The sequence below is a fragment of the Rousettus aegyptiacus genome, unplaced genomic scaffold (genome assembly GCF_014176215.1).
Source record: "Rousettus aegyptiacus isolate mRouAeg1 unplaced genomic scaffold, mRouAeg1.p scaffold_m13_p_10, whole genome shotgun sequence".
Lineage (NCBI taxonomy): Eukaryota > Metazoa > Chordata > Mammalia > Chiroptera > Pteropodidae > Rousettus > Rousettus aegyptiacus.
In genome coordinates this window covers 42,709,586-42,957,371 of record NW_023416285.1, presented here as the reverse complement: position 1 = coordinate 42,957,371, position 247,786 = coordinate 42,709,586, and the positions used below count along the sequence as shown (strand labels likewise).

General features: G+C 34.9%; 1 protein-coding gene and 4 pseudogenes across 10 annotated transcripts; 3 read left to right on the top strand and 2 right to left on the bottom strand.

Annotated features, from left to right (window-relative positions):
- Positions 1 to 15,151: 15,151 nt before the first annotated feature.
- Positions 15,152 to 238,641, bottom strand: WDFY3 (WD repeat and FYVE domain containing 3). 10 transcript variants are annotated; one of them, XM_036227766.1, is made up of 69 exons: positions 238,591 to 238,641; positions 215,856 to 215,949; positions 201,212 to 201,292; positions 168,006 to 168,216; positions 158,636 to 158,759; positions 151,835 to 151,888; positions 147,493 to 147,602; positions 143,831 to 143,992; positions 139,820 to 140,012; positions 138,602 to 138,788; positions 136,573 to 136,739; positions 129,528 to 129,995; positions 128,584 to 128,685; positions 125,888 to 126,081; positions 122,034 to 122,491; positions 120,480 to 120,563; positions 115,873 to 116,044; positions 114,815 to 115,029; positions 112,557 to 112,669; positions 111,269 to 111,500; positions 109,977 to 110,077; positions 109,609 to 109,827; positions 107,960 to 108,141; positions 106,690 to 106,921; positions 105,188 to 105,348; positions 101,785 to 101,896; positions 99,871 to 100,061; positions 98,534 to 98,686; positions 94,676 to 94,749; positions 94,431 to 94,592; positions 93,022 to 93,116; positions 90,050 to 90,170; positions 89,670 to 89,887; positions 88,247 to 88,482; positions 86,920 to 87,054; positions 84,565 to 84,744; positions 82,831 to 83,064; positions 78,893 to 78,992; positions 76,794 to 76,954; positions 75,649 to 75,878; positions 74,448 to 74,557; positions 72,907 to 73,089; positions 71,889 to 72,046; positions 70,737 to 70,814; positions 69,164 to 69,391; positions 62,861 to 62,914; positions 60,490 to 60,658; positions 58,141 to 58,304; positions 55,427 to 55,575; positions 54,272 to 54,392; positions 50,521 to 50,606; positions 48,901 to 48,981; positions 46,341 to 46,395; positions 45,951 to 46,070; positions 44,154 to 44,271; positions 43,520 to 43,626; positions 41,876 to 42,029; positions 37,389 to 37,480; positions 36,955 to 37,167; positions 34,429 to 34,576; positions 33,188 to 33,342; positions 32,100 to 32,258; positions 29,981 to 30,160; positions 26,709 to 26,891; positions 25,476 to 25,572; positions 22,841 to 23,167; positions 22,124 to 22,235; positions 21,505 to 21,702; positions 15,152 to 18,471 (listed from the first exon to the last, which is right to left on the bottom strand). In XM_036227766.1, the coding sequence occupies exons 4-69, from the start codon at positions 168,183 to 168,185 to the stop codon at positions 18,348 to 18,350; spliced, it is 10,635 nt and encodes a 3,544-aa protein (XP_036083659.1). In that variant the 5' UTR covers positions 168,186 to 168,216; positions 201,212 to 201,292; positions 215,856 to 215,949; positions 238,591 to 238,641; the 3' UTR covers positions 15,152 to 18,347. The 10 variants fall into 10 exon arrangements, with proteins under 10 accessions (XP_036083659.1, XP_036083658.1, XP_036083666.1 ...); XM_036227765.1 differs by lacking the exon at positions 201,212 to 201,292 and having other exon boundaries at positions 238,591 to 238,635; XM_036227773.1 differs by lacking the exon at positions 201,212 to 201,292 and having other exon boundaries at positions 76,911 to 76,954; positions 238,591 to 238,635.
- Positions 29,589 to 29,706, top strand: LOC118609035 (annotated as a pseudogene).
- Positions 135,792 to 135,910, top strand: LOC118609075 (annotated as a pseudogene).
- On the top strand, positions 221,913 to 222,031 carry LOC118609020 (annotated as a pseudogene).
- LOC118608739 lies at positions 223,417 to 223,535 on the bottom strand (annotated as a pseudogene).
- Positions 238,642 to 247,786: the final 9,145 nt, after the last annotated feature.

The following is a 247,786-nucleotide window of genomic DNA, read 5'->3' as shown; positions in this document are numbered from 1 at the left end:
TTCTCTGCTCGTCTTTGTTTCCCAGGGAACTGGTTTCTATAAGTCCTATAGCCATAAGCACAAAGGTCAAAATGTAGGGTAGTGAGTGGGAGTGGTGGCTGAAGCAGACAGGGAGGTCTGCCAAAGAGAGTGACCCGTCTCTGGATAAGGCTGTGCATTCCTGCGTCCTGGGTGCCTTCCTCTCGGTTCCCTGTGCAGCCCAGTGGACACTCACCTGGGAAGAAGGAAGATCTGCCTGGAGACCCAACCCCAGACTGACTCCATGGTAGTGGCCAATCGCTGTTCCATTCATCTTCACATCATGTCATAATACCTGAGGACATCGGCTGATGAAAATTTTCTTCCAAGAATGAAAATCAAGCAGAAGTGATTCCCACCAAGAACAAAAAGCACACAAATGCCAAAGCTTTCCTCTGGTGGACTGGACACTGTAACCAGATGAGGATAAATTTATCAGTGAACTTAAATAAGCTACTGTAGCTGTGTGCTCTCTGCAACCGTGTTTATTGTGTTGAAGAGTCAGCAATAAACCTTTGAAAATTGCCTGTTGCTCCTTGGCTAAATGTTCAGAGAGGAGAAATACATATATTTTAAAGAATGTTTTTCTAATGAAAAGAGTAAATATTTTTGTTTAAATCAGAAACAAATTTCAATTATTTTATATTTCTGTTCTACTAATATACCTACAATAAAAGATTGTAGATATGCCTGGGTCCACGATAGATATTCCTGGGATGTAATCTGTAACTAGCGGCTTCATCATGTACAGTACATGATTATGGTAGATACAGTGAAACTCAGTACCAAGAGTCTATTATCTTGGTTTGATATGTAGTCAGTCAATTCATTACCACTGGATGTGTTCAGTGAGCGTTGTTTCAAACTATTTCATAAAAACCTAGAATTGGCATTGGAAATGTTACTACAAAAGGTAAAATCAGGCTACCTACAAGTTAATTTTCAGCATCTCTCTGTATTTGCCTCATGAAAGCTCCAAATGTTGATCATAAAGGAATCTAACATCAAAATTTTTTTAAAAATGAAAATTGTATAATAGGAATTTACATTGAAAACCTGGTGGTTTGTACAATCAGAACTCCTTGGAGATACACAATTCTATCTGCATTTTTCTTTAAACTGATTGGTGAGGCACTGCAATACAAAATTATAAGAGAGCATTACTGAATACATGTTATAAAATCAATATTATAAACAAAATATTAAGCTAGAAATATTTGGGGCCACAATAATAGCTTTCCTCAAATATACTTTGAGCTGAATGTACATTATTCTATATATAAGAATAAATTTTTAACAGAGCTCTAAAGTACCTTTTAGTGTACTTTTATAGCATGTATATTAAAATAGAATATATTTTACAAAACATAGCCATAAAACCCTGACTTTGATCATTTTTTATATTTGCACTGTGAATAGGGCTTAAATTTTAGTATAGCAAATGTAGCAGAAATATGAAAGACTAGGAACTTTTTTTCACAGAAATGGCTAATTGTTCCAAATTTGCTATTTTTGGAGGTACTCTAATGGTACTCTTAATTGCTTGTCTTTTTAATCTGTAGGATGTAAATGCTTCCTTAGTACTTTTCCCCTGTGGTGGTGCATATACATTTACTGTCTGAGAATTAAAAGGCCACACCCACTTTTCTTTTTCATTTATAGTATCTCTTTGTACTTTGGTTTGAACAAAGTATCACCATATTCAGTGAAAAAGTAGCAACTATATATATACTACTGTATACAAGCAGGAGATAGCTAATGATATGTGTCAATCAGTTCTCAGAATGTTTTACTGAAGCAGATAGGAAAATAAAACAAATAAATCACATTTTGACTCATCGTGCCATTTTCTCATTGGAGAAGAAACATTAATTCAACTGTGTTTCCAAAATGATGATAGATATACACAAGTATTGTACATTGTGTATTTTCCATAACTCACACTTACAGTGACATCTTCAGGGATAGGGATAATTAAGTTCTGGTGATGACTGAATATTTGTGTTTGTCAAGAGGTACTATTTTTATAATAGAAAAAGTACTGAATTTCTATGGCACTTTCTACAGTTTATATATATTGTCTTACTGTGCAAAAGGGGAGAACCTTCTTGAATCATCAAGTAACTTCAAGAGTCACTGGATAAGGGCTGATGAATGGAATGTTATCTGACGGTGACAGAGTTAGTTTCCGAAGGAGGAGAGAGAGTACAGTCTGGTTAATGTGTACAAAAGACATGATGGGCGAGAAAAGCAAAAGCTTTGTCGCCCAGAGAGAAAATTATTGGGAGATAGGCTTCCCGAGGTGTCCTCTTAGGGAAAGAAATCTCAAACTGCTCTTTGTCAAACTTACAGCATAATGGGGTATGTATGGGACTTGGAATTTAAGCGCTCAGATCCTCCTTTCCATTGTGCAATCAGCTTGAGTTTAATGGATCCGGGTGTCTTTTTTTTCATTTGTTTTTCATTCAAGAATGTGCAGTGTCAAACTTCAGACAAGACCTAGAAGAGTGATAAGTTTGGAGAATATTCTTGAGCAATCTAGTAAGTTTATTTTTGGTCAGTTTTAATTAATCTCAAAAACTTGTTAAGAAAAGGAACCAGGGGTGGGTTAAAATGGTGGCATAGGTGGATACTGAGCTCTCCCTCTACCCAAAACACACCAGATGTACACCTATATTTAGAGCAGTTCCTCCTAAGAGACAACTTTGAGCCAACGGAACAGCTGCTGTACAAAAGGAACCACATAGAAATGGTTGAAGAACCGCGAGAACTCTCCGGAGCTGAGGGAATAATTCGGGACCAGAGGACCTGCTGAACGCCACTGTCTATGTTTGCCTGACACGCGGATAGCAGGCAGGAGCTCCATCCAGGTTCCACGGCCCACTGGCAGGGCTCTGTAGCGCATCCCCAGATCCAGCTAGATCCAGCAGAAACACAAAGGCACCATAGTGTGCACACAAGGGGCCCCTCTACTAGAGATGGATGCAACGGGTACAGCAGGGTGTTGCTTTGCACACCCACTAGGCTGAGGGCATGTGGGGCTCCCTGCCTGGAAAGAGTGTAGAAATAGCACAAAGCTATATAGTACCTGCCTGCGGGGTTACCATGTCCAGAGAAAAGTACGGAGGTAGTGGGGTTCTCCTAAGTGCTGACATAGGGCTGACCTTCCTGGGGAGGGTGTGGAATTAGCAAAACTGCAGTACCCACACGCAGGGCTGCCCTGTGCGGAGTAAGTGGGGTGCTGCTGTGCACCGTAGGGCTGCCCTGCCCAGAGAGTGTGGAAAACTAGCACAGCAAAGCTCTGCCTGCACACAAAGCCACCCTACCCAGAGAAAGGGTAGAGTTAGTGGGTCACTGAGATAAAGGCACACAAGGTGGCCCCACCCAGACCCTGCTCAGACTGGGGATATTTAAAGCAACAGGACGCTCGTGAAGGGCAGCTGAGTAAACGAAGAGCTGCTCAGCCTGAGAAGGAGCAGAGCTGGTGGCATTTTTAGTAGCAAAGCAGCCCTGTGCAGACCTTGCTCTCATCACAGACAGTTTAAGCAACAAGGCACTCCATGGGCCAACCGAGCAGCCCCTTCTGTATCAGGCAGTCCCACCCAGGTTAGAAGGGCTAGGAAGCACACAGGTACCAGGCTGCCACACCTGAAGCCACCAACTCCTTAAAGCCAGGTGATACACCAGGGTCCACGTGCAGCTTCCCTGACTACAACCAGCCTGCCAAAACTAGCCAAAACACAGTATACACAGAGACTACTCTTTCAAGACGGAGAGAGATTCTATTTCACTCATAGAAACAAACAGAAAGTCCAAAAAAAAAAAAAAAAAATGGGGAGGCAGAAGAATAAGCCCCAAATGAATGAACAAGAAAAAACTCCAGAGAAAAACACTAATGAAATGGAGATAAAATGAAGAGACAGAAATCCAACTGAAACACCAAAAAACCTAACATAAAAAAATACATCAAGAAGAAAGGAATAGTGAAGAGCAACACAAAAACAAAACAAAACGGAAAAAAAAATGAATAAAATGGCAAAAAGTATACCTACCAATTACACTAAATGTAAATGAATTAAATGCTCTAATTGAGATACAGGGTGGAAGAATGGGAAAAAAAAAAAAACAAGACCCATTTATATGTTGCTTATAAGAGAATTGCTTTAGATCGAAAGACACATAAGACAAAGTGAAGGGATAGAGAAAGATATTCCATACAAAGAGAAACGAAAAGAAAGCTGGATTAGCAAAATAGACTTCAAAACAAAGATTGTAAGAAAAGACAAAGAAGGACATCACATAATTTTAAAGGGGTCAATCTATAAAGAGTATATGAAAATTGTAAATACACACACAACATAGGACCACCTAAGTATATTAAGCAAATGTTAATGGGCATAAATGCAGAAATTAACAATCATACTCTAATAGTTGGAGGACTTTAATATTCCACTTCCTTCAATAGAGCTATCATCCAGACAGAAAATTTTGCCTTAAATGCCACATTAGATCAATTTAATTTGATAGATACTTACAGAGCATTTCATTCAAAAACTGCACATTACACATTTTTCTCAAGTGCACATGGAATATTTTCCAGAATAGATCACATATGAGGCCACAAAACAGGCCCCAATAAATTCAAAAGGATTGAAATTATATTAAGTATATTTTCCGACTACATGGCATGAAACTAGAAATCAATTACAGGAAGAAAACTGGAAAAAACACAAATAAGTGGATAGTAAACAATATGCTTGTAAATAACCAATGGGTCAAACAGGAAATCAGAAACTACTTTGAGACAAATGAAAATGAAAACATAACTTTACAAAATTTATGGGATGTAGCAAAAGCAGTTATGAAAGGAAAGTTTATAGCTATACAGTCCTCCCTCAAGAGGCAGAAAAATTTCCAAATAAACTAAATTTCCAATCTTAATTTACAACTAAAGAAACTAGAAAAAGATGAGCAAACAAAACCCAAAGTAGAAAAAGAAAATAATAAAGATTAGAGTGGAAGTAAACAAAATAGAAAAAAAGGAAATTAATAGAAAAGATTAATGAAACTAAAAGCTGGTTCTTTGAAAGGATAAGTAAAATTAACAACCTCTAACAAGACTCATTAAACAAAAATTAGAGAAAACAAATATTAAAAATCAGAAATGAAAGACAAGAGATTACAATTGATACCACAGAAATACAAAGGATCATTAAAGAATGGTATGAACAATTATATGACAAGAAATTGGACAATCTAGAATAAATGTACAAAATTTGAGAAACAACCTTTAAAGACTAAAATGAAAGAAACATAATCTGAACAGACCAATTACTAGCAACGAAATTGCAGAGGGGAAAAAAAAGCCAAGGACCAAATGACTTCATAGGTGAATTTTTAACAAACATTTAAAGAAGAATTCGTATCTATCCTTTTCAAAATATTTTAAAAAATGAAAAGGAAGGAACGCTTCTAAACCCATTATACCAGGCCAGCATTTCCCTGATACCCAAATCAGACACTAAAAACAAAAACAAAAAAACTACAGGCCAATATGCCTTGATGAATTCTCAAGAATTCTAAAATTCTCAAAATACTAGCACACTGAATTCAACAGTACCTCACAAGGATTATACATCATGATCAAGTGGTATTTATACCAGGGGATAAAAGAGTGGTTTCAACATTGGCAAACAATGTGATTCATCATATCAACAAAACTGAGGATAAACCAAAGCAATCTTAAGTAAGAACAACAAAGTTGGAGATATCATGCTCGCTGATTTTGAACTATACTGCAAAATTATAATAATCAAAACAGTATGGCACCTAACAAAAGACCAAACCCAGACACATAGATCAATGGAACAGAACAAAGAGCCCAGAAATAAACAATCACTTATATGGTCAACTAATCTATGACATAGGAGGTAGGTAAGACTAAACAATGGAGTGACGACAGTCTCTTCAACAATGGTGTTGGGAAAACTGGACAGATTTATGCAAAAAAAATGAAACTAGACCACTGTCTTATACCACATTTGAAAATAAACTCAAAATGGATTAAAACCTTAAATGTAAGACCTGAAACCACGAAACTCCTAAAAGAAAAACATAGGTAAGTAGTACACTATTTGACATCTGAGTAACATGTTTGTTTTTTTTTGGTGGGGGGGAGGATATATCCCCTTGAGCAAAGGAAACAAAAAACAAAAAACAAAAAACAAAAACAAAAACAAAATAAATTGGAATTCTTCAAACTAAAAAGCTTCTGCACAGTGGAGGAACTCGTCAACAAAAAGAAAACCTAGTCAATGTGAGAATATATTCACAAATGATATATCCAATAAGGGGTTGGTATCCAAGATATATAAGAAACTCATACAATTCAATAACAATGAAAATAATCTGATCTAGGGACATGAAAAGGACATTTCTCTAATGACATACAGATGGCCAACAGACATGAAAAGATGCTCAAATCACTAATCAGGGAAATGCAAATGAAAACTATAATGAGATACTACTTCACACGAGTCAAAACTGCTATTATCAACCAGCCAACAAATAACATGTGTTGGCAATGATGTAGAGAAAAGGGAACCCTTGTGCACTGTTGGTGGGACTGCAAATTGTTGCAGCCACTATGGAAAACTATATGGAGATTCCTCAGAAAACAAAAAAGAGATCTACCATATGATCCAGCAAGTCCACTTTTGAGTATTTATCCAAAGAAAATGAAAATTAATTTGAAAAGATTCATGTACCCCTATGTTCATTGCAGCATTATTTACAATAGCCAAGACATGGGAGAAACATAAGTATCTAATGATGGATGGATAAAGATGTTACACATGCACATGCGCGCGCACAGACACACACAGGAATATTACACAGCAATAAAAAAAGAATGAAATCTTGCCATTTGCAACAACATGGATGCACTTAGAAGGTATTAGGTTAAGTGCAATATGTCAGACAGAGAAAGACAAATACTTAATGATTACACTTACATGGAACCAACCAACCAACCAAACAAACCCCCAAGCCAAATAAACCAAATAACAAAATGAAGAAATAAAACAAAACAAAGACTCATAGAAACAGAGACCAAAAGAATGGTTAAGAGAAGGAAGTGGTTGTGGGGGTGGGTGAAAAAGCCGAAGGAGCATATAGTCAATAACATTGTGACAAATTAGCATGGCGACAGATGATTATTAGAATTAGCAAGGTGATCACATTCTAAGGTATAAAAATGACAAATCACTATTGAAACTAATATAACTAATATAATATTATATACCAACTATACTTAAATAAAAAAATTAAACTGGAAAAAAACCCAGACATTCGAACTATCAACAGTTCTATTTGTTTTCTTGTTTTTCAAAAGCTACATTGAGAAAGAATTTACAAATGATTACATTGTGCAACCATCACCACAGCCAGTTTGAGAACATTCCCATGCTCCAAAAAATTCCCTGGTGACCATCTGCAGTTAATTCCATTAAAGCCCCCAGCCTTAAGCAACTACTGATCTGCTTTCTCTCTTTATAACTTTGTATTTTCTGAACATCTCATATAAACTAAATCATACAATATATAGTGTTTTGCATCTGACATAATATTTTTACACATACTGGCACTTCATTCCTTTTTATTAATACTATAGTTTTCTAGTTGATTGACATTTGGGTTATTTCTAAATTTTGGTTCTTAAGAAGAATGTTGCCATGAATATTTGTAGACACGTCTTTGTGTGGGCATGTCTTCATTTCTCTCAGATAAAGTTCTAGGGGTACAACTGCTGGGTTATATGATAAGTTTAACTTTTAAAGAAATGACTAGACTGTCCAAAGTGGCTTTCTTGCATTCTTGCCTATAATGTACAAAGGTTCTAGTTTCTCTATATTCTCACTGAAACCCAGCATTGTCCATCTTTTTAATAATGGCCATTCTAGCTCATGTCTGGAGGTATCTCAAGGTGGTTTTAGTTTGCATTTCTCGAATGGCTGATGATGTTGAGCATCTTTTCATGTGCTTATTTGCCGTTTGTATATTATCCTTCATGTTATTCATCATTGTTCATTTTTGCATGGGATGTTTTTTCTTCTTAATGAGTTGTAAGACATCATTATATATCATGGATACAAATCCATATCATATACAGTAAGCCCTCATTTAACATTGTTGATAGGTTCTTGGAACTGTGGTGAAATGATGTATAACAAAATCAGTTTTATCATATGCTAATTGATCTAAATGAGAGTTAAGATCCTCTGGCATCTCATCAACATTATAACGAAATGATGTTAAAAGAAAGAATTTTATTTGAGGACCTGCTGTATAGGACTTGCAAATATCTTCTCCCTGGCTGTGGCTCCCTCCCTTACCATTCATTGTTAAGACTTAGTTTTTATTTTTAGAGCAGTTTAAGGTTCACAGAAAAATTGAGGGGGACCATACAGAGATTTCCCATATACCCTCTGCTCTGCCACTCCCCTGCCCTGCCTGCCACATGCATAGCCTTCCCCATTATCAACGTTTCCCAAGCACAGGGGTACATTTGTTACAACTGATGAACTTACATGGACATATTATAATCATCCAAAGAACATAGTTTACATTATAGTTCATTTTTGGTGGTGTACATTCTTTGGGTTTGGATAAATTTATAATAACAAATACCCATCATTATGGTATCACACAGAGTATTTTCACTGCCCTAAAAATCCTCTGTTCTTCTCCTATTCATTCCTACCCCCACCTCAACCCTGGATCTTTTTACTGTCTCCATAGTTTTGTCTTTTCCAGAATGTAGTTGGAAGTATATGGTATGTAGTTTCTTCAAGGTGCCTTCTTTCACTTGGTAACGCATTTGTGGTTCCTCCATGTCTGTTCATGGCTGATAGCTTATTTCTTCTTAGAGCTGAATGATATTCTATTGTCTATTGTCTGGATATACCATAGTTTGTTTATCCATTCACCTACTAAAGGACATCTTGCATGCTTCCAAGTTTTGGCAATTATGAATAAAGTTGTTGTAAAACATCAGTGCACATCATTTTTCAACTCTTTTGGGTAAAGCCAAGAACTGTGGTTGTTGGATCATATGGTAAGTTCATGTTCAGTTTTGTAAGAAACTCATCAAACTTTCCAAGTGGCTGTACCATTTTGCATTCTCACCAGCAATGAATGAGAGTTCCTATTGTTCTATATCCTTGCTGGCATTCAGTTTTGTCAGTGTTCTGGATTTTGATCATTCTAATAGGTATGTAGTGTTTTAACTTGTCTTTTCCTGATGATACATGATGTAGAGTGTCTTTTCACATGCTTATTTGCCATCTGTACTTCTCCGGTGAAGTGTCAGGACTAGGAGGAGAGCAGGCTTTCTTCCTTGACCTGCAGTTTCTACTATGGGCTGGGAGGCAGGTGGTTCTCCCTGTAAAAAGAGGGAGCTTTTCTCAAGAGTGCCCCCAAGGGTAAAGGAACTTTGGATGTTTAAGATCAAACCCCATTGAAAGTTTGAAATATGGGTATTCAGGTATGTGGCATGTGAAAGCTCAAATTCAACACAGGAAAGATGACTTAAGATTTCCACGAAAGAATATTGGATTAACATTTAAAGTCCATAACATTATGTTGTGTTATTCTACTTATATGAGGTATCTCGATTAGTTTAAACTCCTAGAAGCAGAGAGTAGAACAATGGTCGCCAGGATCCAGAGGCAGGGGGAAATGGGAGATGCTATTCGAGGGGCATAAAGTTTTAGCTGTGCAAGATGAACAAGTCTAGAGGTCTGCTGTGTAACACTGTACCTGCAGTTATCTATAAATTAATCTGTACATAAAATTCGTTGAGGGTAAATCTCATGTTAAATGTTTCTACAATAACAACAAAAAAGTTGAAGGACAGTAAGTCAAGGGCTACCTCTAAATCCTTCACTCAACAAATTCATCAAGCAGCTACTCTGCCAAGCTGTGATCAAAACAGACACAAATATCAGCCTCCATATAGCTTACAGTTTACTGGGGAGACACCAAAAACAAATAATACGCATCAGATTGTGGTATATGCTACAGGGAAGAACAAAGGAGAGAACAGCAATTATGGGGAATTTAGAGACAGGCAGACTAAAATTGTAAATACTGCAGGGTGGTCAAGGAAGGCCTCTTTAAAAGGTGACCTGAAGCTGGTGGAGGAGGAAGAGAGCCCACTTGGGTGGGGATCTTCACAGGCAGAGGTTACCGTAGGGGCAAAGGCCCTGCCCGGGGGTGGGCCTGGCATGTATGCAGAGCAGTGAATGAGGGCAAATGAGGTGAGGAGCCCTGCAGGGTCTTAAAGCAGAAACACATGATGTGGCGCTTAGCAAGCTCACTGTTGCTGCTGAGCTGAGAACTGACTACAGCAGGCAAAGGCAGAAGTGCAAAAATCCCAACAGCCAGTCCTCACACGAAGGGTGCATGGTGGTAAGGAGAATTAACTCACACTAGGTCTCAGCAAATATAAAGTCTGGGGAGGAGTATCCACCTTTAAAAGGGAGGAAGATAAAAATCAGTGGTGACACCTATATAAAATAAAGGAGGGCAGACAAGAAGGCACATATCCGCAAAAGACCAAGAACCCGCGGTGGCGGAAAAACAACACTCACATTGACAAGAATTTTCTGAGAAAGATTTTTATTATGTAATTTAGTAAGAATACGAGTTCAATAAAGCATCAAAAATGAGATGATGATAATAGAATATGAAGGTTACAAGCGACGAAAACAAATTGTGAAGAGAACATCATTTTCACTGAATTAGAAATGGTAAAGAATGAAATACTTGCTGAAAATTCAATTACAGATACTCACATGAATGAAAGCCTCTAGTTTATAGGCTAGAAAGTACCCGAAGAGGGTAGTTATGACATTTCTACACCACCCTCAAGGTCCAGTGGACTGTGTGTCAGCATGGACACATTAATTGCTACCTCAAAAGGATGAAAATGCCTACATATGGGTGGATCCAAACCTGAACCACAGCCTACTAAATAACATTGCTTTAGCAGATCTTCCTTTCTTCCTCTCTGCAGAATCAGTCTGCAGAGCTGGACTGTGATGATTCTTAAGTTTACAATCAAGACTCCTTAGGCTGACCTATGCTCCATGGTTTATTTCTCTCTAATCAGACTGCAAAGGAGTGGCCTCCTTTTCTGAACAGAAAGAGTGATTTTTAGGGTACATCTGTTTGAAATTTTAGTAGTGCTTGAGAGTAAGATCCTAAAAGTTATTTTTCTTTAAATATCACTGTCCTCTGCTCTGAAATGCAGCTTGCAATTTTCCTTTGTTGAGCAAGAGTGTGATAGATAGCTGAAGGCTGAGGTTGAAGTTCTAACCTTTATTTTCTTGATGAAGGAGGGCATAATTATGCATGGATGTTACAGAAATAACATTCCAAGTACACTTTTACTGCAGTCACACACACAAAATATAAACCAGGAGCTGGTTGTAAAGACATTGGCCTACGAGCCAGGAAGTTCTGGGGTAGAGCTAGGAATTAAACTTAATAAGCGACATGGCTTCGGGGATGCCCAACCTCTCTCTGAACTCATCTCCTCTGCTGAAGGGGATGGCTTCTCAGTGCTTTTCCCACACCAACATTTGCCTGCTCTGTTTCTGACTGAAGATGAATTCCCTGTCAGTGGCTTTATTTAAACTTTATAAAACATTGTAGTGTATCATTCCTTTTATGCACATATTTCCAAATTAACACTATAATATACTGAACATACTTGTAAGCACTACATGTTTATTTATATATACATACCTGATTTAATTCTATAACAATTTTCTCAGGGCAGATGTTCTAATAAAATTTACATATAGTATGTTAATTGTATCTCAATAAATTTACATAAAATTCTCAGATGTGGAGAAGTTGCCCAATACCATAAAATAAGTGGTAGAAGAGGAACTTAGACCCTCGACTGACTCTCGGCTGCCAAGCTCCTGACCAGTGTATTATATAGAAGGTAGAACTGTACCTAATATAAAAACATTACCATTAATAGGTTTTTACATTAGCAAAAATTTAGAGTCTTGATGAGAAGAATATGACTAGGGAGACTTTAATAGAAACTCTCGCACTTCAGAGACGTGCTCTTGGTCTTTGTGTGGCTTTGAGCTGTGGGGAGGGTGTTCCACCAGCGGGTGTGGCGCCAACACTGAGCCCAGTGTGGCAGGGCCTGCTCTTGCCCGTGGCAGGTTGCTGTGGGAGCCCAGCTGAGAGCCCCAGGCCTGTGATTTAGAACACTATTCCCACATGAGATTCTTGCATAAACGCCATTTTGTAATTTAGGTACACATCTTCTTGGATCAGCACATCTCAGAGTCTGGTTCACAGACTCCTGGGAGTCCTGAAATCTTTTCATGGTCTATGACCACGAAGACCATTTTCACACACTACTAAAACGTTGTCTTTTTTCATGGTGCTGATGTTTGTACTGAACTGCAAAAGCAATGACGAGTCAAACTGCAGGAATGTAAGCACGAATCAAGCCAGTTGCACCAAACTGCTAGTAGCAATCACGTTATTCTCCACTGCCAAGTGCTTGCAGTAGGAAGAAAACTACCTGTTTCACTTAAGAATGTCCCTGCAGAAGCAGTCAAAATTACTACTTTTATTAAATTTTGAACCTTAAGCTGTGTGACACAAAATGAGAAGTACCCGTAAGGCACCCACGTCCCGTAGTACTCAGCGTTCGTCTCAGAGAGCACTTGTGCAACTGAGTTGTGGGCGGAACTGGCTGCTTTTCTCGTGGCACGCCGTTATTACTGCAAAGAACTGACAAACGAGAGTGCTTTGGCAGAGATGCTCTTGGAATTAGCAAAGTGAGCTTCAAAGAAAACAGTAAACAGTATTTCTTGTCAATGATAAAACTTTAGGTTTTAAGAAAAAATTTGGAGAACTTGTATCTACCTTCGTGAATCTGACTTAAACTTTTTTGAGACTGCTGGTGATATATTAATATTATATATAATGTGATATTTTGATACATAATGGAATAAGTCAACACTTGGAAGATCTACAAAATTATAGTATGTAGCAGCAGTGCTGTAGTTCACTGATACATTAGTGAACTAATGTTTTCGAAATGACCAATGCATGCTATAAATTAAGCGTGGGTAAAAGATACATTCAGAGTGCAAGATGAACCAATGGATTTTAAGGTAAGAGTATGAAAAGTTCATTGATGTAGTTTCAGATGCCATATAGCAGGTAATCTTTAAGAAACTTAAAACTATTATCTTCAAGAAACAATGATCTCAATAGGCTATTAAAATATTCCCCCCTTTTTCAACGACATACCTGTGCGAGGCTGGGTTTTGTTCATATGCTTCAACCAAAGTGAAGTATCGCAAGATTGAATGTAGAAGTAGATATGAGAATCCACCTGTGTTCAATTAAGCCAGACATTAAAGAGATTTGCAAAATTATAAAACAACTCTGCTTTCTTCACTAGATTTTTTGGTTTGTAAAAGTTTTCTTGTTCATAGAACTATGTAGCTAATTTAACCTATAATGATTTTATCATTATTTTTAAATGAATTAATACATTTATTTTTAAAATCTCAGTTTTCATTTTTAATACAATGACTGTTGATAGATGCAAACCACATAAACAAAAGAGGTTGGAGTCCTTGATATAGTTTTTAAGGATCCAAAGGTCCTAAGATCGAAAAGTTGAATCAGCACTATCTTAGCCCCCAACCTCCTCACAGGCAGCTGTCCACACAGGAAAACCTGAGACACTAAGCGTGATTACAAGGAGCTTCAGAAATTCACTGCCAGCGACGGTTGCAGCCTCAGTCTCTTAATTTTGATTCCAGGGCTCTCCAAAACACTAATGCTATCTCTGAGTGTGGTAGCTTGGCTTGGTGCCATTTCTCACAAAAGTCAAATGAAATAAAGTTTTGCAGTGGGTGCGGAAAATGATAATACTGATAAACCAAAAATCACTAATCCGGTGCTAGACCAATTCCACTAGACTGCGTCCTCTCTGATGCTCCAAATGTGCCAAAATGAGGAAAAGGAAAAATTTTTTGAAGAAGCAAATGGCAGAAAAGGGTCTTTAATTAAAGATCATGTTTGTCCTTTAAACACTGAATTTCTATAATACATACCCTTGACTGCAAATCTTCTCGAGGTCATTAGAACTATTAGTATTGCATTAAAAAATGGGAACTGCCCTAGGTTTTCTCTTTCACCACTGACTTTTATTTTTGAAAACAGTTATTGTCTTACAAGTTCTTGGCATTCCTGTTTCTTCTGCCTCTAAAATGGAGTTGCATTGTGGTAGAATTTGTAATAAGCACAATATCCTCAAATTTTGAACTGCTATTCAAGCTTAAAATGAACTGGGACTTCTATTAGTTTCTTTAAAAAGAGTAATAGTCAAGTCACTAAAGCAGCCTAAATAAACTTAAGTTTCCTACACTCTACTGGAAAGGCAGTTTACAACCCCGTAAGATAGTAAGAGTAAAAATGGACTTGCGAGTTCCAACACTCTCAGATCGGAGACTGAAATGGAACGACTAGCTGATGACAGCAAGTGTTGTGCTTGCATAAAAGGGCAGGACACCAGAGCATTCCTGCTGTGAACACAGCAGGCGTAGGAGGCAGATAATTTGCTGTTGCTTACTTTTCACAATATGATGAAGAACGAGGCTCAGGACAAAAGAGCCAAAACCATGCGATACAGTCTTTATGCACAGTTCCATTCAAAGTTGAGGGCTGTGTCTCCCAGAAGTCACTTGCCTCTCCCTGCGGCTGTCCACACACACTCATCAGTCCCCGAAATCCAGCAAGACTGGGAAGTTCAGAATGCAGAAAGGCTGGTTTTTAGAGATGGGTCAAACTAGAACTTGCACCAGCCCTTAACAGCCAGTATCTCTGCAAGCAGAGATCTTAAGCAGGTGCTTCTGAAAGACATAGTCACAACTATTAAAGAACTATACAAAGGTCGGGGAATTATCAGACCTCAGTTTTGTTTTTCCTTCCCTGAAGAACTGGCTTAAAAACAACTATTTTAGGGGGTGGTAAATAGTAGGTATTTATTTGAAATGAAAAAAAAAAAGTACCTGGACTATTGCATTTAATCATGTATTGTAATTGTGTTACTCTACCTTTTTTTTTTTTTGCATCAGAGACAGATATACAATGAACATTCAGTTATCACAGATTGCACACTAGATAGTAATTCTTCAGGCCTTTTACATAACCACCAAAGAACAGATATTGGATTCTGCAATATAGTACAAAAGTCCACAATCAATCCAGTCTTAGCCAGTATCTTCAATTTACTTCTGTTGCTGTACAAATAATTGGCCATTCTAGGGCTTACAAGTTAATAACAGGACAAAAAAATATACATTGCACTGACACAAAAAGTCAGCCGTGTTAATAGTCATGCAACAAGTAACCAAACTTGCTGAAATTAAAAATACTTTCTAAAAACAGTTTTAACGGCATAAATATTTTATACACAGTTCATTTACCAAAACAAATGTATTTAAATGATACAAAGCAAAAATAAGTTTCTACCAACTTTATACATAAGAAAGTGCAAAATAACTTATCTAGAGTGTTTTGCTATTATCCAGACGGATGGCTGCTATGGGCAGCTATTCTCCTCTTCAAAAGCATAACATTACAGTTGCACACTACACACAAATGTTAGAATGCGTGGATGAATAAATGGATGGATGAATGAACGAACGAATGAACTACAAAGATCAGGCAGGAGCCCTGTGAGGTACTCTCAGAGAAAGAATACAGACCACACAACGGTGGATGTACATGCTGAGAATGTGTTGGTAAACAAACTTACATGGAACATAGAAAGACATCCAGAGAAACAATTAGTTTATGTATGTGAGTGTACTTGTGTGATTTGTGATTTCTGCATTAGAAGCAAAAAGAAAAGGAATCCCACTGAACAAAACAGTTGCCCACAGCACCAGCTGCCAGAGGAAATACTATCATGAGGGTTTTGGTTTCCATCTTCTGGTTACGGAAGTTGTGTTGGAAAGTTTAAAAGTGTTCATCCCATATAACTTCATATTACATAGAGGAATAACCTTTAAGAAACTACACACACACATTCATATATTCAAGTCTTTAAAGAACACCTCTGCTATTGGGTTTGGGGTAAACGTGGTTCATGGACACAAGGAGGACGCTTCTTTTAAAAAGTGTAGAATAACACTGCTACAACTCATCTATAGGGCTGGACAGGGGCAAAGCCCACAATTATGTGAGAGCACAATTCCTGCAACTGTTGAACATCCAGCATTATTTATTAGAACTGAAGAAAGATGGGGCAAGGTGAGGGGGAGCGTGGGGAGGAATAAGACACAGAAAGGAAAACAGAACACGACTTTTCTTCAAGTTAAAGTATTAATGCCAATAATCCTTTTATTAACAAGTATATCTGAACTTTTAGAAATGGAAGTGTTTTAATCAATTTTGATATGTAATCATAAATAGACTGTAGGCTCAAACCTAGGTAAATAAAGGTTTAAATTTAGTAAGCATAAGGCACTAAAGCAGCCTTTATATTTTCTCTTGGAGACCTAGTTATCAGGAAGAACAAATTTGTTCTTAAGCTGGTTTCAGCCCATTAGGTACAAGATTACTGTTGTACCAATGCCTATTTTTGAACGCATGTGCATATATGTGCATTTTAGTGCATAAGTGTGCCTGTCACCAGGGCCTAAAGATGAAAAGTTGGGAAAGCCAAAGCCACTGTCCTTTGCATGATACCTCCATGAGAGTGTGAAGGCCTGTCCTTCCTTTCTTGGGCCATAAATGATTCTACAATTTTCAAATCACAGGGCTTTTAGAATTGTTCATAATATTATCACTAAATATCTGAAAATGTTAAAATCTAGATTAATTGTTTCATTTGTTTTATATATATATACATATATATGTACATTACACACATTTTAAAAAATCCCACCACCAAAGCCATTTTTCTGTAAACTAAACTTATCTCTTAGCCCCTACCAGCTTTAGTCTCCCTGGATTTGTGTGTTCTGTTACCAACTAGTAGAACAAATTAAATAACTAAATATTAAAATACTGTAATTATATTCATAGCAAAAACAAAAAAATAGACATTGATACAGTATAAATCTCACTGTTTTCAGGTAGATGGCATTAAATGGTAAAGGTTAATTATAAGCAGTTCTGACATGATCCAGTTTTACAACAAGGTTTATATGTTAATTCTGTACACTTTTTTTTTTTTTACCCTTTTTTGAAAATAAGCTATAGTAGAACTTTTAGTGTCACCAAAGACACATATTTACTATGTTCTATGCAAGAGAAGCTAATTTGGGTTACATGCAATTATATTTCCATTAGTTGAGGCAGGGCTGTTTCCTGCATTGCATTGATCTCCTAACCACCGCTATGCAATGCTAAGAAGGTATGCTATGACCAGATGGTAGTCCAAATAGAAGTTTACAAGGGGTCTTATGACATAAGAACAACACTGAGGTGGTGTGTAGCCAGGTGCAAGATGCCCAAATATTTCCAGGGTATCTTACAACCAAACTCTTATTCTCCCACATCGTTTCCTAAAGAAAGTCCATGTTATTTTGGTAACTAGCCTCGTTTAAGTGGAGATACTGTGGGCAACTTGAAATAAAGAACACTGGGTGCACAGGCTGGGTTTGAATGGGGGGGGAGACCACCGATAATGTCTTTAAGGGTTAAAAAAAAACATATTTATAATTAATTGGTGAGAGATGTCCGACAAACCATAAGTAGTTCATTGAGTTAGTGGTTTAGTTTGAAGTCTCATGTTACAGGCAGGTTAAGTCCTTATTTAGAAAAAAGGCCTTTATAACTTATTTACAATATACACAGTTACTTGCAAAGTCAGATTTACAACCATTTTCTAAAAGCCTTTTTTGTTGTTGGTTTTTCCAAATAAGGATAAGTAGCTCTACAAAAATGAGACACAAAAAAAGACAGTTAATAGTGAGGGTTTTCTCTTGGAGACAGCTAGTGAACAGGGAGAGTTGGATGTCGGAAATGTTGCTCCTGGGAACCACCTCGTATTCTTCCTGTGCTGTTCGACTGAATAGTGTCTGCCCCATTTCTGTACTCTACACCCGTTTATTCGATGATCCCTTTGAATTTGATACTCCAAATACGTGGTATGAAGAGATGTGTAAACGGAGACTGTTGCGATGCCTTCCGAGCTGCGAGCTGAAACAGGGAATTAGGAAGGGGGGCTGCAGACTGTGCTCGCCAATCAGCTTGGTGAACCTTCAACAATTTCGAGGCCCATCTTCTGAACCCTTCTCATGCTGTAAGTTGTAATAACAGTTCTGACAGACACGCACTGGGGATGAGATTTTCAAGCGTTTGATTTCTGATTGAAACCGACTGCACCTAAAGGAAAGGCAAAATCAAACAGTTACAGGTCCTCTCTATGTTTGATCACTGGGCCAAGAAACACTCGTTTAAAAAATCAAAGGGAAAGCTTGCTGTATGGCGCCAAAGACTATACTGGTTTGTGTCATGTGGTTGACCAAGGACCAAAAGGAAGGCTGTATTATTTGTTTTAGTCTGTGAGGAAAAGTAATATTAAACCAAGCAAGCTATTTATTTGACTGAAGAGAATTAAAAAAAAAAAATTAAGATCTTCCAATAGGATAAAGGGTTCTGGACAACTGTGTGGACACTTTCTGTGCAGGATCATGTCTACTACCCTGTGGACTCAGAAAGTACACCAGTATCTTTACTTGGAGCTTTACTTTTTTCTCTTGGCAGAAGACTTACTACCCATTAAAAACACACTTTGGGCACTATCGAGTTCCTCTGGGTTTTCAGATACTTTGTGTGATCTGTGCCTTAGCCACTTCTTAGACTGGTAGTTTGGCTTTCTGTCTGGTCCAAATGTTCTCATTTTCTGTTTATCTTGATAGAATTCCTTGAAGTAGACTATACTTAAATGGTGTTCAAACTCTTTAAAAAGTACTCCCAGAATAAAGTAGGGTGTGACCTTAGATGTGGCACTTAAACACTGTAAGCTTGGCTTTTCACGAGACTGAAGCAGAGAATCATATTTCTTCCAGTAGATTAATTACATCAATTTACCAATAAAAGTGTCCAGAGAGTAAATGTGCCAGTAGCCTAAGGGGTTTAAAGGACTGAGACTGGACTTCAGTGAGACCCTCAGGAGTGCTGACAAGCTCTCTCAGAAACTGAAGGGCATGAAGATCTAGGATAGGGCTATGCCCCCCGCCAGACAGCTCTGCCTTCTGTGCCTTCTCTGTCATAATCGATCACTGTTTGGTCAGTTTTTTCAAATAAAGCTTCCATCAAACATCTGATAGCAATAAACGATTAAAGAATTATATATATATAAACAACATTCTGAAAATTAAACACTACAAAGAACAGATGTACCAGTGTACATACAGGGCTGTTGACTGTCAGAAATTACTAGATTACTAGGTTTTATAGAGTGGGCTTCTCAAAGCACAGAACTACAGGACAAAATACTCTGCCACTCTCACATAAAATCCCATAAGGAGTGGCTGGCAGTGACACTCTGGCTACCTCACTGTGAATCAGACTTCTTAGGAGAAAAAATTTAAGACATTATTCTGAAAAAAACAAAACAAAAAACTTTAACACCTTTTTTTTGAACATTTATATGGCCAGACCCTGCAGCTGAAAATTCACAAAACTCATATACATGATTCATTTAATTCTCTCAACACCTCTATGAGAGGTGCTAACTACCCACATTCCATGGATGAAGAAACTGAAGCTCAGTGAGGGTCAGTAACTCTCCTGAGATGACACAATGGACAGTAGCCCAGAGAGCATTTGGTCAGTATAACTCAAAGACCACACTTTCCAATAAGCCAACATCCACGAAAGCCTCAGTAACTGGCTCAAAAACAATTATACAATTTGTTTACTGTGACGGCATCTCTGTATCAAGGCACTATAAGCATCAGAGAGTACTGCCCATGGGATCTTCTCTGTTGTCTGTCACGGAAAGGGCTATACTTAACATATGGGACCTGAGAACATGACAGAGGTGGCATCTAAAGCAATGGTGATGGAACAAATGACTTTACATACAGGGGAGATAAAGAAGATCCCTGTCCCATGTCATATCCTCAAATAAATGCCAAATAGATATGGACCAAAGACCTAAATTTGAGAAATAAAACTTCGAAATGTTTAAAAGACAGTAAATAAGGCTATCTTTATGGTCTCAGGACAAGGGAAAATTTGTTAGGACACAGAAAAGCAAAAATCATAAAAAGTAATAAATGTGACTATATCAAAATTAAAAACGTGTATGACAGAAAAAAACATATATACAGTTAAAACTGAAGCCACAGACTGGCCGAAGATATTTGTAAGATGTGTAAAACACAAAGGATCAGAGCCCAGAATATACAAAGAACTCTTCAAGTAGGAGGAAAAAAAAAGAGACAAGTAAATCTAAAAGGAAAATGGGCCAAGTTATCCAAGGGAAAACTGAAACAGCCATTAAGCATAAGAAAAGACGTTCAACCTCACTAGCAATGCAAATTAAAACAACAAAGTATTTTGGCTGTCGGACTGGCAAAAGTGAAAAAGTTTGGCAATACAGAGTATGAATAAGAACTGGAAGAATTGCATGTCTTGCTGGAGGTGATTAAGAAACTAGCACTCCTGTTTTGGAGAGCAATTTGGCAATACCTAGTTAAACTCAAGAGTATGTCTATGATGTAATCTATTCCATTCTGAGGTATTTTCTCTAGAGTAACTCCAGCTTGGGTATTAAGAGGGCATTTTTAAGGACTGTTTATATCATTGGTAAAATTGAGACCATCAAAAGAAAAGTAGATCAATTCTGACATGTTCGTGCAAAAAATAAAAAATGTGACAGCAGTTAAAATGAAAATGTTGGACTAACAGTTATGTATGTGACTAAATTTCATTAAAAAAATCAAGTTACAGAAGGTACATACAGTATACTATATTTATGTAAAACTGAAAATATATAAAACAATACAATATTATTGTTTTGGAGACAAAACGTGCAAAGCACTCAAAGTATAAAACATGGAGGAAAGGGTGTGACTGGTGAGGATGAAAAAGGACTTAAAATGAATCCATAATGTTTTATAGGCAACTGTGATGAAATATTAGCACCTGCCCATTCTGAGTCATGGGTGACCAAGTGTTTCTGATGATTATTTCTGGATTTTTCAAAGACAGAAATATTTCACAATTGCTACAAAAAAAAAAAAATAAATAAATAAATAAAAAAAGGAGAAAGTGAAGGACTGGTAGAGACTGACACAGCACCCTGCAGTGGGGACCCCCGGGAACAGAGGAACCTAGGTGTTGGGCATAATTAACATCCCTAGAACTTAACCCGCGGAAACTCAAAAAGCTTGTATCTCATCTTACTTTTGGCAGAAGAGCTGACCGCAGTTCCTGCAATGATGCCGTCTTTCTGTGAGAGAAAACCGCACCGAGCAGCCCGAACAGCTGTCACCTCCTTCATCTTTCACCCAGTGGTCAGCGGCGGAGCGGCCTGGCTGGTCACTCACAGACCAGCTGAAAACTCGGCCTCGACTGTCACCAACGAGGATCCTACTGTGATCCCTGCAGGAGACACGACACAGAGTCAGGTCAGGGAAGGCCTCAGCACAGCCGTGGCTGGAGAGCTCGCTGCCTTGCTCTTTTGAGGCTCGCCAGTTCTCAGTGTGTGTCTGTGGCGGTGGGGTCATGTGTACGAAGAGACAAAAAGAGAATGAGCCTGAGTTTCCACGTCCATCTCAACTCACTTTGGACCAAACCTTGCCATATCTTTGAAGTACAGGGAAAGCAAAGTAGTTGTTGTTGTTTTTTAATTTGGAATTAAAATGCACACATTGACAGGTTTCTTCTTCTGATTTGTCTGGTCGAGCCACATATGAAAATGTAAACGCAATCTGTTTTCCCCAAAGACTGCCTTGGAGTGTGTGCTCTTGGTCTAAGCAGATGACTAGGTCGGGAAGAGTGGCTGGAAACGGCATACACTCACTTGGAGACGCCCAGGGCGGTGACCTCTGCCGGGTGCGCGTTGTCCTTCCGATCGAAGGCCGTGTGCATGGTGAGCTTGCTCCTAAACACCAGCTGCCGTTCCCACCGGTACCCTGGAGTAGGGAAGGGCAAGGCATGGCATACTTAAGTGAGAGAAGCCAACATGTGGTAGGTGTACCCTAACATGGTGCTCTCAAAAGTTAGGGTACTGCACCATATAGTTATAGCAGCTTTCCTGGGGTTTCAGTAGCTGCTGCCTTGGTTGAAGGTGAAGCAATCTAGCTTAACCCTGACCATGGTCCAGGTCTCTTTTTCAAAGACAAATATAGAAAGGGGAAATCTTCCACACAAGAAGACATAATTTCTCCAACTGAGGACACTGCCTCTACCTCTATCGAAGGCAAAGTTACTTGTGAATACAGTTTTATTTACTTATTTGTAAGCAATAACTTTCCTATTTTTGAAAGCTTTCATGATTTGTGAATGGAGTTCTTGGTTTGAGGCATTTTTCTTTAAAAACTGCCCAACATATGCCAAATGCCATTGTGGGATAGAACCTCTAAGTCTACTTTATAGAAGAAGGAATTCCAGAGGCCTTCTCTGTGGGTGGCCCACGTCACCGGGATGGGGCACAGGAAGAGCTGGAGCCCACTGCCTCACTCACCAGCCCTCATGCCACCCACAAAGTGCTAGAAATAGATACCAGACTTCAAGTTACCAGGCTTCAATCTGCTGTAATTCCGCACTTCGATGGGGTTGGGGTGAGGGTGGTTAAGGGGGCCCTGCAGATGGGCTCTGGTCTGACCCTCTGAATAGTTCACAAATATGAAGCCATCTTTCTCATCTAGACTGAGCTGGTCGGACCAGCGCCTGGAGTCATCGGAGCCACTGTCGGTGGCACACCAGGTGGCTGTTGCTCGGCAGGAGGCCGCCCGGGGCCGGTGACTGGTGCTGCTGGGCTGGCTGGGCGTGTCCTTGGGATCCTGGCTGAGGCTCTGCTCATCCACTTCAGAATCGCTGCTGTCCTCGTCCTGGGCTTCCTGTCCTGGGTTATGCATTGGGAGAGTTAGAAAACACATAGACATTATAGTTTTGGGCCCAGCTTTGTCCCACTGGTATTTTTCCTTTACCAGTTATGACGCAATAGACATAGTATTTTAAGATAAGTATAACAATAAAATTTTAAAAATGGCAGAATTTTCACCTAGAAAATAGTAAAAAAAAAAAAAAAAAAAGAAAAAAAAAGGGTAGAATTTTTGAGTTCATAGACTGCCCTGGCAAAACCCTTAGCCTAGCATTCATTCTTTCACAATATAGCCCAAACCTGCCTTTGCCAATTTCTCACCACCCGCCTCACACTCCCTACCAGAGTTCAGTGAGGCTGTGCCAACTCTTCACAGAGCCAGGCTCCTCCTTATGGCTAATGTTGTACACGCTGTTGGCCCTGCCTAGAGCCATTTTTCCAGTGTCTGTGTGTTCTGATTTTTATCTTTCTTCCTCTCAAATCTTACCCAGTTCCTGCAGTAGAAAGCAATGCTCTCCCTTGTGGACTCCTTTAACAGTGTGGCCCTCTTATGTATTTGTAATTCTCGCCCACACTTTTACTTTTGGATGATCTTTCCACATGACAGTGGTCAGCTTGAAAGAAAGGTCCCCACTCATAGTGCCTTCCACAGAGTGTTCAATAGAAATGACAATAAAGATGAATGATTTACTGATGAAAGCTATAATTTCCCCCCTCTTTTCACAGTCACCGCATTTCCTCACCTCGACTCCTTACTCCCTTAAAATAGTCTACTGGAGGGAAAATTTATGAGAAATAAGCAAATATAATTTAAAAAAATAGAGCAAGAGAACACGTGCAAGCACCAGCCCCCTACACATACATATTTCTTAGCAAGACGAATCACCTGAGTGCCTCCCTTCTTCTACTCGCTAACACTAATAGTCTAGTTGGCTAATTTGAGTGGATTTTATTTTCACCCCAATGGCTTATGATCATGAGTTTTAAGGTCTTGAAACAAGCAGTCTTCGAAACAGCTTTGATTTCCAGGGAACCACGAGCTTGTCTCCTCTTTCACCCAGCAACTGCCCTCAAGTCCCATCTTCTCTACACTAATCAAGGTCAATTCTTCCTGTGGGCTGCTCTCCCTACTCTGCTACTTCTGTCAAACCCTATCCACAATAGGAATACATAAACAGTTAGAAGATCTACAAATGTCTCTCTACCCTGAATATGACCCCTTCTTAACACTTACTTACTCATCTCATCTTCTTCTACTGTTACTCACTTAAAAGCTTGTTAAAGGAAGGGAAAATGACCCACTTCTTATTGGACTTAATCCAACATCTAAACTAAATTTTTATGTTCCCAAACACCCAGATGACCTTATTAGTGGAGCTGCAGTTGACTATGTAGAAATTTACATGCATTAAAGTAATACAAGCATTAAAATGTCCTGTTCATCAGACCGTTTCTGTTTTCTGGCAAAGAAAGTAAAAACTACTTTCAGCTTACAAAGAGAAGTGATTTGTGCCTTCTGATAATAAGCCTTTCTCCTTAGTTAACTCCCTTATAAGTTGAACTCACACTGAATTCCCAGTGTACAAAGATTAACCACAGAGAAACAATCTAAAGGTCAAATTAAAAATCATTTCCGGAAAAACACTTGCAAAAATTGTTCTAAATCAAAGGGGGGGGGGGAGGGCGGGGAATTACTTCTCTGGAGATTATCAACCCAAAGCGGATCTCAGCCTGGTTTTATGGACAATCATTTCCAGTTAATCATTCTGTGCAGAAATCATCCATCCCTATAGCTCACTGGGAAATTTTAAAGTGCTTCACAAAAAAACAGATGACAGAGTACAGATCACCAGGCTTCAGTGTAAATGAATGCCTTTCTCAAAGCAGGCCCAGGGTGGGACTCTGGTCTACCTCTGTGGATAGTTTACAAACACAAGGCCACCCTGTCATCCATACTGAGCCTAACTGATGGCCGGAACAGACGTGAGACTTAGGTGTGGGCCATCTGACTTGTTCAACACTGGTGCCCTCCAGATCCTGTTTTGTATTTTTAGAACTGAAAGCTCAAGCTTTTGGTATTCCAAGAAGCTAGTAACTATATATGCTATGAGATGCGGAAGCCGACGACAAGATGCTAACCACGCTGACTTGCTGTGCGGTGAAGTAGAGAAGGCTTTGCATGTCTGCCCAGCTACTTCACACAACACCATGCTTCTGACAGCAATGCCTAACCTCAGGCTCCTGTTTACGTTGTTTGACGTAAGTTTATTCATAATGACTTAAAAAAATATAAAATCTCTTAAATAACATTTTAGAAAGTATTAAATACCTATTTGTGTTTCTGGACAGTCTTCTTGCAGTTCTAGGGCTTCGACAGGCTCAGGGGCTGGTGTTTCAGGAACTTGTAAAAATTCCATTCTCCAAAACTGAATTTAAATAATTTACAGGTTAGTGGATAAAGATAGGCTCTTGAAACACACAACTTAATTTCTATTATTGTGTATGATTCGATTTCCTCCTATGTTGAAAATTGTGGCAGGGGACTGGCTACACATGAACAGTGCTTCACAAACTGTGTTCAATGAGATGTTAATGGGTGTTTCATGGTAGAGGGAAAAAGACTGTGGTCAACAAAGTTTGGAAAACATAGTTCAAAATAAGTACACTTTTTAGTTTCTCACAAAAACATCTGAGAGCATATACATGCGTACACCAATATATACTCTAGACCTCCAAGAACGCATTCAGTAAAAAGGATTCCCAAATGCATTTGGCTATAAAGCTTTTCATAATGCCTCACTGATGAAGTAATCTGAAATGCTGCTCTGGAGACAGCCAGTTCTGGGGGTGTGCCTGTTCTCTGAAGCCAGGGTGTGGAATGGGAGTGGCTGATTACAGTCTCATTGTTGCTCAGCATGTGACTGTGACTAAGAGGACAGCAATCAGCGGCTCTCTGCTTTCAACAGGTGCAATTAAAGAAAAAAGGCACAAAGAAAATTCTTCTGAGAGAAAATAACCCAAATATTAGAACAGAATGTTAACAGCAAACACTCTGTGGATTCCATCTTCTATAGAGGCCCAACACAGAAAACCAAGAGAAGGGTAAACTCTCTAGGATTCGGGATTATCTGGAATTCTAGACCTGAGGTGAACCAACTACCTCAGGCCCCTGGAAACATTTTTCTAGCACTGTGATCCTCTTAGAGAAGTGATAGTTCTTGTTTCCCCTAAGAAACCATTTGACAGGCCAAAAAGCCAATACTTACACAATTTACATTTTTAGCAATCTCAAGGTGACATGGAAATCATATCTAAGTGACCTTCTTGTGTCAAACTGTCAAGTGGTGAGTAGTGCTAACAGATCCGCTTAATGGGATGAAAATAAGCCGACTCACTGATGTGCCCCAAGTCTGGTAACACGGTGACAAAGGTTTGTTTGAGTCAGAGTTTGCTGAGCAATGCTACGACCTGCCCGGTGTCCTTCAACGGTGGGAAGCTTCACAGACTCCAGGCAAACTAGGGTAGCAGATATCCTAAAGTGTTTTTCTCACATCTGACTTACCCGAACGACACCGTCGGAGTGTCCTGTTACTATGACGTTCTGTGTGTCCCACTCGTTCATCTCCGACACGCAGCAGCAGACAATCTGCTGGCTCCTACCTGTGAATGTGTTCACACTCACGATAGGGTTTCCATTGATGCTCCACACATGGATATAGGTCCCGGCGCAGGACACAATGTCCCCCTGAGAAGGTTAAAAAAAAAAAAAAAAAAAAAATCTCTTCACATACTACATACTTCATATTACATTCCAGTTTCAGAAGAAAATTGAATCCCTGGCCTGGCTCTCAAAAAAAACCTTTCAGTCCTTTGACTAGTAGTAACTAGGTAATTTCTGAGGTAGACTGGAATTCAGTGCATGCCAACTTAAAAAAAATATCTAGAACAGGAGACTCAAGAATTCAAGGCTGAGTGGATGCTGTGGCCAAAGTGACCTCAAATGGAGACAAAGGCAGGGGCCCTTCCATGCCGTTTATGGCCCCAGCACAGCGCTGAGTAATGGTTTACGCTGCGTCTAAGCTATTTGAAATCTGAGGAGGTGGTGAATTACTCTTCTTCCTCCCACTGTTTACAAAATCTATTTATACCTTTTATTTGGAGGCAGGAATCCACCTCCGCTTAATTTTACAAAATGAGTCCAATCATGAAAATCATAGGGTAGAAGAGAAACCCTTTAGTCCAGATACTCTTCAATAAAAGATGAAATCTTGGTAATGCTGTAATAGCCTATTTTAAAATTTTTATTCACAGTAAGGGTTGGGGGATGAGAAAAAAAAGAAGAAAGCTGATATATAAATCATCTCTTGGTGAACTGAATAAACCCTAAGACTCCCTGAGGTTATAACTCAGGTTTCCATGAGTTCTAAAGGCAGAAAAGAACAACCTTTTCCCTCAAATTCTACCAGGTTGGGCTCTCTACCCAACCTGTTGAAAATATAACTCACTACTGTTAAGGGAATTAAGGTGCTTCCTGGAGCATCTACTGTCCCAGTTACTGTGATGGACACTTCAGACACTACATTTCAACCTTGTGAGGTTAGCTATTACTAGCCCTGCTTTAAAGAGGATGTAAGTAAAGGGCAAAAAGCTTCAATCACTTGCCTAATATCACAGAGCAGAAATTTGAACCCAGCCCTTTCTGGTCACAAAGCTTATATACCATGCCATGCTGCCTCTCTCATCCCTAGGACAGCCTGACTGTCACGATGATAGGTACAGCCAATAGGCGCATGAGAACCTATAGAAATTGGAAAATGATCATCAAAAGCAGAGGGAACCTAGATGCTGAGCAGGTCCAATGCAAGAAAAAAGGTGAGGGGGAGTCAGGGGTGGCCTGATAATGAGGCCTGGGGCTTTTCTCAACCACTGTCTGTGCTGGCCCTGCTACTGTTCTCTCCTTCCCCACCTTCCTCCTGTTCTTCTTCTACCAAAATGGCAAGAACCAAACCAAAACCCAAACAAAAATAACACTTAGCAAAGCATTGTTCTTTACGTCTGCATCGGTCTCTGATTCACCTCTGACAATGAGTGTCAGCAGTTGAGCTTTAATTAATGATCTCAGTCTCTGCAAGAGACCGAGAGGCAGCCTCTCCATTCTGCACTGCGCGAGAGACTTTCATCAATTACTCCAGGGCGCCCCCGCTGGAGTGCATTAGAGCATATCTATGGTTATGAGGGCTGAGCAGTAAGAGGAGAATTAAAAGGCAGGTAAGAGGTAGTTTAGGCCCAAAATGCAGACTGGAGTCAAGCAGACTTGATATTGGCTGCAAAAATATAACACGAATAAAAATCTCTTCATAAGTTAAGAGATTATAAAAGCATCTTAAAAAAACCAAACACTTCCGTAGTGTTTGCAGCAACGATTGCAATCCAATGGGTGTATGCTGGCTCAAATAATAACTGACTATAAATAAAATCCTCCATATTCAAGAACAACCCCAAAACAAAGTGCTCAAAATAGTACAATCAAGCATTTGACTCATAGCAACACTGCCAGATCAGGGTGGTTCTATGGCATTTTCGTAAAGCTCTTAGGCACAGATGTTTGCAAGACCAGCCCAAGATGTTGTTCTAAAAAGATCTTAAACTTTTCAAGTATAATAAAAAACTGGATTTGATTCTTTTATAGCCTACTTACTGCCAACTTTGATTACTCTTATTATTATCAGACACTCTAAGCCCATTCACTGGAACTGAATGTTTCTTTTTGCTTTTTCTTTGAGTGACTACAAGGTATTTGACTAAAAGCATCATACTTAGTAGCATACATTCTGGTAGAAACTAAAGAGGTAGCACCCCTCAAAAGGAAAGCTGTCTGTGTGGGTGATGGTATCATGTGGCTAGAATCACTCTGTCACAGAGGGCAATTCTAGGCCAGGGCTAAAGGGTAAGGATAGGAATGGGCAGGTATAGCTAAGAAGTGATGAGGTTGGCGGCGGGGGAGGTTCTGGTTGGTTTGCAAGGCTGATGTGCATAGGCAGGCTTCATCTACATACGATATGGTAACTTGTCCCTTGGATGTAAAGACCTCAATCTTTGTGAACCTATGCTTAGCGTCCCGTGCTTACCAACACATCTTAGCAGTGACTATTTTCCCCTTGCCTCACCTCCGGTGGGCCTGGTCCACACGGGAGACTCAAAGGCCAGTGTGTTTATTTTATCTTGACTCATTTTATTTATCTGTATGTAAAATATTAATATCCTTTGATAACTTTGTTTTTAAAATCATTCTATAACAATTCTTCTCTTGTTTGAGTACCCAAATGTTATTTTCCACTTCGCATAAAAAATAGTTTGAATATATTTCATAAAAATTTCAACATAATTTTGACAACCTTAACAAATCCTACAGATTTCCTGGTTTTTAAAAACGCTTATTCTTTTCTATGGCCATGCCACCCTGACGAGCCCCATCTCATCTGATCTCAGAAGCTAAGCAGGGTCGGGCCTGGTTAGTACTTGGATGGGAGACCACCTAGAAAGACCAGGTGCCATAGGCGTAAAAAACAAAAAAATAAAAAGCCTATTCTAAAATGTTTGTTTAGAACCAAATCTGGCTCTTTAAAGTATGCAACAGTGAATGAATTTTAAGACAAATTGCTCTCTGGGTTACAAACTTCAACCTCCATTTGGTTTTGCAAACAACACATAAATCAAAGAAAATGTAGTAGCTTTTATAAAATGAATCCTTATTAACATAATCATATTTTATTTACGCTGGCTAAAACTACTTGTTTTCTTAAACATAAACCAAGAGGGCAATTTACTACTTACTGTTAATTCATTGATACAAAGAGCAGAAACTGGAGCGCGATGGCCTCGAAGCTGGGTTAGAAATGACAGTTTGTTCAGATCCCAAATGATGCAAGTTCGGTCACGGGACCCGCTGACGATTATGTGATAGGCTAAGGATGCCGTGGCACAGGTGACAGTATCAGTATGGCCAAGTAAGGCCTGCAAAGGAGAACAGAAAACACCAGGCTTATCACAGTGACGGTGCTCCTTAAGAGATTCCCGAAGATCCTGGATGCACTAGGAGACGCCAGACGTGCGAGCTGCGAGTGAGCGCCCTGAGCTACAGTGTCTGGAAAGTCTTCATTCTCCTCTTGCTGAAGGTCCTCGCTTCATCCCACCAGGGGGTAGAGAGCAGTCTGGAAGATTCTGGAGCTCTACTCTCCATTTTTATGCTATTTCTTTCCTGGACTTGGGCCAGTATCTTAGAAAGAAGGGAGAATGGCACCTGCAAACCAGCTTGGGCTTCTTCCTACCATTTCTATGTGGAGATGTATCAATTATGGCACCCAAAATAACAGAATTTGAACTCTGAATCTATTCTTTTATGTCATCAACTCCTGTTAAGTCCATTCTAAGGAACTACAATTAGGTAGATTTAAAAAAAATGTACAAACTGTGAGAACTGCATGGTAGTGGTACATGGTCTTAGAAAGATAAAAAAAAAATGTGGTCTTGATATGTCTTCTGAGTTCCTATTATTGAACTGGAGACATCTGAACATCTACTATGCCAAAAAGGATTCCTTCTTCAAACGAGAATAAGAATTTTTCTTTTTTGCTGGCGTATGAAGAGAAACAGGACCCGGGGAAATGGCAATGTGGGAAAATGAGCATTCTGAAGAAAAAGATTCACATTACTGTTTAGAGTTCCTCATAGTAATCTGAATTTTGTATCTAATGAGATGGCTTAAAATGTCATATAGACATACCGTATGCTTGGTAAACCCCAGAGGCTGTTTTAAATAAGAAGTAATTCCTACTGAGGAGTTACTGGCACACTAGCTAGCTTCACGGTCCATTTTCTAAACTGAAAATACTGTAAGCAAGTTTGGATCAGCAAACTACACTGTCAACCTTCACTGTCAACCTTGTATCTGTCCATGTCAAGTCTGTATTTTTTCATGAAAAGACTGTCCCTTTAAGTGGCTTAATTTATATCCAGCAATCAATAAAGTATCTGGCTTGTACAGGTGGCTGTTGGTATAAGTAGAAGGGGTTCACTTCTTTCCACCACTAAGTATGGCTTTGGCTTCACACAGACCCGAATTTATATCCTGGCTTTCCCACTAAGTGTGACTTGGGCATGTATCTTAACTTCTCTAAGCTGAGGTTTCTTTCAGGTATAAATAGGGCTAATAACTACCTTGTAGAATTGTGAAGGCTGGAGTTAAAAATTTTTAGAACACCGAACACAGTGCCCTGAACACAGAATGTGCTCAATAAATGGTAGATATTATTGTCATACTACTTTACAAATTTGTATCATAAAAAACACTTAGATTTATATTCCATTAAAAAAACTGCATAATAAATTCACTCACAAATCAAATATTAAAAGATGATGGCTTAATTACAAAAGGATTCTTGCTTTAAGTAAAAATTTATAAGAGTCAGTAAGAAGTAATCAAAAATACTTGTTGATAAGATCAATAATTCTACTGAATACATTTATGAGTTTGTCATATTCTTCAGGATATGATAAATGAGGAAAGAAAAAAACAAAAGAAATATTTAAATAGTCTGGCTGAATGAAAACCACCCAGAAACAAAATTAACACGACTCAATAGCAAATGTAATTTGGTTTGCAAAAATTCAAATTACATATGACTTGAGATATAATTATATTATTTAAATATATTTAAAAACATTTTACCTAAAGACAGCTTGCTTCAGATTTTGAAAGGAACCAGCTTATTTTAGAAATAGTATCTTCTGATTTCATTTATTTTTTAGACCCATTTCTAGCAAAAGAACATATATTATGTTTTGGTTTTGTCCATTATGTCTGAAGCACCTTGGAATTCAGGAAATGTTTTTAGTTTCCTTAGAGTGTCGGCAGCTGAGATGGAGTATGTCCATCTTCCGCCTACTGCGTTACCTGTTTGAGAGTGAGGGTCTTTGCTTTTTCTTTTGAGGTGCCCATCTCCCACACACACACAACCGTGCTCGTTCCGCCTGTGATGACCAGCTTGGGGTTGGGGCAGATTGCACAGAGAATCTGGCCCCACTCAGACAAACATTCATAAACAGTCACTGCCTGTAAAATAAAACAGGTGAGACACAGATGTCATCAAGTTACTACAAATGTCTGAAATACGATGAGCATACTGAGTGAAGGAGAAGAACCTCTATACAGGCATCTCATCGGCAAATACCGCTGTGCACTTTCTGGGCTGGTTTCAATTTAGCCGCTTTTTCACTGAAGCTCTACTCTGAACCACCCACTGCAGCCTCCTAACTACAGTTGCTGCTAAAAACCATCTCATGGGGGTCTCTAGTTTCTCCGGTCCAGGAAAATGATGTTCGGATTTTTCTGAACTTTGTATGACGCTCTATAAGGTGCAATAGGATAATTTGGTAATTGGATCTATTTGCTGTAGCCAGTTAAAATATAAAAGGAAAGCATGAGGGCTGCTGTTTAATGAGAATGTTCACTAAACAGAATGGTGTTACAGAGCAACATACAGACTTACACACACTCTTTCCCTCTTGCATTCAGGAGGGTGTCAGAAGGCAAACACAGGGCCCTAAAGGATCACTACATATGGCCTCTCTCAAGAGATACTTATGGGACTCAAAACAGTAGTTGCTGCTTCTTGGGGTTTTTCTGTTAGCCACTTAAGAGAACTGAAGTGGTAAGTAGGCCAGATGGTGACTCGCCAAAAAGAGGATCCTCTGGCTGGAAGAAATGTTGGCTACCTGGCTGTCTAGGAAGTTCGAGAAATTCTTTGGGAGGGAAACTGTTAGCTCCTAGTATACCACTTTCCAAAAGAGGGTTGTTCAGCAGAAAACATGGCTTGTTCACTAGCTCCTTTATCCTGACCCAATGCAGTGAAGCTTTCTCTTCTCTGGCCTTGGAAGAACAGCTGACAAGCCCTGGGCCTGGGCTTTCCCAAGCTCCAGAAAGCAGGGTATCCAGGTCACGAAAGAGCGACATGAAGTGAGTGAGCAAAAAACGATGCAAACCTTGTCTGATTCATAGGTTCCCAGCCGGCAGCTGAGGTCTGCGTAGCTCCAAGCGAAAGTTTTGTTCCAGGTTGGTGGGATAAGCACCTTATTCTGTTCTACTGCAAGAATACCTTTATCTGTACACACTATTTGTCCCACCGGCTCTTTGAGTTCTACAAACAACAAATCGACATGTTAGAACAGGAACAGGGAAAACTAATTTCTTTATTCCGTAAGGGACGATAAAGTAATCTCAAGTATTTGTACAAATGAAGAATACTGATACCCACATTAAGACAAAATGACCTTAGAGGTACAGCTTGGCTTCTCAGCCGCCCATAGCCCTCCTGGGGAGTCATCCACCCTGACTGGTGTTTGCAGGGCTTCTCTCCAGCCTTTCTGTCTCTGGACTCTCTGGTTTGGCTCCTAGCAATCGGTCCTGTCTTCCTGATTTCTAGGGCTGCACTGAGTGATCTGGGATGCTTCCTGAAGTGCCACACACAGACCTGCAACCAATCTCAGCTTTCAGCACCTCCCAAGTTGCATCCAGCCCTCAGGCTTCCTGTAGGAAGTCCAAGAAATTCCCTGGGAGGCCTGGACACCCTGCCGTGCCCCAGAGCCTCCTGGAAACACTAGTGCTACAGACCCATCGCTGGAAAGTGACCAGAGCTGGCATAAGGCGGAGTCTGTGTAATGAGGCAAAATGGCCGAGAGCTGGTGGTCAATCCAATTAACCAGACTTTGACATTCCAATAGTCATATTTCCTTAATTAAGTAACAACTTCAAGGCTTTACAAAACACTTTTTCTAAGGGAAAAAAAATCCACTTGAAAAAATATTTTTAAATAACTCATAACAACATTAATTAAAAGATGGATGCTTTTAGTTGACCTATGAAGAATGTAGTCTTGTTACCACCATTTCTAAATTGGCAAACATGTATCAATGATGATGACAGAAGTTTTCCTACATATAGATAGTTGAGCTATAAGATTTGGTATTTTAGAGTTTTCACTATCTTTGCAGGAAGGAGAAACTGGTTTGGTTCTTTTTGATGCAAAACCCAACAAGCCAAAAAAAGAAAAGAGAAAAGGAAAAGAAGAAAATCTAACGAGTACTTTTTGGCGATTTAACACAAAAATTATAGCACTTCTTATAAATTACAGTATTGTTGAAAAGCAAATTTGTTATTGTTCAACTAGGATTATTAAATAAATCCAGAGAATCATGAATCAAAAGGTGACTTCCCATCATCTTACCTTTCACAGGTGTTAGAGAAGGCCTCAGGTTGTCTAAATGATGGAAAAAGATCTTGTCGCTTGTAGATCCTGGTGGGACAGAGACTCCTGCACTGTCTCCGTTGAGTCGACTCCTTACTCGTTTTGGTGGATGAGGTTTTTTAAATAACTGGTATAAGAGAAGATGATACCTTTTAGAATGAAAGCTAATATAAGCCCTTTTATATGATGGGTATGTTTTTATTTCACTTAAGCCTCATAACAATAACTAGGCCCTGTATTAATGCATTTTACATTTGAAGAAAGAAATTCAAAGAGGCTCAGAAAGTTAAAAGAGATCTTACACCTTAGGAAGTAGGGACTAGAGCTATGAAACTCAATGAGTTATTGTTATACTATGCTGATTTTGTAATAACTTTTCAAAACTCAATCTACGCACACTACAGTCAACTGACAATTCTTTTCTCATAATGTTTAAAAATTAACTAATCTTTATAGCTCACCACCAATCTGTGCCACTGAGGGCAGTTAGATATTCTAACTTGGCTCTTTCTGGCTTCAACATGACCTTTCTCTATGAGACATCATTTTGGTCTCTTTTAGGCTCTACCAATCTGCTGAAAGTGTGAACATTGCTGCCTTTTTACTTTGTAATGTAAAGAAAAAAGTAAAATGCCTGGCATCTCTGTTCAGTATTTCTATACGATTAAAAAGTATTAATGTACATTTAAGATAACTATTTTTCAAGTATTATTCATCTTCAAAATGTGCATTTAGTTATTTCTGTCAGAAAACTTATATTTGAGGAAGATATTTTATGAAATAAGTTTTAAGATGAACACAATACTACCACACATTGTGAACTTGACATTTCCTGGACTCTCATTGTGAACTTGACATTTCCTGGATTTCCAGGAAAAAATACAGAAAAAAATACTTTGTATAGAAGAACATATACATTTTAGGTTCCCAAACATTTACATTATTTATACAGGGGGATATTATCAGAGTTCTGTTACTTTCTATAAAAGTTAATAATGACACAAGACTTTTAAGTTGTATCAAGACCCACACACTTTAAAGTATGCTCATGAATGAACATTTACTAAAGAACCTTTATATGAGGACCCACGGACAGAACACAGTGCCAGGCTAGGATGTATAAACAGGTATGGACACGTTAACCACAAAACTTAGATTTGCCTAGGACTGCTATTTCCTAGTGCTTGGCAGCACTCCTTATTAGTCACTGGAATGTCCTAGAAATACATTATTATCCAGACTCTACCTCCCAGACTGCTTGCCTCTAACACTCAAAAGAGGAACAAAAATCCTAAAACTGTACATGTTGTCTTGATTTTTTTGTTGAGAATATTTTTCCCAGAGGGTATGAAAGATGGTTTCTGCATTTCGAACCCTCAGAAAAAGGAAAGGTTTAACTAAGAGTCTTCAACGGTGATTAGTCTTTATCAACAACATTTCATTTTGAAAGTAAACATGGTTCCTTCAGGTTGCACCATGAACAGCACAGTTACAGGCTGTCCTACTGTCTAGTACAGCTTTTCCATATACAAAGACCTGCCATTGTTCTGGGTGTGCAACTATCGACCCTAGAAACCTTGAAGTTGGTTAACCTACAAGAAGGGAGTCCCCGAGAGACGTCTGAAACAGGGACAGAAAAGGATAGCCAGGGCCGAGGGCAGAGGCCAGGCACTTGGGAAAAAGTGGGCAAACAACCCAGCAAAGCCTTCTCCATAGTGCTGGTGACCCCTAGTGCACTCCACTCTCCAGGCATGTCCTGGATGATGATGATTAAAGGGATGGACTCTCAATGGGGTTTGCTTACTACTGAAGGTAGTTAGAGCAGTTGATGCAGGGCTGGTTTCGACCAGGTGGCCCCATGACAGGTAGTCTCACATCATAGCACTTCTACCTCCCTAATCCAAACTGCCATTATCCGTTCCCTGAACTACTTAGGACAAGAGCTTCCTCAGTGGTCTTTGGCTCCTAATTCGTCTCTGCTAGTGAGTGGGTGAGTGGAGTGAGTGAACAAGTGAGAGAGAGAGAGAGAGAGAGAGAGTGTGTGTGTGTGTGTGAGAGAGAGCGAGCGAGAGCGAGAGAGAGAGCGAGAGAGAGAGAGAGAATGTGAAGCCAGAATAATCTTTAAAGTCTAAATATGATAACTTCCCTGCTTAAAGTCAGCACTGGCTTCCTATGGGCTCTGGGACAAAATCCCATCTCCGTACACACTGTGGCCCCCCAGGTCCTGTCTGCTCCTGACTGTTCTCCCTGTCGAGCGCCAGGGCTCGTGCAGGTGCAGGAAACCATGCCCTGTGCCAGTCTCTTTGAACAATAAAATTTGTGTTTATCTGGACATGAAAGGGACGAGAAAGCAGTAATCTAGGGACCTAATGGGTGATATTTATGGTTCTTTACTGAAAACTCAGTCTAAACTTAATTTATTACATGGTTATTGATCATCTAAAGAAATATTACAGAGCTTAAAGAATGAAACAGAGAATGCTGATAAAGAAAGACCACCCATACCTGTTTAGGGATCTGACCGAAGTTATTAATGAACCCTATGGTGGCTGTCTCCTTCAGTGGGTCATTTATATTGTAGATATCCACTTGACCCTCATAAAATAGATGATGGAAGACATTGACAGCTTCTACTGCAGCAGGGCCTTGCTGCTTATAGCCAAAGATTAAGTCAATCCACTCATGCAAATGGGCACTCACGTAATCACATTCCAAAGCCTGTAATTTCAAGACACAGGTTCAGTTTCAGTCACTGGCTGACATGTATTACTTGCTCAGAAAGTCAAAGAATTAGTCAGTGGTCAACCGGAACTAAAATAACTAAAAATCACGAAGACAATATTAGTAACTGGGTGATACATTGTTCAAGGTCTTCTCTTTGTATGGTGGTCCATGACCCAATGAGATCCAAGTTCAACTGCAAAGTGTACTCCCATTACCTCGCGGTGGACTCTGATGAATTCTCGTGGGTCCCCTTTTGCCCAGGGTGGAAGGATAACATCTCCAAGCTTGGTGCCATTTTGTTTACAGCCTGTCCAGTTGGGTACATTAAGAAAATAGAGAAATGTGATAAATAATAACTTCATATTACAGTAACAGAGAAATAGTGGGTTTAGATTCATTACTGGAACTATGAAACTTTACCACCAGAAAGGACCCTTAGAGATCATCTGCTCTGGTATTCCCCTAAGATTGCTCCTTAGTGCACTTCCTCAGAAAGATTTATTAAGTGTTAGGAAAAGTGAGGGGCCCTTATGGTCAAAAGACTTGTGCAAATGCTGAGTTAGGCAAAGTTAAACATGTTTCTTTCCTGCAAAACCCCTGAGAAGCACTGCTCTTCTCTAGGGGGGATATTAGAAGAACCATTTCTGAAATTTAATTGACCACAGGCCTCCTTAATGAAACATTTCATGAGGCTACTGTTTTGAGATGGGAAACCCCCCTCAAATTTAATTCTCTTAGGATGGTTCATGCGAAAGACCATTAACAATTTCTTTAAACTTATTTTTTTATGCCTTTCCAGAATGCTGAAAGCTTGGTGAGTCATCGGCATTTAACCAATATTGTATTTCTTGTCTTAATGTTTTGACAAAATTTTGACATTCACATGGAGGAAGTTATTGAAAGACCTAGCACCTAATACCTAAGTCATTTTCAGTTTGAATGCTCTCTACGCTTAAGATATTTTGGAATACATGTGGTTTCTCACATTTCTGATTCTTAAATTCTTCAGAGAGCTCTGTAGAACTGATATGTATTTTGCTGTAACGAGTCTCATTAAAAAAAAAAATCTAAAACAACTTTTTGCTGTTAGTTTATCATTTAGCAAACAACATTTGGAAAAGACCACAGGGCTACCTGGCAGAAACAAAAACATTTAGTTGTGATAATGCATACCAAGTGACGGTTACTCCATGTGTTTTTGTTATTTTAATGCACTGTTAAATAATGTATTCTGTTATTTTATGTCATAGCCAGCTAATCTCTAAAATAATAAAGAAACTATTTGTTATGAAATCTGTCCACAACAACACACATTAAACAGAACTGGCATCTAAGCAAACAGGTTTTTTTTCTTTTTCTTTTTTTTTCAGGTTCTTTTGCTTTTTGAAATAACACCAAAAACTCTGTAACTATAGCTCACAGTTTTCCTAAGTATAAATCAGATGATCACTGTAAAAAATGACTTTATAAACAATAATGTCTACTCGCTTAACAGCAGTTGGTTAGCTAAACAGTGGTATTATAAACTTTCATAGAGAAGTGTAATTGTCCAAATTTTAAAACACAAAGGCAATTCCAAGTAAGGGCCAATAAAAATACCCTTAGAAACAATCTTGTTTTCATCATTCTTACTTGATGGCTTATTTATAATGTGATAGTAAGTGAGAGATACAAAAAAATCAGTTTATTGTATATAAAGGAATATCTTGACTTGGTTGGAAAAATTACCATATGATTTAAGAAAAAATAAAACAATCAAGTTATTATAAGCCCGCTCCACGCCCCCTCTTTCATACTCTCAGTCCTTCAGGTCTAACTTTTTGATAATAAGAAACAAGTAATAATTCTCAGGCTATCTGAGATATAATTTACTTTTTAAATTTTTGCACATAAGCCCTAAACAATGATATAATTGTATTTAGTGAGCACTACCTGTAAATTTAAAATGTCTATAGGAAATGCTTATTTTAACTCTGCCACTATGTAGCTCCCCTCCATGTGTGTCCATGAAAACAGGAAAGGCAGGGATGAATGTTACTCATTCCAGAAGTAGGGGAAAAAATCCAAGTGTTTTTTTTTTTTTCTTTTGAATTAATTAATTAATTTTGTTCTGGTGACATTGGTTAACAAAATCCGGTAAGTTTTACTGTACATTTTAACCAAGTGTTTTTTCTTTTAAACCATTTACGAACTCTTTTTAGGCAGAGAGGTAAACGGTGTTCTTTGGTTTTCTATTTAGTGAGGTAAAATTCATGTACCATAAAAAAGTGAACAATTCAGTGGCATTTAGGACATTCAAAATGTTGTGCAACCATTACCTCTCTAGGCCCAAAACATTTTCATCACCCTTAAAAGAATCTTGTATCCACTGAGCAGTTGCTCCCCACGCCTCTCACCCTCCAGTCCCTGGTGACCACCTATTCTGGATATTCCATATAAATAAAATCATACATTAGACGACCTTCTATGTCTGCCTTCTTCCACTTAGCATAATGTTTTTAAGGTTCATCCATATTGCAGCATTTATTAGGACTTCATACTTCATGGCTAAATAATATTCTATTATATATATATATATATATTCATTCTACGATTTACTATTGTAGTGGGCTGCTTCTACCATTTGGTTATTGTAGACAGTGCTGCTATGAACACGCGAGTACATGTACTTGTTTGATTTCTTGTTTTCCATTCTTTTAGACATATACCTAGGAGTGGAATTATTGGGTCATGTGGTAATTCTATGTTTAACTTTTTGAGTAACCACTAAACTGCTTCCCACAGCAGTTGAACTATTTTCATTCCAATCACCAATATACAAAAGTTCTATTTTCTCCACATCCTTGACAATCTTTGTTATTTTCTGTTTGTCTTTTTTTCATTATAATCCATATTTAGATGTAAAGTGGCACCTCACTATGGTTTTGATTTGCATTTCCCCAAAAACTAATGATGTTGAGCATCTTTCATGTACTTATTGGCCATTTGTATAATTGCTTTGGAGAGATATCTATTCGGATCCTTTGACCATTTTTAAATTGGGTCATTTATCTTTTTGTTGAGTGGTAAGACTTCTTTATATTCTGGACATTAGAAACGTATTAGATCTATCATTTGAAAATATTTTCTCTCATTCTGAAGATTTTCTTTTCACTTTTTGCATAATGCCCTTGGATACAAAGTTTTAAATCTTGATCAATTCCAATTTGTATTTGTTTTGTTTTTGTTGCTTATGCTTTTTGCTAGCCTATCTAAGAATTCACGGCCAAATACAAGATCATGAAGATTTAGCCTTGTTTTCTTCTAAAACTCTTATGGCTTTAGCTCTTATATGAAAATAATGTTTTTTGAACTGTGCGATTTCATGGAGGCAAAATCACTTTGTTACACAGGTGAGCATGAAAGAGATACATGACTTTTCATTTACTTATTTAAAAGTGGAACTTTTGGTTGGGTTCGTAAAATAGTCTGGCTGGAACACTTCTGCAACACAGATTATTATAACAGATCCAGTGTTTGTGGATAATTGAGGGTATCCCTTTCTTTTTCCAAAGGTGAACTGTAAATGAATTTAATAAAACACTAACGTACATCCATATTCAAATGCTCTGTAGACAGCTGTTGTTTTTCCTAGTTCAACATCTATTCTATTCCTTTCAGGAACCATCACTCCCTCCAAATCTAACTCCTAGACTTGGTATCTTTAGCTGCTCAAGGGTGAGCTCTAGGCCCAATCAATAATGATGAGACTTAAATTAAGGACTTTTGCTGGGGCTATTGAGAGAGTCTTATTATCTTTCCCATTGGACCTGGAGCTATAATTTCATAAGGTTAGGATAATAGGTAATTAAGTAAAACTTATTTAAAAAAAATTTTTAAAAGAAAAATCACTAAAATGTATTAGATATGAAGAGTCCCCTGATTTTTCAGTTAATTAAATATTTTGAGATAGTAAAGTAATAATTTATATGTTGAATTTTTACAGTATAAAATATGAGGCATGAAAAAAATACAAAACAGAACAATATCTGGCAGGAATATCCTGCAGTGGAAACAATGGGATTTTGATATGTTTTAAAAGAAATATCCAGAAACATAGATCAGCAAACTGTGTTCCAAGAAACTGTAACCAAAGTCAAATCAACTTCCTGTAACTGCTAAACAACATAAAGCAGACAGAATACTTAAGAAATTTCTCTTTTTATAAATGTGGATTTGGTCCTGTTTTTCTAGTAAATAGTATGCTAACAGGATAAAACAAAAAAAAGGAATTTAAAGTTATTCTGAAATTCTAATTTTAAAACATTAGCATATAAGCTGAGAAAGTCTCAAGCAATACATAATATTAAAATAATACATAAAAAATTTGGATATGCTCTTGGCTATTAATGGATTTTTCAATTGCAGTAATTTTCAAATAAATTTTTATCTCACCTTACCTCAGTTTTCACTGAAGTAACAGTATTCTGACCATTGGATGTAATCTGTGTCAATTTATAAATGTTTCCCAGATACTAGGTTTGAAACAGTTAATTTTCTTTTTATATTTAACCATACACACCCAACTATAGCAAACAGCAGCAGCGGAAACCACAAGGACACCTTGTCAGTATGTACTGCACACAATTCTTAGAAAAGCGACTTATTTCTATTAGTCTTTTCCTGGCCAATGTTTCTAAGATAGTGTCATAGCTCTACATACCTAGATCAAAGTTGTTAGAATTGAATAGGAATTCTGGTAAGTAAAAAAATTCTGGGATCAGTTCTTTTACATCTGCCATGTTGTGCTTTGATGCTGAATACCAGGCCTCGCGCACACTGTGAAACATCCGGTCAGCCAGGTCAAAGTGGCCTCCCTGTGGGCAGAATGAGAAGGCACCCCTCTATTAGAGAACCACTCCCACCTCACAGCTTCTGTCAGCTCAAGGGCTTGAAAACCCCAAATAAATATGTTTGGTGATATTTGCATTTCCCATCATCCTATGTGATGTACACAACATTTTAAATGATCGCAAAAAGACACAGCTCTCTTTGGGGTACTCCTTTCAAAGAGAGTTCAATGTATTTGTCTTATAATCAAAGTGAAATATAAATATGAAGATTTTAAAAAGTTATTTTAAAGTATTAGTTTTCAGAGAGGGAAGACTATAGGAATATGAATTCTTTCACAGTTTGATGATATTCCTCTTAAAAAGATTCTATCATGGTCATCCACAGTTGGAGATGTTCAAGTCATATATGCTTGGATTTCATTAATTAATGTAAAATCCAAGTTCTCACACCAATGAGAATTATGTGGAGAACTAGGAAGGTGGTCCGAAAAATATACATCGATAAAAAAAATTCAAATAGCAATGAGATTTTTTTTGCTTACACAGCCTCATAGATATACCACCCCCATCCTCAGTCAAATTCCCTGTGCTGTGTTTTAAGTGAACACAGCATTATTTGACTTTGTGATGAAGTTCACTATGGGAAAATGCCAAAGTCCATGCAATGGCTATCAAGGCATGCTACCATTTGGTCCATTACCTCTCTGACCTCATCCTCTATGACTTTCCCCAATACTTACTCTGCTCCAGACACGATGTCCTCCTTGCTGTTCCGCAGACATCTCAGGCACACACACCTCGCATGGGCTGTTCCCTCTGCCCGGAGCACACTTTCTTCAGATAGTGGCACGAGTGACTAACTCCCTTACCTCCTTCAAGTTTTTGTTCAGATGTCATCTTTACAAGGACACTTACTCTGACCACATTTTAAAGCTGCACTGTGACCTCCCTCACCGCCCACTCCTGCAGTTCCCATCCCCCTTTCTCTGATCTATATTTTTCGGATAGCATTTATCACATTTTACAACACCTGACAATATATTGATTTATTTGCTTGTCTGTCTCCCTCGACCAAAATATATAAGTACCACAAGGCAGGGGTTTTGTCTTTATTCACTTATGTTCTCCAAGCACCTACAACAGTGTCTGAATAAATGAAAGAGAACATGGAGAAAAGCAATTTTAACGAAGAAGAGAGCAAATGAGCTAGACTATTTTACTATTTTTTTAATGTTGTTGAATTCAATCAGTTAAAGTTCAAGTCCATATACACAGCTGGAAAGCATATGCTACTTGTTTATTTGACTAAAGGACACTGACACTTTTTATTGGAAAAAAATTTTAGTTTATTCATTAATTTTGGTCTAGCAAAATTTCACTTAAATTGACTACTTTTGTGAGTGAAACTTCACAGGTCTTATTGTAAGGCAAGATACCATTTTTTTAAAAAGCAACAGTTTTAAATAGAATGAAGGCATGTATAAAATGAAAAAATTCTAAATTTAGAGTTTTACCTGTAACCTTAAGAATATCTGTGTGAAAGGCTCCATCCTCACTAGGTATGAAGCCACAATCATAGCAGATGAATAGTGAGTCCCATAATGGTAGGCTGGAGTTTCTCCTGTTCAAGAAAATTGAAAAGAATCCACATAGTGACTACTGCTAGGCTTAGTTTTTTTTCTTTTTTATCTTTGCTTGTTTTGCTTATTTGCAGGGGACACATGATAAACATTAAACATGATAAATAATAAGTCATCTGGATAGGGTTTCAGAAGGTAGTCAATAAACTTCTTTTTTAATGCAAAAGGGTTCCAAAAAGTACCTAAGTAAAATTATGAGAGTCAGTAAATGAAAATGTAATTCCCGGCCTAAACATAATTCAAAATAAAGGCATATCATGACGGGAAATTTCTGCACTATACAAAGCAGACATACTTGATTTTCTGCCAGTACCTGACAGGCTAACTAAAAAACCCCTCCTAAGCATGGTCATCAGTTGCCATGCAAACCTGATTTTCTGTTCTTATAGTTGCATAGATGTAATGGTATATAAGCAATTTGGGGAAAGATGCAAGGATGTCAGACCACTATATAATGACTTATTTTTGAAATTAGGTACAAAGTGGAATGAGAAGAAAAGTTACTTACCATTAGGATCTTCCCAATCTTTAAACCGCTTCTTATATTGAGCTAATCGTTCATCCGTCTGTGCCCCCATTGGCTTAGCCAGGTTTCTAAATGTCTTGGGATTAGTAAGATCTACCTCCTAAAATACAAAACAAAACAAAACCCAATTTCACATTACTGTACAGCCTCTATTCTCATCAACGTTGATATGGTGGCTATAGCAGACAATGGTGATTTGTAAATGTGCTAGTATCTGTGGAATCACAATGGCAGAACTGGAATCCAAAACAATGCTGTGCACCTACTGGTTATTCACACTTTATAGACAGGCACATGGTAGTTTGTTAATTGATTCAGTTTGAAGACAGCTGTTTTGGAAATTAAGTGTTCACAGATGAAGGCACTCAGGATTCCTGACTGGAGATGAGGAGTAAGAGGGAAAATCCTTCCGTGTTGGCAAGGACACAACAGGAGACTGGGGACACAAAGGCTTCAATTCATCTTTATCTTCCCTCACTCATATAACGAGGATCAAACCTCCTTTCTGTTCTCATGCCCTCCTCCTGTTTCACTCCGACTTCACTTCTGAGCATTTTATTCTTAGAGATGATTAAGAAGTGAAATAAAGTAGAGCACTCAGGAATTTGTTCATCTCTAAAAGACAACATCAAACTGCATCAAGTGACTTCCAACTGACATGGAATCTTTCAGTCTACCAGAGATTATTTAAAAGCTCGCCTCTAGTCAACCTAATTTATATAGTTAAAAGGAAGCCAAAATTTACCTCCTGAGGGTTTTAAAAGTATAATTTGAAATATGTACCTTGTAGAATATTTAATTTGTGTCCTTTGTAAGGAGCATCATGCCAATCAACTTTGCCAAACTTGTATTTTAAAAGTCTTGGGCAGGAGAAACTGATTCACATTTATGAATTTAAGTCAAGTTAATACATCTGTACCCTCAAGATCTATATGCAAAAACCTTCATTAATACTTCTTTGGTTAGTTCAACAGACATTAAAGCGTATACTAAGTGCCAGGCATCGTTCTAGTGGTTGGGAATTAAGAGATACATAAAACAGTGTGTGCTCAAGGACCTCACAGTGGAGTACAGTCAGACACAAATCGTGATTATAACATGCTATATAAGAAAATACCATGATACAGCTTCAAGGCGGTGTGTGAACAGAAGAAGAAAGAGGAGGAAGAGAATAGAAGGCTTCCGAGAGGTGTTAACGTGAATGTGTCTTATAGGGTGAAATGGAGTTTCCTAGGTGAATCTGTAAGTGTGAGAGAAGATGTGCAGAACCACGGGAGAATTCCAGAGTGTAGAGTGTAGTGCGTGCAATTACTGAGACGTCCAACAAGGAGATGGACAGGGTAGCCCAGAATAGCAGTCCTGTGAGTACGTGAGGGACAGATACAGAGGAGATACATTCTAAAGGGCATGGGTACTGACGTTTTTAAATTCTCTCCAATTTATGATGATGATTCACTGAATCATTTATAAATAGGAATGACTCAATTAGATTTGTGTTTCTGATACTGGCTTCAGAGTAAGGAACAGAGTAACATCCACCAGTGAATACAAATTAAGTAGCACTTAAGGATACTAGACAGATATTATGAATTGATAACCATGAAACTGGTCAATTATTCACACTTTGTACCAGTCCAAGCTAACACTCTTCTTTGTCTTCGAAAAAATGCCTGTTGAGGACTTTAAACTATAAAGCAAATAAAACATTTGAGTAACTGCAATATCTTTTAATCACTTTTGAAAATGTGTTCCTGTCATACAAAATGGTTTGAGATTTACCTCCGAGTCGTAATCTGCAAGGATCCAAGGAAACACAGGATACTGCATGAGATCATTATATGATCTGCCAGCCAAAGTGTTCAAGTGCATCAAATACTGGAAGTTACTGATTTCACCTCTCTAGGAAAATATAAGTAAAGATTCATTTCAGAGCAATCAATTACCTCTACTATGTTCACCCTTAAAAATTTTATATGCAAAATAATGTAAAGGACAGTTTCTTTCTTATAGATTTCAGAACACCAAACTTTTTTTTTCTAAAAAGAACAAAAACAAAACTTTTTTTCCTATGGTAAATATTCTATAGATTGTTAAAGTGCCTTCAACTATATGATTTATACCACCTAACTATAAATTTATATAGGAAGCTTATATTTTCATTAAGCTTACCTCCCATCTCTGAGTCACAGACTTTTCTCCAACCAAAGTGCTAAGCAATCCAGATCTGAAAACAATAATAATTAAATTGTAGGCAATATAATTTTAAATCTTACTAATTATAAAATTGAAAATTTTAAGTCACTTGGTCTAGGAATTTTTCAAACTATGGAAGGCCTATTAGGTCATGAAATCAGTTTAGTGGGTTTTGATAAGCATTTTGAAACATGAAATAACGTGGAATCAAACTGAAGAAAACAGAGAACTTTGGAAGCATCACATATAGTAAGGGAAAGTATTTCCAGCAAATTTTGTTTTACTATTTTTAAGTCAGTTTGTGTGTCTTGGGATGCAATGTCGTATATATTTTTGACTGTGAGTTATGGCAAAAGAGTTTGCTAAACACTGATCTAATCCAATCTTTTACAATAATCCCTACATAAAGATTTAAAGACCTTAAATTGGAATAAGTGAAATAGTATACAACACTTTGTGCGCAGTAGGTGCATACCATGTTTCTTAAAAGAGATGTTGAAATGTGAATAAAAAATCAATATTTTATAACAGGAAAGTTATTTCCGTTCAGGTCATTTACAATCATGAAAGTCTTTGGATAGATTTTCCTAGAATGCTACCAAACCTTCTTAAAGTTTAACAGCTTTATGACTTTAATAATTAACATTTCAAAGATTGTAAATTGGTCACTGAACCAATAGGAAAGCACTTAACATTTTATTGTCTAAAAGGAAATGAACAGATCTGTACTCCTTAATTCACAAAAAACATCCAGCTCAATAGTACAGATACCACTTTCTACTTCTTTCCATCAGACAAATTGAATGTATAGGATACTCTCCCTGGAAAAGGACCTATCATCATTCCCCAACTTTATAAGAAAGGGAACAGTTGAAAAGAAGATTAAGGTTGAAAATGAATTTCTGCTTCTTGCCTTTGAGCTTTTAAAAGTTCTTTAAAAAAGGCCAATTTAGCACAGAAAGTAGCAAGAACATTAAAACAGCAAGTTGAAGATTATCTAGGTAGGTAAAAGCCAGAAATTTGACTACAAGAAAAAAGGCTCCATGTACTCTAAGGGAGCCTTTCACTTCTTGTATTTATCTTAACAACAACAAAATGATTAGGAACAAAACTTGTTTCTGAGGTTAACAAAAGTCATTATTTAGCATTTGCATTTGCTAACTCAGCTACAGAAAAATAAAAGCAACAACTTAAGAGAAATACAGGAACTTAATATATTTAGATGTACACAGACCATAACTGAACTTTATTTATAGAATCCTCAGTATGTTTTGAGTCATTTTCTTGCATGCTGTAATAATTAATTTGTAACCCAAAAGCACTGCTTCTTTTCCAGTGGATTACAAAGGGTTACTAGTTCCTGAGTGATGGTAAATGGATGTGGGTATATGAATTCTTAAAATGGCTATATCAACCAGAAGGACTTTCTAAGATTAAAATGAGCTGAAAAGAGCACAAAAGAACCATTGAAAGGTTTGAATACATAAAAACAGAACTTTAAATTTAAAAGTCAAAAAACAAAATTAAGAGGAAAACTGGGCAATTTGCAACAAATATGACCAACATAGGGGTAATACATTAGAAAAAAATTCCATACCATTTGATAATAAGAACTCAGAGAATGAGGTGATTATTTAACTACTGTAGGGTCATATCATAGTATTGTATAATAATAATGTATAAATATCAAATCACTATATTGTACATGTGGAACTAATGTCAATTATATTTAAATTCAAAGAAAATAATCAAACCACCAACAAAAATAACAAAAAGGAACTCAGTAAAAAATAGGCAATAGTTACGGATAATTCACAAATAATGATTTTAAATAGATAACAAACATAAACAGAGCTTGAGATCATTATTAATAAAAGGAATAAACATTTAAAATTAGAGGAAGCATTTTATAAAATCAGTAAAAATTAAAAAAATATAAAATGTTGACAAGCAACTTATGGAGACAAGCAAACTTATTCATAAATGGCAGAAAATAAATATGTATAATTTTTATGGAAATCAAGTTGGTTTTTTGTGTATTGAGACCCTTTAAATTCATATCCTCTATTTTACTAAGGGGACTTTACCCTCAAAAAAAAAAAATCAGGAATCATACTTACATTATTATAACAAGGAAATATGATAAAGATGAAATATCCAAAAATATAAGAATGTTTAACACATATGATGAATATAGCAAACCAAATATTTCTGAAGAATTTTTTTTTTAGCAGGAGGAAATATTTACATATAACATTGAATGGAAGAAGCAGAATAGAAATCTGTATTTACAGTAAGAACTCAATTATGTACATAAGAATATAAGCATAAAGAACTCCAAGAAGAATTGATCAAAATGTGAGTGCTGGTTTTACACACGTGGTCATGCATACATTTCCTTCTAGTTTTCGGTATTTAAAAAATTTCGTGCAAACATCAGAAGAGAATACTCATGAAAAATATTAAATAATACTGCCTAGGTGCAGACCACCCTAATTTCACTATTAAATTATAATGTAAGAAGCAAGCAACCTACCCCTGCTCCACACTTGTGTTCGGTCGTTGCCCAGACACAGACTCTGAACTGTCAGTTAGAGAAGGCACTACAGCCAAAAACCTGAAAATTTAAAAATAGTGTAAAATTGGAGATGAAGTCTTAGTCAGGATTTAATGGGAACTTAAGAAAGGATGGATGATTCATGTAGATCTTCATTGTTGTGTTTACCCCTCCATCACCCAGTAAATGGCAGGAGAAGGGAATACACAATAGTTAGAACATTCTGTTACAAAAAGTGATAAGATGGTGGCTTCGAAAGCCAAATATAAAGGTCCACAGCAAAATCTAACATTTTGGATTTTTACATATATGCTGTCATACTACCAGAAGAAAAGGCCTTGCAACACTGATTTACAGGAATTGAGTCAACTTAATGAAATCCTAAAAAGTGATTAACAGCTAAATATATACATGACAGCAAGTAATGATGACAGCTAAGTCAATGACAGAATTAGAGACATCACTGAACAAAGAAGATATACACAAGAAAAGAACCTTTACGTCACACTGTTAAAATTTTTTTCAGAGTTGTTCACGTCAACCTAAACTTTTCAAAGGCAAAAGAGAGAATTACACAGAAATTCTTTGAATGTGGACACTGAATTTGGCATGTACACAGAAAAACTCATCTCCCTGTTATGAAGAGCAGGTAATTCCTTAGCATTGAAAACAATATTACCTTTAGAGATTAAAAAGATAATTAAAATTTAAATCACTTAGTTCTTCCCACATGTGAAGGGAGTTCTGGATTACTATCAACATGCACAGGCACTTTACTTGGAAGAACCACCCTCATTCCGTTGTGCGCACAGGTAATATTACTGTACTGTGATGATAAGTAATGTTGCTTGATATTAGTTGTTCCTCTCCACAATAATCTGAAATATAAAACTTCCCTTACAAAAGGGCTTGCAAAGCCTATACCACCACTCTTCGACGAAAAAGGTCTCAGAGCTATGATCAGTTCATAAAAGCCTTATTATTCTTACATCCAACAAAAATATCTTCAGGCACTATGGATGTGGGCTATTTTTCTTTTACAAAGTAAATTTTAAATATATATTACCAAAAAAAACAAAAATGGTTAGAGTAGATTAACTGCTTTATTTGGTAGTGTTATTTTTTCATGGATGAAGGTATCCAACTTCCCTTCTAAGGCCAGATGGGGAAAGTCTTGTATATAAATAACTTCTAAGGGAACTCAGTCTCTGCATTCAATAGAAAAACATGGCACTGTCTTCTTTTTGGTAAATGTGAAGAAAGCCTATTTTGAACTTGAAAAATTACTTTTAAAGCTACAGTTTCATCATCCTTTTACATTTAGAGACACAGGACTTGGTGATAAAAGTAGCTTTTGATGACATCTACTATAAGTTACCAGAAGGAAAAATGTCATTCCACAATAAAATAGCATCATTTTAAAAGCTAGTTAGAAGAATCATGTTTCAAGAGGTTGCCAAAAATGAAACAAACATTTTCTTCAAAGAAGTTAATTCACTGATCTAAATTCTAGATTTTTAAAAACTAGATAAACTGGTACTTGTTTCCCTTCCATCACTCCCCATGATAGCATTATAAAGTATTCCTAATAAATAATACCTTTGATAGACTTTGTTTCTAATTCCCTTCTGAAAAGCAAGGAGGTAATTCCGTCCATCTCCAGAGAAAACTTCCACAGCAATAGGCTGAAATTATCGGAGAAAAACATTAAGAAAAACACAAATAAAGCTACATATATTTTTTTTAATTTTTAATTTTTAGAGGTGACATTCAGGATTATTTTCTACTAGTTTCAGGTGTACAGCATATAATTTATGAAGTGTTTCCTCCGATGAGTATCCACTTCAAACTATAGTTATTACATTATTGACTATATTCCCTATGCTGCACTTTTATATCCCCATGACTATTTTGTAATTACCAAATTGTACTTAATCCTTTTTACCTTTTTAACCAGCCCACCAAGACCCCCTCCCATCTAGCAATTACCAGTTTGTTCTCTGTATCGATGAGGCTGTTTTTGTTTTGTTTGTTCATTTTGTTCCTTAGATTCCACATAAAAGTGAAATCATATGGTATTTGTTTTTGTCTGACTTTTTTCACTTAGCATAATAACCTCTAGGTCCATCCATGTTGTTGCAAATGGCAAGACTTCATTTTTTTATCGCTAATATTCCAAAGTATATATGTACTACAACTTTTTTTTAAATTTTATTTTTAGTTTCAAGTATATAGTACATTGGTTAGACATTTATATAGTTTATAAAACAATCCCCCTGATTGCTTTTTTTCTCCTCTGGCTCTACATGTAGCTATTACATTAATGCTAACTGCATTCCCTATGCCATGTCCTTCATCCCCATGACCATCTATCGACTACTAACTTGCATTTCTTTAAGCCTTCACTCCTTTCTCCTAGACCCTCAACTCCTCTCCCCTCTGGCTGTCACCAGATTGTCCTCTATATTGTGAGTCTGTTTTCGATTAGTTTGTTCCTTTTGTTCCTTATGGTATTTATCTTTCTGTTTGAACTCTTTCAATCAGCATAATAACCTCTAGGTCCATCTATGTTGTTGCAAATGGTAAGATTTCATTATTTTTTAATGGCTGAGTAATATTCCATTGTACATATGAACCATAACTTCTTTATCTAATCGTCTGTTGAAGGACATGTAGGTTGCTTCCATATCTTGGCTATTGTAAAAAGTGCTAACAGTGAACACAGGGATGCATGATTTTTAGAATTAGTGTTTTGGTCTCCTTTGGATGACTACCCAGAAGTAGAATTGCTGAACCATAAGGCAGTTCTATTTTTAATTTTTTGAGGAACTTCCAGACTGTTTTCTATAGAGGCTGCACCAATCTGCAAGCCCACCAATAGTGCACGAGGGTTCTCATTTCTCCACATCCTCGCCAATACATTTTGTTTTTTGATTTATTGATGATAACCACTCTGACAGGTATGAGGTGGTACCTCATTGTGGTTTTAATTTGCATATTTCTCTGATGATTACTGACACTGAGCATCTTTTCATATGACTACTGGCCGTTTGTATATCCTCTTTGGAAAAATGCCTGTTCAGATCCTTTGCCCATTTTTTAATTGGATTGTTTGTTTTTTTGGTGTTAAATTGTATGAGTTCTTTATAAATTTTGGATACTAACCCTTTATCAAATGTATCATGGGCAAATATCTTCTACCATTCAGTAAGCTGTCTTTTCATTTTGTTGATTGTTTCCTTTGCTGTGCAAAGATGTTTTAGTTTAATGTAGTCCCATTTCTTTACTTTTTCTTTTGTTTCCCTTGACCAAGAAGATATTACAGAAAAAAATACTACTAAAAGCAATGACAGAGTTTGCTGTCTGTTTTGTTCTAGGAGTTTTACGGTTTCGGGTCTTACATTTAAATCTTTAATCCACTTGAGTTTATTCTTGTATATGGTGTAAGAAGGTGGTTCAGCTCTTTTTGGCATGTATCTGTCCAGTTTTCCAACACCATTTACTAAACAGACTGTCATTACCCCATTGTGTATTTTTGCTTCCTCTATCATAGATTTAATGACCATTTAGGCGTGGATTTATTTCTGGGCTCTCTATTCTGTTCCAATGACCTATGTGTGTTTTTCTGACAATACCATGCTGTTTTCATTACTATAGCCTTGAAGTATAGTTTGATATCAGGTACTGTGATACCTCCAACTTCATTTTTTCTCAAGATTGTTGTAGGTATTCAGGGTCTTTTATAGTTCCATATAAATTTTAGGATTATTTGTTCTAGTTGTATGACAAATGCCATTGGTATTTTGATAGCGATTGCACTGAGTCTATGGATTGCTTTGGGAAGTATGCACATTTAATGATGTTAATTATTCTTATCCATTTATTTGTACCTTCTGTAATCACTTATAATTTTCCGAGTACAGGTCTTTTGCCTCCTTGGTTAAATTTATTCCTAGGTATTTTATTATTATTTTTTTGATGCATTGCAAATGGGATTTTCTAAGTTTCTATTTCTGATAGTTCATTATATTGGTATATAGATATACAGCCAATTTCTGAATATTAATTTTGTTAGTGCTTTAATGAATTCATTGACCTGTTCTAACAGGTTATTTTTTTGTGGAATCTTTAGGGTTCTCTCTATAAAGTATTATGTCATCTCCAAATAATGACAATTTTACTTCTTCCTAATTTGAATGCCTTTTATTTCTCTTTCTTGTCTGACTGCTATTGCTAGGATTTCCAATACTATGTTGAACAAAAATGGTGAAAGTGGACATCCTTGTCTTGTACCTGATCTTAAAGAAAACATTTTTAGCTTTTCCTCATTGAGTATGCTGTTAGCTGTGGGTTTGTCATGCACGGCCTTTATCATATTGACATACGTTCCCTCTATTTCCACTTGGCTGAGAGTTTTTATCATAAGTGGATTTTGTCAAACATTTTTTCTGAATATTTTGGTATGATCATGATTTTTTATCCTTCAATTTGTTAATTGGTGTATCACATTAATTGATTTGTGGATACTGAACCAACCTTGCATGCCAGGAATAAATCTTACTTGAATTGGTATATGATCTTTTTAATGTATTGCTGAATTCAGTTTGCTAATATTTTGTTGAGGATTTTTGCATCTTTATTCATTAGGGATATTGGCCTATAATCTTTTTTTTTGTAATGTCTTCATCTGGTTTTGGAATCAGGCCGCGTAGAATGAGCTTGGGAGCGTTTCCTCCTCTTTAATTTTTTGGAACAGTATGAGGAGAATAGGTGTTACTTCTTCTTGTGAATGTTTGGTAAAAATACCTGTGAAGTCATCCAGTTCAGGACTTTTATTTTTTGGGAGTTATTTGATCAAATTAACTTTTCCACTGTGAATTTCTACAATGTTGATGAATTTAACTTATTGAGGATACTAAATTATGAAATAAAGAGAGCCAATTTGTTCTGAATTTATTCTGTTCAGTTCCTAAAATCTTTAATAGAGTAATGGTAAAATAATTATATAATTATAATTTTGTAAAATTATAGTGAAGATGTAATTTCTATATTAAAGACAATTATAACGATTTGGATAACTATAGGGAAAGATGGATGACAAAGATATCACTTGTTTTAGTTTATGTGCTTAAAAAAAGAGGTGTATGATACAGAGTTATGCACCCATGTGACATAAGTTTGTCTATCATATACCAAATCTAAAAAACAATCTAAGGTATAATCTAAGGAATAGTATAAGGGATAATGCAGATCCTATAGAGCATTTTCGTGGCACGTATCAGTTTTAAAACAATACATCCTCTGAATAAAAGAACATGACAAAACATTTATTGCTATAAAATCAACCCACCTGCAGGAGATACCTCCTTTTATGTACCTCCTTGATATCTTCATATGCAAAACTGCTGCATGTTCTCTTCAGTTGACTAGGGCCTTGTCTGGCTCCTCTAGGGATAATTGGCTCATGCATACTACAGGCAGCCAAGAGAAAGGAGATATACAAAAACACAGCGAGACATGAATTCACTGTTCAACAAAGGCTGTTATTTTGAACGGAATAGGAAAAGGGGACAATATATCAGAATATTCAGTTCAAAAAAATATGTTTAAGAGAATAATTTGTCAGCTACTCAACATGCAAGGAACACTCTTTGATGAAATTAATTTGAAAAATCCTGTTACTGCTATCAGGGCCAACTTCTCTATCAGGTATAGTGACTCGGCCTAAATACTTTTAGGGGCCTGAGAAAATGTTTTCTTTTAAAATAAAAAAAAAAGTTAAACTTTTAGGCAGAAGAAAATGTTTTAATATATATGAATATATTCCTCTTTAAACCAACACAGCAGTCAAATACAATTTTTAATATTTTTATGTGGAAGAAGGGGTCCTGACTGTTGCTTAAAGTAATTATTTAAAATGTCTGCTAAGAATAAACTGCAGAAACCATGTCTACATCTAACAGTGTAGGTGTTCAAAATGCTGAAGAGAAGAGCACATTGATTTTCTAAGCCTCAAGCTCTTTATCTTCCTTCTAGCTTTATCTGCCTCCTGGGTTTTCCATTGCCACTGTTGAGTCCATCACTGGCAGAAGAAAAGGAGGATGGACAGAAGTCGGCTGATCCCTGCCTGTGCTTCAAACGCACTGCTTTCAGGGTGCTCAGAGGACATGGTGCTCTTTCATCTTTGCAGCTACCTGCATTTTCTCTGCATTGTGTTTGTATTGAAATTAAAAAAAAGAACAATTTGCAAATTCAGAAGCGTTTATAGATCATTATGTGAGGAATTTGATTCTAAAGTTATTACTTTTATTTTTCATTTTGATAAGGCAAATTTTTTCTTTATTAACTTTAAGTAATAATCACCCTTGTGAATATTTAATGAAGAATACACATAAACTGAGTGATAACATCATTTAAAACACAATTTTTGGGTTAAATAAAGCTATATAAATATATTGTTTTCTAAAGATAGCTGTACTTTGTATCTCTTCATTCATTTACTTACTTTGGAGGTAAGGTTTCAATATCTCTTATTTCCCTGGTTGCTGTCATTGTAAATCCATCAATCACATAAAAATGCTCTTTACCAAAAAGCAGCAGCCCCTCACTGGTATCTAGGCCCTGGACTCGAGCACAGCGGTACATGTGTTGGATCTATAAAGAAAACCATATACATTCAATAACACAGGTTTTTTTTTTTTTTTTAATTGAGGTAATTTCTTTGTTGATATAACTGAAGAAAAATGTTTTAAAAGATGGAATTAATGGGCAAACAGGATTTTACCAAGATGTCATCCTGTTATGGCATTTCCTGATCTAAGCATATTAAATCTGAGTTTAAACATATTTAAAAAGGCTCTGCTAAAACTGTAGTCTGATTTGCAGTTTACTTCAGTGAAAAGGGAACAACTATTTACTCACAACCATGCACATCCATCCATCCATCATCCATCTTCTATCATCCATCCATCCATCTATTCCTCCCTCTCAATATTCATTGAGTTCTCATTATATGCCAGGCACACATGTACTAGGTTTTACAAGTGACGAACAAATTAAATAATGAGAGAGACAGACACAACAGACTTGGCAGGAAAAGGAACTGAGGCATATATGTAAAAGAATTAGGACTATGCCCTTTGTGAAGCGAGATGATAAAGACTGAAAAAGGTCTGAAGAACCCGAGAATTCTGAGTGAATTTCCAGTTCTGTCACTCGGTCATAGACTGAGCCAAGTTTCCTAATTTCTCTGGGCCTCAGTGTCTTCATTTGTAAATTTTAAATATACACCGGCTGTTGTAAGAGTAAGATAACATACATAATCGTGTTAGAAATTGCTGGCTGTCTTCTCTTCCACACAGCTCGCTTTCTTTTTCCTTAACAACTCTTGGAATTGGAACTGGGGAATTTGTCCCTGTTTGCTCCCACCTGGATCCTGCCTGCCTGACAGACTGTTTGCTGTGCCATTGTAAAAAGCCAAACTTGGCAGAAGTTGTATTTTCCTCATAGGAGGAAGGAGTCGCTGAATCGCTCAATGTAAGTATTGTTTCCTTTCCAGTGAGCAGATCTGTTCTTAGTAAAAATTCTTTCTTTAAACCCAGTTCAACATGAGTCAAGGGAAAAAAAACTAACTAAACTGGAGGCAAACAAATGTCAAATAAATGTCAGTTTGATATACTTCCTGTACAACTGAAAGTTAAAGCAATTAGTGCAAAAACTGTAGTCATGAGATTAAAAGTTTAAAAAAAATGACAGCATTAGAAAGTTTTCTAAAATATGCAAATGTAAGTCAATTTTCATCACTACATTTGAAATACTTCAATACACTGTTACAGAAAACTACTTTTAAGCAAAATATTTTATTTATAATACTTTATTATAGTATTACATACAGAAACACGTTTATTTCATAAATGCAGAGCTTGAATTTTCAAATGCTAAATATGATGCAACCAGCAACCAGATCAAGAAACAGAACATGCCCTAGACCCCAGAAGCCACTCTTGTGCTTTCTTTAGACGTAATGTACTTCATAGTTACATGATTTTAAAAAATATTTTCATTCAAAATTAATTAAGCTACACATTCGAAAAGAATTTTTAAAATTATATCCTAATTTCTGGTTACTACTTCTTAGTGGGTAGGCTTTTAAGAGTTATATAAAGATTTAATATAACGGGCAAAAAGACCATCCTTTAAAAAGGTGATTATCACTACACATTCATTCATTCATTCATTTATCCTTTTATTTACTCAATCAATAACTCCTTCGTTCAAAAGTTTATTGGGTGTCTGTTAAATGATTGGAGCTGTGTAAAGCAATAGGATAGAAATGGGAAACAGTGCCTGCTTATCAGGAACTCCCTATCTAGAGGAAGAGACAGACACAGAAACAAAAATAATCATGACATGATAGAGTGATAGATACAAGGCAATACAAAAGCATAGAGGAGGGGTATCTAACCAAGCCCGAGCTGGCAAGATACTCAAGGAAAGCTTCCTACATTCGAGTATTAAAGATATCCAGATAAATGAGGCTGTATCAAATAGGAATTGTAACAATAGAGGTTATGCAAATGATGGAGAGAGGGGCATTTTTGAAGAGAAGACAATGAATTAAGCACAGAATAAAGAAATAACATCAGACATGTAGCGAACCACAAGGCGTACAACGCTAAAGGGCGTTCAGGCTACAAGGCAGAGTTAGTAAAATGAGCCTGGAGATGTAAGCAAGGTACAGGAGATTGAGAGAGAAACAGGAAGGCAAGGTAGTCTTCTGTGACTGAAGGAGAGCAGGGATTAAATACAAGGCTGGGGTGACGGTACAGACTGGATGAAGCTTCTTATAGGTGGTTACTGGAATTATGGAAGTATAGAAAAAGTACAAGGCCAGAATGTGCTGTGTAGAGGGGTTTGCAATAGGGAATTATGGCAAGAAATGCAGTCTAATAAAGGGTATAGAGGAAGACAGTGACCCAGGTGTCAACTGTTAATATTGTATCTGTTGGAACTTTATGCTGTTTAGTGTGTTCAGATGGGTCAAAAGATCCTGAAGATGAGGGAAGTAGAGTACGGAATCCAAAGGTTGCTTAATACTGTGTTTTGTTACGGAGGCTAAAATATTTATCTTCTGCCACCACATAAATACCATATCAACTCAACTCGTAAAATGGAAACAAGTTACTTAAATACAATCCTTACTTTTTAGAAGCACAGTACCTTTTCTCCTTCCTCCAACAGGCGCAGCAGGGTGGCATTGTCTGTTTTCTCCTCCTCTTCTATAGAGCTGCCCTCGGCGATCTGGTCTTGTAGCTGCTCCTGGTTCTCCTCATCTCCTCCATCAGGTGCAGATCGAGACCGTTTTAAAGGAGGCTTAACCAGACCTACAGGATAATAACCAAGAGGGCCATGTGACCTTGCTGAAGCCATGTAGGGAACAGTTTAGTCTCACGCAGTCCCTCTTACATACTTCCAATTTGAGAAAACTCTGGAACGTACACAGAGGCAGCACAGTTCAGTAGTTAACAAACAGGCTCTGGAGTTAAACAGTTGTGTACCTTGGATAATTATTTGCCCTCTCCGAACCCAAGTTATCTGTAAAACTGGGATAAAAATATTATTTTAGAAGATTTTTGGAGGACGAAGTGAGGTAATTCATGTAAAAAAGCACAGCATTATGGTTAATAGAAAATTTTAATTAAGTATCAGATGATAATGATAAACAGTTTAGCATAATAAATGGTAAGGATGCTGTTGCTTATGGACAAGTACCACTGAGGGGACTTTGAATAAGTGATCAATTACTATTGGAAACAAGAATAAAGACAGCAAGTTATAAACATAATTATAAGAGATCCCGCCTAGTTGGAGGGCCTATAAAGACTATTTCAAGACTCACGTCACAAGTAGCAGTATGGTCATACATGAATAAATTTGATCAAATCATCACATCATAAAGAGCATAATTCTTTATAATAAAGGGATATGTCATTTAATTTGCATATTAAGAAAACATTTTACTGCCTACGTCTAATAATTTTATTAATGTTAGAAAAGGTGAGGTTAGCCTGTTGAAATCTTATCCTTTGAACATGAATTATCAGAGGTTCTGCTTTGCCTTGGGAAGTACCTTATCTTCATGTATGAAAGAGTATAACAAGTAAGCAAGAGGGATCGAGTCCTGCTGAGAACATCCACAAGGGAGGAAAAGCTTTCAGCTCCAATATGTTTAGTTTGATGACTCAAAACCTTCAACTCCATGTCTAGCGCAACACTCTGCATATTATAGTAGTGACACCAATATTTGTGGTTTTAGCTCAATTAGGGATTAAGAAAATGAGGCCAAGAGAAGTTAAGTGCCAATGACTTAAACACAAGTCATCTGACTAACTCTGTGAATTATATCTTGGCTTATACCGAGTAAATACAGTTTTAGAACTATATCAATAAATTTTCTGGTACAATGTCAAGATAATCAGAAGGTTGTGAACTCTGTTCAACTACTAAAGTTTAAAAGAGCCTATGCAAATGTTAGATCAAGTATGAATGTTTAGTAAGTCAGAGTCATCATGAGAGAATAAGAATATTATAATAATAGGAGAAACAGATCATGGTGTTTTCTGTTGACATGGTCATACACTATTTGTTTTTTAATCAATAGATGTATAGCTTATTTTTCATTTATGGTTCTTAATTTACATTCTGGAGCTTTATTTATAAAATATGGTAAGACTTTTGAATTTACGGTGAGTCAGAGGCTTAAAAAAGTTAAAATAATGGATCGATTTACTTATTCAATATTGACTGAATCCCTATTCTCTGCTAGGCAAGTGCTAAAGGCTATAAAGGGAGAAGAAAAATAGTCTCCTCCTCTGAGAAATTTATAGTTTAGGAAAATATAAAGCAGTGAAAAATCACTGATATTGCCATGAGAAACTGGAGAGCAAGAGTGCTCTCGGTGTGCAGGGGAGTTGGAAAAGGCTTCAGAAAAGGATGATTTGATATCTGACCAATGTCTTTGAGGCTGGGGAGGGTTTAAGGTCCAGATCATGAAGAAGCTGTAGGAAGGAGGAAGGGAGCACACATGTGTAAAAGCACAGAATGGAAGAGTGCATGGTTGTTTTAGTCCAATTCATCATAGTACGTATGTTTTACTAAATTCATAAAGTATAGATTTGGAATAATCTGTCTTAGCTCACAGGAAGAATGCCCATTTTTGCTTTTTGTTCGCTAACAAGTAGCAATGGCACATTCAGTAATGGCTTTAATTTTACAAGTATTTATTTAGTTATCAGGGCCTTAAAACATTAGGTGCCCCTGAGAATTCTGCCAAACTCAAAAATAAATATATAAATAAAAGCCAATAGGCATAATTTGTTTGCAGAAAATAAAGAAGAGCCGGTCTCTTTAGTTTTGATATAGATATCAATCCTTAAGAAGGCTGAGACGGCAAATATATTTACGTATACCTTTAAGGCTGGCCTTACTGTTCACAGCTGCTCATATTTTCATACAAATTCAAATATCAGGAAGGTTCCAAAATGACTAAAATCAAAGAGAAAGGCTGACCTTTGACCTTGGCAATAGTGTCTTCACCATGCTCTGGTTCTTGCTGAGTAGCTTCACCTTCTGAACTCTCGACAATGGCATCTTGGACAATGGCTGGATTGCCAGAGGCTAGTCGCATGTAGTATTCTTTACTGTCATAACTTATGGCTCTTCTGTATCGAGCAGGTTTCTAAGAAATAATAAAAGGATTCAGATGATATCTTTAAGAATTAAAATATAAGCTTCCTTACGGAAGGTATGATGTCAAGGCTTCTTTATACGTTACCTTTTATACACATTTTTAATAGACTGTATTTATACACAGTAAACCCACAGATTTTTGGGTTAAGTTTCTCTATTTTTAGTCTCCATTGATGTTTAAAAAACATATATAAAGCAACAATATTAGCAGTTTTGTTCTTCCTGAAATAGAAATAAACCATCCCTAGTCAAATAACGTGTCACGTTAGTACAGTATGGCCTCATTAATGTATCAGAAAACCTCCCCATACAGTAGAGTGAAGAGAAAGCCTAGTGTTGCAGACCACTAAGTTCCAAAAGGGGTGTCTAGTCTGTGAGGAGGACAAGGGAAATTAAGTAGGTCAGGCCTGAAGAACCAGCCATTCAGTTGGAATCATCTGTGTGTTTACTTCAGATAATTGGCAGCAGAGATCCAGAACTGTCCTGTTCTTTTCCATATTCCGAGGTCTCACTGGAACTCTGTAAATGGCCCAACCCTTCAGAGTCCTGACCTAACGTGGAATCAACTTCGGGCCAGAAAGGACTCTCTGGTTGGCCTGCCACTCCAAGTTGGTATCTCTAATGAAAACATCTTCATTGTTTCTTGTGTAGAAGAATATGACCCATAAACTTACTAAATGATTATATTGAGAACACATATAACTCCATTTTAAAGAAGAAATTAAAGAAGCATTAGAAAAGATTTAATTTTTTGGCATGATACAAGAGTATTGCTTTTTTGGATTAATAATTATCCTATAAACAGGTTCTCCAATTGACCTAAACCTTTTTTCCCTTCAAATCGTAATACAGTGAAAAAAAAATTAAGATCTAAGAATTCCTACAGAAATGTAAAGCCAGAGGGGAAAGTTTATATGTGTAAAGGCTCCTCAGTAAGAATTAGACCCAGACTTTATATTAAGAATTAAAAAAAAAAAAGATGGAATTTGAAATATACTTTAAAATGTTCTCTTTCTAAATATTATTTTACTTTTCCTTTCCTATAGGAGCATCTAATTAAAAATATTCTATTGGCCTACACATCGAACTCAAGTAGTCAATATATACTGTCTATAATAATGCTTATTTCAAGCAAGAACTTTTTTAAAAAACATGATTTCCAACTGAAGTGGAAGTTTCCAATTGGTTGGAATATTTAGACTAAAACATTGAACCAATTAGTTTCAAATTGAAACTAATTGCCCTACTTTTAACTTCAGGAGAGTTAGAAAATAAAGAGTTGCAAGCTAACTGAGGACTGATATGCAGCAAATGGAAACTGAAATATATTACATAACATAGGAGGGTATTAAAGTGGTGTAAAATAATATTACAGTTATGGAAAGAGCAATCAGATGAGCAAACTAAGAAGATACTGCAATATTTTTGAAATGAAACAAAGGTAGTAAACTTTATAATATAACAATTCATCTACATGAAGTATAACAATTATCTTCAACTCAGTCGTTCATTTGTAAAAAGATGAAAGCAGAGTTAGTGATGGGCAAGACAGTGAACTTATGGGGCAACATCTACAGATTTAAACTTGGAAACATAAAGCATCTTCTCTAAATATTTTGAGATATATTTCTGTGTTCTAAAGAACTATATTTTTTACTGAATTATGTACAGAATCTTTATGAAAAAAATAAAACGATTATACATTTTTAAAAAACTTAAAATAAATTTGAATTATATTTTAAAAAGTGATCATACACTCTTAGTTTCAGTTAGTTCCTTCTGATTGAAAAAATAATTTTAGAAGAGGATATCTTACATTCTCAAAATACACAGTTTAGTACTTAGAAAAATGAAATGAGTAATTGAAAAAAAAATTTGAAGGTGTCAGGCTGCCCATTACTAACGTGTGTCAGAACTTGTTAGTTTACGTATGAAGCCATAGACATTTGATGGTGAGAGCAGTGAATACTCTGCCTGTTAGTGAGCAGCATACAGACCCTAGAAAGCTAATTAGAGCAAAGCTGAGAAAGACTTGAACAGCTCTCATTATCAATGAAAACAAATTTTTAACTCTAAGAAACTGTTACAGAAAGAGCAAATTGAAAGTCAATCTTTTAAGTTAGTTTAGTCTACCATGCACTTAAAAAAACTGCAAGTATTTTGCATTCTTTTATAGTAACTTGTGTTTTACCTTTTGAGGAATGATATCATCGGGTGTCTCAGGCTGTTTACTTGGGATCTCAGACTGAAAACAGGGTATTAAGTATAAACACATCAGGAAAAAAAACATAAAGAACAACACAAAAATAAAATTTTCTTGAGGATTGTAAGGAGTACAGAAGATGTATTCAAAGAAGATTAACATGCTATTCTAAGCTGCTTGAAATAATCAGTATCTTGTGATTATTTTCTCAATTATTCAAAGTTGTTCTAAAGTAAAATTTAAATACACTAAAATTCTCAAGGCTGCTGAACAGAACAAACTTAAAAATCACAGACACAACTTCAGCACAGGCTGCCATGTCATGGATGATTTACAAGCAACTCTTTTTATGGCTTCAAAAGAAAAATACTGGATAATAGAACCTAATATGTTAGCTATAATCTTCCACCTGCCTTTCTCTGTGCTTATCCCCCAGATCTGTTTTGTAATAGGAGCAACTGGTTTAAATGATTACCTACGATACCCTATACCATAGAAATCACTGTGTTTGCTAGCAATAAACAAACAAACAGATAAATAAATAAAAATAAAAGAATTCTCCCATTAAAGTCCAAGGCCCTACATTTCCTTCACTACCTACGGAGCTGTATCTCCAGAAAAGCTGAAAGTATAGGCGAACTGAATCACCAGCCTCCAAATCAAACGTTTTCACAAAGAGTACTTCTTAAAGAATTAGGTGGTTGCTTTATATTTTATTCTCAGAACAAAATCCTGATTAACAAGGAGAAATTTCTGTTGCACTGTAGTGTATGGCTTATGCAGGTAAACACGCAGATAGCTATAGACATTCAATAATGCACCCAATAACTACTTCTAATTTTTCTTTCTTTTCAAGGTTTATATCTGGAGATGACTTCTAGTATCTTTCCTTAGAGTAAACATGAGCAGGCAAAATACTTCCACTTGCAAAACAAACAACGAACTACAGGAAATACTTTCAAATACTTCACATGGTTCCAGTAAATTTTTTTTTACACAGCAAACTTTTAAAAGTATACTTTGTATTGAACAATCTTTAAAATATACATGCATGTTGTCTATCTTGATAAGAGTCTGGGTTACACGAATGTATACTACACATTTGTTAAAACTCACTGAATAGTACACTTAAATTGTGTGTTTCAGTGTAAGGAAAATTTATGTCAAAAAAGAATTATAAATGAATAATTGAAATCTATTGATATTCATTTGTAAGTGTTTAGGGATGAAGGTACTGATTCTTTGAAATTCATTAAAAAACAAGACAGAATGCTGGATGGATATGAGATAAACCAACATCTCAAAACAGACCAATTACTGTTGTCAAACTCAAGTCTTACGTCTACTATACACCCCTAGCTCAATTGTTTACAGAAGTATACATTTGTATTTTCTTTGGCATATGGTATGGTGCTGCTGGTTTACTACGTATTTCCTTGTTAATCCACTGAGTAACTCAAGTTCTTATTTTATCAAAGACACAGAATCCAATAGTTAAAATATGTGTTATACTAATAATTTCAGTATTACCATAGCTCTCTTTTATTTAAATTTTTAATTATTGTTATACTTATGTTTATATAAAAAAATCCTAATTTTTCAAAGTCAAAATTTCTAAAAAATAATTTAGTTTCTTTACTTCCATTTTTTTCTAAAATGCTGGCTATGGAATTTCCTGAATGAGCTGCTTAGTTTCTATGAGTCCTGTAACATCTACATATTATGTAAAAATATATGTGGAGGCAGCCCCAAGAGACTCCCTTAATTAGAAAAGGAACCTTTCAGTAAAGTTGTTTACCTTTCTGCTCAAGCAGCCCAATGTTAACAGGTACACACTTGAGGTTTTTACCCCAATGATATTTGCAAAGAACAGTAAATTTTGTTTGAGACTATTATTCTGTGAAAATAAGGGGATTACAGAATTAAAATCTGGTGTTACTATTTTAATATGTTTTATTTTAAATGGTAAAATATGTAATCTTCTTTTACTTCCATAGGATTCAGGGTGATGAGACAACTGCTTTAAAAACAACCAGATTTTGTATTTTCATCATATCCCAGGCTTATCTTTTAACAATATCTCTAACTGATATTACAACTTAAAATACAGAATAACAGTGCAATTTAGTTTAGTTGTTTCAATTATGAGAATTATCCTCCAAGGGAAGTCCGTATGCAGAGAGGATAAATTATTTTCCTGTGAAATGCAGAAATGTTCTGCATGTACCAAATTTTCTCAGGACATAATTTTATTACTGTTGCTTTTATTAAAATAATTTTATTTGAGAAACTTTCAAAGCTTTTAAGTCTATGGCAACTGCAAGTAAAATATATTCTATATTCTATAAACAAACACCCAATTTAAAAATCAAGAAATAAAATTCAAAATTTAGAATAGGCAAGTTATTTTTTATACATATGCATTATTATCAAAGTTTAAGAAATAAAACTTTAATGACTAAGAAAAATTACCTGATTCACACAGAAGATTTTAAAACAAGAAGATAACTTTTAATCACCACTGCATACTTTCAGCTTAAGCAACAGAACTATTTAAGTAACTGTTACTTAAAAACAATAATTATTCTTAATAAATAAGGCAAACAATCAGATCACTTGCCTTTGATCCAGGTACAGCCTACTTACCTATCAAGAGGCTTCAAAAGCAATTTTTAGGTTGGCACATACCTGACAGATGCAAAAAGTACTGACCAAATTTTATAAAGATGTATGCAAGGAGGGAGACACATTTATGGAAGCTGAAAGGGAAGAAGTGATTGAGCTCCACCTCTGGGAGCTGATATTTAATATAGTTCAGGATGGAGGTGGATTTACCAGGAAGTTAATAAAGTTTAAACTTCAAGAGCACTCACTTCCCATGGGCTCCTTTCAAAGTCCTGGAAGACTATATTCATAATTTTTTATTATTTTCCTTATAGAGTCCTCCCTTCACGTTTTCTAAACTTCAGGCCACATAAAATCTGGCTCTAGGCCTTTTTAGTGAAAAAAATTCAGAATTAGGAAAATTCTATAGAATGTTAAACAGGAAGCAATGGATAAAATCTACAACTTAGGAAGAGAGAATGCTGGTAGTGCATTCACTCAACTTTTATTGAATTCTAAGTACTCCGTTAGCATTAGAAAGACAAAAACCTAACATATGGTTTCCGGAAGAAAGTTGCTGCCTACAAATTTCGTAAAACATCAACTATCGGTATCTTTTCTTTTTCAAAAATGATTTAATTTCTGAACACTGTCAGCTCACACTCATTACGTATTACTCTACTACTTAGCTGTGACTTAGGAGTTTCATAACTTTTCTAGGTTTCTATTTCTCACCTGTAAAATTGGGATAATTCTATTGACTATACTTCAGAGGGATATTATGAGATGTGAATGAAACTGCACATACACTTAGCAGAGCACTGAGCTCACTGTACTTTGTCAGTATCCACTCTTCTGATTTCGTGATAGAAGTCAGTGGGATAGCAGTTGCTTCTAGTTTTGGGAATTTCTCTGCTGTCAACATAGCCAGATTGTATAGTCCATAAAAGTGGATATTTAATGGCATTTTAAATTTACAAAAGATTTTGAACCAGCAAAACCAAAGTAATTATCCATTTCATCATAGAAGATTAACCTTGACTTGTGCATGAACTAAGCAGCATGAATTCCACATTCAGTAATCATTTCCCCTATCCAGCCGCTTTTCGTTATTTTGTAAATGTATCTCCAGCATTTCTTGACTGCCCTGTATTTCCCAATATGTAATCCATTTGGTTAAAAACTAAGTTCCATATGGTATATACTTATTTTTGAGAGTGTCTAGATTCCACAGGCTGGTGAATCCCTTTGCTAAGGTAAAATGCTAATGATATTAAAGTTGTAACTGTGAATTCTCAATAGGTTATTTTGTTTTTATCTGACATAGAAATTTAAATATACTTCTGTAAAACACATGACATAAAGAAAGAAATAATTAAGGTAAATATTATGGTTATGTAACTCAAAAAGCATAAATTCAGTTAAATAAAAGTTGTCAGTTGGTCACATATTTGAGAACATACTTACATTTTAGTATTCCTGATGGATTCAATTAAAATGAGTGTTGACTCAATAAGAAATATTTTATCAAATCGCTTTCTACAGGATTAAATTGATTATTTAATTTGGGGAAGATGATTACAAGTTAGAGACTGTATTGCCTGCTGGTTTGCTCTAACAGAAGTAGGTGCTAGTAAAAGGCTACATAAGTATGGGTGGATTAATTTTCTTATATAATGTGCTAGTAGTAGAAATTATAGTATTTTAAGTTACAGCTGTACCAAGTATGGTATTCTTGACAGAACTGAATAGCTTTGAGAATAGCAAACTTTAGAGCGCTATCTGGAAAAATAACTATATACTAGCAAGTCTACAACCTACATTCTAAGTATCACAAGGACAGAGGTGGAATCAACGAGTACAAGGTAAATGGAGCCACGGTTTTGGCAGAGAAAAAAAAAATGAGCCGCGGGAACAATGCAAGTTGCTTCACATTATATGATCTGAACCACTTACCAGATGGCCCATACTTCACGTCTCCCTTATAAATCTTAGTTTCTTCAATTGTTGGGAGAATCAAATATAAAATCAAGAATGTGAAAGTACTTAAACCATGAAGAGTTTTGAAATGAAGTTTTTAATAAAATATAATAAAACTTCTATATTGAGTAAGTGGCTGGACTTAATGAACTCTCAGAGTCTAAAATCCCACTAACCAAATACCCAAAAAGAACAAATCCAAGATGTTCTTCAGTGGATGATTCTTTGTAGTGATATGACTTTCTAAATGGGTATAGGAGTTCCACGAGATTTATTTTAGAGGCAGCTAAAAAGTAGGGCGAAACAAAATACAGAATACATTCCTTTGAGAGAAATAGTAACTGTTCTGTCCAGGGGTTAATTAAGCATAGAGCAGTCAGATCCTCGGAGAGGGAGAGAGTCTTACAGTATACTTTTTCAGACTATCTTTTTAAAAAGTCTATCTTTTTTTTTTTTTTTTCTATAAGTGACATTAAAGGAAGGCACGAGAATTTTATGTTTATCAAAAAGGGGTATAGATTTTTCTTTAAAATATCACAAAACACTGGTCTAAAATCAGGAGTTCTCTAGAGTTGCCCCATCTGTTATAGTAGCAACCATCCAAATGGCTATTGAGCCCATGAAATGTGGCTAATCTGAACTGAGATGTGCTGTAAGTCTAAAAAACATGCTGCATTTTGAAGACAAGGCACAAAAATAGTAAAATAATTCACAAATAATGTTTTCACAATTCATTACACACTGAAATGATTTGGAGATTGGATAAGATTATCTGTGAGATATACCCTTTCAAGTCCCGGAATTGTGATTCCATGACAAAACTGAATTTCTAAGAAGGAAAACACTCATTTTGGAGGCAAAGGATTATTTCTGAACACTAAAGAGTTGGATTGCCATTTAGAAATGCTATGAGGATTTTCAAAATTAAATCCAGTGAATTTTATGCTCCTTTGTTTTCTCTTCTTAAATCTGTAGTGACTCTGTTGGGAAAGACTCTTATTCTCTAAGACTTAAACACACGATTCCTAGACCATTATCAGCTTAGACAAAATGTTTTTGGTCTTCTGCAAAATCATGAATGAAGGTTTTGGCAAGGGTAATTTGTCTGAAAAAAAAAAAGGAATTTAGAGGCAAATGTTTGTTTTAAACGCCTGGAGTCGGTGATGAAGCTCCTAAACATAAATGGACAGATCTGCATGTTCAGGCTATTCTTCAGCTGTTCTTTATATTTCTTCAAAGAATACTGTTTAGTACCAATATTAAATTTATTTACTTAACACTCTACTCATATAGTGCTAATTTTGTTCCACGCACACAAAGTACTCCACTAATTTTAATCAACTCAATCTTCCTAACAGCTTTTTAGATGGAACCATTATTTTCTTCATTTTAGAAATAAAGAAACAGAAACCTAAAGAGGTTTAATGACCTGTACTAGGTCACCCAGCCAGCAAACTGGCGGAAGCAGGTTTTTATATTTAGGGGTCTGGCTCCAGAGTCTGCTGTCTAACCCGCTTCGCTAATTTGTCTCCCTGTTATACTGCTGCATTTTTTCATTCTACCACCTTCGCCCTTACATTATTAACATAGTATACAGAATTTTCAAAATTAGATATTTTAGGTAATTGACTTAATAAGAAAAAATGTTTACAAATAATTTAAAATAAACGAAAAACTTCAAAGAGCCATTTAATTCTGCATACTCACCGCCACATTTGTCTCTTGTTCTGTTTCTGGCACATAAGGGTAATGGTTATAAAACATGTCATTTCGCACCATTTTCTTCCTCATTCTGCAAGGCCCTTCTGTCATCTCCAACATCCACTTGTCTAGATGGGAACCGATGGGAGGACCCCACAACCCTCGCTCCCGCAACAGTTCATATTCGATTTGGCACCACTCTTCTGTCACGTACTTCAAGGCATTTTGCTGACGCTAGAGTTAAGGAGTCCAAGTTGAGTTTTCAAGCAAAAGCAGGAGTAGCAATTAAAAGTCTAAAAATAACTTAAAACCAAGTTAATATCTGAAAACAAATCCTTATCATTTCGGTCAATATTATAAAAGTAAAATCACACTTATTTATGGTTAAAGTAAGTTACCAATTTTGTGAGGAGGTGGAGATTTTGTGGTGGCGCAAGGTGATTATTTTACCGTAACATAAATGACAGACATATATAGGATAGACTATGCACACAGCTGGACAGAAAGGTGAATGAATTATGTTATTAGTGCACAGGAAAGATGGTAATATCTCTAATGAAAACATATCGATATGTTTTCCTGTGTGAAGTGTTAAATAAACATGATAATTTAAGGATGAATCCCTCTCCCACCCACAAATTGTGAAACAGCTACCAGAACATAAACAGGAGAAAGTCTAGAAAATCAGATCAAGAAATAGTGTCAACACACTAGATTACTGATAAGCTTTGTAACATTTGCAAAGATTTTAGGAAAGAATATAAACAGGCACCTCTGATAGAGAACTTGACATTCATATAAAAAGTGTTAACAGTGGATGAGTGTAACTAACTTCTCTAATGACTTATGGAACAAAAGTATTAAATCTAAATAAAGATCTCTTTCTGCAACTAACAGTAACACTATTGAATGAATAATCATGAAGTTACATGATATAGTAATACTTATGTGTTCCTGGGGTGGAGGGCAGTGGGATTCCCTACGATAACTAATCTAATGTTATGCCTATAAAATATCAGTTTACCATTCAGAAATCTTCAACAGGCTTTTTAAATAGTTGGAAATAAAATATTTAGGATAAGTTGTTGAGTAACAATGAATTCATCAAGAAGTTTTTCACTTTTCATTTTACTGACACAATCACCAAGTATCGGTAATAAAAAAAAATCTTATTTTTAATTTTTTACTTATTTAGAATTTTAAGAGACTTCTCAGAGACTTTGATGTTTATTTTCACAATTTCCTTGATAAGTCTGAAAGACAGTGATCTGTATTATATTTTAATTTTTATTAGGAACAAAGATTGTAGCATGTCGGTATTGAATATCAATGAAATTTAGCTGTGATTTCCAACTTGTTGCTTTTTTAAAATCCAGTTGGCCCATAGGAAAGTCAAATTTTTCTATCATAAAACCAATGGCTAAAGTGGCTGTTGGCAGGGATAATTAAAATCATCACCTGATGATGAATGCAGTTCAGCAACTTACCCTTAAAATGGGTAGGAAGGTATCAGGAGAAACAGAGTCCTTTCCCACTCATGGAATGCAAAATAGCCATTACTGTGATTATGAATTCTTACCTCCTGATGTTCCTTATATTGTGTGTCTACCAAGTCACGAACAACAGCAATATGTGTAAACATCCACTGAGAAATCTCCTAGCAATGGATGGAAAAAGAAGCTTAATATTTCATGGATTTCCTGGAAAAAATGAGTTAACTAGCCTTGAAATTAATGCTGAACAATTAGTTAAAATTCTGTTAAAAGCACCACTACAAATAAACACAAAACACTCTGAAAGATTAATTAACTCATAAAACTAACGGAGGCTTGTGTGCTGACCACAGAAACTCCCCGCAATCCCACCTCAATGCCCCTTCAAGGAAGGGCTTGCTGCCCAGCTTCTGGGAATATTGTCAGTACCTTCAGGGGCCACCACAGGCGCAGAGAGCTATTGGAGCACCCCACATACAATGACTGGCTGATTTGGGGGTAAGCAGGCTCTGACATTTCAGCTCGGTACTGGTTGCTTCTCATAGGTCATTTTGGCCCCAAAGATCCACTTAGGTCAGCTAAGTCTGTTGCTGGAACTGCACTATAGCCTGACATTCCCTGTGACCAACTCTGCTTCCTTCTTCTACAAGTACTGACTACAAGGTCAGCCCTATGAAACATCTTGCACAGTAAACTCCATCTCAGGGTATGCTTCCTGGAGAACCCAGCCTGACACACAGAATGGCTGAGACTCTGTTTCTCTCAAGACACTTTTCCTAGCTGCCTCTAAGAGTCTGGGATGGCAAAGGAAGTATGATGAGAAAGAAATTAATACTGGAGATAGATAAATTTTAAAAAAATCAACCACAGGTATATACGATAAGATCTTTTTTTTTTTTTAAGCCATTTTGTTCTGTTATTGCTTTTAAATTTATATAATTATCAATAACCAAATTATTGAAAGTTTGGAAAAATTATCGAGTCAGATATCAATATCTGAATCTCATCTTATGTCCATCTATGAAATGGATATAAATACAAAACATTCATAAAGCAATTTTAGCATAATAAAATGGAAGCAGTTCCCATAATCTGGGCTATTTCTATCTTTCTAAATGAAGAAAAGTTCCATTTCAAATCATATTCTTGTACATGGTAAGTATACTACATGTAATACTACAACTACACTTTGAAATATAAATTTCTAAGAATATCATCAGAGAAACTAGACAATGTACCTGGGTGGAGAGACTGTGTTTATTAAGACCACTTTCCTTTCGATTTCTTCTCGATCCTGTTAACTTGGAAAGACCAAAGCCACTGCTGACACGGGACAACTTGGACTGAGTGGCAGGTACTAAAGCTTCTCCTCGACTTATACATTTCTTTTCATGGGCTGTGAGATTAAAATTAGATTATTTAACAATTTCTCCGTGTATTTATTAGTCTTACTTTGAATACTTTTGCATCATGGTGACAAAATATAATTCTGTAGTTACTAAAAGCAGCTTACACAGACACAGACATTCTCTTAGATATTTTACATTTACTTATTGGTGATCCTGTAGAAAGATAGCTGCTTGACAATTATTATACTGGCTGAACTTACATTTGGCTGAAGTTTCACAGCTCTACAAGATTATGCAAATTCACTTTAATGAAATCAATTTTTTGTATTAATAACAATTCCTAATCCCCTATCTAAAATCTTTAGTGTTAGATATATTTTGGAATTTAGAATGTTTTGAATTTTAAAAGGTGATATGGTACATATACTATAAAATACTACCACAGGGTCTACGGTGATACACCATAATTTGACACATTAATATTTCTGTAGCAAAATGTATGAATATTCATACCAAGAAGGATAAATTTAGGTTAGGTTTTGCTATCAAGTGAAGTTGGGATGAAATTAATGAAAAAACCCTTAGGTTTTCAGGGCTTTTTGAACTTCAGAATTATTAATAGGGAATCACAGATTCGTAGCCAAGACGGTACCATACTGAAGATGCGAGCAGTGTGTTATTTTCCAAACTTGAAGATGCCTGATACACAGTACATCTTTTTCTTAAAAACATCTGAGATCAAATCTCAGCATGACCATTCCAGAATGAGTTATACTGTATTGATTTTTATTTCTACTGCTGTCAAAGTAGCCCTTTGGGAAAGTTTTAATTAAATTTCTAAAGTGCACCCATAAACAACAGCCATGTGTAAATCTCTTGGTCACATAAAGACTGTAGACTTTCTTACCTAAATGATTCTGCCAGCACTTCAAACCAGCTTCTTCAATGAGCGGCCTTGCTATAGTTATGTCTACGTGGCCCCTTTCATTCACAGGTAGAGTGACTTTGAAAAGCTCCTCCAAGGCTTGTTTCTTACTATGTATCAATTCCGTCCAAACTCTGTTGACAGCTTTTATAAGAAGCTGACGTCCTAGGAAAGGAAAAAAAGCAACTAATCAAAAACACAGTATAAAACTACAATTTTTCTTAATGTTTTACATCTAAGAATTTCAACCATAGTATTTGTCAAAAAAAAAAAAATGTTTCATATCATAACCAGATCAGTAAGGATTATTAAGATAACCAAAAATGTGGTTGGCTACTTGAAAAACTTAATAACAAAACTTTATATTCATGCAAAAAAGACCAAATTTTTATTTATAAAATTGAAAATCACATACATATTTCAATGTCTAGCTTCTTCTATATAAGAACATACCCCTCTCATTTAAAGATTTTTAAAAATTTAAAAATTGTTTTTTAAATGAGGGGTATGTTCTTATATAGAACATTTAAAGTAAGTTTAAAATTAAGTTGTTCTTGAATATTTTGAAAAAGGAAAAAAATGAATGAATATATTAAAAGGGGTTTTACTATTAAATTCCCTATTGCTTTGGATTCCTTGCTAATCTGACTCCTGCTCTAAACCAATCTTAAGTATCAGAATCACCTGGAGGTTTGCTGATTGCTTGTCTCCACACCCAGAGTTTCTGACTCAGAAGGTGTGAGTGGGGCCAGAGAATCTGCATTTCTAACAGGTTCCCAAATGATGCTGATGTTGCTAGTCTGAGAAACTTGCTTTGAGAACCAATGTTCTAAACTGTCAGTTCCTTGTAGGGGCCGGGGGTGGGGGATGGAGTTAAAGGGAGGGGGTGAAAGTAATCACTAGGCATATGAGGTTCAAGAACTTTTAGTGAAAGGAAAGAATAAGTTAATGCTTAAATGATTGAAAGACTGAGGGTTGGACTTCCAAAGGATAAAATCATATGCAAAACTACCACACTGTATTGCTGGGGAGACAAATACTACCGTAATCTTCTAACATTTTTTTAGTAAACAGTGTGGAAATAAGAAATCAATCCACCCAAAGACTTTCATGCATAGTACTTACAAAATCAGTGGGAAAACTAAATTACAAAGAGAAAATAAAAAAAAAAATGGTAGTAATGACAACCTGTCTCAAGCAATATTTATTTGTCTCTAATGGGATATGCCTAACACTATCAACAGATAGCTCGCTTTATGGTAGGTGCCAGGTGGCATCAGCGCTACTAATTGTGTAAATGTAAGTATCATTAAGCCTCCCAACGTTCCTATGAAATGTTGAGGTCTAGAAATATTAGTGATTAGCAGTTTTCCTATCTTGACATAAGGACATGTGTAAGCTAGCATGTCAGTGTATGTTGGGGGGCATATCAGTGTATGTACGGGTGTGCCCTACTAGGAGACTGGCTGTTAATATTAGAAATAAATGAGCAGGAAGAAAAGGGAAAAAATTGAAGTAATTACCTTCACTAATATCTTGGCTGTAACCACCATCTGGTTCAATGTCAGAGGGGATCATGATGTGCCATGTTGTCATGCGGGCTTCTGCTTCCAGTCCAAATCCATCCACGTTGCTGAAAAATTAGTTTAAACTGTATGAAAGAAATGCTTGTAGCTAAAAACTAAAATAACTAAGTATTACTTTGCAGACACAGGTAAATTCTGGCTATATTACAAAGTTACAATGTACTGGCAGACATACATTCAGCAGATGCACAAAACAGAACATCTAGTTTATCATGAAAATGCCATTTTTAAGGGGTGATCTCACAAATCCACTTGACTAAATGTAATTAAACTAAACTATAGTGTGAAGATGAGCATCTTAATATTTAAGATGGTTTGTGATCACTATTAACATTTTACCTAAAAATTATAAAAAGTCCATTTAGAGGCATTTCCTCATATGCCTGGGTCCCCTACCCTCTCTCCAGTTTCTCATCTCACCACTCTATGCTCCAGTAACAGTGAAGTACTTGCAGTTTCCCAAGTGTGTCATAGGTTTCTTCCCTCTGGGCAACTAAATAGATCTACGTCTTTCTTCCTATATCACTCTTCCCTGTTCTCTTTGGAGGGTTAACCACCTCCTCAACCAGGTTCAAGATGTACACCTCAGCAGGTGTCTCTTCTAGGTAAGGAGTACCTGTTACATGCTCCCAAAGCACCTTACCTCTGGAAGAGCACTCAGTACACCTGAATGGTCTTGCTTAGTTATCTGACCTCCCTCCTAGACTGCATGTACCAAGACCCTGCCATAGGGTCTTTCTTGCTCACATCCCAGTCCCTAATTCAATGCCTTGCCCCCAGAAGACACTAAAAAAATAACTGTCGAAACAATCAATGGAAAAATACTAACTTCACCCATTTAACGTATACTATTATATTTATTTATTGTATTATTTCTTTTTACTCCTCTTAACCTCCAACAGTGTGGATTGTACTTACTTAAAACTATATATGTGACATTGAAAAATTTAGAGATACGAAATTTGAAGAAGACAACTCATTTCATTGCAAAAATGCAATACTTGCCTTTTGCATTAAGTTTTAAATAACACTGAGATTAAGGGGAAAAAATGTTACTATCAGAAAAGTAGAACAAAGAGTCCTAATGGAATAACATCAGAGACAAATTCGGGGTAGCAAATGAACCTATACGACTTACCTTCCAACATGTAGATTAATAAGGCAGTGAGCCAGACAGCTGATGAATTCTTGGTCATGGTTCCCAGGGCCCAGGATCAAGTTCCTGTTTACAGTCAGCACCCTGAGCGAATCAAGGAGAGCTACTTGCTGTGGAACTGTTTTGTGTGCTCGTGAGAACTGGTACAAGATGGTCCTGTTGAGGCAGTGATAAACCGCATCCAGTGACAATCCCTGTGATCTTCTTTTTGACTAAAGACATGGAAGATTCTTTATTTAGTAAAATGGACAAAAATAAAAGATCTGCTTAGCATTCACACATGAACATTAACTACTAAGGTTATTATGTACCAGATGGCATGCTAAGTACTAGGGTGCTACATCTCCTACCACACAAGTTTTGTTAGGGTGAATGATCTCTACCAAAAAATGTCTGAGAAAAAAAAAAATCCACCTAAAATGTTAGTAAAAAACTTCTTTTGACATTTTAGTTTTATCCTCTCACTTGAGAATTTTTATTTTTGGCTTAAATCCAAATGTCTCTTAAAAAAATTCTTAGGTGACATTAAAGAATCCATGCACCATATAACAAAACATGCTAATAGTATTTCCTACTTTCTACATTGTATTGAATAATATTAATCACTTGTGCCAAACTGGGCCAATATTCCTTAGTTAAAGGTACCATGAACACAAACTGAAATGACATCTTCAAAGGAACAAGGACTATAATGGACTTTGTAAAGACTCAACTACAAGAAGAGAATATTCCTTTCATATCAACTCTTCATACTGCTAGCCTTTATACACTTATGTACAGTACCGTAAAAACCTACCAAATCATATTAGCAAATTATTAATATCAAAAGGAGGCTATATAACTACCTGGATAGTAAAAAGTAATACCAGTGGGGAGGTCAGTCAAGAGACCACAGCTTGAGAGAACTAGGCAACTTCACAAGGCACATACTGGCGCCAGGCCAAGGGTAAGGGGGACAGGGTTACAAGTCTATATTTTTTATTCACTTTAAATAAGCTGAGCTTTATATTAAATGTTAACATTCATTATCTTATTAGTTACACTTATTTCCAACAATTTTGACCCCTTAGTCAAAGTTTTTCAATTGGAAAACATGTACTCTACAACTAATAGTGACAATGGATTACCTGTGCAATTAGTTGAATTATAAAATCTATAAGAAGTTTAGATTCTTTGTTGAACATGCCTTGCCAAAGCTTGTCCACCACACGTTGTGTGAAATAAAATACATTGTTCACCAATACCTGGTAGCTTCCTCCACTGGTAATAGGTAGAGATGCGTCTTCCCCTAAATTCCAGCAGGAAAAAGATGTCTAAGAAAATTGATATCTACCAGCACAAGACCAGATCCTCAAACAAAGCAGGCTAAGGCAAAGTGAGTACAGCTATCACCTTTAGAAATAAGACCACTAGCTCTTATGTACTATAAAAAAATGGTGTTCATGGCAAGAAATCATGATAAATGTTGGAGGAAATAACTTCTACAGGATAAATGTGTTATAGAGATGGTGGAGTCTCTTATTGACTTGAGACAGTCAGCGATAAGCAAACAGTTCTTCAACTTAAACTGTCAGTGACAGATGATCTCCATTTGAGAGAAAAGTCAAGTCAGTTTATTAGCTGTAAAGTGCGTCTGTATAACTAATAAAGGGTAACACAAACCATCAAACAAAACTCTTGATTCTGGAGTAAACCTTTAATTGCAATGAAGCAATGTAGGCATAAGAGAGGTTCGAAAGAATTGTGAAAAATAAAGTATAATCAGTGAGATGGTACCAAGGGGTGCCTTTCGCCCCCTCCATGATTGCCATCAACACTGTCTCTCTGTAAAAGCTACTCACTGTCTTCAGGGTACTTGCTGTGTGTACACACTATTACAAGATTAATCCTCCTAGCTCCTCCTCCTTACCAGAATGCCCCCTCTAAGACCCTCCTTTCTAGAAATTCTGTAGTCTCCACTAATTGTGATTATTCTAACATAACTCTAAATTACTCCATTATGCAAGACTCTCCATTTTGTGTTTTTATGTAGTAAGGTGATACTACATAAGTAGTATCTCAAGTGGTAAAAACAAATACAAAAGTTTGACTTGAAGCCATGCTTTGAGAGTTACCTGTTAGGACAATACTAAAGATTTTTTGGCAAATTTACTTGGGGGGAGGGGAGGGATAATTTAACAGCATGGACACCCTATGATTAATATTATTACCTGCAACTCAAGTAGCAAATATACTATAATATCATTACTTTTCCTTCTCTTTTAAATTGTACCTATAAGTGTTAGTTCCACTGTAAATATATCAATTTCATATTTTTATTGCAACTAGATAGAGATATAAAGAAAATATATTTTAATGTGTTTTGAGTTTATGTCCTGGAAGTCATCCTAAAGAATAACATACATATACCTATAATCCAACAATCTCACTCAAAAGATTATGTATTAACATTATACATGCATGTGATCCGTATGGACAGGAATGTTTATAGCAGTTTTATTTTTGTCTCAAACTGGAAACTAAATGTCCATCAACAGCAAAATGGATAAATTTAGATAATCATATGATGGAAACTATATAGAGATGAAAATAAATGGACTCTTGCTATATGCAACATGGATAAATTACCCAAATACAATGTTAAGTGTAAGAAGCCTGACTAAAAAAGATACATACTGTATGATTCCATTTATAAAAAGTTCATAAGCAGGCAAAATAAATTTGTCATTTTATATGTTGGGACAGTGATTTAGCGTGTCATACCTGGGTCATGGTAGGAGGGGTGTTTATGGGGGTGCTGGCGATACATTTCTAAGTGGTTTTATATAAGCATGTTATATGGTGACAATTTATGGAGATCTACATTTATAATTTATAAGTATGTTACAGTAAAAAAGTTAATTTAAAAAAGTATTAGATATTCATAAAAATATCAGTTCATGTAATATGACTTTAAAACATCTGTTTCTCTTTCCCTGACCTTTTCCTGCCATCCTAAAGTGCACAGATGTGGACAAACAGCTAAGTACTTCCTGTTGTTGATCTTTATCCCAGATTCAGAGGAAAGAGCTGGATGGGCCTTTTCCTCATTATAGAAAAATACCAATAAAGGGACAATGCACAGAAAAGTAGTAATGAGATGAACTTCAAGAGATACACTTGGGTTTAAGAGAGAGAAGGAGAGTGAATATACTTTTAAAGTAAAAATAAAACGTAGTATTATTACCCAGTAACACATCAGCTGCAAGCAAATGGTCCATCACACTATCCAAAATGTAAGTCTGAAATTCTTTTTGCTGGGTTCTTGTAGATCTTTCAGGGGAAGCCTAATCAATAAAATTTAGAATAAGAAACAGCACCAACTAAACAAAGAAAAGGGCTCAACCATAAAATTACATATCAAAAGTATTAAAAAAATTTCCTGGAAAATAATAAAATGTAACACTAGAAATGACATATATTCTTAAACTTTCTTTTATATTTCTGACCATAGAATTAAAAAAAAAATAAAATAAAGCAAAGGTAAAACATCTTTTGAATCTATTTCTCCAAAAACAGTATTCTAAACATTGTAAGTATTTAATAAACATTTGATAATTTATTATTATACCTCATTTTCAAAAGAGATCTGGCAGTTTATAAGGTACAGATAAAATAAATCATAAAAGCTCATTCAGAATCATAATGAACTCAAGGTGCTTAATGGGGTAAGTAATAATGAGGTAGTTTTCATCGAATCTTAGCTAGACAAAGTTTTGGAATCTGCAAAACAGAGAGACCACTGAACACGGAGAAGTGGCTTGATCAGTCAACAATATTTATTTTTACTTGATTACAAAACATTCTTTTATATTCTGTAAGGATTTAAGGCTGCCTCATTCACCAGTACGTATTTAATCTTCTGATACCTCTCAATGAAGCTGTTACATAAGTGATCATGACACAGAATTTACACTTGTTATTGGTTCTAGTTGCCGGGTTCAAGTGTTCTTGCTAAGGTTTATACTAGCCTAACTTTTAAAGGACGTGACATTATGAATGCATGCATAGTTGTCTCGAAGGCACTTTTTTAAAACATTCGTTGGACTACTATTATATATCAAACACGGTGCTTAGTTTTATGCACTTTATCTCAATCTGCAAAATATTGCTTTTAAGTAGATACCATCGTCCTCATTTTAGAGATAAGGTAATTGAGGCTTTGAGAAGTTAAAAGTCACTTGGTCAAGTTGCAACTAGGATTCAAACCTCATTTTTATTAATGACAAAGTTCATGGCCTCACCTGCTGGTATACCTTACTCTCTCAGCTCTACTAAAAATCTCCATTTTAAAGTTAACAAATGCACGACAAGAACGACTCTGCTATAACCTCCTCATCATTCTTTCAGGTAAACCTGCTTGGCCCACCACATAGCAAGGATGAGATCGGGACAGAATGAAGACAGGGGTAGCACTATGGTCTGCTCTGGCCTTTGGCTGTCTGATGTCTTCCCTGTGAAAACAACATCAGTCTCCAGAGTCAAAACCTCCTTTTTGAGGCCTGGGGATACCATGCAGAACCTTCGTGTGCATAGGCCAGGCAGCCTATGTGTGTCTTCTGTCCATGCTGAGAGCACTGTGGCTCTGGGAAAAAGGGCCTTCGGTTTTCTGTTATTTCTGTAACTTGCTGAAGCCCTTAAAAAGAGGGTTTTGAGCTTCTTCGTTCTGACTGCAGTATTCTTCCTGGCTCTTCTTCTCTGTTATTTTACAATGCTCTCTTTGCCCATGTTTGCCGCTGTCTTTTGGTTTGTTTGCTGCCCTGCAGTCACCCAGGGTGGGTTTCACTCTAACGTGAATGGAGTGGTCTTTTAGAAGACTGGCTGGAATACAGTAAACTCCTCAAACTATTGTTTATGGTATCAGACAGGCACATGCTTCAACTCAGTCCCCTGACTTTATCTTTCCTTCAGGTAATATGCAAATACTTTGTGATCTGTTCTCATGCACTTTCCTTCTGCTGCCATTGTGGGTTTCATGTGCAGCATATTCAAATGGCCCTCCATAAGATGACTGGTGGTGACAGCAGAGGACACTGATGAGTGGGAGGCGGGAGAAGACGCACTAAATACCCTTGTATAAACTAACACAGGCCACTTAATTGTTTGAGTCTTACGTGCCAGGTACTATGTTATGAATCCTCAAAGGCAGATTCTATTTTTATACCATTTTAAAGATAGGCAAACTGTACGGGGTGAAGAAAACAGCTTGGCCAAGTCGCATAGCTATAACCAGCACACATTTAATTTCTCAAAATACTTTTTGCTGGGTGATTTACATATATTTAATTCTCACAACAATCATGCAGGGGAAGACAGGATATAATATCATTTCCCAGAGAATAAATTTAGCTCAGTGAGATTCAAATGCTTATATAATAAACAGGGCCAGAATTCAAACCAGATATTTCTCACTCCAAAATCTGTGTTCTTCCTGTTATACCACGCTGCCTCCCTTGCATATGGCCTCAGTATTACACTCAAGCCAGTCTATATGAATGGGAATCTTTTACTGTTATACACTGTTAATACGGTAAAATTTCACCCTTTCTCATGTAATATAATCAGGTAAGTAGATCCTCTTATAATGAAATTCCAACAGTCATAAAACTAAAGATGGCCTGGCTTAAGTGCATCAGACTGGAAATCAACTGGCTCAAATCCCTTCCTTCAAGTAGGTAAATGGTAAATATATAGGATAATTCTCTTCTTCAGAAATAAAGATTTCATAATCATAACATTCAAAACCATATGCTTGTAATTTACTTTTTCACACCATAGGAAGGCATGGAGTGCAATAGTATTTTCACTCATTATTTTTTGTATGTGTATTCTATATATGTGTATTAGATTTAAAGTTCCTCAAAGTATTAACTGTAAAAACAAATTTGTATTTCTCTTATTAGATAGTATCATATCTTCTGTTTAGAAACTACCAGGGATATACCTATATTTAAATGGTTTGAAAATAGTTAAAGAGGTTATGATCTATATGGGAGTCTCCATCTTGACAGTGCTTCTCTCTGAAATATAACCCTACCACTCTCGACTCTGTAGTACAATTGGCCACAATTCCATTGTGGGGCAAATTAATGTCTACAACAATTAGAAGGTTACCTCAAGGTTAACACATTTAAATCATTTCTTCAATTAAATTAATTAATTAGTTTAGAAAGATGTTAACACATGTTATACCAAACTTTCCCTACTTAACAGTACAGAAAACCAAAATAAAAGACAAATATATCATTTGCCCATGGTTAATTAATTGGCTATTTGAGTTCCTATAAGACTCAAAATGTTATCACTTCATATCTTCCATAAACATGTATTTTATTCTTTGGCTCAGTTATGCGTTTTTGCTCAAATCTCTTCTGAACTTTATTCTTTTATTTTCTTATTACCATTTCATTTTGCATAGAATGTTTCAAATTCTTACCCAATGCACTAAGATACAGGCCTTAAAACATCTGCTGTGGTTTTAAGGTTTCAAATAAAAAGTTAACTGTATTAGCCACTAGGGGGAGCAGAGAAAGTGCAGATTCAGTTGTCGAAACTGCTGAGAGCATGAATATAGGAAGTTCCTCAGAGAGAGAAGCAGTCAGTGTTCTGCACTGATTGAATCTTTCATAAAACATGTTATTTTCAGAACCCTGGCACACTTAGGCCTGTGGGCCAAATCCAGCCTATGCTGTTCTTGTACACACAGTTTAATTGGAACACAGCCATGCCTATTCGTTTATATACTGCCTATGGCTTTCCAGCTACAATGGCATAGTTGAGTAGCTGTGACAGAGATTGTATAATCTGCAAAGCTTAAAATATTTACTATTTGGCCCTTTACAGAAAAAATACGCCAATTTCTGTTCTAGGGAAAGGGTGATAAAGGAATGAATTGGGGACATGCTTGGAGGAATGAAAACAAAAACAAATTAATAGGGTAAAAAAAAAATTCCCATAGCCCATGGTATGTTCCGCCTATACAACTCAGAAGAATAAAAATCTGAAAGGTATTTGGCACAAAACTTGCTTGATTACTAACATTCTAATTATTAAAAAAATACAAAACAAGTATATATATATATATATATATATATATATATATATTTTTTTTTTTTTTGTCTTTACCTCCAACAAAAGGTCAATCAGTGGAGTCTGCTTGCTGGCAGGGGTAAGACAGAGGTTGTCTATTATCAAGACCCGCATGAAGTCAAAAACGAACTTTTTAGCTGGGTGATTGGTCAAATATGTCTTGACGCCCACATTGCAGTACTCAGATTGGCTTCTGTTCATCCCTGTGTCTGCTGCAAAAGCTTTAAATTCTTCCGCTGGAGATCCAACTTCATCATCAAGGTCTGTCACCTAGAAAAATCAAATAGAAATATATGATAGTCACATACAATTTTGTTATTTTTACTTCCATATTTCCTAAAAACCAAATTGTAGCAGCAACAGTATTTCCCTTCAACATTTACCTCCTATTCAGCCACTCAACGCATTATTCGCTTTGGTTTATTTGGTCCCTCTTTTCAAGGTAGTAGTAATCAAGCATTGCGTGTCACAGTCACTCAACACACGCTTTTTCTAATATTAAATTACTAACTGGCTTCTAACCACGAATCTGTTCTATGCTGAATTTTATCTCTACTAAAGAAAACTGCACTTAAATAAAATAATAAAATGAGAATAACTATATTTGCATATTTTCAATACACCTACTGAGTCAACTGTCACAGAGTTTCAGATAAAGACCCGGCATAATGGTGGCATCCAAAGGCTGATCCATGTTTGCAAGTTAAAAAAAAAAAAGAGCAAAACCACAAAACCAGGGCCAATTTTGAGCAAATATAAAAATAAAATGCTGACAAGGAAAAGATATTGCGGTATTAATGAAGGTCTATTTTTACCAAAAATGAGGATTTTAAAATTATAAATAAGCCAGGGTGTTTTGATCATGTGTTATAACATTCTTTAACCTAAAACTCTCCAGAATTTTGAATGAGTATTTCACTTTTATACATGAAGAAAAATTGGTATGAAGAAGGTTGTTGATTCCTTAGTGTAAATGGTAAAAATAAGAGAAAATATAAAATATGAAGTACTATAAAGGAATAACTGTCTTTTGGCCTAGTTTTAAAGGACAAAAGAAGTATTTATACTATATGTGATTATATGTAGTCCAATAATTTTCAATTAGTACAAAATATGAAAAATAGAAGAATAAAATAAGAAAAGTTCAACAAAAGGGACATACATATATTTCATTTTTTAGAAAGACAACCAATCTTATTACCAATTTGTAAAGACTAAATTCAGGAAATGCCTTGAGGTAGATAAAGTAGAGATAAATTTGGTTTGACTAGAGTTCTGTAATCTATAAAGAACATTTCACAACTAAATAGTTATCATCACATAAAATAAGAAATGGATCCAGTTACTTAAGAGCGAGAAGTTACTGTCTATGGCCATGCCACCCTGAACACGCCCAATCCCGTCTGATCTCGGAAGCTAAGCAAGGTTGGGCCTGGTTAGTACTTGAAGGGGAGACCCTAGCAAGACCAGGTCCTGTTGTAGGTATTAAAATAAAAAAGTGGGAAGTTACTAACAAGGAACTTATAAGATTACGGTATATGAGAACAGGAAGTAGAGTTCACTGTTATTTTATGGGAAAGCAGAAGGGGAGTGTGGGGAGTGAGACACCAGATAATGATGTAAGAGGTGAAGTAAAGTTATGAAACTGGAACGTGATCAGAAGCTTAAGAGATTGGCAAAAAAAGAAAAAGAAAGAAAGAAAGAAAGAAAAATCTGCTAACTATTGGAGCAGACTAATTCCAGGTTGACATTTTCCTCCCCCTTTCCTACCATCTCTGAGTAAGGACGAATGTTGAAGGGGAAGACCGTTGCTGCTAATGCACACAGGAAATCAGGGCTCATCCACATGGAGGCCAGGTCTGGAACGTTGTGATATAAGTATCTAAAGAACTGCATCAGGGTCACTGGATATTCTCGCAGCCAAGATCCCTCTTCTTCTGATTGCCAAGGCTGTCAGAGGGACAAGAAAAGAAATAATACATTAGGAAAACTGACGCTGCTAAAAATTGCTTCAAAAATGCATTACTCACTATTCTTCTAAAACTAGATACAGTGATGGTCCAGAATTCTTTTATAAACTGAACACATGAGAACATATCTAGAAATAAACTAAAACAAAAACAATACCCCTAGGACGTGACAGGATGTTTGTCTTCTCATTGGAGTACTCGCAGCTCAGTAACTGGAGTTAGCGGTTTTGATTATTTATCATTATCAACATGAGTATAACTGGTGCCAAGAGTGGCTGAATTACCATCAAAGTTGCCCCATCCTCCATCACGACAGAGATGGGGTAAGATAAAACATGAGGAAGTTACCTCACCTTCCTGAGCCACACACTGTCCTGTGTAAAATGACAAGAACAATGCTCTTAACCATTGTGATTTATCATAAGAAATATACATTTGGTCTTCATCCAATTTTGGCACGGAGCTCCTAAAGCCCTTGGACTGTTCTAAGAGCCATAAAGGTGTCTTTTGTTAATAACAAGCCCTTTTCAGCCACGCCTGAGTTTATGTTAGTGACTTCTGGAAAAGGCCCTAAGGACAGAGGCTTGCCAGGGGAACCGATCACATGACTAAAGGGTTGAAATTTTCAGCCCTTAAAGCTCCCAAACTCCAGGAAGAGGAGAGGGCTGGAAGTTGAGCTCAATCATCGATAACCAATAATTTAATTAATCATGTTATGTAATTAAGCCCAGATACAAACCCAAAAGGATGGGGTTCAGGGAGCTTCTGAGTGGGTGACACACAGAGGTGCTGGGAGAGCGGCAGAGGGTATGGAAGCACTAACATTCCTTCCCATTTAACTTGCCCTATACATTTCTTCTATCTGGCTATTTCTGAATCGTATCCTTTTATAATAAACTGGTTATTTAGTTAAGTAAAATGTTTTCCTGAGTCATGGGAACCTCTGATTTATAGCTAGTAGGTCAGAAGCACAAATAACAACTTGGATTTATGACTGGTATCTGAAGAGGAGAAGCCATGTTGTGGGACTGAGCCTTTAACCTATGGGGTCTGATGCCATCTCCAGGCAGACAGAGTTAGAAAGGAATTAAATTGTGGGGGACCCAGATAGTGTGGCAGAATCCCCGCATATCTGGTGACCAGAGTGCCAGAAGTGAAGTAGTGTTGTTCTAGGAGAATATTGAGTACAAGAGACAGAATATGTTTTTCCTTAACAGCAATACAATAACAACAATAATGATAAAAAATGGTAAAAATAGAATATATCTGAACAATGACTATTTTTTGACACTTTCCCAGAGAGTAGCTTATTTTTTTCAAACTTAGATGTTTATATCTGTTTATGAATAGGAACCCCACCCCCCAATCCCAAAGCATTCTAAATTAATGCATGTAATAGTAATGTTCTTTTCTAAGATGACATAAGAATAATTTTGAGTAAAATTAGATTTGTAACACTTGTAATCCAAAGAGTCTAGTTAATAATTTCTTACAATGTAATCCTAAATTGTGTAAACAAATTAAATCATTATTCAGAGTATTCCTGTAGATAGACAGAAACATAAATTTTGTCATTTATTCTCTCAATACTTCATATCTAAGTTAGAAATAACTGGAATAGGAAAAACAAATATAAAATAAAACTCGCACTGATAACATCTTTAACCTCTAATTAAAAGTGATTTTAAAAATTCAAATAACATTATAAAGACATATACTATAATATGTATTCATTACATACATGTTTACATTGTAATATATATTTTATAACACTAATAATATCAGTTAACACTTATGAAGCACTTACTATATACCAGGCACTCTTTTAAGTGCTTCGTACATATACTACTAACTCATTACATCCATACAACAACCCTAAGAGATAAATTCTATTATTACCAGCATTTTATACATGAGGAAACTGAGGCACACAGAGGTTAGTATGTCTTAAGTACCAGAGATGGGATTTGAACCCAGGCAGGGCTCCAGACTCCATAGTCTTAATAGGTGCAAGGTTCATCCTTACATTAGAGATAACAAAACAGAGAGGCTGAGGTTCCAGAGACCATGAAGTAAACACAAGATTCTTCGATTTAAAGAAAAAATCACAAGCAGGAGGAACCATCAACAGGTGTCAGTATCTCAGTAAACTTACTGAATTTAGCATGCTGCGGAGCATGCCCAATAATAAAAAAGCAGCTTCTGTGCACACGTTATGGATAGAAGAGACCACAGTGCCACTGGAGGCAGGAACTCCAAAGATAAATGTCCAGATGGAATCTAAATCAAACTGCAGAGGAGAAAGTGAACAAAGATTAGCCACCGCCAACGTTTTTCAGTAGCAACCCTCATAAGTTCTAATATTCTAAACTTTCTTTGAAACTAGTTATTTTTCAAAGTGAGCAATGATAAAGAGATAGAAACCTAGCACTTCTTCCTATATTTTAAAACTCATTTTTACATTTATAAAGAAAAAATGAATACTATGTATTATCCCGTCTTAGGTACCTATGTTGAAAACATTGTTTTCTATTTTTTCTCTAAAGAAAACAAGCAAAAATAAAATATATGCTAATTAGTCAGGAGATGAAAATTTAGAACTGATTTTAAGCAGGTCTTTTAAAAAAGCACACTGAATTCACTTTCCCCCCAACTCTCAGCAATGTTCTAATTACGTTTGGATTACATATAGATAAGATATGACAAAATAAAAATCAGTTTGCAGAGATTTATTCATAGCTGCTTTATATAACACTTTATGACTATGATGTCATGCTTATTTTGAAAAATTACATAACCAACCAAACTCTGCTAAACATGAATCTGAATCCTGATTTAATGTATGGGTATAGACTCAGTGGTTTAATTTAAAAGGCTCTGTCAATTACTAGAATTGATCTGAATAGTGTTTGGCATTATGATGGATGTACATTTAGTTAAAAACTAAATTCCTAAGTCTTTGTAGAGTCACAAACATAAGTTATACATACAGATATCTACAATAGTCTTCGATTAGAAATTGCGCAAAGCCTTACTGTTTTCCTAGAGTGGATGTTATTTACCATTAAGAAATCAAAAACATTTTTCTAATCAGAACTTGCACAAGGCATCCTGTCATGACCACCCAATTAACTGTATGATATACATACCACTCCCTTCATTTTTAATACTACAGAAATAAAATTATATTTCTAGATAAAATCACATAACTCAAAAGAATTCTTTAGATCACCTTCAAATACCATTCAAAGACCTTATGCATATGTAATCACAAAGAGTAACCAAAAAGAAAAAAAAGACTAAATAGGGTAAAAAGGACTTCTTTTTGGAAAATATTCAATGGCATTTTCAGATTTTTCTGTCCTAAATCAAATCCTAAATGTGAGAAAGGAATGTAATCAGCGGTTTTACTATTGTTAACCGATTACCCTATGGTGATTTTTGGACATATACAATTACGCTTATACCTTACTAGGTCCTACCTGGCAACCCTGCTTACATCGGCTGCTGACGACAGGCACACTGACCTGCAGGTTCTCAGGCAGCTCACTAACTGGCTGCTGCAGAAACAATGCCATGAGCAGAAAATAGAGGGCAGGGACATTAGTGTGTTTAGGAAGGAATGACTGAAGAATTGGAAAACCAGGAAAATGACAAGCATCCCGGTTAATCTCCCTGACCGTCGATCTCCCACCAGCACTCCTGCCCACATTGAATCCTAAGAGATGAGAAAATACAACAATAAGTAGAAAATTAATAATTGATTACCATGCTGCATTAACAAAGAAAGAAGTAATTCATTATATGTGACACTGCCATCCAGAACATTCACGCTAATATAGACGATTAATAATTCAATTGTTGGATTAATCATTCAGTCAGAAGCTTTACTTTGACTTTAGCAAGCCTGCCCATATGGATACATAGCTGAGATAATCAGGTAAAAGAGGTAATATAAATTCTGCTCATTAAAGAATAAACTCAAAGGAGCTCCAACGTTTCTCTAAGAAGAAAGTAAAATTTAAAATATGGCCAAAATTTAGGATGCTACAAAAATAGGCAGCACCTATTATGTTTTTTTAATATAAATTACATATTAAATTCTGATCCCTAATTTCCCCATATGACAAGTGTAAATAGGTATTCTTGATGCTTATTGAAGAATAAAATTACAAATGATTTTTAAAATGTAATGTTATAAAGAATTAAATGATTATAATTTTCAATAAAACATTACCTTAAAACTAAATTTTCCGAAGTAAGATCACTAATATTAACAGAAATATACCAGTTCAAATAAATCTAACATAGGAAACTGTAATTTTTAAATATTACTTAAATGCCCAGTTCCATTTTGAAATAGCATACAACTGGTAAGCAAAGAATAAGAAACTTTGGCTGAAACTTTGAGTTTAAATCACTGAGTGGCAATATAACGTAATTGTTAAAAACATAGGCTTTGGATCTGAGTGACCAGGATTCAAATTTTGACACTTTCTGGCTGACAAGAGACTTTACCCCATGCCTCAGCTTTCTCATCTGTAAATTGGGTATGATAATATTCACACCTCTTATGTATTATGAGAATGAAAGTGTTTAGTAGCTGACACAGAATAAGCATTTAAAATATTGTTATTAATTCAGTTCTGATAATTTGCTAGTTTTTTACTTAAGATCAGAAAGAGAACTATGCAAAGATATAAGGTTTTTCCTTGACTTTTACGTCTTAATATCCTGTCTCTGATTTAAATTTCATTTACGATTAAAAAAGCCAAATTTGAAACTAAGATTTTATTCTATCAATTAAAATTCATGACTTGATAAACTGAAGAGTATAAGCTTACGTAAGATTTACAAACAAAACAAAATAGCTTATTTTAAGCGGCTGACTGTAAAGTCCCATACCTAACACAGTTCCAATTTTATTAGTTAAGACAGAATCTGTCTGTTCCAGCCATCCTCCACCACTGAGTCCTTCTTTAAACTTGATGAGAATAGACTGATTGCTCAGTAGGACAACAAGGATCCTCATGGCTGCTGTAACTGTGGTGGAATGCAAGTGTTCTTCCATAAACATCATAATCCAGTCAAAACCCAGTGTCTTGACAAGTTCTTCACAAGCTCTATTCAAAGACAGATGGATTAAAACAAAAGGAAACATTAATTTCAAGGATTAGGGTTTCAAATTAAAAAGAAAAATAAGATGAAGTTTTGTTTTTGAGATATTATAAATTTTAGGGCTTAATAGCAACTGGTACCATTAATTCTAAAAAGATTTTACTTACTGCAAATTAATGCTTGTTTTTTCTTTAGACGTATAAACTAGTTTTAGTAAAATATCTAGAAGTCTGTTTCTCAAAAGTATAAGATTAGCAGATACAAGACCTCCAAACTCTTCTTCAGTTCCTAAAATGAAAATAAACCAGGATAAAATATCCAATACTATTTTGGAAATCTCAGTGAAAAATATCTTTTACAAAACACTTTCTCTAAGAGTACTTCCCACTAAAGTGGACAAGGAAAAGGGTCCATTAAGCCATTTCTCTTTAATATCCTGAAAATTGCTGATTTACATTTGACTTTATCTAAACAAGTGATAATAGAGGCTCTGAACCCTTTTTTACATTAATATTTGCCTCCTCTACCAACAAGGGGAAAGTAATCAGATGAAGATGACAGGAATAAAAATAACAATCCAAACCCTTAACTTCCAGTTTCTTCTTGAAGGACATAGTAAAAATTTACCTAGTTTAAAAACTGAAAAGAGGAAGCATAAACTATTTACTAAACATAATACATAGAGAAAAGTTAGAATTAAACGGCATAGAAGAGAGGCAAAGGCACACAAATGCATAAGAGAAAGTGGAAAAGAAAGGGAGGAAATCAGAAAGCTTGTGGTTCTCAGTGGAAAGTACTGGAAGTACAAAGGACTGGCTGGGCATCAGTGGCCCAGTGTTCTAGGTTCAGCTCTGCCACTAACGGGCTGTGGGTTAATAAGTCACAATCCACATGATTCCTTTTATTCCAGAACTGAAGCTCAGGTTAAATAAACTTTAACTACCACAGTCATAAGCTTTGAATTGTTTGGGCAAGGGGCTATTTTTACCCTTAAACACTGAAGGGTAGTCAAACTTAAAGAGGAACACGATCCCCTCCCCTTTGAAGAGGCACAGATAGGACTGATAATTTACAAACTGTCTTATTGAAAGAATACCATATAAGGTAAATTGACATAAGAGTTATTTCCTTTCAATTATTTCTTTTCAATAAAATGACGATCCACACAGAATTTTAAAATTTGCAATTTTTTTCTCCTCAATTTTTATGTCTAGTTTTGTCAGTTATGCTTTCCCTAATTTTCAAATATAGTTTTGAAATAATGAACTCTGAAAGGAATTTCCAGACTAACTCTTCCCACTCAAACTGATGCTTTATTCCACAATGCACTGCCCTTTTATGCTGTTTATTTTGCATTGACCGTTATATCACTATTCAGCATTATTCAAGCCATTTTATTTTTTTGTAGATAAATCCTGAATAGTGTGTAAACTACTTGAAAGAAAAAACTATAGTTAAATATTTTTGGAAAATCATATTATACTTAATACAGTCTTTAGTTCATAGCACATAAACAATAAATGTCACAGACTAACAAGACCAGCAATGTGTTTCCGACTTTATTATTTCAAATGGCAATGAAGTGATGAGGTTTGCAGATCAACAGAAAAATCTGCTAATCTACACGTCCCTACTACTGTGCTAGTATCAAATAAAATTTTGCAACACCAGGTGTGGTTATTGAATTCAATGATCAGTAAGACATATGAAGACTAGAGAAATAATTTTCCCACATCTCTTTTATACCTGCAATAAATGTTATATACTTCCAAAAGTATTTATGCTTTCTAAATCCCATTTATTTGGGTTATATTAATTCAAAACTTAGAAATAATCCTTGTATATGCGAGAAAAATATAGAGGTTAGAAAGTTCAGAATGTTGGTTTGGACAACCTAGGTTCAAACATAGTAGTGTGATCTCCAGTAAATTTCTTTTACTTATTCTTTCTCAATCTCAGTTTCCTCCTTTGTAAAATTGGAGTAACAACAGTACCTATTTTATAGGGTTGTTATAAGATTTATAAAGTACTTAAACAGTGACTGGCAAATATAAAATACTCATAAGTGTTAACCATTGATTTTATCTTCATTCTTCCCATCCAATGCTAATTTGCTTTATAAAAGAAATCCCAACAATGTTCCAAATGAGTAGGCAGTAGGTAAGTAAGTGGTGGTGGTGGCAGTGGTGGGGAGGTCGGCCTTATGTTCTGCTCTGTGATTTGCTGGAAGCTACTTAGCCTCTCAAATCTCTTAGCTTCTCCTTTGAAAAACATGGTTACGCCACTTTCTCTCCTTATTCATGAAGCACTGGAGAGGCTGTGCTCCAGATGGTACAGCCAACATGAAGAACTTCTTTGTGAGGCACCGAAACTACCATACTGAGACTATTTATTTTCCATCCTTCAGGCAGATGTTAGAAATTACTTATGATATAATGATGGAATAACGTAATAGTATAATAATGTAAAGAATGGTGAACAAATATAAGAGATTATGAATCTAACTACAGCTCAATCTAAAAGGTCCTTTCAATGCTGTCCAAGAAAATCTCCCGTCTTAGGATATACATTGGAAAAAATATATTGGCACAGAAAGGAAAAAATATACATCAAACAAATAAAGTTAAAAAAAAATAGCTGTCACAGGTCTAGAATCTTACAACTAATGAAATTATTTTTATTTTCTATTAAATAAAATGATTTTGATGAAATAGTCTTTCCCTAAGTAAATACTAAATATTTAACAGGGAAATGAAAATAATAGTAATATAGATATTATTCACATTAACAGGTATCTGTGTTTCTAAGGAGATGTACATAAATAAAAAAAAAATTAAATAATGTTAAGAAATCACCTTGGAAGAGTTTGCTATTTAAAGAAACATTGTTATAAATCCTCTAAAAATGAGAAAGATTTTATTTTTAAAGTAAAATTCACACCCCATTAAATTCTGTGGGTGATTCTGAACTTCAGCATATTGTATTGGCTTGATTTAAGACAAATACACCTGCGAAAGACCAAAAGGAGCAAAAAGAAGGGGAAAAGTAATATAATATTATCACATATAATTCAGGTCTAACTTGTGCCAGAAGAAAATACAGCATAGTGATTAGTCTTCAAGCTCCAGAATCAACTCACCAGTGTCAAGCTTCTCTTCATTGTTTATTTCCATAACTACAAATTTCTCACAAACTGCAAAGGTTGGTAAAGTAGAAGAAATAAACTGACCAAACCTATAAATCAAAGGAAAAAAAGTCATGAATTTTATTTTTTCTTTTCTCAAAATAAACAACAAAATACAAAGAAACAAAAAACAAAGATATGAACAACAAAACAGTACTTCTTATTTTAAGTAATCTTTTACAGACCTTTAGGTGATTGTAACTTGTTTACTTGCTCTAGGACTACCACAACTAACATTATATAAGTTACAATGTTTTAAAATATAGGGAAAAATATACCTCCTCTGAAATGAGTCCTTTAATGCACTAACCCAAATGATTTCGAGAACCAAATAGCACGATCCAAATTAAAATGACTTAACATTATCTATATGGATCCACTCCATTGTAGCTTAGCAGTTAACAACTTGGGTTTGAGAAACACAGGTAAGGTCAAAATCCTGGCTCTATCAGTTTTTAATCTCGTTACTTGGGGCAAGTAGCTTAACCTTTTCGGGCTTTAGTTTCTTAATTTGTAAAGTGAAGATAGGTTTCAGTGATCATTTTAGCAAAGTGATCATTATAGTACCAGGATAAAATTTAAATAGATATTGTTAATAATAACACTGATCTCCAAAATAATTTTTCAACTCGTTTTAAATCAGTCATCAAGTTAAAAAGATGTTTTCGCAGTAAACGAATATAAAAGTAAGTGAGTGATTAATAAGTAGGTGTGATTTCACCTGTGCCTAGGAAATTACAAAAATAAGCGGTGGTCAATCTCAGCTTAAGCAATTCTCTACTTGGAAAACACTTTGGTTAGGTAGTTTTTTTCCTTCCATTAGTTAAGATGGAAATTATGTGAATGTTAGAACATTTCTGTAGACCATAAATAGGACTTAAGCCATATTTCACATTAGCAGCAAAATAATACATCATATAAAGGGTTTGAATATGCAAAAATAAAATATCATCTTCTGATTGGGTGACAGAGAATAAATATTAAGGAGATGGCATGCCTATTATGGGTGTGTGTGTGCATGTGTGTGTGCGTACACGCACACACACACAGAATTAGCAAGGCTCAGGGAAAAGGGACCGAAAATTCCTATACTGAGCACTTTTCTGTTCATGACAATCAATCTCACTGGGTTCATTCCTATATCTTTCTCAACAATATTTGATTATTAACTAATGGCAACAACTGGCTTTGCTTTACAAAGGCAAGATACTGAGACACACATGTTTTCTGTGCCTTACAAAGATCCTGAATAGTATTAACATTACAGGTGTTATACAGGCATAAGAAACAATTAGTCATCTCATTCGTCTTAACCTTATTGATACTTTCAGTTAGTAAACAGACAAATACAAAAGTTTTGCTACCTGAGCAGATCATTGCTGTTGGGAAAACCTTGTAGTAAGAAGCTCAGCACATTACTAATAGCAGCAATGGTAGGTTGGGATAAAGACATATCTCGAAGAGTCAGTAGCAGCTTTGGGATTAGCTGGAATTCCCTCATTAATTTGGCATTCTTTGATGCTTCGCTGTAAGAGAAAGAAGAGTTTATACATTATACTATCATCTCTTCTATAACTAAACAACAAACTATACAAGTATTAACTAATACCTGGACTCTGTGAGCAGTTCAATGAAGTGTTCAAATAAAGAAAGATGAAGTTCATATGGTGCATGAAGCCAGACCTACAATAAAAATAAAAGAAAGTGGTATATTAAGGTTAAAAAATACTCCAAATGCCAATCCAACAAACACAAATGCACCCATGGAACTTATTTCACTTCTTAATTAAATATAATTATTTTATTATAATTTTTATTTTGTGAAGCCCTATAAAACTGCTTATACATATGACTTCTGATTCTGTTTTAAAAGGAATAGTTGCTATGAAATTACTCTATTAAACAACTGGAAAGGTAAGATATATGTAAAGTTTTTCTGGAATAAATGAATACTATTATTCAATGATGTACACAATATACTGAATATAATAAATGGTATATACTGAATACAAAGACCGAATCACTAGAATTTCGTATGGGATCCAAAACTGGAATTAATCACCACAAAATAGTACACCAAAGAATTACTGGATCTCACAAAGAGCTGAAAGTAGTTTGCACTCCCACTAATAGAGTATAGAGACCTTGTAATCCATGGTAGATGTCTCAGAAGTGTAATGCCTTTAGTAGTGGGAGTAAATGAGCACTCCACTAAAAGTTCTTCTAGGTTCTCCCTAATAAAGCTTAGAAGCATGTCTCCAAAGGATCAAGACAACTGCAATGCCAGAGCAAAGTTCAATACTCTTTAAAAGGAATACAACAAAAAACCTAGCACTTCATGATGTAAAATTCAGCATCCAATAAAAAATTACCAAGTAAACAAAGAAAAAGAAAACTATTACCCATAAGTAGGAGAAAAATCCATTATTAGTAGTAGGCCAGAAATGACAGAGATGATGGAGTTATTAGAACCCCCCAAAAGCTATTAAAAATGTGCTCCATCTGTTAAAGAATATAACAAAAAAAATATGAACATGATGAGGAGGGAAGAAGAAGATAACCAAAGGCCTAAAATAAAGTTCTACAGATGAAAAATTAAAATATCTAAAATAAAAAATATATTGGATGGGACTAACAGCAGATTAGACACTAAAAAAATCAGTAAACTTGAAGATATAACAACAGAAACTAATGAAAATGAAGCATGAGAAAAAAATGTTAAAAAAGGAATAATTATTAGATAGAGCATTAGTGACTTATGGGACAATATCCAGCAATCTAAGTGTAGTCCAGAAAAGGTGAAGGAGGGCACCAGGAAAAGCAGTTGAAGACATAATGGCTAAAAAAATTTCCAATTTGATGAAAATGACAAACTCAAAGGTCTAAAAATGCCAACAAATCCCAAGGAGAAGAAACATTAAAATGACAATGGATTGAACGCATCTTTAAGATATGAAAATGAAAAAGACAGCAAGAATTCTATTCTATGCAAAAATATCTTTCAAGAAAAGAAGAAATAAAGACTTTTTCAGATGGGAGCATTTATTCCCAGCAGCCAGGCGTTGTAGGAAATTTTAAAGGAAGTTCTTTAGGCAGAAGGGTTATGCAAGAGGGGAATCTAGATCTACACAAAGGAATAAAGATTGCCATGAATACTATGTATGTGGGAAATATATAAAAGAATTTTAAAAACATCTTTAAAAGATAATTGCCTATTTAAAGCTAAAGTAGTACAAAGTATTGTGGGGATTATAAACATAAATAGAAGTAAAATGTCTGATAACAGCACAAAGGAGAGGGAGAAATGGAAGTATGGCGTTGCAAGGTTTTTACGCTACAGGTGAAGTGGTATAATATTCTTTAAAGATAGACTTGACTGTTACACGTGTATGTCTAATATAAATTCTAAAGCTACCACTAAAAGAGAAAATGCCTGTATGATATTAAAGTCATTTTATTTGTTCTTGCCAAACAGCTGTTCTAAAAAATAGTGTGAATTAAGTATTTATTTATTATGGTTTAGGGTCATTAGGAAAACTATATAAAGCCACGAAGTGAGCAAGGTAATATAAAATGAAGCCAACGTATGTCAAGCATCTAAAATTCTGATTATTATATTTAAATATTATTAAATATCTGATTATTAGATCTAATTCTGTATATTAGATTTTAATTAGAAATTTGAAATTAAAAATAATCCATGATTTAAATGTGTCAGTTGCTAGATTAAACAAAGCTAGGCCTGGTTAAGTAGGTCTCCTTAGTACTCCCATTATTCTTTCTGCTTTCACAAATTTTCAAATGTTTCTGGATTTGTTTTTCTCTTCTAATGGACTAAATGCCTTGAGTCATGGCCTCTGTCTTTATTTTCACATGCTCAGCACCTAATAGTATACCTGGTTCAAAGTGCTCACCAGACATTTTCCAAGAGGATGAGAGATTTGTGTATTACAAATTTGAGTATTGGGTGAGAAATATGTACTTTATTGTGTAGGACGGGGAAATCACTGAAAGTTTTAGAATAGTGATATGATTATGGCTTATAAAAAATTAGCTAAAAACATGGTAGATTGAGGAAAGGGGGTAAGGAGTATGTGAGAGGTTAAGAGGGCTGACTAAAGCTTGGAATAGGATATAACAGTAGAAACAAAAAAGGTGAACTATATAAAATACAGAAGTAGAATCTATATGACTTAATATCAAAGTGTTTATAAACATCAAGGAAGGAGGAGGCTGATTTTCCAATTTCAAGCCTTAGTGAATGGGGAAATGGTGATGTTATTAACCAGAAGTTAGAAGGAAGAACTTCTAAACAGAAGTTAGAAGGAAGAACTAATTTGAGGAAGGACGTTAAGTTCAGTTTAGGTGTTGCTGGGGCATAAAAATGGAAATGATGAGCAAAAAAGTCTGGAGTTCAGATGTCAAGCTAGAGATTTGAGAGTCAACTCTATAGATCTGAGTCTGCAGAACTAGGTGAGAATCTGAGAAAAGAAAACAAAGGAAAAGATAAAAAACTTATGGAAAAGATAAAGTGAAGTTGGACACTTTTCATAAAGTAATAAAAATTTCATATCCATAAAATTATAGGGAGAGTAGTGAGAAAAAGATAAGAACCAGGACTGTTATGCCTGCAGCTAGCACAAGAACTAGGAGATGCGAGAAGGAAAGAGACTGCATTATGTGTACTAAGAGCTACAGCTGCTGAGAACTGAGTATATCACACATTGGCCAGACTGCTAATAAGCTTCCAAAATAAAGTTTCAGTAAAGCAATTAGGGCACATAGCCTATTTGTCGAGAATTTAAAATAACTGACAAGACAGAGCTTACAGCAGTTATGAGGAAGAAGAGTTAGGGTCTAGACATTACGATGATCCAACATTAAGTGCCAGGCGCCATGCAGGGTAGCAGGGAACCAAAGATAAAGATAGCTGTGACCTCTGCACTCATAAAGCCTATAGTTTCACAGGGGAAGATAAATATATTTATGAAATATATAGTGATGAGTATGTAAAGGACTGAGACCAAGAAGTTAAACGGAGAAAGAATATGCAAGATTAAGTGGTGCCTTGAGAAGACAGAATGGAAGTGGTTTATGGTAATAAGTAGAAATAAAAATCTTGTTATTTTGGCAAAATGAATGATATTACTATGCAGCTACTAAAAACCCAAATTCCAGGCTCAGCTCCTATTTACTAAGGAAGAGTTTCTATCAGAAATATTTGATGAAAATATGTTTGTCTCTTGCAATGCAAGAGGCAGCAGCAAATTAGATAATAAAGTGCACTGTACCATTTCACTTCTACACTATTTATAAAATGAAATATCCTAATGACATTAACATGAGTATCACGAAATTATAGAACACATCTTAGAGACAAACTTGTACAGTAATGAACTCTATCAATACAAAGAAAAAGAAATGAATTCATTGACCATATACCACCAGTCAATGTTTATGAACATACTTCAAAATCACAAAGCAGATCCTGGAAAGCAGTTGAATTTGGAATAATGGAGGTCTCATGTCCACTATCAACAGTTCCCACCAAGGAAAAAGTCAGATGGAGAATGTGGCTGTTCAGAAGGGAACGTTTCTTCTTAAGCAGCATTGCCAGCAACTAAAAGAGAACAATCCAAATGCCTGTTGTCAATCATCCTATATATGTAAATATATAAATATATATGTAAATATATATACGTTTACTCACACTGGAAAACCCTATGCAGAACAATTCCTGAGACTTCTAAGATAACTTCTAAATCCCATTACTCTATTATTAAAATATTCACTTTTACATAAAGCCTTTCAATTCAAATACATACTTAAATTGTTGTTGCCATCATATACAATTTTCTACTTTTTCTCTATATAACATTCTATCAAAAGGATTTTTTCTTTAACATAGTCTCATAATTATAGTTTTCAAAGGCTGAATGATATTCTATAGAATGGTTATAGCATTATTAGTCATTCTCATACTGTTGGAACATTTAGATTGTTCCTATTTTTTCATGATAAACAATGCTGCAATATTTATAAAAGTTCTGTAAAACAAAACACTTCTCAAAAGATTGTGATTAAATCTACAGAAAGCAGAGTAGTAAACAATTTATCCATTCCCAATAAAGTTAGAGAAGACATTTTTTACTACTTTATTTACACTATAGGGATTTAATTTTGCTCCAAATACTTGTTTCTCTTCTTATAGGTTAACTTTCTGACCTAAACCTAGTAGACACTGTGGACATATGAACACTACATATTTTCAGTCCCACACAAGTTTTCAGGACTAGCAGTGGCACATGTATTAGATAGTGGCTCTCACCTCCCTTAGGAAGTAAGGGGGGGGGGGGTTGGTAAAAGATAACTGGGTGTGGAGAGGAGACAAGGAAAACGGGGAGAGCTCTGGATCTATCACCGATCTGGCAGTTTCAAGAGCAGGTGGTTGTATGACCCTGCTTCATTTCATTACTATTTCTATAAAGAAGAATAACTCCAAATTAGCAAACCATTGTTCAGAAAATATATTCAAATATATCAAAGCAACACTGAAAATAACTTAGCCTGATTCAAGGTTTTAGTAAGTGAGATTTGATGAAGCAAGAGAAAAAAGATGAACCCCCTCCCCCCAAAAAAACTCATATTCTCACTTGAAATATATTAGTTTTAATAAAAATTGACTTTTAAAGGTTCCTTAGACAATATAATTCTTCCAGAGTTTGGAAAACCATGAAAAATAATAAAAATCAGAAGATTTTTTTATGCAAAGGAAAGTGAGGGCAAAGCTTTATGGTTACAAACCTGGTAGCCCTTGATTCTTTCCATTTCTTTGCTGGCTAGTGGGTTACTCTTGACCACACAAACCAGGGCCTTGACTGCTGCATACAGCCCTTCCACATCAGAAGCCATGGCCACCAGGCCCAGAATGGCTGCAGCTCCACCAATGTACTGCAGAGTAGTGGCAACAGGCTTAGGTACAAATGTTCTTACTCCTGATTAAAAGACAGTAAAAACAATTAAAATAAATTTCCTGTGTAAACAAGAACTGAATAAATCATCTTAAGAAGTAATTAATTAATTATATATTATACTTAAAAAAAAAATCTTAATCCTTAAATAAAAATTCTAAAAAAATTCCTGGTAGAATTTGGGAGAAGGCAATAAATGCTAATGTATATACTGCCTCAGAAGAGCTGGGAGGTAAAAAAGTACGTAGAGAAGAGCTCGGTTTGAGAGCAAGCACCAATGTTTCTATGTAGCTTTGGGTAACATATAGACTCAAAACTACAAAGGCCTTGGAAATGCACTTCTAAGGTAAGTGGTGGGGAATAACCTGGGAAGAGCAAAGGCACTTTAACTCTCTGAATTGGGGAAAGAGATAGAGAAGCCATCCTGGCAAAGATGACATATTCCCTATAGATAACCCACACAAAGCACATTACTGACCATTACTCAAAGCTTCTCCCAGTTACGTAATTTGAATAACAGTGCATCAGTGACCCCAGAAGTGCATAATTACTTGGAAATACAGTACTGGAACTAACTTTGTGTTAATAACAACGAAAAATTCACGCTTACATTCCTAACCCTGTTTTTTTTTTTTTTTTTTTTAAATAAAGGACATTGTTGCAATGTTGTTTGTCTGCTAAGATTGAGTTTTTTAAAAACAAAACTGATATGTACTTCATATTTCTACGTGCTTTGCAATATTCACAAGATTTTCATATCTCATAGCACTGGATTTTTAAAACTACCTTTTAAGGTAAGTAGGGTCAGCATTACTAGTTCATATATGACAACTGAAGTTTGTAGAGCTCAAATGTCTGGCATAATGCCACACAGAGACAGAATAGAGACTGGAATATCAATCTTTGAACTTTTTTAGTCATTTCTACCTTACCACAGTGCTGCTATATTTTTGCAAAGGACATAGTGCAGTGCTCAGTATTTGTTGAACTGAATAAAGAAAAACTTCCATGTGCTTTAGTATAAAGGAAACTGTTTTATCAATGCAATATAGTCAACAAAGAAAAACAAAGTTATGTACACATCACTGGGACAATGAAAACCGCCAAGGATTGATAAACATGTAGCATTCTGACTGGCACAACACTAACTTGTTAATTATTTTTGTTACTCTAAAAAGGAACCAACATTATTTAGTGATTTGCACAATAAAATATATAATTTTGGATTACATTTCAAGATTATCTAACCCCCGTCCCCCCCCAAATCAACTCTTTCAAAGCAGATATCAGGTAGAAGGCTCTGCAGAATGTCCACCAGCTCTAACTCTTATTAGAGTTGGGTTCAGTGTTTATACTCTGAAGTTCTTATTTCTAGCTCATTTCCAAAAAACAGGAGCAATCATGAGTGCCACCAGTGCTGCACCAAACCATGCAGCAATCATTGCTATTTGTTAAGTCTTTACATCTGTCCCTAAATGTACTGTGAAATTTACCTTAAAATGACACAGACATATGTGGTCAGTTCTCATTAGTGCTCACAAAACAGGGAAAAAGTTAATGGGATTTTTAGAAAGGTTATAATTTTTAAAGTGGACTGGAGATTGTTACATTAATCTCTACATATTGCAAGGACATTATAGGTCGGCACTATAAACTATGAATTTCAATACCACCCCTTCTCTGAGGAAAGTGATAGCAGATTTGAAAGTAAATTAAGAAGCTGGAAACAGTAGACAATTTGACTAACCCAAGTATCCAATCAGAGTAGCCCCAATTGTCCGAGCAGGTCCATTAAGATGTCCCGCTGAATTGTGTATCAACTTCACAGGAGTGGCATTCTCATGGGAGGAAATGCCTAACTGAAGAATAAGAAAGGAAAAAGAAAATGTAACTACAGAGGAACAGTCTGAATTTTAATTTTAAATTAATGCATATTTGGCATATAATATTATATTAGTTTCAGGTGTGCAACACAGCGATTTGACTTTATATGTCTACTATGTGCTCACTACACTAAGTCTAGTTATCTGTCACCATGCAAAGTTATCATATTACTGGCTATATTCTCCTTTACCTTTGTCACCCATCCCTCTTCCACCCTCCCTTCTGGCAAGCATTAATTTGTTCTTTGTTTCTATGAGTCTGTTTTTGTTTTTGTTATGATTTTTTAAAAATTCCACATATTAAGTGAAATCATGCAGTATTTGTCTTTGTCAGACTTATTTCACTTAGCATAATTTCCTCTCAGTCCATCCACATTGTTGCAAATGGCAAAATTTCAGTCTGAATATTTTGATTAGAAAAGAAAAAAAAACACACACATGACTGGTAACATATATTTTCTCTCTCCCCTTATCAGAATATTAAAAAGGAGTGTTTAGGAGGGGGAGGGAGGGAGGGGGGCAGGGAGGGGAGGGAGGGAGGGAGGGGGGAGGGAGGGAGGGAGGAGGAAGGAGGAAGGAAGGAAGGAATGGAAGGAAGAAGGAGCGGAAGGAAGGAAGGAAGGAAGGAAGGAAGGAAGGCAGGAAGGAGGAGGAGGGAGCGGGAGGGAGGGGGGAGGGAGGGAGGGAAGGAGGAAGGGAAGGAGAAGGACAGGACGGAAGGAAGGTGACGGAAGAAGGAAGGAAGGAGGGAGAGGGAGAGAGAGAGAGGAATGAAGGAAGGAAGGAGGAATGGAAGGCAAGAACGGAAGAAAGAAAGTAAGAATAACGCCCTACTCACCCCTCGCCCTCCTAACCTTCCTTCCTTCCTTCCTTCCTTCCTTCCTTCCTTCCTTCCTTCCTTCCTTCTCTCTCTCTCTCTCTCTCTCTTTCTTTCTTTTTTTTTTAATGTGCAAACACTTCCAAAGGTGTGAAAACGTACAGAAAGTAAGTTAAATACAATTTACTGAGATGAAGATAGATGATCTTATGAAACAGCTTTGGGGGTCTTTCTGAATGAAACTATTATGTTTTTAGCTTCTCCTCACTCACTGACTCAAGTACTTCTGATCAGTAAACATATTAGTTTTACTCCATATCCAAGTAAACATCACATAAATAATCCAAGAGTTTATAAACATGATTACATAAAAGAAATGTCGGATTTTGTGCACATGTACTCGTGTGTGCACACAGTGTTTTCAACCAAATATAACCATAAAACTTTACTTTTACTATTATCTGTGAACTAAATTTATGTACAGTTTATGTTCCTTAGAAGATGGTACATATGTTAACAGATGAACCTCTGCACAAGAGTTGTCAATACTTTCTGTTTCCAAGTCTTTTACTTCCAGTCTCTTGTATTTCCTTTCCCTGGGGCTCTGCCTCCTATCATCAGGCAAAATAGCTTGTCAAGCTCACTGAGGACTCCCACATTGCTAAATGCAATGGTAAGTACTTAGTCCTAATCTTTCTTGCTGAGCTGACACATTTGCCAGAGTATATTACTGATTTCTATAATATAAGACTCTTCCAGTTTTTTCTCCTTTTTTGCTGGCTGCTACTCAGTCTTCCTGACTGGTTCTTCTTCATCTCCCCAACTAAATAACACTGAAATGTCCCGGGTATCAGTTAAAAACCTTTTCTCTTTTCTAGCTACATCTATACTTCAGTAAATGCACCTAGTTTCATGGCTTTAAACACCATCTATGAATATCCATGACATTCAAACCTCTCCCTTGAACTCCAGATTCCTATTTCCAATGGCTCTGATAGCTCCACTAAGGTGTCCAATATGCTTCTCAAACATTTCCTAAACATAATTCTGAATATTCCCCAACTGCTTTTCCTGTAGTTTTCCCCAAATCAGAAAAAGTGACTTCACATTTTCCTAACTGAAGCAAATAAAACTTGGAGTTTTCCTTGACTCCTTTCTCTTTTTTGCACTTTATACTCGATCTATCACCAAAAACTCTTAGTTCGATCTTTAAAATATACCTCAAATCTGATCACTTCTCAACACAGACATTGCTATCACCCCAGTTCTGACCACCATATAAACTATTATTGCACTGGCCTTAAAACTGGTCTCCTTGCTTCTACTTTTGTCTCCCTTCAATCTATTCTCAATAGAAGTCATAGTGATCCTGGTTAAAAGTAAGTCATAATGTTTCATTCCCATGTCTGGAACCCTATAACGCTTCCTATTTCCCTCAGTTAAAGCCAGCATCTTCACACTTACCTCTGAATTCTAAATACTATAGTCCAGGGGTCCCCAACCCCCGGACTGCAGACTGGTACTAGCCTGTTAAGAACCAGACCACACAGTAGGAGTTGAGTGGTGAGCAAGTGGGCAAAGTTTTATCTGTATATGCAGCTGCTCCCTGGCACTAGCATCACCGCCTCAGCTCCACCCCAGATCATCAGGCATTAGATTCTTATAGGAGCATCAGTCCCTGGTGCCAAACAGGCTGGGGACCGCTGCTATCATCCTTGCTACCTCTCTGCATTCCTTTCCTGCTATCTAGGCCTCCCATTTTGCTCTAGCCACACCTGCCTCTGTGGCAGACATGCACTTTCCTTAGGGCCATATCCCCCACCCTATAAGTCTATCCCATCCATTCTCCACATTCTCAGTGCTTGCTGCCTCATGCATCCGAGTCTGCTCAAATATCACCTGCTTAGTGAGGCCTCCCCTGACCATCCTATGTAAAACTATAAGCTTATTTCTTTCCCCTTCCCTGCTTTATTTTTCTGCATAGAATTCTTCACCTTCTAACATACTCTTATCATTAGGTTATTTCTTTAGTTATTATTGCTTGTCTCATCCACTAGAATTTAAGAACCATCAACACAGGAATCTTCTCATTATCTATTGATGTGTCTTAAAAGAAATGGTGCACACAGTAGGTGATCCAGAAAAAACTTAAGTCATGGCCTTAAAAATAGCAGTTGTTTTCTTTAATATTCTAAAATTCGGTTTCTTAAACTGCTAATAAAAATAACAGAATTAAACCATGAACTTAGAGAACAATTCTCATTTTCCAAATTAAGCTAATATCTAAATACATTTTGGCTTGAATTCAAAGAAAAAGAAACCAAATATGGATACAATGAAAGGCACTGTTTTCTGCAACCCCTCATATTTGGGTGGTACCCATAATGAAGCTCTGAAACATCTTCCCAGTGAGAATCAGCCACAGCTTACTGGGAAATCATTCTGCTTACCTGCTTAGCAATGGCTTTGCTGTCCAACTTGTTGTACACCTTCCGGATTCTTGCCACTGTTAGGGAAGACACCGAGAGTGCATAGAGGCCAAATGACACCTTTTCCTCTGGTACCAGTGACACGGGAGATGGGACTACACCTTCAGATTTTGCATCTTTACCTTCAAAAGAAGAAAAATTCTTTTCAAAATCATTATCCTCCACCAATTTTCTATTCTTACTATCATTTTTAAGTTGGCAGACTTGAAAATCTTTTAAAGTGGAATAAGGAAGCTGAATTTAAAAGCTGTTTTACTTAATTTTCAGCTCATTTATTTAATTATAAAATAAGGAAAACATAGATCTTTACATTCTAAGTTTTACTCTAAAAATATGCTTCACATATAGCATAACCATAAAGGAAAAGAGTTTTAACTGTTACTAAACAAATCACAAAACATTTCCCTTAGATTCAAAGGAAAAAATAAATGAAAATGAGCAGAATGCCTGTGAGCTTTGTAGCGCTAGGTCTCTCCCCAGTGACAGCCCTCAATACTCGTCTCTCTCATCTCCTAGACAGCACAGAGCACAGTTAAGGACCCAAGTTTTGGAGCTAGATGGCTTATGGCTTAAGTATGAATCTGTGCTATATCACTTCAAAGCTTTGTGACCTATATACATCTCCGTACATCCGTTTCCTCATCTGTAAAATAGGGATGATAAAAACAGTACCTAACTTCCAATATTTTGAGGGAATGAATAAACATTTGTGAAATGTTTAGGATAGCTATGTCTTTCACTTGTATTAACTTATTTAGCACATATTTAGTGCTCAAATAAGTGTTAGCTATTATTAGATACTATTTAAATCAAGAACATGAGCGAAAGACAAATTACTTAGCCATAGCATTATTACCATGTTTAATATAGTTCTCCTAAAACTCTTTTGAGAACTTTGGTGGAATGAGAACAAGGGAATGGAAAACATTATTGGGAAAGAATACTACAAAGAAACTGTAGCTTAACATCAGTACCTTAGACTGAAAATTCCTTTTGGGAGAAAGGTTAACAAGGAGTGGATTGCAGGAGGAAAGGGATGAGGAAAATTGATGTTAACTGCTCTAACCTAAAGAATATATGTGTGTGTTTCTGGACCCATCCTTCTTTTAACAAGAGTAGACACACTTGAAACTGCTTCATATAATAGGAGAAATTATAGAAAGGATGAAGGTTGAAGTTAGACTCTTAGAGAAGTATATCTATATCTTGGAGTCAATAAAAGGAACTAGAAAATTAGTAATCAGGCATGAAGACAAAAATCAGGAAAGCACAGTATGATCAGTGGATGAGAACATTTTGAATATTAGTGAGTGGTCAATAGTATCATGTTGAAAAAAAGTAGAAAACGTCCCCTTTTTTAGATAAACAATGTTTAAGCTTATATACACACATGCATTTATTCATGCCTCTACACTGCAGGAGTTAAGTTTTATACAACTTTAAGAAAATAGAATGTTACTCACATGGCATACATACAGCCTGAAAGCTTCCAACGTAATTTGGTCCTAGCTCATAAATGGTAGTAACACTTGGAGGCGGCAAAACTTCTTCCAAAAAATGCGTGGGTCCCAGGCGCCAAACCAATGAAGCAATTTGGCGTTGGGCAGGTGGAGTACCAATATATGCATAGACTGTGCTAACCACAGGTGGATTTGCAGAACCTGAACCCCCAGGAGTACTGTGAACATAATGAAGCTATAAAGAAAACAAAAGCAAATATGTAAGATAGGACCAAAACAAAACAAAACAAACAAACAAAAACCGACCTTTCTCCAGGAAAATAAGCACTTTTTGTGTATATTTTTATTATCCCAACGTTATACAACCTTACAAAATACAAAAGCAGTCAGGTTGAGAAACATGAGGACAGGCCAAGATTCCGGAACATGATATGGAAGCTGAAAATCTGTCACCCAACTCTCTAATACAGACAAACTACCTAATGCTAGAAAGGGCATTTTAGGGTTTATCATATTGAAACAGAATGTCAATAAAATATCATTCAGGAAGGAAATATATTCAAGGAAGCTGCAGATTTCACTGTTTTTTAAATTTTAATTCACACAAAAGGATGAACGTTGCTTCTTTCAAGTGATATCATAAAAAATGGATACTATCTTTTAGAAGATGAAGAATTTTAAGGGCAGCATTTATCCTTATTCAAAAAAGAAAATTCTGATTCTTTACTGGTTACCTCAACTCTCGTGCCTGTCTTCTGACTACTGAGATCTAGCTATCTAGAGTAGTATTTATACACTCATTAATTCAACAAACAATAATGTAACGCCTACTCTTATTATCAGGGACTAATCTGGGTGATCGGAAAACAAAGATGAATAAGTACAATTTCAGCTCTAAAGAAAAATAGAATCTACTGAACTGTATACAATAATAACAAAAAAGTGGCAATGTGCTATATTCATAGTTTATTTAGGCATCCTTCAACTGACTGCTCTATTGTGAAAAAGCACTTCGCATTCTAGCTCAAGTACTGACTATTCACTATTACTCTGTAATCCCTCCTTTCTATTCTGCTCTAATATAGTGATATAAGTAGCCAGGCACATGACTCTAGCATATTGCTCAAGTGGATACTGAAGGTCAATTTAAAATTAAGATAGCAATTTAAAAAATAATCCTGGGCACACAAGCACAGACATGCACGCACTCACTCCTGAGCCCCCAAACTATCTTTTAAAGTAGGTTGAGCTTTCCAAACACAGGTATGCTTACCTTCACAGTGTTAACAAGCTGTCCATCAATATAGAGGGCTGCAGTACTGTTTTTTAGCATGCCTTTGCTCATTACCAGAACCAGATGATGCCACTGCCCTTCAACTATAAGTTCTCCACATCGAAAGCGAGCACAGCATGGGAGAATCTCATAAAAAGAGGATTCTTCACTGAAATCATCAACTAAAATAAAGAGGGAAAGAAATAAAATCCTTAACATCATCCTCATTTTAACAATTACTCATATCTAGATCTTGGCTTTATGTTAAAATAATATGAAGACTTAAGTGAAAAAACCCAAACTATAGTGAGAAGTAAAATCTGAGATATATTTTTGCTTTTTTCTGTTCAAGATACATGTAGTTAAAACTGAATAAAATTACAGTATTTAATGAAATAAAAAATCCAGGAAATTAAATAGAAAATAAAATAGTCACTTGAGACAACAAAAAGGGACTAGCTGATTATTACCTGTCATGGTCTGTTATAAATGGTCTTTTGAAATTCTAGTTTGACATGCCTTTGATTATAGCATTGGTTAGAAAAAGAACCAGGGAAATTAAAAATTTTATTCTTGTTATATGCTCTGCTCTGTGATGTAAGAGGAAACTGTCTATTTTTAGTTTGTGGTTGTATTGCTGTGGCCCTTGCCTGACAGTAGCTGGTAGTAAGGAGCTGACTTACAGCATACAAAAGTACAGTTGACCCAAGTTTTCTGCTTCACCAGACAACTCTGGTGATTTGCTAACATGCTGAAATCACTTTCTGATTCCAATCTGGCTTCTCTTTGCTACTCGGTATGTTGTAAGATTATACTAAGAAAGAATAGGTTAATATTGATTTAATCTTAATGTTAAGCTTATTAAATTAATTTACCTTTTCTAACCATTAAGAAGCAGCAGGAGAACAGTGGAAATCGAGATGCTAAAAACTCATTTGTCCCATTCCAAAAATTTTTTTAAGAGTTACTCTAACTATGTAACTTAAAGCAGACCTACTACCATTTTGGAGTATAAGCACATACAAGTAAATATTCTGAAAGTTGAAGTTTAAATTATATGCAGAAAGAAGTACAAATAAAATATTAATTACTATTTTTGGAATCTTAAAATATCTATACATACTGATGCCAAGATTATATTTTAAAATGACAACACAGAATATATACCTATGGATGAGCTAAGACTATTACAAAGGAGATTAAGGAATCAAGATTATTAAGTGGTATGTATTAAGTCTTGAAGATAAGTGATGGATAAAGTAATTTAAATGTTATTGTGTCTAGCACAGTGGCACATATGGTAGGCATGTGCTCAATGAATATTCATTAGTGAAACGTAATTCACAGCCAATGAAGATCCTTACTAAAATATATTAAACAAGCACTCTGCTTTCTTAGCAAAAGCTGTGGTTTCTTGGCAAGTAGAGATGAACCCTTATTTTTAGGGACTCTACTGTTTTCTAAGTCTCTTTTAAAAGTACCTTAAAAGTCATTGGTAAACAATATTCAAGATTTCATGTAACCTGTTCTAGTCTGTAATAATTTAACTTGGAAAAGAATGACCAGACAAACCTTAAAAAATGAATATTAAAGTCAACATAAAACTTTCAATGATCACAAGAAGCAAAAAGAAAAAGACGGCGACTGACCATAGTTTTGCAATAGTTCCTCTTTGGTGGAAACAATCAGAGATCGGTCTTTCGCTGACAGAACCATGGCAAGGCACACGTAATGCTGCTCAGAAGAATTTGCTCGGCGCACAACAGTCAGAAGTCTGACAGGGTGGTTATTCGGAGGAGCACTAAAATGTTCAATACAAAACCAGCTAGAGTAGCTTAAGCCAGATGGAGGAGGAAAGACTCTTTCACCTACAGTAAAAACAGGAAAATAACAATGACAGAGTTTGTGCTGACTCTTATTTACATTTTTAAAAAGCCAAAAAAAAAAGTAATAAACTGTAGATGCAATATAATCTACTGAAAAAAGAAATCTCATAAACAAAGAAGGTAATATTTACCGGAACCAATGCCGCTGACCACAGCCCCATCAGTAAGACCTGTAGTGACGGCATTGTTTGTAGGGGCGTTATGAGGGGCCAAACTGGGCAGGAATAGGCAGCTATTGTAGAAAAGACAATGCACATATTAGAAACCAACTGTTTTCTTCTGTTATCATTATATACTTACCATGCAGAAATAAATGGCCATTATTTAAGGGTAACTAGAGATAAGAGATGATGGAATAAATCTAGATACCTAACAAAGTCCTTCCCTTTTAATTATGTGAGAGTACTGAAAAATATACTTTAAAAATCTCCAACGGCATCATTTTTAATTTAAATTAAAAAAAAATCAAAGCATAATTTGCATATGGTAAATGTTACCAATGTATAACCCTGTTCAAGACATGGGCACAATTACATCACTACCAAAAAACTCCCCTGTGCCTCTGCCTGGTGAGTCATGCTTCTCTGTGACCATTGTTCTTATTAGTTTTGCCTATTCCCAAATACGGTTTAATCTACTATTCAATAATAACCCATGGCAATCTTCTTAAAATACAATTTATAGTTTTAGAGCAATGCCTAAGAATCCTACAAACAACTATAAGTACATACATAGATCTATTCTATTAGTATGTGTCCATTACGAAGCTGGACTTTATAAATTCTTCTAGAGTCTCTCTATATTCTTTATTGTTGTTTCTGCTATGATAGCCTTTTCTGCCACTTGGAAGTATATACTCATTTGATGTGATAGTCACTGAACATTTATAATGTATAAGATACTAAGCCAGTTAATTAAAGGAAAGAATGATAATAAAACCCAAAGAGCTTTTAATCCAATTTTAATTTGCATTATCTATAAATTTATTGTACTATATAAGGGGTTGGTAAACATTTTCTGGGATGGGCCAGACCATAAATATCTTACGCTTTGCAGGCCAGATAGTCTTCCAAGATTATTCAACTCTGTCATTCTAACATGAAAGCAGTCAAAGACACATAGATAAATGAGTATGGCTTTGTTAAAATAAAACTGTTTATGAAAAAGTATAACTTACAAAAAAAGATTTGGACCATAGACCCTAGACTGATGACTCTAATATCATATCAATTTACTTAGCAAAATAAAAATAATTCAATCTAAAAATCTTAAAATAACCTGCTCAAAGAACTCAATACTTTGAAAATACATAGTATACAGTTTTTTTTAATCAAGTAGGTTTAAAACCAAAGATCTACTTGTCAAAGGCAAGTATGAGGCATAAAATGATACAATAAGGCTTGACTATCTTGCAATTCCTTACCCAAACCCTTCAAGGGATGTGTCAAATTCAACAAAAGCTGGAGTAACTGATGACCCGTGAAGTCTGATGTCATGTGGGGTTGTCATGGAGACCAGACACTTCACCCTGGTCAGGGGTACAGTACTTCCTTCTGCAGATTTTACCAGGCTCTTGCTTATCCGGTAATGATTATCTTCATGCAAGCTGAAAACATTATCAGAACCCAGACCTTCCATAGATGTGATCATACTACCTGTAAGTCAAAAAAAATTTCTTGGGAAAAATATCATGTAGGTTTCTAAGATAATGACTTTGTAAGGCTGATTTTTAAATACCGCTCTTCAATTTCTATACAGAATAATGTTATTGGTAAACACTAAAGAAAGCTATTAGTTTTAATGTACCTTACATTCGTTTTAAAACTTAAACAGCATGTTTCCTTTTTTACTTATTAAAGTAATAAATGCACTGTAGAAATGATAGAAACTGCGGAGTACAGATAATAATTACATTTGTAATTCATTCCTGAAAAATAGAAGAGTTTATTTAATGTTTGTCTTTTCATTCTTGAAATTGTTATCATTTACATACATATAGGAATTTTCTAGTTCAAGTACTTTTGTGATTGCATATTTAATTTTAGTTGTAAGGGAAGAATTAAATGGGGGAAAACGGAACTGGTAAGTTTCTGTTATTTATCTGATTTCTTTTTCATAAGAAGGATCACCTGTTTCTGTTAGAATGCTTCTAGAATATTTTGCCCTTTTTTCTCAAAGAGAAATAAGAAATAATTTTGTGAGATATAAACATAATCTGATTTTCATAAATTATGAGCTACAATTTATAATTAAATTATATTGTAACAGTGGCTCCACTTCTTTCCCTATACAGCCTATACTCATGGATGTATCTCTTCAACTACTTTTACCGGTATTTTTAATTTCCTGTCCGGATCCTCCTGCAGCAGCTATCCTGTAAACCCCATGGATTGCTAATAATCCAATCAACCACTCTACTCCAGGCCACAAAGGCTACTTGAGAAAGGCAAAGTAATTATGGAGCCTCTGAGAAAGAAGTATTACCTTTCCACATAATTCTCATCTCCTCTGGATCTGGCTTATTCTTTCAATGATTCCTTCCCTACCCGCATCAGTCAATCAATTGAATCTTGTGTTTCTGTATTTAAGTTACAACGAACACTTCTCTTTCCTTTCTTTCACAGTCAAGCTTCTTGAATAACATTCACCCCCCACATGATTTTAATTTATAAAATCAACCCCCCAAAAAAGAACTTCAAAGTTCAACTTACTTCTCATCTCTGGCTCATAACTCAGTGAACTTGGTTTGTGGACCCTATATTGTTTTAGCAATTTTTTGTCCCAGGCACCACAATTTAAAGGACTTGCTAAACGCAAAAACTCCCTAAAGAACAAACAAAGCAGAATTATTCCTTTATAAAGAATATTACATAAATCATAAACCGAACACACATAAAAAAGGGATTTAATGAATTATAACACTTTAATGAAAATATGTATGAAACAATCCAAACAATTATTTTAAAATACTATTCAATATTAATTTTACATTTTAATCACCAAGCACTGAAAAGTGTACAGAATTTGTGAAGGACTAGAAAATGAAATATAAGCATGTTTTCCTGGAATGTGCTGTACTCTTTTCTAGTTTTTCATGTAGAGTGTGATACATAATTAGTTAATAACCTATAGCTTTTCAGAACCTGGGTACCTGTGCCATCATATGACCTGGTCTTCTGAGAATTCACTGTGAAAAATTGAGCATGTCCAAATGGTTGATTGCCATTGCTTACTCTTGTTTATCTAACTGGGTAGTTAGTATACATTATTTAGTAAAATACTAGTATTGGGTAGGATATAGTCCTTCTCTCCCTCTCTCTCTACTTCCCCCTCCCCCATTCTTTAATTCCCACCCTCCCCGCCTTTTATCCCTGACCTATGGATGTTGCCCTGACCTATGGATGTTGCCGTTTTCCCCTTAAGAACTAGATCTCTGAAGGCAGGGCATCTCCTCCCACACGCTCTTGCTACATGCACTGGGGGCATGGTACATCCAGGGTATGGTTTGTGGCTCCACCTGGGGCACGAACCCAGGATCTTCTGCATGTAAAGCAGATGTGCTAACCACTACACTATGGAGTCTATCTTTGTCTTTGTCTCTCTCTCTCTCTGTCTCTCTCTGACTCTCTCTGTCTCTGTCTCTGTCTGTCTCTCTCCTTTAAAGTAGCAGATTATCAAAAAGTATCATGGGGAAATCCCCATGCTATTTTCAGTATTTTAGGATTCTGATCATATCCATAAGAAGATGGATGAAGTGAGTAGGAACTGTCTCATTCATCTGGGTATTATCAAGGCCTAGCATAGTCCCTGGTACAAAATTGTTTAACAAACATTTACCACATGGGTTTTTCTTAATCCATCATTAGTTTAGAGTCAGTTAAAAAATATAAATTATAATCAAGTCCAACTATTTTTAAGAAAGTTCCTAAAAGTTACATGAGAAAACAGCACCTTAATAGCAGAAAACAATTATCTTATAAAGAGTGCCACTTATATTCTATAAGTGACAAAATATCTGAGTGTATTTTTGTTAGAAAGGATACATGACTTATACATTAAATCTGGTTAGGCAGTTTCAGGAAAAATATTTTTAAAAATGTTCTCTTATCTTTAAAACACAAAGCACTGTTTTTCTTCCATTAAAATGTTATTTAAAAAATATATATTTCTTGAATATTAAACTGTAGAAGGTATATCTATACTATGGGATACTACTGGCAATAAACTATTGATATGTAACAATTTAGATGCATCTTAAAGGCATTATAATCACATATTATATGACTTTATATAACATTTTCAAAGGGACAAAATTATGAAGATGGAGAACAGATTACTAGTTTGTGGGGGTTAGGGGAGTGGCTGTGACAATAACAGGGTAGCACTACGGAGATCTTTGTGACGTCTTTACTGTGAGGTGGTTACATAAATCTACATGTGATAAATAATAGAGATCAATAGCAAACATGGACACATTGTACCAATGCCAGTTTCTTGGTTTCAATGCTGCACTATAGTTACATAGGATGTAACCAATAGAGGAAATTAGATGAAGAGGATATAGAATTTCTCTGACCCATTTTTACAACTTTCTGTGAATCCATAATTATTTTAAAATAAAAAAGTTTAAAAGGTATTTCTTAAAAGTTCTCACATACAAAGTTCTTAAATATAAAGTAGACGCAAGTCATAAGTATAAATAACATAACTTTATTTTTAAAGGAAAGTAAGAGTCTGATGGATTCAAATGGAAGAAATAACCATGACAGAAACAATCCGTTTACTAGCAACTAGATTTATGTTTCTAAGTGCTATATTTTGAGCATTTTACCCATTTTTGTTGTGCTTTAGCTTTGTCCACAGATACCTGAATCTATGTCTATGAACGGAAGAACTCTTGCATATAAAGACACTAGGAACTACCATTAGCAATTAGGCTAATTCAAATGTGAAAAACAGAACGACTGACCTCAGCACCATGGGCTCCAGAGCCTGGGAGGCTAATCGTTCAAACATCCGCTGGAGGGGCGGGTGCAGTGAGTGGTCCTCATCAGCCAGTGCAGCACTGCACCGCTGCAGCAGTCGTGCATGAAGACCAGCTTCACACATGACCTGCTGGTTTCTTTCTGTATGCACCAGGGATTGTAAAACATTTGCCACGGCAAGTTGAAGGTCCAAAGCATACTAAAGTTAACAAAGAAATCCATGCCACTGGGGTGTTCTTAGTAAGAGAGGTGATATTTCTTTCCACATGAAGCACACCTTCTAATATGAGGTCTCTACATGCTTCAAATTACATTGAGATGAATTAAGTAGCTGCTTTAGAGTGATATATAGCAACTCCAGAACAGGGCTAGACAGACATTTGCTATCCTCATTTTGCTAATATAGCCAGCTGGACTCCATTCTCTTCCAAGTCTTTTGTATTACATGAATAAATAACTAATTGTATTTTTAATTTTGTAGAAATTGTGGCTGTAAAGTCTTTTTCATGGTGGGTAAATACCCAGTTTAAAAGAAGGCCTATTCTTTACATTTGTGTCAGTTTTAGGCCTTAGAGGCCATATGTTTTAACATAATTAACCACCCAAACTCTAGTTTACCCAAAATCTTGAATGCTACAAGTCAAAACAGAAAAATGGCCTCAAACTGGTATCTTTAGTCATTTTTCCTTCTGTACTACTTATTAACCTTTTCCACTGTTGAACAAGATTTATGAGGAGAAACAGTTATTTTTGCACCAGAAGTAACCATCTTGGCTGCATTTGTAACAAATGAATTATATTCTAAAACATTTGTGTCTGCCATTCATTAAGAAAATTAATAAAAATTAACTTATAAACTAAAGAAAATTAATAGAAACACCCTATATATCTATATTTTTTTCCTTTACCTACTTTAGTATGTGATATGAAATGGTTTCATATCACTTACCATCTTTCCTGGCCCCACTCCCTTGCTCATGCAGTCACACTCGCATCCTTTCACTCATTATAGACGGGAGGGAACCAACACGTGCAAGCTTACTTCTGGCTGTGTCACTGACCCAACAGAGGCCAGGAGGTCCAACATAGCAAGCATGGCTCCAGGATGGATGATGACGGCATCGGAACTCTGGAGAGATGAAGTTGCCACAAGCAGTTTCAGGTCATTTTTAGGAGGGTAAACGGGGGGAGTTGAAACAGAATGATATGCATGCCTGTAAAAAAAAAAAAAAAAAGAAGGAAGAGAAAGGGTGAGTTAGTATTTAATCTCAATCACGTTCGCTGTTTATTTTCTTCATCTTCTGTTACCTTTATCCATTGATAAGCAAAATGCCTTGTAAAGCAGGGTTGGGTCACAAAACACTTGAAATTTGGGATAAAAAGGCTATATTATCAATTCTTAGTGAGTTCCATATAGGCAATTTAACTATCAATTCTTCTAGGCTCTTATGTGTCTTTACCATTTACTGTTTGGATTGTTTGGCACATGATGACTATGGTAAACACTGTTATACGGTATATTTGAAAGTTGCTAAGAGAGTGATCCTAAAAGTTCTCATTACAAGGAAAACTGTTTATTCTTATGAAAGATGAATTTTAACTAAATTTATTGTAGTAAATTACATGATATATGTAAGTTAAGTCTTTACGCTGTATACCCTAAAATTATGCAGTGCTGTATGTCAATGATATCTTAATAAAATTCAAAGAAAAGAAAAAAGAATGGTACCTATACCAGAATATATAAAGAATAGGTGAAAGCATAGCTCTAGGAAAGATGATTGTTCTGATAATATGTGGTGAGAGTGAAAGTTAAACTAAATCCCTCAATGAGATAGTTTTCTTGTTTGAAATTATCTATGTGTTTTTAACCTTGCGTTAAACCATGGGTAACATAATCAAGAATTAGCAAGATCAAAATGGCCTACTCCGTAACTGGGTCAACTGAGTCAGAACTGGCTCTGAATCTTAGTTACCCGGCAATAAATATATTAAGCATGCAGGGAGTTTTCCTTTAGCTTAATTGGAACCAAATTTACCTTCTTTTACATTACCCCCTCACCACTAAAAATATTCATAATTTTTAAAAACTAGAGAAGGCATATTTTATGTAACAAGACTATATGAGTTAGAAAGCCTTGCCATGTCCGGAACAGACATTTCTTCTTATCAATGATCTGTATTTCACACTATTCTTCTACAATTCATGAGTTTTGCACATTTTGTATCTTGGCACTAGGAAACAGATGCTTGTGGCTTCAGCCTATGAGAGCTCTTTGTTCCAATGAATCAGTTTCAGCATAATCTGTCTAACGCTGAGCTCTATTACCGAGAGCACTGCAGTTCCAGCTCTCTGGCACAAGAGCAGCTTGGGAAACAGATGCTGGAAGTCAGTGATTTAGAAGCTAAGAATTGGCGCTGCCATTTTTTTTTTCTTTTTTAAGTACCATTCTCTTTTTTAACAGAGATTCTAGGAAAGTATTCAGCTTCACTTATAAAAAAGCACATGGGTTCTCTTAGCTTATTTAAAGTCAGCATATTCTTCACCCACTCATTTTTTCATTCCCTGTTTTTATACTGATTTTGTTCAGAAAGATTTAATTCTTAAACTTACTAAGATTTCTAAATGTTTATTACCATTAGCTATTTTCCTCCTACGTTGCTCCCTTTAGTCTTTAAGATATTTTGACTCTTCTAGGAAAAAAAGATCCATAATTCCTCTACAGTGTAATAGGAATTCTCAAGCCCTAAGAAATTTCATAAAAACTATTTTCATTACACACAAATGACCTAAATTTTAGGAACCCCCCCCCTACAGATTTTAATTGTGTATTTCAGTTACAAAATTATTTGAGTTGCCAGATTTAATACAGATTTGAACTTAAATTATGGACGTACCCAGGTAAAGCCTTCATGTCTTTGGAATCCGAACTCTTTCATAATATATATTTATTATAGGAATAGGCTTTTAAAAAAATCTTATCTAAGGAATTAATGTTGATACAGGAATTACACTGATTCTTCTCAAATGACAAAAATATTGGAAACATTGTAGAAATCTAAAACATGATATTTATTAACTAAAACTAGGTCTATTTTAATAGGCGATATGTAACATTAATTCTTACTAAGTCACTTAGTTATCACCACAGGTATTACCATCATTTCTAAATTTGGAAATCATGGTATGCTTATTAAATGGATAATTCCCAAGCAAGACTTAACCATTTGCAAAGACAGAATAAAATGACATTTCAAAATTTAGTTAATTTTTATGTTGCAATTTCTTTTAAAATTTATAGAAATTGCTACTTCATATTTCAATCTAAATTCACACATATAGTTAAAACTTATTTACCTCTTTTGGAAATATAGACTTAATTATTTAAATTCTGAATTTGCTTTGTCTTATCATCAAGTGTGTATAGGCACAAGTAATGGATATCATGTTCGAATGATAACTAGTACTTGCCACCTTCTCCATTGCTTATATATTCTGAAAAGTATTGGTTGTTATTTTGTATTTTGTTTTCACTTTCTCTAATTCTGATTAAACATTGTTCAGCTATAATCCCATTTCATGATTCCTTCTGAATAATGAATAATAATGAAAAAGTTATGAGTTTCAGTTTTCAAAATATGAAGTTTCCTAGTTCTTTTTCCAATTCTAAAAATAATTAGAGAAGACTCTCCAGGATTTTACATTCCAGACAAGCATCACAAGTTCAACACTTTCTTAGCACCTGAATATTCCACAAGCCATAAAAAGTAAACTGCCGATTTCTCCTTTTGCCGACAGAAACAAAACGTTTTGCCACAAGAAATAGATGTCCACGAGCTGATGTAATTTGTTATGTTCTCGAGATGTTCTAATTTTGAAAGTTACTATATTTGTATTTGTGAAAAACACTGTCTTCCTTATTAGTTTATAATTTTTAACTACTGAGCAAAATGTATGCATCCTGGTAGAGTGGCAACCTGACAATGTCAACATGGGTCTTATTACTAGCATGGTACTGGAAGCTTCCTTAAAGTAACATCAATCTGTAAACTTGGTCAGAATTCCCACAGATAAGTTTCATTCAACTAAGATGCTGACTCAGCGACAGTTTCCCCTTATTCAAAAACATGGCATCCTTATAGGTAGCTCTGTTGCAAATGATGCAAAAATGTTTTTGATCTAAGGCCTTAAGTAACTATGATATGAAATAAAATGTGTTTTCCCTTTGTCAAATTCCCATTTAAATAAATGCAAAGTTCTAATGGTTTCTTTTTTTAATGTGTTCCTTTAATGTGTGAATTTCTAGTAGAAGTATTTTGTAGTTCCTGGTTAATAGTTAAAAAAGGGTTAAATATTTTTAAATACAGTACTTTTTAAGACTATCATTTATAATAGAATCATAAATGTAATTTTTTACTAAATAAAACAATCTGGCAATTGAACCTATTTTCCTAATGTCCAATTTTGTGGAACAGTGAGCACATGTGAATCTTCAAACACAAAGAATACATTTTACCTCATTCGTTTTAGCAAAAGAAAAAAAAAGGTCAACTCAAATTGTTTTTATGGTCTCTTGAATTAAGAATTACCCTTAAAAAAAAAAAACAAAAATAGTTTTTAAATACAAAAATGTTGAACAATAAATTTATTTAAAACTATTCTCAACTATACTATGATTTCCTGGAAAAAAATGAGCTATAAACCTCAATGTAAATTTAAGAGAAAAAGGAAAATGTAAGTCCATATACCTAATGAATATTACCATTGAAATATATTAAAACACAGAATCTGTAATAAATATTTTTTGTATAAAAGCTCCAACTCTATTCAAGTTTTAAAATCTGAACAACAGAAATAAAATTAAACAACATGGCAAAACCTTAGGATTCATTTTTAAAAAGCCACAATGGAAGAATATTAATATAAGACTTAAGGACTTATACCTGTTGTCATGGAGGAAATGGGGAAGGAAGAATATATGGTGCCAACTGCACAGACTATGATCATTTTTAAGTACAGGTTGCAAATGGAATCTTAAATGGATCTTAATTATACTACTGTCAATCAACTGCTGGTTCTTTATACCGTATGCTTTATATATGAGGTAGACCAGGTCAGCTTAGGAAGAACCAATATGAAAGCAAGAGCTGGGATAGGTTTTTTATTTACTCTTGCAAAATGTAGCTGTGACAAATCTCCATAACACATCACTTTTCGACTGGTTGAACCTACTGAGAAAATACACATTTCCTTGCAAGTGCTGTGATGCTCCTTTTAGAGTAACAACAAAAAAATAAAGAATGATTTCGAGGCACGTTTAAAGTAAAAAAAAAAAAAAATTAAACAAGCATTCTACTTAAAGAGGCACTAAGTCCTCATTTCTAAATTAATTTTAATAAAAGATACTAGCTCTAAAAGCAAAATGAATATTTTAGTCTAAATAATAGAGATGGATGACAAAATTCTACATCTTCATAGCATTGACACATTTTACTCTCAAAAATATACTCAGGAGTTGACAATTAATACCTAAAAAAAAATTTTGAAATTTACAAAGCACAATCACCACATTAACGTATAATTAAGCACAGAAGGAAAAAAAAAAACCCCACACAAATAAAGATTGACTTCTGTTATAAGATCAGTACCTTTTCCTGGACAAAGCTGGTGTACCCCAAGGAGAGGGGAGAGAAGACTCACTTGTCAGGCAAGGAGGGATCTGTTCTGCACGACTACAGACAACAAAACAGACAGGGTGGTTTAAAGAGGTTAGAAGAGAACACCAGGTTGGCACTTGGTTAGTTTCACAAGAATACCAGTAAGTTAAATAAGGAACATCCTCCATACTCAGGAAGAACAAGGAACAAGACTATAACACATGCACTGAGGTAAACAGAAGAGCATGCTTAAGGCTGATGCTTATCCATTAATGTTAACATTTAACATGTTTGTTAAACAGAGTGCTGTAAGCCCTGTTTTTGACAAAACAAAATAAAAATGAGGTATACTAACTAGGATAAGTAGAAAACAAGGGAAAAGAGGTTGAATCTAAAATAATTTTAATTTAAAATAGCTTACTCCATGAATATTATTACACTATCCCATGTTTCCTATAAGTTAATATCAATGCATTTTTATTTTCAAAATGGAAAAAAAATTAGAATACAATTTCTCTTATATCATTTATGTTTTCTTATCTAAATATTAAGGTCTAAAAATATTAACAAGCAAGAAACATCTCATTAGGTATTTCAAAGTAAATATTTCAGTATAAAAGATATAAAACCTAATAGAAGCTCTATCCAACAGTTACTTGCTTTATTTATGGCAGCAATATAGAAATGATTAATTTACTTTATGAAATGAAACCATGGTAACTGTTAAGTGATAATGCAAAAAAAATTTTTTAAGTGACAATGCTTGGGACAGATCAGCACCAGTGATCACTCTTATATTACTTTCAAAGTGCGAACTTAACTGAAAACACAGTGAAAAATTGAAAGTAAGTGATTTAAGTGGCACTTCTCTGATCGATCTTCCTTAGAATTCTGGATTTCCCTCACCATAGATTTTATCACAATATATTGTAATTGTTTATTTATATATCTATATATCTAAGCTAAAGGATGGCCATGACCAAAGTAGTACTGTGCTGAGCTAAGCCTTCAATGCCTAACACCATGCCTTGCCACACAGTAGGTGCTCAGTAAGTACTTGTTTAATAAAGAATGAGTAACTGAGTTTATATTATCTCGATATGGACTCTTGAACTATCAGTGACTCTTTGAGAGCTATTATCATCTTTCAAGGATTATGGTGAAAATAAATATAAATATAATCATAACTATGTTCTCCTGGTAACTATTATCATTAAGTCTAGATGTACCTAATGCTGTTGGGAATAGAGAAAAAAGAGAATGACAGTAAACATCACCATTAAAGTAAACTTCATAGAAACTGTTTCATTAAGTGCTTCAAAAGTTAACTGACCCTGGATGTACAAATCATACCCAGATGTTCATGTTGAAAAACCTAACATCAAAGCAATAGTAATTTCACAAACAAATTGATAGACAAGCAAATAAAAGAGAAGATTCAATTGTTTTCATTTTTCTTCAGGTTAACTTATAATTTAAGCCTTAATGTTGAAGTCATACATAATATATATACCCTTTAATTTGGAGCACAGAGCAGAGCCATACCTGTCAAAAGAATCTGTGGCTACTTTGTAGAGATAAATAAAGAGTTTACTGCAGTGCCGTAAAGTGGGTGACACTGAGTCCATCGAGATTACATCTTCCTCTAGAAGTCTTTGAAATGGCTGTGTATTTGAGGGAAAGACATTCATGGGGCTTATTTTTCTTAGGTCTGAGAAGCATCCAAGAAATCGAACGGCATCTGCCAACTTCTCATACTGAATCTCTGTTTTGAAGAAATGAGAGTTGGCTGGCTCGTAGCGCATTGCTGCAGTCAATGTGCAGAACATAGTGCGGAGAAGTTCAAACACTTGATTCTGGTTCACTTTCTCCCAGCCATTCTTGGGTGGTGAGCTCAAAGATCTTTCCATAGCAACAAGCAAGGACGTTATGTATACAAATCCTCCAACTTTCCTAAAAACTGTTCTTGAACGATGGCTTTCTCGAAGGACTGATAGGAGGGCCTATGGTGGACAAAAAAAAAAAAAAAAAAAAAAAAAAATCAAAAGCATAATTCAAACTAAAAAGAACCCCAAAAAACACCATATATGAAATGTCTAAGGGGCGTAATACCATTCTGTGAATGTCGATATAAATGTTTCTGTCATACGCCCAATAAACAGTCCTATGAAGCATACCAAATATTTTGCTAATTAAAACATGCCATAATAAAGACAAAAGGTAATTTTAGGAAACACTATCACGTATTCCTTTTGATAAATAAGGCTATATCCAAATTCTAGCTGAAAAGCTTTCCCTATGTCTGATGGATAATCACATCAATGAATTAAGTAATTTTTACAAAGTAATTTTATTAAATAAGTAAAATATATAATCTAGTATAATTTTACACAACCATGAAAACTTTTGATGATGTGTGTACACAAACTGATTTATTCTAGAAAATATCAGACAGATGGTCACGGCAGCCAAGACCTTAAGTATTTCAATTCATATAAAGTCACCATATACTGATGCTTTAGAAAGAAGAGTCAATTCATAGTTCTTATCAGCTAATACTCTTTCTTGCAAAGTGAAGTTGAGCTCAAGGGTCCAAAGCAAGGCTCTCCCAGAACAGCTCTAAGTGGTAACAAATAAAATCTGAAGGCCAAATAAGTCAAACAACCTTTATCAGTTATGTTCTGAACTGTCATACTCTAACTTAGTTTATTATTAAAAATAACACTTTATAAAATTACCTAACATTTCTATGGAGCACCATTTACTGGGTACTAGGCACTTACGTTAAGTGTTTTTATGAATTAGTTTTTTTCATTCTCTAAATAATCCTGTGTTGGGCACTATTATTATTCCTACTTTGTGCATGAGGAATTGAGGCCCAACATGATAAAATAACTTGCCAAAGGCTGTACAGCTTACATAATGGCAAAGGCAAAATTCAAACCGAGGCAGTCTGACTGTGCTACGCATGAATTTAACTATGACCTTACTACCCCAAACAGCAATTTGAAATCTGTTTGCAGATAAATGGGCTTTTTTCTCTGTTTGAGCAACTGGAACACCATGGGTATCTATTATTACTCCAGGCAATTTATAGTCATTACAAATGAGAAGACCATTTTATTAATATATCTCATACATTTCTAATAGTATTTGAAAAGAAAGGCTATATATAATTACTTTTTTGAAATATACTGCTTCAGAAATTATAAAGATTTCACTGTACTTAGCTATATTTTATTATTGTAAAAGATAGGAAATATGCAATCTGTATGAATAAGTAAAATTTAAAAATACAATGTACTCTTTCCATTATTCTGTAACCAATAAACTTCCATTTTTAACAGGATTTGGTAATAATATAGTTTCCATATCTTGCCAAATTTAATAAATTATACTTATATTTGCAATATCAACTCATATCAACACAAGACTTCATAGCTTTTTAAAAATATATATATTATAACTTAATCTGAAAATTAAATGTAAGGGCAAGAGTTGGTTATGCTTGGGTTGAAATTCTGACTCCCACATTAAAAAGCATTTTACCAAGGTCAGTTAACCTTTCTGTGCCAGAGTTTCCCTTATGTAAAAACGAGACAATAATAATAACTTACTTCACAGGAAATATATGAAAAATCCTTAGCAAAGCGCCTGGCGTATAAGCCCATCACCACCATCATCATCAAAAAACACATTGGGGGGAACTAATATTATTTTATATATGAGGAAAGGTGAGTTCAGAGATAAATAAGTATAAAATCATATCACTGGATAGAATTATGATAGAGGTTAGAAAAACACTGCTTATTAATCTTTGGTCTAATACTCTATATTATGTACTTTTAGATAAGTCTACCCCCTACCACCTCAGAATGGGCAATCTTACATTATCAGAGCATAACCTAAGTATTTGAAAAATTTCAAATAGCATGAATAATTTAACACCCTGCTAATTAAATAAACAACTAATGTAACTAATGATAAGAAGCAAACACTAAAGTTACAATCAGATGTAGGTGCTAGTTAGACAAAATCATCAGCTGTACTTGAAACCTATAAAATTTTATGAACCAATGTCACCCCAATAAATTTAATTTAAAAAAGACCAAAAACCCCTCATCAGCTACATAAATATAATGCATAAATATACTTACAGCTGCAAAAATATCATGCATACTATTCAAATTTGTGCATCAGAATTATAAAATACTACATGTCATGGAATGCTGGGTTTGTGCACAAATAATTACAAATTAAATTACAAAGGTCTGTGGTTGTGTCAATTGAATGGAAGCAATGAGAAGCAGTTCTAAATGTAGCAAAAACAAAATATGAAATTGAGATCCTCCAAATCCTCCTTGCTATCACCCAACATTATTTCATGCCCTCACGGCAGTGGAATGCAGGAGCCAGCTCATACTGGCTCTGGGGAGCCAACTGTTATGTTTTTGGAATTCTGCATGCCAGTTGTTAAAACACAACCACTAAAAATTAAGTTCAACAAATTTACAACTAAATAAATTATTTTAACACAAAAGTAGTAAATATTCAAAGCTTACCACTTTCTAGCTGTTTTCTACATTTTACTATTAGCTATGCTACTGCACATCTCTTCTCAATCTATATTCAGTAACACATTAGTTTCCTGAAACAGGTCACAGTGGGCATATTTCTACCATGGAAATCAGTAAGTGCAACACATCAGGACCCCTGTGCCCTCTTCCATCTGAGAGTCATTTATTACCATTTACCAGAACAATACTGCCTTAAAATTACAGGTCAGCTAATTACCTCTTGTTGGCTTCATCTAACAATAGTCTATAAATCCAATTAAAATGGTACCAAGAAAAGAGGAAGACATGTTAAAAAAAAGTTGGCAAGCTTAACATCTTTTGAAGGCACTTGTTTTTTTCTCCTTTCAAATATACAAAGATTTCCTAATATTGACATGCATGAGGTGCTCTTTCTTGTTTAAGAGATATACTGTGGACAGATTAATGTTGCTTTTAAAATAAAATGCACATTCAAAATTGTCATTATCAATCAAAACAGGATGAAATATACAATAGCATAAAAAATGCAAATTTCTCATTACTGATGAGAAAGTAATTGAATAAGGCAAAAGTCAAAAGAAATACATGATTCTGGGAAACAGCTATACTTTCCGTGATGTCTGTGGCAGGAATGGGGTGAAGATACTAGGAAAGGAAGTCAGAGAGGAAGGATATGGAGTCCTGAGGGCCTTGATGGCCAGGTTAAAGACACTGCTATTATTATTTTAACATAATTTCAGACTTGGAGAAAAATTGCAAGAATAACTCATAAGTTTTAAGTCACGTAAAAATAACCACAGATTTTAATAGTAAAAGAGTAGTAATAACACACATTAAACTTACCCTTAAAATGTCAGTCTTCAACTGCAATTCTGTCGGTGGGGCTGAATGCATTAAGCCCAGGAGAGTGCCCATGTCATCATCCCCATTGGGAGACAGCACCAACTGCTGGATAATCATCAGAGCATGCTGCCGACACTGAGGATACTTCACTATATTATGAGCACATCTTGCACCTCCAAATTCTCGGAAAATTCCTTGGTGAGAAAAAGATTAAACTTTGATGTTTCTGTATCAAGAGTAACTGAAAAGAATGCAAATAAAACTTACACAACTTTTTCACTTTTTAAATTACAATACAAAACTGCACTGTGGGAAGTCAGCAAAAGCATATGCAAATTTTCTCTAGATTTCCTTAATGCAAGACCAATACCCTAATATATTCACCATGTCCAAATTCTCCAAAACATCCATTCAGAAATTTCATTAGTAGACACCAAAAAGAGCCAATATTTATTTTTATGTAAAGGCTTTAAGTTGAACAACACTTGAAATCAATTTATGTAAAAAGGCTTTCAGATGAATAAGACCCCCAAATAAAGGAGATTTAAACAAGGCTTCCAAATAGTAACAAGTAAAGAATAGAATAAAATTACTTTACGATGAAAAGTAAAATTACAAGGAGTCTAACATTTTGGTTAGGGGTTAGGTAGAGCACACAAACTAAGTCATCATACTACTCTAAATGCCTTATATAGTTGATTTATTTAATCCTCATCCCGTACTGTACAGATGAGATGAGACATACAGAAGTTGAGTAATGCAGCCACGGTCACACAGCTGGCAAGCCACAGAGTAGGATTTATGCCTAGATAGCTCAGTTCTAAAGCCTGTGCTCCTGTCCACAAGTGACAATGTTCTCATATTAAATACCACCTTCCAGGATAAAAAACAAACAAACAAACAAACAAAACAATGAACAAGTGATCAAAATCACTAATTAGTATTTCCTCCAAAGTAATCATTCCATCCCTTATGTTTTTAGAGTATCTTGTATATGCCACTATTATAATAGATCATGATCAGTCTTTGTATTATTTGTTTATATGTTTGGTCCCCCATTAAACTTGGATTACCTTCTGGATTGTATTTCAAATGTTTCCTGAGAAAATAAATGTTTGCGCATTTTGCTGTCCTCTTTATTTAGTGACTTTCTATTTGCTAATTTTTAAAGAATCATATGACCTTGAAGTGAGTGTAAGTCATGTCCTTGAGATTTAGCACATGGAAGGTCATGTTTTCTTACTTCCTGGATGTCAGTCAGTGCCTATGAAATAATCATAATGGCTAATACTTACTATGAGCAAAGCACTATTTTAAGTGCCCGAGGTCACATAGCTAGTAACAGAAAAAAACTTTGTAAAAATGTCTGGCACTCTAGGACATGTATTAAGTGACTTTTAGTCATATAGAGTAAGCTATTTACTCAGCTACATTAGCAGAATTGTTCAGTCCCTCCCTGTGTAACTCTAAGTCATGCCATCAAAATCTCATTTGCCAATAAATTCTTGTTAGTATATCCTTATTATGTTTCTGACTATCTCAGCCAACTAAACCTAGTTTAGTGGAAATAGGAGATTATGTATTATACCATGGACAACTTGTTAATATTGTACCCATTAATCTTCATCATACTTATTAATCTTCATCATACTTACTACTAAAGTCATTCAACTCTGTCTTGGTATTTGCCCAAACGCATTTAAATAATTACTTATACAGTTATGTGTTTACATCTTTCTCCATCTTTCAAGTAAAGCTGTAATTCCTTTGGAGCAAGAATTATCTTTGCATCTTTAACAACGTGCATTGTGCCTGGGACACACATTTTATTATATTATCATTGTTTTTTAAAAATATTTTTTAAATATGTTGAATATTGAGCTATTCCACATTCAGGCAAATAGGTATGCATTTGTGCGTTTGCTAGTTTGATCATTCATTCATTCATTCATGGCTTACCATAACATTTAAAATACAATTCAAGTTCTTGGGCAAGACCTAAAAAAGTTCCATGTGATCTGGGCACAGCCTACTCATCTGATCTCACCTCCCTATCACTTATTCCTCCCAATTGTACTGACATTGTTGCCTGAGAGGTTTCCGATGTTGGCTAAAATTTCAAGTAATAGCTTTAAAAGCAAAAGTGACATTTTATAAATACAATTGGACTGTCCATTAATTCCAAGTAGAAAAGAACTGAAGAGGAGTTGAGATCAAAGATAAAGCAAAAGATTTAATGAATCCAATTTACCTGGGAGAGGCAAGTTTTATTAGAGAATCATTTTTCAATATATCCCTAAAATCATAACATTATAATACTATAATTTGAACTACTAAAAATATTAAGAAAACCACCATATGAAGCAGATATTTTGAAAAATATTTAAATAAGCCAAGTTATTTGACTAAGAGTCTGTATTATGTAAGTAAAAAAAAAAAAAGAAATAAACACAAGGCACACTATAAGGAATAAAACTTAAGAACATATTTTGAAATAATATGTTGCAATATTTTGTCATTAATATACTTAATAAAAGTCAAAAAGTACTGCATTTCTAGAGACAGGATAGTATCGTCATTGAAGCAATAGTTTTTTCTCTCAGTGAAAAGAGCATTTCAGAAGCAAGAATCATTAGAGAAGATTTAACCAGAGGTAATATCCTTCCAAAGCATTTACTAGTAGCTTTTCTAAGTACCTGCATTTGTGTTCGATCCTTGAAGAAGCACAGTCAAGGTCTCCATAACCAACAAAGCCAGGTGTTTTTGGTCTTCAACTGAACTATTATTTCTTGAGTCCCCTAGAAAAAAGGATCAAAGGTCCAAATCACAAAAGTTATAAACTTATTTTTTTCTTCAATTTTGTTTTAATAATTTAAAAAATATTTCTTCAATACTCACTTTTACCACTAATACAAATAATAGAATACAACCTTTAAAAATGATATACATGTCTACCAGCTCCCAAAAGTAAAATCAAGAATCCATGTTTACATATTTTGCTGAGGCTAGAAAGTTATAGTTATCTAATAAATATTAGAAAGGAAAATGCCAATCAAAGTTAAATGTATTCTTCTCACAGGGGTTTTCCTAATGGAGGCGATCAGCAGGAGAACGTTAGATTTTAATGTACCAAAAAAAAAAAAAGTTTATGAACAGTGCTATCTATTTAACTTGTTTTAATTCATTCAACATACTTAATACTTAACTAACTGCCAGATACTACCATGCTTTTAGCAGATTTATCACAAAGGATGAAAAATATAAAATGTAAGGTACATAATGATAATATATGTGTATATATACAACATCGCTAAGGAGAAATATTTATTTGCTCCCTATAATTAAAACATTCTGAGGCATCTAAACATCCCAATTGTTTCTCAAAGCTTTTAAATTCCTCCTAGAAACAGAAGGTAGAAGACGCTAGTCATGTGGATCAAAAATGTTTTCCTTAGTTTTTACCTTAAATTCTCTTCCACCACAGTGACATATTTCTAATACAGTTTAAATGGACAAGTTAACTGAGAAATATTCATAAGGATGTCACAATTATGTACATTAGTAAGTCATTCAAATCAATAAACAAATGAAAGGCAAAACCCTCTTGTCAAATAAAGATAAAATTGTGGAAAATGCTTACCTTGTTCATTTAGTGCCTGAGTTGGATCCTTCAAGAGGGCAGCATATTTGTGCAAAAGGTTTACCATGACCTCCAGAAGGCCCACCTCCCTGAACACATCTTTAAATATGCAGTCATGTCGTGTAAACTTAAGAAGTGTTTTCATTGCAATAATGCTACAGTGGTAAGAGGAGCTAGATTTTAAGAGGATGCTAACACTAATAAGTTCTTTACAAGGGATATAATTTAAGCTAAAAACGACAAACTCCAACATCTCAAAGTATTTGTTTTGTACTTCTGGGAGTTTAGAAATCTTTTCTGCAAACTGTGATAGTGTGTGCTGTGACTCTAGGATGAAATAATTGGCATTGTCAGCCATGTAAATATTTGTGATGGCATCAAGGATGATTTGGGCAAGAAAGTTGGTTTTTGCTTTTAAAAATGCATTCTGAAGGACTGCAAAGGCCGGGACATTTCTCACACTGTGACCTAAAATGGAAAACAAGAACACAAAAGTAGGTGCTACGTGATATTTTAATCACGGCAAACTAGTCTATTTAAACAGATCATAAACTGTAACATTTATCAAGTATTTACTAAGAACACATTCTGTTTTCTTAAAAAGGTCTTATTTTTCTTCATCGAGTTCGATCTTTTAATTAAAAATAAATGACAACACTGATTACACTTTTAATGGATCATTGAGAATATTCCGACTCAAGAACAGTAGAGATGAATCCTAATAATTTAAACATCTGCCTGTTCTAGAGAGAATAAGGCATATTACATAGGTTCAGGCTCGGAGTTTGAAAATGTCAAGGACTGTCATGTTTTATTACCTGCAAGACTAACCTGACTGTAAGAATAGTTACCTCTCAATCTGAAAAGAGTTTCAGGGTGAAGAAGTAACAGGCTTGAGAGTAGCAAGAAAGGCAGCAGGAAAATAGAACGGGGAAATTGTCTAATTTCCATTTTCCCCTTTATAATTACAATACTAGAACTTTCATAAATTTTAATTTGAAAATTTAATTTGTTTTCAAGCTTCAAGTGCAACTTCTTTACATATACATTTGTTAAAGCAATTTATGGCCAGCTACTAGCTATATTTTTAAACATCTGATTTTCAAACAAAGAATTAATAAGAGTTGAGATTAGGGTAATATAGGAAAATGTGGATTTTTACAAGTTACTTCTTCAGTATTTGGTTTTAAGTGATGTCACTGATGAAAAATAAAAACCAACCCCAAGAACTGTCCACCACAAAGAGCTGAATTGAACATAACATGTACATATACACACACACAATTATAAGTCAAATGTAAAATGTGGCACTCTCTGCATGCAAAGATAATACTAGAAAAGCAGTGGTAAGCAGAACATTTGGCTCTTAGTACTTTCTTTTTAGATAGAGTAATGAATCAGCTCTGATCCATCCTTAATTCTAGCTGGGGCTAAATCATCTAGGGGCCATTAGCACATAGTTAAGTGACCAAGGAACACAGGAACTTTAACTGGTCTCCATGTCCAACTTCAAGAGCAGAGCATTTTTACCAACTCAATAACCAATCAGTCTTATACTACATGTACAGCTTTTCCTGTTACTAATCTAGAAAAAGAGATTTTCTATTTGTAATATCATTTCCAACTTTAGTAGATCTTATGTACAATGGAACTAAACAGAATTTGATAATTTGTCTATCAGGAAAAGAGTTATCTAAAGAAATGGCTGAATAATACCAAAATAAGCGGCATACAAATTTGAAGTATATTTTGAATGCTAATGTTGTCAGTAGTTATATTCAGGACTGTCATAGCCATTAAACTCCTATAATATTCAACTGGGAAAGGAGAATAATAATTAAATCTAAAAGATAATTAAAAGACTGTTCTATCTATATGCAACAGAAATATCCCTTAAATAGTGACACATAAACACCATATATTTTAACTAAACAAGTGTATCCTGTATAAATTTCAAATTTTGCAATCTGGTATGCAAATAACTAAAAGAAATAAAGGTGAAGTGAGGAAATCATTTTAAAGGATGACGATTATCTCATTACTCTCAAGTCTACTTAAGCAGAAACAAAAGAAATTAATCTAAGGTGTAGAAGGATATCCATATATACAACAAAAAATAGAGCTTTCCTATTTGCAGAATCTAACAAAAATGTAAAAGTGTATGTTGAGAAAAGACCCTGAATGATATAGGCATAATTAAAATAAAATAAGAATAAAGGTCTAAATAAGAGAATGCAAGAGTTTATTCAGTAAACAGGCACTAAACCTTATTTTTTAGATTCTAAGTCATCAGAGTTATGCAGCACTATAGAGGATGGCTCTAAAGAGGAGAGATGAATAGATGGGTATACAGTTAAAGACACCTATGGTAATCCGGGTGAGTGATCTACAAAGCCTCAACTAAGGTTATGGCAGTAGGGCTGGCAAAGAAGGGAGGCAATCGATAAATGCTTTAGGAAATATAAGATAGAAAATAACGACTGAAATATATTTGCAAGTGACCAGCGAGAGTGGAGGCTGGATAAACAATCTGCAAGATTACGTTCTAACAAGCCAGCTGAATTATTAGCCCCGGCCACGTGTGTATCCCACACAGATAAAGTGGACCAAGAGCTCTTCAAAGCACGCCCATGATGAAGACTGCAAAACACTTCAGTTATGAGCTTGAACAAAAATACACAAAAGTATATTATCCTCTTATATCAGTGCTGCCAGAACTAATGTGTTATGAGAAAACCTTTGTAAAGGTGAAGTCACAGAAGAGTTCTGAAAAAGACAGGTATGGTCTTTCCTTAGGAAGAGATATATTTTCTATTAAAAAAATATTAAACACTAGCTCTGTTTAGGGAACAAATTTGAAAGCTACAGAGAGCTATGAACTATAAAGCACAACTTCACAATGGTGTTTCTGAACAGTTAAGATAAAAACCACCATGGAGTGATTAAACAGCAGGAGTATTTCTTACTTAAAGGAAAGGACTATTACATCTTACTTTAATTTCCTTCTTTAGAAAAAATCTCTCTGCTGGTAGGGATATGAAGTTTTACAAAAGTTCTTGCTATACAATAAAGAAACAAGGCATTTTCAAGCTTTGCCATACAGAAACCAGTTAAGTTTACGAGCTTCATTAATAATTCAGTTTACTTTTTCTTTTAAATTTTATATTTCTATACGGTTTGACAATCTAAAACAGCGCTAAAAATAATGTATAGAGCAAAATAAGGCAAACATATTCATGTTTCCTCTTGTAAATGTAATTATCAATCAATGGGTAAAAATTCCTTGGTAAAAGATATTTGATTTTCATAGGTGATAAAAGGGTAACCAGTAAAATCAATATATTTCCCAAAGTACTCTGAATGAATAATCAGACAAAACCCAAGATAAGTAGTACCAAGTATATCAGAATATACACAATCCTAATTTATCAACAGTCCAAGCCAAAGAGTTAAAATTTGTAAAGGACTATCACTGCCTCATTTGGTCAGTGCTACACATGACATAGTCACAACTGGCTTTCCTAATCTCCATTCCTGTACAACAGTCCATCTCTTATTCAAAACTAGATTAATAAGAAATGTACCAAAAAAGGCCACTAAAATTAATCATCAAATTTAATAGTCGCAGGTAAAAAGGGATATTTTAAAAATCAAATGCATTTCTATAAATTAGCAACGACCAATCCAAAATGAAATTAAGAAAACAATTTCATTCACAACAGTATCAAAAACATTTAAGGATAAATTTGACAAAAGAATCAAAAGTCCTATAAAATATATACTATAAAACATTGGTGAGAGAAAATAGAAAGACCCAAAGAAATGGAAAGCTAAATGTTTGCGGATTAGAGGACTCAAGATTATTAAGATGTCAATTCTCCCAAACTGATCTATAGATTCAATCTATACTCCCAATCAACATCTCAGCAGGTTTTGTTGGTTTCGATAACTGACATGATGAGCATTAAATTTAAATGGCAGTTCAAAGAACCTAGAATAGCCAAAATAATTTTGAAAAGAACAAAATTGGACAACTTAAATAACTATTTTGAGACTTACTTTAAAGATACAGTAATCAAGACCATATAGTACTGGCACAAGGACACATTAACCAATGGAGAACTGAGAAAGGGTCCCAAATGTATGGTCACTTAAGGTCTTTTCAACAAAGGGTCCTGGCACACTGGCATATCCATATTGGAAAAAAAATTCTTACTTCCTATCATGTATAAAAATAAACTTAAAATATATCATGGACCTTAATGTAAACATTAAAATATTAAACTTCTGGAAGAAAACAGAAGATCATGAATTTGGCTTAAGTAAGATTTCATATGAAGCAAAACCTATAAAATATTTTAACACTGTTAAATGGACTTCATCAAATTAAAACTTGTTCTGCAAAAGATGCTAATAGGAAAGAAAAGGCAAGTCAAGATGAGAACATACAAAACATACACACGCACAAATTATGAAGGACTTATCCAAATAACTGGAGAACTCTTGAAATTCTAATAAAACAAACAATCCTATCAAACACTGGGCACAGAGATCTGAACCAAACCAAACTAGAGATCAGATGACAAATAAACACATGAAAAGATGCTCAAAATCTTTTCGAAAAATCCAAATTAAAAAACACAATTAGATACTATTACACACACATTTGAATATCTAAAATTAAAAAGAACACCATCTAGTGTTGCTGAGGATGTAAAGCAAACTTTCATACACTGAGGATGCAAATGTGAAATGGGACAGCCACATTAGAAGGCAGTTTGGCAGTTTCTCATAAAGTTAAACATATATTCACCATATGACCCAGCAATTCTACTGCTGGTATTTTCCCCAAACAAGTGAAAACATATATCCCCACAAAGACTTGTTTTATATGAATGTTCATAGTAGCTTTATTCATGATCTTTAAATAAACGCCATCAGCTGGTGAATAGATAAACAAATTGTAGAAGAGCCAAACAATAAACACTATCCGATACTAAAAAGGAACAAACTTCAGATATGTGGAATAACACGGCTGAATCTTAAAAGTGAAAAGAGCCAGACACAAAAAACTACATACTGTATGATTCCAGTTTATGAAATTCTAGAAAGGGAGAAACCAAAGCAGATCAGTGGATGCCATGGCATGGGGTGGGTTAGAGGGAACTGAATGCAGAGGGGAACAAGTCGATTTTTAGATATGTTGATATGGTAGTGATTACACGACCATATACATTTATGTAAACTCATGATTAATACTACAATAGATTTCAACATATGCAAATTATACCTCAATAATGTTGACAAAAAGACATATTCAATATTCCTTTTATATGAAATAGTGCCATATCCTTTAGTCAATACAATAAGTCTACAAAAAGTAAGCCATGGGAAATAGATAATTTTGAGTTATAAATGAAGCTCAAAATGATTTAGCATGATCCATTCTTTTTATAGAATGACATAATTTTTTTGACGACAAAATTGAAATTTAGAGAGGTCACTCATGGTCAGCTGAATTCAGACTTGTAGGGCAATGTGCTTTCTAGTTAAATTGCTCTAACAGACACATGTTATGGGTTCTCACAATAACTCCTGAAGGCGCTAGGTTATGTATGTATTAGCTCTGTTACAGATGAGACATCAGGTAGATAGATGAGGAAGGTTAATTTTGCTACATAATTCTCTTGCCATAAAACTATACTACTGTAACTAGCTATTATGCCAGTGTCATGATCAGATTGAGTAACCAATGAAACAAATCTAAAATAGGAAGTAAATTGCTGAGCTATTTAAATTAATTCATAGAGTTAATTATGAAATATTCAAGATGTAAATTCGAAGCTTTTTGAGTATTATATTTTCTTAATATTAAATAAATGAAGCCTTAAACTGCTCAAGACATGCCTGGATTTCTACTTATTGCACAGAGACGCATTTAAAAAGTTCCATACAATTTACACATTGAAGATTTATCTTATTGCAGTGTTTGACAACTCCAATCTAAGTCAAGACTTTTAAGTATAATTTTCTCCAGGATTAAAAACTTATTACTGCTGACTTCTATATCATGAAATACATAGATAAAGTATTGTGAAATTTAAATAAACAGACATTCTGCTGTTTTTTGGCTGGTTAAATCCTACATACAAATATCATAACTGTATTGAATATTTAGTAAGTGACAACCATGTAAAAGAAACTATTAGTGGCCTCCGAGCTCAATTACTTAAGAATAGTTATTATGCATTAAAAAAAGAAAAAGTCTATGGCCATGCTACCCTGAACAAGCCCGATCCCGACTGATCTTGGAAGCTATGCAGGGTCGGGCCTTGTTAATACTTGGATGGGAGACCACCTAGGAAGACCAGGTGCTGTAGGCGTAAAAAACAAAAAAATAAGGGACTATAAACTGACAAGGTCTTTGCAATCTGTGAGGTCAACCAAGGGTTGCCTCATCTAAAAATAAATAAATAAAAATAAACAGTAAAACTAGCTTGCACTCTAATGTAACTAACTAAATGTTATTAACTGTACAGTAAGTTTTCTTAGTAAAAGATCACTACATGAGGAGCCAAAGTTAGGAAATCTGAACTATATAATTTATTCTCTGACCTGAAAGAAATAAGGTAACTTCTTTGTACCTAGGTTTGCTTAGTTTTAAATAAAAGCACTTACACTTTGTGCCTCTATATCTATCTTCCACAGATATAGAATCAAGAGAGTGAATCAAGGTCCATCATATAAAGTGAAAATGTGCAGTGCCAACATTTCAAAGAGGCATGTTTAGATTATTAAATTGTTTGTATGTTAATATGTAGTAAAATATAAACTTCGCTGTTTGTTTTTATAATATTTTCATATTATTTTCAAGTATTTAATCTATTAAGAATGTTGCTCAAGAAATTACAATATTAAAAGCACAAACTTTAATGAAAAACAGGCGACATTTTTACAAGTAACATGAATAAAGAGCAATCAATGTCTGACTACTTGATTTTCTCTCTTTGAGTGACTCAAAATAGGGAGAAAAAATAAGACTCACCTTTCCCTGCAGCCTGAGGTACTGCAAATCCAGGCAATAAAAAGGGTGCCCCTGTGGTAATACCAGCTGGTTTCAATTCACTGACACCGTATGTTGTTAGGGAAGTTATCAGATTAACCAGATCTTTCAAGGCATCTTTGGATTCTGCCTCTTTTGCTTGCTCCAATCTAGAAAAAGTATAATTTCTTATTTTTTCACTTTTGTTGTATTCTCAGATTTAATATGGAAAGTTTTCAATTTTTATATGCAATAAATAAATGCATAAAGTATTTACAATTTTTCCCATATAAAAATATATTATTTTTAAAACTCTACAGATTTTAAGACATTACAGTGTACTTGAAAACAAATTTTACCAAGTCAGATGTGATATAAATGCTGATTTTGCCACTAGTAGTGTTATTTTAGGTGAATCACTAATTTCTTGTAGAAAATCTCTATAAAAGAATTAGATTAAATATCTCTAAGTTCCCTAAAGCAATAAGGTTATAAAGTTTCATTGCTTACAAACCAAAAATCTTATTTCTTTCCAAAGATATTTTCTCTGTTAACAATATTTAAAAATGAATTCCTTGGGAAGAGTTCTAAGATTTTACCTGTATATCATTAATTTGGATATTCTGATTTGAATATATTTAAATAAAATTCTGAGTGTCTAACAATTTTTGATAACAATCTTAATTCCTTTAGAGGAACACTGGAGTCATCATGACATTATCTTTTGACTGTGGCTTTACTAAGGACACAAAATGGGGTGTGAAAAAATATTTTTTTAAAGAATAAGATTTATTGGTGTTCCCCAATTGGCGAATGCACAAAAGTAGAAAAGAAAAAGTATGCTTAGCCTCACAACTCAAAAACACTGATCTATTTTTTAAATTTGTCTTTTTTTAATGTGAAAAGTTTTGTTTTAATAAGTTATTTTATCACATATAGAATTTTGAAACCTGTTTTTTTTAATTTTTATTTTTTATTTGCCAGTGTTATACACATATTTCTCCATGTTAGTATAAGCTCTCCATAGATACGTTTGCAATGGTCATGGAGAGCCAACCACAGATTTGGGTGGAAGGAGGTGGGGCACGTAGTAGAAATCAGAATATAGGAGTACTACAATACATATAATTTTGTCTAAATTTAGGGTTATATCTTTAGGATCAATCATCATAAGTGAAATTATGTCAAAGAGTGCTGACATTTTTTGAGGCTTTTGGTAATATCTGGTCAGCTCACGTTCTCAAAGGAATTAACCAATTAACATCCCTCGAGTAATGTGAGATAGTTATTCATCAGCTTTCATATAACCTCATTTGTAAATTAAGATATGGATGCAAAATCACATTTTTGGGAGTTGCCTAGTATTAAGTAATAGCGATTAGGTTAACTGGTGTTAGAAGTAAGAAATTTAAAAAATAGTGCTGGTTTATAATAGATCGAATGACTTAAAAATAATTGATGGCCCAGGAATAACTAGTGAGGCATGAGTATCTTCTTCCTAATAAATTTGTAACCAGCCACTTCCATATATGCCTGGAATATTTAGAATGAAAAAGTAGACTAGTGAAACACTTTAGACTAATTTGTTTTATATATACATCTGTAAGGTCTCATTCCAACTACATAATTATTCTTGTTATTAACTACATTAATAACAATACTCAAATTATTAATAGGGAAAACTAAAAATATAATTAAGTGAGAAGAGTTTATACTTTAGGAAGATGCTAATTAGTTCACTTAAACTCTACTCCCTCAGCTACTCAAGATTTAAGATTTATTCTTCTTATCTAACCACTAATTCCACCCCACCTGCACCCTGCATTTGACAATTTAACTCTACATTCATGTTTTGTACTATGTTGGCAGAATAGGAGGAATAAAAAGAAGTGATTAAAGCCAAGAGGATAAAGTATACATTAAATAAGTGATTAACTGATTCCTTTTTTCCTAACCACAAACTACACTGTTTCTTTTGATGAAAAAGACTGAATAGGCATTTAGAATATGTTATTAAATTGTGGGGTTTTACCTAAGCAAGAGATCAGAAAGGAAATTATATCCTTGCCATATCCGGAAATCATCCAAAAGAGTTTGGGAAACATCACTAGAATCTTTGAGGAAACAAGAAAGCCCAGCAAACATTTCAACAATTTCTAGGGGAGACAGGTCATCTGATTGCTGCATATTCTGAACACATGTAGATAAACATTCTTTTTCTGTAAGAAGAAATAAATATACATTATTTATGTCAATTGCTTAAGAACATGTTCTTATTCTAAACTGCTGTTTAACGAAATATTAAATTTTAATGTATCTATAAAATACTGTAAGATAATGTTATATTCTAAAAGGAAATATAAGATTCAAATTCACTGGGAAAGTTGTGCCTCTAAGTAGTAAACAGAGGGTAATACAGGAAGTGCCGAGAAACACTTGACATCTATTATAGCTTTTACATCATATTTGGATATTTTACATTAAACAAAACTGCCCACTGTCAAATATTTTTGATCTTTTTAAATAATACAATAAAAGGATAAAATAAAATAAAAAACTGTCTTCTAAGTTTAAGAAGAGAAATCAAATGATTAAAAGTTTAAATTAGAGTGAATATAGACCAATTAGATACAGAAATACTTCAGGCAATAAAAATTAGCTTAAAACAGTTATACACCATGACTAACTGTGGATATTGGAGGTATTTGAAAGAAGACTTTTCCTTTCTTATCTTTAATGAAATTTACTTGTCTAAAGAAACCATTTCACGTAACAAATGCTGAGAAATTTAACACAGTAATGAAGGCAAGAAACAGAATGGACACCTTCTCCCTAGTGCTGATAAAGAATGCACCTAATTTCATTTATGATGAATCATACAGATTATATGTCTACTTATGAGATACCTTCAGAAAGACTTTTAACTATACCATCTCAAAAAACTATTTTCAGTAAAAGAGAAGGGAAGAATAGGCTATGACATAGGACTTACATTATAATCGAACATTTACATGACAATGAAATTATGTTAACTCTGCCTATATCCATTCATTATTTGGATGAAAATTTCTTAACATTTGAAATTCTTCACAAATAAAAAAATATTTTTTTTTCTGGCAAAAATAGATTTTAACTTTAAAATAGAATCTTTGGAGAACTGAGAGATAAAAATAAATCTGTCATCATAAGAAAAAGAGAAAAGTGGAAGAAATTTAGAGCACTTAAAATGAGCACATAAAAAGATATTCACCATGAATATACTTTACTACATTGACACTAAGACCGTGACGGGATATGGTCATGAGGACTTCTCCAGCACTCTTTCTCCAAGGCAGGTTATAGGGGGGGCACCAAGAGGTTATTGCACTGAATAAAAGCTGGAGATCATCTTTTTGAGCCAGCTCCTCCGCCGGAGAAACAAAACTGCAGAGTTTCACTAAGATCTAAAAAAGAAATAAAAAAAGAAAAAAGAAAAAGAAAAAGAAAATAAATGTGTATATAAATAAATGCATGGTTGGGGAAAGGGAGGAGCTGGTAAAGGACAAGATCTAACCATTAAAAATTCTGAAAGTTCCTGGTTAACACTCACGATACCATGAAAGCCATCATGATGAGTGCTCTAACATAGGCAACATTTAAAGACATCTATAATTTAGAGATTATGGTAAGACAGTAAACCAGCTCTACTTTAATCAGCTTATTTAAAAACATGTTCTGTGTTTACTATCTTCTCTTCACCACAGTATTTTTGCATACCTTACACTGAAGTGGCATAAATCAATGGTAACACTCAAGGTCAACGGTTTAATTTTCTAGTTTAGTTTTTTAATTCTTAGTTTGTCATCGGTGCAATGTAATTGCCTTCTCTAAAATGGTTAGTTTTAGAGACATGAGAAAGTAAAACATGTCTTTAAAAGTAGAAGTATTTTCAAATTGTTTCAATTTTTATAAAAGCAGAAGGGAATAATAGAACGAAATCATCGTAATTCAGAAGTTATCTTTTAATTACATCTAATAGCCAAAAATCTTCTAAGGCCTCGCTTTTTAAGAAGGTTCAAAACTTCTTAAACTCTAGAATGAGAACTTATGCCTAAACTCTGATTCGGAAAATATATAACACACAAGTGCTCGTAGCTCACAGCCTGCTACTTTGCGAATTTAGCAATGGTTTTCACAATTGAGGGATTTTTTTTCTTCTAATTTCAATTCGGTGCCAGGAAAAGTTAACTTTTCTTCTCTGAGCTAAATTCTATCATTTAAATATTTTAAAATATATATAACGCGAATACAGTAACAATAATTTACAAAATAATTTTATTGTCTTGAAAGAAAGTACTTCATGAAATTTGAATATTTCAAAATCTGTGGGGAAAACTACTACATAGAAAAATATGAAATATCATGTTTTGTCTGAATAAGCTAGGTCCTGTTATTGCTATTTCCTTCAATACAAAAATTTACTTAAATACAAGTTTTCTAATTTATAGATGCTAAATATCAGGAAGAAAAAAAAGATTAAGAATTGAGGCATACAACAAAATATTTATAAAATCAGTATTACAGGCATTCTTCCTACAAAATAATGCCGGGAGAAGCTGTTGGATACTGAATGTCCATTAATATCGTAATTAATATGTATATCTTTTCCCATATGTGTCAAATGCAACAAAGATATATGCTCAGAAGAGTACAGTTTCGATTTCACTTTTTGATGGTTTTCACAATTCCCTTAATGTGATTACAGAAATGGATGTCATTTCTATGATCTGTAACATAAAAACAAACCCAAAAATAAAATAATGCTTTCTAAATCAAATCTTTGTTCTCAAAAATAAACTGGATTTAATTCCTTGAATTTGTTGACTCTTAACTGGTTCTTAAACTTTAAAGGGAAAAAAAATTCTTATAAATAATCTAGTAAAATCCTTCACTATACAGACTACAAAACAAGTATCTGCATTTCATTCCTCTTCTGCTCATATACTAACACGTCTATTTGTAGGGACTCTGTAACAAAGTCCAGCCAACAACTGTGGCAGAGCAATAACTGGCCACATCAATGCAAACAAAAACAAAAAAACAAAAACTAAATGCCTATGTGAAGCAGTACTGACTGGAAAGGTCCCAGGAAACCATCTGTCACGTAACATAAACTAGGGATTTCATCTATTAAAAACACTGTGTTCTGAAAACATGTAATAAGTTTGTCTCCAATGATTTGCTAGACAAAATGTTGAAAACAGTGTCCAGCCTGTGATGAGACACTTAAAAAGGAAAGTGATGTGAGGCGCTAAAGGAGCCGGGGCCAGGAGGCGGGAGCCAGGTTACCATCACAGCTGTGCTCCTGCTGTGGGTCACGCCACGGCTACCAGTTTCCGTACCTGGGGAGTTTCCTTTAAGTTCTCTTTTGGTCCCTTTTGGCCTTCACACTCAATGATTCCAATATGCTAAAATGAATCTCACGTTTAATTGAAAGTCAGCACCCAATGCTTTCAGACGTAAAATGTTTTTTAAGTTTTAGAAAAAAAAATCTTTGCTATATTTATTTATACATATAAAATATAATTTATATGTAAATTTGATTTCCATTTATTACATAAAGCATTAATTACTTCTTTAGAAGGGCTTTATTGAAATCTGCAAAGACTCATCTGTTACATTTATAAACACTGTCTTAAGAGCAGCTTTAATTCCTTTGAGATTTACTCCTCCATTTTATTCCCATTGCTTTTCTTATCCAATCTAATCTGAGAGCTGGATAAACCTGGATTCTAATCCTATTTCTGCCATTTGCTCACATTACCATTTTGGGGGAAAACAAAAGTTCTAACATCTTGAGTTTTCTTACAAATTATATGAGAAAATAGATTTAAGTTAACCACTAGCACAAAAGTATCTAATAAATCAACTGTTCAATAAATATTTGGTCAATTAATATTTTATTGATAATCCTCTTCTCCTTTCTAAAACTGCCTCAGCCTTCTTCTCTTCTGTCCCTTCACTGCTAGCACCTCTACAAAGCCAAGTCATTCCTACAGTAAACACCCCAGAAACACAAGGTGGGATCCTCATCTGTACCTGGCTCCACCTTATCCACCGCTGATCGGTGTGTCCCTGCCATCTCTGTTCTCTCTTCCTATCCTGCCTGAGGATGGTAGTGGCGGTGGCGGCCACAGACACAATCACAGGTACTTTTATTTCCTATCTACTGTGTCCTAAGCAGAGAACTGTAGCTTTGTGTATTATTTCATTTAATCCTCACAAAAAAACCTTTAGGTAAGTATTATTATCTTCATTTTAGAGATAAGAAATCTACATCTTAGGTCACATAATTTTAGGGAACTGGATTCAAGGTGTAGGGTTTTTTTTTTTTTTTTTTAACTGAGATGAAAAAACACATAACAAGCAATTTATCATCTTAATCATTTTTAAGTATAGAGCACAGTAGTGTTAACCACATGCATATTGTTATGCAACACATCTCTGGAAAATTTTCATCTTGCAAAACTGAAACTTTATACCAAATGAAAACAACTCTGTTCTCCCATCCTCCGGCCTGTGAAAACCCCTACTCTATTTTCTAAGAGTCTGACCATGTTAAATATATATAAGTGGAATCATGCAGTACTTGTCTTTTTATGTCAAACGTGTGTTTTTTAATACTATATTAGTCCCATGGGCAGACTGTACTGTTTGTAGTTTGCTTGTTTTGAAAATTCCCTCCCAAATCAAAAGGACAATATTTCCAGACTAGCTAACAAAGTTCTGTTTAAACCTTTGTTAACCACTAATGCTATTAAAGGAATGGTGGTAACAGTGGGAGAGAAGGGCTTTACAGGAAAGGAACAGAGGAGGTAGCAGCAGCCCCTAAAATAAACTATTTTTTATAAGTTAAATATTTACAGGTCAGGGACTTCCTGCATAGAGACAGCAATAAAAGAGAATTTATTACCGGAACTTAATGATTATCAATAAAAGTTTTCCTTGCTTAGTTCATTTCAGAAATGTTATTGCTATATCGAAGGTAATCTTAATAGATGAATCTGTCAGAGAAACAAACTTGTTAAACCTGTCATTCAAATATTCCTCAAAAGAAGTGTACAGGTTCAAGAAATGTGACATTACATGAGATAAAGGAAATTAATAATAAACAACATGAAATACTACAGAAAATGGAATAGACAGAACATCTATTTCGAAAATGCACCTGTTTCACTTTAAAGGGTAGTATAGATGGCCAGGCAAATGGCAGCTTCCATACCTGTACAAAAACTTTCTGGAGTAGTCCACGACGCTCTGCTAGAGGTAGCTCATTCTGTGCACCTCCAACTGCCTCAGGCACATGTGGAAGGTCAAAAAACAGATATAAACATTTAACCAGGGTGGAAGGCACTGACATCGTTGTCATGCAGTCCACAGTTTTCTGGAAAACAAACCAATAAATAAATGAATAAGCAGACAGAGAGACAGACAGATATAACTGTAATTGGTACAGCTAAGTAAGCTCACAAGGTTTGAGTCAGAAGTTAAATCATTATTAACTCCCAAATTTTAACCCTCAAAATATATCTCAACATAACTTTTGAAATGCCTGAAAACTGTTTTAAAATGACTCCATGCTGACAAATACTTTTTTCCCATTTGGACAAATTTGCTTTAATCAAATAGAGATGTTTGTTATTTATCAAGTTTACTATTTATTTATTAAGAGAAAGCATGTTTCAAAAAACATAAGCTTTAAGATTTAGGGGGAAAAAATTTAACCATGAACTTGGACATACTAATTTTGCTGCACCTCACTTTTCTCTCCTATGGAATGGATATAATGGTACATACTTCCTAGGGTTAATATGAGGATTATATAAGATAATAAATGCAAAGACATATTAAGAACTAAATTATGTATTATCAGTTGCTTATCACTTTAATTTTACTGTTATTGTAGATTGATGGGGCTGGAAGGACATGAGGGATATAACCATCATTGATACAAAGAAGAATCTGTTATTTTCAAAAATTTCTAGAGAAATTCCAGACCTTCTTTTGGTGAACATTTAACAGCATTGTTAAAAAGTATGCTATCAAAATTATCAAAAAATTATCAAAATTATCAAAATTTTTTCCGTGGTGCAGTTTGGAATAAAAAGTTTTTCCATGCTAGAGATCAACAGGTTGGCACCATCTGTTCGTTAGTTTACTGACTTCCTCAAATATTTATTGAATGTCAGGCTGTATGCTGGGTGCTGGGCATGCATCCCTGTCCCTCAGAATACCGTGGTCTACTAGCAGAAGCAGAGTGAGTCAATAACCATGATTTAATCTTTTAAATGTAACAGTAGTTATACATACAGGCTAATGTAAAAGGAATGATAAATACTGCCAGGAGTGGAATGGAAAACTGTAGGAATTAAAATAAGAGGGAAAAGATCACTTGGATGATACATAGGAGGTTAGACAATATGGTACAATATGATTCAGGAACATGAATCCAAAATTGCCTACTCCTGAAAAGCCACAATCGTAATGGCTAATCTTTAATGAGTGTTTACTATATAACAGGCATAAGGCTAAGCACTTTAATTTACATTATCTCATCTATTTCTCAAATCATCCCTTATGAGGTAGATTCTATTACTGCATTATCCTTACTTTACAAATGAAGCAACCAAGGCTCATCACTTACATACCCCGCCTTAGGTTATAGAGCTGGTTATGTGGTCCACGGTACATATGTTCAATGACCTATGCATATCGTCTCCCATTCTAATTTGACTCTTATTTTGTTGGCACTGGAGACTCAATGAAGTGTTACAAACAAAGGAGTAACAGAAACAGAAACAGATTTCAGAGAATTAGCTGGTGATAGTGTAGAGCATAAATTAGATGTAAAGAGCAGGAAGGCCAGGGTAATTAGGAAAGTAATGCAGCAAACCATATGACAGATGGGGCCGGAATTATTGCAGAAGCATGATGATGGAGAGGACAGAGAGCCTGAACAACAATCTCCTGCAAGATCTGACCCTGCTACTGATATTAAAAACTCTCTGCTCTTTCACTGTTTATTATTTCTAGATGGCCAATGTCTTCATACATCAAATGTTCAGTTTAAATGTCTGCTCATGACTGAAACTTTCTATAATTCCCCATCTTTCCTCCTATTCTGACCCTCAAAATTTATAACTCATATTTCTATTTTCATACCACTACATATAACCCATTATTGCATTTAAAGGTATTATCTTCATCTACTTCATCTCTGTCATCTACATGTTGATTCAGAAACCATGTTTTAGTCATCTCTGTATTTCACTGCTGCAAACAGAAAATGGCATACAAACAAAAATATCACCTCAAAACACAACACCAAATTTTATTTTAAAACATCTTTTTTTTCCCAGTTAAGATTATTGGTAGCTTTCCCTTCCTATTAAGCAAAGTGGTATGACTTTTCATTTTTATCTTAAAACGGACAGATTAAAAGTATAAGTTGGTAGTCAAACTGGTAATTGGTAACACTTGTAGTTTTTTAAAAGTGATTAGGTTTCTCCTGATTCTTTATTTTTAAGGTGATGTAACCATGTGTGCACAATTTAAGTTAATCTACATTTATTGACTTTCAAAATGTGTTAGGCATATTAGAAACAGTTTCTGCTCACAACCAAGAAAGAGAAATACAGCACCCACAGAAAACAAATAAAACTTAGAAATATTACAATTAAAAATTATTGGTTTATGTGCTATTCTAAACCTAATCAAATTTTGGTACAGTACTATAGCAGCATTTATAACTACCATCGACCAAAAATAAAACTGGTATTTTGATGGTCATAGATACATGAAAATCATGGTCTACTTTAGGACTATATGAAAGTTACTTAGATGAACCTCCCTTTGCCCAGCACTAACGGTTTCTTGGGATGCAGGGTTCCTATGCAAAAAATCCAGAAAATACCATGTAAATAAGAGCAAGTTGGTCTGATTCCTTTCCTGATTTAAAAAACAATCAAAAATAGCGAGCAAAAAAGGAAACAATCGTTCCAATGGAGGAAAAAAGTCTACATGCTACTTATTTGGAGCTTGTGACTAGTTTTAGGATATAGTTACTAAGAGATATGCATTGTTTCTGCTGTGACTGGTGCCACAGTCACCTTTCTAAATTCCATTATTAAATAATGTGAGGTATTTAAAAGCCCATTTTAATTTAGACAACAGTCATTCTCAAGGTTGGTACTGACTTTGATTGGTAATTATACTCTGGATTTTAGAAAGTTAAATAAATTTCCTTCATCCCCAAAACATCACAGGCCAAAAATCAGGTATTCAAACAGCTCATAAATGAGTACTAGCAATATGTACCATGACAGATGCTTAAAGCTGATTTAGAAGGGGGAAAAAAGCAATCTCCAGGATAAATCAAGTGGGAAGAAATAAACATTATACTGAAAATAACAATATTTTCTGTAAAAAATAGAAAAATTTCAAAGTGTTTTCTGGGTAATTTATTTCTCATTTGCTAAGTGCCTTAGATGAACCTTAGATGAGTCTTCTAAATCGGAGTTTCCCTAACCCGGGTTACAGAAGTGGTGGCCTGGGCCTGATGAAGTCAGAGCTCCTGGGCTACTTGTCTCCAGTCACAGGTGAACCATTTCTTTGCCCCATGTGCTGTACAAATGGTATCAAGTTCTCTGTCTGTTATGACATGACAAAGATAAAAAACACTGCTCTAAGTTAGGCATTTCCTCATGTGTAAAATGCATAAAACATCAACCTCTTAGGGATGTTATGAGACGCATGAAATAATGTTTAAGAAAAATTAGAAGAATACAGTGATTGTCATAAAACCTTAACTGGCTATAATAAATTTTGTTACAAAATCCATAAAAAAAGAGGTTGAGTAATCAAACTTGTAAATAAAGAACTCACCTGACCAGAGGATGCTAACAAATTAATTGTTGTCAGAAGCATCCAGCCTCTACTGGCTTCTTCACTCTGATTGACTTCTAGGAATTGGACTATGGCCCGACTTGCAGCCTCTATAATACCAAAGAAAAGCTATTAGAGATGTGTGTGTTGGGGGAAGAGGGAGAACGGGGAAGGGGAAATCACATATAAAGAGGTTTTTCCTTAAAATTTGCAAAGAAATGATCATTTACTAAGTACGAATTACATGCTCTACATAAAACATGTTAAAAAGAGCAATGTTTTAATGGTATACATTGGCCTTTATAGCATATCATCATATCAATATAGAAATGTAAAAGTTACCTTATATATTTTAGGAAAAAGCATGTCACAAACTAGTCAAAAGAGTCATGGAATAAAATTTGAGGCAAGCCTGCTTGGAAAACAAGTACAGGTACCCCCTGCTTCTGACGGTTCACATTAGGTTATTTCGTTTTCACAAAAGACCTGCATCAGTACCTGTTTTCACTAACCAAAATAAACTAGAAAAGGATTTTCGCTTTTACTACAAAAAGAGAAAAGTGAAAATAGTGCTTGGCGTTGATTTTGCAGGGAGCTGTTACAGAGGCAGCACATTCCCAACAGTGGAAGTGACAAAACCGAGCTCCTTCCCCCAGGAACTACAAACGGCAGCTCAGCATCAAGCTGCCATCGTTTTGAACTGTGTCTATGAGCATCTGTGCTTTCTCTCAGTTTATTTTGTGCATCTATTAGCAAGATGTAACTTAAGGTATTGGAAAAGACAGAGATCTTGTAAGAGTGTTAATGTTTAGTGTAAAATTGGACATAATTAAGTGTCTCAATCATGGTGAACAAGATAAAGACATTTTGCATGCGTTGAACCTGCCTGGGTCCAATATTCATACTGTTTACATGCAGAGAGAAAGAATCTTACAAGCAGCAGCAGTTACTATTGGTTCTGCTAGTAGCAAAGTAGTTCATTTAGGTGGTATCCAGTAACAAATAAAATGAAAATTCTGTTGCTTGAGTGGACTAATGGGTAAAACATGGTGTGTTTTTATCATATCCTTCCTGCTTTCACTGTATGATAGTGTTACTTATGGTTTTATGTGTTATTTGGTATAATTCAGTAAGCTATGTTAAAGGTCTGGGAATACTAATTTTTTTTTTCCCCATATAAATTAATAGTAATTGCTCTTCACTTACATTTTAGCTAACAAAAGGTTTCGCAGACAACCTCCATACTTTTGGAGAGTAGGGGAAACCTGTGTATATTTGTCTAGGAAGTGGGAAGAAAAGGAACAGAGTTTAAGAGAATAGTATTAAAACAAAAGTGTAGTTAGAGGAATCAGCCTAATATGTACAGATGAAGACAAAGAACCGTAATAACTCTGGGTTAACATTCTAAAAAGGGCATTATGTTGAGAATTAGGAGTTTATATCAAACATTAACAATAAGAAAAAAAAATCCGACATCTATTTATAAAGGAAGGTAAGCTAAGGGCTGTATTTGACTGCGCAAGAGGGAGCAAATGTAGTTTCTTGAGTAAAGTGGTTGATGAAAGGATTACTCTTAGACTATTAATTTAGTAGCAACATACATGACAAACTGAAAGGGTAAAGAGACGGGAGGTTGGGGAACAAATTAGGAGGCTGCCTTGGTGACACATATAGGGATGACTTGAGCAGTGACAGTAGGAACAAAAGGCCTTGAAAGAATCATTCGGAGCACTCTAACACTCACTGCAAGAATCCTTCAAAGTGAATTTAGTTGATTATGTTTTTAAAGATAAGGGAAAATGGATAAATCCCTAACCAACCACTTGATTTCATCAGCACAGAGTTTGTCTATTTTTATATTGATAAAACATGATGAATTTAAGTTGTCAAAAAATAAGTTCTATCTGTTTGAACTAACTGGTAAGTCATTAATGTATACTTAACACACTTTGTAAAGACAGACAATGTAAAATAAACAATTTTGATTGCCTTAGAGGTTTTTGTTTTCATTTAAGACAATCAAGATAAAAGTATTTTATGAAATAATTGAATAAATACAAGACTTACAAGACTTACATATGGTACTGTGCTGGGCACGGTTTTACTTTATACTCTTCCATTAGAAGGAACATTTTAATAGGAAAATGTTTTATTTTTTATTATCTTTTATACCTAGCTATTCATTTATTTTTAACATTTCATTTTTTATTCCCCCCCCCCTTCTGGTAACCATGAGTCCATTGTCCATGTCCATGAGGCTCTGTTTGTCCTATGTATTTGTTGCTTTTAGGTTTATATCCCACATATGTGATACCATGTGATTTTTGACCTTTTCCGTTTGTTTTATTTCGCTTAGTATGATTTTTTGAAGGTCAACCATGTTGTTGCAATTGACGGTATTTCATTTCTTCTTATGGCTGGGTAATATTCCATTGGGAAAAGGTTTTAAATAGCTTATTTTTACTGAATCTTCACAGTATAACAAACACTGTTTTTAAGTACTTGTAGATTTATTACATTTAATCTTTACGATAACTCTATGAGTTATTTTCTATTATTATATCCCTTATAATAATATAAATTGAGAAACAGAGACTTTGTCTAGAGTCACATAGCTAGTCAGTGACAGAACTTATATTTAAGTCAGGACTGTCTAGCCTGTAAGAGACAAAAGATAGTGATAAAAAAATTACTAGAAAAGAGGAAAGCCAACAGAAGCCTGGCTTATTTCTAACATTTAATGTCTCATTTATATATTCACTTATTTATAGTCTCTCACTCCTCTCTAGAAAATAAACTCCATGGGAGCAAACGCCGTGTCTGTGTTGGTCACTATGACCCTCAGTATGAAGCATGTCATTGGCACTAAGTGAGCACTTAATAAATATCTGTTAAGTGAGTGAATACCCTCAGTATGAAGCATGTCATTGGCACTAAGTGAGCACTTAGTAAATATCTGTTAAGTGAGTGAATACACCAGACTAGGGAGATTAATAAAGGACTCACTGAGCTCAACGTCTTATGAACATTGAGAGGTTTGGATTTATAATGAGTTATAAGAGATTCCTGAAAGTTTTGAAAAGCAGAGTGATACAAAGAAAGTAATGATTAAGGCTGATGAAATTGTGTAAGTGTCATTAGTGAGGGGAGAAAGCAAATAAAAGAACACCAGTGAGAAATCTACTTAAGCAGCTATGGTTTGCAACATTGGTAAAAAGTGATCTGCAATTTTTTCTAACAGGTGGACAACAGACCCAGCCATTTGCTACATTACATGGGCCCTCTTTCCTTGTAAGGAAGACAATTTCTTCCCAGTTAGCTTAAATTCTCAAAGGCTGACATGCTATGCTTTCATTTCCCAGGCTTCTACATAATTAGGCAACTTTGGTTTTAAATTGCATATTTCCAATTTTGTAACTCAACATCTCTGAAAAACCTTTCAGTCCTTAATCGATTATTTCATAGTTATATCTATGTAATGAAATTCTGCATCATAAAAAATGTGTTAGTAAATGAACTGGTCAGTACCACCTATGCTATTCATAGAGAAGGGGAAAAAGATTTTGAAGAACTAAACCCGCTTTAAGAGATAAAGTTATTTTCCTGGTACAGAAGCTAGGAACCTATAGATAAGACATATTTTGAGTGAATTTCAATTCCATCCATATTACTTAACACCATTAATGTTAAAAGAAAATTTGCTTCAGCCTTAAAGAGCGTGTTTATATAAAATTAATTGCTGGTAGCGAGCTGCACTTTTTTTCTAAATGGGAAATGGATTAAATGAGAACTTAAGGTTATAAGAGTTAATGACAAAACATATTTTGTCATTATATTATTACATATTGAGAGTTGCCAGTCACTTGATTCAAGCTTTAGCTTTCACACTGCATTTCAATACATATAGTTTGACTAAAAAAATACGGAAATGGAGTTAATAGAGCTCATTATTAAATAAAATAAGACTAGACTATAGACAATTTTTAAATAAATTTAAGTTCCCAGTCTACACCGAGAGAATGTAAGTGAATTCAATTAGCATGCAGAATAATCGGAACATAAAAATTGTTAATAATAAGTACAATACATCAATTTTTTCCTTTGCAAAGTCCATTTAAAGCATAGTCATTTTCAAACTTATGCTTTAAGATGACAATGTGAGGTATGTCAATAGTATTATACTAATTTCATTAAGGAAGAAATCAAGCCCTAAACAACCCTTCCCATCCCCCTCCACACACAAAAAATCTTCCGTAAGTTAGTCAGAAAAACAGCATTAGAATTCATAACTTCCATGCTTTTCATTTGATGACACATAACCGCATCTTGGGAATAAAATTACCTGAAGGTGTTGTGGCTTTGAAATCCTTGGAGGACAGCGGGGAACACTGTTTTTCTGTTTAAAAAAAAAGGCTGGGTTGTCTAATTGGGGATTCACTACATTATACTAATCCCATCACAAGATGCTGCACGAGATACCAGTTGTGGTCATCACCACCTGGCTTCTCCATCACCAGGCCGCTACCCATTTGTGGACTGTATCACTGGGTTTAACAGTGGCACCTCGCATGCAGCAAAGTCATTAATAATAAACTAAAAATATTATTTTTTCATGGGTGGGAATTTTCTGCTTCAATGATGTAAATTCATCACATTCCCTTAGAATTAAGCAGATTGCATGGTTGAAATTAAATAACTACTTGAGATGGGAAAAAATCTTAAGCTATACCCTGTAAACAACATGGTTGGTCACAAAATTATATATTTTCTCAAATTAAGTTGAGAGTAACTACATATTTTTAACAAAAGCCACACACAGTCAACAACCAATAGAGAATTAGAACTGTGAAGTTGCTTAATGTGTTACATATTAGTCCATGTATCCACTTTGCATATTGATATTCCATTTTTACTAATAATAGATTCAAACAACAGAACTGCAGATAAGCATGGTTCCTACTGAGATATCTAAAATTCATGTTAGAAGTTATCTGATAAAAAGACTTAATATGTGAGTAGTGATCGAGTAAACAAACAGAATAACAAGTATTCCACACCAAATTCAGAGGAGCCCTGCAAAGAAAATCTTGCCTGAATGCAAAACAAATATAGCCATCTTTCGAAAGAAAAGAGGGCTCATTTAACTTGCTCTTTTAGGAAAAAAAAATCATGTGTGTGTAAATTATAACAATTACTGTTAATGATAACTTCCTGTAAAACAAAGGTTACGTGAGATATCAAAAGTAGCCAAATTCATAGAAGCAGAAAGTAGAATGGTGGTTGCCAAGGGCTGAGAGGAAGAGAAATGGGAAGCTGCTGGTCAGTGAGTACGACATTTGAGTTATGTAAGATGAAAAAGTTTTAGAGACCTGCTTGCTGTACAGTACTGTACTAATAATAGTGAGCTGTACACTTAAAATTTCGTCAAGGGGGCAGAGATATGTGTTTTTAAAACCACAATAAAATCAATCGATTAGAAAATCAAAATGAGATACATGAGAAAGATCATTCAGAATTTACCCAGATCTTGAAAATCTAGAATTTTTTTTTACCACAAAAGATTTTTTAAAATCTTCATAAAAGTATTTTTGATAATGACAACGATCGAAGGAGACTTCCAATGTTCAAGACTAAAAATAAGAGAACAAGGGTTCCCATAAGCTGGGCTTTGTCAAGGCTGACTGAAGAGATACTCCAAAATAATGCTTTTTTCTCTTAAACATCAGTAAGGCTGGCTTTTCTAACATTGCTTCAATTGCCAAAGCATTAATATAAAAGGGTGGGGTGGGATAGGGTGGGGAATCTTATGTCAAAGTCAGTAAAAATTTACTGAGCACCTAATTTGTGATAAGCATTCTTGTAGGTGATACAGGGGTGAATATAACAGATAACAAAATTAAACAAGTAAATAGCAAGATACTTTTCAGATGATGACAAAGCTCTAAAGGAAGTATTCAAGGTGAATGAATAAAAATATATGAACTGGTGTGAATATAGAGAAGAGATGATCTATTTGACTTAGGGTGATTAGAAAACATTTCTCTTCTGGACGTAAATCATCCCCAAATTGAATTAAATCTCGCTGGATTCTGAAGTTAATAAATTTCAAAAGTTTAAAATTAAAAATTACATGGAATTACATAATATAAAAAAAAATATACCTTAAAAATACCTGGGAAAATAAGATGTCATCAATGGATAAAGATGTATGAAGGGCACAGGGGGGCTCTATGTACTATGTTTGTAATTTCCTGTGAGCCTATAATTATTTCAAAATAAAGTTTTAAAAAAATTGTATATTACTATAATTAACAATGAGACTTCATTTAAGATACTTTTCATTATTTCTAAAAATGGATATAAAATTCCAAAGGAATTCAGGAAAATAAAGGTTTTTCTACAAACATGTAGATTAGGTATTTACGAAGACAACGATAGAGAAGTGGGTATAAATAAAGTTTGGAGAATTTTTCTTTCTAATCTAGAAATATCATTCAAGAAAGAAAATGCAATGGCAGAAGTCAACTTGTGACAGAGAAATTTTTCTTATTTAAAACAGCTAAGAAATCTTATATTTAAGATCAACTTCTTACTTGTACAGGAGTAACTGAAATCAGGAGATAAAAAAGGATGCGATACAATTTTAGATGGAGAAGGGGAGAAGATGGGCAGGAAAGTTACCTTAAACTATCTTGCCACCTCTCACTGAACTTGCTTCAAGGACTGCAAATAGAATCAAAGCCATCTTATTTTAAAATCTACACTAAAATTCATATAATATACTGCTTCTGAATAAGGGATTCTCTCTTCTATTTAAAAATATTTAATGGCTGTTGCTCCAAACTCCATAATAAACTCCAGTTCAAGACGGAAGGCTAAAGATATATATTCATCTCTGCTCTCTCCTCAAACCTCATGTCTACAGACTGAATTGTGTCTCCCGAGAAATCATATGTTGAAGCCGTAACTCCTCATGTAATGGTTATTTGGAGATGGAGCTTTTTGGAGGTAAGGAGATTCTGATGAAGTCATGAGGGTGAGGCCCTCATGATGAGATTAGTGCCCTTAAAAGAGGAGGCACTGAGTTCTCTTTCTCTCCTCCAGGTGAAGCTGCACCAAGAAAGCCGTATCTGAGAGCCAGCAAGAGAGATATCCTCAGAAAATGATCATCCTGGCACTGTGATCTTGGACTTTCAGCCTCCAGAACTGTGAAGAAAATTTTCTGTTGTTTAAGCCACTGGTCTATGGTATTTTGTTATAGCAGCTTGAGCATACTAACATACCCACTAAAATAGCTGTAAAAGGATTTTTTAAAAAGCTTAAACCCTTAAGGACAAAGAGAACATTTCGGAATAGGGAAGGTAAAAGCAACAATATTTTAGATACTAAATAGCACAGAAGTTAGTGGTAAATGATTCAGTAAATTCTAGAATCTTAAAGCAAGTAGGAGAAAAGCAACTACATTATAACAGTACCTCCAAGAGGCTCAGGAATTGGTGGCAACTAGGTACCTTTAGAAGCAGAGGTAACATGGGATTGTACACAGAAGGAATGGTGAAAGTGCATTTAAGAGTAACCAGGCCCTTATATCCCCAATACAATGTGGGTACTAGTCTGGAAGTTTATTCACTGCAGAGCAAGAGGCAGTGTTTGCGCTCGGGTGGAAGGGGGATGATGATACCACATCAGGCGCAGCTGTGGGCTCATGGAGATAAAGTAGAAGCACTTGTACCGAATGCTGAGGGTCCTCGACATTTCCTCTACTTGGCTTCCAAAATGTTCAGAGTCAGACATATGTGGTCTATGTAAAGACTAGACATTCTTCTCTGGGGACCCTGTCTAGGTCCAGGGAAAGATGGTCAATAAAATGGCCCAGCAAGATAATCCCAGGCTGAAACCCAGAGTGGCAAGCTCCACTCACAATTACAAAGCTACTCAGCAGCTTTCTATTCTATACAGGAACAGATGGCCAAGGATGAGGCATGTGAGGACATTCTCTAACATAAGACAGACACAAAAACAAATGAATGAAAAAGGCAACAAAAAAAATAAAGACCTTGTAGGGAGATAAAAATCTGTAAGAAAACAACAAACACAAAACAAAACCTCAGAGAGCTAAGAGAATCCATGAAAAAAAAAAAAAAAGATACCAATAAAAAAAAAACTCAGAAATTAAAATTATAATGTTACAAATGGGAAAAAAAACAAAACAAAACAAAAAAACCCTTCCGTAGAAGGGATGGGTGGTAAAACTGTAGAGCTCTCTTAGCAAGTAGAGTCAAAAAACAAAGATATAAAATAAAAGAGGAAACTTAAAAAGATGGGAGGCATAGTGTTAGGGGTACATCTGACTGGAAAAAGAAAACAGAAGGGGGGAGATTATCATATACACAATTCATCAAACTTCCACAAAGTTAAGGATTATGAATTTCCAGATGAAAAAAAAAGGGTCTAATGAGTACTCAGCGTAATGTATAAATACAGGTCTGCTCCAAAAGGCAATGTTATCATGGATTTTAGAGGAGAGCCAAGAAGAGGATCCCAAAGGCTTCTATAGAAAAATGAAAAAGCAAAAAACAGGCCACAGAAAAAGAATCAAGAACCTAGGAAGTTTCAGGTTTCTTAGCAGCAGTATAGGAATCTAGACTATGATGAAAAAATGATTTTTAAATTCTGCGACTAAATGATTTCTAACCTAGCATCTGAAACCCAACGGAAGGGGGATATATGTGATGTGACGCAAGCTACAAGATTTTCCAAAATGACCCCGAGAACTCTTTCGGTGTGCCTGGAAGAGGACTTCGCTGAGACATCCCACCCCCAAACCCGACTATATCCCCAGAGGTGCTGCACCCAAGCTCAGCTTCCCATAACATTGTAGTTTCCACTCTGGTAGAAGGGCCTGTAAACGGCATCAAAGTCTCCTGGGGCTAAACAGCCAGCATTCTTAAACAACTCCTATAAACATCCAACAAGTTCTCAAACAGCCTAGATCATAAGCAGTTTGTTCCTTCACTGATATGACTGCATTCGTGCTTATAATTTAGAATGGGTGGGGGTAGGGGGAGGCTTTTTCTCTCTTGTTGATCCCTGGTTTTATGTTTCCCATGGTACATAACGTAACAGGATTTGTTCCAAGCCCAGTACTTGAAAAGTTGTTAGCCTAAAGGCATCACTGTCCTTGGTGAAGAGGAAGGAACCCATCTTATACAGCAATAGTCAAAGAAATTTCCACTCGTGGGATTTCTTTCAAACAACAACAACAACAAAAAATCCAGACCAAAAATGGTAACTCCCTGTATCCTTTCTCAAGAAGCTGCTGGAAAAGACACTTTACCAGAAGTAAGGAAAATAACTGAGAAAAAAGATGACATGAGATTCAGAAAACAGAGGCTTCATCTCAAAAAAGTGGAAGGCATCCCAGGATGACATAAGTGGGAATGTTGAAAAGACAGCTGGGCAGCTGGCTTAGGGAGCAGCTACTATAGACAAAAGAAGGCCAGAAGGTTCTGGAAGAGCCATGTGCAAAGAAAGTTATAGAATATCTCATTTCTTCAATCACATGGAGAGATTCAGAAAAAGAAGAGAGTAGGGGGATGAATATGTAATAAAAATGTAGGAAACTAGTAAAAAATAATAGGCAATATTAACTCTGATGGAGATGGGGAGAAGCTTTCAAGAAAAGTAATCATATCATACCATATAGCTCATCTTAAAATAGTGTTTTCACAGTCACAATAATATAGCAAATATTGATCTAATTAAATCATGATAGAGCACTGCTGAAACGGTTTCTGAAGTGTGTATCTGTGGGGCAATGGTACTGAGATTAAGAGAATATAAGTCTCGTTTTCTCTTATGGAAAATCAGGAGACATTATATAAATATGAAAAATTAAGAGCATATACCATAAACCAGAGACAGAGGTACATATCAAAAAAGTTAGAAAGTGTTCAAAAGTGATTGCCTCTCAGAGTAAGAAATGGGGATGAACCAGGATGGTGGAAGGGAGATGCTGTTTTTAATAAACCTTAAAAATTTTTGACCCTTAAAACAATGTGCTTATGTAATTTTTTTAAAAAATAAATTTTAAAAGATTACATAACAAGGTGTTACTGTTACTACTGGGAAAATTATAATAATTTCATGGGCTGAAAAGATAAGTGATTTTCTCAAAGAGAGAGACATCAGAAACAAGTTAAATCACCAATTTCTCAGTCTAATGCTTCAATAAGAAAGCTATCACTTAAACAACCATTACGAAATCAAAACAACAAAATAAAACAAAATTAAGGTAAAACCTCTTAAACATTTTGCTAATTTATAAAGTGACTAATGGTAAGTAAAATCGAGAAAGCTTATTTTAATTTTGAGTAAGAGGAAAGATATTCTATAAAGTTTAAATTACCTAATTATGAAAAACAGAATTCAGTTAGCATTCATAAAGGGCCTAGTACATGCAAAGCACTGCGGTAAAAACCATAGGTTATACAAAGACCACTAAACGGTTTATGGTCTAACAGGAAAATAAAGAAACATATCCAAATACCACTCATGGAGTTGAGAAATGAAAAGTAGTTCAGAACAAAGTTTTTTCTTTGACTAGAAAAGAATCATTCCATCAAAATGCTGTGACTTAACCAAGTTGGGGAGATTCAGACATGTCGAGATGGGGGAAGATTCTCCTAACTAGGTGAAGTACCATAAAAAAAGAATACGAATAAGAGCACAGACACGTTTAGGACTACAAGCTGCTTGGTGTGGTTAAAATATAGAAAAGGAAATTAAAAAAAAGGGTAAGCTAAAAAAATATATATGTATGGCCAGATCCCTGGGTTTGCCTTAAATGTCATGCTAAGAAATGTCATGGATTCTGTTCAGAAGGAAATAGAGTGTTGTTAAAAGCACTGGGGTGGGTGGTCATAGTCCAAGGAAAAGAAAGAAGCCTTGATAGAACCACTCTATTTGAGAAGAGAAGATGTTGAAACCAAGTGAAGAAAGTGACTCTAAGAATGGGAATGGGACTGATAATTGAAAAATCCACGTGCCTAGAATCAGGTCAATTTTCAATTCAATTTTAGTAGCACTGTTACCGAACTATCGATTCATATAAATCAGTTTCCAATGGTCTCTGTAAAAATACCTGTGGATTTGTTTGATGCTCTCCTTCTAATTTCTGTCACCATTAGTCGTGAGACTTGTGTTGTGAACTGCAGAAGATCAGAAAATTTTTCTGTCATTGTATTTGGCGGAGCATTTCCAAAAACCTGTGGATGAGAAAAAATAATTTTAATGAAGCACTGTCAAATTTTTTCTTTTATTCTGTGCATTTCAATGTGTGGCATGACTTGAAAATCAAGTAAAAAAAGTATGCTTCCACAGTTACTTTGGATCTGAATAATATGTTTAAAATACAACTCTTTCATAAATCACATCTAACCACATTTCCTTTTACTTATTAATTTGTTTAATGATTAAATAAATGAAATCTAAGAGCTGAAGACTACTTATATATAGAATGAGGCAATATACTTAGAAACTTTGGAAAATATTATGTTTCTTTGAAGAAATCTAAATTAAGGATGTACAGAAATGTGGTAAGGTTCTTTGATGGTAAACAGATAACATCGGATGGTGAAAAGCAGGGACTTATCTACAATTGCTAATTCCCAGGCTGCATATAGACTTCACTAACCTTATGGCTCAGAATTTCTAAATTCTAACAGCAATAATTTCCAGAACAAGATTGTTAGGAAAAAGACTAGAATTAAAAAAAAATGTGTGAGCGGGTCATGAATCTTCCCCCATCTCAATATGTCTAAATTTTCCCAGCTTGGATTATGTCCACCTTTTCGATGGAATGTTTCTTGTTTCCTTACGCAAAGAAAAAAAATTCTCTTCTGAACTACTTTTTCTTTCTCAACTCCATAAGTGATATTTGGGTCATAAAAAAATTTGTGTTTTACAAAAATCTAGACAAATGAGCTTTAGAATAAATAATTATTAAAGATAAACCAGTACGAGTACAGCAAAGAGAAAAAGAAAATGAAACCTGAATGGGCCGTCATAGGAAAAGAAATGGTATTATAATGACTGTGTACTGAAATACTGTTTTAAAAAGTGTTCTTTACAGCTAAAAGAAAATTCTGTGTCTTCTAAAAGTATTATGATAGCTTTCTATTGTGATACTAATTGCACAGTGTTTTGTATTACTACTGTTCATATGCCATTACAAAGGGAGAAAACATATCTTACTCATCTTTGTATTCCCTACCAAGCTAGCATCCTGCTTTTTATAGGGATGTTCCCTAAACATGGTTGTTCATTGACATGCTGCCTGCTCCCACGACCAAATTCTAGAGAACATTTAGGTAGCACTAAAGGACTCATAAACTATACCATGAGAATACGAACTAAAAAAAAGAAAAGAAAACAAAACAAAACCAAGAACAAGCAAACGAAACACTAAGACTAGGGAAAAAAATTAAACAAAAATTCAGACCAAAAGACCTCTATCTTTGCCATGTTTTGGTCATGGATTTTGGCTTAAATAAACAAAAGCAAAAACCTAGTCAATTATATGGTTCACAACATCCTTAGATAAGAAAACTATATATTTAAGAAAGTAGCTATATTTTTTACACTATAAAAGTTTTCTTTCAAGGATCCTAATAAAAAAGATATAACCTATAATGTAAATCCTTGTAATAGAAATGTTTCTTACATTCTTAAAATAGATACTCTGTTTATTATAACCTCCCTCAAATTGAGCTGAAAGTACCAAAAGAACAATAAATCAATTCTCCAGGGAATACTTTTGTCCAGGTATCTAAGTTTGTTCACTAACTGGAGTAATTTTAAATGATTTCAAAGAACAAATAAACCATACTTTTTAAGAACTCCCCAATAAATCATTTTTCTGCTAAGATTTTGATGAATGTTGTATGCTTACAATTAATCTGTTGCCTGCTGGCTAGACCCACATTCTTTACCAAATCAGATAGATTAGAAACTGAGAAGCTTAACAATGACACATGCTTGACTAGTCATTCTACCTCCACTCAGAGATGAGTAAGTCACTGTTTAATCAAGGTGTGTATAAAATAATTGTATATTTTGCTCAGGAAATTATTAGGCCTTTTGTTAAACTGATACAGATTTAAAGTAAGTTAACAGTCCTATTACTCAGAATATATTGATGTATATTTTGCTCCTAAAAATTATTAAGACCTATTTTATTCCTTAGAGTTATCAAGACAGCTTCATAATATAAATAGATCATTTCTTAGAAGGTATAAAGATATGGTTATTCAAGCAGTCTTCATGCTGGGTGAATAATACAGTTAAAAACGCAACTAACTTTTCACACAAATCCTGATATTTACTACTTTATTTCCAAAAGGAAATTTTTTCAAAAGATAAGTCTTGCCTGAATTGACCAACCCCAAATCAGTATTATGGAAAAAGAACTGTGTCCTATTTGCTAATCTGAAATGAGATAAGCAATTTTCAGTCTAATGATACAACACTACTGACTGATTCATTCACTCACAAATATTTATTGACCTCCTACATATATCAGGCAATATTTGGAATCATGAATACAAAGGTAAATAAGACTTGCAAATACAAAGGTAAATAAAACTAAATGATTCCTGTGCTCATGGAGTTCACATTTTAGTACAGGAAACAAACATTAAACAAATTAATTTAAAAATGAAAATTTTGTTAGATAGTGATGGTTCTAAAGGAACTAAACAGGGTAACTGAAAGGGGATGCCTGGAGTGGGGAGAAGGTTAGCAGAAAAAGTCTCTCTGAGATGACACTGATGTGAACGATGATACTGAATGATGACAAGAAGTCATAATTTAAAGAGCTAAGAGGTTCCTGGGCAGTGAAAAGAGTTGTTAAGACCTCAAAGTGGACATAAAATTAGGGTAGCTGCAGAATCAGAAGGCTGGTGAAGCTGGAATGCTTTGAATGAGGGGAAATGGTACAAGATAAGGTTTGAGAGGTACAGGGACTAAAACACAAATCTGACATTTTAGATAATACTAAATAGGTAAGGTAGCAAAGGAACGAGTTTGTGTGTGTGTGTGTGTGTGTGTGTGTGTGATTAACTTCAATAATTAAATCTAAAAATATAGGTATGTATTCACCACCTTCGAAAAACAGTGGTATTTCCTAAAAATATGCAATGCTTCAAATGTGTGCCCCAGAAAATGGAGCATGGAGCTGGGAATCAGGAGGCTTACATGCTCCTCATCCTCAGGGACTGGTGGTAAAGTTGTTTTTGGTTCTTAGTTTCTTCACCTGTCAAGGGAGAGGGCTGAGCAAGAGACTGGTAGGGAATATAAACTCGGAAAGGATGATTGTGTATTAGATATGAGACATTCATAGCTCAGATGAAAATAAAAACATGACTGAGGAACAAACGTGTCTTCTATCGTATTCAAAAAAAAATAATTACCAAATAACGATCATTTACAATACACCTAGTACTATTCAAATACTTGACATGTAATGTTATTTAAAGCTCATGAAATCCTATACAGTATCCCCATTTTACAGATTAAAAAATTAAGAGTTAGAGAAGTTGAACAACTTAAGCAAGGAGATGGAGACAATTTAAAACGAGGTCTGTCTGATTCTGAGACATGTTCTTAATCATTCAGAACTATATGGTTTCAATTAAACTTCATATGAACTGTACATATCACTGTAACTTCGCAGTGTTCACCTGAAGAGAATAGCACGGTTTGTTTTTAAAAGGGTCATTTTTAATGTGCATCTAAATAAATATCAGAAAATTTCTTGGTATGTCCTCAACTAAATATTTTTGGCATACTTAGGGAGAACAAATTAATGGTGTTATCTAATGGCATACATAAAGTAGGGCTCAATATATATTTGCTGCTGAATGAAGCTATTCAATAGAAAAAAATATTAAATATGACTAATTAAAGAGAGTTTGGAATTTTTACAGTTTTCTAAAATGGTGTCTTGTTTCCTAAATATGTTTAATAACTAAAATTAGGCTGGATAGTACTGATCATCATTAGTCCTTGAATAATTTTCTATATAAACATTTAAAAGCTAACAATATGTAATTCTGTTATCTCATATTGTAAATGAGTTAAGATTTCCTATCAATTAATACAAATTATTAGGGAAATGCTTATCTATGCTCTTCTTGTTTCTAAGAAGGAGTACCAACTTAGGAGGAAAGGAACTGAGAATTCCTAATTTAGTCCCTTTCTCTCCTTTTGGCACATGCCTGCTTCATGAGAACATGAACTCTGATCTGCTCTGGGTGTGGCCTGCAACTGTACAGTTCTGCCAACGACTGGGTAGGTAAATATAACTTTTTTAGAGGTGAATTTAGTTAAGTCCTTTGTTGCACAGATCTAAGCTACATTTTCTAACATCGTCTGTATTGGTATTACACAGAAAGGAATAAAGCTGCAAATATGTAAATAGTTCATCTGAATGACTACTGATGTCTCTCTCATTTGGTTCTAAACTTCGGTATCTTTCTAAAGTCAATCATTTAAAGAGTAAAGGTCACTTGTGAGGGATAAAAAAAGACTTTTCAACTTAGATACTTCTCAAATATAAATCAGAAGTAAATTCAAACAGTAGGGGAGTTTCTAAAAGAAGATCTAGTTAGCAAAGATTACATACCAAGGTAATTAACCATGACAGTTAATTTTTAGGTGACTAAAATGCTATTCATTTTTTAAGTTTAAACCAAGTATTTTCTCTGTAAGCTTTTGTTCTTGGGACTAAAGGTTAACTATTTTTAAGAATGCTGGATAAATATTATTCGGCTATTCTCAGACTCCACCATAATCCTTCAGTGAGAGAATCTGTGAGAGGAAGGACAGCAGCAGTCTCCTTGCAGGACTGTGATGAAGACCACAGGAGGTAGTTGAAGAAGCCAGCATGAGACCTGGCCCAGAAAAAGGACTCAACACATGTCACATCTCAACCTGTGTCTCTTAAATGCAAAATTCACACATTGAAATAACTCTACTGAGCACACTTTAAAAGCAGTTCTGGAGATAGATGCCCACGTCTAACAGTAATATGGTTTATTTGCCATTTAGCATGAATCAAGCAAAAGCTCAAAAACCAACAGTACAACTCATTTTTAGCAATCATGGTAAAAACTCTAAACCATACTGAGCTATCGTTATCAGTTATTTCTTACTAGTGGAGAATGTTCATGTATAAATGGTCAAACGCTAAATAAATATGGCTATATGTTTCATAATTTAACATCTGTGACAGCTTATTTAAGGACACTTTCAGTTTGTTAACGATAATCCAGTGAATATTTTATATATATTTAATTGGTCACAATGGTATAAAAATAACTTCCTATTGTTTCTTTAGTTAAGAGCTTACTCAATCTTTATGGTATTTAAATAATTCATTGTATTAGAGATGTAAGGTAATGCATATATATGTGCTTTTAATCAGTCAATTAAAAGAATTTTGACTTGAAAGAATTTAATGGTTAATGAGACTTATGACAACTTAGAACACAAGAGAATTAGGTCAGTCTAAGCAACAGAGAATAATCACTAAAGTGTCTCAAATTTACTTTCTTTAAAAAAGACGAATATTTGTATGCTTCTTCTAGTCTAAGACTCACTTGAATTGACTGCAGAAGCCTAATAGATGAAATACATAATAGGATATTACTTATTAATTTATATTAATAGCTGAGAATAATTGCCCTAACCATTTTAAACATCATCATCACCGTTAAAAAAAAGCTTACAGTCTAAGAGAAGGAAATTACTTCAAACTACTTAATAGCCAATAGGGCATAAACAAAACAAAACAAAGAAACTTCCCAGAACTGGTTCCAATAAAAATTAATGACTGTTATGTCAGGAGGGCTTGGACACAATCAGTTCTCTCCCATTTTCAAAACAGCTATTTTAAATCTTTCTCCACCTCTCCTCATGTTCCTGCTCTCCATCTCCTCCCTATACCATTCTCAGCATCTTATTTCAAAGATTAAAAATGAACATTCTCTAAATGCATTAATAGTTCCATCTTCTATTCCTATTCTACCCTACCCAACTGGGGTAATATGTGAACTAGCGTCTCTCTTACTATGCTCCTTCCACTACCCTTCTGCCTTACCAGCCCTGCCAAAACTCAATCCTAATAAATAATGTATCTATCCATCTTCTCTACTTCTACAAACATGCTGCTGAGTACCTGGCAAGAGAAAAATCATATACCTGCATGGACAAGATCCAATACAAATTATTATTTCCAACCTTCACTGGGCCCTCAGTACCTTTTTATTGTTCCTTTTCATCTCCCTTATTCCCTTTCATTAATATTCCAAACCACCACAATTCCCTTAAATCCCTCAACCTACTTCCTCTAGACTCTTAACAGAACGTATCTTCTGTGGACAACTACAGGAAACTGAGGTCATTAAGCAAGATCTTATTTGACTTCCCACCTCAAACTCCTTTTCATACCCAACAAAATCTGCTTTCCTACAGGATTAGGTCACCTTCTCCTGCTTCAGGCTCAACCACCCATCTATAATTTGATTCCACACTCTCCTCCCCCAATCAATTTCTCTCCCTCTTTAAAATATCCAAATTTCCCTCTCTACTGGTTTCCTTCCTTCCCTTTATGAGCACATCCGCATCTCTCCCACCCTTCAAAACAAAGCAAAACACTAGAAACATGCAAGCAAAAAACCCTTTTATTGCAAAATTCACCTCTACCAATATCTTTTGTTCTTTCTTTCAAATTTCTATAAGCCAAGTATATACTTACTGTCTCTTCTTATCTCCTATTCACTCAACTCACTGCTTTCTGGCTCCACAATTCTAGTTAACTTCCAACCTGGTAAACCTTATGGATATTTTTCAGTCCCCGTATTACTGAGTTTCTCTATTGTCCATGACAGTATTGACTGCTCTTCTCCTTCTTGCAAATTTTATCTGGAGTCGATAACTGCCCTCTTTTGATTCGTTTTGTAGTGCCATTGATTGGCTCCTGTTCTATATCTGTTAGGGGCTCCCCTTCCAGCATTAAACATCCATATGCTCCATGGTTCACCCTTACCCTATTGCTCTTCTCACTTGGCATTATGGGCCTGAGTAATCCTGTCCCATTCCACAGTTTCTATGACCACGGTTTGCCAATGAGTCCCAAAAATATGTGTCCTGCCAAATCCCCTAATCTGAGCTTCCAACTGCCTACTGGATACCTCTACCTGGGAAGTTCACAAATCTTTTAGACTCAGTGCCCCAAACTAAATCTATCCCTTAAGCTTTTCTTGGCTACTGGGAAAATATCCACCCAGTTTCCCAAATAAGAAACCTAGGAAACAGCCTTGTCTTGGCCTCTTCTACCCTCTCACTCTATTGCTTACAATACTTCATTGGTTCTGTATGCCTCCCAGCAAAAGGATAAGCTCTTAATATGACATAGAAACCTATGATAATGAGCTTCTTATTAGTCTCAACGGTCTTAATTTTTGCCCCTCCTTAACATAAAATCAGTATCTTGGACTGCTTATAGATGTTGGCACATATTAAAATGTTTGTTGTCTTTTACCTTTACTCATGCTTTAACTTCTTACTATAATTACCTTCTTGGTTAATTTAGTCTGGTTAATTACAATCTGGCTAATGTTTATCTTTTAGGGACTCAAGAATCACATCATATTCTTGAGGGAGAGTTCCCTTCCCTGATCCCAACATATTTTCAGACAACTCTCTTTCCAGGGGTGCCATAATACCCTTCAGTGTCTCCAATACATTTCTTTGTTATTGTATTATCTGTATATGAGCTTATCTCTTCCCCAATGACTGTATTTTACCTCAGAAACTCTAATACATATTACAGTATATAGTACAATGTTTATATATTTGACATGAAAAAATATATAGAGAATAGTTAACATATGATTGAATTCTTTTAAAAAAGGAACATATAAAAAAGGGGAACTATTTCAAAAACATTTTCCGAGGACTGAACAGTACAAATTTTCAGATTAAGAAAGCTCATCATGAAGTCTTAGTAAAATTTCGAAATAATGAGAAGAAAAAGAAGAGCCTAGAAAAATTGAGACTAAAACTAATAGGCACAGAAAAAATATAGAGACCAACTGAGACTAGAGGAGAGACAATGAGTCAGAGATGGGGGTAAAGAGAAAGACACAGGGGGAGAAAGAGAGATTCGAAGGAGAGGGGGAGACAAGGGAGGAGAAAAGGAAGAGAGAGACAGAGACAGGAGAGGGGAACAATGAGAGACAAGGAGAGAGTTGGAGGGCGGGGGATGGGGGAGAGACAGAAGGTGGGGAGAGAGCGAAAGATAGAAGTGGGATAGAGAGATGAAAGCATAGAGAGACAGATATGGAAAAAGAGACAAAGATGGGGGTAAAGAGAGGGAACCAGGAAGAGGAGAAACAGAGAGAGAACAGAGACAGGGCAAGAGAAAGGAAAATGGAGCAACAGCAAAAGGGAGAAACAGGAAGAAGAGAACAAGGTGGGTGGGAAAGAGAGAGATGGGGAGAAAGAGAAATAGACATGTAGAGAAAGACAGAAATCGAGACAGTTATAAAGTTTGGAAAAAACAAGTTCTGTAAGAGTAGAAAAATAATGGTAGTCTACCTGCAAATAATATTTACACCATGGTCAGTAAAGTCTAAACACTGAATATTGTCTAAACAAATGGTATCGCTATATGGAAAGGCTAAGAAGGGGGGTAGTGCGTACTAGTGTGTATGTATATTATGGCTTGGAGGAATGGGGAACTAAGAAGGTTAATTCTCATAAATCTCAGCAGGCAGTCAATTAAAGCTGAATAATCAAGAAACAAGGAGTAAAATTATGTTATTTAAAAGCCGAAAGAACAGCAATTAGCACGGACCACAGTAAAACATCAACTGGCCTGTGGAGCTCCTTGACTTTTTAAACTATGAACTTGTACACCTTTGATAACTTAAAAATTATTTTAAAGATCTCCACCAAGATTGCTACATGTAATCAACTTGACAAAATATATGAAAACATTAATTCTATTTAGACTCTCTGGTGCCTATAACTATCCTCTTTCAAAAGCTCTCTTCGAAAACCTGCCAAACAATAAGGCAAACTGAGATGATCTTTAAAGTGTACAAAGCAATTGGGCAATTGTACCATTTGGTCCGATAAACCTCAAAATATAATGAAAATAACAAATGATAATTTACAAGCTATCTCTCCTCCAAAACTCAACAATTGGAGGCACATTTCATAAAATGCTCACAATCTTCCTTTTACGTGTTAGAACTAAGTGGAGTTCATCCTGACCAGGTCTCACAAGTCACATTATTTATAGCAAATTGCAAGGAAGAAATGACCACATCAAGCTTCTTAAAAACTAACTTATTCTATCATTTTTTCCTACTTGTGACATATTATAACCTTAAAATTCCTGCAGTGCCGCTCAGTCCGGAAAGCGCTTGGCAACCTGGACTTACCCTGTTAAACACTGGCAGCATCATATACAGCTTCTCTTCTTGCTCCTTCTGAGTCATGTGCCGCGGAGGATGGCACAGCTCAGTGAAGAGACGGCGGAGGTGCATCAGGCCCAGGGCGTTGTCTTGAGGGCTGCACTCCTCCTGCCTTGGCCGCCCCATGATCCTCTTCACCATGTTCATCTTGGCGGGTTGGTGATAAACACTTCTAGTTCTGAAGGAAAATATTAATAAACAAAAGGTCAAAATATCATCTTGACCAGGTCAAGCATGCATGAAGAACTTATAAAAGACTGAAAAACAGAAAATTCTGGCTAAAATATATATACATATTTTACTTCTTTCAAAAGAAAAGGTAGAAAGGCAAAGCTAATTTTGATACATTTCCCTAAATGACAAATTATAATCATGGCACTCGATTATCCTACTAGCTTTGTCACAATTTGTATAAAATGTAAAACATTAATTGGACAAGCAACAAACGTTTACAGTTAAGTTCATTACATCAAGTTCAACAAATAAAGAGATCGCAAATATTACTATTAAAATATTGCTTAATAGCTGAGCAAATATTAAAAAGAACGAAAGAATAGAAAGTTCACCCTTACATGCACCATCAGAACATCCAACCAAAAACTCACAAAATTTTCTATGTATATTTTTTTCTTAGATAAAGGATTGTATTCTGGTACCTACTAAAGAGTTTGTTATAGTTTGAAAATACAAATAAACTTAAATAAAATGATATCCCAATATAATTTACAAATCACTTAAGACAACAGTAAAAATTAAATAACTGAAGATCACTTTTTCAATCTGTAGTTGGAAACCCTTTGGTAAGTCATGTTAATTCATTTAGCAGATCATGATGAACATTTAAAAAATGAAACAGAAGATACTGGATACATACAGTGAGGGTAATCATTATTTCATAAAATTTATTTTAGGTAAGAGGGTATTTACATCATAATGTAAAATGTATCCCTGGCTAGAGCTGCAGTTAAGAAATAAATAAACCAACCAACCAACCAACCAACCACTGGTTTAGAATAAACCAACCACTATACCAGAACCAATAACACTAAGCTTTCAGAACGCATCATCGGCCCTTTTCAACCACCACTGACTGCCAGCAATTAGCTAGTTTCAGACACAAAAACAGGATATCTTACACAAAAAATCAGGAAGCCTGGGAGGACATTATGGATATACAAAATCTGGAAGAAAGGCAATTTCTTTTTTTAATCTGTAGACATGTAGGAACAATATGAACATTAATTTTTAATTTGGCTGCATAACCACATAAGCCAGTATGCCACTTCTTAAGAAATGAAAGACTACCACAAGGCTACAGTTTTATTTACTAAACATCTGTTTATTGATTTTTTAAAGCTATAAAAAGAACTAGCATCTTAAACATGCTTATTCTCGAGAACTTAAGTGAATTTCATACTTGGCTACAGGCATATGCTTAAGCACTCTAGCTCAACTAAAACACAAGGGCCACGATGTGCACGAGGATATGATGTGACTCATCACAGGTGAGGAGCAGAAAGACAGACTCTGCTTACAGCTCTGCCAATGGCCTGTCTGTGCTGAATGACTACTGTGCAAAGAGCATTTACTATACGCTAAGGGGTCCAATCTCAGGGAAGAGCGCTTAGATACAAGCAAAGAGCAAAGCGGAACCTTTAAACTACAAATGACAAACAAAAGTTAATCCAGTTTAAAGTTTTCTTAGAAAATAAGTCTCCAAATAGAAAGATTTCAACAAATATATTCAAATAACCTACTACGTGCTAGTATGTATAGTCCTAGAAATCTCAAGAACAAAATTCAAATTTGAGGTGAATAATAAAATGTCTGTACATTAGCTAACATTTTAGATTCCGCATAGCTCTGCTCTTTTTCCGTAGCCTGTAGCCGGAGTTCATAATCTAGAGTCTGTGGGTAGGATTTATGGGATTCATGACCCTTCAATACTTCAAAATGTTTTCCTAAGAGATACCCAGCTTCCAGAGGGGTCTATGTCATTAAAAGAAAAAAAAAAGAAAAAGATCAAGCATCACTCTACATCTGTAGAACTTTAAAACACTTTCAGACCATCTCCTTTGCTCCCCATTCCAACTTAAGCAAGTGAGCTGAAGACAGGATTAATTCTACCTTTAGGTGTGGCCCCAAGACAAGAATAACTTGCTCAAAATTGCATAGTAGAATGGAGCTGCATGAGAATCCAGATCTTCATCTCCTGGGTCAAGCGTTCTTCCCGGTTTACTCATATTTGCGTGATTATTTTACAGAATTCTTGGAAACTATGACTATTTAGCATATTATTTAGTATTAAGTAGCAATTAGAATGTGAAAAAAAATCTTTTTGATTTTTCTGATGATACATTAATCAACTTTGATTCCAGTAAAACACACACATGATCGTATATTGACAAACATTAACTAGATGTAATCAAGCTATTATGCCATCATTATTTAATATTTACTAGATACAAAAGGATATCAATCAGCTAAATGGGTTTCCTGGTTATTTCTCAATTACTAAGATAATCTCAGTGATAGAAATAATTCAGATTTCTCCTTTTCTCCTAAATTACCAAGAAACACTTAAGCATACCAGACTACTGAATCATTGCTTTGTCTGCACTTCAATGTTTATAATTAAAGTAAAATTCGGACCAAGAACTACCACATTTAAAATACTCTTTGGATAAAAAAAAAAAAAAATAGGTACTTTTCAGTCAAAGCTGTACAAATATGTCCATATATGACAGGTAACTGAAGGTGAGAGGCTCTTAACTCCTTTGAAACACAAGTTTCTCTCACCTGTAAAATCTTTCCTTACAGCCTTTGTGTATTATATACATAAAACAACATATTTTCTATAAAGTGTCAAGCACAATAGCTACATTCAATAATTCTTTTACTTCTTTTCTTTCTTCAGCTTGATCACGAAACATTTAATTCCTTTTCATCTACTTTTTTAGTTAGTATTTAAGCAAATAAGGGAAAAGAAACAGCATAACATCCATTATAGTACTGTGTTTTAGAGACTTGGAAAACAAACAAAAAATTAAGAGAAAATTATTTTAGTTGATGTTCAATAAGAGGTTTAGAAAGAATACAGAAGAGATGCAAAATATAATAATAATGAAGTCAAAAAGAATGATTATTTTGGGGGTAATGTTATTAGGGGTTTTCAAAATATTTATAAAGATTATTGTGTATAAGAACTCTATTTTGTTTCCCAATAGAAAAGTGTTTGTACTGCCAACAGGGGGTTATTTAAATAGCAATGGGATAATTACTGCAATGAGCCCAGACAGTATTTCTTATTCTAATCTCGTGTTAATGCTTGAAAATCCCAGACACTTTAACTACACCCACCCCAAATTCTTTAAACATTTTGCCATTATTTAAATTATAGAAAGATATAGAACAAGTAAATAGCCTAACCTTTTGAAATATATTTGTCAAGTAACTAGCTGCCTTTCAGTAGCTCAGTTAAAAACTTAAAATAGCTTTTCTAAGTAACTCCTTAATTCCTTAAAAAAAAAAAAATAGCTCACATAGCCAAGAGAAATCTTATACTTTCAAAGAATTATATGTAATAGCTCAAGTTTTTTATTTTTTTTTAACTTTGTGGGGGAAAATTTTATTTTTTTTTCTTATAATGTGAACAGTAAAGGCAAAATTCCTTAGGCTTTTGAAGAATAAAGGTAAAACTCTGAGAGACTTCCAACCAACTTGGGTATATAGCCCAGCAATCTAACATATAAACTGAAAGAGTACCATAGATATAATCCTGAATTAGAATTTAAAATTTCTACCTGCTAAAGCATTAAGTTTTTTGCCTTTCAAGAATAGGTACATTTTAGCCTCATCTATGAGATATTATATTACTAGATCAGCCAACTCATTTATATGGCAAAATACAATTACTTAAGACCCATTCCTAACATACCCTCACCCTTCCCATCCCATGTGTTAACTCATCATTCTTTACGTATACTGAACTGAACGATTTCTTAAAGCATCTTTCCAGTGTGCTTAATTTTCTCTCTTCATAGACTAAAGTATAGCCCAAAGCCAAAAGCATTGCACTTTCATTTCAAAACATTTCACTTAGATGACTGCCAATTAGGAGCCACCACTGTTGGCATCTCCCCAACACGTTTCTTGAACCCTTCCTCCTAGGGACCCCAATGCTGTTTTGGGAACCCCCAAAGGCACATTACCCTAATAGTTAAATGGCGTTTAGGTTATACAACATGATTGATATAGTTTAATTAAATTATATTATGGAATAAATAAGCTTGTGTAAAATGAACTGAGATATCTGGCATTCTTTTTGAAAGTACATCTTTATACAAACTGTGTTCAAAATTCTGTATAAAAGACCTGCAAAAGAAGGTTAGTAGCACAATGCTTCTCATTTGTGACCACCTAATACTGACGCATTCTGCATTTTACGTTACCTCCATACCTCTAATTCAAGTCATTCAGTTCTGTGATCACTTATCAGTATCCTCGGTGGATGGCACAGTGCAGGGGAGACTGACCCCAGGGGTGAGATGCATGTCAGCAGGACTAAAACGTCCAGGGCCATATCCTAGACCTAGCACCACGAGGATATCTATCTCTTTATGAAATTTCAAGTTTTGAAATCTCACTCTGAGATAACTTTCAGTCAATCCATCTTTCTTGCTCCCTAAATCTGTGGTCTTTACTAGAATCACTTATTCTTCTTGACTTCTCCCAATTATCCTATTTTCTACACAGGTGAGATCATGTTTAATCTTCAAGGATATTCTCAACTGTACCTTCTTCACCTCCCTTGCACCCCTGGCCTATAAACAGTCCTAACCACTATTCATGCCTGGATGAATCCAACTAGACAATTTCTTTATTTCTAATTTTGGGTTGCTAGATACTGTGGAGAAAATTCTACAATTCTGGTCACAACATCAATTTATGATTTTATAAAATTACCGTTTCGAAAAATAAAAGTTAATTCCAGATGGATTAAAGAGCTAAATGTAAACAATATAATATTAGAAGGAACTATAAAAGGAAATATTTATAATTTGGGGTAAATTCTTCTTAAAAGGAAAAAAATGATTTATAGCTAAAAGCGCCACAGAGTTAAAAGACAGGCAACAAATAGGCAAAAAATCACGTAAGATGCTCCGTTAAACCAGAGAAGACAGAGAGAGGATGAGAGTAAACAAAGAAATGTAAAAATAGAAAAGTTACAAATATGACTATATCAACAATCACTTTAAATGTGAATGGTCTAAGCGAACAATTAAAAGACAGAGACTGTCAGAGTAGATTAAAAAACACATCCCAACTAGATGATGGCTATAAGAAAGCTACTTTAAACATAAATAATAATCATGAATAATAAATATAATCAGATAGGCTGAAAGTAAAAGAAATGGAATGGTAACTCCAATCTAAAGGAAGTTGAGTAGCTACATTAATTATAGACACATAGTCTTTAAAACAAGGAAGAATATCAGGGATAAAAAAGGGTCTTACATACTGACAAAAGAGTCAATTCTCCAAGAAGATATAATAATCCTTAATGTGTATAAGCCTAACAAGATTATCAACCTATGTGAGGCAAAAACTTACAGAAATGAAGGGCGAGACAAATCCACTATTAAGGTTGGAGACTTCAACAACCCTCATATAATAATTAATAGATCGAATGTACAGGAAATAAATACAGATGTAGTTTTGAACTAAATGAATATACGATTTATCAAAATGTATAAAATGCAGTGAAAGGTGTTCTTAGAGGGAAATTTGTAGCACTAAATGTATATATTACAAAAGAAGATCTAAAAATGGAGCAGTTTAAGCTTAAAGGAAGCAGAGGAAAGAAATAACAAATCAGAGCAACAAATCAATAAAACTGAAAAACAGGAAAACAGAAAATCAAGAAAACCAAAATCTGGTTCTTTGAAATGATTAAAAACATCAGCCTCAGTTCTTACTAGAATATTATTGGTGTCTTTGTCTTGAATGCACCTTCCCTAGAGCTTCTTAGTTTCCTTGTGAAAACAAAGCAGTCAATATACCACTGCTCTGATTTAAAACCTCTGTTGATAACCTATTGCCTACGAATAAATTGAAGCAGCTTTTTCTAATATCTAAGTTCTCAGACATTCTGGTTCCGTCCATATTTCCAGACTCTTCTCTCAGTAAGCCATCGGTTTCACTAAATTCTGCTACACTGAAAGTATCTCCCAGACTTGTTGGGTTCTTTCGTTCTCTGTGTTTGTTGTTATTTCTGCCAAGGATGTCCCCTTCTCTGCCTTTCCTAGTGGCTAAGCTCTACAGTCACCTTCTCAGAGAAGTCTTTCCCAAACCTCCAAGTGGAGTTTGTTGTTCTACCTTTTATCCCACCATGGTACTTTAGCTATAGTCTGTCCTATAACATTCATCACCAGGAGAGACAGATTAATGTAATGGTTACATGGCCTTTGCAACTAATTGCTTGAGTTCAAATTTTAGCTGCATCACTTACCAGCTATATAACTTAAGTCAGTTACCATCTTTGTGCATCAGATCCCTTAAGTGTAAAAAGACAGTAACCACCAGAACCTACATCATAGTGTTGTTGTAGTATAACTCACCAAACGAGTTGCTACATGGAAAGCACTTAGAGTAATACGTGCACAGGTGCGCAGTAAGTGATAGCTATTATTACTGTTAGTCTACCATAACATTAATAAGTTATTTACTCGCATTTAACTTATAATTTCCTCAACGGTGGGAACTACATCTTATTTAACTGTTCATAGTAGGTGATGGGTGAATGAATGTTAAAAGACTTGCATACAGCCATATACCTAGTATGTGGTAGCATCAGGTCTTATGTTTGGATATTTTGAATTCTGAATGTGCTAGTTTTACTATTCCTCATAAAAATTGATATATTACATATAAAAATTGTTAAAACCTTGCAATTTATGAATTCTAGTTCTCATCTTAGACAAAGTATATAGTAGAAATAAATCAAAGTATATAGTAGAAATAAATCAAAGTAGGAGTGATTCTCACAGCTTTAAGGGAAAGTACAAATTTCAAGGCTCTTTACCTGGTCCATGCCTACACTGAACCCTATTCATCAACTACCTTTGCACCTTCCTCCATCCATACCATGACTCAGCTCCTACAGGTCTCCCTGCTGTGCCTTCGCATCTCGGTTCCTTCACACACTCTGAACTCTCTCTTGTGAGGCCTTGTAACGCCCTCCCGTAATTCTAATCATCCTTTAAATCTCAGCTCCACTGTCCTTCTTCTAGAAAGCATTTCCTGATCTCCCAGTTTGATTGAGATGTTCACTTCTTTGCTCCCATACAATCCTGTGCATGTCATAGCATTTCTAAAACTGTTACGTAATTGCTATTTTATTTGTCTTTTTCCAACACTGAACAAATAATATGAGATTATGGAAGGCAAAGATCATGTCCTATTCAACTCTCCCCATCCCCACCCACCCCAATACCTAATACAGTATGGTACCTGGCAAATAAGAGACAGACAATAAATGATTAACATATGAGTAAATAAAAAGTGATCGATAAAAGTTTAGAAGAGGAAAGAATTAGAGACAGCTCGACCAAAGATATGTTAAGGTGTTTTACCATAGGCCAAAGAAGAGAAGAATTTTCTGTAAATTCCTTACATGTTTATTTTAAAACGAGAAGGCTTGGAAGACAACCTTGTTCTTTATGGTTTGTTTAAATTAATTTTTTATTTGAAAAAGTAATCAACCATTATTATCATATGACCATTTTTGCTGGATAGTGTTAGGTATCCCACAGTGTGTTGTTTAAAAGTATTCAAAAAAAATCGGTATAAATTCAGAAATCAAGAACAATGAATGTGAAGGCTGGGCAGGAAAAAAAAAATACTACTTAATAGTTAAGTCTGGTTGGTAAGAAGATGATCACAAAACAAAAGGCACTAAATCCTCCACAGGGAACTGATGCATCAACAACATACTGAGGACAAGAACATCCCAGAAGTCAGCTTACCAGTATCAACAACCAATCATTACTGAACGAGCTGAAATATATGCTGTGATCTGAAAGTGATGAAAAGAAAATGATAAAAGAAAAAGGTTGTGCAGAATTATATCAGTAAAATCTCACGAATAAGAGAAGTAATAAAATAATGACAGCAAGAGAAATAAAACTAGTAAAAAAAATAATAGTGGTAAAGTAAATGTTGGCTTCTTCAGACCGATTACACAGTACTGAAGGTTTTCATTGTGAATTCTTAAACTTTTATTTTAATTTTTCTTAAAATATCAAAATTTATATGTTCAGATAAATTTTGCTCTACCAATAAGTCATCTTGGAAGCTATGTACACATAATGGTGCTGACATGGTTCAAAAAACATTTTAAAATTCCTCTTTAAAGACTGCTTTCGGTGCATTTTATAAGCTACATCTAAAAAATCAGTGTCATCATATATCAGATTTTACCAAAAATGCAATTAAATTGCTTATTCATGTCTTAATTTTCAAACTTCCTCCAAATAACTTTTGCCTATTACTAAATATCAAATCCTTTCACAAGACTGAAAATTTGCTACAAAAAAGAATGCACTGCAGACTCTGCAGCTAATTATGGGGGAAAATTCTAAATAGATTCTGTGCATTGGCATTGTTGAAATCTAATTCTTCAAAGGTCTACTATATGTAAGGCCCTGTGGGAGAACCAAGTCCAGTTTTTACTCCCTTCATGGTGTGGCTATATCCATTTTTCTAAAATTCCAAACAGATCAGTACACAACTTCCCTTAAAAGTTACGTAACTGCCTGTAATGGCATAGTCAGAACCTTTTTCGAGGCATAAAAGGCTCTTCAAAATCTGTTGTGTGTTTAATATTGAAGCTGTCTTTGGCAATATTGCTTCCCTCATTCTATGCTTATACTATATATCATCCAAACTGCTGTTCCCTGAACACGCCATGTAATTTCAAACCCTTGATGTTTCTCCTATATGGTCTTTTCTCTGCCTAAAATGGCCTCCTCAGATTTTTTTTTTTTTTACTGCCTGGCAACCAATCATGGATAGCTCATGATCATACTTAATCCTAAAAGTCTAAACATACCTCCGCAATAGTAATTTGATCACTGATTCAAAGAAATATTTATTAAGCCACCCTCCCCATCGTCACCTGAATCTCTCTGTTCCAGCCACCTAGCTTTGCTTTCAGTAGCTTATATTCATCATGTTCTTGCCACCAAAGCAATTAGCACATTGATTTGAAAAATAAGACTTTTAAACTATTTAGAAGAACATGTTGGAAAATATTTTTATAACTGCAGGGTAAGCAAGAATGTCTTAAAAACTATACACACACATACACGCACACACACTACATTGATTGAAATTAAAAACTTCTATACATGAAAAATCAACAGAATGAAGATAAACACACACAAAAAAATCAGAAACAAAATATCTGCAACACCAATAATGAACAAAATAGCATTAGATGCAAACATGTAAAGAATGGTTACAAATCAGAGAAAGGCAAACCACCTAATCCGAAAATGTACAAAAGATAAATAAGCATTTCACAAAAAAGGAAAATAAATGACCACGAATATATAACAGTCTGCACAACCTCAACAATAATAAAGGAAATGAAACTAATGTATATTTTTCAGACAGTTCTTTGCTCTCTGCTGCAACAATGTTTGGTCATTTAGCCGGTGTTTATATCTGTGCCATTGCCCATCATCCACCCGCCCCAAATCCACACTTGCTCTCATCACCTAGAAAAATACGCACTAAGTAGCCACTTCAAGCCTCTCCACCAGGGTTATGCTCACAGTCAGCAGCCAATAACCTACTGTGATCCCATCTGAGACTATATCTCAACCTATCTCAGGAATGGAGAACATCTCTAGTAAACAGGCAGATCCACCCTCATTCCTTGAAAACAAACTTAATATAAGGTTAGTGACCTGTGTTTTTTATATTCAACTTTTTACTGTTTGCCACAGTATCTAACATACTGAAGATGACCGATAAATGTATTATGGATGGCTGGATGAACAAGTAGCTGGATAAAGGCAGGAAATCTTCCTGCTGATACCCCACTTACTTTTCCATAAATTCCTCTACCTGATTTATTTTATAAATACTCTTTATTCACTTAATAGAATAAATGAAATAAAAAAATATAAATGAAAACAATTAGGAAACTTATAAAACCCTTAAAGAAACATACTTTAAAATGTAAAAGTGATACTGATATGAATCTTAAGAATATTACTTGTTACTGAATATAACTGCTAATGAGTATTATTGTTTTCCTTATAATTTTTGCATCAGATATTCTATAAATATAAAAATGTATTTCTACGCTCATGGCTAGGGGTACATTCTTACTAAAAGGGTGGAGGAATAAATGTTGAAGAGTGAAAGGGGTGGCAAGGGAGGACAAAATAATAACAAAACTACATCTCTCTAACCTTCCACCATACCAAAACATAAGAGTGATTACCATAAATAGCCATGTCCTAATTACATCATTTCACTGTTGATCACATGTAGTCTATTTTTAAAAATGCCTTTGGGGAAGAATGAGAGAAGAAATGCTATTCTTATCAGTTAGCTATTTAATACATTTTATAAACCCATCTGAAATATTAACAATAATATTTTAAATATACTGCCATTTATTCTGGGGCAATAAGTTACTAAAGTGATTAATTTTCAAAGTACAACTCAGTTTACCATATTTTTCTTATAATAGCCTCATCCTCCTCTCAGAAAGAATATTATGTAATAAAATAGTATCTTAAATAAACTGGCATAGAAACCCTTGTGGTAGGAAGATGACCGTTGTCTAGATTTTTAAATTTTTAAACCTTCTATAATAAAACCTCACTCTCATTATTTCAAGGGAACAATCTAAAAAAACACTGACTTTTATTCCAGGACTAAGGATCAAGCACACTTAGCTGTTATTTTCACTCTCCTTTTCTCTTTTTTACATTTTACAATTAACACCTCAACTAGAGCTGGGGGACAAAGGTAAAGGCTATGCAACTGAAATGTAGTTCAAATATTTGCTTGCAGGCTTAGTATTTGAAGCTTAAAATTAAATACATAATCTATTTATTTTATTCCAAATTTCTAGGCTTTGAATCTAACTGCTTAAATTAAAAATATAAGCTATAAGAAATAATTTTTTCCATAGGTGAAAGGTTTAAGGCTAAGTTTCACTTGGTTACCTAATTTCTTCCTACAGTACATACAATATTCTAAACATTACAGTTTGGATTGAGCAAAATATTCTAGGTATTCAAAGACAAAGAACTCAAGAAAACAGATTGCTTTCTAGTTTTATTTTTCTTTTTGAAATTACACAAAAGGAAGACATTCTATGAATAAAATGAGCATTCTGAGACATTTTAGTTGATTTTGGTTTACCTATGCATTTATGTTCCTAGTAGAATATACACTAATTCATTAAAAAATGATGAGAGCTACACCAACTTTGATTATTTGAAATATTTGGACTGGTTTTTCAAAGTAATCTGTTACTACAATGAAACCTATTATTTATCCAGGTTAAAAAAACACAAACAAACAAACTTGTCTGCCTTTAATTACTGAATGATTTAAAAATTTTAATACTATTTAGTATACTCTCCAACTTGAGACAAGGTAACAACTCATTTCATTGAGGTTGATTTCTCCTAAAAAGCAAAATTTAACATTTTAACAAAATGAAAAAAAGAGACCCGCGAAGCAATTATATTTAAAGAAATGGATGAAGAATTTCCAAAATATGTGTTTCAAGAATCACAATGGTTAGTAGTGACTCACTTGTAATATAGACTCCTACTAAAATCTATAAAGGTAGGTTTAAGATGAATTAAAGACCCCAAAATCAAAGGTAAAATTATAAAGTTAACAATAATAAAAAAAAAGGGGTATCTTTATGAATCAGGTAAGAATTTCTTGAGCATAAATTCAAAAACTGCATATCATGTGAAAAATAAAATGAATATGATGTTTGGGACACAGTGGTGAATATCAACAGCCAGCACATATGGCATTTACCATTTGTTATGTAATGATAACTTTTTTAAGGACAGACAAGATACCTGACCTCACTGGAGCTTAGAGTTTGGGTGTGATACAGGCAATGTGTGTTTTATCAGGGAACCACAAGGCGCTGGGGGAAAATACAGCAGGGAAACCCAGTCTAGCTGCACAGTGGCAGGGCTGTGGGGAAGAAAAGTGTCAGGGAAGGTAAGTACACATTTTTAAAAGATTTTTGACAATAAGAGGAAAACAAAAGGACTTCACTGCCTTAGCTAGACTGTTCATTCTAGCCAATCAGGTTTTTGCAGCTTTGTTCTCTGCACATGTTAATTATTCACACGCAAACTTTTCTACACATTGGTTTGTAATCAGTTTTTCCAAGTGGAAAACACCAGCCATTCTGCCCTTGAATCATTTCTGAGAGTCTAAAGGGACAGCATCAGTAATTAGTAGCCAGGGCTGGAGTTAATCCCTAAAGAACTCATTTCCTACCTCTGCTTCAGTTCTTGTAGAGGAAATAGAGACTTAAGATCCAGAGCCAAGTACAATGCTAAGTATCTTCACATAAATTTATTCATTTATTTCCTACCATAAAATGATATAGCACCAACATCATAAATGAAGAAACTGGAGTTCAGAAAGGTTAAATCAATTTACTAAAAAGATCTAATAACTACAATCAGCTAAAATTTGAATTCAAGACATAAATCCAACTCCAGTGCTCTTCTGATTAAATGGAAGTTGCCTCTCTGTCTTTATGAAATAATTTTATTTATGAAAGCAAGTATAATTTTATTTCTAGCCACTCCTACCAATGATAGTTACTCTTTGTTCTTCCTTAAACAACCGGACAAAATTATCACAAGTATTTTTGTCCTCGAGAAGTTAAAAACACAAAACTCATGTCTACTTTGTGCGTCTTCCACCAAGGGTGTAACCAGACTGGCAACAAAAAATAATGATTCATGAGTAATATCCTGGCAGAGAATTCTTAGTATCTCTAGATACATCTGACACAGAAGGAAAGTGTTACATACATCTAACTACATTTTCTTGTCCTTTTAGTCTCCTGTTCTCCTTAGTTCAAGTCTTCCCCAATCCTCATGCCATGCACTCAACCACATAACCTCAAATATGGAACAATATTTTAAATATTAAAAAAAAAAATTTCCTGGAAGAATTCAAAAAATGATACAAATAAAAATATCATTAGCAATTAAATACAACTGTAATACGAGGTAATAATCTCAGAAAAAAAATTATTCCAAATCAATAGAAACTATTAATCTTAATTTGTGAATATAATACTTTTATATTATTTTTATAAAATGACCATTTTTGATTTAAAAGAGAAACACGTCTTCTTTTTCTCTTAAACTCTGATTCTGTCCTTTTATTAATTTTTTCCAAGGCCCAAGCATTGAAAATATTTAGACTTAACCTGAAAGAGGATATTATGACTAAGGATCTAAATTAAAACAATCTTTTCACCCAAATATTCTCGCAGGAAATGTTTTCCCTGAGTCCCTATCTGATTGGCCTGATTTAGCATACTCTGCTGCTTTAAAGTCAAAATCTCCATTCCTTTCAAGGTTGCTAAGGGCAAACTTTTATTCCCTGATACTAATATTTTACTTGAAGATTATACACGTGTTTCTCATAAAGCATAAATGTACATGATATTAATCCTAAAATTTCTACAGTCTTTTGCCTTAAAAGTCATAAATTATACAGTGTTACATATTCACAGAGACGCTTGGCATTAAGTCTGAATCAGTATTACACACACACAAAAAATAGATAAAATCTATTAATCTGCTTTTATTGAAAAAGAAATGAAGCTAAGAGATCGTAACTTCTATAAAGGCAATGAGAACTGAATGAGAATGTTTAAAATGTTCTCAGTATGTGATATAAATTTCCTGGTTGGATTCATAAAGATGAAGCATTATAGAGACAAGCAACAGACTAGCAAGAGTAGAGGGTGCAGTGAAAGGCTTCTGGAGTAAGACAGACCTGGGTTTTAAACCTTCTCCTCCACTCACTCTCTGTGTGACATCAGGAAGGTAAATAAAATTACCCTAAGCCACATCTTCCTTAAGTATAAAATGGACAGAACTACGGTCCTAGCTTCATAGTGTTGTAAAAAGAAATACACATTATACGACTGTCCCCTAAATAGATCACCAGTCTTAAGTTATTACAGGATTAGTAGTTATAACTAAACCAATTTATGACTCTGATTTAGAAAAAAATTATGTTAATGAACAAAGCTAAAGACTACCTGCTCCAAATTCTTATAGCCGGTGTATGATAAATATGATGGGGTCTGCAGACCAACAACCATTACCCTGCTTCAGCAACGTGCCTTCAGACATTAGAGAGGCGGTAAAGCAAATAGCAGAGTTCCCACAAACTCCCTTGCAAATAGGGGCATGCTGCAATTTAGGTTCAGCCCATCAAACTTAATTGCCCAAGTTTTGAAAGGCAGAAGTGAAGCAGAGACCGCACTCTTGCTGACATTCACATTTTTAGCTGCAGTGTTAGGAGATCTCAGTATCTAGTTATTACCCGCTGCTGGGAGGCAGTGGGCTAGCATAATACTGGCGGCGTGGCTATGGAGTCAGAACAACAGCTCTAGTAGAGGTAGCTTCCTGAAATGGCACGGAGAGCGTGTATTCTACAGCAAAGATTGACAAACTTTCTTTAAGGGCCAGATAAATATTTTACCATGTGGTTTTGTTGCCATTGCAGTGTGGAAGCAACCATACGCAAAAGACAAATAAGTAAGTATGGCTGTGTTCTAATAAAACTTTACGTGTGGACATGGAAATTTGAATTTCATATAATTTTTAGGTGCCATGAAACATTATTCTTTTGACTTTTTTTCAACCATTTAAAAACAGTAGAATCATTCTTAACTGGAAAGACATACATAAACCATTTAGGCCAGTTTTTGCTTGCAGTCCATAGTTTGCTACCCCGCCCCCCACCCCACAACCGTTATTTTGATCACAGAGAAAGCAGCAATTCTCCTGGTGACCCAGCTCTTGTGGTATAGTACTGGCAGATGTTTATAAAAGGTAAAGCCCAAAACCTATTTATTCTGCCCTTTCCTTCCCTCTGCAAGCCTTGAATACTCTGCAATAAGTAGCTTTCCACTTACACTGGCTAGAATGAATTGTTTTCTGCAACTAAATCCTGAATCATAGTACTACTGTACAATCTTTAGTATCAAATATCCAGTGTTCAAATGGCAATTATTTAATGTCATTATTTTTATAGTTATTTTATATGAAATAGGATCAAAATAAGAACCAGTTATCGCTATTCGTTGATGTCTCAAGTCTCTCCACATACTCCCCCAGCTTGTGAATACAGGAATTAACTCCATGTTGCCTACTAGAAGACCAGTGTGTTCATTTGTTGGCTTAATAATTTATTCAATAATAACAAATAATAATTTATTCAACATGTATTTATTTAGCAACCACTATGTGCCAGGCAGTGTTGTAGGTGCAACAGGAAATAGAAGTCTATTAAGTTCATGTCCTTTGGAGCTCAGATTCTAACAAGGAGACAAAAATCTAAACAAATCAATACACAGGTCTGAAAAATTATCTCAGCTTTGAAGCTAGAATGTTCCCAGGGTTGCTGCTTGAGTCTGCACCATCAAGGAATGCATTTCTAAGATGTTAATACAGAACAGAAACCTGAATGAATGTAGGGGCAATCCATAAGAATTTCAAGGAGAGGAATTTTCCAGGCTGCGCAACAAACAAAATCAGAGATCGGAGTTAAGAACGTGCTCAGCATGGCTGAAGAACTGTAATGAAGCCAGTATGGCTGAAGTAGAGAGAGAAGGGGAAAGTGTTAAGCTGCCGACTGTCTGCACTGTGATTCAGTGTTTACTTCTTTTCAGCTGCTTTGCATCAACTGATGCCAAGGGGACGGCTCTGCACACTGCCTCCTCTATTGCTGCTTCTTCCCACTGTTTTCAGCATAAAAAGGTACATCTAAGTCTTTCTCTGAAGCCTCACCTTACCTGCCACTGCCATGCCACCTAATTTGGGAGAGCTCTGTGCTGTGCTTAAGATGTTTGCACACTCTCTCAATTTGTTCTAAAGTTCACAATGTCTGGCAGCTACTGAAGTCAGGCTTGGGGTTGTGGTTTTCTCATTTTACTCAAGTTAAAAGATTTCTTCCCAATTCTTTATTCATTTAGTATGTTAGGGTAGCATTAGGGAGAAAAATCAAATACAAATGCTTTTAATTCAACTATCTTTAAATGGAAATCCCTTATCTTACCTACGGGACATAAATTTAGACACCCATTAAGAGTACCTACATCTCTATAGGTAGGTAGAACTTAAATTTCTCAATCCCTATACTTCCTATTTCAATTAACATATTTTTCTATTTGAAAATCTGAGAAATTATAGACCTCTGAGATCTATAAACTGATCATTCTTGTTTAAAAACTAGTAGCAGAGAATCAATTTAAAATGTATATTAAAGTATCTAAAAGGAATACAAAATTTGAAACAGTAAATTTTTACCATTATATTTATATTTAAGCCAAGTAATAACAAAAGACAAATAGGTATTTGGTTTCTGCTTTAATAATAAAAATGTCTGTACTTACTATACAAATGATTTGCATAAAAATATTCTTCTGAGTCATCTAAAGTTATTTTTTAAATGTCAGTTTTTTTTAAATAGGTAAACATCATCTTCAATCTCAGTTCTATAATTTAGTAAACCCTTCATAAATGTAAAATTTAGTTTAGCTCCCACAAAATTATCAAAAACATTGAATTAGTGAGTTCAAATGATTATAAAGCAAGGGCACAAAAATTCTGTATGTGTCAACTTTTACTTCCTTGTTCATTTACTAACACTTTTTCGATCAAGGTACTCTGCTAGGTGTTAGCAACAGAAAGATCACATTCTACCCTCTAGGGACTCATGGTTAAGGTAAAAGATATTATAGATGTGTTAAGTGCTGTAATAACAATAAATAAATCAACAAGATGCTATGAGAATGCAGAGAAAGAAGCATTTAACTATCAATTGAGAATGTTACATTTGAACCAAGTCTTGGAAAATGAACAGCTGATCAGCTGACAATGGGTAAGACTTTATTGTTAGCAAACAGATCATATGTATACAGAAGAGAAGGCTCAAGACATGCTGCTGTGTCTTGCTAGCAATCTGGCAAGCTGGAGCACAGGGTGAATGTGGGGAAAAGCTGGAGATGAGGCTTACACAAAATAGGTAGCCATGGACATACTAGGCTAACAATAAATTCCTGTAAGCAAGAGTAATATATGTTGAGAAAATATTTCTGAACAAAGTGTGAAATGTGGAATGGATATTTTAATGCTTCTCCAGTGATAAAGGCAGTATCAGTAGAGGTAGGGGTGAGGAGTAATGGTATGGGAGAATGTGAGAACTGTCAACAATACAGGATTAACAATCTGAGAATGGGGCATTTTTCAAAATCAAACAAAACAAAACAAAACAAAAACAGAGACTAAGATGTCCAGCCTGAGTGACTAAAAGAATAGTAATGCCATTAACTAACTTAGGATACAAAGGAAGGAATAAGAATTAAAGGGAAAGATTAAAAAGAGACATATTTGGCCATGGTGAACTAAAAGGAAAATGAGAAAATGTAAAGCAAAATAAAAATCCAGGATTTGGGATTAGAAGAGAAAAAAGCGGATGTACCAAACGATAAGCAGAGATCTTCGATTTCAATGCCAGAATGAAATGCTGGAAATGCCTTTAAATTTCTCTGAATAACAAAGAAGTTACATACTGAGAGACAAATCAAACTTGTTATACACACAGATATAATGACTACTGCTTGGGTGCAAAAGATCAGAAGCGAAGTGAACAAATTAAACTCCCAAGAAGTGAAATACCCAAGACCTCTTTTACAGGTATTCTAATCCAGAATACATGGAGTAGCTTAAGCCTGTGTTATCCAATATGGCAGCCACTAGCCACATGTGGCTGTTTAAACTTAAACTCAAATTAATTTAAATTACATTAAATAAAAAAAAATACAGTTCCTCAGTTGTACTAGCCACATTTGAAGTGTTCAATGGCTGTATGTAGCTAGCGGCTACCATATTAGAAACAATATAGAACATTTCAATTATCATAGTAAGATACATTAAATAGTGTTGGCTTATAAATGAACCCCTAAACTACATATTAAACTTGTGGATAAAGAGATAGACAGATAGACATATATACATAATTTTTTTTATCTATCCTGTGAAGATCATCTATGACTTCTATTAGATACAATATTGCTAGTGTCCAAGTCCACAGAAGGTAGAAAAAGAGCTAGCTCCTTTTCCAAAGTTACCTCATATGAAAAGCATATATTAACAGTAGCCCTTCCCACCCACGGACATATCTTTTCAACCACTGCATCAAGACAGGTGGGACTATGATTAATACGAAATGTTCTTCCAACTCTGTGATACTGTTATGATCCTGGGGTATCACTGCTTTTTCAGATGAGCAAACCTAATTGAAAACCACAACCAGAAAGATATACCTCCTCCTTTGCTTTATTCACCATCTCCGATATCAGTAGCTAATGGTATGTCCAAAAACTTTGCCTCTCTTTCAATCCCAAATCCTTGTTTTTGTGGCAGTGGGAATCACGATAAAATATGGAAAGTTAATTCTGCATTCTACAGACAAAACAAACAGAAACAACATCCACTATGAATAAACAGTCTAGGTTTGGTATTGAACAAAAATAAACAAACACTCCCAAATACCCTCCATATCATGGTGTGATGGCTGCCTATTCAATTATACTCAATATCTAGGATAAAATTAACTGTTTCATTGATTTAAAAATCCAGCAGCTCTGTGATTCTTTGCTTCTAATAACTTCCCTGAAATATCTCATCATATCTTAAGTCAAATCGAAATGACTAAAAGTTTATACACTTCATCTGAGAACAAAAAAATCCATCCAAGTCAAAAGACCTTACATGATGAATATGAATAGAAGATAAAATAGACCTTCAATTTAAGACAAGACCAAAGTCTGTCTTATCGTAAATCATGCGAGCCTAATGTGTGAACCATAACATGAGTTAATTAACATTCTAAAATTCAATTGTTATTAAACTAAAATTTTAAAATAAATGAAAAAAATAAACTGGCCAATTTTTATCAAGTTAAACCAATCTTTATCATGTACTCGGCAATCCCATTCCTACGTATTTACCATAGGACAGGGGTTGGGAAATTATGACCATGTGCTGTATCTGGCCCACCTCCTGTTTAGTGCATGAAGTCTTATTAGAACACAGCCACATCCACTTATTTGTGTATTGTGTATGGCTGTTTTCATACTGCAATAGCAGAGTAGCTGTAACAAGGACCATATGGGCTAAAACATAGCCTATCTAGTCCTCCACAGAAAAAGTTTGTTATTCATGGGACTAGAGTAAAAAGTGTATGATCACACAAAACCTGTACAAAAACGTTTACAGCAGATCGATTATTACAGCCAACAAATGGAAACAACTAAAGTGTCCTTCAGCAGGTTAATAGACATACAAAGTGTGCACACACATACAATCAGCAATAAAAGTGAATAAACTAGTGATATATACAATAACTTGGGTGATTCTCAAAGGCATTATGCTGAAGAAAAGAAACCAGTCTCAAAAGGTTACGTACTGTATGATTCCATTTACATGACATTCTTGAAAAGAGAAAACCAAATTGATGAAGACAGTAGTGGTTGCCAGGGGTTAGAGGTAGAGAGAGAGTGTGACTATAAAGGGATTTGACAAGGACTTTTTGGAGGGTCATAAAACTGTTCTATGTCTATCGTAGTAGTGGTTACACTACTCTGTATTTGTATCAAAGTTCACAGAGTTGTACACCAAATAAAGGTAAATTTTACTGCATAGTAACTTTAACATAAAACTTTATTAACAGTCTGATAGTTTAAAGAAAACAACAAACAAGGATATAGTCTTGAATAATTCAAGGCAAAGAATGAGAGTTTTGCCAAGGAGGATCAGATCAGAAAGTGTGGTGTGAGGTACTACACGCTTGGGTTTTATTCCAGGTTTTTGCACTGATTCAATCGATAACCCATCTCTATTTCTGTGATTTTTGTGTACAGTTTGACAGTGATGTCTGAAGATGAATATAAAATCCTCAATAGACTATTTTCCCTGTCGAATATGACATATTACCTAAAGAAATACTGAAATTCAAGTTATCTCAGAATACCTCCACTCTGCTCTCTGGATAAACCATAAATACAAAGGTGTAGTTTATATCATACCTGTCAGCCCCTTTTACATACTCCAGTTTTCTCATTCTGCTCTCAAAGCTTTTTTACAACTGCAAGCTGTGGGGAAAATCTGGCATCTTATTCCATACACACACCAAAGAGCTCTACCGTATATGTTCTAGTTCTGTACATGGTCTGCAATCTTCTTTTGGGCAACCAGGCCTGCAGATCGCCTATGAGCACATCTGTAGCCACCCAGAATTAGTCAAAAAGATAAATCTGGTAAATATAAAATAATTTTCAGGGAAAATAAGAGGTATGATTTAGTCCTTTTACAGGATCAACAAGAAAAGCAACTTGTAAAATTAGTTTTATATTTTATAAATCCAATAAATAGATTTTTAAAAGATTAAACATGGAAAACTGGAAGATTAACATCCTTGTAACAGTGAGGACATTCAGATGAATTACTTCCATTGTGTATAATTAAAAAGACCACGACTCAAATTAAACTTGGAAGACAAAGAACTCAAGAGTGATCCCTAATCTGTAAATGATTTAAATCAACCTCAAGGAGAAAAAAAATTTTAAAGGACAAAACAAAATTTTACCCCAGAAAGCACATCCAAAAAATTTTACCCCAGAAAGCACATCCAAAAATCTCTAGCCATTTATGGTGATTTTAAAATGTCAACGAATTCGTTGACGCTCCTACCTTCAAAAAGAGGAGCCTATTTCCCTTCCTCTTGAATGGGGACTCACTTCTACCAAACATAGAGTGATACCATCACGTAACTTCTAAGAGCAGGCCATTAAGAAGAATTCAAATCCTAGCTCTGACATGTACAATAATTCCTTTTCCAGGCCTACTGTCAGGATCAGAGATACTATACGTACGGCCTTTTATCTGGTCCCAGAAGCTTAGAAGCTTAACAAATAGCTTATAACTAACAACTTATAGTTCTCAAAGTCCCCTAGATGTCTATTATTAACATTTAAAAATCAAAAAATGTATTATGTTGTTAAACGGATGAAAACTGCAAACTGCTAAAACCAAACCAAACCAAACCACAAAGAGTATAAAACTTTCAGAAAAAAATTATTGCTTTCTATTAAGTGAGCCAAATGAAATTGCCTTTTTGGTTAGGCCAGAAAAGGTAGAGTATCTATAATTTTATATGGTTAAACCTAATAAGTATAAAAAGGAAATATAAATGAGTATAGAAATAGTATTAAAGGGGCATTTTCTTATCATTAAAAACTGAAATAAGTTTATATCTCAAGTTATGGCATGAGAAGAAAAATTAAAGCCAACATTGCTAATAGTGATAGTTTTTATAGCCATTGTAATATGTCAGTTATTAACCCAGCCTATTCTGAGATTAAACAAAAGTTAAATGTATTTGTATTTAGTATAGCATTCTCTATCAGAAAGATCGCTAGGAGGTAATGAAAGGGAGGAAAATGAAGTAGAAGAAAGGCTTGAAGAATAATTCATGGATTATCTTATTTTCTAGTGGCATACAAAACAACATGTTTTTCAATGAGCAATAGACCACTTTCTCTCCAAATTATAAAAAAATGGGCTTATAAAACTTAGGCGGATAACTGGAAAATTAGCACCCCGAGACAAAAATGCAAATTTCCATTCATTTAACTAACATACACTGAGAGCCAGACAGTAGATACCTGCCATGGGTAAACAGAGAGAAAAGACTGGTCTTTAAATATGTCCGTGGTAATGAGAAAACACTATTCATTATAAGCCCTTCTTTTATCATTTTAAATGCCAAATTATTCTGACTTAATTCAACAGTAATGGAAATGTTTCGAAATACCAGGTATCTTACGTTTGAAATCATATTTTTATTCATTTATGACGCGCAAGTTCTAGGTATTAATTTAATCCTCAAAACAATCCTATGAAATAAGTACTATCATTCTCCACATTTTATAGAAGAGGAATTGAGGCAAAGAGAGGTTAACTAACTAGCCTAAGGTCACAAGACTAGTAAGTGGTAGAGCCTAGATTTAGTCAGGCTGTCTGGTCCCAGAGCTGGTGCTTGTAATGATTTCATATTCAACTTCATTAGGTTACTCCTAAAATTTAACTTTATCAGCATGGATCCAAATGTAGTCAACTTTCTGGTACCGACCCTGCCAATCAAGGCAGAGGACTAAACTTCAAAAGTAAACAAACTCTTATTTTCAGGCACACTATTAAAATATCTCTGACCCATTAATATGTTAATAATTTTTCACTGATCTTAGATTATCTATGGAGTAATAAACCACAAACTGACAAATTATTTTTTAGAGTATGTGGCAAACTTGAACCAAAGTTCATTCACATGAAGAAAGACAAAATATCTACTGGTTCATGAACTTAAGAAAATGACGAGCTAGGCACAGGCAGATGGAAGGAACAAGCAACAGATGGGAACAAAAAGAAAATTTTAAGTATAGATTCATGGGGCAAAGGCTCAAAGATAATCTAGGAGAAGTATTTCAGAAGGTAAATGTTTCAGATATGATTTGATCATTATAATGTTCTACTACATTATACTTGGTACACTATAGCTCATTGGCTAAATTTGACCTGCAGTTTGTTTTTGTAAATAAAGTTATATTGGAACATAGCAATGTTCATTTGTATTATCTAAGGCTATAACAACAGAGTCGGATAGCTGCAACAGGGTCACATGGCCTACAAAGCCTAAGATATTTAGTACATGGTCTTTTGCAAAAAAAGAAAAAAGAAAAAAAAAAAGAAAAAGAAAAAGTTTGTTGACCTCTGTGTTAAATTTGATATCAAGCAAAAAACAAATGTAAAAAATATGATCTGATCTTAACAAAACTGATTCTTACTTTACATAAACATAAATATCAAATGCATTCTATGACTAGAGACCTGCAGTTGAAGGACTACCATACTTCATCAAATCTAAGATATCACTAATTATAAGACAATTATTTTACATATTACCAAGAAAGAATGCTGCCAATTTTTTTAAAAAATGGTAATTTCCTATCCTATCTATGGTAAGATGAGTTGGTAAGATGATTTTAGTTTCAAAATCCTGCAAATGAGAAAAAAATATGTATCTAAGAATTGAGATATAGTATATCATTCTACAATAATATAAATTCATAAATTAATGGTAAAAGGGTTGATATACCTACTGGACAGAGTTTTCCACTTTATCACAGAGTATTGAAAGGAAAAGGGGTTTCTCTGTAACACTTTGCCAAAACCTATAAGAATCTCGAAATACTAATACTAAAGTTTCGTAGATTATCCCACGTATAAGGAACTAGATAAGGAGGTCCACTGTAAGCCCCATTCTACAATGCGTATCAGTCTTTCCAAAACATTAAGTAGCAGAACTGGGAACATTAGGAAAGAAAAACCCTAAATAATACATGTGGAATAAAAGTTTTCCCTTTGGTATTACACACATGATCACATATTTCAAAATAATGTATCACCTCTAAAATATCTTCCACAGCAGAGCATGAAGAGAGCTTGTTTGAGTCACCACTTTTATTTGGAGGGAGGGTGTGGAGAGTGGAAGGAAGAATTAGAAACAGACCTCATGCATTCAAATTTAACAGTTTATCTTTGCCTTCAAAGTACATTAGCTAATCTTACATCTGACTTGAATAATGTGATATGCAACTGAGAATTCTATATTAATAATTACAAAGTTTTAATACATGAGCAGAAATAATTTTATAATACTGTTTTAATTAATTCTCCCATTCATTAGACTTCAAAAATATTTCAAAACAAACCTTTATCTTAGTGTTTCATTATTTAATAACCTTCTTTAAAGGCAGCAGAGTTATGACAGGATATAGTTTAAGAAACTATGCTATACACACATATACGTATTTATGTGTAGTATATCTATGTTGGTCAACTGATCTATTACCATATAAGAATAAGGGATATGTGCATTAAAATAACACCAGTTTCAAGGTAGTTCTGTTCACAGACATACACGTAAACAATGAAGAGCAAGGAAGGGAAGGGGACATAAAATAACATTGACTATTTACTATGTACCTGACACTGTCCTAGTCACCAGATAAATTAATTTATCTAACCTAAACAACTGCTTTTATTCTCTTTAGCAGATAAGGAAACTGAGGTTCAGAGAGGCAAAATTCCAAAGACTCAGCAAGTAAGTGGTTTCATTCATTTAATAAGTAGTTGGGTAGAAATTTAAATTTCTTTCTCATATACCATATTGCTGCCAATTTTTTTAAAAAAACATGTCCTTTATATATTTATGTATATTAGACACAAATAAACCAAACTTTCTGTGCTGCACTTTTGTCTTTTGATCTTTACAAAGTAAGCAAAAATGTTGCTCATGCATGCAAATTCTAAGAGCTGGAATTCCTAGGGCATTTCCTCCTAAGAAAGAATCTCAACCATTCCACAATTTTAAATACCATCTGTGTATCTCCTCTCAAATCTCTAGGCTCTACAACTGCATAACTACCTGCCATCTGACATGTCCACTAGATGACTTCCAGACATCACAAAATGGACAATGTCAAAAATAAACCCTTGACTTCCTTTGTCACTGACCTCCAATCTCATTTAAGGACAATACCATTCACCCATTAGCTTAACCCAGAACACCTGGGTATTGTTCTTAACCCAAAACACCTGGGTACTCTCCTTCTCCCTCATACTTCATGTTAAGTCTCATTAGTTCTACTGACAAATTAGATCTCAAATCCATCCTTTCTCTCCCATGATTTTTCACCTGGACTATTATTAATGGCCTCCTTACTATTTTCCCACTTTCTTACAGCCCAAGTGCTTTTTTTTTTTTTTTTTTTGGTTAGCACAAATCATAATACGTAATTTCAAAATCCTTCCATGTTTTTAATATGAATAAAATCCATATTATGCCCTAGGAATTCCAGCTTATCATGGCTCTTAAACTCTAGATAATATGATCCCTTTCTATGTCTCAAACTTCATTCCACTCTCCCCTGGACATATCCAGGCATCCTTTCAATTCCTCATATACCAACTGTTCACACTGCGGGGCATTCCCCTCTTCCTGAATGCTGTTGGCAGGGATAGCTCCTTCAGTTCTTGGCTCAAGGTCACCCCCCAGACAAATCTTTTTTGAAAGTATAAAAGTACCTCTACCTTCCCATAATTCTTTATTACATCACCTTTTTCATTTCTTCCACAGATAGCACTTATCATTACTGGTAAATAATTTATCTGTTTATTATTTGCTTTCTACCAGATTATAAACTCTCTACCAGAGCATGTCTGTTCTGTTCACCAATATATATGAAATAAAAATAAGCTGGCACATATTAAGTACCGAATAAAAAAAAGCTGGCACATATTAAGTACTCTGATTTTCCTTGAATGAGCAAGTTATGTGTATTAAGCTAAAAAAGACTTTAATTTTGTACAATTAATTTAAACTGTGTTTTAAGCTACAAGTTTAAAAGACATGATTTTCTCTTTTAAAAGTGTATAAATACAGCTCATAGATGGATGTGTTTGGTTTTTAAAAGATCTATAATAATCTTTAAAGCACTAAATTCTGTGTCACAGTTATCATACAGGAAACAGAACTTAAACAATGACTTTCTTATTTTATTTCCATGATATAAGTGAAAGAACTGCAATAAAATTTCAAAGCATTTCTACTTGGACAAATGTACTTTATCAAGAGGGTCAGGTTCAAGAAAGAATCATAAATTACTGTTACATTCTGTGATGCTGTATCCACAAGTTCTTTGATATTCCTCCCTTTAAGGTAGCTTAATTATTCTCCTCTTAATTGTGAGTTATGTATTTTGTGACATGTTTCTACGGAACAGAACATGGGCAATGACTGTGTGTGACCAAATCATAAAAGGCACTGTGGCTTCCTCCTTGCTCTCTTTCTTGGATCACTTGCTCTGAAGGAAGCCAACTTCCATGTTGTAAGGACACTCAAGTAGCTCTACAGAGGGGTCTACATCAATAGGAACTCATGCTTCCTGTCAAAGGTCAGCAAGAAACTGAGGCCTTCTGTCAACAGCATGAGAGTGAAAGATCCTTCAGGACCAGTCATAGCCTAGCTAACATTTTAATTATAACCTCATGGGCGATTCTAAGCCAGAACCATCCAGCTAAACCACTCCTGAGTACCTGACCCACAGAAACTGAGATAATAAATGCTTAAAATTGCTCTAAAACTGCAAATATAAGATTGTATCTGAACACCCAGCTCACAATATCAGATTTCAAAAGGCAAAGGGAGAAGTTGTTGCAGAAGGAAAGAGTGAATGAGGGTATATATCTCTATGTGTAAGAAATGAGGAAAGTGTATATAACAGCACATGAAGAGACTGGATATACATAAGCACTGGTTGTGTATGTCATACTGTGAGCTTTATCTGAATGCAACAGGGAGACACTGAGAATTCCAAGGAGTAAGAAAGTCAGACTTGTGTTCTACAAAGAGGACTCTTACTGCAATACAGAAAAGAGCTCCAAAGGAGCTTCCTCTAATCCAGACAGTAGAGAGGAAATTACAGCCATTCAGTTTAGGCAGGATGATGGACCTGAAATATGTTAGCAACAAGAAGAAAAAAAGTAGTAGGTGAAAAGAGTGATATTAAGAAGAGATAAAGACAGGACTTTGTGATTGTATTTGAAATTAAATGTCATCAATATCTCCAAATCTCTGAGAGGAAAATCACGGTAACATGAAAATATTTAGAACAAATAAAAATCTTAATTAGTATATGTAGCATACTTTTTAAATTAAAAAAAAAGTCAACACATTCTGAAAATGGAAATAAATTTTAAAATTATGACTGTCCTAAAAAAATGGAGTAATAAAGTTAATATGATGAAGGCATAAACAGTTTTGCACCATTCTGATTTACATAATCTAAAACCTTAATAGTCATTTATAACTGATAATTCCAACTCTTTGTACATTTCTAACATGTTTTACTGCTAATATCATGTATAGTTCTATTTTTTCCCCTTTTTAGATAAAAGAACTAAAAAGATATTTTTAGTTCTGAATATATGAGTCAGATATGTCAGAATACAACTGACTGTTCCTATTTGGGGTAGAATTAACTATTTAAAATAAATGTTAAAAAGCTTAAACTGTACTTTCTTAGAAGTTTTTGCCTTACATTTATAATTCAGTGTTCTTGTTACAAAGCTTTTCTAGTTCATAATTCTAAATCCTGCATAACTTACTTAAAGTTAAAATATTGGAAGAAATATTATTTTATAATAAAAGGGAGGGGGCACAAACCTACCCTGAAAAAGGTAATGAAAATAAAATTTGTATATTAACAGAGAAAGAAAATAATGTCTGATATTCTAATTTTCTAATCTTTATTGCAATCTGAAAGGACACAGAATTAAGTCAGATATTTATAATATAAATGAGACTAATAAGCACAATCATTTGGATCTGGCTTAATAATCAAAAGTCTACAATTACCACCTTCTTATTGAAAATGTTACTCACAAAATGCCAGTATTTTCTGTTATGAAATTGTTGAAGAGTTTTCATTAAGTAGATTATTTCTGGAACTAAAATAAAAGTGACATTTAACATGAAATTAAAGGGATATTTAACTAGATTATGAAAATAATTGGCCTTTCCCATCCTTTTTCTTTCTGTAAAAACAAGCAATATTTCATTTTTTAAGTATTTGAGAAAAAAAACGCATCTCTATGCTTTTCCCTCTCATTTCCAAAGAAAGTACAATTTCTTTGGAATAATACAATTGTATTAATGGAATAATACAATGGAATAATACAATTTCTGGTATACTAATTCCAACAGTACTTATTTATCAAGTTGACATTTGTAGTTCTTTTCGGAGTACTATTGACTAAATGTAACTAATAAAAGCAAAATTTAAAGATTGTATTAGATCTATATTAAAAGGCACATATTAGGAATGACAATTAATTAAAAACAAAACATTTCATATAGTAATAAACAATGTTGTTCTGGCACAGGGATGGGCATATAGACCAATGGAATAGAGAGAGAGCCCAGAAATAAACTCTCACATATATCCCAGTTGATTTTCAACAAGGAAGCCAAGACTATTCAATAGAAAAAGAACAGTTTAAAAAATAAATAAATAAATAAAGGTGCTGGGGGAATTCCTATCCACATACAAAAAAATGAAGTTAAACCCTTACCTTACAACACATACAAAAATTGACTTATAATGGATCACATACCTAAATTTAAAAGCTAAAACTATAAAACTCTTACAAAAAAACATAATAGCTTTACAATCTTGGATTTGGCAATGGTTTCTTAAATATGGCACCAAAATCGCCAGCCAAAAAAAAGAAAAAAGAAAAAGAAAAAGACATTAGACTTAATCTTCATCAAAATTAAAATTTTTTGTTCATCAAAGTGCACTCTCGGGAGAATGAAAAGACAACCCACAACTCAGCGTCAAAAACACAACCCAATAAAAAATAGGCCAAGAACCTAAACAGATACTTCACCAAAGAAGAAATGCAAATATTCAATAAGCATATGAAATATGCTCAATATTATTAGTCATTAAGAAAATGCACATCAAAACCACAATGAGATCGCATCCACTTAGTATGGCTATTATTAAAAAATGGAAAATAACAAGTGTTGGCAAGGATATAGAGAATTGGAACCCTGGTGCATTGTCAGTGATAATGTAAAATGGTATAGCCACTGTGGAAAATAGTATGTCATTTCCTCAAAAAGTTAAACAAAAAGTTACCACATGGCCCAGCAAGTCCACTCTTAGGTATATATACACAAGAACTGAAGACAGAGATTCTCATAAACAGATACTTGTACGCTAATATTCATACTATCAGTTTTCACAATAGCAAAATGTAGAAATAACCAGTGTCCATCAATAAGATGAATGAATAAACACACCGTGGTATATACATACAATGGAATAATATTCAGCCACGAATAAAATAAAGTTCTGATAAATGCAACAACAAGGATTGAACCTGGAAAATTTTGTATTCGAAACTGAAAACATTATACTAAGTGAAATAAGTCAGACACAAAAGGAAGGGCAAATATTGAATGATTACACTTTACATGGAATATCTAGAATATGGACATTAACATTTATAAGAGAAAAAAAATAGAATAAAGGTTACCAGGGGCCAGGAGAAAGGAGAATGGGGAGTTACTGCCTAATGAGTACAGAGTTTCTGTTTGGAACAATGAAAAGAATGGTAACAGATAGCAGTAATGGCTATACGACAATCGGACTGTATATAATGCCACTGAATTGTACACTTAAAAAAGGTTAAAATGGTAAATTTTAGCTTATGTATTATTTTAATTACAATTTTAAAAAATTAAACATTTAAGATTCAATATTATTCGTGAAATGGAATTTAATTAGATCTAAAGTCTATCATAACATAATTTTAAAACATAAACTGATGCAATACTATTTTCAAAGTATGTATTCAACATTAAAATCAAATGTCCAATTACACTGCCCAAACTAAAAGAGAAGACTATAAATTAACCGATTGAAGGGCTTTTGTTTTTACAGCAAGAACAAGAACTTGGCATTCAAGACAAACTAAACTCACAAACACTGCATAGAAATAAAAGCCAAGATCATTGAAGGCTAGAAATCTTTAGTTGTCTATTTTTACTTTGTTTCTATTTCCACATCTAGAACTTTCTCTTTAAACTAGTTTAAAAATGGGACATCTAAGAGAAAAATGTGTAAATTTTGAACAATAAAAACTGTAGAACTTCTAGAAAGTAGGAACTTTAAGTGTGCAGACCTCGATTAACAGGAATTAGGAAGAAAGATCCTAATTATACACAGACACACAAGTGTGACAATTTGTCTCATACTTTTGGCAAGTAGCACAAACTAGTCATTTACCATGCTATTTTCTAATCAGAAATGTCACCATTTTCCAAAAACTAATAATAAACTTAATTGGGAAATCCACAAAAGTAGAGCCTCATCATATATTTAGGGATAAGATATTAATCAAAAAAGATCATGTTTTATTATCATGCTGGATAGCTAATAAGAAAATCATCATTTTTTATGGACAGCTGAACAATATTATAAACTAAAAAAAAAAAATTAAGACATAAAAACAACAAATGCAAAAAACAAGCAAAAGATAACATTTAGTTCATCAAGGCAAGTCCACAAAAGATGGGCACTGGAGGAATTGAATAAAGGCCTAAGCAGCCACATTCCCCTGTAATTATGCCATCCTTTTCACTCTCTTCTTGCTAGCAAGCATTCTGTCTTGCTATGATTATCACCACTGCTTTTCTCAGCAAAAAAAAAAGAAAAAAAAGAAAAAAGAAACCAAGTGTGGACTTAACTTATGAAAATAATTTATAAGCACTAGATAAGAATTCATTGATAGATTTTCCTTCCTAGCTGTGAAAGTATTTTCAGAAGAATACTGATAGTCTCAGCATATGGTAATCAGCAAGTGACTGGTCAGCTAATATTTGAGAAGGAGGGGAAGCTATTCTAAAACTCTAATGCTGTGCTTCAACTGAGTTTTGATGTTTCAAGAATGTTGTTCCAAATAGTACACAGGCTTTTAAATGAAATGAAGAAATCCCAGGGCTCTTGTGATCTCTAATCATTCTTTCAAACTAATCATGGACTCTTGAGAAACTGAAAATTAATATACTGAATTAACAAAACAATTTCCATGGAGGCTATCAAGTGAAAGCAATATAATTTCAGTTTAAAGTAAGTGTGGTACAAAGAAAATTCAATTAAGCATGTTAGAATTGAGTGTTTTTTGTGTTATGCTTAGAGCCTGGCTAGCAAACATCAATAGGTTGTCTTCTTGGACTCACTGGCAAAAGGCGTTTGCTGGTTTTATTCTAATTAACATTGAGCCACGGAAAAGAAATGAATACGTATACATATAAACAAACATGTATACAATAAACAGCATTTACTTTGATCTGAAGTAACTGATGTAACTTTTAATGCATCAATCAACCAGACCTCTTTTGAGTTATTTCACTGATCTATGGCAACATTTTAGTCTCTGACCTCTTACCATTTGTTTTACACACTTCGGATTTGTAGAGATGGTGGAGTTATAGAAGCCTGAAAGAGGTCAAGTCTGGTGCCAAGATCATTTAAAAGAGGCCAGAGAGCCTGGGAGGCCAGTTGGCCAAAGCCTACAAAGGCTAGTTGAAACCTTCTTTACAAAGATAATTCACAATAACTGAAAACCTATTAATTTAGGTCATTTGGCATAGGAGCATTAAAAGAATTGATAATTACAGAAGCTAGATGATAGATTTATAAATGTAAAATTTAAGGATGTTTGAAATTTTCTGTAATAAAAAGTGTAAATTAAATAAATTGGCATATTCTATATATGGAATAGCAAATTATTATGGTTCAGGCTTTAAAAGGTAAGATTGTGGGCCAGTAATAAATTGAGCAGAGAGAATTATTCCTATTTCTCTGGTATAGATAACTACCTCTTTCTTTCACTGTTAAATACTACAAATTCATTTCAAATTCATTATGTTTTCTAACTATATGTCAAAATGTCAGAGCAATAATAGAAATCATTAATAACTTTGACAACAATATTTTTAAAAATCTTTGGTAAAAAAACACACCATAAGCAAAATGAAATGACAAATAAGAACACTAGGAGAAAGTATTTGTGATACACATTACAAATAAAGAACTAATATTCCTAATATTCCTTAATAAAAGAAGAAAAAAGACCAAAAATCCTAGAGAAAAATGGAAAAAGATATGTACAGCCATCCACCCCTGCCATATACATGGCTCTTACAGATTTGAAAAATGTTAAACTTAACTCATAAGAAAAATACACTGAGACACCATTTCTTTGCCCTTCAGCTTGGCAAAAATTTAAAAGCCTGACAATACACTCTCTTTGTAAGGCTATGGGAAAACAGGCACTCTCACAGTACATCACTGGTGGGAATGCAAAAGAGCACAACCTATGCAAAGGAACTTTGGTAACACCTAGCAAAACTACATATCCATTTACCCTTTGACCCAGCAATCCCACTCTTACATTTATCCTAAAGATACACCTCCAAATGTATAAAAAGACATATGCGCGCTCGATAATGGCCAAGTACTAGAAACTACCTGAAGAGCCAAACATAGAAAACAGATGAATTAACTGGCATCATTCACACAGAACAATGACAAACTCTATAACTGATATGGAATGATTTCCAGAGTATATTTTCCAGTGAAAACAGCTAAGTGCCAAAGTGCTAATAGAGAGAGCACACTACCCACAACTTTGTCTTAGGAAAAAAAAGGGAAGTGAGAAAACATACACATATCTCTTACCGTTACAAAAAGAAAAGTCAGAAAGATAAACAAGAAACTAATGAAGGCGGTTAGCTATAAGGGTGGGGTGTTATTGTTTGTTTGTTTTTGTAGTGGTATAGGTGAAGCAATTTTGAACCAAATTAGATGATTCTCATTTAGAGCAAATGAGTAAAAATGTTGGTATTGTTAAGAGCCCATGTTTTCACTATAGAAAAAGGGAGAATTGGGAGAATCAGTGTGAACTCATATTTCTAAAGTATATAATCGTGTTCATACCTATATCCATGTTACATGAGCATATGTGAACATAGGCATGCAAATGTGTGTATACGTATGCACATGTATTACATGTATATATAAAAATACATATATTTTCTACTTTTGTCCCCCTATAGGGCCCAGAAGCAAAGATATCTAGCAGTAATATACATACTAAGTGTCCAGATCTTGGTTCCAAGTACTATTCTTCATTAAAAAGGATGAGGTCTCACAGGAGAAATGACTGATTCTTGGGCTGGGTAGAGAAGATAAAAGATGATCCTTATTATAAATAATAAAAATAATAAACTACTCAAAAAAATGATGAAGGCTTGTAAAAGGATACAGTACTGGCATGATAAAAGACAGTCTCACTGATTAGATCTGGGACAATTTCAGCACCAAAATATTTAAGAATAGTAATGAATTGTTAATATTTGAGGGAAAAATAGGAACCTATGAGTGTGATAATAAATAAAACGATACATATAGATGGATAAATAAAAGGGCTCTAATAACAACAGAATGCTAAGTAATGAATGGTAAAAGTAGAGGCAGTGCTGGGGCTGGGAAAAAAAATTTACAATCATAACAGTAAATACTGGTTCAAGCAAGTTATCATCAATGAATCCTACATACAGGGGAAGAAATTTTGATGAGAAGCGGAGTATTTTAATTGTTTGAAGTATTTCTTCACAGACTGCTTATTAGTTGTAAGGAAGTATAATAACTATATAGTGGAGAAATCAGACAGTGAAACAAGGTTGTTAAAATTTAGATCACAAATGAGGGGCAAATGGACATTGTATACTTCTCGATGAGATGTGCAAAGAAAGACACGTCCCCCATGTAATATTCCATCCAGAAATGCATAACCTAAGTCTTATCAAGAGGAAACATAAGGTATACCAAAGATAAAGATAAAGAATGCACTGTTTAAAAAAAGTCGGGGGAGAAAGGGAATGGGAAGGTGACTGTATACCACTGACACTTGAACAACATGGGTTTGAAAGGCATGGGTCCACTTATACATGGATATATTATTGGAATTTTTTTTGAAGATTTGTGACAATATGTAAAACTCAGACAAATCACGCAGCCAAGAAATAATGAAAAATTTAAGAAAATATTAGGTATATCATGGTAAAATATATGTATTTTCTGTTCCTTATGTTTTTCTTAGTAACATGTTTTTCTCTAGTTTATTTTATTATAAGAATACAGTATATATAATAGATGTAACATACAAAATAAGTATTAATCTAGTTTTCATGCTATTGGTAAGATTTCCAGTTAACCGTAGGCTATTAGTAGTTAAGTTTTTAGGAAGTCAAAAGTTATATATGGATTTTCAACTTCCTTGTGCCAGCACACTTAATGTCCACGTTGGTCAAAAGTCAACTGTATTTTAAAAATGTCGATGCTATAAATGACAAAGAAAGATTAAAAAGAATTAAGAAGGTTAAAAAGATTTTTTAAAATGCTATAGACATGACATCTAAATGCAATATATGATCATAGACTGAATTTTGTACTGGAGGGAAGGAATTTTCTATACAGGATGTTTGTCTGAACAACTGACAAAATTGGAAAACAACTGAGAGATAAAGTAAATGTTAAATCTACTGAAATGTTTAGGCTGTTATGAAAGAGATTATCCTTATTCTTCAGAAATTCAGACTAAGGTATTAATGAAAACTGTGTATTTCTCTAGTTTTTTGGGTTTTAAAAAATGTTCCCTGAGCAATGTTTTGTTTTCAGTGTAGGGATCTTGAACTAAGAATGTGATTAGGCCCAAAGGGTTATGATATATTCAGTGTAACTCTCAAATGAGTCCATGAAAATAACATATATGCCTATATGTGTATTTACAAATATATACACAGAGACACTTATTCACAAAGTGAATAATAAAGCATTTGGAACAAAAGGTCGACAACTGGTGAATTTGGACAGTAATAACGAACATTATTACTTTGGCAACTTTTCTGCAAGTTTGAAATTATTTCCAAAAAGCATCATTATATTCAAAGTCTCAAAACATTATTTTTCTCCCTAAATTATATTTGTGTCTGTAATTTCTACACAGCCGAACAGGTCCAGTGTCAACCAGTTATCCAGCTAGAAACTTGGCAGTCAGTCTAGATTCCCCAATGGTTTCAATTCATTTCTGTCCTTTCTTTCAACTCCTCATGCCCAAAGAAAGCATATCATAAGGGGATATCTTTTATATTTGTCCTTTTTTCTCCAATCATACTCACTAGGTTCAGGACCTAATAATCGGTTAGGATCTCTCATTTAATTTACTGCTGCAATCTATAAATAATCACCTTTCCTCCAGTCTTGATTCTAAACCATTTTAAACACTGCTCCAGAGTACCTTTCCCCAAATGAAATATGATCGTGTTACACTCTGTATTTCTCAATTGGTTCTAACTATAAGTAAGAAAGAAGTTACAGAATCAACTTAAAAATTCCAACACTGATAAAATATATTACTTTGGATCTTGAGAAGCAAATAAGCAAGAATTATCGGCCCAAAGACTTAAAGATTAGTATAACATTATTATAAACTTCATCATAAAACCACTACAGGAAGGTTCTTAATCTTAAACTGCTATTTAGCAATATATTCAGTGTCTCTTGCACAAATAACATGGGATAGAAACTTGGGGAAAAGGGAGGAGGTCCTGACAAAGAAACAATGAAAGGAAAACCCAGGAAACAGGAGGGAAGGAAAGGAAAAGAAACAAAAAGGCAGAGTATCGAAAAGTAGGGAAGGAAAAGTTAGAAAGGGTAAGAGGAAGGGGGAAGGAAGAAGAGAAGTCAATTCTCTAGGATTTCATAGTAAACAGGAATTTGTATAATAAAAAAATGTCAGCATTTTGAGATTAACTGGCCATCTCTCAATTGTTCCTAATGGAACAGCAAACTGAACATAACCAAAGAAAAGTTCTTGCTTTATGTCTTTATAAATATCTTACGTTTTATTGGAAGTTCATCGAGAACAGTATTATTGGTAAAGTATATTCTGTGTTCAGGAATATTTATAAGTAAACATGGAATCATGTTTCTACTGCTTTAATTTTATAGATTCTTTTTTAAATTTCTCAATTCAAGGCATCAATATATAATTATATAAAACTACCTATATATAGCATGTTTATGTATATTACATACAAAAGTTATACAATACATATTTATATCTGGATTCTAGAATCTCACTTGTGCACCTATACTTGCAGATTTCAGATATCAGTAATAGATTCAATTAACTTTCAACTTTAAGCTGCACAATAAAAATACTTTATTTTATAAATATAAAAATTTCTTGATATTTTGCACTAAGAATATAAAACACAATAGATAGCAAGATACACACCAAAAAGTTCATTAAACGATTTCGCTGTTAGGACAAAAAGCTTACCTAAATAGTTCTTTTGTAGTTTATAGAAATTCTCACTCTCTTTTTGGTAGAACTGGGATATTTCTGTGAACCTGTTCTTTCAGGTAGTAAAAGCGAAATCAAAAAGGGAAAAAACTAAACAAAAGTAATGAAGATTAAATAAGTCTCAGCATGGCCTCCTCTCCCCATGAGTTTTGTTTTAATTGCCAGATTTACTTAGTCTTTTTATAACAAGTATCGTTTGCCCTTCAAACTTAATTTTAAAATCTTAACTGTGCTTGTGTCGGGGGGTGGGGTGAAAGAAGGATGAAGCGAGAGAAAATATCAAAGATCAATTCAGTTTACAGACAGACTTCTTTTGCTTAGATTTTTATAGGTCTAAGCATGTAAATATATGATCGATAGAACAGCAAGAATTTTTATATGCAACAAAGGTGTCATTTACTCTCCACACATATTGCTTAAAGAATTAAAACAGCTAAAAATGGAAGTATCTTCTATTACACCGGGAAATGTGGTTAGAGGTCTTTGAATTTACAAAGACAGTCTGTCTGCCTCATTAGGTTTTGTAAATAATGGGGAAAGGGGAAATCATCTTAGTCTTTTAAAGATAATCAGATCTCTAACGAATTCCTTTTCAATCTGTAATGCTAACAACTGATACCCTTAGTGATTGGTTCCATACCCTGGGTCCCAAGCTATCAAAAATAAAAATTCCAATTGGATAACAGTCCTTGTTAGATATTATTTTTCCTACATCAGTTACAAAATCTTTAATGGGTTTTTTGTTCTTTTATTTAAAAAAATTTAAAATTAAATAAATTCCTGTTAGCTGTATCAAAAGCGAAGCTTCCAGACTGTAAATATTCACTAAGTCCCATTGATTTTAGCACACAGCCCTGGGACCAATGAATCATTTTTCTATAAACGAAAGCAAAGTACAAAAATTTTACACTAATTTATTCTACTTTTTTTATAAAGCAGATAGATGTATTTCATGTTATGTTATAGCATTTAGAGAATATTTTTTCAAAAACCATCACTGTAGAGATTTTTTCCAATGTAAAACAAATGGAAATCACTACATGACTCTACTCTATGACCCCAAGTCACATTCTGTTTCCTAGGCATCAGCTCAGTTTCCTGTGTAGGACTTCACTCTTTACAAAGAGATTTAACTGGATCCTCATAATTCTGTTCCAGAAAATAAACATACGTCTAGTACCCACAAATGCCAGGCTCCACATTCAACATTTTGCATGAGTTCTCTCTTTAACCCTAACTAACAACCATAATCACATAAAACTGTTATTATCGATTCCTTTTTACAGCAGAGAACATTGAGAACAAGAGAAGTTAAGTAGCCCAAGGTCACATCCTAGTAACCAGAAACAGGCTGCTTTAGAAACAGGTCTGCCTAACTGCAAAGCTTCTGTTCTTTCCCTTACACTATGCTGCTTCATCATGACAAAGGAGGAAAGAGTCAGAGGCCAGGGTGCTTGAACAAGGCTGCTTAGCTAGTATGTGGTAAAATAAGATTTCAAGTTAAGATCTTCTGATTCTGAAATTCTTCTCACTATAGTACCTAGACACTTCAGTACACCTCAGTACCTACACAATCATTATAAAACATGTATATATAGCCAAAGTATAAAATCATGGCTCCAAATTTCCCCCTGAAAATTTGCAAGAAGCAGTACAACAAAGTTATAATATATGATTTCAAAATAAAGTTATAAGATATGACTAAACATTCATTCACTTAGTTCACAGACCATTTTCCACTATTAAATTAGACTTAAAATATATCACAATTCCAGAATTATATGAGCTTTGAAAAATGAGTTTGCCACAAAATCACATGACCTACAAAGGTAAGAAAAAGCAGAGTTAAATTAAGAACCTTATAATATATCAAAACTTCAAATCCAAAAATTTTTTTATGGATAATGGTTTGCTTTAGTTACCATACTAAAGACACTTTCTTCCACATAGGCCCTTCTAAGAAAACCTGCCCTCTCCCCCACTTGCTAAAAAGGCAACTCTGTTGGGAAGGGACCTTCCAGCAGCTGACTAAACAGCGCTGGACATCCTTCCAAACATGAGACAAACAGATTCTCTCTCCCAGCAAGTTAGAATTTAGAATACAGTAATCAAGATATTTAGCTCTGGGGGCACAGGGCTAGCTGAATTTAATACCCCCAACTAACCACTCCACACTGGTAAGAAAGCAGAGAAAACCAATTGGCAGGTAGAAACAAGAACAAGAGTGCAAGCAACTCCAGAAGAAGAAATGAAGAATAAGTACCTAAAAACATTCTGTTACTGGAAGCATGGCTATACTTACTGTACTTGAGTTCTACAGTTTTTGGTATCAGGATTATTTAAATTTATCTAGGTACAGAACTTCCAAAGGAAGCAGATGAGTTAAATTAATATACTAAATATGATTAGGACATAGCAAAGCCTTGGATTCAATTATAAATCAAAAGATTCTTCCCCACAATAGGATGTTAATCTTATAGAGGGTCACCTGAGAAGATAGAACAAGTATTTTCTTACAACAGGATAAAACATTATTAAGTATGTAAATATATCTATTAAACAAGGTAAGTCAATATTTAACATAATGAATATTCACAGACTATTGTCTCCAAATATAAAATAAGAATTCAAATATATTAAACATGCTTCATACTTTTAGGAAAATAGAAGTGATATCTGTCTTCACATGTAAGAGAGGCAGGACAGCAGGGTAGTTCAACACCTGAGTCCCAGAGACAGACCCCTAGGTCTGAATCCTGGCTGTGTCATTTCCTAATCCTATGACCATGGGGAAGTAACTCCCTCTGCCTTTTTTTAGCAGCATAAAATTAGTATAATAATAGAATCAATCTCATAGGGTTGTTATGAAGAATAAATGATGTAATATATACTAAAATCTAGGTGACAGAAACTGTTCTCTGCCATTAATATTGTTATTATTGTTGTTGCCTATTACGTTCAAGGGGAGGTGGATTTCATATATCTTCTACATTATAAAACTGAAATCCTTGAACAGGACCATTCTTTAGCAAGGGCAGGAAATGAAAAACATAAAAATGTATAATCCAAAAAACAGGGAGATAAAGATAAGCCCACATTAAAAAAAATAATAAAAAAATAAAAAACATAATCCCTATTTAGAGTGTCTGCAACAATAAACTAAGAGGTGTTCTTTCATGAGAATAGCTTACCTTCTGATAAAATTTTGTAAAAGTTTTCCTTCAACAAACTCTGACCACAAAAGAAACCCCTTATTACAGAACGCCCACTTGAATACAGAAAAACATCAGGATACTCTACTGATGCTGGAGAAAGGTAAAAATGTTTTAAAAATATTAAATTTAAAAACATTTTACAAAAATAGACCAAATCTTAACTCTGATATCAAGAAGTTTGAATTTTTGAAACATCATTGGTTCAGAACTATAAAAATTCATTCCTCTGGGGTTTTGGAAACATCTCTGAGTAGGCAATTATATAGTTAAAAAAGGACTAGAGATATTGTAAGGAGAAAAACAATTCTTGCATCATGAACACATCATCCATGATTTGCTTTCCACAAAAAACGCGGTAAGACCAAATATAAAAGAACCAAACAAAAAGATAAAAAATTATGTGAAAGGAAAAGACACACAGTGAAAGGGAGGAAGGGAGGGCAGACCATTATAATTAATTTCAGCAATTTGGAGGGAAGAAGAACCCAAATACCCTAATTTTTATAAGAAATCCCAAGATGATTAGTAAAAAATTAAAAATCAAACAAAAATTTTAAAGGGCCTGTACTTCCTTCCCCATGTTTTGAAATCAAATAATTCTGTAACATATTACATATAGACATATACACGACAGTCCTCACTCAAATACGGAATCTTTACTTTCAAAATATGATTCTCTAGGCTTTTTGAGGTCCCTCTGCCACTATACACCATGAAGATAATAAAACAGATTGAGAGTTTATAATTCAGATTCCTCCCCCCCCCGCACACTCTTCACATATCATTTATGCTGTATAACACTTTAAAATGACGAGCCCTTAAGAAAAGCAGTATTCTTCTTCCTTTTCATTCATATAAAGCACACACACATGAAAAAAATGCACATGCACTCCAGCAAAGGTAAAGCAGATGTCTGACCACATTAGGAGCCAAGTGTATATGAGCAGACTTCCTCCTAAATTCCGTATTTCCCTCAAGTTAGTCATAGATCTTTTTTCTAAAAAAGAAACGTCAAGCTTTCTTAGAATGCTACTAAGCAGCCACAATCACCTTACAACAAAATATAGTTTAAGATGCTTTTTAACAGAGGTCTTCATAAAACTAGGGTGCAAGGGGTAATCCTACCATGAGTAACATAAGACCAATGTGACATGTCCTTTACAAGACAATGAAAGAAACAGGCATTCTTTCCCCCACTGCTTTCCCTGAGGCCAGAACACAAAAGAGACTGGCTAGTAGCTAAAGTTTAAAAAGAACATAAAATTGAAAAGTTGACATCCTAGTGTTCCCAATTAAAAAAAAAAAAAAAAAAACAACAACTGTTCAGCAACTGCAAAATATCTTTTCGGACCTACCGTAAAAACAACACATTTATTTCCTCCATTCCATTCTTCCCATCCTTTCTAAGTCAACAACTTAAGCAATGCCTCTAAACTTGCATCCTTTTAAGCAAACTCTATTCTACTTTTCAAAAATAAAGTCAGTTATGCTAATAAAATGTATCATCATTCAACTAAACACTAAGAATTATATATTATCATTAGCAGGACATCACTTTGTTTATATTCTAACCTTCAAAAATGCATGAGTAGAATCGACTTTAGTTCAATGCTTGTTACAACAAATGATAACTCGCATAAATGTGGCTTTTACTTACGATGTGCCAGGTACAGTGTTAAGCACTTTACAAGCATTATCTCATTTAGCCCTTATATACTTCTATTACATACTATTAGTAAACCCATTTTACAGATAAAGAAATAAGAAAGTTAAGAAATTGTCCTAGGACAAATAGTTGTAAGCAACACCATCATAATTTAAAACAGGTAATATGCCTAGGTTTGAAACCTTAACCAAAACACATGACACTGCTGTTTTTTACTCCTATTATCTGCTTTTAGTACTTTATAAAATTTTAAAAATTATACTGTCAATAAAGACTGATGCATAATTTGTCTTCAAAACAAGAGGCAAATGAAGGACATTCAAAGCCAAAAATCAACTCAATGATGCAGGTACAGAAACCTCAGGCTCTAATCAATAAACCAAAAATCTAAGGAAAAAAGTTTCACAATAGGAGATAAAGTGTGATTAAAATGATTTATATTTCTAAATCCTAAACTTTAAGTAACATTTCTTGAAATAAAGAACAACTGAATTAAATTCTATAATCCTAACTCTAATTAGTAATGCTATTTACTTTTCAATTCTTTTTCTTGATTATACAAACTTAAAACTTCAGTAAGTATACTTGCACTTCTTATATTGAGTTCCCTTTCTTGAACTTTTAAAACTTTCAATATATGGTTCTAGAATACATTCAAAACAGACTTTCATTTCTAGATAACATTTTTTCTAAACCGTAAAGTATACAACACTATTTTTCCTCAGAAGCCCAAAATCTAGTAATAAATCTATCTGTTCCCAGAAGTTTTCATTTTAAAAAAGGTGAAATACAAACAAAACTCTCAGGTCAAAACTCTGGTCATGTAGAATAATCCTAAGAGCCTAAATTTAAACTTCTTCTTCACCGAAATCAATGCGACAGTCTTTTTTCAATGAAAAGGTATTACCATTTCATTCAAATGTAAGACAGATTCCCCAGTCCACTGTATGTGTATCAAAAGAAAGTCTTAAATTCAGAATTCTCTATGGCTTCTGTTAAACTATATCCTGCTAGTAAGAAGGGATATCATATAGAAATCCTACTTAATTCCTACTCATTGAACTGCTATACAGTATGAAACAACAAACTTCCAAACCTAGTGAGTCAGAGTTAAGTCTCATCGTTTCTAATAATGAGGTGTTCGCTGACTCCTAAAATGTATGATCTATGTTTATAATAATTCACAAATAATCACAGCTGATCCTCGAATAACACAGGGAGCTGGGGTGCCAACCTCTCACAATGTTGAAGATCATCATATAACTTTAAACTTCCTCCCCAAATCAGTCACCCCTCAGTATCCTTTGGGGACTGGTTCCAGGAGCCACCACAGATACCAAATTCCAAGGATACCCAAGTCCTTCATGTAAAATCACACAGAACAATGCATACAGTCAGTCCATACAATTGACCCAAAAATATGTTTCGATCAATCCACTGGTTGAATCTATGGATACGAAACCCGAGGATACAGAGGATAGAGATGACTGACTGCATATCTATTGAAAAGAATCCACGTATAAGTGGTCCAAGAAGTTCAAATCCATGTTGTTCAAGGGTCAACTACATAATTAAACAACCACTTACACAATTCAGTCATGTAATCAGATGCTTTAGAAGTATACAATCTATTCTAATGAAGTTGTTTTAAACAATCTTTTCTCCCTTGAATTGAGATTTTCTTAGACTAAATTTACTCTCACATACACACACACACACACACACACACACCCCTACCTACCTACCTTAATTAATTCATATAGATAATGCCAGCTAGGTCAATTTTCACTTTCAGAAACACAACTGAACTGCTTTCAAAACAAGATTATGAAATGGAGCCCATAATAATATTTTGCAAGTATGTCTCCATCAATGTAAATACTGAAAACTACTAACTGGCAGATACAGCATATATGATATGTCACTTCATTCTGTAAAAGTCACTGTAATTTGTCATTTCCCTTAGCCAATTGGTGTGTATGAAGTATTCTCAAATGTCTGATAATTTCTAACACTTTATAGTAACTTGGTTGTAAAAGGTGACTACAGAAAAGTTGATAAAATTAATCTTAATAACTGTGATTTCTTATTCTTAATTTTTTTTTTTTTTAGGCCGATGAGGTTAGGCCTTTGGATATTTCATGAGAAATAGTTTAATAACTCAGCAAAATGCAAAGTTGGGTACCACTCTAAAAATTCTACATAGGACCAAAAAATAACTGAGTTATTAACAAAAGGAATCAAAATAAACCCCCCTTTGCCTAAAGAAAAAAAGAAGGAAATGAAAGTTATACTTCTCCTTTTTTGATAAAAGGTGAGGGGTATTTTCTGTTTACAAAGCTATATGACACAAAAGTGATAAACTTCTGTTCAAAGTCTGAGAATAAGCTTTCTGAATGATATAATTTATGCATTTGTCCACTTAGCATCTTTTCTTCTTTCCTATGCACTATGGTAGGGAGCTTCAAAGATGGCGCCCAAGGACCTCAACTCTGGGTATATACACCCTTGTGTAATCCTCTCTCGAGGGTGGGCTGGACCAAATGACCCACTCCTAATGAACAGAAAAGTGATGGGATGCCACTTCTGAGATTACAGTATAAAAACAAAAGGTTCACACAAGGAACTATAGTAGGCTGCTGGCCAACAGCCAACACAAAGAACTAGGGCGTTCAGCCCAACAACTGAGAAGGAACTAAATGCTGCCAACACCTGTGTGAGGGACCTGGAGGCAGGTCTGCCCCAGGACCTTCAGATGAGACCGCAGCCCTGGCAGACAGGCTGAATGCTGAATGACATCCTGAGCCAGAGCACCCTGCAGAGCTACACTCAGATTCCTGATCAACAAGAGATAACTACTGTTGTTTTAAGCCGCTTAAGTTTTGAGGTAATTTGTTATATAGTCCTTCGGGTTGAATTGTATCCCCCTCAAAATTCAGATGCTAAAGTCCTAATCACACACAGAATGTGACCTTATTTGGAGAAGGAAAACTCATCAAGTTAAAATGAGGTCCTTAGGGTGGGCCCTAATCCAATATGACTGATGTCTTTATAAAAGGGGGACATTGAGACATAAAAACAGGCACACATAGAGGAAAGACTATCTGAATGCACACAGAGAAAAGATGGCCATCTACAGACCAACGAGAGAGGCCTAAAACAGATCCTTCCCTCACAGATCTCAGAAGGAGCCAATTCTGCTGACACCCAAATTCCAGACTTCCAGCCTCCAGACTGTGAGTCAATAAATGTCTGTTGTGTAAGCCCCCCAGTCTATGGTAATTTGTTATGGTAGACCTAACAAATTAATCAATGCAGCAACAGAGGATTAATACATACACTTAATTCAAAATAAATTTATTGGTAGTACCAAAATAACTTCAATGCAGAACTTAAATGGATGACCAAAGCTTCCAAGTCTTTATTCCGGGAAAAAGAGACCTTAGTCTATGTCAGAAAATCTTAGAACATAGGTTTATTTTTTGTTTTTTGTTGTTGTTTTAGTTAGGTGAGAGTCTCACAATCATATAACGTGACTCATTTCAAAAATTTGTGGGCACGCGGGTGACGTGCCAAGAGCTGTTTTGAACACTTAACATATATTAATTCCATAAGAACCCTATGAGGTACCATCATCATTAGTTCCACTTTTTAAGTACTATTATCATCAACCCCATTTTTAAAATAGAGTTCAGTATCTACAGGAGATTGGTTCTAGAAGCCCCCACGGATACCAAAATCCAAGGATGCTCAAGTCCTTTATATAAAATGACAGAACAATGCATAGAGTCAGCCCATACCAATTGCAATTAAACCTTGCCTCTCAATTCCTAATGCTTATTCCTGCATCCATGGTAATCATTTTTATATACTGGAACACAAGATTTCACTTCTACATGGTTTGGGAAACACAGCTTTAGCTGAATGATTGATCCAAATTAAAATAAGCCTATTACCTGAAAAAAGTAATACTAATACTAAAGTATTAGTTGTCTACATTTTAGTAGGAATAAGTTAGGCCCTCTACAGAGAACAGGATTTGAAGCACGTGGCAAGACAACCATGGCACATTTTAAATGAACCGTGCCCTTCATCACAACTTGTTCACAGGCACCTAACTGAAGACTCAACATCTGTTCTGGGAAATTTCGGAATGGACACTGAAGAGTTAGCCTTTCTTTGGGAATCTGGATTATAAGCTATAATAAAGCTTAGGAGGTAGTGGCAACCAGGCTTCCCCTGACAAAAGGTGGAAATGTGAAGAAAGCAGTTCCTAAAGAGTGCGACAGATGCACAGGAGCAGCCCTCCAATGACAGCTTGATGAAAGCCTGACTAAATTTGGTTCCTGGATTCTCCTCAGACAGCACAGCTGCATTTCTGCCCCCGGATCCTTAGTGTTCCCTGAGACACACCCAAAAGACCATCAGCTTCCTCTTTTTGCTTAAGTTAATTTGAACTGAGTTACTTGTAATCGACAGAGAACTAAGAGTCAAAAAAAATCTTCTCTAAACCAGAAGAATGTTATTGAAGGACTAATTACCTCTTATAAAAAATAAGCTTATCAGTGACAATAAGGCAAAGTAAAATATTAAAACTAACGCAACTAGGTAGTGAGAGTACTCTCAAGTGCCTCACAACGTAGTTTATCATTCAAACTAGCCACTCGAAGTAACTACAACACAATAAAGGGTTCCAAACCTGTGCTTACAACTAGGTTTTTCCAAGAAAATTAAAAAGGAAATGATGCTTTAAAAATATAATTTTAGCAATGTACTGGCATAAAAACAGATACACTGATTAATGAAACAGAATATAGTCCAGAAATAAAGCCGCGTCTATATGCTCACTTAATATATGACGAAGGAGGTAAGAATATAGAATGGTGTGAAGACAATCTCTTCAATAAATGGTGTTGGGAAAATTGGACAGATTCATGCCAAAAAAAAAAAAAAAAAAAAAGTTGGAACATCTTCTTACGCTATATACAAAAATAGACTCAAAATGGATTAAAGATTTAAATGTAAGACCCGAAACCATAAAACTTTTAGAAGAAAACATAGGCAGTAAACTCTCTGATATTATTAACAAGAATTACTTTTCAGATATATCTCCTCAGGCAAGGGAAACAAAAGAAAAAATAAATGGGACTACATCAAACTAAAAAGTTTTTGTACAGCATAGGAAACTATTCATAAAACAAAAAGAGAAGATATTCACTAATGATGCATCTGATAAGAATATTCAAAATTTATAAAGAACTTATTCAAGTCAACACAAAAAAACAAACGATCCAATTAAAAAATGGGCAGAAGATCTGAACAGACACTTCTCCAAAGAGGAAATACAGCTGGCTAAGAGACATATGAAAAGATGCTCACGGTCACTAATCATCAGAGAAATACAAATTAAAACCACAATTAGATATCATCTCACACCTGTCAGAATGACTTTCATCAATAAATCAAAAAACAGTTAAGTATTGGTGAAGATGCAGAGAAAAGGGAACCCTCAAACATTATTGGTGGGATTGTAAATTGGTACAGCCACTATGAAAACAGTATGGAGGTTCCACAAAAAAATTAAAAATGTATATACCTTTCACAGTAATTGCACTTCTGGGCATTTATCTAAATAAAACCAAAACAATAATTCGTAAAGATCTATGCACTCCAATATTCACAGCAGCACAATTTACAATAGCCAAGCATCCTAGATGCCCATCGACAGATGATTGGATAAAAAGTTATGGTTTGTATATACAATGGAATATTATTCAGCCATTAAAAAAATGAAATCCTACCATTTGCAATGACATGGATGGACCGAGAGGTTATTATGCTGAGTGAAATAAGTCAGAGGAAGATAAATATCATATGATTTCACTTACATGCAGAATCTAAGGAACAAAAAGAACAAACTAACCAAAAACAGATTCAGAAATATAGTGAACAATTTGGTGACAGACAGAGGGGAGGGAGGTTGGGAGAATGGGGTGAAGGGTCAAAAAAGTACAAATTAGTAGTTGGTAGTTGGGCACAGGAGCATGGCAGAGCGAATGCCATTTGCATTAATATGATGGCTAAGTGGAGGGCTAGAGGAGTGAGGGAGCAATTGGGGAGATCATTTTATGAACATTATAGTTGTCTAACCAATGTACTGTATACTTGAAACTAATTTAAATAAATAAATTTATTTTTTAAAAAAACAATTTTATTCTATGTAGGCACCTACAATAAAAGTAATAATGCTTTAAAGCCAGAATTGAAAACGAAGATAATTTATTCTTTTTGGTGCAGAAAACTAAAAGCCATGCAGGAAAGGAGGCTTGCCCAAGTTTACCCAGCCCTCAGCAGTAAAGACAGATTGAAACCCAGCTCTTCTGAGTCATAGCTCAGTTGTCTTGCTACAGTGCAACCGTGCAACAAAGACTATCATGATTCTGATCTGGGCTCCTTGTTCAATAGACAAAACAGTCCTAAAACTGACCTGATTCTCTGTTCTGGGCTGGCATGAACCTGCGTAGAAACAATAGGAATGGCAGGCACTTTCTTCCTGAAGCAGATGTGGAGAAGTATTATATCTGTGATGAAAGAAAGAAAAAAAAAACAGTTTATTCTGAGAACGTTTTAGCATCATGAGTCATTCATTTTCTACTGATTCTTTATCTTATTTGTCACCAATGGTTTAATAGTAGAACACATGAAACACTTTGAAATAGATAAAATTTGCTATTTAAAAATCCATTTAGAATATAGTCATTTAAAGCTGCCCTCTTTAGACCATCTGGTTCAATTTCTTCATTCTACTAGTTAGGAAACTGAGACCTAGAAAAGTTATGCAAAGAATCAATGACAACACAGTTATTTAGTGGCAGAGCCAGGTTTGAAAGCTATTTCTTCCTACTTCCAGTCCACTATTCTTTTGAAAAGGATATATCACTCCCTTTTGAACCAAATATGAGCAAAATAAGAAAAAAAAAATCATATTATTTCTCTAGGTATATTTGTCAAGCATCTGAAGATAAATGTGGTATAGAGCTGAACTGATTTGTTCTAGATTAAACATTGCTTACTCATTGAATATTTATAAATTGACCTTGAGTTATTTAACATGCCTTATATAGGATGTTTAAATGTTCCTTTTATTTACCATTTAATATTTTAACACTAGTATATGAATCACGATGTCTAGGTTCTAGTCTTTCTTAACTCTGCTCTCAACAAGTTCTACAGTTTTAATCAATTCTTTGGTCCCAAAGCTCCTTCATTCAAAATTGAAGAGCTTGGACTAATTCTAATGGAACTTCTAACTCTAAAACATACCTAAAAATAGCTTCATCTTTTAGCAACACTATGCTTTTTTGTTTTTGTTATATATTTGTTAATTTTTTCGATCTATTATTATAATAGTTTAAACATAATCAGTAATACTGTCTTCAAATATAGTGAATTATTCAAAAACCTATGCAACTATAACCTAGTTTTTCTATCTCACTTATAAGAACCCAACTAGAACCGGAAGGAAAAGTATTTTTTTACATCTACCCTTTATGTGGTTTCTAAGAAAAATCTTGAATCATTTTTCCAAATCATTCAGTTATTCATCCAACAAGTGGTCAGATGGCAGACACGGGCTTAATCAGAAAACTTTAAAACAAGATACCTCTAATGAAATACTGAGTGGCGTTAGGAATTCAAGAGGCAATGAGTAGGCAGATGTATTGAAATGTCTCCTAAATTTTGACCTCGGAATATGTCTTTGTTATTTTTTAATATATTAATTGCTACATACACAGTTGTTTGTTTTGAATGCAAAGCAAAATAACAGAATAAACATCCAGGTACCTGTCACACAACTCAAGAACCTAAATATAGGTTAGGTTACTGGTAATGTTCTACTCATTTGCTCCTCCCTATCCTATACCCCATCTCTCTCATCCTTCTGTACCATTTAACTGCTATCCTATATTGCATGTATATAATCCCTTTGCTCTTTAAAAAGTACATCACATATGCATGTATCCCTTAACCACATAGTGTTTCATTTTGTTTCTGAATTCTGTAAAAGTAGTATTAAACACCTTCTGTCTTGTAGGGTTTGATTTTTCCATGCAATATTATGTTTTCAAGATTCACCCATATTGTTGCATGTAGTTGCAGTTCATTCGTTTTCACTGCAGAATAATCCTACATTGTGTAAGTGTACCATATATTCATTCTCTTTACAATAGTATCTTGTTTCCCCCATTTTTGTTTTGTTTTGTTTTTGCTAGTCTGAACATTACCATTAAGGAAATTCTCACATACATCTCCTGCTCCACATGTACCAAAGTTTCTCTTAAGTATGTACCTACAAGTTGAGGAATAAACGTATGTTCAATTTTCCATGAGGATGCCAATTTTTATTTTCCCCAAAGTACCTTCAGTAATTTATAAACCCATCGGCAAAAGGTAGCCCGTATTGATCCACATCCTCTCCAATATTTAGTAATGCCAACTTCTTAATTTGGGGATGTAAAACGGCATCTAATTGTGGTCTTAATTTGTATTTTCCTTTTAATTAACGATACTGAGCATTTCTTCTAGTTTACTAACTCATGTTTCCTCTTTTACGAAAATCCTATTCATATCTTTTGCTCAATTCCTCCTCAGTTGTTTGGCCTTCATTTATTGTTTCATAAAGTTATATGTATTTTAGGTGCTGATTATGTGGTTTTATCCACTTTGAATTACCAGGTAGAGGCAAGTGTTCAGATAAAGCAGAAGCAGAAACAGCAGGAGGCTAGTCAGAACTGAAAACAGCAACATAGAGTAATGAAGTTTTTTCAACCCATTTTTGCAAATTAATGCAATCTACAGATGTCTTAAAGTAGCAGGAATCTAAAATATTATATAATTGGTCCTGTTTTAGAATCTTTTAATATAATTCAGTCAAGGGCAAATGCTTCGATATGATTTCAATGTATTGTAACTGCAATATAATATAATTTCAGGTATCAGTTTTAAATAAATCACAATTTAAATCATAATTTAGACAGTTCTCATTTCGATCATTTTACATTTTTTTAATTGTATATTTTGGTTGCCTCCAAATTAGAATAAGTTTTAGTGTCAAAGGGGTGAGTTTGAATGTATATACAAATAAGTACAAAAACAAAATTTCAAAATTATATAAATTAGAACACCACAGAGACCTGGATTTCAGACTTGGCTAGACAGTCAGCTGTACCTTTCTGGCCTAACTATGTCTTTAAGTTGGTGATTTTATACCTAACATGAAAATTGTGCTCAGTAAATTCTAAGTATCTTTAAATCATACTTTTTGGGTTGAAGATGAGGAAAAAACTTTTCTAGGTAGCCCCCAAAGAGTTTTAGTTAGGAATCTCTTTCCAAATGTACACAACTAGATAGACTAAAAAGTAACAAGAAGCTAAATGTCTGAGGGAAAATTAACAAGCAGGGCTAACACCCTCCTATCCTAGCAGACCACCTAATCAACAACATCATACAAGAAAAAAATCAAAAGCCACATAAAATCTGAATCACTATATTCTGGCTTTGATTCCTACAAAAGCAATCAGAAGAGAACTTCCAGAACCATAATTTCCACTTATCTACTACTCAGCTTGAACTTTCTGGGACCACATCAAGTATAACTAATGCCTCTATTTTGATAGTAGACATTATGGCCCTAGGATTTAAGGACAATGCTCAAGTAAGTCCCACTTCTCTCTCTTATGTAACCAATTTTCGAATTTCCTCCTCCTTCCGGTAAAGCAAAACCATTTGAAAGAAAGAGAGATAGAAAGAGAGATAGAAAGAGAATGAGAGAGAGAGAGAGAGAGAGAGAGAGAGAGAGAGAGAGAGAGAGAGAGAGAGAGAGGGAGAGAAAGAGAGAGAATATGAATTTCCCACCATTAGAAAACAGCAACAACCTTTTCAACTCACACACCCTGTCCAGGCTATGGCCAATTTCTTTGATTCCCTTTTCAGCATAGGTCACAGAAGTGTTGTATACTCTGTCTCCAAGTATTCAATTCACACTGAACATACTCCAAGCAGACTTTTACTCCCTACCATACCACTGAAACTTGGAGGTCACCAACTATCTACATATTGTTAAATCCAAGGGGCAGTCAGTTCTCACCTTTCTTGACCTACCTGCAGCATTTGGCATCAAGCTCTGATACACATTCTTTACCTGGCATCTAGAACAAAGACTCCTGGTTTTGTCCTATTTCACTGACCATTCCTTCTCAGCCTCTTTTGTTTCTCCTCATTGATCACTAAAATCCAAGCATTTACCCTCTTCTCTAACCCACCGGCAAATATTATTGGCTCTGTCTATGAAATAGATCCAGAATCCGACCACTTCTCATCACCTACATCGAGACTTTGACCAGAATAGTAACTATCATCTCTCACTTGGATTTTTCCTCATAGTTTAGCAACTGGCCTCCCAACTTCTACCCTTGTCCTATTTCAGTTCTTTCTCATCAAAGCAGCTAGCGATCCTGATAATCTTACATAAATCATATATTGTAACATCTGTGCCCCAAATCTCCTAATGGCTCTTCATCTCAGAGTAAATGCCAAAATTTTTAAAATAACACAGAAGAACCCACATAATTTGGCCCCCATTACTTCTCACTTCATTTCCTTTTGACCCTTTGCTGTTCCTTATACAGGCTAGGCATATTCCTGCCTCAGAGCCTTTATACTTGCTGTTCTCTTTGCCTAGGTGCTTTTCCAAGGGATGATTATCTCTGCATGTCTTACTCTTTCGCTATCTTCAGATCTTTGTCAAATGTCTCCAAGGCTAAGTTTTTCCTATCCACTCTACTTAAAATGGTAACGATTCTGCTCCCAGCATCCTAACACACTTCTCTGATTTTTCTCCAATGTTCTTAATACTCATTTATTTCACTTCTATTCCTGTTTGTCTGTGTCCTCCCACAAAAAAAAAAAAAAAAAAAAAAATTGTTTGGTTTGGTGCTACATCTTCAATGTCTAGAAAGAGGTCTGGTACGTAGTAATCATTCGATAAATATTTTTGAATGAACGAATACTTACTCTCTTGAGGTTAAAAATGACAATTTTTCTGAGTTTACAAAACAAGATAATCTAAATAGTTTGGGGACAACAGCTAGATTCTTAGTAAAATAATCATTCCAATAGTTCTTCAACAGATAAATGGTAACAATAATAACCCCTAAGACTTCAGTAGATGTTATAGCTTAAATATATAAATAAATCAATATAATAAATAGTTAATCCTACCTCCTCAAATTAGGTTTTAGATTCTGGTCAACCACAGGGTGACTCATTTATTTTCTGCTAACTACTGTCACTTTCAACAATGACTGCTTTACAGAGCCACAACACCAACACACAGGAAAATATTATAAAAATGTTCATTCCAAACTGGTTCCAGACAAAGAACCAAGTTCTTTATAAATAAGGAAAGTCTAAAAATAAAGGGCAGTTATTTGTTAATACTTTATTTTGTTTGGAAAGATACAAGTACATATTTGGGTTGCAAATATAAGAATACAAAAATCACCCTTATACCCAAAGTCACCAACTGTTAATGTTACCCCCTTTGTTCTATTATGTGTTCATGTGCTCTCTCGCACTTTCTTTCCACATACTTTTTCTTCTAAACCAGTCGAAGATAAATTATATATAGCATGGCCCTTTGTTCTTTTGCTTTAATGTTCAATTCCTAAGAACAGAGATTTCTCTTATGTAACCTTAGCAGACTTATTTTTGGTAATTTGAATACTGTTAAATATTTTAATTTATCCAACCATCGCATTCCAATTTTCTTTCAAGTGATCCAAAAATAGCCTAGATAGTATTTTTCCCCATACAGTACAGGATCCAGTCTAGGAACAGGTCTCTTAAGCCTTCTTTAATTTGGAACACTTCCACAACTTTTGTCATTTATGACATTGGCTGATTTTGAAGAACACGGTTCCCTCCCCTTTTTATTAATTAGAACTTTCCTCATCTTAAGATTCGTCTGCTGTTTCTTCATAGTTAGATGCAGGTTATACAGTCTTGGCCACAATACTACATAGATGATGATGTGTCACCTCAAGGTGTCATATCTGGAGTCACGTCGTATCTACCTGCCCCATGTTGTTGCTGGATTTCACCAAAATGTAATTCCTCTTTTATACCTTGCAAATAATATGCAGCGTGTGAGGAGACACCTTAAAACCAAGGAAATATACGGTTCCTCATCAATATCTTTCCTCAATTTTGTCATGATTTTTACTGTCTAATCATTACTATATGGCTACAAAATGATGATTTTCCAACTCGAGCTCACTATTCTATTATAAGCAAGAGACCTCCTTCCTCTATTTATTTATTTATTAGGTTATTATCATTATAAATAATGAATTCCTATTTTTAATGGTTCAGAATTCATTATTATACTTATTAAATAATCAAATCACCATATCAGATTTGACCAGTAGGGACCCCAACAGGCTTCTTGTGCCATGCCCTTACTTTAAAAAAAAAAAAAAAAAAAGTCTATGGCCATGCCACGTTGAACGTGCCCGATCTCATCTGACCTCAGAAGTTAAGCAGAGTCAGGTCTGGTTAGTAGTCAGATGGGAGACCACCTTGGAATATCAGGTGCCATAGGCATTTAAAACAAATAAAAAATTTTTTCTTATTTTATATCATTAAAAAAAAAAAAAAGTTCACCTCATGTGTATCCCACCTGGACCTGTAATCAGCAATCTCTTGGAGGAACTCCAGTTCTTTTGTGTTGGGGAACAGCATTAGAGACCAGAATTTGGAGTTAGGTGTGTTCGCTGCTCTTTGTTTGATAGAACATACATTTATGTTCATACACATACATGTGTGCATATACACATGTACACATACATATACAAACTAATTTCAAAAAAAATATATTCACACTGATACCTTCTATTACAATCCGTACCCACAGGATTCATTTTTGCCTTCCCCCATTCCATATTTGCATGTCTCTCCTTCCACAAGCGCTGGCTCTAACAACTTCAAAGTATTTATTCAATTCCTAATACACAAATGACCCAGAGTTGCTCTGTCCACATCACTACAAAAAAATAAACTACTACAAAGAGTTCAGGATTTGTTTGCAACCCCTCCCTCTTACCTCCAGATGAGGGTAAATAGTCAAAAACTGTGTCAATAAATTACTTAGGTTCATTCTTCCTTCCCCTTCACTGTAGGTATAGTACTAATTTAAATATAATCTGGTTCATTGTTTCAATGGATTAGGATTTTCTCCATTCCCATCCTTATTCTGAATATGGACGATAACATGCTTTGAAAAGTCAAAACTGTATGAAAAAGTGTACTTTGAGAAGTTCTATTCCCTCCCATTCATAAACTTTTGGTTTCATTAAGTCCCACCCAGCTCCTTTTTTGTAAAGTTAATCAGATACTTGTTTGATTTCTCCCCTCCCTTTTTTACACAATAGGTAGCAGTCTATATCTGCTTGTTTATACAAACCAGCTCAATCCAGATTGGAGGAAGCTCTTTCCAAAGCATTTAACACTAGACTAGCATCATCGAAACCAGACAAAGACATTACAAGACAAGAAACCCAATATCCTTTGTGGACACAAATACAAAAATTTTAAACAAAATATTAGCAAGCCAAATTTGCAATATATAAAAGAGATATTACATCATGATCGAGTGTAGTTTATCTTGGAAATACAAGGCTAGTTTAACATTAAAAAAACTGATCATGTCGACAGAATAAAAAAGAAAAATTGTATGATAATCAATAGATAAGAAAAAGCATTTGACAAAATTCAACACCTATTCATGATTTAAAAAACTCTTAGTAAACTCAGAATAGAATAAAACCTAATCTGATAAATGTCATCTTTTAAATAAATGCAGCTGACATCATTTTTAATGGCAAAAGACCCGATTTTTTTTGTTGTTATTGTTAGGGGAGGCAACCTTTGGTTGATCTCACAGATTCCAAGGACCTTGTCAGTTTACAATCCCTTATATTTATTTTCTATGCCTACAGCTTCTGGTCTTCATAAGTGGCCTCCCCTCCAAGTACTAACCGGGCCCAATCCTGCTTAGCTTCTGAGATCAGACGGGATCGGGCTTGTTCAGAGTGGCATGCCTATAGACAAGACCGAATATTTTCTATCTTTAACATTATATTGGAAGTCTTAGCCAGTGCAATAAGATATGAAAACAAATAAAAGGCATACATTACAATAAAAGAAATAAGAATGTCTTTATTTCAGGGACATGATTGCCTATATAGAAAACCCTAAAGAATCTACAAAAAACCCTACTAGTTTTTATAAAGGAATTTAGTAAGGTTATAGTGTACAAAGTTCAATACACAAAAATCAATCGTGTTTCTACACATCAACAATAAAATGACTGGAAATTACATATATAAACATATATATAAAATATATCTATAAACATGTATATATACGAACACATATATATGTATATAAATATAAAATGCTGTTTATAATAGCATCCAAAAAAAACCATGAAAATGCTTTGGGATAAATTTAAGAAACTATGTGCAAGATATATATTCTGAAAACTTCAAAAACATCTATGAGATAAAATCAAAGATAATCTGAGTATGGGGAGATACATCACATACACAAATTGAGAGACTCAACATAGTTGAGATCTATGTCACGTGCCTCCAAATTTATCTACAGATTCAATGCAGTATCAATCAAACTTCTAGTAGACTTTGTTTTGGAAACTGATAGGATGATATTAAAATTTACATGGAAAAGCCAAAACAATTTTGAAATAGAACAAAGCTGGAGGCTCATACTACCTGACTTCCCGACTTTTTATAAAACTACAATAAATCAGTGATTTAAATCAACATGGTCAAATGATTTTTGACAAAGATGTCGAGTAACTCAATGGAGAAAGGAAAAATTTTCACCAAATGGTATCAGGACAATTGAATATCCACATGCAAACAAAAGAATTTCAACCAACCCATATACCACGTCATATACAAAATTTAACTCAACATGGACCACAAGCTTAAATGTAAAACCTAAAATTATAAAACTTCTAGAAGAAAACAGTGCAAAATCATTGCAACTTTGGATTAGGCAAAGAATTCTCTGATGAGATATATAGCACAAGCCATAAAAGACAAAAACTGACAAACTGGATTTCATCAAAATTATTTTCTGCTCTTTAAAAATGAAAAGAAGCCACAAACTGGGAGAAAGTATTTGTAAAATACACACTAAATAAAAGACTGGAATATCCAAAACATATAAAGAACTCTCATAACTCAATAATAAAATAAGCAATCTCATTTTGAAAAGAGCAAAACAATTTAAAAAAGAAGATACAGATATCAAGCGAAGCGCATGAATGCTCGATATCATTAATTATTCATGAAAAGCAAATGTTGAATAATGCTGCTAGGAACATCAGTCTTTCTATGGACACATGCTTTCGCTTCTCTTGGGTATATATACCTAGGAATAAAATTTATAGTTCATAAGAAATATGTTAACTTTTAGAAGAAACTAACCACTGTTTGCTGAAGTGTCTACACCTTTCACCAGCAACATATGATGAAAGGAGATGCCTAGCTGTTCCACATCCTCACCAAATTTAACATTGTTGGACTTCATCTTTAGCCATTCTAGTGGGTGTATAGTAGCATCACTCTATGGCTTTAATTTGCATTTCCCTGATGACTAGTGATGTTGAGGATCTATGTATTTGTATCTTTCTACGCAGTGTACTGTTCACAGTCTGCTATGCACCTTTTCAGATATTTTCTATGCTGAGTATATATGTGCATATATGTATGTGTGTATATGTGTGCACATATATATACACATAGATGCCTTCACAAACAGCATATATAGCATTTTAAAATTCAATAAACCAAAATCTAAAAAAATTTTAAATGGAGTTTACATAGTTGAGGAACTATAAAACATGAAATCAAAAAAGGGAAAAGAGCTACATCAAGTAAGACAAAAATAAAAATTTTAAGAGTCATTGAATGAGGCTTAAAATCTTGCTTAAGTTTTGGGAACTTACAGAATGTATTACTACTTCTGTAGTAGATACTTCTTGGAGTGACCAGAGAGCCAACATTCTTATTTTTTTCTGTGCCATGAAAGAGCAGAGGATAAATGAGAGTGAGATTTAGGGAATAGCTATTTGAATCTCTCACAACCGGGCAATACAGCCTAAAAAAATTCACCAGAATCCTGCCACTGCCAAAGCAAACAAATCAAAACATAAAGCCTCTTTAATAATCGGGTTGATAAGATGACCCACATCACAGATCAAGTCAGACTCCTTCTCCTGCCAACCTGGTCCTTACTCAGTAGGTTCATGAAAACAACCAGGTGGCAGGAGAAGCAGGTATGCAAGGGATCAATTGCATGGACTCACTAAGACTGATTTCATGCCACTATTGTTGAGAACCCATTTGTCTGAGTCTCTCATAGGTGCTACCTCTTAGCAAATTACACCAAGCCCTTTGTGTTACAGAAACGGTGATGGCTGGTCCTCATTATAAGAGACACCAATTCTTTATTTGCCTCTGCTGGCAAATATTAAATTCACATGCTGTCCTGAAGGATATCAAATAGATTCTGAACCACTAACCAACACAGGATGTCTCCCACCTCCAGAATACACTGGGAACAAAACAATGATAGTGGTGTCTTTTCCGCACTTACAGTTTTGTTTCTTGTCTCAAGAACTCTGGAATCTGCTGATCTAAAAGTTTTAATACCCACGGAGAAAATATCTGTACCAGGAGAAAAAAATAACTTTCATTCTACTGGAAGCTGAATTCATAGTGTTTGATTTGATTTCCTTATGACAGTAGAAAGACAAGAAGAAAAACTATCAAGGAAAAGAAAAGTTGTTACTATACCTTTAGGGGCTGAGAAGACCAAAAGAATAACTCGGGGGAATCACCTGGAGTATCTTCTGGTAGTACTGTGCACAGTGTCAAGGTTAGTGGAAGACCACCACAATTTCATACAGTTCGAACTACCGGGTACTCAGACCCTTTCGAGAAGGAAAGACTGGCTCAGCTAGTTAGGAACAGAACCCTGATAAGCAAAGATACCAGCAGAAGGTAACAGAAATATGAAATCTGAAGTGAAACAGGTTAGGGTTTGTGCACTGATACAAAACTAAGGACTGTAACCACCATTTATTTCCTTACTAGTCATTGGTATATAATGAGTACTCCATCTTTCTCTTTAAACGCATTTTCTTTTTAGTTCTTTTTCCTTTTCCCCAACCATGCTGATGGCAAGATAGCAGGAATTAAATTTAGGTTGTAAAATATCAAGAAAGAATCACAGCGAAATGAGGGGCAGCATATCACCCAGAATCAATAGCCCTAAGGCACTATACCTCCTGATGTAATACCTTAGCTTGCATTTAAATTTTGTCTCCTAGTAAAAGTGCATCAACAGAGGGGATAAGCAGGATTATTTCTACCTTTATGTAAGTGGGGAGAAAAGTGAGAGGAAAAAAAGAGAAAGAGAAAGGGGTGGTTGAACTACAAAAGGGTGGACTATTCTAGATACCTCCTGGAGGGCGACCAAGCTTTGATTTCTCTTTGGGGAATGGCCCCCAGCACACAGGAGTAGATGCCCAGAGTTGTAACTATACATCACCACCTTGGGACTGCTTGCTCTGGTAGACAGAAACCTGATTTGAACAGGACTAATATCATCCTTTCCTGTTGGAATACAAAAATTGAAAAGGCAAGGCAGAGACATTAAATCTTTAGAGTAAAATCACATTAATGGTGGTGATCTAGAAAGAAGGTACTGATGAGATCCCTAGAGCTTTTCTGGTTTCAAGCCCGATTTGTTCAATTCATCATTCAATTTCCATAAGAGTTCCATAAATGCCTTTTGTCACCCCAAAAAGTGTTAATATGACATCTTATAGGAAGTAAAAAAGGTGAGGAAGGTTCTCATTTTAACGTCAAATTATCATATTCATATTTTTGTTGCTTCCTCTTACCCCACTCAAAAACTAAACATTGTGTGCTTTTGCCTTGAGAATTGTGACATTAGAACCCTCATGCCTAACATGTATTTTCACATCCTATTTTGCAAGAAAGCATATTTACTCTAAAGCTACAGTTTGTTCATTTTAGCAGCAGTTTCCTGTTAAGACGTTAAGGCATCAGCAATCCTCCGCATCTCGTGATGCCGCACCAGTGCCAATGAAACAAATGACACAATTACTGATTAACAATGGAAATGAATGTTTTCCTTAGAAGACTCTCAGTAGTATATCTAAAGAATGTTTCTGCTCTCCACATACCTTGCTTCTCCTACCACTTAAATTCTAGATCCCCGATGCAGATTTGTGACAAGAGGTATTTAAGGAGTCTCAGCCCCAATCTTCGATTCCAGATCAAGTTCCATTAACATTGCTTCACTCAGTCTTTACACCCCAGGTTAGATGGGTCTGATACCCACTAGCTAGCTCTGATACCCACTCAAGTTCCTTATAAGCTGTTCTACTCCTACCCCCTCTGCTGTTCTAGCCTTGTTTATACCTCGGTAATTATAACTAAACTTCCGCTTTGACACTTTTGGAGGTTTCCAGTATGGTGCCTGCTTTGTCTTATACCAGGACTGGGATGCTTGTTTTCGATTCCCAGTCCCAATCCCAAGGGCTGGTATCAGGCCATTATCTAGAGTTCAGTAACCACAGAAAGAATTCTCTGACTGCCACTCATACATACACACACACACACACACACACACACACAACTCATTAGTTCTCATTCTCCTCCCGCCTCAAGATTTCATGTGCTTCTTTACCTTGAATTCCCATTAACGACAGGCTACATGGATGGCTCTCTGGCTGTTCTACTCTTGACAACATCTGTTGTTTAGGTGCAATTGGCTCAAATACGCAGTACTATTTCTAAGTGTGGACTCATTTTAGTCTGTCCTACATAATGGTAACCTCTGCCTTACTCTAAAATTTGGCCATTCTCTGTCATATCACATATACATCAAAACTCTCAATTTTTGAGATATAATAAGAGTAAGCAAACTAAAAGAATTTAGAAACAAAGCAATTAAATAAAAGTATTTTCTAAATAGTATGAATTAGAAACATTTTAATACAATATTAAAATAACATAATATTCCTGAACATTTACATGCCAAAGTATTTTTTAAATCGACAGATTATAATTTTTAAAGTAGAGAAAATGACATCACATTTTGTAAACATATTCTATTATAGCATATAGAAACGACCATTTCATTCCCACAAGTTCTAGCTGTAATTTGACACAAAAACAGATAAGGTACATCAGAGCATTCAAACAGTGTATCTATCTAAGCATATAAACTAGTATCTCTTTTGATTAATGCTGAATTCTTCTTTATGAAACAATTAAATTTCTAATTCCACTTAGTGCCAAAAAATAGGATTCCCAGCATTTTTTCCAAAATCTAGCTTCGTTATTAATACTATACCTTTACAAAAGTTGTCCTTTCCTGGATTTCTCCACCTTGATTCCTAAAGATCAAGCTACAAATGGGATCATGGATATAAACAAAAACTGCAAAGTAGCCCAAGATTATATGGAAAAGGTATGTGTGTATTCATCTCAAGTCCCTTATAAGCCAAGAGAGCTGCAGTAAGAACAAGTACAAGGGATAATAAGGAACTCCAAATACTGGGGCTAGGGAGGAAAGCCAATGATACCTTAAAAGAGATGTTGTTACCACATTATTTATCTGTTCATAGGTTAAAATAATTTACTAGCTCAATGAAAGGAACATTAGTCTCTTAGTTTAATATTTTGACACACAAAGTAGAAACTCTTAATGAATGAAAAAAAGAAATCCAGGATGCAGATAGCTAGTAAAGAAATGTCAAATGTACTCAGTTTATACTGCAATATACTATGAAATGACATCTTCCAGGGAAGACCTTACTCAAAGAAAACCAAGTGTGATGTGAGTTCTATATCCATTTTCCCAAAGATAACTCCTTACTGATCAATAAACACAATGCAAAATGCATCTCATATCACAGATTAATTTCATTTCCTCTTACCTTTTCACCAGGTGATTACTTTCCTCTCTAATAATTTTATATTACTATAATTCTTTCCCTTAATCTAGCACTACATTTAAATTTAACTTCTAAAAATCCATTTTACTACTTGTTTATTTCAGCAGGCCTTCTCTATTTCAGGCATTTGGGAATGAGTTACTAGCCAATTTATTTAGCTTCTAAATTGCTATTCATAGAGATGTTAGAGTGAATGGAAGAAAACAGATTGAATGGAAAAATAATGAAATTTCATTTGAACTATAACTCCAATAAGCCACAGCATTCTTTACTAAAGTAGTCACTTTTCCATCTTTAAAGTTTTTTTTAAGTAAAAATAGGATTTTTTTTACTGATCTCTTAATGATAACAGATATAAAAGTCTAACTCAAAATCTGTGCATAGTACTTATCTCTGCAACTTAGAAGAATGAGACAAAAACTAAAAATACCAAAATCAATATAGCCAACATGCTATATAAGAGCATTTCTAAACTTTAACTGACAAGAGCACATGCGGGTGTGATTAATATCCAAAAGCATGCTGGATGTTAAATAACAACACCAGGGTAACAATTAGGTACAGGAATGCAACCAATCTTCTTCCATTAAATAGTGCTTGCTGAACATATCTTCACTGGACTGGAATGATGCTTTGTCAGATGACATTAGGATATGCAAAGCAACTATTAAACTCTTTGCTAAAGTGTATATCAACAAGCAGAGGAAAAAGAAAAAGGCTAGAATATGAGGATCCTTTTAAAGATCTTTCAACACTGGCAAGCCAAAAGTCAAAAAGTGGCTCATTTTTGATTAAAGTATTAGGCTGAGAAAATTCAAAGTGCATGAAAATCCATAAAGAGAACAAAAGAATAAGCTTTCTTAAAAACAAAACAAAACAAACCCACTGCTCTTCTCCAGGTTATGAACAAGGATCACTAGTATTATCATCTCAGACTCTTTTGCACATTTTCCCCCAACCCCGCCCCCGCCACACAAGTGCACATTGGTAGTAATGGTGGCCTTAATGCCTTTTCAGCAGCTGCCATGTCTTGTCCTGCTTCCCCATCCCCTCCTGAAAGCATAAACACCTATGCCAACCCATGCGGTGGTTATGCAACCTAACACAAGCTAGGAATCACTGAACTTACTTATTTACTCTGGTGACTCAGATTTAAATCTAGGTCTCTCTGGAAAAGGAGGTGGAGAACACAAACGCATGTTATGATACCATTTTTCATTAATATTTATTGTATAACTAAGGCAAACTCTTTATATAGGTTTAATGAAGAAACTAGCTTTCAGAAATGACTCAGTTTTAACTAGGTACAGGTCAGCATCTGCTAGACTGAATTCACAGGGTAGAACAATTAATTGCCTTTTACAAAGAACTCTCATTTTTTTCTTTTTTCCCTCATTGTGTTGCCATTTGCCACACTATCTTTTCCCTTCTTTCTCCAGCATCTTCTTTAAGTCACCAATAACTACCTCTTAGCAATGCTGAACTTCACAATGTCAAGTTTTTCAATGCTATTTTCCTCAGAGATAATAGAAATACTTTAAACATTGGAACTTCAGAAATAATAAAACAGCAATAAATCAGTTTTCATCTTGACCACAGAGATAACTCATCTAATTTGTCTCTGGACTTAGCAAATGAAATAAAATATATAAAGCACACCTGTCATTGATCCAACAGATCAAATTATCTTTAAAAAGAATGCTAGGGAGGTTAGTTCAGTTTTCATGGTGACCTAGTTATAAAATGCTTCAAGTGCAAAAGGTTTTCATGTTAAAAATATGTTTTTTCCCTAAGGGTTTTACCTTATTCCTAATCCTTATCTTCATTACTTAAATAATATTTTCACACTAATTTTTTTTCCAAGAAACTTCATCTGATTCATTGATGGTGAAATCAATTGATTGTATAATTTTCCATATTTCTTATGTAAGTAAATTTCAGAGTTTTTACCAAGAAAATTCTATCAATACCCCTGATATTCAGATCAAACATCTTGGGCTTCCTCTAATCATTTCAACTAAAAGTAATCTTTCTACTTATTAAATGTCCACAGGACTTCTATACCTCTCAAACAGAGTAATCACATTTTGTTTGATTATTTATACATCTATCTTATCTCCACTATATTATAAAGTGATGATTGATAACAGAATTATCCACATAGCTCCTACAGTACCCAGCACAGCACACCATAAATTAATATTTAGGAAAAATAATTGTAGAATTATTAATTTACAATATGGCATGATTTTAGAGTCTATTCACAGTGTATCATCATTTGGGGAAATAAAAACTTGGTTCCCAGAGCAAGTTTAATCCATTCCACTTGATCTAATTTAATCATTTGCCATTAAATAAATAAATCAAGCTAAACAAAATTATCAGGCAATCTACACATAATGATTTTCCTAAAAATAATTGATATAGTTTATTTGTATTTCATTCTTGTTTAACTATGGTATTTATCATCTAAATCACCTAATGCAGTGTTTTAATGAGCAATGTGCCATAGAGAAAAAAGTTGGGCTTTAGAGTCAGAAAGACCAGCCTTTAATCAAAGAAATCTGATTAATTTACTAAGGGTTTTCTAGGGCAAAAAAAAAAACAAAGAAAAATAATAAAACATTATTATCATTCTTTCACTCAATAATGAATAGTTTTAGAATTCCTAGGAGTGACAGTAAACACTTTTTTTTTCTTAAGATACAATTTTCGGACAATATACTATTACTTAAGTAGACTCATTCACTCCATGCTTTCTGAAGGCCAATTACATGCTTATGTACATGCATTAGAAAATAAAATTTGTTAAATACATTATATAACATGTACTAATGTTCTACAGCTGTTTATTCAACTACACTATTAACACCTCTTCTACTTTTCCAAAATCTCCTCTATATTCAACACAATGATAGCAGGTACTTAATAAATATCCCTTGGCTAACTGCCAATATTTCTTTCTTTATATCCTGTTACATGTTAAGAATGAAAGTTTCCAGTAAATGAATATTACAGTGATTAAATAAGAAGTCCCAGCAAAGAGGAATTTAGAATGACACGTAATTGAAATTTTACATGAACATATCTAAGTCTATGAATTAACTACATGATGGAAAATGATCAGCCACTGCCTAGTTACCTGTCACCCTTTTATAGGAGGTGCTGCCTATGGAAACAAGACACAGAATCTGAATCTGTACACACTAACCTCTTCACCCTCCGAGAACAAATATTCTAACATTCTTCTATTTGTCAATATTTTTTAAAACAAACATGATCTTGTATTTTATTGTATTTTATTGCTAAAAGCATAAAGTCAGTATTGTATTACAGTTATATAAGATGTCACCATTGGGTGACGGGTACATGGGACACTACCAGTGATTTTTGCAACTTCCTATGAGTTTATAATTACTTCAAAATTTAAAAATATATGTAAGGTAATCCAATATGAATAAATGTGAGAGAAATTAAAACAAATAAATACATTGCTTTTCTCTACACCAACACTCAAAATGTACTAAGATATTGGGATATTTTGAGAAGATACTTGTGGGATTCTTTTTAAAGTGTTGAGTCTCATGTATAATAATTAATCATGTCCTAAGTTATGCAATTTATAGAGCAAAATTATATGTGTGGATGCTTTACTTAGAGCAAAGCAATAAACCTACATACAAGGTTCTCTGCAGACAAATTAGTTGTTTGTCTAAAGAAAACAGCAGATAATACGAAATAATTTTGGCATAACTCTTAAATATCAGATAATGGCTATGTATCAGGTTCCTATTTTTCTTAGTCTAATGTTAAATTAATTAGCATCCTTTAAGTCCATACTGGCTGGAGAACAGAGGGAAACAAGCTAGGAAGAAGCTGGACCTGGTATTAAAAATGTAGCAGATTCATCAAGTGTTACCTATTACACATGTCAAAAATCACCTGTACCATGTTCCCTCTCACTACATAGGTACCAAGGGCTTAAGAAACTGAGGAAAGCTAAAAGAATTAGCCTCAGAATTCAATTATCACTATTACACAAGGGTCTTGGAGTGGAAAGGGCTGTCAACAGATAAAGAACCAGAGGCCATATAGATAGGTGACCTGCTCAAAGCAACGGAGCTCTCTAACAGCAGAATAGAACAAGAATTCCCATCTCTTAATTTCTGGGCTTCTAAAGTGCCATTATAAATAAGCACTTATCTTTTACAAGTAGTAATAATGAATACTTTAAAGAGGTTAGGCCAAATACAAAAGACTCAAACAACTGTACTTAGTTAAAAAGAAAGAAAGAAAAGAAAGAAAGAAAGAAAAGAAAGAAAGAAAGAAAGAAAGAAAGAAAGAAAGAAAGAAAGAAAGAAAGAAAGAAAGAAAGAAATCCCCAGTCTTCCAAACCCCAAAATAATAGTGCAGTACTTTAAATCAACGATGGCTTCACATATATATCCAGTTGATTTAAAGTTACTAATCTCCGCACACAACCTCATCAAAATACATAATTACAGTAGCTCTTGACTACTAGTGATTCAGTTTTCTCAAAGCTTAAAAGTATCTGCTATTGTGCTCTTTTGTGGAACGTCACAAAACAATGATATATTAAGTTTAAAATAACTAGATGCATTAACATTGTTCCAAATCATATATTAATATAGTATATGCAAACAGAAACAGTTGACAAAATTTTTTTAAACTTTATGAGAAAAAATTTAAATCTAAGTCATTAATAACTTTCCCTGACTCAAGAAAACTAGCTTACAAATAGTAAAACCATTCTACTAGAGAAATAAAACCAAAGCCATAATAGTGCATTCGAACAGTAACAATAAAAAAAAAAAAAACACATACCCTGAATAAAATAAAAACCTCCACACTTAGTGAAATTAACAAAGTAGTTGGTCAAAATATAAATAGCACCCACATTAATTGGGCTAATATATACAAAGTGTTTTATATACTAAAAATACTACAGGGCATATCATCCCTAGGCTTGTCACAATGGATTACAACACTGTGGAAGATCAATAATCTGGTCTTTATAATCTATTATACACAAAACAGTCTATTGCACACAATAATTTTTGGTTAACCAAAAATGGAGGGAAAATGGCATATCACTGGAGACATTATTTTAAATATTTGCCTTAAGTCTTACAGTTTCTGTACATACAATACTTAGGATCTTCCAATGACCTGCCCCTCCAGGCTCAAAATCATGCAGGTACTTACGAGGAGGGGTTGGGGGGTGGACAGGACATGGAAACCTGAGATGTAAGGGCTGAGGCACTTGGAATGACTGGTACCAGTTCTAGGCTTAAGATGATACCTAGTGTTCTGGGGTTGAAGCGTCTGTGCTGGAGCCTGACACTTCTAGACTCAGTGGTGAGCACAAAAACACCCAAAGGTCTGCACAGATACAGTCAGGTCAATAAACCAACTGTAATTGCTTGTTTAACCAAATGAAACACAGTAAGAAATACTGTTGACCTTATTTCTTGTACTAGACTTTTTACACTCTGCAGGGCTCCTATTGAGTTGTTTATAGAAGTGATTTTCTAGACTATCAACCCCTTGTTTATTAGAGATTCAGGGGGCTAGTAATAAAGTAACCTCAAAAAATTCCCACTGAAGAAAGGAAAACAGAACTGTGAATGTGCCAAAACATTGTGCAATGAGCCCTATCTATTTGGCTTGAAGAGAAGTTATCTATATTTCTTTATTATTACATTTGTTTATAATGAATTCATTAATTGATGAATTTCCAAAGTACTTGGGATTTCTTGAGCATGTGATTAGAGGAAGGACAAGGCCATAGGGTAACATGTTAAGAGATTTGGGGGACGCTTACCCATGGGTCAAAGGGAGGCGGAAGAAAGAGCCAGAGGCTGGCACGTGGATGTGCACTCGATCAGTCACCAAGTATTTACTGAGCACCTATTACATACAGCTCATTGCCCTGGCACTAAAGGTACACTGGTCAGCAAAACAGAATGCATACTCATATGAGCTAGCAGTCATTACCCAGTTTTCAATGATTAATCCCATTTTCAGCAATTCTGTAATTCAACAGACATTAATTCAATGAAATAGGAATTAAAGAATTTTTAAAAAGTCTTGAAGTTCAGTCTAGGGAGACAAAACAATAAAACAGCTATTAAGTAGAGGTACTACAAAAAGGTGCTAAGGGAACACAGAGGGGGGATAAACTAAGCATTGCTCCAGTTAGAAGAAAAGCAGGTGAGGATGGCATATGGCATGCTTCAGGAACTTCAAGTAGGAGACAGGAACGCATCCTTGTCCATGCCTGGAACACACTCTAGGCTCAAACTCACTGAGCTGAGAAGTCAAAGTCCTTACACTGACCTCCAGGCTCTGCAGATCCTCCACCACTTAGTTAACAGTTGCAAGGGGCTGCAGGTAGAAGACTACAAAGTGACATGAGAAATTTTGGTGACAAATATGCTTTATATCTAGATTGGATGGTGAGTATCCAATCGTATACATGTGTCAAAACTTTTACTGCATGTAAACTATATTTCAGTAAACCCGACTACAAAATTTCTCTCTTATTTCTTTTCTGAATGATAAATGGATCATATATACAAAAGGGAAACTGGAACTTCTCAGTGGAAATATCAGAAAGGCAGATTTTACTCACATAAACAGAAAAAGATTTAAACTGTCAAAAAAAGGAAATGAAGTGATTGATTACAGGGGCTATAGAAATGGCCCTACTTTGGCTGTGATTTCAGACTAATATGATTAAGAAAAGTAAGTACCACTAAGGTCTCTTCCTACTCAAGTGAGTGGCTCTAAAATTCCATGATATTGCATGTTTTGAACATCTCAGATCCACTTTTCAATTTTAACAAAACATCAGTTACTCATTTTAACATCAAGCAAATGCTATCAAAGTCTACTCAAAGTCTAGTACACCCTTCCTTATTAGGAGTGCAGGCTCTGGCTTTAGCCCACTAGCAGCTGTATGACTGGACGAGTGTCTCTAAAGATCTATTTGTGCATATGAAAACAGGATTAACATTTTCCTAAGGATTCTATGAGAATGCATGAAAAACGATTTCTATGTGCCGAATCCTCAATAACTCGTCTTAGATATAACTTGGAAGGATATAAATTATCAAATTTAATCCTAAGAATTTTAACTTTCCAAAAATATAGAAAATTTATTCTTTAATTATACATCCAATAGTTCATAATCTTTTGTAGAGACAGATCTTTTTGAGAATGTGATGATTCTAAGGATAATTTATCAAGAAAAAATTCATACACAGGCATACCTAGTTTCATTGTACTTTATTGTGCTTCACAACTGTTTTTTGTTTTTGTTTTTGTTTTTTTAACAAATTGAAGGCAAGACCCTCTACCAGCAAAAAAATTAATATTGGCTTCATCCCTGTGGTCTAGAACCCAACCTGCAATATCTCTAAGGTATGCCTGTATATGCATGATTTCTGAGGTTTCTAGGACCCTCAGAAGCACATGCATGAAGTTAAGAATGTCTAACATAAACCCTTAAAATTACAAAGTTGAGCAAATTTAAGAATTTTCAAAGTAAAAAATACAACTAGTACTGAAATATACAGTTAATTACTTTTTTAAAAAACAGATTTTGCAAGTAAGACCAAAACATCATGTTTTCTAATTCATATCTCCTTTTTGCAGAAAATTTAAATTAGAAACAAATTTTTTACATGAACGATTTACACTCAGAAAAACTAGTAGAAACCTGTATTCTAGTAGCTTGAGAATGAATGGTTCAAAGTGTAACATGCAATACTGATGCTCAAAGATCACAGGAAGAGTTCTCAGTCTAATGCAATGTGTATTTATAAATATAAAAAATATTCCAAGCTAACTCCTATGCTTAGAGTCCCATAATAAAGTTTCATTTTCCATTCTCAACTGGATTTTCTCCCCTAGACCTATGCGCTAATATTACATCTAGTTTTTTTTATTAATCAATATATTTTTGGTTCTGTTTTATATTATGTTTGCTATGTAGCCTGATGGTGTAAACGAAATGTTCTCAACCTTCTATCAAATAATGTCAACATGAAAATACACTGCTATTGCAAAGCAAAAGGTTTTGTTTTCCTTTTTTAATTGTTTGGTTTTTAGACTACAATAACCAGTAAGCATTAGCCAACTCATGCCCATTAACTGAACAAAAATAGTTTTTTGTAAGCGTTAGCACCATTTTCCCACAGGAAACAACCATTTTTAAAGCACTGGAAGTCCAAACAAGGGTTCACATATACGGTAAACATCCTTTCAATCAGGTTTTATCAGATTATTTCAGTGAAAGGGACACCTAATACTGTAGATCTCAGAATTCAAGGTAAAAATCAATAAAACGCTGCACCTGAGGATTAAACACTGGCCAGGGAGGCCAAATAACTGTTGGTCGGAAAGGTCACATCTGCTTTTAAAACCCCACCGTAACCACGAATGTTTGCGATACCGCCGCATCCACTGTACAAGAAAATAAAAGGGCAAACATAACACAGGAGCATCTCTGGTTCCTTCCATAAACGAAGGGTTTCCACACAGGGCGTGGGGGAGGGGGGAGCCAGGAGGCCCGCAGCCCTGGAGACAGCGCCCGAGGGATGGAGGCCTCGGTCGGCTGCGCCCGGGCGCTGGGGGCTCCGGGAGCAGGGACCCCGCCAGGTCTGGCAGAGGGACGCGAGCCAGACCCCTATTCCCGGACGGCCGGGTTACGCCCCCACAGCTTACTAGAGACAACATCTAGCCTTTTGCTCCCCCATCCCCCGAAATACCCCAGCATCGCTCCCCACCGCCGGCCGCGCGTGACCCCGACCGCGACGGCGCCCTCTCCAGGCCGCAGTGGAGGACACAGGCCGGGTGACCAGCCCTGATGGCAGCGGCGACGGCGACTCGGGGCGGTGGGGTCCCGGGGGAGGAGGGCAGCTGGGCCGCGCGGCCTGTCCCGCGGGGCCGCGGGCGCAGGGCCGCGAGTGGGCAGCGCCGCCGCCGCGCACGAACAAAGCGGCCCCGGGCCCCGGGCGCCGGGCGCGGTGGGGGAGGCGGGCGGGGCACTCACCGCGGGGCGGGCGGCCGCGGGCCTGGCCGCGAGCGGGGTCGGCGGCGCACCGGGCTCCGCGGCGAGGGCGCGCGGGCGACGGGGAGGGGGCGGCGGGCGCGGCGTCCACGGCGGGGCCCGGGAGCCCCGCTGCGGGGTCGGCGCCGCGGCCCGGCTGCTTCTGCTTCTGCTTCTGCAGCCGCGAGGTGCGGGGACCCGTCTGCCGGGGCGCGCAGCGGCACTAGGCGGCCGGGGCAGCGACGCCGCCGCCTTTCCCTTCTCCTGCTCGGGTCCTTGGTCCCCTGCGTCCTCCTCCGCGCTGGGTCCCCGCCGCCGCCTCAGCCTCGGCGCTCCTCCGGCTTCTCCTCTCCATCAAGGCCGGGCCGACCCGCAGGGACCGTCCCGGAAAGTGAGGGCTTGGTGCCGTTCCCCGCAGCTGTTGGTGGCCATCTTTAATCCTCCTCCTCCTCCCGCTTTCTCCACCTCCCGCGGCTGCCTGACTGACTGACTCTGGATCCTCCTCTTTCCCCTCCTGCTCCTCCTACTGAGCCGGCCGCTGAAATTGCAGCCGCTCTTTCTCCTTCCCCTCCTGCCTTTCCTTCCTCTTTCCTTACTTCCTTCTCTTTCCTCGGCTTCCCTCTTTCCCCTCACTCTTACTGGCTGGTTTCGCCCCCTTCTGCAAGCAGCGGGCGCTGGATCCCCCTGGCTTGAGTTCGGCCCCCGTTTCACTCCTCTCGCTCGCCCCGCTTCCCATCCAGACGCACACGCCTGGCTTCCTTCCCCGGGCCCTGCGCTCAGCTGCTCCCGTTTCCCTCTCCAAGCCCCTGCCCCTCTCCTGCGGTCCTCACCCTCCTCGCTGCCAATTTCCCATGAGACTCAGCTGAGAAAGGACAACTGGGCTCCGCTCTCCTTAACCCTACACCCATTTGCTGGATGCTGTCAGATAGCGATGGAAGAACGGAAGACTGCGTTAATTTCACTCCAGCTGGAGTACAAAAGGACTGCCCACGCTAGCTGTTTCACTACGCAGCCTTGGAACTGGTGGATGCTGTCGTGTTTGGCTCCGGTCTATTATTGGAGCGAGGAGCCGAAGAGCCCAGTCTCAAATGCTGCCTTCCCTGTGTGACCTTGAACCAGTCGCCTTAGATTTTCAGTTTTCTTCCTTCCCGTAAAGGGCATTATTTATACCTCTGATGTTCTAATAAACAAGTGTTTAGACGAAATTAGCACGCTTTCGTAAACCTAGAACCGCTCAATGACCATCCGTTTGTCCCTCTGTTGTTTGTCCCTAATCAATCCAGTGGATAATTTGTAGCAGGCTATAGATATGGCAATGGAGGCAAACTGAGTCAGCAATTATTGAGTGGACTCCCTTAAACAGGCGTAGTAAAGTGGGGAAGTGGTAATATCGTTCTAGTAGCAAACTTGTTCTTCCTAACACTGCAATCTACAGGAGCTTGTGAATTTCCTCTAATAAAGATGAAGCAAGTTGTACTTGCTGTTTGCTGCTTTTTAGCCACTTTGCTTTTGGCAAATTGGACTCGTAAGGAATCACTCACCGGTTCCTAAAGGTTCAGCACTGCTGGCAAATGCAGAGGATATTGTATGTGAGCACTTTGCGAAGTTGGTGGGGGGCAGGGCGGGGAGGTCACAGTTTCTGCTTCTTTGGGGTAGTGGCTACCAAAAAAAGCACTTGCCCTTTCAGAATAAGATGACTACATGTGTTCAAAGGTCATTCCCTTCAACAAGCCAAATATGGGGAGAAATGTTTTAAAATGTAGTTTCAGATGCCATTTCAAAGTGAATATTTTAAGTTTAAAATATTCTGTTATAAAAATGTTATATCTAAATCTGAAATTCTGTTATAAAAATGTGTTTAAAAGCTCTTTGGAAAGAATATGTCAAAACAAACCAAAAATGAATTTCAATAAAAAATATTAGTATGCTTGGGTTTAGGGAGGTGCTATTCTAATCTTTTTCTTTGATCCTCACAAGTAGCCTATACCCAGTTAGGTTCCAGATCTGTTTGCCATCTTTCAGTACTGGTTATTCTATTTGGAATCAACAACCCGCATCAGCAACCAAAGCTTTTAAACCCAATAAAGTCTTTCAGACAGCTTTACATAATATATTTTGGAATAAATCATTTTTTTAAAAAGGACCTATGTGGTAAAGGGGTATATCTGTGTCTGCGTGTGTGTGTTTTCTTTTTTGGCCTTTTGGTATTTATTTAGATTTTGTGTCTTTCCAGTCTATTACTAGACAAAGTTCTTAACTCTAATTTCCTTGTAAAACTGTATCTTTTCAGAAAAAAAATACAAAGATTGGATAACATGAATACAGTGAATGAGAAAATCAATTGACTTCTTTTAAATACAGAGACCAGCATGCATTTTAAAAGGAGGGTTTTCAATTTAACATGAGGTTTCAAGAATCTTATTATTGTGATTTTATTTACACTGAAGAAAGAAGAGTTTACATTTTAAAATTCATTAGTACTTCAATTATAAATTTTTTGTTGAAAGAATGTTATAATAAAGTTCATGGGTTGACCAATATGCAAATACAGCCGCTTCTTGTTAATGCCTCACTGAAAATCTCAGGTTTTTCAATGATATACGTAAAACTGTAGCAAGCTTTTTTTCCCTAAAGTTATGTAAACATAAGCATGTAATAATGGATAGTATTCAGAGAAATCAGGCCGTTTACACTTACTTTTTGGCAGCTCTGTTCCAGATCTGTCATCAGTACAGCCCTTACCTTTTTTAGTCTTTGTTGTCAGCTAAGTATAGTTTCTCTGTTGTCTTAGGATTCAGGTATAATTTTCAAAAGGTCAGATCAGGTTCTCCTGCAACATGATTATTATTTCATATGTATTCACTCTCAGGTAAATGCAAGGTCTTCCATAAAACAAAGAATTGCATTAACATGGGATAAAGCCTTTGTGCAGAGGCCAGATGGAAAGGGATCGCGAGGCATGTGCAGCAAACTCCTCTGGGAGCAGAGGAGCAAACATGAAGGGCTATTACTAAGCAGAGCCTGGTCCCCGACCTACAGTTCACGAAAAAGGTGTTCGTGGAGAATAACAAGAGAAGATCTGTAATTAAATCTATTTTTGTTTTTAATGTGATTGAAAGTTCTACGAACATGAATAAGCAAAGCATAACTTTACGCGAAGAAAGAAGGAGGTTCACAAAAATTATCAAAAAGTAAGGAGAAGAAAATAAAAACGAAGTGATTTTGGAAAATCTTCAGGAAAATAATATGTATTGACAATTTGTTATTTAAACAATTATTCCCTTTACATTTTCTCTTAAGAATAAAGAGGAATTTAAACTTTGGCAGGTAGAATTATCCCAGAAATAGCATAAGTCAATTATAGAATTTTAAGATATTTATTACCAGAATACGGAGTGTCTGATTATACGGGAACACACACACACACACACACACACACACACACACACACACGCACACGAATTAAAGCTTCAGTTGACATTTTAAATTACATAACTACTATACTTAAAAATACATCCTATTTCCCAGGCTCTTAGGTACAACAATAAAAATGCCATATTGTTTTTCCTTTTCTGAAGATCCAGATAGAAAATAAACTGGGCAAGCAAATGAAAGTCTCTAGGGATCATGAGACTTGAATGACTATAAAAACCATATCCTAAACAAGAATGAGTAAATGTTCATAACCTCTCTTCTTTTAGAAAAGACAATTAATATTTCTGTTCCACATCTTTCTCTTTGAATGGACTGCCTAAAATATCAAGTGAATAATGACAAGTCATATTTATCTGCACTGATTGAAATTTAGTATCATTTTTCACTCCTCAATTTAGAGAACTCCTTATAATTAACTGATGAGCTGTCCTTGAGATAGTGCCATTTAAAGTCATTATGGCACTCTAATTGGGGAGAAATGCTTTTAGAAAATTCCAATTAGAGACTTTTTTTGTTCTTATAAATACATTCAAAGGAGGTACTGAAGCAATTTTTTTGTTTGTTTTTGTTTTGTTTTGTTTTGTTTTGTGGAGGAGGAGGTTATAGCTTGGTTATTTGGGGGATTTTTACTTAGGTAAATAATAAAAGAGAACGCTTTTGTAAATTTCAAAGAGTAACATGAAGACATGAGGAAACTATAGTAATTTTTGGTTTTGCTCATCATATCATGGTTATAATAGAAACAGGGTTTTTGAACACTTCGTTATTAATTAATTATATTTCTACATAAGTTTGAAGGCCTTGATTTTCGGTTCCTTCATATTTCCTTATGGTGAGTTTAGACTTTTAAAACCAGTATCCTAAAAATGTTTTTACAAGTTAAATATAGTAGCATGTAGACTAGATTTATTTCACTCATCCAAAATTTTGGCAGAAAAAAAAGTTTAAATGGCTTATGGTCACTTAGTGGATATTCTGTGACACTCTGAATAAAACCCAGATATCCTGACTCACCCTCAAGTTCAAAAACTTCAGAGTTGAAAGGATTGATCTTACAGGAGGGAAACTGGAACCCAATAAAACTTTTAACTATGCCACATTAGTTTAAATACCATTTAAACTTTATTTCTAGAAGTACTGTTCGACATTGACCTTGCTCAGAAATAAAGCTATAAAAAACAAAGTAAAATAAACTGGGTTTTCCTGTTGTTTACAAAAATGAGAACAACTATTTGCAATAAACCAAGTAAACAAAGTAAAAAGCAAATTGAAACCTTTTTTAAAAAAGTTCAGCTTGACTAAAAAAAAAGTGTAAATTATTTTCTTCATCTATACCAGCCCCTATTATAAAATATTTATTTATAGGTCAAAAGTGCAAATTTAAGTCCCCAAAACACTGTTATTTAGTACTGTGAGTCTGAATTATGAGTCTAAGGAGTCGGGACTCAGAAACTTCTATTAGCTAAATGAGGTAAAACAGTGCCATCTGCTGGCCAGAATGAAACAGTAGTTGGTCTTGGACACATCTGTTAAGAAAGTAAAGTTCAAGAAATCACTATTAATTGATTCCGTATGTCTTTTGATCAACTTAAAAAGTACTGTACTGGGTGATGTAAAATTAGTAAGTCTAATGTACCAGAATTTGGGATAATAGGCTATACTAGTATACTAGCATTATTTGAAAGTTGACCAAGAGTTATATCTGATCATGTCAGTAATGTAGCCATATTTGGTTAAAACCACACTTAGTTTTATGGCTAAAATGTAAATGAGTAAATAAAGTCATTAACTTATAATTTTGAATTTGGTAAATTTTATGTAAATATTTTCTGTTTATAAATGTATAATCATAAAATAATTTGGAAAATAGAAAATTTTTGTTTTCTTCTTGACCTAATTATTTCACCTTGCAAATATTTGAGTGGCTGCTATGCCAGGAACTTGATTGCCTGCAGGAGATAAAAATACAATGGAGTGTCTGCCCTCATGTAGTTCACATTCTAGTGAAGGAGACAGAGGTAAATCAGAAATTATAATGTCTTAAGAACTGTGATAGAAGCATATGCAGAATGGTCCAGGAGTAACTCCTGCTCTATTGGAAGCACACAAATCATTATCGACAGTTCATATAAATTAAAGTCTAATAAGCATTTGCTCCTATCCTTATTGCTATAAATAATCCTTGGACTTACATAAAAACTATGTTTTAAAACGTTCTCCCTAAGTAGTGTTTTTGTTCTATTGCTTTACTCAGAAACCTCAAAAGGCAACACCCATAATATTTCCATTTCTCTCATTCCCTGCATCAAGTCTGTTACCAAATACTGTTAATTTTACCCCTAACTAGATCTCAAAACACTAACACTTATTTCCATTTTCTCTAGCACTACCCAAGTCTCACTTTCACAACTGCGATAGCTTCTTATCTGGCCTACACACATTCACTTGGACCCCTTACAATGTACTGTTTACACATAGAAATTTTCAGTGGCTCTTGAAACCTGGTATGGATGTTTTGCCACACACTTCTACAGCTCACACTGTGACTTCTTGCACTTTCTCTGCTGCCATCACCCTCCCTTGCTTTCAGTCCCTCTTTGTCGTCATGCTCCTTCCATTACTGGGCCTTTGCACAGTCTAGTGTCTGTCCCTCTATTCTTCACTTATCTTAAAGATGCCTTCGCTGAACTACCTACATCACAAAATCCCACCATTAAAACCTTTCGTAGAACTACTCAACCTTTCTTCATAGCACTCATCCCAGATTTAGTTTTATAGTTTTATATGTTATTATGTGACTTATGTGTACAGTTTCAGTGAGGATGATGACATCTGTTTTAGCTCTTTATTGTTCCAATTTTGGCAACACCACTTGCATTACAAAATTTTTCCAATTCATATAGAAGTTTTGAATCACACAATTAGAAACCTTCATAACTTAAAGAAGTACACTAATTAAAAGGATAAATAAAATTTGCTGGATTGTTGATGATTCTAAATACATATATTTTCTCTTATTAGAACACTAATTTAGTTTATTATATTTTTCTGCTTATTTCTTTTACATCGCAATAAAAGGAGAACACATATTTGTTTTCTCTAAGATTGGCTAATAGGTCTAATGATCTCAATGCGAATGCTTGCTAATTTGTGGATGCACTATCTTCAAGCCAATATTAGATAGGGGAGGAACTACAAATCGAGTTAAACATAGGCCTAATTTTTTCTAGATCTTCTCCCTCACTAAAATGTTTTGTGCTTCCTTTTTTGTTCTTCCATATCTCTTGACATTTCTACCATCATTATATGTCTTTAAAAATTAAGTTCATGTTTTACTGTACTTTTGAAACTTTCAGCCAATGCGATGAGAGTAGAGAGACATAATAACAAACAAATCAAACAAAAATACAACCAAGAGCTTCTTTGTTTTATTTTAAAAATTTTCTCACTAGCTTGGGTTTCCAGATATAACCAGTCACTAATAAATAGTGACTATTCTCTTGCTTCGTTGAAAAGCTAAATCATTCTGAATTCAAATTGAGGTTATATAAAATCAGTTATGTTATACATAAGCTATCAAACATTAATTTAAAAAAAATATATAAATTTAATTTAATGACATCCTCTGATGGTGAAGTTTATGTGTCAACTTGACTGGACCACGAAATGCCCATATATTTGTTTAAACATTATTCTGGGAGTGTCCGTGAGAGTGTTTCTCGATGAGATTAACATTGAATTGTAGACTGGATAATCTGTTGAGGGCCTGAAATAGAACAAAAAAAGCAGACTAAGGGAGAATTTCCTTTCTGTGTGACTGCTGTGTTCAAGCTGGAACTTCGGTCTTTTATTATCTTTGGATTTGGACTCTCCTAGGTCTCCAGCTTGCTGACTGCAGATTTTGCAACTTCTGAGGCTCCATAACTGTGCAAGTCAATTCCTTATAAGAAATTTCTTTATTATACCTATAATTTTTATCTCTATATATCCTATTGGTTCTGTTTCTCTGGAGATCCCAGACTAATAGACATACCATGACATTAAAGACTGACTATAGATTTGTGAATTTTACACTATTTAAACATGTCAATTGCTTTCGGTTTTAAATTTCATATAATCTTATCTTGTATATCCATTTACTCATAAATTAAGAGTGGACACACACACACACACACACACACACAATTTCCTTGGTCCTTTAGACATTTCCCAATCTCTTTGCTATTGGGGGGGAAATCTTCCACTCTCCTTTTTTTTTTTTCCCCCTCCAAACCTTTTAAAGAGTGGCCTATTTACATTGCATTTATACTCAATTTCTCCACTCAACTCTCTAATAGTCATTCAATTATCTGTTACTTTACCACTGTGTTAAAACTGCTCTTACTGAAGTCAGCAATCATTTCCTAATGCAACACCAAATAATTTCCATTTTATAGTAGAGGTTCTCTATTCTTATTTTGGAAATGCTGATACTTTCTATCCCTGACACTCTCTACTTCCTTAGTTTGTATAATACTGCTTCTTCCTGTTCCTCTCAAATTTGCTACCCATTCTTTCTGTTTCCTTTACTAAATCTGTTTCTTCTAAATCTTCAGTCATTGTTCTCTGAGGTGACATCGTCATTCCACAGATACTTTTAGTAATTCTTATGAATTCAATTTTCCACACTGATTATATGACTTGATATCCTCAACCTAGACCTTTCCTCATGCTTTCATTCACATACAGTTATCTGCTAGATATTTTATACTTGACTCTCTAAAACTGAAATTATTTTTCCCTAAACCTATTCCTATTCTTATTTCCTATATCTCAGTTGCTATAGTCTTCATTTAATCTTCATCTAAATGAACAGAAAGGTCAGCATAGTGGAGCAATGGCTATGACATATGGAGAGTGTAGTAAAGAGCACTGTTGTTTACAATTATTACTTACAAGTATTTTCTGTCCATCTCTGAGGGACAATAAGGGACTTCTTTGCAGTATTGGCAACAGGTTCAACCATGTGACTTACTCTGGTCAATAAAATGCAAGTGTAATGACTGTATCACTTCCCAGCAGATACTTAACAGCCAGAACACAGTTTTCCATGCTCTTTTTGCCCTATGCTAGGAAAACTAACAATATTCTAGGTGCTCCATCAGCTTGGTGGTGCTGGCATGAAGATGAAGCCAGTCTACCAAAAAAGAGTATCATGACTAAAAATAAAGCTTTGAGGTTTGAAATTTGGGGTCCTTTGTTAAACACAACACTGCCTAGCTTATACTGACTGATCTGGGAATGGTGAAGTTTTAACTGAGGAATTTTATATCTATCTACATAATCAAGAATATATAAAAGCAATAGAAAAGCGTTCTAAGATATGAGAGTCCTATCAGAAAACTTTTATGTGGTTTTCAAAAATAATACCTTAAATATTTATCCAAAAAGTGAACTATGAAACAAAATTAATAGCTAATAGGAAAAGGGTTTGAAATAATTGTCTGCAAAATACCGAAACTTGGTAAAAAAGTGATATCTGAAAAAGTGGTTCCAAATCTGTTTATAATCTGAATGCAAACATCATAAATATTCTTGAAAGAGATATAAAATGTTAATATAGTAATACCTTGGATCTAAATTTCTTATTATATTAGCAAAGACTAATAAGCTGGAAAAAAGAAAGTTTACTAATTTAATTGTCTCAAATAGAATTAAAATTATACCATTTTACTTCCAACTTTGAATATTATAGAAGTAGAGATTAGATAATCATGATAAAATT

Bases quoted from the DNA above. Each gene is read 5' to 3' on its own strand.
- WDFY3 (XM_036227766.1), bottom strand. From the start codon at position 168,185: ATGAACATGGTGAAGAGGATCATGGGGCGGCCAAGGCAGGAGGAGTGC. The intron at 111,501-112,556 runs GTAAGTTGAACT...TTTGACTTACAG, and splicing joins TTATGAGCCAGAGATGAGAA to GTAGTATGATCACATCTATG. The intron at 90,171-93,021 runs GTGAGTTGATTC...TTTTCATTTTAG, and splicing joins TGAAGAGAAGCTTGACACTG to GAACTGAAGAAGAGTTTGGA.